The following is a 288,358-nucleotide window of genomic DNA, read 5'->3' as shown; positions in this document are numbered from 1 at the left end:
CCAAAGGAGTCAATTCCAGAGCTGTTTTTAATCTTTTATCTTAACTTTCCTGATTGGTCCTTCAGCATCATTCACAGGCGATAGCCATAATACCAATATTAATAAACTAACACTTATTTGGCACCTACTACATGCAAGGTCTCATTTTCCATAGGAAATGGCCTATCCTCACTAACCTGTAAAGGCATGAACATTTATCACGACTGTACAGATGAGCAAACAGAACTAGGTGACTTTCCTGAGGCCACATCACCTTTAAGTGGCAGAGGCAGGATCCAAGCTTAGGCGTGCTAGCTCATATCATTCCAGGATCCCAAACTTTGCCTCTGCTAAGATGGTTTTTCTCTTCTGTGTTTTTGTGGTTTCTCATCTTCTAGACAGATAAAGGTTTAAAACTGACAAACTGCAGCACATGGTTCAAATCTATTCCCACTTGAAGCTGTGGTGTGAAAAGAGCTAAGAAAGCAAACAACTAAAGCAAAACAAAAAGAATACTCATTGGTTGTTACATGATGTCATGAGAACAGCAAAATCATGGGCTTCTCTCTGAAATGTCATGAAAGCATATCTGATATGAACATACTGGTGTTGGATTTGTCCATGGAGAACTAGTATTGTTCCAAATTTGGAATCACTGAATAGACGTTATTGGACCTCGCTCTGACATTGCCCAATACTGCCTGAAACTTGGAACATGCTGATGCCGTATTGAAGGAGAAATTAGTGCTTGATCATATTGTCCCTGGGAAAAATTACTTCTCTTCTTCTGATTTAAGAAGACGTGGCATCGAAATCCTTACCACATTAAATGAGAGATTCCTTTACACCAGGAGTAGGTTACCCATCTCACCATTGTCATTACTGTAAAGTGGCACCTCTTTTTGTTTAAAATGCATAGGGGGTTCCCTGGGTGGCTCAGCAGTTTGGCACCTGCCTTTGGCCCAGGGCGTGATCCTGGAGTCCCGGGGTTGAGTCCCAGGTCGGGCTCCTGGCATGGAGCCTGCTTCTCCCTCCTCCTGTGTCTCTGCCTCTCTCTCTCTCTCTCTCTGTCTATCATAAATAAATAAATAAATAAATAGGATCCCTGGGTGGCGCAGCGGTTTAGCGCCTGCCTTTGGCCCAGGGCGCGATCCTGGAGACCCGGGATCGAGTCCCATGTCGGGCTCCCGGTGCGTGGAGCCTGCTTCTCCCTCTGCCTGTGTCTCTGCCTCTCTCTCTCTCTCTGTGATGACTATCATAAATAAATAAAAATTTAAAATAAATAAATAAATAAATAAATAAATAAATAAATAAATAAATATTTTTTTAAAATATAATAAAATAAAATGCTTAGAATAAAGATTTCAAGGGGCACCTGGCTGGCTGAGTCAGAAGAGCGCATAGCTTTTGATCTCAAAGTCATGAGTTCAAGCCCCATGTTGGGTGTGGAGATTACTTTTTTTTTTTTTGAGATTACTTTTAAAAATAAAATATATATATTTAAAAAAGGATTTCAAGTAAGCTATGAAAGATCTAAACTTAAGTGCTTTCAATTTACTCTAATATACAGAATTTAAATGCTTGCAGAGCTTTTCGTTGATTTCATTTTCTTACCTTTTTTTTTTTTTTTTCCATTCTCCTGATTCATCTTCCTCACCATTACTACCACCACCCACACGTGAAGGCAGTGTCGTTGAGTAGAAAGATAGCTCTCGTTAGAACGAGGGAAACTTAGGTTGAAATTCTCAGTCTGAATGGGAGGCCTGGAGCAAGTTGATTTTCTTCCATGCACTTCATTTCCGTATCTAAAAGGGGAGGCTAATACCACTATATAGTAGAACTATGCCTGGCACGTAGCATGTGCTCAGTAAGTGGAAACTGTGCTCAGTGCCAAGGAGAGGAATAAGCATAAAACATGGTCCTTGCCCTTGAACAACCTAAAATCTACCTGCATTAGAGAATTCATTTGTAAAAGAAAAATGATAAGAGAATGTGGAATACATTAATTGCAAGATGAGTCAGATAGTAACTGTTAAAGGGGTTCCCACAGGCTGAGCAGTCAAGGAGGGCTTCGTGGAGGCAAAGAGCCTGTGATGAGATAGAGCTGGTCAGGAAAAGCAGGAAGGTGCTCCTGACATCAGGCTGGCAACGAGGAGGCACAATATCAAGGGTTTATGATACTTTTAGGGTCTGCAACATCTTTTCATTTTAATTTCTTTTAAAATCAAAGGAAGAAAATGACTAATATAATCATAAAATAAAATTTTTTACTTTTTTTTTTTTTTTTTTGTGGAAGAAGGGGCACTTGAAAGCAGATATGCCTAGGACCCATGTAAGTCATAATACAGCTGTGCCAGAGAAGGCACTGGGAATCTTTTTTTCCAGAAATTTCTGTCACTCACTCTGTTGTTAGCTTATACTTTACTGGAGACTGAACGTGTCTTTCCCAAATTATAAATGTTGAAACCCAGTGTCTACTGTGATGACATTAGGAGATGGGGCTTTTAGAAGAGGCTAGGTCACGAGAGTAGAGCCCTCATGAATGGGCTCAGTGTCCATATAGAAGAAATCTCACCGAGCTCCCCAGCTCTTCACCACCTGAGGTTATAGCTGCTTAAGAAGTGAGCCTTCACCAGGCAGTGAATCTGTCAGCACCAAGGTATTGGACATTGGACTTCCCAGTCTCCAGAACCGTGAAAAATACTTTTGTTGTATATAAGCCACCCAGTTTATAGTATTTTTGTTTTAGCAACCCCAACAGACTAAGACTCTCTTCAAGGAGTTCATGAATGAAACGGAAAAGCAATGATATGTTCTATAACAAAACCAAGTACTATTTCAAAGAAAACCTTTAAATAGCACATGAGACTCTTTCAGTTTATTCAACCTTGCCTGTCATTATGCCTCATAAAAATCTTCCAGGCTTATTCTGAATCCCCAAGGGCCCCAAAGGCAAGTTCTTCAATCCACAGGGATCTGAAAAGATGTGGTCCCTCTCTATGCCTGTCTATTGTTGGGCTGTCACCAGATGCTCACCGAGACAGATGTCACTAATTCCCTTCCTACAAAAAAAAAAAAAAACAAAGGGGTAATCAGAAGTTACTGACTGGAGTCCCTGAGTCCCTGCCTAGATTATTCACCACTACTGGAAAAGAAACAGCCATATCATCCCTAATGGGGGAGAACTAAATTTGAGAAATGTTTTTGTTTTATATAAAAAGCTCAAGTTTACCTGTCTTGTTTTCTTCTTCATTACAGAGCAGAGAATTCTGCTTTTACACTTGTAATGCCCCAAACCAAATGATATCAATAAATTGATAAATAGGTTGCATGAATTAATATTTTTTTCTGAATTCTTTTTAGGTAAGACTCATAGCATTTTGAGCCAGATGAAACCACAGACGCCATCAACGTAACCCTTTTTTTCTGCTACTATCTCTCAACTTACAACTAACTAAATACGTATCACCAGATTTTCACCTCTTAGTTTTCCACTCAACCTTTTCCTCTTAGGCCATGACTAATCTTTCTTAGAATATTTTGTGGCTTCTCTTCTTTTGCTTACCCTATAAGCTTAGAGTTTACCAGATTTTTGTATTCTTCCCTTTTCTCTTTTTTTATCCTATCCTAAGTTTGAGGCCAAGTTGTCCTTGCTCATGTGTCTATACTAGGCACATTCCTTTAAATAATCCTGATCCATTTACCCTACAAATGTCAAAGTCCCACCATGGCACTGGCCATCTCTTGAAACTTGCGTCATTCAGACCACCTTGCTTAATGTTACCAATCCTTCTTCCTTCAGCTCGTATTTCTTAGTTCTCCAGTTTGTTTTACTTCATAGCTCAGTTTGGAGTCCTTATTTGAGACTCTTCTTGGCTTTACAAGTTACTTCAGACTTGGCTCTCCAGGTGGCCCTTGGCAATCTCTAATCTTAGTCTTAATTCTGATCTAAAATCATGCTCCATTACCTCTGGTAAGACACATTCCAATTTCCTGCCTTCATTCCATGGACCTACATGTGCCCCCTCCCTTCCATCTCTCTGTAAGGAGAGGAAAACTAGAAAAATGGTCATTTGTACTTTTGACTCCTAAACCATCAGGTCAAACGTCTCTCCTAAGATTCACGTTCTTACCTCCAGTTTTGATGGACACCTTCTCATCATAGTTGCACCGTCACTTCAGCTATAAGATGCACAAAGCAGAACTGACTTTCCTCCATGTCCCCCCTTTTAGTTATGTGGCCTCCCCATCCTCCAAGGCCTCCATGTTTGACCCCTCCCTTCTACCTGTCAGTTTTACCTCAGCAAATTCTTTTGTGCGTATAACCTCTTTTCATATCTACTGCCGTCACCCTACCTATGACCTCTCACTTAGAGGGTATTAAATTCTCTCCTACAAAGATTCTTCTGTTCCCAGTTCTCTTCGCACTAAATGGCACATAGTGCTGTCAGAGTAGCAATTCTCCAGGGAGACAAGAGGAGAAAGAATGGTAGTCCAAGTAGGAATAATAGTATGAGTTGAAGACACAAACATAAAGCAACTTTGTTTATATAGAGGACTTCAAATAAATCTTGTCCTGTGTGTCTGTATCATAGGTGGGGTGGGACTATTGGCACTGGAGAGGGAAAGGTAAAGTAGACCCAGGTAGGAGTCAATTAAATTGAAAAGGTGAATTTTTCAGGAATAGAACTAATTCTAATGCTTGTCTCTAAAGAAATTGCTACCAAACACATAATGACTACTGAATATGCTGCATAACTTTAATAGCTTATAAAATAAAATTTAAAATTGCAATACATAATAAAATTCACATTTATTTAGTAATGTGGTGTATGGTACAGTGAGATGGTATGGCAAAATAATCACAAGATTTGAAGTTAAGACATCTAAATTTGAGCATCAGCTTCAAATGACTTGCACCTAACTTCTTTAAGACTCATTTTCCTTAGTTGCAAAATTGGAAGAATGATAATAATAACATGCCATGTTGGTGAGAAAGAGCTCTTTTATATATAAAATATCAAATTTTATGCAAATATTTCACTTTTATCTATTACATAACATATAATCTTCTTTAATAAAGAGCTATAAATTCTTTGGATCTGGAGAGAATGCTGAGATAAATAGCTCTATCTCCATTCTGGTCATTTCTATTATTTCTGACCTTCATATTTATTTATTAAGAAAAAATTACCTTCATTCACTTGATTGAGTAAATTAGTATGTCTCAGCCATACTATACTTGGCACATAAGGGGATGCTTAAAAAAATTGTGTTGAATGTTGACAAATGTTATGAAATTCTCGTAGAACACCCAGAAAAGTTTAGTGATGGGAATAGCAATGAGAAATCCATGGGGAAAACAATTAATGGAGAGAGGTAGAAAATCTGGACAAAAAAGATGAAAATCAAGACTTTCAAGAGTTGGCAGGAAGAGGGAATCACTGTTCTCTAGAGAAGACCCTGAAGAAGCCTCTCCATCCTCAGTAGGGAGTTATCTGGTTATGAGTTCCTCCTTCTTCTGACACAAGCATTTCTGGCCAGCTTCTCAGCGGGTCATTGCTAACAATAAGCTTTTTCTGTCTTATTTAGTTCCTGTCTCTCTATTTCCTCCTGTCTCTTACCTGTCATTCCACTCTCTTTCTCTCATTGTCTATAAGTGTGTGCATGGTACATTTCTGTGGATGGTATAGGGACACACACACACTCAATTTATATTGAAAATGAAAACTTCTGAATTGACCCAAAACTTTATTTTAGTTTATTTTTTTAAGGATTTTATTTACTTATGGTGGGATGGGGGGAGGAGCAGAGGGAGAGGGACAAGCAGACTCTCCTGAGTGTGGAGCTCAATGCAGGCTCAATCCCAGGACCCTGAGATCATGGCCTGAGCCAAAATCAAGAGTCGGTCATACAACTGACTGAACCACCCAGGTGTCCTCAAAACCATATATATTTTTAAAGATTTTATTTATTTATTCATGAGAGACACACAGAGAGAGAGAGAGAGAGAGAGGCAGAGACACAGGTAGAGGGAGAAGCAGGCTCCACACAGGGAGCCTGATGTGGGACTCGATCCCGGGTCTCCAGGATCAGGCCTTGGGCTGAAGGCGGTGCTAAACCGCTGAGCCATCTGGGCTGCCCTCAAAACCATATTTTAAAGAATAACTGGATGATATTATAATAAGACAATATTTTATCTATTAATTAGTGTTCTTTTGTTTCACTTTTAAATTTCTGGATATTTCTTTCATACAAACAGCTACTAACAAATTCTAGACTTCCTGCCTTGGGGAAGGTAAAATGCAGCTAATGAGTCAGATTCTTGCAGGAGTCTTGGCATAGCTAGTAGATTTAGAAAAATATGTAATTGGTCAGTGTTTTCCCCCCAGTCCGGAGTTGATAAGTATTGATGAAAAAAGAACGTAAGAAAGAGAATACAAAGCCTAAGATTTGGCAGGGTTTCAACATGATGCCAGCAAGGAGACAAAACAATAACAAGAGTCTCCTGATAAATTTTGTGATCTGAGAGCAGAGACCTGTGTGCCTTTTGGCATAGTGTTAAGTAAAGTGGCAACATGGGAAGAAAAGCCCCCCAGTTGGAATAGAAATGGCTGAGTAAATTCGTTTCCCATTGCTGCCTAATACATCACCACAAACTTAGTGGCTTAAAACAACATAAATGTATTCACTTAGAGCTATAGAGGTCAGAATTCCAAAATGGGTCTCAATTGATTAAAATTAAGGTGTTCACATTCCTTTCTGAAGGCTCTGGAGCCTCTTCCAGCTCCCAGAAGCTACCAGATGCAGCCCTTCGCTTGCATCCTCTTTCCTCTGTCTTCAAAGTCAAGTCTTCGTCACATGGACTCACTCTGACACTGAGTTTTCTACCTCCCTCTTCCACATTTAAGGACCCTATGGTTACAACAGGCCCATCTGAATAATCCAGGATAATCTCCCTATTGTAACCTTGTTCCTTCTGCAACCTTAACTCTCCATGAAGTGTAGCATGTACACAGGTTCTGGGGATTTAGATGGGACATCTTCAAGAAGCCATTCTGTTGCCTACCAGGGCTCTGGTGTGTGTGATGACGGACACAACTTCATGGAGTGGCCAAAGTATCTCAATAAATAGGAAAACGTGTTTCCCTCATACAGTCGAGAATAGGATGGACATGCCTTAGGGGTCTGGAGGACCCAGAGATGTTGTACTGTCAAATTCAGGAGAATATACCAGGACACCTATGTAATGGATCAGTGACCAGGAATGAAAAACCAGGTCCTATAAAGGCTGGTGTACATTTCAGCAGGGCCAGCATGGAAAGATGGCAGCTAAGGACCATCTTTCTCCTTTCTCCTAACCCTGATGACTATGATACATATTGCCTTGACACCCCTACCATCCCCCCAACATAGATGCAACCTCAGGCAGAAAAAGAAATGAGAAACCTCAAATCAACTGAGTTTCCCTGGAATTGACTAAGACTAATTTTCCACTATCAGCAGATTAGAGCCTCTGCATAGAAATTAGGTACATCTGTAAGGAGGGTAAAAAGCATATTTCACATTTGAGTGTATCGTCTGATATTTAATGCATGCTAAACTCAACACTTTCTTTTTAGAGTAAATGGGCACTTTTGATTTTCTTTCTAAACCCATTGTGTGTGTGTGTGTGTGTGTGTGTGTGTGTGTGTGTGATCCTCCCGTGCTTGTACTCACATTCTGACTTCAGAGGCAAAGAAAAGGGTGCTGGACCTCAGACCAGAGCCCTGTGTCCCATGGGTTTATCTTCTCCTTCTCCCCCTCATTTAAAAATGAATTACTTTACCAAGGAAGAGATTTTTCTTTTGGCGTATATTTCTATTTCTAGTCCACACATGGGTTATTTTAGAATGGTAAAGTTGACACCCTTCCCCCAGAAGAATAAAAGTTTTCAAAACCATTGCCTTTCCCAACTTAGGCGAAAGAACTTTAAAGGATGCTATTTAGCCATCCATTTGGGATTTCGCCTTCAGAGATGTCAAGGGAGAAGAGAAGAATGACTGCCAAAGGCTTCTGCTAGAAGATTTATACGTTCTCTTTAATTCCTACAATGCTTAAAAATAGACATTATTATCGCCAATTTACCTATGGAAAAATCGAGATCCACAGGGGCACCTCACTTTCCCAAGATGCCTTAGCTTTCCCCTCCTCCCCAACCCCCCCTCCCCCCAAAGCAGAGTCTGCTGCAAAGGCTTGCATGCACATAGTTTATTTGGGAAATGAGCCAGGAAGCTGGACTGAAGGACACAGGGAAAGAAACAGGGAAGAAGGAAAAACCCAATACAAGGATGCATTATGAAGTTGGCCACCTCTAAAGGTGACAGAGCTTGACCCCACCGTACCCTTCTGAGGAGGTTTGTGAACTGTGCCACAGAACTGTGCATCTAGGTTAGGAGAGGGGAGTTTATCTTAGGTCATCTACCCTGACTGCTTATGGTGACCGACCTTCTAGTAGTACACATACATACCATACCCAGAGTGCCTCCATGGGTGCCCCACGTCTAAGCCCCGGGGCAGGAAGCTAGAGATATGGGTGGAATATGGCAAGGCACTGCCCTATTACATCAGTGCAAAACTGGTTAAAGCCTGTGCAGAGGTGGCCAGGACAGCAGGGGCTGCATAAGAGGTGGGGCTGGGAGGACAGGAAATGATACACAGAGGTGGCCAGTACTCAAGGTCATATGGCTATTCGATAGTTAAAATCAGGCCTGCATGACTGCAAGGCCTGGGTGCCTTCCATAACTCAGATGAGTTCCCAAGAAGGTACTGGGCTTTGTGGAACTTAAACATGAGTTTATTACCCTTGGCAATTAGATGAGGATCTGGTATTGATTTTACATTATATCAGAAGTGGAGCATTATACACTCACTCTTTGTATATCCGAGGGCATGAATTCTTCCCCCATTAACCTCCAAAATGGGTTTGAAAATAAATACGTTAAACAGAGTCCTCTAGAACAGCGCTATCAAGCAGAAGAGTAATGTGAGCTATGTGTGCAATTTTAAACTTTTTGATATCCACATAAAAAAGAATCAAATAACAGGTGAAATTATTTTTCATCGTCTATTTTATTTAACTCATTGTTTTCCATGTATCGTTTCAACGTGTAATCAATACAAAATGATTGCTGGGATATTTTGCATTATTTTTGTTGTTATACTCCGTCTTCAAAATCTTCAAAATCTGGTGTGCATTTCACACTTAAAAGCACATGTCAGTTTAGACTAGCTATATTTCAAGTGCTCAATAGCCACATGGGGCTAGTGTTACCATTTCAGATCATGCAGCTCTAGGATATTTTCCACTCATGAAATGAAGGAGTTAATCTGTGAAAGGCAATACCAGAGCACTTTTCCTTGGGATGAGATGGATTAGGGAGGATTTCTATACACTCTCCTGACATTATGACTTTGGTCTATATTATTTTTCTCTGAAATAAACAAAATGTCAATTTGACAAGGTTCATAGCTAGAAGTGATTAAAATAGTAATTCCAAGACAAACCAAGCCATACGAGAATCTAATATTTCAGGGGTATATTTCCCCTGTTCACTTGTCTTTAAACTAGAGAACAGGTAATTTTTAACCTAAAAAAAAAAAAAAAAAAGAAAGAAAAATCTTACACATTAGCTTACTACAGATGGTGAACAATATAAGATAGTGACTCTACCCTGGGTGTTATACTATACATTGGCAAATTGGGTTTAAATAAAATAAAATAGGGCAGCCTGGGGGGCTCAGCGGTTTAGCGCCACCTTTAGCCCAGGGCCTGATCCTGGAGGCCTGGGATCGAGTCCCACACCAGGCTCCCTCTGTGGAGCCTGCTTCTCCCTCTGCCTGTGTCTCTGCCTCCCTCTCTCTCTCTCTCTCTTTGTGTCTCATGAATAAATAAATAAATAAAAATCTTTTTAAATAAATAAATAAATAAATAAATAAAATAATAAATAAAAAAAAGATGGTGACTCTAAAAGTGAATTGTAAATAAGGTATTTTTCCCACTTGAATTATAATATGTAAATATATTTGTCTTTACTCCTATAAGAAGATTTTTTTTATTTCTGTAGGTTTATATTTCACATAAAGCACAGATGTAATTTATATAAAGTCCAATAAGACATTTGGCAGCTGTTATAATAGAGCGGTTAAAGGCACAGAATTTAGAGGTGGGTCTGGGTTCAAATTCTAGATTTACCTCTCACCAGTGTGTATCTTTGAGCAAGTTACTTCGCCTCTTTGAGCCTCAGTTTTTATCTTCTCTGATATGGAGAGGACACTATCTATGTATAGGATTATAGTAAGTGTTAAATAAGATAAGCAGTGTCAGAAACAGTTCCTGGTACCTGGTCAACACAGTAAATGGCAGCTTTTACTGTTAGTGAACGAAAATCTAACAATAGGGAATCCCTGGGTGGCTCAGCAGTTTAGTGCCTGCCTTTGGCCCAGGGTGTGATCCTGGAGACTTGGTATTGAGTCCCACGTCGGGCTCCCTGCATGGAGCCTGCTTCTCCTTCTGTCTGTGTCTCTGCCTCTCTCTCTCTCTCTCTCTCTCTCTCTCTATGTCTATCATGAATAAATAAATAAAATCTAAAAAAAAAATCTAACAATAAGGCGGACTACATAATATTCACCTTGCCTTCAACATTTCTCAAGTCTATCAGTTAAGAAACATTTATAACTCATGTATAGAACCATGAATTACCATGAGTGCCACTAAATTCTACGGCATTCAGAAATTTACCAATAAAAGGGTCATTTTCCATTCAATGCTGGGCAAATTGTTCATAAAAATCCATAGGCTCAAAGCAACCTGGCTGAGAAGAGTTTTTTTTTTTTTCTCCTGTTCTTTTGTCTCTTAATCCCCACACTGTGGCCTGATTCCCATAACAGCTGAAATTAGCACTTTAATTTCCACATTATCTCCTTTATATTAGAGATGAATAATGTGCTAGAATAAAAAGGGGGATCTTAGGGGGAATTACCAAAGATGAAAAAAAAAAAGTATTATGCTTCTTCCTGAACAGCTTTTATATCCTGAACTGAATTATTACTGGTGAAGGAGAATACGTCTCCAGCCATTCAATCTAGAGCCAAATCAGAAGTTATCCCTCTGGGAGACAGAAGTCTCCTGAGACAAACCTCCAACATTACTTGCCCCACATCCTTTCACTAGCCACTTCAAGCCAAGTGGTTTAAGTATACTCGTCTGTGAACAAAATGCCATAGATCACATAGTCCTAACAATAATAATAACAGCTAGAGTGTATTCAAATGCTGCCTATGGGTTAAGCATTGTGCTAAGCATTCCACATGCATTAGTTCATTTATTCAACCCTGTGAGGTATGTGACAGATGCAGAAATTGAAGCACAGAAGTTTAGTGACTTGCTCCAAATCACACAGCCTGTAAGTGGTGGAGCCAGGATTCCAAAAGAGACATTTTGAATCTGGCTCTCACCTGGCACCACTGCACAGAAATCAGAGAAGACCCAAACATGTGCAATCTCCCAACACGTTCTGCTGGTGCTACTTCCAAAATGCATTCCCCGTCCATTCACTTGGTTCCACCTTCACCAAAACCGTCACAGTCTAAGCCACCATCAGCTTTTGTCTAGAGAACTGCAATACCTTCCAACCACTCTCTCTGCTTCCACCGCCAGTGTTCCACAGAGCAGCTACGTGAACATTTTTCTTTTTTTTTTTAATTTTTATTTATTTATGATAGTCACAGAGAGAGAGAGAGAGGCAGAGACACAGGCAGAGGGAGAAGCAAGCTCCATGCACCGGGAGCCCGACGTGGGATTCGATCCCGGGTCTCCAGGATCGTGCCCTGGGCCAAAGGCAGGCGCCAAACCTCTGTGCCACCCAGGGATCCCTAAGTGAACATTTTTCAATAGAAAACAGATGGGGGAAACTGGGTGGTTCAGTTGGTTAAGCATCTGCCTTCGGCTCAGGTCATGATCCCAGAGCCCTGAGATTGAGCCCGGCGTCGGGCTCCCTGCTCAGCGAGGACTCTGCTTCTCCCCTGTTCATGATCTCTCTCTCTCTCTCTCTCCAATAAATAAATAAAATCTTAAAAAAGAAAGAAAGAAGAAAGCAGACTTTGTCCCAATTTTGCTCCAATGCATGAAGCCTTCCGCTGGCTTCTCCATCCCTCAGAATAAATCCAAAATTCTTATCATGCTCTTTAAAACTGCACATAGACCAGGTCCTGTCAATCTCGTCACCTCACATACTCCAAGTCCCCTCACTCATCACATTGTCCTTTCTTTCCCTTAAGAATGTCAAGCTCACTCTTTAGGGCCTTTGCACCTGCTGTTCCTTCTGCCTGGCGCGCTCATGTCTCACATCTTCACATGGCTGCATACTTCTTGCCATGCGGGCTCAAAGGTCACCTCCTGGGAGGTTACTTCATATCACCCCAGGCTAAAGCCATTCATCCACTCCTTTTTCCATTTCCCCATTCGCTGTCTGCGTGACATGACCCCCTATTTTCCTTTTTGCGTAACACAGCTCTGTACAAAGTCATCTGTCTCTTTGCTACCTTGGTTCTCTAGCTCCCCTCTGTTGCCAGCAGCCTTGGAGTTCCACAGAACAGAGACCTTGTCTATCATATTTACCTCTGGATCTGCCAGGGCCTAGAACACAACCTGGCATGTAAAAGTGTTGTTGAATACATTATTTAATTAATTATATGACGAAAAACAGTCATCTTTGAGCACATAGTTCTCTGGAGTCCTCCTATCAATATCAACAAGGCAGCGAGAAATGGGATATAACAGAGATAGAGAAGCTCTAAGCGATTAATTTCAAAAAGAAAGAAAGAATCAGACAAAATGTGACTTATGTTGTTGGCATTTTTCCCATAACTCCTACTATATATCTTTGCCTCAGGACTGTGTCATCTCTATTCTTTTCCTCTTTGCTTCTCTTTTTTTTTTCTCTTTGCTTCTCTTCAACAACAACAACAAAAACTTGAAAGCTTATGTATCAGGTACTGTGCTAGATACTTGGCTACATAAATATATAAGGAATCCTAAGGAGGGCTCTAGGTGTTCACACAAATAATAATGACACAAATGCTCTTTACGTGGGTTGTAAGAAGTGTTTTTGAATGATGGGACATTAAGTAATAATTAAGAGAATTCTAAAGAATTTTAATCGGGAAATAATCCTACTATAAAAGGTTTGACGAGGCTAAAATATTGAAACTAGGCATTGAAAATTACTACTAATAGTTTTTAATGAGGGAAATAATAACTACAAATACAGTCTCCCTCTTTTTGTTCTTTTTCTCCTGGTTCTAAATCTGGTTCACTTATGCTTCAAGAAGAAACGATCCCAATACTGTATTTATCCCTCTTCTTCATGTCTACCTTGGGGTTAGATACGGCTCTGCCTCACATCTATCTTTTCTGTGACTGCAGGATAAGCTCTACGTGGGGACACTCCATTCTCCTGACAGAGGTAGAGACAAGTGGCTTTTTTTAAAGGAGACACATGTCGCTTCCCTCATCTTTCATTGGTCTAAGCAAGCCATAGGGCCATACTCGTGTTCACAGGGGAGGAACTACATTCCTCCGAATATTTAGAGAGTACTCAAATATTGAGAAAAATATTCTGCCACAGGCCCTTTTGTACTTTCCAAGTTTTCTGCAATAAGTGTATATAATATTTATTAAAAGAAACATATCTGAGATGTTGATTTTTAAGTACTTTTATTTCTCTTTGGCTGGACACACATTTAACTGCAATAACAGAAAAATTTGACCTTCAAGGGTTTAAAAAATAAAGGCTAATCTCTCACATAATAATAAATATGAGGTTAGGTGGCTTTCACTGGTTTAGCAACTCAGTTAGGCTAGATTTTCTTGACTTCTCTCTCAAGTTTATAGCCCTTTGTCACAGATGGTGGCTGCTGCTTTGGGCCTAACATCTTCAATGAAAGAAAGAGGAAAAGGAGATAAGAAAAGCAAAGCAGTTACACTAGGCTCTTTATTGAAAAAGCAAAGAATTCTTCAAATGTTCCCCCAGCAGACTTGCCCTCATATCCTACTGGCCGGAAGTGAATCACATGACCACTTTCAGCTACAGTGAGGTTTGGGAAAACAGGGAAAGGTATTGCTGTGATTGATTTAGGACAATCATGATCTTTCCTGGGGCCTGGCCTGTACCTTCCTTAAACAAAGTCTGGGTTGTGTGAGCAATGAGGAATTAGGAACTGGTTATTGGCTATATGCCTGCCTGCTGCAGAAGCAAAGAGAGGGTGCAGTTCATTCTGATAAGTGAGTTAGGTGGACACTTCAGCTGGACCTGGAAGGATAGTGGGATTGTGCCCCATAGAGTAGAAAGTGGTATTTCATAGACGAGGTGCAGGATGAGCTCCAGCAGGAAGGAAATGCTGACTAGCAAGTATGATATAACTATAGTGTACAATGTGGAACTTTCAAGAGAGAGTAGAAGCTGGAGAGATAGAATAGGGCCAGATGATGGATAATAACAATAGTTTACATTTATTGGATGCTTACTATAGATCAGATACTTTTATACCCATAATTTCATTAAATTTTCACAATTCCATAAGTCCTACTATTTCCTCCCACTTTACAAATGAGGTTAAGTAACCTGCTCAAGGTCCCATAGCTTATAAGGGAAAGAGCTAGGATTGAATCTGGTCTACATTGTAATAATAAAGAGCAGATGCTCTGAAGACAGACTGCCCACAGCCTGCACCTCACCTCACTTGCACCTCGATCCCTACCTCACTTCTTCCTACAGTGGTTCCCAGGGAAGTGCTTCGCAACCACTGAGCACAAGCTAAAAGCCAGTGTGGTAGAGAACTCCTGCGTGTGTAGAGAAGAGAATAAACTGGGGAAGATTAATACAGAGAATGAATCATCCAAGAAGATGCTTCTCTTTGTCTGCGCCTCTCAAATCAGAGTGAAAAGGAGACCATTAGTAAGTTCAAAATGTTTGTCCCTCCCTCCAGCCAATTTACATTTTCTACATTTTCGGACATAAACAAGAAAGCATATGAGCCAATGGCTGGGCTGTAATTCATCCTCTACAAAATGGAGATGAGCTTCACAATAAAGCTTCCCAGAAATATCTTTCAACCACAGGTTTAGCTGCTTTACAAGCACTGCCTGAAACACTCATAAATACAGGCAATCCATACCTCTTTACTTCTTCATACCCAACATTAACCATGATGTTAAAGGAGGCTTCTAGAGTCAACAGACCTTGTAGTCACATGGTCCTCTATTTGTTTTAGAATATGGCAGTTTTCTGTCAGCATCTACCTTTTGCATCCAGATCTATAAGATTCCTTTATAAAAATCTAACCTCTTTCCCCGACACGCATTTTTAAATAAGCAAAGGCATAAATACATAATCAAAATCTATAAAGTAATAGATGTGTGAATATTCTAATTTTCCTTCTAAGAGCTAAACAATTTCAATGTTCTGCTTTATTTTAGGGTGGGTTAGGTCAGTGTTTCTTAACTGAGCACTATTGTGTTGGCAACCTTGGCCACCAATAGCACACCCCAACCCCTGTGATAGTCAAAAAATAATAATAAATGCCCACACACATTTGCAAGCACTCCCCCCCAGAGGCATTTTTCCTTCTCTCTCCTTCTACTGTCGTGAGAAACATTGTTTGAAATGTAGCAGAATTAGGACAGAACTTTGGCTCTACCTACCTATTTATAGGAAATGAATTGATTTTCATATCTATAAAATAGGTGTAGTTTTAGTACCTATCTTATTATATGGATCAAATGAAACATATAAAACATAATGCTTGATACGTACTCAAGGACATAGTCCCATCCAGGTGAATATACTAGCTTGAATCAAGCATAGCATCTAAACTTTTTTCCCTCCTTCCCCAGGAAATGCTTAGACAGGTGAATAAAGGTTTAATTCACCATTCCATCCTGCCTTGCCATATTCTGGCTCCTGTTCATTTACAAAATTAGATAACTTGAAGCAATATTTTCAAAAATTGAAGTAGCTATATGATTGGTATAAAGTAGGATATTATAGAAATAATAATGGAAGAGAAGGTAAAGTCCACATTCTGGAGAAGGTAAGAATTACAAATCAGAAACTTCATAGGATTCTAGAAAGTTCTGTGTCCTTGCTTTATGGATTCATAGTTTGGAAAATGATCTTTTAGGATTTTTTATGGAAAACACTCCTTCAATGAGTGGGAAGTTAAAGCACATCATCTAAAAAGTTCATACAATTTCTAAAAGTTTATTAAAACTTCTATGATTGATTGGTTCAGTCCAATCACTAGCCTTAAAAACGTGAATGGCTTTAAATTACTGTAGCCTAGAGTATTCCTTTATGTATTCCTTATGTATTCTGTACACAATAGCGTAAAGGTGAATCACTAAGCTTGAGTTAATAACTGGGAACAAAATGTGGCTTCTAGCCACTGATTTATATTTACGTATTCAAAGACATACAAACATTTTTGTCACAGAAATTTAACTTAAGCAAACAATATGTGGGGGCATTTACAAAAGCTCAGCTCCTTTCCAAAAGGAATGTAAATAAAGAAAAGAAAAAAGGGATCCTTTTTAACACCTTGTTAAATATGCTAACTTTGGTTTAAATTTCAGTTTTGTATAAAACTATTTCAGGAGCAACAGATACTTCCTTAATACAGAAATTTACAAAAAAAGAAAGAAAGAAAGAAAGAAATTTACTCTGCTGGATATTTCCCATTACCTTTCCAAGATATTCCTCATCCGGCTTTGGACCTGGGAGACAGAGCTTTACGGACTGTGTCAACGGGGCTCTTGGCTTTCTGTGTTCTATTTGTCTCCAAAAGGAGAGAACAGCAGGAGATGAGTGGATGGGAGAAAGAGGAGGGGAAGTATTTCTTCTGCCTCCTTCATTGTGTGCTCAAGGCAGTTGACTGCATTCCTCGACGAAATGCCGCAGATTTTACCTGGCAATCCTCACCCATAGCTCTATCTAGTCTCTCCAGGTTCTAGAAACCACTCCCTACCCTGTCCTTGTAGGTCTAGGGTGGAAAAGCTTCCCACTGTTCCTAGCCCTGGAGGAGAACACCTTTCCCTATTAGTTTCCCTAAACTCTGTGATACAACCTTTATTAAATGTTTCTCTGTTAGCAATTTTGAATATGTCATCCATTTCTTGTTGGAATTCTGACTGCTACATTAACTTTTTGAAATTGCTTAAAAAGTCATTTGATGACTACAGTATAGGGTCAATTGCAGCACAATGGTTCCAGGTGCTGGTGTTGGAGTCCAAATGCTTGGGTTGAAGTCATGACAACCACTTACCTACTGTGGAATCTTGACCAAACCTCTTAGCTTTTCCACATCTCAGTTTCCTCATCTATAAAACAAAATGGATACTAATAGTAACTACTTCATGGTGCTACTTTGAGGATTGAAATCGCTTAATGGATGCCTGGCACATAGTAGATTCTTACAAATGTGGACTACTTTTATCATGTCTTCTTACATCCTGTATGATCCTGGGTGGTAGGCACTGAAATAGTAGTTAAAAATAACATATCCAAAGATGAGTGTAAGCAACCATCATTTCAGTGCTTCCATTCATCAACATTTGGAATTGAAGGCAACTATATTGGACTAATTTCTTTTGAATTTCAGGTGCCATTTTAAAAATCATTGTTCAAAATTCAGCTACGATTTCACTTATAATGTAAGAAACAAAACAAACAAGCAAAGGAAAAAGAAAGAGAGAGAGAGACAAACAAAGAAACAGACTTGTAACTATAGGAACAAACTGATGGTCATCAGAGGGGAGGGGAGTGAGGGTTAAATAAGTGATGAGCACTGGGTGATGTATGGAATTCTTGAATCACTATATTGTACACCTGAAACTAATATAATATTAGCTATACTGAGATTAAAATTAAAAATAAAATAAAATAAAACTTTAAAAATTTAAAAAAATTTCAGCTATGGTGGTAAATTAAATTGTAATTGGTGAAGCACCTGTGTATTAGTGAGAAAAATTGGTGGCATACTTAAACAGGTTCATTGGGAAGAGTTTAACAAAGGGACTTTTTAAAAGGGTATGGGAAAGGTTAAGGGAAACCTGCAAGGAAGGGTAAAACATCGCAATGCCAGCAACACCTAGGAACTGTTACCATCCTTAGGACTGAAGGAACAATGGGGAAGAAAGGAAGATGGATAGGTTACGGGAACTTTGAGATATTTGTTCCTGTAATTGTAGGGAGAGCTGCTTGACAGGACCAATGGCCCTCAGCCAAGAAGCCAGAGAAACAAAGAACCTGATGCCTCCCCTTGAGAAAGGGCCAAGGGACCTCAGTCCATAGAGGGTACCCTCCCAGGAAACAGCAAAAGGTAGATAGAAGCACAGACGGTGGGCCATGGGTATGAAAAGACAAGTAGATTATGTCTAACACAATAGAAAACCAAAGTAAATACAATCTCCATAACTATCTTTTTCTACATGCCCATTTCTATGTCCCTTCAAATCACTACTCTTGCCATTCTAAGTGATTTCGTTTTTAGAGAGAGAGAGAGATCCCAAGTATGAGCAGGGGTGGGAGGGAACAGAGGGGAAAGAAGAACCCCAAGCAGGTTCCATACTCAGGGCAGAGCTCAACATGGGGCTTGACATGGGACTCGATCTCACAACTCTGAGATCATTACCTGAGCGGAAATCAAGAGTCAGATGCTTAACCAACATGAGCCACCCAGGTGCCCTAACCATTCTGAGGGACTCTGGCACAGTAGAAAGTAGAATTATAAATAAAATATGGAAAATGTGCCAATGTAGGTGATATAATTAATATTACCTAGAAATCAACTTTATCAAATTTAATTATATGTATCTAAAGCCCTTTCACCCTGGATTCATTCTCTTTTTAATGGTGATGATGGGGACACCTGGATGGCTCAGCAGTTGAGTGTCTGCCTTCAGCTCAGGGCATGATCCCAGGATCCAGGATCGAGTCCCACATTGGGCTCCTTATGGAGAGCCTGCTTCTCCCTCTGCCTGTGTCTCTGCCTCTCTCTCTCTCTCTGTCTCTCTCATAAATAAATAAATAAAATCTTTTTTAAAAAAATGCTGATGAAGATGATTGTACCAACTATAACAAAGTGCTTACTGAGTATGAGGTGTCTTTCATGCATGTTTTCATTGAACTCTCATATCCACCCTAGAAGGAAGACATGATACCCCATTTATATGTACACATATAAAGAGAAAGTAACAAGTTAAAGGACATTTAAGGAAGTGACAGAGTTCATATGGCCAGAGTAGCCCTTTACAAACCCCTAGAAAAATCCAAGCTTCAAGACCTGGAAATTCTAAGGATGCCTGGGAGGCTCAGTCAGTTAAGCATCTGGCTTCGGCTCAGGTCATGATCCCAGGGCCCTGGGATGGAGCTCTGCACCAGGGCCCTGGGTGCAAGGAGTCTGCTTCTCCTTCTGCCCCTTCTCCTGCTCTCTCTCTCTCTCTCTCTAATAAATAAATAAAATCTTTAAAAAAAAAAAAAAAAAAGACCTGGAAATTCTAAGAATAAACCTGCAACTCAGAGGCAGAACATAAACCTGGGTAGCAGAACCAAGAATTCAATACAAGTGGAGATGGTGGTGGATGGAGTAGAAGCTTTCAACAAATGTGAGTTCTGGCCTTGCTATGCTTGCTGTGTCTTAGGGCCTCTTACTTATTGGACTTACAGAAATGTGGTAGGAGCAAATCCAGCTGGTTAAAAGGGCCGGGAAGGAACCAACATTTTCCCTCCTGAAATTAACAATTTATGGCTATGGAAGCCTTTTCCCCCCCCTCCCTTCATGTCAAGATAAAAAGAAAGGACATCTTTCCATTCCTACCCACCCCTATATTCCCTCATCCCTAGTGACAGGCAACATGTCATCCTCACACCCAGTGCTTAAGAAGAAGCAGATAACAGGACCCCAGTGCAGAGTGACAGACAGGAATTAGTCCCACCCATTTTTGCCCTCTTCAAGAAAAAGCCATCATCTGTCTCTCTGTTGGGAGCACAAGTCAGCATCAGCTTTTTGATGTAAAAAAAGATCCTAGAAAACCCACCTCACTGTGGGCCTGCCAGCTGGAAGCTTGACTGAGGAAAGAGAGACGAGCAGGTGAAAATGGCTCGCCAAGAGGTCAAAAAAGTCGATATAAAAAATGAGACAAAAGTCCTAGGAGCATAGTAAAATTCTTCAGCTTTCATAACCCCACCACAATTGTGTCAGCTTTGCTGGGTCAATTAGCTGCCTACCCTATCTTCCTCTGTTGTTAATAATGGGCAATATCCTCTCCCTTTAAAGAATGAAAATGAGGGATTTGTGGTTATAGTAAGCTATCATTAAAAGCACATGAATTCCTAAAAGCCTCTGAAAATAAATTAGTCTTTTCACATTACCATCTGCAACCATTTCACCTCAGCTAGTGATCCCATTAGCCCTTGTGCACTCTAAATAGGAGAGGGCTTGGATATTACTTAAGGAAGGATCTCCAAGGGAAATCAAATGGTTGCAAAGATCAAAAAGAGAAATTCCAAAGGTGGCATCTGTACTCTCACATTGCTCCAGAGCCAGGACCCCTGGGCCACGCGAGGGACGCCAACTGGGCCATCTCTCAAAGATAAAGATGGACTCTCCAGTAGAAGTCATCAATAAAACTCCAGGATGACTGGAAACAAGGAGGGAATCTGCACATCCACACTTAAGTATAATCTACTTAACCTCCATCTACAGGTCTCTACTTTCCAATAAGCCAGAACAAGTTTGAAACCATTCTCTGAACCTCTCGGCAGCATCAGACGCTGTTGACACGGGCTCCTTTTGGAACTTCTCTTTTCCTCCCTGGTACACCAGGTGGGATACTGTTCCCTTAAAAGTCAGGTACACCTCAAACCTTGAAATGTGACCTTATTTGCAAATAGGATCATTGCAGATGGAATTATTTAAATGAATATGAGGTCATACTGGAATTAGGATGAGCCTTTAATCTGTTATGACTGGTGTTCTTCTAAGAAGAGACAGACACAGAGACATAGAAGGGGAACTCCATGTGACAACACAGGTAGAGGTAGGAGTGATGCGTCCCTAAACCAAGGATTGCCAGCAACAGTGTAAACTAAGAAACAAGTATGAACAGATTTTCTCTCTGAGCCCCTAAGAAAGAGCCAACACTGCCAACACTTTGATTTCAGACTTCTGGCCTCCTGAACTGTGAGAAAATAAATTTCCATGGTCTTAGGTCTCCTAGTTGTGTTATTTTGTTGCCACAGCCCTAGGAAACTAAGACACCTGGCTTCGGTGATGCCACATGCTTTGGCATCACACACTCTCTAACCACTACACAACCTGGCCCTTAAATGATGGAGTTTCTCCAGGCTCCATTCTTTTGGTCACTCTAACCTCCCCTTAGCTGACTTAGTTCCTCCTCGTGACTTCGGTACAGCCTTCCTACACTCGACTCCTACGTTTATCCACTTGGAGAGTCTGGTGTGTAACTTTTACTTCATCTCTAGGCTTTCTCAAAGCACCTGAAACATGTGCACCAAATCAGACTCACTATCTTCCTCCCAATGTCATGTTTTTTTCCATTAGTCCCTCTCTAATGCCAGGGTCAGCTAACCTGTTCTGTAAAGACCCAGATAATAAATATTTTAGGCATTGTGAGCCAGTCTCTGTTATGGTTACTCAACTCTGCACGTATAGCAGAAAAGCAGCCACACACAATATATTAAAAAATAAGCATAGCTGTGTTCCAGTAAAACTGGACTTTCAAAAACAAGAAGAGGGCAAGATTGGGCCCACAGGCCACAGGGTGCTGTCCCCTGCTCTAAAGGGATGAACCCCGCCATCAGTTGCATTACTTGTTACACCAGCCTGAAACCAGCTCTTAACATCTTCTCCCCTCACTTCTCTCCCCAATGCCCTCTCAGTCCTGCAGATTTTGCTTTCTAAACAGTTCTCATCCCTCCCCGGCTCCACATTTCTTCCACTGATGCTTGTGTCCTCTTTTGCGGATCATGACCCCAGTCCTTTGACTTGTCCACTCACAGCCACTGACAGTCCCCTCCCCAAAGTGCTCTATGCACAACAGAGTGATCCTCTCAAAACTGCAAACTGAATCATCCACTTATGTCCATTGGTCTTAAAACAATGGCAAAAAGAAAAAAAACAATGACAAAATTCCTCAGCACAGCTAGCTTTCCCCCTACATGACTCTAGCCTGCCCATCCAGCCTCTTCTCATCCCATACATCCCCTTCTTGTCCTTGATCCAGGACTGTCTTTTTTTAATTTTTTTATTTTTTTCAGTTCCTCTTACTTACCTGTGGGTATAGGCCTTTGCAATACTTTTCCCTCTTCCTGAAGTACCTTCATTGTCCTCTTTCCATGGTAAATATCTATCTATCTTCCAGATCCAAGCCAAGCACCGCACTAATCCCTTGGAGAGGACTTCTCTGACCTCTTCAGGTAGACTATGTTCTCCATTAAAATTTCTTCTAGCATTATGTACATATGTGCATTATCATCAGAGCTGTCAAGCTGTATTTGCTTGCTTTATTTATACCTGGTAGGAGGATTATCTAATCAATATCAGTCTTTTCTACTAGACTATAAGCTTCATGAGGGCAAGGACTTTGTTTCTTTTTACCCTCTGAAGGGCCCTCATCATCAAGGACAGCAGATGCTTTAAAATGAATGAATTAATAAACATGAATAAATCTTGATGTGTATTGGGATCCATCCTCCTTTCACTCCTACTTTAACTATGGTTGCTCCACATTTCTCCATTTTATACATTAGAATTCCATAAAGACTTCTTTTTAAAGAATGGTTTAATATTTTGACAACCACGAGTTAGAAATTTCTTTACCTCTGCAGGGTTTCCAAGTGTAAAGCCAAAACTGAGTCAGCAGACACCTGTGCAGGAATGTCATTTCTACAGAAAGCAGCCAGACTGAGTTTGGAAAACTCTTGCCTTTTGTTCATACTGTGAGAGTAAATTTAAAAATTTGGATTCTATTTTTTTTTATCTCCTGCTTTAATTTTTAAAGACATACTAATTTTCATCTTATTAAGTTTTTCATGACTAAGAAAGCATCACAGAGACTTTTTGCTTCCCTAAAGGTCAAATGTCTTACTGGACACCAAATAACATTAGATAATTGCAACTGAAAAAAAAAAAAGATAATTGCAACTGTATAATATTATTAAGAAAAGGACTCCCAAAGTAATTGAAAATAACAACTATCGTCTGTCCATGATGAGTTAATTTGTCCACCGTGCTTACTTTGAAATATCTATTTTCAGTGAAATGATGAAATCGTATGCCTATCCTCCTTAGATTCTGGCATCACATCAAAATTATGTGTTGAGCCTGACAAAGTGGCAAATTCTATTTGAGTTCCCTTTTTTACATTAAATGTTATACATATGGTGTTTTTTTAAAAAGACTCCTTTTATGTATTTTTGGAAGGTTGTGTATTGCTCAAGAAAGAGTTTTGAATAGGAATTAGGCAACTGTCTTTAACCTGCCTCTGCCTTGAACTAGCTAGCTGGCTTACCATAATTTTTCAGCATCTGTTTCTTCATCTATAACAATAAAGATAAGAGCGCATTTCCTACCTACTTATCTAGAAGGGTTGCTGTGACACTCTAGGAAGATGTGTGAAAGAGTTCAAATAGTTCTATGCAAATACAAGGAACATATATTGTTATTAGTATTTATGATACAGAACAGGAGAAGCAAGGCAGGCATAACTTCCAAAGTATGGAGGAATAATAGTTAATTGATAAAAGTTACAAGTTATGGATGGATAATAGTTAATTAGTGACCAGCATGCAAAATATGAGCATTTTTCCAAAAAATTTCTGAGGAAAAAAATATTGAGGTGAAATGTGCATTTATCTGGAAGCATTTGTACAGTATGTTGCTAAAGGTAGAACAGGGACAATAAAAAAAAAAAACCCATAGATGCTTCAATGGTACCAGAGAGGTGGAAGGAAGGGATGAGGAAGGGAGAGAGGAAGGGGGGATGGGGTGGTGGGGAAGGAGAGCTAAAAGACATAAATGTATGAGAAGCAGAGTGACTTCTGGATGGAAGAAATATGAATTATTTTTCCCTTTGTGTTTTCTGTGTTTGCCAAGTTTTCCAAACTGAGTATTGATCATATTCATATTATAAAAAAACACAACATATTTTTAAAACTGTAAAATGACCCATAAAAAGAATAAGTTTTAGGAAGATCGATAGATTTTTCATATAATTCAACCATATCTAATATATTTTCAATATTGGCTTTATTAAAGGTTGTTCGTGGAAATAAAATTCAAAACATGACTAACATTTCTGCAAGCTCTGGTAATCATAGGAAGAGGGTAAGATTATTCAAGATATGTTAATAAGCTTTCTATAAGAACTGGATGTCACCCCTGTGCCACAATTTTCCAACATGATGCGTAATTTGGGAAGTGCCACTTTCTGTCAGAACAAAGGAAAAAGGCAGATGATTTTTGAAAGAGGGGTTGGTTTTGTGTTTTGAAGAGACTTTTGTTTTGTTTTCAAGGCTAGATTTGGGTTCTGCTTTAACAAAAATCCAATAAAACAACAAGAAAAACAGTCATTGTATCCCCAAAGTGGATTTACGACCTGACATATATGGGAAAGGAAAAAAAAAAAAAACTCAGAAAATTGAATGCTGGTTCCTTGAAATCTATATATCTGATAATGTGGTCAAAAATCAATTTTCCCCTTCAACTTGATAAAATTAAATTTAAATGTCCTTTTTTGTTTTCTATGTTTAGAATTTTGAAAAATAGATTGAAGAGAACAAATATCTATATTGACTTTTTTTTTCTGGAACTTGAAGCAATTTGATGTGAGGGGTCAGGTTATAATATGCCACTGTTTATACCATCTTCAAAAGCAGAGACGGGAGGAAGATATGAGATTTGTCCACATCAAACATGAAAGAATTTTAATACTGCACAAGTTGTTTGAGATAACCTAGTCTAGGGTAAAGGAATGGGTTTTCATCTCATATTTCATTTCCCTAATGTATTGAGTTGCCTGGATTGTACCACTAAGGAAATTGGGAAGCCATGTGCAGTTCGAGCAGGACAGTGGGATGTCATTGGTTATCGAAGTCTGGTTGGTTATGGAAAGGGGAAGTGATTGTAAGCATGTCAACAATTTGCTGACCCATCCAACGCACTGATCTGACCAAAGAGAAAAGGGAGGACCAGAGAGTTGAGTTTTCTGTTTCATGAGATTCACAAAGGGCCCAACAGTGCCCCTTCTCCCTCACCATCTTCCTTCACTGTTGATATCTGTTCTTTATCAACCCTAGCTCAACAATTTACCTCCTCTTCCCCATCATCCTCATATTATTTCCCCCTTTTATATCTACAAGCACTCAGGTCTCCTCTCTCCCACCTATTCTCTGGAAGCCATTGAAATTTATCTGTTGGCACCTCATCTCCTCAGATCTCAAAAATGTTGATTATTTAACAATGAAAAATATCATCGTTATCACCTGATTGTTATACTATTTAGGATCCCAGAACTATAAACACTCTTTAATTACAACATTTCTGAACCAAACTTTGACCCCAATTGTCTAATTCTCTCTCTCAAATATATATTTGGGGAGGTGTGGCCCATGGCAGCTTTAGGGGAAGATGTTTTTTAGACAGAAAAGTTTGATTAAATTGTCTAGACATGGGGCGCCTGGGTGGCTCAGGGGTTGAGTGTCTGCCTTCGACTCAGGTCGTGATCCCGGGGTCCTGGGATCAAGTCCTGCACTGGACTCCCCGCAGGGAGACTGCTTCTCCTCTATGTCTCTGCTCCTCTCTCTGAGTCTCTCATGAATAAATAAATAAATAAATAAATAAATAAATAAATAAATAAATAAAATCTTAAAAAAAAGTCTAGACATGTCTCTGCTTTAACAGACAGTTTCCCACTTGCTTGTCATCAGTTCTGCTGTTACTCCCAAAGGATTTCACCTATTTAGATCACAACCTGGAGACATAGTCTGACTTTCCTTTATCCTTTTCTGCCTGTTTCTCCACATCCTAATGTTAGTTGTATTTGTTTTTCAAGATGAAGGTGAACTTCTTCAGAGACGAAGAAGCCCAATCATGTAAGACAAGGATGCCAGTCAAATCTCTATATGAATATGAGAAATTTCTCGCAAAGATACAATTCCTATTGAAAAAGAAAAAGGTGAGCCAGATACCAAAGCATTCATTTAAACTTCGCTTTTTTTTTTCCTCATCACTCCGTAACTTACTGGCAGAAAATCACAAATATTTATTATTTATCTCATGTTCCGTGAGTTGGCTAGGATGACTGCAATAGCCAGAAAGGTTGGGGCAGCTCTTCTGGTCTAGGTGGAAACCTCTGATCTTTATAGTTGGTTGGCAGCTCTTTTGGGTCTGGATGGTCTAGAATGGCCTGACTTCTGTACCTGGTGGTTGGATCTCAGCTGGCCTGTTTGTCCCTGCCCCATGTAGTTTCTCTCTCCCATAAGCTACATCAGCCTGTTCACAAGGTCAAAGTGTTCTGAGAGACACAGAGCTGGAGAGAAAGCTGCAAGGCATCTTAAGATCCTGCCTCAGAAGGAGCTTAGTGTTCTTTCTGCCTCAATCAATTGGGCAAAAATGTTACAGTGCCAGTACAGTTTTACAGGATAGGGAAATGGACGCCACCTCCTGATGACAGGAGCTACAAAGACTTTGTGGTTATTGGTGATCAACCACAGCATGTAGGCAAGACATCAGTAGACTTTGTATGCGATTGTTGAAATTCTCCTGAATAATGATAGAAGTTCCATATATTGATGGAAAAGATGAGACAAGGGACAAAGTCTTTCTTATCTGTGGAAAGGGAAGAAGAGATGAGAAGCTGCCAGCAAAGAGAAGAAGACGGTATAGACAGATGGCATAGCCTCTCAAATAACCAGAGGTTTGGGGCACAGGACCCGGAAGTGACAATGAGAATGTTGTCTCTGCCTCCCTGCTCCGTAGTTCTTGGAGTATCTCAGAAAGAGTGGCCTCCGCTCAAGACAGCTACAGAGGAAGTAATACCTTCTAGGAAGATGAGGGTTTCTGTTAAGAAACTCAATTCCCTTTAGAAAAAGAGGGCTTTGTCAGCAATAGACTGTGGACTTCTGGGGAAACTCTGCAAGAAGCTGGGAGACAGAAAGGAAGGGAATGAATACTGGGGGTGGGGGGTGGGCAGTAGACGGAATTTAGGTATTAGAACATGGAAGAAAAAATTCAGTGATATCTAAAGATGAGAGAAGTAAGAGGTAAGAAATAAACTAACCTCAAAGTTCTTAGTTAGAGATTTGATCAAGGGGCAATTTTCATCCTGACGCTGACATTGGCCTTCTTGTTTGGAGAAATGCAACACCTGGAGCCTAGTGCAGGTGCCTGCTTAGGAGCCTGCAGGTGCCTGCACACCTGCCTGCACTAGGCTCCAGGTGTCACTGGGGGTCCAGTGGGTAGAGCTGTGAGGTTTAGCAAAGAAAATATCAATACCAAAACAATTTGAGTCTCACATAAACACGGAATAATCTTTCAGTGTAAATACGTTCAATAAATACAATACTTGTGATGTATTTTTATTAAAATAGTATTCAGGAGCACCTGGGTGGCTCAGTCGCTTAAGGGTCTGCTTTGGGGTATGCTTTGGTGGCTCAGTGGTTGAGCTTCCACCTTTGGCCCAGGGAGTGATCCCAGGGTCCTTGAGTCCCACATGGAGTTTCTAGCAGGGAGCCTACTTCTTTCTCCCTCTGCCTATGTCTTGACCTCTCTCTTTGTGTCTCTTATGAATAAATAAATAAAATCTTTAAACAATATATATCTTCTTTTGGCTCAGGTCATGATCCCAGGGTCCTGGGATCGAGCCTTGCATCAGGCTCCCAGCTCAGTGGGGAGTCTGCTTCTCCCTCTGTCCCTCCTCCCTGCTTGAGTTTTCTCTTTCTCTCTGTCAAATAAATAAATAAATAAATAAATAAATAAATAAATAAATAAGATCTTTAAAAATAAATAAATAAAACAGTATTCAGTATTTGCCTGACATTCGATTTAACTGGGTGTCCTGTATTTTATCTGGTAATTGGGGGAAGGGGAAAGAAATGGGGCAGGTGCTGAACAAAGTGCATCAGACCTTACATCCCTGGGGGCTAATTAGGACAGAGCCCCATCTAGTACCAAGAGCCTCCTGTGACTTCCAGTCAGGGGCCCTTCATCCTTCCCACCCACCAAGGTCGTGTTCTTTTTTTTTTAATACCCACCTTCCACTCCTGTCTCACCTCTCTCCCAGCAGCTCCTCCCTTTCATTACTTCCATCTTTTCTTCATTCCCCTCACTTGGCCTTCGGATCTTCTGGTGCCAAACCACAGCTCTCCTCTCCTCCCCACCGTTCTCTGACCCTGCCACTCAACTTTACACTCACTCTAAAATTAATATTTCTAGAAATTAAAAGGTACAATCTTCCAGTGATAAAATAAATCAGTCACAGGGATGAAAAGTACAACATAGGGAATATAGTCAATAATATTGTAATAACTTTGGTGACAGATGGTGACTAACACTGTGATGAGCACTTCATAACGTATATTATTGTCAAATCCTATGTTGTACATCTGAAACTAATACAATATTGAATGTCAACTATACTTCAAAATATTTATTTATTTATTTATTTATTTATTTATTTATTTATATTTATAAAGCACAAATTCTGGAAAGTGAGAAACAAAAAATACATCCATGGTCAACTGAAAAAAAAAATGTTAGCATTTCTACCCACTACCCACATTTCCAGATTTTTGTCTCCAAAAGAAGGGGATAAAAGATGGCACCTACTAAAAATAAGAAGAGGGGACACTCTTCAATAACATCCTCAATCTGAATCTGCAACTCTGATGCTGCTGCTGAAAAGAAAATATCCCTAATTTTGCAAATCAGGGCTGAAGGTGACACCCATTAAGAAACATCAAATAAAATATTTAAATGTATTTAGATTTCATATCCTCAGGTTGAGGAAAGGCATATTATAACTGATTACGGAAACCCTTGGGGTTTGTAGAAAAGGCTGCTTCTTTTAGTAAGCAGTGAATAAATACCGAAATGAAGTACTTAAAATTGGTTTACAATACACCTCAGCGCAAAGCCAATAAATTAATAAAATCTGATAAGTTTTCAGATCCCTCGAGGGGTGAATATGCAGCTTGCAATACAGCGAATTCACAGCAACATCACAAAACAGTGAAAGTTAATTTTTTTCATTCCCTCTGTGGCAAGGCCCAGCTAATTTTTCACTGCCAACCCCCCTTTTAAAAAATATATGGTTCTCACAAAACATATTGCTTAATAGTGATTTTCATGTCTTTTCTTTTTTTTTTTTTTCAATTGCTTTTGAGGAATTCCAACTTACAAATAAGAACTGCAGATGGTTTTTATCTTATTTATGCAAATATTTCAGTGCACTCAATAATCAGTGGGGTACACTTATTCTGATATTGGGCGGGGAACTATATGCCCAGCTCCTATTATGGTTCATAAATTATCATTCCCAAATGCACCACCCTGAAAATGTACCCCAATGGGCTTTGTTTGGGCTGTGTATTCCTGCATCCAGTGGTGGTAGAAATCTGGAAAAGACCGATTAAAAGACAAATCCTTTTTACCCATTCCAACCCCTGACCAAAGCAACTGAACATAAGGTTGCATAAACATTGTAAATATTAAAATACATTTTAATATTGAACACAACACAACGTCCCCTGGAGAGTCCTGTTTACAAACCTTTTAAAGACCATCATGCAGACAGCTCACCTTTATAATTCTAATGACCTTGGATATTTTGCATTAAAGCAATTCTGATGGTTAGTGCTGAAATGCTAACAGAATAAAGTAATAACACAAAGAAACTCCCATCTTTATTTAGAGCAGAAATTAAACACTTTGACAGAGGTAACAGCCCTCAGATCAGGGTCCACTCCCCAGTGGGACATTGTAATTAATCTCCTTCTCTGATTAAATAATGTTACCATATAGTCACTGATGATTTCCAGAATCTCAACTTGGAAGAGGTCACATCTCACAGAGGCCAATATGGGTGTCCTACAAAGGTCAGTGGAATGACCCCAGTCTTTGAATTACTGGTTTTTGGGGCATACCAGATGGCGAAGGACAGGATCCCTTCCTCAGGTATTTCCCCATCCAGTGAGGGAGCTTAAAAGATGCATCCAGGGCAACAAGACTTTGAGTACAAAGGGCTCCTCAGAAAACTGGGCACATGGTCCAGTCTTTGGTCCTTTCTCTTTTTTTTTTTTAAAGATTTTATTTATTTATTCATGAGAGACACGGAGAGAGAGACAGAGACACAGGCAGAGGGAGGAGAAGCAGGCTCCATGCTGGGAGCCCAATGTGGGACTCATCCAGTGACTCCAGGATCACACCCTGAGCCTAAGGCAGACGCTCAACCCCTGAGTCACCCAGGCGCCCCTCTTTTGTCCTTTCTTTTGTTCTTTTTTCTTTCTTTCTTTCTTGTTTAGGAGTACTAACCTTAATTATTTGGGAAAAATATTTCACATTTTTTACCTTGCATTTTACTTACAAAACTTGTTGATTTTCTTCATAGAGGGAGATTGCTTTCAAAAGAGAGGTTTTCATTTGGACAGCTACTGCTTCAACAGAAAACCAGACCAAACCAAGTAGTGTAACCGTGCAGTAATATATACAATGACTGGCCAAATAAAAATAAACGTCTTAGTTCACAAGTGAAACAGAGTTGTCACTCAGATGGAGAAAAAGCCAAAGAGTGCTGTAATAGCAGCGACCCTTGGTTCTAATGATCCAAAAAATGCTGCGAGACTTGTGAGCAGTTTGTTTCTATCTACATATCGATTTTATCTTTATTAGGGAAGTTGATGAAGCCTTTGATGTTCCAAAAACGCAATATGGTATGAATTAAACATCATTTTCAGAGTCATGTGTGCAGATCTGGACTCAAGATTTTTTTTTGTCTTAATCCAGGCAACCAGAGTCCAAAACAGTTTCGTTATTATTAACATCTTCTCCCACAAATTTCTCTCCTAGCCAGATACCTCGTTCTGATTAATGGACTAGTAGCAGGGACCCTTTTTTTAATTTTTTCCCCTTTTTTTAAAATGATGTTTTGATGAAAGCATCTGTTTACGTTTCAACAAAACAAATAAAGTCAGGCATATTAAGGAATACGGTGCTTTAGGAACAAAGAAAACAACCAAGATTAGAGGAAAGTTAACTGTTCCCTGGGGAGAAACCCTAGTGGTTAAACTGTTTCATCAGCAGCAATACAGAAATTGTTTTAATGGTGTTTTGAACATCTTATTCTCGACAAAAATAACACCCGGGCTGGAACAACACAAAGGTTGAAATCAGAGGTATCCATTTGGAAGGTTGGCATTTATTTATTTTTTTTTTTGGAAGGTTGGCATTTATTAAGCGCAATAGTTCACAAAGCCTGTTCAAGCCAACGTGTGAGGATATAGAAACTTTATGATGTGCCTTCATCCCAGGTCAAATGGTTTTCATGCAAAACTGACGACTACTGAGAACCAGGAATTAAGAACCCGATTCTGGAGAGAGGTTCCCTCTGCAGAGCCAGGTTCCTGGGCAAAAACCACATGGCAAGGCTTCCTTAATTGCAAATAGCAGTTGAAGAGAAATCCCGCAGGGAACCAGAACTGGAGGCCTCCATCCATGGATGAGGCAACTTGCACCCATGCAGTTTGCGTTTGCTTTTCCCTCCCAGGGCAAAACACAAGAGTCCTTTCTGGGTGTTTTTGTTTGTTTGGTTTTGGTTTTGGTTTTATTTTGGGGGGGGGAGGACCAGTTTCAAAACTGAACTTTCCTAAATAGAAAGAAGCATTTGGGTCACTGACTAAAATCTGTTGCAGCTTTCTGTCTTTAAAAAAAACAAACAACAACAACAACAAAAAAAAACGACAGCCCTTCGGTGCATCCTGCTGCCCTCACTGCACCACCTTGGAGAAACTTCCAAGACCTGTCACAGCAGCAAACTCCGCGGCGCGCGGGCCGGGCCGGGCCTTGGCCTTCCCCGCACGTTGGTGTCCTCCCACCTAACGCCTCGCTTCGCCTTGACAAAGGCGCCTGGTCCCAGCCCGTGCTGGGGGCAGAAGTTCCTCGGTGACACTCGTCACTATTTATGTGCAAGCAAGGAAAACCCCTGTCTATTAAATGAATTAGAATGTGACCTGAAAAGGAATAATTTTTGATCGGTGCAACAGAAGTCTGCGGGTAAAAGGGAGGAAGGAGGGGGGGGGGGGGTGGGGGTGGTGGTGGAGAAAGACAGACAGAAAGGTTCCCCATACAGAGCTGCATTGTTTGCAGAAAAGCCTGCGGCTTCCTTTATGCCCAGGGCCGACCACGCCAGGAGCCCTCTTGAATTTCTAGAAGAATACAGTTTCAGATCATCTGCATTCAGGGCCAGAGTCATGGCCCTGGAACCGATAATTGCCTCTGACAGGATTTAATTACCTTCTCTAGGACCTTTTCTCTGTTTGATTGGAGACCACCCCCTGCCTCCGATCAAATCAGACAGTAATAACACGCTGAAGCGCAGCAGCCAATCACGAGTCAAGTCGCGACGGTGACCTTGCTGAGTCGACGCTGATTGGTGGTGTCAGCCTTGTCAACGGTGTCAGGGACCCGTCAGACAAGAAAGAGCCGGGGGTGGGGGGGTGGGGGGGAGGCCGAGGGGAGATAAGGGAGCAGCATTCATGCTAATGGAGCCTGTCAGCATTCAAGGCTCCAGGCCGCCTGAGCAGCGGCCTTGCACAAAAACAAAAATATTAGAGAACTCATACAAGTCCCACAGATTCAGAAGGGGGCACATTTTCGCTGCTGCGCTCTGGGCCATCTATTCAAGGTGTGATTCACATGCTATTCAGACCCAGTGACAGACACACGCACATGATGTGACCAGAAGGATTTTCGTGCAAAGAAAAAGCCCCGCAAAACTTAGCCTGATGAATGGGGTTGGGGGGTTGGAGGGTTGGGGGGGGTAGCTTAGGGATATACACTACTGCTACATGACTTTTTGTTGTCTTTTTTTTTTTTTTTTGCAAACTAGAGGATTAGGAATGCTGGTATTTAAGGCGCACCACAAAACTCTGCTTTTTTAATATTAACCTGACTTTGCAGTCACTCCATTATTTATGACCACTTTAGTGTGGGATGTAGGCCCACCTATAATCTTAACAAAGAATAATACATTCATTAAATGGCCAGTCTTCACGTACATATAATTTTAAGATGATTTATAGTAATGGCATGATTCTGGTGATGGGCGGGGGGTGGAGAAATAGTTTAACTGAGCTATAAAATTTGGTGAACCTCTCTGTTCCAGTGGGGGGAGGAAAAGCCACTTTTCCCCCAGAAAAACAGCACCGCAGCATCAGCCAGTTATAATAGGCAGAAAGTCTGTTACAAAATAGTAATGAGTGGAGATATGGAACAGAAGTAGAACGCATTATTAGAGCTGTACTAATTTGGAGTTTAATTTGTTCATTATATTTGTCTATAAATAAGCTTCTCCATAGTGTTTGTTTCTGACTCATCTACATTTTTATTTATTTATTTTTTTTTTTTTTACAAATGTAGCAACTAGTCTATGAAAAAATATATTGACAGAGATATTTTGGAGTTTCTCTTAATTTAGAGACTGAAAGCCTCATATTTAATAGAAATGGAATATCTATTGTGATTCACAGTATTTTTCATTAATCTTTCACTCTTTTAAGAAAACTGTGGTTTAACTCCTCTCACAAAGAGAGGGACACTTTGTTACATGATTCCTGGACTTTACCAAAAAGAATATTGCTTTTAAAAATAATATCAACTGATTCAAGTTTAAGACAAATTTCTGCCACAAATACACATTTCTTTGAACAGTTTCCAGCTTTACCAAAGAATTCTACTTAAACATCATGGCACAAGTTGATCCGGTGTTTTTGACTCCTGTTCTTTTCTTTATATACCTCTCCCTCAGCAAAACGTGGTTTTAAAAAGCAAGTGGAATCGTATGCTGTATATCTATAATTTCTTTCCTTTATTGTGATGGAATTTAAGAGGTAGCTTAATTAACATATACACAAATCATATGTTTCTATACTGGATTGAAATTTGTAATGGATCTGATGATATAATTATTTTAACTTTTAAAAGAGCTACAGGAATGCAGTGCTACTTTGAATAGATTGCTTATTTTCAGAGACCATGGTTAAAACAATCATTTAGGGGAAAAAAAATGTATCTTACACAGAAAGTCAGAGGCTTAGAGTCTGGCTCCAGCTTTGCTATTGACAAGCTGTCCAATTTGGTACAAGTCACTTTGTCTTCATGGGTTTTGGTTTCCTCAGCTATAAAAGGTAGTTAACAGGAGGTTACCTAAAGAATTAAAAGTGTGTAGAGTACAAGTATAATTAGCATGTAGACGTGATAACGGAGGCATCTCACTTCTTGGAAACACTGTCCTCAGGGTTGGTGAGTTTCCTCTCTGCCTCCACCCCCTCCAGCCCCATCTTGTCACCCAATGTACACACATACACACACACACACATTTTGATCAATATTGAAAGGTATGGAACAAGTAGTCACTATCACTATCAGGCCTAAAACCCACCTTTGCTAAATCCCTTATCCCTAGGTTCCTTCTGAGCCCACTTTTTCCTCTATTTCATTGATAGATTGCATGTGCATCAAGCAATCTCAGCCGGGAAAGGGGACAGATGTGTAAGAATGCTGGTAAAAGACACTGTGCAAATGTAAACAGTCCTAGTCTCTAAGTGATTATCATCAATTTCAATTATTGGCCACTTTGGCTTCTTGCCCAAATACTAAGTCTAGAATATATGGAACTCTGAAAATGAGGACTAAGTTTACTTAGCGATTTTTTTTTTAATTTTTATTTATTTATGATAGTCACAGAGAGAGAGAGAGAGGCAGAGGGAGAAGCAGGCTCCATGCAGCGGGAGCCCGACGTGGGATTCGATCCCGGGTCTCCAGGATCGCGCCCTGAGCCAAAGGCAGGCGCTAAACCGCTGCGCCACCCAGGGATCCCATACTTAGCGATTTTTAAGGCATTTATTTAGCTGCTTTTAAGGTAGAAACGGTAAGTATGCGCCCTATTCCAAAAACAAGAAAGTTCATTATGTCGAAAGCAGAGAGTCAGTGACGTTCTATTTCAATGGAGGATACTACGCTTTCCAAAACCAATCTACCCCCAATTGTGAAGGGAAGGGCAAATTTTCATTCTGTCCTCCTGCTATCACATCTTCAGTCAGTTCAGATCAGAGCAGCAGCTACAGAAAGGAAAGAAGCCAATAGCATGCATGCCTTATTTCATTTCTTGAGCATCACCATTCTGGCCCTGGAAAGGTGAATAATTAATACCCATCTGACTCCACCTAATTAAGTGCACATTTGCTTGTTCTGTTCATATGAAAAATGCTTTTTTTTTTTTTTTTTTTTTTTTTTTTTTTTTTTAGAGGGAGAGAAAATAACCTTTGCTTATCTTCACAGTTTATATTTCTTAAATGGACATTTTTGGAATTAGAGAGATTCTATCTTAGTTTTGAAAAGCCTTTCCCTTTCATGCTAATCACTAGGGATCAATGACAAAGCTTACTATTTTTTTTAAATTTTTTTTAGAGATTTTGTTTATTTATTCATGAGAGACAGAGAGAGAGAGGCAGAGACACAGGCAGAAGGAGAAGCAGGTTTCACGCAGGGAGCCCGATGTGGGACTTGATCCCGGGTCTCCAGGGTCTCCAGGATCATGCTCTGGACCAAAGACAGGCACTAAACCGCTGAGCCACCCAGAGATCCCCCAGCTTACTATTTTTTAAATAGAAGACAGAATATTAACCAATTGCAAGGTTCAGGTTCTTATAAAACAGATAGTCAAGTCTCCCGTAACCTTAGATTATTTTTCTGGAGAGATGAAAAAAGGGTCTTTTTGGTCCTTTAAAAACTGAAGACACGCCAAAAATTGTGTGTGAGAGACAGAGAAATTAAAGAGAAGACATACACCAATCTTAGGTTATATCCCAGCTGCTGTTTCAGAAGGATCTTTGCATAATCCGAGTTACCCAACAGAGTGACTCTAATTGCAAATTCAATCACTCCTTGACTGAAGCTCAGAAATCAATTCCCAGTAAAATATGACACTCAGTCATTCAAAACAATAGAAAAGTCAATATTCCACCATCAGCAGTCTAGTTAGGACCTATTTCAATACAATACAAATTCAGTTCTTTTACTCTATTGGGCAAATTTCTTCTATTCCACGAAACCTTGCCTAACATTACCAATAATCAAAACCATGATGGAAAATTATATAAAATCATGAGATTTCCAAGATTTGCAGAGAGAATTTTACTCAAAGACTTCTGATCTCAGACTTCTGATCTTTTCCTCAATTTATATCGATTGTCAACTTCACTTGTGTCCTTGTGGCTTCGCAATTTAAATTCAGAGAGGAGCCATCCATGGGAGGGAGAGAGTAATGTGGACAGCGGGCAAGGGACAAGGAGGGTAAATAGCCATCTTCAATCCAATGCTCTAGAGTCTGATCTCAGATTGCAGAGCCCTGGAGTTTACTGCACTTATAGAAACCGAATGAAAATTGCAATACAATTTTTCAATAGGCCCCATTTTGGCATCATTTTTTCTAGCCCTGAAAGACTAGGGTAGAGAAAAGATGGAAGCCAGATACAGAATTAGAAACCAAGTGTAGATAGAAAACAGGCAAACAGTTTTGAGCTACTGATTGTTTTCAAGACTGAAATTCCCAAGTTTTAACTTCTAATACTGATTTTACTTCTTACTTGGTTACCTTATCGAGTTACCTGCTGCCAAAATCTGTTTCACTTTCTCAACCCCGGACTCCCAGATATTCAGGTGTGATTCCTATTTCTTGGCTTGAACTTTTACTGTCTCTAGATGAAATACACAAAGCTTATGTTGTTTCCTCACATCATTTTTGTTACCATTATAGCAATATTGTTGTTTGCCTATATGTTTGGGAAGAGGGTGTTTCTAAAAAGAATATATCTGATTAAGTGCACTGTTTATTTACTTCAGAATCCACCTTTTAAAAGAGCAGGACACAAAAGGCTTAGAAATGCATCCAAAATGAGAAACTCCAGTCAACTGATTACTCAGCTGGCAAAATGGAAATTTCAAGTTGCATAGACAGCTAATTGTGGCCTGCCTGTGGAATGACAGGTCTATAATTTTTAGTTTTGTGTTCATTGAAAGCCAGTCACCTTGACACTCAGTGCTCCATTATCCACCAGCCACCAACCATGTGATGGTGTTCAAGGAGTGACGGGCACTTTCCATTATGGGTGATGAAACACAGTTTTTTATTTGGATAAAGCTGTCCCGAGGGGAAAAAAAATTCAGGTGCCTACTTCTCCCCAGGAGCAACAATGGCACTGAAACACCTTTAATTCTAGAAAATCAACGTCTTTGTTCTTGTATAATAACAACCATCAGTTACTCTTGGTTTTCCTTGCCAACAGCCTTAAAGTGCCTGACTGTGTCACGATCCTAGCCTTTTAAATATAAATTTTGCCTCTTAATGTCAAGAGCTCTCCCAATTAAATTATATTATGTTACAAGAACTTGAAACCTGGTTAAAGCCTGCATCGCAAAGAAAGCCTAACATGTTTGTTCTTTGTGTTTTCCCTCCCTCAAAACTCTTTCCTTTGTTCTGAGGCTTCATGGGTTGGGGAAAATATTACTGAAGCAGGAGCCAGGTGAGATGAAATTGTAATCCAGGCTGCAAACTAAATTTTGGCTGTTGATTTTGCAGAAATCTATCACCTCTCTTAGCCTCAAATTCATAATCTTCTTCTAATAAGTAATCTTTAAAATACAAAGGCTGAAACTGAATATGTTCTCTTCATTCCCCTTTTCCCGGCAAGTCTCTGTTTCTAAATTAATATCGTTCACCTTAAAAAATATATAAAAGAGCCGGTTATTTCACCAGCGATATGAGTTTACTTGGGAAAAGAAAAGGAATTACAATTTGAGACAAGCAAACTATGGTGAACTATATGCAAGTCTGGAGAACAAAGGAGAGGGGTTGCTTCTGTAAGGAGAAAGCCAGAAGCTGGGAGGGACTGTTCCACTAAGTTCTCATTGGTTGGGCTGTTGCCGGGCAAGGAGAAATTCTTCATTCCTCCTGCTGTTCATAAACTAAGCTTCTTGCTGTTGGAGAATGCATGGTTTGCTAATTACTGTGAATGGTAGTGTGTGAGATCTCCCTCTTCAGGGCTTCCTAACTCTATTTATATGAGATTCCCTTCATTTTCACAGTGTTAAGGTCTTGATCATAACATTTTCCTGGCTGCAAATGGCACCAAACTCCATTTGTCAAATGGAGCACTGAGGATACATTCAGCTGCAAGTAACAATAGCAGCTAACTGTGACTTAAACAGAAAAGATGATGATCTTACCTAACAGGACGTTTGGAGGCATATTGTTCAATGTTCTGCTTAGCAGCTCAATATTGCTATCAAGAGCCCAGGCTCTTCTGTCCTTCATATGGGGGGGTTTCATCCTCAGATGTCATTTACTGGTTATAAAATGGCTGCTGTAGTACTAGGCATCAAAGCCTCAACAAGGATGAAGCTGGAGGACATTATGCTAAGTAAATAAGCCAGGCAGAGAAAGAAAAGTACTATATTGATCCCTTGTATGTGAAATCTTAAAAAAATATCATACTCAAAGAGCCATAGAGTAGAATGGTGGTTGCTAGTGGCTGGTGGTTGGGGAAAAAATAGATGTTGGTCAAAGGGTACAAATTTTCTGTTATAAGATGATTAAGTTCTGGTTATTATAGTTAATAGTACCGTTCTGTATACCTGAAAGTTGTTAAGAAAGTAAATCTTAAGTGTCCTCAGCACAGACACACATACACACACATAAAATAACTATGTGAGATGATGGATATATTAATTGACTTGATTGTGGTAATCATTTCACTAGCTATACATAAAATCATCATATTGTACACTTTCCAAAAAAACCACATTTTACAACCTAAATATATGCAATTCTTATTTGTCAGTCATACTTCACTAAAGCTGGAAAAATATTTTTTTAAGAAATGTAATAAAACACCATGTCTACAAAAAATAAAGTCTCTCCCAAAAATTTCTAACAAGGAAGAGAAAGGCTGAAAAACGGCTCTCCAATTATCAGGAAGTAAAAACTTACCCAGAGGCCTTGTGGTGAGATGAATAATACCCACCATATCTTTGCCTTAGTCCTCAGAACCTGTGAATATTACATTACACAGCAAAAGGATTTTGTAAACATTATTGAGTATCTTGAGATGGGAGATTATTCTGGATGACCTGAGTGAGCCCTAAATGTAATCATCAGTGTCCCTACAGGAGGGGGGCAGAAGGAGATTTGACACAGAAGAGAAGTAGGTGATACAGCGACTGGTGGGAGGTTGAAACGATGTGAGGAAGGAATCATAAACCAAGAACACCGGTGGCCTCCAGAAGCTAGAAAAGGTGAAGGAACCAGTTTTCTCCTGGAGTTGTTAGTGGGAAGAAACCTGCTCATATCTCCATGTTAGTGAGACTTATCCCAGACTATGGGCTTCTAGAACATGAAAAGAATACAGTTGTGCAGGGATCCCTGGGTGGTGCAGTGGTTTAGTGCCTGCCTTTGGCCCAGGGTGCAATTCTGGAGACCTGGGATCGAATCCCACGTTGGGCTCCCAGCGCATGGAGCCTGCTTCTCCCTCTGCCTATGTCTCTGCCTCTCTCTCTGTGTGACTATCATAAATAAATAAAAATTTTAAAAGAAAAAAAAGAATACAGTTGTGCATTAAAGCACCAAGTTTATAGCATTTTGTTATAGCAGCAATAGGAAACTAATACACACACTTCGTGTACATTCCTTTACAACTGCTTGGCCAGATATAGGCCATATGTAAGCCCCTCCTCAACACAAAGAAGGCTGGGATAATAAGTAGCTGGCAAACAGGAAGAAAAAACATGCAACTGTATTAGACCTACCTTGATTCACCTGGGGCTGGCCATATTGTGGAACTCAAACTGGAACCCTTTCAGCATATAAGAAGGGAGAGGGGTAGAAAATTAGGAGAGTTTGCTATATCAAAGTTCAAGGAAATTTATTAATCTTGAGATGATTGTGATATTCCAGCACAGTATTTATTAAGTGCCTAGTCACTCACCTGAAAATCTTCAGTGACTTTCAAAGTTCTCCTTGGTCTGACCCTCGCTTATCTTTTCAGCCTATCTCCCATCACTCTCTAAGGATCCAGACTTACTGGTTTTTCAGCTTTGGTCACAAATTAGGCTTTCTTCTTCAAAGTCACCCCACCATTCAGTTTGCTTGCCATGAAAACCATCCTTGCCACCCGCCCCCATCTCCCCTCCCACACTCTTGGCTTAGCTAAATTTCACTGACTTCGATTGTCAGCTCAAACAGTAGTTCCTCAACAGTATTGCTCCTGACCACCCCAGACTAAGTTAGGAACCCTTGTTACAAGCTACAAGGTAGTAGCATCTTTTACGTAATACGTCAGACTGAGAACTACCTGTTTGATACAGTGTCATCCACCAGGCTGGGGTACCCCCTGGTTCCAACAATAGAAGAGCATCCTTGGGTGGGTCTGGACCAGGAAATAAGGTCAGTGCTGTTGGCTAAGGAGGAAGCAAAATAAAAAGAAGACAACACAACTGTTTCCTATCCGTTGCACTGTTCTGATCTGAATGTTTGTGCCGTCCTCCCCAAATTCATAGGTTGAAATTCCTAATGTCCAGTGTTATGGACTGAAGGAAGTTCTTAGGTCATGAGAGACAAGTCCTTGTGAATGAGATCAGTGTCTCTGTAAAAGAGGTCCTGGAAAGTTTGCTAGCCCCCTGTGAAATAATAGAAAGTGCATATGTTGGTCTCTGCCCCTGGTTCCTGACAGAAAGTTCCTAAAGCTTTTGTAAATTCCTGAATGACATGAGCACTAGGAGCATCTTTTGTTCTAATATTTGATCTTTGACCTGGTTCCCGACACAGAACTTCTAAAGGCCTTGGAATCTCCTGGGTAATCGGAGTGTCTTTTGTTCTAATGAGGCAACTCACAGGTGGGCTTCTAGATAGCTTCAGGATGGGGGCCAGCCATCAGAAAGACCGAACCATGACAGGAAATGTGGAACTTTCAGCCCTATCCCTTACTCTTCTGGAAGGGGAGAAGGCTGGAGATTGAGATTATGATTCATCATACCTATGTGATGAAATCCTCATTAAACTCTCGAAAGTACAGGTTTTGGAGAGCTTTCAGGTTAGCCAACACATCCAGGTCCCAGGAGGGTAGCGCACCCCAACTGCATGGGAACGGAAGTTCCTGCACCTGGGACACTTCCCGGCCTCACCCTGCGTATCTCTCCTTCCGGCTGGTCTTTCATATCCTGTATCATATCCTTTATTACATAATAAACTTGTAAACATAAATAAGTGTTTCCTAAGTTCTATGTCTGTTCTAGCAAGTAGTCCAATCCAATGGAGGTGGGGTTCATGGGAACCTCTGATTTATAGCCAAGTCAGACAGAAGTTGTAGGTGACCTGGGGACCTCCTACTTGAGATTGGGATCTGAAGTGGAGGGCAGTCTCTTAGGACCTGTAGAGTCTGTGCTAACTCTAATTAGTGTCAAAATTGGATTGAATTGCAGGGCACCCAGCTAGTACCACAGAGAATTGCTTGGAGTAGGGAAAAAAAAAAAAAAATCCATACACCTGGTGTCAGAAGTGTTGTGAATGTGGTAGTAGTGTGTGAGTAAAGGAGAGACACAGAAGTGAATCTTTCCTTTATACCTTCCACCATGTGAATTTTTCCTTCCACCATGTGAGGGAGGCACTCATGAGCCACAAAGAGGGCTCTCACCAGAATGAAACCAACCTGGTGCTTTTATCTTGAACTTCTCAGCCTCCAGAACTAAATTTCTGTTGTTTGAGATGCTCGATCTGTGGCATTTTGCTATAGCAGCCTAACCAGATTAAGACACCATGTGAGCACTATTTCCATTAGGTATCAGACATTCCAACTTTTGGTTTGTACTGTTTTGGTTTTTGGGGTTTTTTTTTAAATCTTTTTATCATAGTCCCCACTAACATGTCAGTATATTACCTTGAAATTATTACAAAGGAACCACTTTCAGAGAATGTGTTAAGAGGAGAGGTGTTGAAAACCGCCCCCTCTACCCAAGCAGTCAAACTCCACCTACCTTATTGACCACTTTATACGCAGAGCTGGGCACAAAGTATTCTGTGAAGAAATTAAATTTATTAAATAGAAGCACCAAGCTAAGTAGTGGAGCTATACAAGTAAACAAGATAGACCTCTGACAAAGTGGTCAAACCCACCAAATTGCACAGAACTATGCTTCTTAAAATTTGGTCCACCAACCACTTGCATCAGGATTACCTACAGTGCTTGTTTAAGAGGAATATTCTGGGACCCCCACTCTAGACTTACTGAATCAGATTTTCTTTGGGAGTAGTACTCTGGATGATTTTAGACCAAGAAAAGTTCAAGAACCATTGTCATAAACTAAAAACAAAAATAACTAATTCTATTTTTTTTTAAGATTTCCATTTATTTATTCATGAGAGACACACAGAGAGAGGCAGAGACACAGGCAAAGGCAGAGGGAGAAGCAGGCTCCCCACAGGGAGCCTAATGGGGGACTCGATCCCAGGACCCCAGGATCATGCCCTGAGCTGAAGGCAGACTCTCAACCACTGAGCCACCCAGGCATCCCTAATTTTATTTTTTTCTATCCAAAAATAATTTTGTTCTCATTGGGTTGCTTCTAATCATTTCAAAGCTTCACAGACACTCGCCTTCTCTTCCATGTATATTTAGTACAATGCTTTACACACACCTTACTCAATTAGATATTGCATCAACAGAGTGATTTCAGGCTTTTCATCTATTCCTTCATGCAACTATAGAACTAACATACCGTTTACACCACAGGAGAGCTTACACTTGGGGAATTGTGTTTCATCTAATTTCTTACAATTAATGAATAAGTCCTATCAGTTTTAACGGTGTTATCTCAGGCCTACATTTTGGTGTAAATTATTTATTCTACTAATTTAATGGCAAACAGTCACAAGGCAAGCTTAAGGCAGTAATTTCACACATGTATTGGTTATAGGTTAATTATTTAGGTGCCACAACCAGCTTTGCAATAATGAACTCTCCTGGGTAGACCCTATAAAATACATTCCTCGGCTTAAAAAGAAAAAGGCTTAATGTTTTGAAGTTTCTAACACTGAGGTTTATATAACTTCTGAGTTGTACTGAACTGAAATTTTAGGGAAGAAACTGAGGAATGTTTTTGTCAAGCAAAAGACGAAGAAGAGACCAGATGAAGAAAGAAAGAGCAAGCATGTTTGCAAAAAATTTATATGAAAGTAATGAAAATTAGTGGTGGTTTAGATCAAAGAATTACAGTAATTAAACACCCAAATTTTAGAGCATGACATATTTTTAAAGGCCCTTAAATTTCTCCATTTGTATTATATAGACTTACTATTCATAGTATCTCGTGCTCAATTAAAAGCATTCATTCATTTGATCATAATAAATGGTCAAAAAACCTCACAACTATTTTGATATAACAGGGGTTCCCAACCACTATGAAGTGATACTGGTGTGCTCTAAATCTTCCACAGGGACATGCCAAAATTTGATCTCTTGGTAAACTTTATTACCAACTAGGATATATATAATGAGCTTAAATGAGGTGTTGAAGAGCTCATGCAATGTGGTATATTATAGAATAAAAAGTGTGAAGAGGGGGATCCCTGGGTGGCGCATTGGTTTGGCGCCTGCCTTTGGCCCAGGGCGTGATCCTGGAGACCCGGGATCGAATCCCACGTTGGGCTCCCGGTGCATGGAGCCTGCTTCTCCCTCTGCCTGTATCTCTGCCTCTCTCTCTCTCTCTCTGTGTGTGACTATCATAAAAAAAAAAAAAAAAAAAAACCTGTGAGGAGTAAAAGATGAAATATTAAGCCACAACTTTTGAGAAATTGTGCATAAACTGAAAAGCTTGAGAAGTTTGCCTCCTGACTGTATAAATCAGTGAGTTAAACAACACTCTCAGATAACAACACGAGGCTGACGTGCTACCCAAAGAACACAGTTGTGTTGATAGACATGAGTTAATGCCTTGAAAATTCTGCCAAAAGTTCTGTACTTAAAATCCAAATAGTTGAGGCCCACTGCCGTACAGAGTGATAAATAATAGCTAAAGCACAGATATGCACAAGTATTTGGAGACATAGAAGAGGAAACTTTATTCTGTTTAGGTTTGCTGACTAAGGGATTTTCCTTGAAGAACTGAAATCATGTAGAACATAATGCGATCTATGGGGGCAATTAGTTTATTTTCCTTTCTCACTAGGAAAGTGGTGAGCAGAAAGTCAGGCGGTTCCTTTCCGAAGGGAACAGACACTCAATGTGTTGGGGGAAGATAAAGGATTTCTGTTGGCATAGTCAAAGATCCAACAACCCCATCACTTGAATGTCGACATCATCTTCATCTGCTTTCCTTTGCATGATAAAGAGGCATATATTCTCTTGTCTTCCAAAGCTGAGAAGTATTAGGTTAGCAAGCCAACTTTTCACCTTTGAAAATCTGGGTCCACTTAAGCAACGTGTGAAATGAAAACTTTCAACAGCTGATGCCCATATAAATCCAAAAACTTTCTTATCTATTTCATTGTCTTGATTCATGATCTTCAGAAAATCTTTTTAGTTCTACTCCAGTGTGATCATTATTTTCTTTCTTTTCCCTTTGTTCCACTCAGCACTTAGAATGAATCTCAACCCTATGAACCCCTTTCTTTAAAAGTCCAGTAGCCATTCAGGGGCACCTGGGTGCCTCAGTGGGTTAAGCGTTGGACTCTTGATTTTGGCTCAGGTCACGATCTCAGGGCCGTGAGATCATTGACCCTACATACGTGTGCTCCTCTGCTTCTCTCCTTCTCCATCTCCTATTGCCACTCCCCCTGCTTGTGCTCTCTTTCCCTCTCTCCAATAAATAAATAAGTAAATCTTAAAAAAAAAAAAAAAAAAAAAAAAGCCCAGTAGTCATTTATGCTTCTATTCCTCTCACTCATACTCACAGAAAGTTCCTGTGAAGGCCTGAAATAGTCTCAGTCTCTGATGAGCAACTGGTGAGCTCTGCAGTTGATGTGACATCTCTGAAGCTTTTCTGTATTCGTGTCTCATTTAGATTTTTTGCTCATGGGCAAATTCACATTTTTCAGAAACTGATTAAAGGGTTAACAAAAGGGAACTATCATCTCAGTTCTCTGTGATAGAACAGATTTTCAGTTTTCTGAAAACTGTGACTTACCATAGAATTAACTATCTATATACTTCTCCCATTCCCCAAAATAGCATCAATATTTTATCTCCTGGGACTTTAAATATCTTATAATGGGTGGTGGGATCATATAAGATTTTAGCATTTATGTAATTTTAGACCTAAAATGGAATGTAGTCCTTTGATGAGCAACTGTTGGTCTCAGAGGATGACTCTTGCTCAGCTTCTCCATAGGATCTAAGACCTAATTTCAGCATGAATAATTAGAAAGAAAAATACCTCCATTTTTGCTGCTTTTTAGTATATTCAGTTTAAATTATAAATGTATATATTTTCCTGAGATGTGGTAAAATAATCTTCATTTTAAATGAAAAACAAATGTGTCTTTTTAACATGATTTTTTTTCTGAGTGGCTTTTTAATTTCAAAAATAAAGTTAATTACTATCAACGATACAGACCACTGTACTTCAATATAATGAAACTGATCCTCTAAAAAGTAAATGACTTGACCTTGGACATCTGGTCCGTATGTAAGGAGATTTAAAGTCTTCATCCTAACAGTAAGTTAAAAAGCTGAACAAACTGAAAAACCAACTCATATTTGTCAGAGAAGTCAGGTGACGGGGCACATCACTGTCCTCCAAATTGGAGAGATAGATGGCAGTACAGAAAATCACAACTTACCTGAGCACAAACTTACAAGCAGAAACCCACACAGGGACCAATATCAGTGTAGGAAGCCTGAACTATAATTGACAAATTGCTGGAGGCTAAGTGTAGACAAGCCTGAGAGAAAACTGCAGAGGGACCCAGTCATAGGGAGGCCCTCACACTTTTGTGTTTCACTTTCAGAAGCCCTAAACAGATACTCATAGTCAATATCGGGGCGGGGGCGGGGGGCGGATTCCCTGAGCTTTCTGCAAAGGGAGGGAAAGAGAGACAATTTTGAAATATGCTAGAGACAATTTTGAAATACTCTTTTCTTAAAAACAAGGGCTGCTCTCAGAAGAAATTATTTTACCAGATATAAACTGCTGGAGTGATGTCAGTTACCTGGGGAAGGAGGGAGATACCTAACTCTAGACTCTTCTAGCCATCCACGTAGGGAAATGGAAATACACAAGTCTAGCCCCCACCAACCATTCTGTTCCACTTAAAGTGAGGCAAGGAGAGACTGAAAAGAAAGCACTAGTGAAGATCATAGTCCAGGGCCACAGCCTCACCAAAGCACTGTGACCAAATCATGGGACTCTAAAAGCTTCCTCTTCCCACCCCACCTTCCCACTGTATTACTAAAGGCCTATTTACTGTACTTTCTTTTACCCAGTACATCATGTCTGCCTTCTAATAAAAATTTGTAAAGAATACTAAAAGGCAAAAAAGAACAACAAAAAATCACACACAAATGAAACTAAAAAACCCACTGTAGTTTAAGGAGCCTAAACAAGATTCAAAACTAAAGTCAGGGGATGCCTGGGTGACTCAGTGGTTGAGCATCTGCCTTTGGCTCAGGACGTGCTCCCAGAGCCCTGGGATCTAGTTCCACATCAGGCTCCCCACAGGGAACCTGCTTCTCCCTCTGCCTATGTCTCTGCCTCTCTCTGTGTGTATCTCATAAATATATAAAAACCTATAGCGTGGCCTGGGTGGCTCAGCGGTTTAGCGCTGCCTTCAGCCCAGGCCCTGGTCCTGGAGACCCGGGATCGAGCCCAGTGTCAGGACCCCTGCATGGAGCCTGTTTCTCCCTCTGCCTGTGTCTCTGTCTCTGTCTGTCTCTCTCTCTCTGTCTCTCATGAATAAATAAATTTAAAAAAAAATTTTTAATCTAAAAAAAAAAACTAGACTCAGAAATGCCAAAAACTTTGGCATTATCAGACTGGTAAGTTTTTAAAAACTATGATTAATACAGTAACAGCTTTAGAGAGAGTAGACAATATGAAAAAAAGAAACAGATGGACTATGTAAGCAGAGAGGTGGAGATTCTAAGAATCAAAAAGAAATGCTAGAGATCACAAACACTGTAACAGAAATGAAGACTGTCTTTGATGGGCTCATTGGTAGACTGCATAATGACTGCTGATGGATCTCTGAGTGTGAGAATATGACATTAGAAACTACCAAAACTAAGAAGGAAAGAGAAAAAAGACTCAAAGAAAAAGAACACAATATCCAAGATATTGGGACAACTACAAAAGGTGTAATAATACCTGTAACTGGTATACCAGGCAGAGAAGAAAGACAGAAAAGAACAGAAGCAATATTTGAAATGATAATGACTGAGACTTTCCCCAAATTAACATCAGACAACAAACCAAAGATCCATGAAACTTGGAGAATACCAAGCAGAATAAATGCTAAGAATTACACCGAGGCATACATATCACATTAGAACTTCAGAAAATCAAAGATCAAGAAACAATTTTGGAAAATAACAGGAAAAATATTACCTTACCTACAGAAGAGCAAAGAAAACAATTATACCTGACTTTTCAGAAATCGTGTAAACAAGTAGAAAGTGAGTGAAATATTTAGTGTTGAGAGAAAAAAACCCTGCCAGCCTAGAATTATCTATCCTGCAAAATTATCCTTCAAAAGTGAAAGACAAAGATATTTTCAAACAAGCAATAATTGTTGCCAGTAGACTTGCCTTAAAAGAAATGTTAAAAGAAGTTCTTCAGAGAAAATAAAAACAATGTACAAGAATGTATTGAAAACAATATACAAGGTCAAGAAACATAGATCTACATAAGTAGAGTGAACATTAGAAAGTGAATAAAAAAAGGTAAAATAATTTTTTATTCTTAATTGATCTATCAGATAACTGTTCAAAATATCAATAGCAACAATGTATTTGATTATGTATGCATATATATGTATATATACTTATATATAAGTGAAATGAGATGAGTGATAGGGATGATACATGGATATAAAGGAGGAATGAGAAATATCCTGTTAGTAAGCATGAAGAAATATAGTGTCATTTGAAAGTGGACTTGGATTAGCTGTAAATGTATATTACAAACATGTGCAATCACTAAAAAAAAGTAAAACAAAAATCCAGTTGAGTTGAAAGAAAATGGAATTATTAAATGTTCAGTTAAAACATAAAAGGCATAACAAGTAGAGGACGACAAAAATAGGAACAAGAAACAATGGCAACAAATAGAAAAGAGTAGCAAACATGGTAGATATTAATCCAACTATATCAATAATCATCTTAAATGGCAATTGTCTAAATATACCAATTAAAAGACAGGACATTGTTAGAGTAGATCAAAAAACAATATCCAACTACATGTTGACTATAAAAGCTTACTTTAAATATAAAGTCACATCCAGATTAACATTAAATGGGTGGAGAACGATATACCATGCTAACACTAATCAAAAGAAAACAGGAGTAGTTACATTAATTTCAGATGGAGCTGATTTCAAAGCAGGAAAATTATCAAGGATAAAGAAGGGCATTACATATTGATAAATCAATAGTCTGAGAAGATATAAGTCCTTAATGTTATTTGTCTAACAACAGAACATCAAAATACATGTGGCTGAAACTGATAGAACTGCAAAGAGAAATAAATGAAATGCACTAGTATGGTTGGAGACTTTAACATCTCTCTATCAGAAATGGAAAGATCCAATAGGAAGAAAATCTGTGAATACATAAACTCAACAGCACCATCAATTTTTTATCTTAAAATTTTTATATTTTATATATATGTATATATATACACACATATATACAATATATACATATATAAAAGACAAAAATATACAATATATACTATATATATATACAATATATTATATATATATATGACCATCAATTAATTAGATGTAGTTGACATCTCCAGACTACTTCGTAACAACAGCAGAGTAAGAATTCTCAAGCTCCCTTGGAACATTCAAGATAGACCATGTTCTGGGTCATAAAACTCATCTTAACAAATTTGAAGGAAAAGAAAACAGGGATATAGCTGAAGAATTACAGAATATTTGGAGATTTAGTAACATAGTTCTAGTCACACATGAGTCAAAGAAGAAATTTCAAGAGAAGTTTAAACATTTTTTAACTCAGTAGAAGTTAAAATAAAACTTATTAAAGTTATGTGGGATGCAGTGCTGACAGGGAAATTTGTAGCATTAAATTTCTATATTAGAATGGCAGAAAGATCTAAAAATCAATCTAAGTTTTCATCATAAGAAATTAGAAAAAAGAAGAGTGAATTAAATCCAAAGTATGCAGGAAAAAAAGAATAAAAATTAAACTATGAATAAATTTTTAAAAAATGGAATTGATAGAGAGAATCAATGAAATCAAAAGCTGATTCTTTAAAAAAGATCAATAGGGATCCCTGGGTGGCTCAGTGGTTTAACGTCTGCCTTGGGCCGAGGGCATAATCCTGGGGTCCTGGGATGGAGTCCCACGTTGGGCTCCCTGCATGGAGCCTGCTTATCCCTCTGCCTGTGTCTCTGCCTCTCTCTCTCTTTGCTTCTCATGAATAAATAAATAAAATCTTTTTTAAAAATCAATAAAATTGGTAAGTCTCTAGGCAGGCAAATTAAGAAAAAAGAAGATAAGTTTACAAATTACTAATATCAAGAATGGAAGTAGGAACATTAATACAGAACCCATGGATATTAAAAGGATAAAAAAGGAATTATGAAAAATTCTATACCCACAAATTTGATAACCTAAATGCCACAGACGAATCCCTTCAAAGATATAATCTACAAATACACAAGATAAAATGGACAATCTAAAGAATCTTGTATCTAGTAAAGAAATTGGATAAATTATTAACAACCATTCAATCAGGAATTGTGCTTCTTGGTATCTATTCAAGATTGAAAACTTAATGTCCACACAAAAAGCCTGCACATAGATGTTTATAACAGCTTTATTCCTGATTGTCAAAACTTGGAAGCAATCAAGATGTTCTTCAGGAGGTGAATGGATAAATAACATTCCAGACAATGGAACATTATTGGACAATGGGACAGCACGGAGAAGAGAGGAGAGAAGAGGAGAGGAAAGGAGAGGAGAGGAGAGGAGAGGAGAGGAGAGGAGAGGAGAGGAGAGGAGAGGAGAGGAGAGGAGAGGAGAAGAGAAGAGAAGAGAAGAGAAGAGAAGAGAAGAGAAGAGAAGAGAAGAGAAGAGAAGAGAAGAGAAGAGAAAAAAAGAAAAGACCTATCAAGCTATGAAAAGACATGAAACTTAAGTGCTATTACTAAGTGAAAGAAGCCAACCTGAAAAGTCTACATATGTGGAGGAGTGATGATGTTTGAAAGAAGGTTTAGATGATACAAAAATATCAGAATATTGATCATTGTTGAAGCTGGGTGATAGTAACAAAGATACTTTCAAATTACCAAACAGGCCAATATACAAACCAAATTCATGACATAAAGAATATGGTAACAAAAGAATAGAGATTTTATATTTAAAAAATCACAGTTTAAAATAAGAATAGTAAGATGATAGAATTAAGCATGAGTACAGTGTAGTAATAAGACTACACAAAAATGTCTCAACATCAGTCAGATTCCAAAAGAAAAAGAGAATCTGCCCTGAGTATCTAAAACAAGAGGATTTTAATGCAGGGAATTGATTACACGGGTGACAGACGAGCCAAAAAGCCAAAGGGGGAACAAGAGGTAACCCCAAGATTAGCCACCAGCAGCAAGGTCCACCACCCCTCTAGTGGAGAGACAAAGGGAAAGGGCTCATTAACAAAGCCCCAGGCGGAAGACTCTTCTTGGAAGTTGGACCCATGAAGGGTTCATCCCTGGGAGACAGAGCCACTGAGGAAATACAGCTGCTTCTGAAAGTGCCACCCAGACAGAGAGAGGGCAAGAGACTCCCTGGTTTCCTCCCTCCTCCCACCCTCCCATCTCAAGTCAGTGGCTCCCATTAGCCAAAGCCAGCTAAAATTGGAGCCTGGGAAACTCAGGCCGCAGGGGATCTAAGAATCCTTGGATCCAAGAAAAGGATTACCCCCAGAATAAAGTGGATAATAATAAAAATATATATTACAATGTGCTTTGGCACAAAGCCCATGCTTTGGCCTCTATCAATTTAACCGAGGAGGTCTTCAGTTTCATGTTTGATACTGTAGTAAGCACAGATGTTTAATGCCTAAACGGTTGTTCATAGAGCTTTCTTCCTTCTCTTATAGAGTGTCCTCCTCTTTCCTTCCTCGCTGCAATCAGAAGTGGATTTACCATAGAACTAATGATTCTTAAAACCTCAAGGCTCTGCCCTTGTTCTAGCCTCTTTTAATGCCCTGGGAAAAATACGATTTTTAAAAATATGTATTTGCATATTCTTTTTGAAAACAGAGGACCCATAAGGTTGACTAAACGTCTTGTCCCATAAAAATCTCTCCCTTTCCTATCTTCTGCCCCCAACCCTGCCCCACTGTATCTAAGTTAAGAGCTTTTCTTAAATTACCTACTCTAACTCCTACTTCATCAAATGAAACCAGGACCCTGATCAGATGAGCAGGGAAATTCTAATTCTATCTATCAAGGTGTTAAAAAAAAAAAAAAAAAATATATATATATATATATATATATATACACACACACATACATATACATATATATATTTCTTTTCCCCATATGGAAACATTCTTTACAACAGGAATTACAAGCTCAAATTCCAGGGACCCAGACACATGACAAATGAATGAAAAAGAATAGGTTGGGACTAGGGCAATCTCAAGGGCTCATGACCCAGCCAATCGTTGCATAAAATTGAACTCACTATATCAGGATCTTCTTCTTTTCTTCTCTTTTCTTTTTTAAGAGAAACTGAAAATGTAATTTCTTTTTTCCAAGTAAAACTGTGAATTCTTTTGAGTTTTTTAAATGTACGCTGAAAAAACTTTAATATGTTGCTGAGCAAAACAAATCACATCCAAGTGCTATATTGAACCTCCAGGCTGCCAGTTTACATTTGTTTTATAAGAAGTATGCATAACTTGAAAAACTTATAACAATTTTTTTGCAAGAAATCTGATTCTTTCTTTTCCCAAAGTCAAAATCAAGAGAAAAAAAGGGATAAAGCTACTCCCCCCAAAATTTCTATCAGAGATCTATAACAGTTTAATTATTCTTTATTGTAATAAAGTAGAATCAACACAACCAGTTTAGTACGAAGCATACTGCTGCTGCTAGGATATAAACTGAGAGAGAGAAAAAGATAACAATAGCAAAATGAAAGTGAGGAAGATGGAGCCAGAAGAGCCAGGGAGGCCAACAGATACATAACTAGAGTCCTGTGATGATGATGACAAAGTAACTAACAGATACTGAGTACTTACTGTGTGCCAGGCACTGTGCTCAGTGCTTTTGTCAATCAGACATTCAGTCAACAAATGTGTATTAGACCAGACACTAGGGACGCCTGGGTGGCTGAGCAGTTGGGCGCCTCCCTTCAGCCCAGGGTGTGATCCTGGAGTCCCAGGATGGAGTCCTGCATGGGGCTCCCTGCATGGAGCCTGCTTCTCTCTCTGCCTGTGTCTCTGCCTCTGTCTCTGTGTGACTCTCATGAATAAATAAATAAATAAAATCTTAAAAAAAAAAAAAAAGACCAGACACTATTTTATGTGCCAGGAGAAAGCAATGACAAGACAGAGAAAGCTGCCTTCTAGAAACTTAGATTCCAGTAGAGGGAGAGAGAAAATAAACACGAAAACAAAGAGGTACTTAAAATCATTTCAGGTGTTCTGTGATACAACAAAGATATGGGGTAATGGAATAGGGGAGGTAAGGGTCTGGCCCTGGAAAGCCTCTCTGAGAAACTGACTCTGAACAAAAGTAAGGCTTATGAGGAGAAGGCCATCATGAAGTCAAATGTATAAAGTTAGGTCCAACTGGAAAGAAGAGTAAATGAACAAATGCTATAGGTCTTGAAAGGGCTACAAGTTCGGAATAGTTGAAGGGTAGAGATTCAGCCAATGCAGGTGGAGCTGGGGAAAGGGGAAAGAGAGGCAGTACTGTATGGCATTGTAGACCATGATCCCGAGGTCGGATATTCACTTACTATGTTAAAGGAAGCCACTGGGAGTTTAAGCTGCGCCCAGGTATGTTTTGAGGTAAGCATTAAGATCATTCTGGATGGTCAATGGAAGATGACGTGCTGATGTGAAGGTTGAGCCATTGAAGGGCTGGACTAGATTGTAGTGGTGCTGATAGTAACACATGGGACAGGTTTTTTAATGTTTTTATTTAAGTTCCCGGTAGTTTACATGCAGTGTAATATTAGTTCCAGGTGTACAATACAGTGGTTCAGCACTTCCATGCAATACCCGGTACTCCTCACAAGGAGGCCACTCCTTAATCCTCTTCACCCATTTAATCCATCTTCCCACCAACCTCCTCTTTGTAACGATCAGTGTGTTTTCTAGAGTCAAGAGTCTGTTTCTTGGTTTGCCTCTCACTTTTCTTTCCCTTTGCTCATTTGTTTTGTTCCTTGAATTCACATATGAGTGAAATCATATAGTATTTGTCTTTCTCTGACTTTTTTTTTAGATTTTATTTTTTTGTGAGAGACACAGAGAGAGAAAGAGAGAGAGAGGCAGAGACACAGGCAGAGGGAGAAGCAGGCTTCATGCAGGGAGCCCGACATAGGATTTGATCCCGGGTCCCCAGGATCAGGCCCTGGGCTGAAGGCGGCGCTAAACCGCTGAGCCACCCAGGCTGCCCCTCTGACTTATTTCACTTGGTATAATACCCTTAGTTCCATCCACGGCATTGCAAATGGCAGGACTTCATCCTTTTTTATGACAGAGTAATATCCAATGTATATATATACACACACACATATATGCCACATTTTCTTTATCCATTCATCAGTCAATGGACACTTGGCTGTTTTCATAATCCGGCTATTCTAGATAATGCTGCTATAAACATCAAGGTACATGTATCCCTTTGAATTAGTATTTTTGTGTTCTTTGGGTACTCAGTAGTGCAACTACTGGACCACAGGGTAGATCTATTTTTAACTTTTCGAGGAACCTCCATACCATTTTCCAGAGTGGCTGTATCAGCTCACGCTCCCACTAAAAGAGTGGGAGACAAGAGTCTCCCACGCATCAAATCCCCTTTTTGATGCGTGGGAGACTCTTTATGTATCTATATATTTTTAATGGACTGGATGCATGATCTGAAGATACAACCTCAAACAAGGATAATATCTCGGTTTGGAGTGGATAGTAGCTGCATGGGCATCACCACTGCCTCCACTTCCATTACTTACGTCCCTGAGCAGTCACCACCGACCATACACCGTCACACCAGCACCATTCCCAAACCCCATGACTCTCTGCCACAGCTGCTGAGCTGGATCATTAGGTAATTTATAGAGTCAGTAGGTCAAGGACTCTCTTTACCAACTGGTATGGAAGTCTTGCAACATTTCAACAACTGATGCTGCCATACTAGGTCCTACCAGCTGAATACCAGTCTTAGGTGAGGACATTTGAAATCTATCCTGTTGGACATAAGACATCAGTGACAATATCTGGCCAGGCTAGTGATATGTTCAGAGTAGAATCCAGAAGGCTGAACTGGCAGCTGTGTGCGGGATGAGTTAGAGTAGAGGGGAAAACTCGAGTCAGGGACATCAATTAACAGGTTATTCTCAGAGTGGCACACGATCAGGTGAGAACACATAAATTCCCCCACAGGATTTTGCTGTGAAAGTTAGACCCTGCCTTGATAGGAGGAAGGTAATATAATCCCTTCCCCCTTTAAATTGATTTGTTGGAGCTTTGTTTTGTTGCTGAGGGTACCAAGTGAATATATCGCTGTCACCTACATGCCCTGTGGGTGAATGATAAAATTACCATCCCTGCTTCCTCTTTCTTGAAGGAATGAATTTTAGAACTCTGTGGTAGGGAGTGAGCCTGATTAGAAGCGAATTCCTGAGGTAAACTGGTACTTTCCCAAGACAGAAGAGGATCTATGAATCTTTGACACATTGGTTAACCAGGAGAAAGGGAGAGATTCACACCTGACATGAAGAGCATTCAAAAAATCCCTGAAAATAACCTTAAAATATATCTTTGCTTGTTTATGGTTGTCAGAGTAGATAGAACAATTGAGGAGGAGAGAAAGTGAGGTAGAGAGGGAGAGGAAACAAAATAGTAACAAACAATTGGTGAATCGGGGTAAGTGTATGGAAAATCATTTCATCGCTTTTGCAGCTTTTCTGTAGGTTTGAAATATTTCAAGATAAAAACTGGGAAGGGGAATAACTTGCTAGTTTGCCAATTGTTCTTTCTGGGAACTAGATGACCCTTGATGTTCAGTAGTGACACTTGCGGTGAGCCACTTCATTTTCACTCTTGGAGAGGTGTCCATAGTTTGAACGATAAAGTGAATCCCATTTATCTAAATCAAGGGACTTGGGCCTTAAGTAATTCCTAATGTACAGTGTACTTTTTCTTTCTTGTTTCAATTAACCTAATTATTACTATATAAGCAAGAGACCCTTTGTACGGCCGTAGTTTCCTAGGAGGAAAAGCTACTTATGCTTCTCTTTGCCATTTAATTGCTATTCAGGTTGACACAGAAAGCACTCAACCCAATCACTAGATGTTTTGCATTATCTATTTATGACTTGTTTGTTTGGGTCTATGACGATGTTCAAAGCGTCTTCCATGGTGAACAAGTCTGATACAATATTTAAGAATGTCAGAGAACACTTTAAACTCTGCTTTTCTCAGTCCATCACTTCCAAATACAATTCTGAAGTAAAAGTGTTCAAACCGCCATAGCTTCTGTAAACTAGAACAGATTCCAGTGCAGCTCCAGTTATTGTTAGAATCCAAAAATAATATCTTTGCCTCGTGGTTTATTCACATCTTAAAATATTAGATCGAACCACATAAAATTGACATTTTGTAAATCAAATTTGACATTTTGTAGTCAAATATTGACAATTTCATATGGTTCACCCTATTAAAATCAATACATTTCCTGTAATGTTGACATCAGATAAAAATATGATTCATATTGCCTATTATATATTATTTCCTCCCTGGTGAAAGCTCATAGCTTGCAGAAACACAGAGACTTAGAGTTTATAGAACCTTAAAGCATGTGCCCAAAGCAGTTGCTAGAATAAATATAAATTCTCATATAAACTTACAAGTGATAGAGTTCAGTATATAGTATCCAACTTTGTTCCATCATCCCTAGTCTGGCTGCAATGGAAGAAAAGAAACTATCGATTAATCCTAGCTGGGATTTTTTTTTTTTGGCATATTCTCTACATATTCTGTACAAATTTTGCATCTTCTGTACAAATTCTAAAAACTATTTGAATGCCTTTACCGTGGATTCTCATGATTGTCATCATCAGAGTGGGTCGCTTCTTGGCCTGTCAAATGGAAGCCCTACTAAGGAGGCTGAAAGTTCACTACATAGTGTTAATCTATTAGGCAACCTATGTCTTTCCCTTTTATTTTATTTTTTTCTGAATTACAACTTCCGATAACCTCTGACAGGTGAAAAACCACCCATAAAATTCTCTCAGTCTTTCTTTTTAACAAGAGGATATTTTCAATTTAGCGTGTATCATACTTAAATGCCAAACCCTGAAAGTACCACATGATGCAATAGAGCATAGATTATCCTAACTGCTCTGGTAAGTGCTATAAAAAAAAAGTCTGTGAATAATTCTCATAATTTGGCCCACTTACAACACAGAAATATCTTTTCCTTGACACAGAAAATGTATTTTTCCCCTCAATGTTTAGTGTTTTCCCTTGGATATTCCTCATTAATATCCTTAAATATTGTAGTCCTGAGAACTGCAGTTTTTCCTAGAAGCAGAAAGTTATAAAGACTTTTTTAAACCAAACTCTCTTAACAGAAAATAAAATATTGCAGCTTCAGAACGACATAGCTTCTCTTTCTATTACCGCTTCAAAACTATACAGACAAAATGAAGAAGGAATTGAGATTTGAGCCTTTTTTTGAATTTTTGAATTCACACAGTTTTCTATTCCAGGTGCTTTGAAAGTTCACTATTCCTGTCAATAAAGATTTTTTTTTCTTTTTTGGCAGAAAACTCACACACTTCCTAATGTTACGTAAGTATCCCAATAGTAAAAATAAACAGAGAAGAAAAGGAATTGAAGTTGAGTGGCACAAAAGGTCAGCTAGAGAAGGAGAGGCATGGAGAAGAAAAGTGTTATGAGTGACCCAGCAAAAAGACTCAGGTGATGATAAGGAAGCTGCTGGAGAAACCCAAGTCCAGCACACACGTTCAAGTACCAACGGCTGGTCATGCCTCACACCAGTTGCAACCAGTAGGTAGTGCAGTGTGGGAGCTGACAGCCTGGATGCTGGTGTCACACTGCCTGGGTCCTAATCTTAGTTAAGTTGTTTGCCTTCAGTGCTCAGCTTACTTGTCAATAAAATAGGTATAAGAGTGGCAGGTATGCAGGACGCCTGGGTGGCTCAGTGGTTGAGCATCCGCCCCTTCCCAGGTACAGGGATTGAATACCTCATTGGGCTCCCTTCAAGAACCCTGTTTCTCCTTCTGCCTATGTCTCTGCCCCTCTGTGTCTCTCATGAATAAATAAAATCTTAAAAAAAAAAGAAGAAGAAGAATGGCAGGTATAGGATTGGAGTAAGGAGTAAGAGGATTAAATGTGATTTCTCAAGTATAGCACTTAGATCCTGATTAATTGCCAAGAAATGGTAACTATGAAAGCCTTGGCTATATCTTAGTGATTTCTTTTCTAGCTTTCACAGCAGAACCCTCCAAAACATGCAAATGAAAACACATCCTTGGCCACTGCTTTGGAAAAGAATTCTGAAGAATTATATAGATTCAGATGAAACCTAACTATCAGCTAATTGGCTCATATAATGATTGCACGTTATTATAATATTGCATAACTATTATAACTTCATTAGATGCGCCTGCAGAGATGCAAAGTGCTGTAAAGTCAGCAAGCTTTAGAACCAGGTGGGGCCAGATTCTACTTTTAAGGTATATGATCTCGGATGACTCATTTGATCTCCCCAAGGCTCATTTCCCGACCTTTACAATAGGGATAACAGCACCTGTATTGTAAGATTGTTATAGAATAAGCAATAATAACTGGGCAGATGCTAGGCATGCCATGAGCTTTCAATAAATGGCATCTGTCATTATTCTTAAGGGAAGGAAGCTCTTTGATACAGTCAGACCAGAACATCAGAAACGTTAACACACTGCATAATCAATTCAACAAAGTTGACATGCAACTCAGAACACTTTTGGTATAAAGTAACATTTTTAATTTACTCAACGTTTCACTTGGCCATCCTGCAGTTTCTTTTATGGTCTTAGACATTTAAACTTTCACAACTCCAAGAAATTTGAAACTGAGTTCAAATCAGATCTTAAAAAAAAAAAAAAAAAAATCCACCCCAGCAAAAGCCCTCCTTTGCTCCTACTTATGGAGCCTTTACTATGCAAATGCTCCTACATTTTGGAGTTAGGACAGGACTGAACCGGGTACATCAGTACTCAGATCATCTTAGATATCATTAAATTAAAACACAAAAGCAACAGCCGAATTTCAGAAATGTGAAACAAGCTACCAATAAAGCTAGTTAAATGTATTGCTAAAATTATTAATTTCTTTTTTCTGTGCCAAGTCCCAAGCTAAGTATGTCATGTACATTATTTCATTTAATTGTCAAACTATCCCCTGAGGCAAGTGTTATTATTATCTTTATCTGACAGGTGAGAAAACTGAGTCTTGGAGCTAAACCATGTGATAAGTGGCCACTGGCTGCATATTGCTATTAAAATCGAACTAATTTAAAATAAAATCTAAAATTTGGTCCCTTAGTTGCATGGGCCAAATTTTAAGTGCTCAATAGTGGCTAGTGTTTACCTCAAATGATAAAACATTAGAACAACATCACAGAAAGTTCCATTAGACAATACTGCCTAAAGGTCTAAGTAATCATCTGAGTTTATACAGCTAACTTCTGGCAGAACCAGGTGACATGACTCCTAAACTTGTTTTCTTAAGCTCTCATTGCCAGAGCTAAGATTTCTCAATATCCACATCAATGTTCTTCCAGTTGTCCATTGTTTCTTCTTAAGAATATCCTTACCTTGGTGAATTAGATGCTTCATGGTGACAACTTTACATACAGACTGTACTAGTATTCACTCAATTTTTAAGGTTTACTTATACTTTAATTTAAACCAATTTTTAAGGTATTTTATTATACCCAGTGGTTTATTTCTATTACTTGCCTTATATTTATAAAAACAAATACAATGACATATTTTACTGTATTCTATACAGATACTAAGGGATTTTTCATCTCTGTGTAGGGAGGTTTGTGTGCTATATAGGTGTTAAATATACATTTAGTAAAAAACAGATACTTTTACTTGTCCTACTTCTGTGTATTGAAAAAAGAGTCAAAGAGGGAATACATTTCTGACAGCGTGACATGATGCTCTTCATTGCTACCTCTGTAGAACCACCTAAAATCTCCTCCGTGCCCACCAGGAACTTGTGTCACATGTAAATGTTTGTGTCTGCACCAAACATTTAGGGAAAAACTGAAGCAGGATATAATAAAGGACAAATATAACCATGTGCAAAAACTCTTTCACACAGACAATAGGTACTCTAGAAAGGAAGTGAGTTTCAAGGAATAGCTCCATGGAAGGATGTAGAAATGGTCTTTAAAAGTAGAGTAAAATGGATAAGACTATTTTTTAGTAAACATGCACTCAAGTGGGAAGGCACAAGAAGTTTGGAGGACAATAGGACTATCAGCATGACGAGCACTAGAGAGAGGAACCCTGGAGAATTTGGGAAATACGGTTAAGTAACTTTGATATGGCTCAATTTGGACAGTTTTGATGCTGGACTGATATCAACTGAAAAGAAATGAAATGAGTTTAGAGGAGTGGCTTCACCTTGCATACTGAAGGGTCAGAATGGGAGCTGCCTAAGATGGAAATGAAGAGCCATAATAAGCTGGATGACTTCATAGAACCAGGGTATTCTAGACTTTTTCAGCAATGAGTTGAAATTCAGGGCCCTTTGCCATAATATCCCAATATCCCTCCATAAGCCAAATTCTCTTCACTTGAACAAAGCCCAGCCTTCTAAGGAAACTCATTCCCCAAATATATTCCTAATTCTCAGAGAACTTGTGTTTCATCGCCTACCTGCTAGTCCCAAGTATGGATGCCTGGCTCAGGGCTGGCTGTGGGAGCAATTCATAGCCCCTGTGGACTAGAGGCCAATGTGTGGAAATCCAGCCACAGCCTTCTCATTTTCACAACTGGTCCACTGTGCACTGAGAAAGAGAATGCATCCCTGCTATGGTACATGCTGACATGGGCATAAGAGGGCTCCGAAGCCACACTGCTTGAGTTCAAAATCCCCGTCTAATCATTTAACTTTACTCCTTTCTCTTATTTAAAATGGATTCACTTATCTCATAGTGTCGCTATTAAATATTACCTAAAATAATTCATGGAAAGTACTCATACAGCTCCTGATTTAATTCATGTCAGATGTCTCCCTATTATCAACACCAAACTTTTATAGCTCTAAGTCATCCATTCACACAAGCAAGCAAACACACACACACACACACACACACACACACCTATCTATATTCCTCAGTAGACTCACATCCCAGTGGTATGACTGGTTTGGCATTTTTCCCAGTATTAACCATATTATTTACCCAAACATATATGCCCATCACCACCCTCTGATACCTGAGCCTTGGTGCCAACTTGCAAAGGCAGGCCCCTTCATCTAATTGCTTCCTCATTCTCAGACACACTCTCTCCATAGACTCCCTTTAGTCTCCAAAGTGCTAAACTCTTTTCTACCTCAGGATCTTGGTACCTGTTAAAACTTCTTTCTTCAATAGTATTTCTCCCCATTCTGCCTGACTAATTTTTATTTAACCTTCAGGTCATTGAGAAGCCTTCCCTAAACTTCCATCTATGAGCCACTTATTTATCCAGATATACACATGTATGTATAGCCTCTCTTTGTGAAGTGCAACTGAAGAAATTCATAGACATTGTATAAATAAAGCTTTGCTCTGGAACAGAGCCAAGTCAGTTCTGTTCACCAACAACTGAAGACAGAAATGGTCATGTACAGTCATTTTAATCTTAGTCATCCTGTTTTCATTTTTCTTACTTCTTGAGTGCTTGCTATGTTTGTGCTTAATTTCAAGATGTTTTATGAGCATTATTAATCTCATTATGTCCGAGGAATGTACGAGCAGTGAGGATGATGAAAACTACTAATTAGCGGTTCAGGATTATGATGGAAACAAAGTAAAACCTAATATTAATTGATGTGCATATGTTCATCACTCCTATGGCATCATTTTGGACTTAGGAACAAATAGATTTATAAACAGTCTGGAAATTTAACTCATTTGTACCCAGAGGAGTTTCTATGTGTTTTCTGGCTATATTTTGATGTCTCTATTATCTCTCTCTGTTCTAAGTTCCAGGAGGCTAGGAATCAATGTGTTATTTGACATGGTACTGAAGAGTCCCTCAGAGTGACTATAATGATTTCTGACCCTAACCACCTAGAGTCAAGCCAAACTTCACAGGTGAAGGGCATAGTCTTCCACAAGACTGCCCTCACTTCAGACACCAGCCACAGGTTTAGGAGTCCCCAGGCTACCTTCACTTTTGATCAGCTGGCTACAAATTCAAAGTTTCCCATTACCTTTTGGGGTTTAAAAATTTGTTGGAGCAACTCACAAAACTCAGAAAGGTATTTTATGTACCTCAATACAATAAGCACTGCACTTAATGAGTATAGTTTTATTACAGCAAAAGAATACAAATCAGAACAAGCCAAAAGGAGAGGCATAGAGGATGATATCAGAGAAGGTCCCAAATGGTAAGCTTCCTTGTCTCAGGTTGCATGTTATGCTCCTACACACTGATGTGGGACAATATACAGACTACTTACCTAAGAAGCTCACCTGAACTTCAGTATCCAGAGTTTTTATCAGAATTTCATTATAAAAGCAAGATTGGTTCAATCATTACCCATATGACTCAATCTCCAGCCTCACCCACTTCCTCAGAGGTCAGGCTTATCTCATGTGGTTCAAAACCCCAAAGTCTAATCATGTGGTTGGTCTGTCTAGCATAGCCAGCCCCCATCTTGGTATAAATACCTTGGAGCCTACTTTCAAACATACTTTCAAGTGTGATATGAGGGGCATACATGAATAAGAAGGATACACCTCATTAATTGGGAAATCCTACAGGTTTAGAATTTATCCTTCAGGAACCAGAGACAAAGGCCAGTGACCTTCTTTATTACACGATGATACATAGTAGGTACAATAAGTGTTGTTGAATAAATGACTGGAGTGTTAGGTCAGGTTAAATTGTATATTGCTAAGACTCGGTCAAGAATAAAGATAAGAGAAAAACATGATTGAATCTAGTAATTAGGTGATTGTATTCAAAGCAGTTTCAGATGTTAATTGATTAAAGAATAAATGGGAGTTGAGGTTTTATAGATTACTCTATTAAGATGTTTGAGAGTGACAAGCACACGAAAGATATAGGATGTAGAGACATAAACGTGTTTTTAGCATGATAAGAAGGAAGCCGTGGACTAAAAGAGAATAAGGAGAGAACTGCTAGGGCAAGTCTGAGGTAGTCTTACGGGTGACTGAGTTCCCAAGCCCTGCTGGGGTCCAAATATAAGTCTCACAGATGAGACAGAGATGATTCATGCCACATCATGATGGCTCGTAATGCTCCTTCTAAACTGCAAAGTTCATAATTCAGCTCTGTAGAAATACCTTTGCTCAAAGAAGTTTGTTCCCTAAGGCAAGCAGTTCTTAATCAGGAGTGATTTTGCCCCTTAAGGGACATTTGACAATGTCTAGAGACATTGACCCAGTAATTCCGCTACTGTCTATATATTCAGAAGAACTGAAAGCAGAAACTCAGACATTTGTATGCTCTTCTTCAGAGCAGTGCCATTCACAATAGGCAGAAGGTGAATCCAAATCCAAGTGTCCATTGACAGATGAGTGAATAAACAAATGTGGTATATCTGTAAAATGGAATATTAGTCAGCCTTAAAAAGGAAGGAAATTCTGACACGCGACAATGTAAAAAAACTTTGAAGATACTAAGCTACGTGAAGTAAGTTGGCTGTAAAAAAGCAAATGTTGTATGATTTTACCGATGTAAAGAACCTAGTGCAGTCAATTTCCCAGAGATAAAAAGTGGAATGAAGATTACCAGGGCATAGTGGAGGTGGGAAAGGCAAATTACTATTTGATAGGTATGAAGTTTCAATTTGAGAAGATGAAAAAGTTCTGGAGATGGATGTCAGCAATGGTTGCTCAACAATATAAATGTACTTAATATCACTGCACTGCATACTTTAAAAATGATTAAAATGATAAATTTCATGTTATATATATTTTATCACAACTGAAAAAATAAAATAAAAGACTGAAGTGCTACTAACATGCAGTGGGCAGAAGCCAGGGATGCTACTGAGCATTTACAATGTACAGATCAGTTCCTACAAGAAAGAATTTTTCAGCCCAGGGGCGCCTGGGTAGCTCAGTTGGTTAAGTGTCTGACTCTTGATTGTGGCTCAGCTCATGATCTCAGGGTCCTGGGATCTGAGCTCAGGCTCTCTCTCTCTCCTTCTGCCCCTCTCCCTGCTCGTGCACTCTCTGCCTCCCTCTCTAAAATGGATAAAATAAAATCTTAAAAATAATAATATTTTTTGAAACAAACAGCTAAGAATTTTCCAGCCTGTATGTCAATCGGGTTGACGTTCAGAAATCCTACTTTCATAAAATACTGAAAGAACAATGGTAAGAGACTATGTAGAGATGCTGGCCTTTCATTTTTACACTGCTTTTCCACACTGGGGCTACTTTTCTGATTTCACCAGACTTCACTGGCCAAATCAAGCTAAAAAGATACAGAAGAGGTAGCGGGGGAAGGAGAAAAAGAAAGAGGAGAGCAATCGCATCTCAGAGTAGAATTTAGAAACTCTTAATTTCTGAGACTGATCTATCTATCTATCTATCTAATAAACTTCACCAACAAAATCTAAAACTATATAAGACTACCAAGAATGGCTTGAATTCTTCACATTTTGTTGTGTTCCCAAATCTCTTCCATGCATGTTCCAGGAAATGATAATAAACCATCTTAGCAATAATGTATTGTTTCTCTATATATATTGTGCCTAAAATATATGTAATCTGTTTTAAATTTTGGTGAAAATTCTAAGTCTCCTACAGATGTCTTTTCTACAGATAACAAGACATCTTGGTTTAAAGAATGTCTTTATTCCTCCTGTTTAAAAACCACAGAGAAATCTCAATGATGAAGAATCGTTTTTTCCACTGCTGCACTATTGTTTAAAAGAGAACAATGTTTCTCGTTAAATAACTAAAACAAATTAAAACTGGAATGAACAATGACAACAAGGGAAAATTATCTTTTACATTTTCTATCCATGGGGCCACTGGATCAATGGCCTTTCAATTCAGTCAAATAAACCTCCGATCCAGTCGAACAATCAGTGAGTCTTACTATTTTCAAGATATTGAGCAGCTTATTTGATTGAAAATGATAGAAGTAAGTGTGTGTGTGTGTGTGCGCGCGCACGCACGTGTGTGCTGAGCCACTGCATTTGAAACAGACTGAAGCAGAAAAAAAATAGTTTGAGAAACAATGGCTTTGGAAAAATTTTTAGTATTTTATTAAATTATTATTTGTTTATTCACCCATCTTGTTCCATAAAAAGAGGTTTATGGCAGCTCTGGGTATTTTTAATCATCTACAGTCTCTTGTCTTATGTTTGTGAATATTTTGTAGACTGGGAGCTAAATATTAGATTATTAAAGATCATGGACAGAAGGAAGAAAAGAAATGAAAAGGAGAAAAGAGAAGGGAGGAAGGAGGTAGGTAAGGAAGGGGAAAAGAAGGAAGGAAGGAAGGAAGGAAGGAAGGAAGGAAGGAAGGAAGGAAGGAAGGAAGGAAGGAAGGAAGGAAGGAGCCTGGTGAGGAAGATAGCAGCATGATATCTAACATCCAATGAATTAGCTCACCTCAAAGGCCATTTCAACAACTTCATTCAATAACACCATAAGCAGACAAAACATGCATGTTACTTGCAATTAAGTTATATTCAAGGATATTATAACTGTAGAAAATATTGTTTAATAGAACAAAATGTGGTCTGAGTCAACTTATTGTTTTTTGGCTTTCCGTCATCCATTTGCCCTTCTGAAAAACACTCTAATTTCTTTTCGGAAAATTTCTTTCCCTTCATCATAATCTTGCTGGGTATGATAAATCCGGGTGTCTGCCTTCCTACTGGGGAGTCACAGCAGCTGGAGGAGGCTCTATCTACCGAATCTTTCCTGCATTGTTCAGATAAGGTAGGAGGTGAACTACTGCTTCAGCCTGGTCGTGGAAATATTCTGCAGGATTTTGACTCTTAAGCAAGTGACCCAAGATTGAAGAGACGTTTGGAGTGAGTCATCCTAGTGGCGGTAGCACAACCATAAGATTAATGCCACAAGGTAGTTCTCTAACTCCTGGTTCCCAGCTCTATCCTCTCTCCTTGCTTCCTGCTATCTGCCCTAGTGTTCCAGTCACTATGGCTGTTTTGCAAACCACCCCCAACTTAATAGTCAAAAACAACAATAACAACATCTATTTTGCTCACGACTCTGCAGTCTGGGCAGGTCTCAGCAAGGACAGCTTGCTTCTCCTCTACTCCTTTTTGCCTGGGGTGGCTTAACAGCAGGGCTTGAAGGCTTTGCTCACACGTCTGGCACCTGGTCAGAGAAGAGTGGAACAGCTGGGGATCAGAACAGATGGGGCCCCTTGGTCATCTCTCAAGATCTGTGTATGGTCTATCCAGCATGGTGGATTTAGGGTGGCCAGACTTCTTACCTCTGAGGTCCAAAGATACACACTCAAGGAAGAAACATGCAGAAGCCCTATCTCTTTTTATGACCTAGTCCCAAAGTCATGCAGTGTCACTTCTGCACTTGATTGAAGCACTGTTAAACGTACGCCCACGTTCAAGGGGAAGGAACATAGAGTATAGTCAACATCACATTGTAAGAGGAATTTGTGGGATAGAATATATACTGGCGCAGTCATTTTCAGAAAATTTAATCCACCACCCCAAGCCTTCTGATTGATGTAATCCTGTTACTTTTCAATAAACTCTCTTGCTGATCTTAGCCAGGGTCAGATTCTATTACTTATAACTAAGGAATCCCAATCTAGTAGAGTAAGGATCTGTTTTATTAATCCCTCGGCAATTAAATGCCACTTTAATGTTGGATATTTAATTAATATTACCATCAAGAGGTTGGTACTTATTCATTAATTAATTACTAGACACACCTGCATGACTCAGAAGATGGCTTTGCTTCACTGGTGAATAACTCCAACTATTTTATCAAGCTTCACTGCATTGCTGCAAAACAGACATGATTATAAAAAAAAAAATAGCTGAAGCAGAGAAAGGTTATTTGGTTTATCACAGATGGCAATGAGGAGTGCAGTGCTTCCAGAAACAGACCCAGAAGTTTTCATTCCCTTGGCCAGGCTGGAACTATTAAATCACATAGAAATACCAGGAAAAGATAAGCTACATGAACCAGTGATTGCTGGCGCTAAACACTCTAGTGAGTTCAAAGAGCCCTTAGGGCCTTCTGTTTATTTGGAAAACCAGAAAAAAAAAAAAAGGAAAGAAAGAAAGAAAGAAAAAAGTGGTGAGAGAATGGCAGGATAGGAGCCTAGCTACATATTAGCTTATGATTTTATCTTAACCAGGCTTGTCTGAGGAATTTACATTTTAGGGGTATGTGAGTTTATATATATATATGTGCTTAGAGTACTTTAATCCTTTTTTTAAAAAAAGCTTCAGGGCCTGTGTGCACATTTTAATAGTGTATGTTCCATTACACATTATCAGGTGGTCATCAAACTAGCACCCTACAAAGAAAAGAATTTTAACATAAGAGCACACCAATGTCAAAAAAAGCAAGTTAGAAAAGTAGCAAATGATATCATTAGTATGTCGAATATGATGCTGCTTTACTAAAGACGAAAACATTAAAATAAATAACAAAGCAAGCGACTAAATTTTTTGTTTCTATGACTATTCCATCCCTCCCCCTGGAACCAATTAGCCAATTTCCCTAAGATGCCAGAAGGTTCTAGCAGATTATCTTTGTTAATGTCATTGTGTTGTTGACCACCTATACTTTGAAACTCTTTTGTTAATGAAGTTCTTAGAGATAAAGTAGAGGAGGAAAATATCTGCCTGTGATTCCAACTACTGATTTTTTTAGGATTTAATTTTTATCTTTTAGCGTCCAAATATTATATTTTATCTACTCCCAATCTGTCTCTCAATATCTCCTTCCCTCTCTCTCTCTCTTTCTCTGTCTCTCCCTTGAGCATGCATGCACAGACACACACACACACACACACACACACACACACGCACACACTCCATTTCCATCTCTTTCCCTCTTTGGTTCTCTTCCAGAGGCTGCTTTTTCCAGTGACAGACATCTCCATGGGCTGTTCTTTGTGACCACCGGCTGTGTTGTGAGAACTGTTTTGGTCTTGCTTTTCTTCATGCCTGTCAAAGGCCACAGAGTTCGGAGTCTGAAAACACAACCTGAATCAGCGTGGACCCCAGAGACCCTCAACACATCTCAATAAAACTTTCAATGATCTCCATTTTATATACAACGTTTCAGTTGTGGAAGACACACTTCATCTGAACAAAATTATATTGAATAGCACCTCAAATGAAAAGGTCTGTTCAAATAGAGATGATACAGGGAATTACATCTAATACCTTGGTTTTTTTTTATTCTCCGTTATGGATAAAACCACTACAAAACCCAAGAAAAATCACACACTTTCCTTTTAGAAGCGCAAATGTCCTAGAACCTTTGATTTGAAAACCCCTTGTGGCCCAAGCATTTTAAACCATCTGGCAGAAAATTCTGTGTATGTAGAAACACTTCTTAGCACTAGTTTCTAAAGATAGGATTATTAAGAGGCATTTATTTAGTGAAACACCTTTCTATTGAGTAATTTTGGAGCTTTGGCTTCACTGTTTATTCTTTGTATGTGTTTACCTTATTTTATCCAGCAACTTGTTGCTGGATTCTGAGGTATTGATTCTTTGCCACAGCAAGGGTTTTTGTGTTCCCCTACAGTGTGATATCACCTTTAAAATGTTACACTTTTACCTCTGTGCAAGTACAGTGAGTGCCTCGAACTACACAACATACATAACTCTCAATCTATCATCTGCATTCCCTTTGCATTAGGTGGAACACTGGCACAAAAATCAGAGCCCCAGCTCCAATTTTTCCAGCTGTCTCTGTCGCCCTGTGATCTTTTGGTACAAATTTTCTAGCCTGTTTGAAAAGGCAGGCTTCAACTCCCTCTCCCCCCCCCCCTTTGATTGTGCTTAGGCATTTTGCCAGCCTGAGACATGGATTAATATGAACAGAATCACAGACTTTTCTGAACATAAGTCATTTACGTGTGTTTAGTGGCATACACCGAGCAAGAAAAAGGCGGACCGCAGTTGCCTTTGTATAGGATCTGGGTAGGTTTTGATTTCACTCAGAGCCAAGAACAAAGCAACCTCTGACTTTTTCTCAAACTCAGCCCGTATGGAATGACTTCTAATGACTTCGCGAACTGCTAGCCTTCAGATGACTGGAGCGTTTTATACTTTTTAAAGTTTTCCTCTTCTATGACGTTTTATGATTATACCTTATGGTGCAGTTCTATTTTTGTTCCTCATGGTTTTCTGAATGCTTAAAGTCTAGAGGGAAATTTTTTTTTAATCATTTGGCCACCATCAAATGTGCTTTTCAGTTTGCGGATAATGTGGAGAGAGGCTTTAAGTTTGGTGCCAGCACCAAACATGGCATTCCCTATTGAAGGAGCCAATTCCATCCCCTGAGTCTGAATAATTTAGAGGAGACGTGATGTCATTGTCTACTGAGAGATAAATGGAAAGGAGTCTGGGTGTAGACTTTTGGAGTGGTCTTTGTAATAATAGTAATTAAAAAGAGCATTACCTCATATATTTAAACTTTTTGTATATACCGTGTGCTTTTCTCATTTTTACCCAATATGACTCATAAAGGGCTAGTAGTTCTGTTTCATTATTTTCGAAGCACTGTTTGATGACACTGGTTTAACAGTTCTCACAGTTCACTGCTTCAGTTTTCATCAAATTATATTTCTAGTTACACTAGACACTTTCATCATCAATTTCCATATGCCTCAAAGACATGCAAGGACCAGTTTGCCAACAGCAAATTCAGATACCAGATAATAGCTGCTATAAGAACACAGTTTTCTCTTACTTTGGGCTTTTTCTAAAAGGAAAATCTTAGAATCCACCAGGCCAACTCCTTGACACTCAAACACACTCTTATTTGTTTAACTAGATTAGCCTGTATATATGGTGAAGGTTGAGGATTATCACAGACTATTTAATTTTGATGTGAAGATATTATGATAAAATAAACACTGGCCATATACACTTCTATATACTTCATATCCCAGCTGGTGGAAAAGCAGCAGCCATACAATTTGCCAAAGAGCTGCCAAGTTCCAAAGAATTCTTTTATCCCCCCTCCCTTAAATTCCCATAACAACTTTCCCATGTTACTGCCATCACATCTTGAACCTCCTGTTGGCAAATGAATGCTACAGATTATGACCCATTATATATTCTAGACAACTCTGAAGTATGCAAATAAGTGTTATATCAACAACTGATGGTAAAGTTCAAATTTCAACCGGTCATCACTTGGCTACACGCAATGATCAGTTTGTTTTGCCTATGAATTTCAACAGCATAAATAACCCAAAACTGCAGTTTGCAAAGCATACAATCCTCACTTCTACTTTTTTAGAATTTTGCTCATGCTTCAAAAAAAGGGAATTAATAAGCTGAAAATAAAACCATAAGTATTTGGTCTTTCAAAGATCAATTCGATCATTCCCATAGAGAAGAATAGCAGAAGGATTTCTTCATATGTTTTAGAACTCCTGAATCCTTAAGGGAATATCTTTAAAAGTAATCTCTGTGATTATAATATATGTGTAGTATTCTGAGATGGAATATGGACTGTTGGGTATTTTGAACTTATGCATTGCACTTCTTTTAGTACAGAGCCATAGAAAGATGTTTAATGACATGGAGAGATGTTCATGGTTTTCTCTATTCCTTTGAAAGAATAAGTTATATGAGGGAGGAAAAGGGGGAACTTTTAATGCGCTTCTGGATTTAATTTATTTATGACTGTGTATTAATTTGTATTAAAAAGATTTAGAAATGGGGTACAAAGTGTACAATCATTGTTTGATATGTATCAGGCATTAACCTAAGTGCGTGAAAAAATATTAACTCATTTAATCCTTGTAACAACTTATAAAGTAGGTCATTTAATATCTCCTTTTTACAAATGAGGAAACCAAGATACAGAGGGTTTAAGCAAGTTACTCAAGGTCACATTGGGTAGTAGTAGCCAGAGGTGGGATTCCAACCTTGGTTTTCTCTCAACTACCACTCTATACACTTAACTGCATTCCCAATCTTATTCCATTTCTGAAAAAGTACATTTGACTGAAAAGCTACATAACAAAGTATTTATAATGGATATTTCCGAATGATGAAATTACAGCTAATTTTTAACTTTTTCCTTTTGCCTGTCTGTATTTTCCAAAATTTCACAAAACAAGGAATAGAAAAAGGAACAAAAATTGAAAATGAAAAAAATAATCTTTTTAAAGTTCCTTCTGTACTGAGCACGAAACGGATTTTGATATAGTGTTGTGGTTTTGTTTTTTTTTTTTTTTTTAACTATCCTCCAGTCAACCCTCCTCTTATTTTAGCTTCCAGTAAAACCATGTGCTCTAGATCTTGGCTATTCAACTGTTCTCTTGTGTGCAGATTTTACTTTGTTTATAGGTGGTCATTATGAGGAATCATGAGAACAGAAGAAATTGATGGAACTTTCAAAATGTAGAAATGCTAAAAAAGAAAGCAGTAAAGTTGGAAAACATATACGGAAGTCCTGAAATGTCTGTATTTGCTGCATTTCCATTGCATCTTTTCTTAGAAGTCTGAGTTGCCAAGCAGGGCCATAGCGATTTAGCTTGTACCAGTAAGAAAACCAGCAACTACAATATCTTTCTTACAATTGGTCTGTGAAGATTGATTGGGTCCACATGGAATAATCCTGCACCGAAAGAACACTATTCTTACTTGTAGTCAGTGTCTATGTGTTTCCTCTGGAAGCATATCTGTTTCTTTGAAGATTTCTCTTAAAAAACAGCCACTTGTGAAGACTCCCTTAGAATACTGTTTGGAACATTAAATATAAGTAAACTAGTTCTGATGAGGACAGACATGGAAGTGATCTAGCATCTAAAATCTTTATAGGAAAATATAAATACACTTAACCTCCTACATTTATGTTTCATATGAAATAAGGACAAGTCCTTACATGTGAGCCAGAAGTGGGTGTGGGACATTGAATGGGGGATAAAGTTTTAGGATCTGTGTGACAGAAAAATGTTAGGTTAAAGAAAAAGTTGTTAAATAAGGATGGCTCTCAGTCTCTCTGGCTGGGGAATACCATGTCAGTAGTTCAATATTCTAGTATCTTTGCTTTTGTTTGTAAAATTTATTCACAGATCTTGAATCCATTCCTGTTTCTCCATGTCTTGTGTCCTCCACTGTCATGCTGAAGACTACCATCACCTTCAACCCAATGCCTGCAATAACCCCTATACGGCCGCCCAATGTTCACTCTTGCCCCCTAAAATCCATTCTCCACGCTGGGGGAGAAGCGACCTTTTCAAAACACAAATCTAATCATGTTAGCCTTTCTACTTAAGATCCTTAAACAGCTTCCAGTTGCCCTCAGGAAAAAGTTAAACCTCTTGAACAGGGCCTTAGCTGTGACCTTCAAATGTTTTTAGCTTGGCCTTCGGTTCTGGCCCCTGTCTACAGATCCAGGATCCTGGCCCTTCTCACAGGCACCATGCGATTCCTCACTCATCACCCGCCACACTGCTTCTCTTTTTCCTCTGATATCCTTGTATTTCTTTCCTCCACCAGGAAGTCTTCACCCAACCTCAGAGGAGAAAAAGTCTCCTTACTGTATGTTTTGTTTTTGTTTTTTTCTTTGTTGTTTTTTTTGTGGGTTTTGTGTGTGTGTGCACCAGGTTCCTCTTCTTTTCATAGATATAATTTGTATTTATCTGAATGATTGTCTAACAACAGACTGCTGAAGCCCAGGAGATTATGTGGAGGAAAACTCTGCTTTTTGCATCTTTAGACCATTAGTATGGTACAAGTCTTATTCTGCCTAGAGCAAAGATTTTAAAATATTTGTTGAATAATCAAACCATTACATTAATAATACAGAGAGAGATGGGTTTTAGATTCTGCTTGTCTCTCAAACTCAGTTTTTTAAAAAATGTATTCATTTATTTTTACTAAAAAAAGAAAATTACATTATGTATTGCTTACTCAAAATACTGATATATCTTACATTAGCTTGTCAGATTGAATTATTAAAATTGAAAACGCTCATATACATTTGGTTTAATCAGGTTATTATGGGTTTTCCACATGCCCATCTTTTGAAAGAGATTACTTTGGCTTTTACTTCAATGAGAATGCTCTTCCACAATGACAAGTCTGTCCCAAGTACCACTAAATTCTACCCTTTTTCCAGAATTGGGCTCATGAAATGAGAAAAAACTTGGCAAATATTAATTGATAACAGAAATCATGCAAGCCTGTGAAGATGGAAAACCCCCTAACACATGCTCAGTATCTCGTCAGATTTTTTAAATTAAATTTTAAAATTATTATTGCATAAATGATACTTGTCTGATCTGTTGCTACGTGCTACACATTGGCTAGTAAGTATGGTAAAAATTAGCAGTTTGGGAAAATTTTAAGATTTCCACTTCTTCCATGTTTATTATTTAAGTTGCTGTCAGAGCTTAGCCTCTCTAAGATAATGCTTAAAAATTTATTTTATGAGGCTAAATTTCCTCAGTTCTAGTCTCCTGTATCTTTCTCAGTCACAAACATTCTTAATGGTTCACAAAAAGGAAATTTTAAAAACAAAGGACAAAACACATTATATATTTATTTTGAGAACTTCCAAAAGGATCTATCAAAAAATCAACTTAATCACATAATTTACTTTTGAGACCATATCTCAAAAGAAAAAAAATTCACATTATTTACATTATCTCTGTAAATTTTAAGATACAAATTTTACTTGGGGATTTTTTAAAATTTGCATCTTACTGTGTTTTTAAAAAGGCTGTCATTAAACAGAAGTGATACATGACAGTCTTCAAGAAAACCAATTTCTGAAACAGTCTTATGTATTACTTCATGTTTCTAAAGACATTACTAGCAACCCCTTCGAATGTACTGTTTGAACTTCATGAGAAGTTTTTAGCTTTTATCCTCTGTCACTGGTCTCGTGACATCACTTCCGTTCCTGGATATCTGGTGTGGATTTTCTTTCATCGTGTAGTTGTCTCCTTCACTCATGACTTCTCTTACTCACTTTCTCATTTATTGACCCAAACAGCCGTTTTACAAATATTTCTGAGTTTCTGCTAAGTACACAGCACGTAAGAACAAAGGACACAAAGGAATAAAGGGCATAGTTCTTAAACTTGAGGAGTTTCTAGCAAAAACATTTGAAACAAGTCAAAAAGTGTAAAAACTGTAAGGATTAAGAATAAAATAAGGATGTTCTTTGGCTCATATTTTTTGAATTGTACCATAATTGTAGTTCTATTAGCAGGCTCTGATTTCTGATAACCTATAATCTTAACCTTTGCTGGAAAATGATAAAAATGCAGAAAATTCAAAGAAAAAAAGAAGCAAAATAGTTCCTAGAGTTAGATTGATGTATATAATTTCCATAAAATTATTCAATGAAATGCAGTAGTTTCGATACATTTTTTTTTTCTGAAGAAGAACCACAGGGTTGAACCAGGTTTCAAGTTATACACGTGTCCCTGAAATATTGGAAAAATCCGTCCTCATTGGAAGAATGAGAGCTAATGCCAAATAAAGTATTAAGCTTTCAAGGGAAGTAGCATCCACTTTCCAAGCTTCCACGTAAAGTTCTCCCACGCTCTGCTCTCTCATTTTCTTCCCTAAATGCATTCTGAAAAGATATTTTACAAGATATTGCAGCAGGCTATCAGGAAGCTTATTTGCCAGTTCCTTCGATGAAATCACTGGAGAAAGGGTCCAAATTTACATTCCATTAAAAGGAAAAATTTGTAATATTTGCATAAAGGCAATCATAAACTTGGCATTTTATTTTTATCCTTCTTTTGTTTTCCATTACAAACAATAAAAATTGAATTTAACAATGACAAAAAAAATGAAGCTTATAGGCTCACTTACGTTTAAAAAAAAAAAAAGTCCCAGCCTATGGCATTTCTAATTTGTTAGAATGAAGCTCGATGTTTCAAAGCTGATGTCAGGGGACAGACACGGTTCACATCCAATCATTTTAAAACAAGTTTTTAGTGTAGGTAGTTATATTGTTGGAGTATTCTGATTTAACAAAACACCCTATGTTCAAATCCATGTCATGAGAATTATTCGAAAAGTGAGTCCCTTTTGTTCCTGACTTATTATTTAAATTTACTTCTATTTCTCTGGCTTTTTTATTTTGGTAACCTAATAGAAATAAAAATTTATAGCCCTAATACAGCTTGGTCACTATTTCTCCCAATGGATAATTGAGCCTCAGGGACACACTTTTTCCAACATTAAAAGTTACAATTTCAAGCAGCTTTTTTACCTCAAATTTTTCCCACTCAGTAAAATGATATACAAATTTTCACCAACTTTGTAAAGGATCACACGCTTGTTTTGTATAGCATTAAATATCCTGTAAAATCTGCCACTAAGTAGGACACATTATTATTTATCATCTGTGTGCACATATATAGATTCAGGTTCATTTACAAATTTGTCTGTTTTGATTGACAACAAGTTGTTTAAAAAAAGAACTAGAAGAAGAAGAAAACAAACCCACAGAAATTATTTGGCTTGTGCTGATTTTTTTTTCTTTTGACTGATTAAATCGGCCCAAATCAGTCAAAAAATGCAAACCATTTAGACAAGAGGAGTGCAGTGCTAACTCACAGAAGAAGGGAAACCAAATCAAGCATTTCTTCAACATGATTCTAGTCAGTGTTTGCTGCTAGGCTGCAAAACAAAAACAAAATTTAAAGGTGCTCCCCTGCCCATCTTTGCCATCTTTAATGTCAATGCCACTTGCTGTGATTTGTGCTGGGCAAGGAGAATCACTATCCCCTTGATCTCAGAACATTTGACAAGTACTGACACTCTGGGCATACTGTACAACAAAATAAATTTATTAGCAACACCATCTCTCCCTTTATTTCAGCTCAGGCATAAGAGATAGGTTACTTAAAATTCAAGTGCCAGGAAAACCCATTGTAAAAGGGAAATATTTTCAAGCGAATTCCGTTTGATCTTTTTTTATAGGGGCTCCTACCAGCCTCTCTCCCTTCCTCCCCAGACCCTGGAAACCAATTAGTCTCAGCACAGAGGCCACAGACCAGGTTGAAATGGCTCCTTTTTATTTTTAGGGGATATAATTTCAGCCAGGATGTCTAGTCAGTTGTCAAATAGTATACTTAGCACACTTCTCTCTCACACACACATCCAGTGGATTTCCCTTTGGAGAACGCCTAGATCTTTGAGTCTGACTCCTGGAAAGGAATTAGATCTGGTTGCAGTCCAAATCCTTCAGCTCTGACAATGGCATAACATCACAGGGCCACCTCATCTTTTACAGAGAGCCCCGCCAACCAAGTTTTCTAAAAGCATTCTCTTCCTTGTCTTCTGCCTTCTAGCATTTCAGCAGCTTTTCCTTTCCTTGTGTTGTTTGCATACAATTCTGAAAGTCCCCCCCCCCCCCATTATCCAAAGTAGCAGAAAACAGAGGGCCAACTTTGATTTTTAAAATGGTTTTGAAGTGCCTATTTGGGGGTGGGGGTGGTGGTAGTGGTAGTGGTAGTGGTGGTGGAGGAGGACTCTGTGCTCCCAAGACAAAAATGGAAACGGTTAAGAAGAGTCTTTTGCCTCTCCTCACTTCCCTATTCCGAACCTGCCTTAATTCGTGGAGGTGAAAAAAATTATCAGCTGGGTTGGCCTTTTCTTTCTCAGGAACAACATTGCAGAGAGAAAGGTGTGTGTGTGTGTGTGTGTGTGTGTCCTTGTATCTGGCGAGTTGAAAGGCTTGAGGAAAGAGAGCACAGCTCTCCCCCCCCCCCCCCCCAGGAAAGCCTAAGCTCAGCAGATGGGAGGGGACCCAGGGTCGCCTTCCCGGGTCTGAGCCCAGTGCCCGGGCCGCTCCCCTTGCCCCCGCGGCGAGCTCGGCGCCCTGGAGCTGGGCCAGGACTCCAGACAGCGCCAGGCAGGTCGGTGGATGGGGGGGCCTGGGTGTGCTCTTTGCAGAAGACGCCCATTTGGAGGGAAAACTCCCTTTATTTTTTTTTCTGGGGCTCCGTAGCCGCCCCCCTGCCCAGTGCCCTATCATTTTTACGCCGACCACAGTCCTGGTGATGAACTTGCGGCTCAGCTTCCTGCTGCCTGCTTGACCCGAGAGCACCAGCAGGCTGCCGGCCTCGCCCTCCGCTCCCTCCTCCTCCTGCAACCCCGGGGCCTCGGGGCGCCGGTGGGGGTTCGAGCGGGCCCGGGCTGCAGGAGGGGCGCGCGGGGGCGCGGGGTCCCGCCGGGGAGCGCGCACGGAGCGGCGCCTCTGCCGCCCTGCTTCCTGGAGCTGTGCTCCTTTGACCCCAGTGGCAGTCCCTGTCACTGCACCGCTCGCGCTCCCTCCGGCTCGCCGCGCCCTCGCTCCCTCTCCTCGCCCCCTCGCTCGCTCTCTCCCCGGATCCCGGCTGCTCGGGTCCTTTCTCCCCCCCACCCCCGCCCCCGCCCCCGCCTCCCTCCCGGGCCGCGCCCCCCCCCCTCCGCCCCAGCCCGCGGCGGGACCTCCGGGGTCGAAGGTTCTGGCCCGCCCGCGCCCCTCGCCGCCCCCGCGCGCCCCCGCGCGCCCCCCGCCCGCCTCCCGCCGGCTCGGGCCGCTCCGCGATGGATCGGCTGCTCGCTGGGCGCTGAAGGCATCCCCGGGACCCGGAGCGCAGCCGGGGAAAGGTAATCCGCCCCGGGAAGGGAGGCGGAGGGCGGGGGAGGGGGAGGAGGCGGCCGGGCGCCCGGTGCCGCGCGCGAGAGGAAGGGAGGAAAAAAAAAAAAATGCACACACAAAGCGGAGCCCGGGTGAGAGGTGCCTTGTCAGAGGCGCGTGCGGGGGGCTCGGCGGCTGCGGACCGCGCTGCCCCGGTGCTCCTGACGTTCGCACGAGCCGGCGCTTCCCGGGCGATCGGGAACCCGAGGAGGGCGTATTTTCTACCCCAGAGCGAAAGCAAATTCTTTTTCGGGAGCTGTCTGCCTCCCACTGCCCATCTCGATCCTCTGCTCCCCTCCCCTCCCCCCCACCCCGGCGCCCCAGCCCCCAGCCCCCGACCTCTCGGGGTCCCCACCTCCAGCGCCCTTCTCCGCCGGGATTTCTTAGGAGGGGTGAAGGGGGGGGATGTCCGCGAGGGGCATCTGCGAAAGCCAGGCGGCGGGGATGGGGGTGGGGACCAGGGCTAGGCGAGCTGTTTACTAGAAAGTCCCGGGGTTCTGTGTTCGAACCGCCCCGGCCTAGGCCCGGGTGCATTGTGTTGGCCCGAGCCCCGGGCGCCCGCGGCGGCCCGAGCGACGAGCGGCGAGCGGCGGCCGGGAAGGCGCCGCGCAGCTTTGTGCAGGGGCTGCGCTCCGCCGCCGCCCCCGGGGCCGCCCGCGCGCGCGCCGCTCCCGCGCGGGGCTTTTTCCCACCCTGTCCCCGCGCCCCCAGCCCCGCTGTCCCCTGCCGCCTCGCGTCTCCGCGATCGCAGCCGGCCGAGCCAGCCGGCGACCCGGGCGGGGCCCCCGGTGGGGGAACGAGCGAGGAGGGGAGGGGAGGAAAAAAAAAAAAAAAAAAAAAAGAAAGAAAAAAGAAAAAGAAAAAAAAAAAAAAGTAACCGTTGCCGCCCGATTTCTTCTCCAGAGAGGCAGGAGTTTTCTTGGCTATTTACAGGGAACAGGGTTATCTTTGTAAAGCCTTTGCGTTCCGGGGCTTTGCGGCCTAGGAGACGAAGGGGGCATTTTTCTGGAGATCCGGGAGGGACTTAGAATCCACCAAGAAGAAATTTAAGGATGTCCTCCCGGTGGGGTCGGCCGAGAGGACGTTTACCACCTCCCGCTCCCGCCCCCCCCCCCCGCGCGCCCCCCAGCCTGCCCCCAAATGAAGCGCAGATGCGGGTCATGCAAAACGTGTAATTGATTTCGAGGCTGCAAACAAACACACGCAGGTCGGGGTGGGGGTGGAGGTTGGGGGGGGAACCCAACAAAACTTTAAGGGAAAGGAAAGAGGTCTAAAGAAGGGGAGACTTCCGTGGCCTCCACACCCCCTTTCCGACGCTCGCTGGCTCGCTCCCTTCCTTTCTCCGCCGCTGCAGGGGAGCAGCCCGGCAGCCCCGGGGCAGGGAGCAGGGAGCAGGGAGCAGGGAGGCGGCCGCGGCGGCTGCGGGCGCGGGCTCCGCTCCGAGGGCTCGGGGATGCCGGTGCGCCCGCGGGGCTGACGTCGGGGGCGTGGGGCTGTGATGCTCGAGCGAGGATGGCGCGGTGTCAGAGCCATTGGCCGCCGGTGGTCATCAATCAATCCGGGGCTGGGGGAGAGAGAGAGAGGGAGAGAGAGAGGGAGAGAGGGAGAGAGGCGCCCAGCGGAGCCCGGGCCGCGAGCGCAGCTCCAGCAGTGCCAGCAGCGGCGGCGGCAGCGGAGGCGACGCGGTGGTGGCAACGGGGGACCGAGCGAGTAAGGCGAGCTGGTGCTCCAGGAAGGAAGGGGGAGCTGTAGCCCGGACGAGCCTGCCGCGAGCCGGGAGGGCAGGGCGAGTGTGCGCGCGCGTGTGTGCGCGTGTGTGTGCGCGTGTGTGTGTGTGTAGTTGCTAAAGGACACCCCCCCCTCCGCAACTGCCCACCCTAGATTTAAAACAAACAAACCAATCCAAAGTAGAGAATTCCGCGCCCCCCGCCCCACCATATATAGGCTCTACGCGTTGCCAGAGGCGCAGGAGCAAAGTCCTGCCCTTTCTCTCCGAGAGAATGTGCCAGGCGGGTGTCCGCAGTGCTGGAGACAAGTTCAGGTGTAAGTGCGGCGGGAGGGAGGGCGCTCTGCGGACCGAGGCACGTGGGACTTCGTGCATCCCTCCCAGAACCCTGGCGGAGGAGCCTCTGCCAAGGCTTGCAGGCATCGCTCGGGGTCACCGCGGTGCATAACCCGGGGTGGGCGTTAAAGAGTGGGGGCGTGAGTTGAGAAAGCCCTCGCTCCGGGCGGCAGAGGGAGGAAGGACAGAGCGAAATTTGGTGGAGCTGGAGCAGGCGAGTTCCAAAGTGCGGCCAGGCGGTCGGGCGATCTCCCGAAGGGCCGGTGAATGAGTAAAATGAGCATCCTTGTTGGAACGAGGAAATCACGGGCTCCTCTCTCATAGGCTGTGCCGAGCGAGCTCGGGTAGAGAGGTCAGGAGTTGCTGCTTTGAAACTTTTGGTAAATTGGGCTTCTGGTGTCTAGGAGGTGGAGACAGTTATTTAATTCCTCAGCTTTTTAATCCTTTCATTGCCAGCAGACTTTTAAAGGTTTTCCAGGCAGATTCCTGAAAAAAAGAAAAAAAAAAAAAAAAAGAACATTGCAAGTTGCACAGCTTAAGGGACAGGAGACGGGATTGCTGTCTAGGAAATGCAAAATGAGCCCACATGCTTTTTTTTTTGTTTGTTTCTTCTTTATTTAAAGAGAAAATCAAAGTAGCACCAGCGTGAACGTTTGGCAGTGTCAGTCCCTTTTAGATTTTTCCTTTAGGATTCCTGGCATTTAGTGCCAGGTTCCTTTGTTTTGTGGAGCAAGTGTGCTGAAAGATAAAGTGAAAATTAAAAGAAAGAATACTGGTCTCTTTAAATATTACATCTAAAGAAGTGATGTAAGTGTCATGAGGATGAGATGCTCCAAAATCTGAACATTTGGAAGATTTTACTTCCTAAGGATGTGAAGCAAGGTGAATCAGCTTCTGGGTAGTTTTAGGCAGTGTATCATGCTGTCTTGTTTCAAGCTTTTTCCAGATCTCTCAGGTCAGAGGAGGGGCGGTTGTCCCCTCTCTCTGAGAGTTTGCTAGGAAAAAAAGAAAAGCCTTTTCCATGTGTTGGTGTTTAATATCTTAGGATATGTTCATTTTGTGATGTGAGTGGGGCTGAACATAGTATGTTAAAAAATAAGCCTTTTCTTGACTTGTCTGTAAAGGTTCCTGTGAAAGTTTTGAAGCTCTCTGCCTCCGTCCGACAGTTTCTTCAAAGGACTCCAGATTAAAGAAGGTAGACACTGCAGGTGCACTCTTTCGATAAAACATTTGAAAGAGAACATGGGTAAAGATGAATTCAAATGAGGTGCCAGCCACCCATTTAGCCCTTCAGAGTTACAGGGGCCTGTGCTTGCTGATGAAAAGATGTTCTATTTGTCTTGCCGGGGCAAAGGCGCCAAGAGGCACAGATGTTCACCTGGTAGAAAAGGCCATCCTACTTGGACTTTAGGTTAGAGTGGACCATTCAGGAGTGTGAACTGATCACGTCCTAAGTTCTCTTCTCTGCTTCAAATGGGAGGGTCTACTGCTAACTCCTTTAAGCCGTCGCATAGATGTTTTACATAAGAGGTGTGGAAATTTTATTTCTAGGCTGTTTTCTAGTTTAATTGGTGAATTTACTCCAGAAACATTTAAACCCCTTCTGGCGCAGAGTGCAGACGTGGCTATTGAGAGGTCACAGTGGTGGAGACGTGAATTTTGTTTCCTTTGCTTCTTAATGCTCTGTATCTCACACAATAGACATTGATGGCAGGAACATAAGAATTGCCATGTAATTTTTACACCACTCTTTAATTTATGCAAACACTAAGTTCTCGCCGTCTGAAAATGTGTATTTTTTTTCCCTCTGTGCTTTGATGGCTAACATTCTTTTTAATGACAGTCATTTCTATAACAGGAAGATGTTTTCATTTGTATTTACTTTTCAGCGTGGCGCAATTATGCAGTTTTGCGCTCCAATAGTGTCTCGGTACTTTGTGTCTCAAAAGAGAATTACAGTACTTAGAACAGGACTGCAATTTGAAGCAGGTGTTGTGTTTTACTGTTATGCAAAATAACAGTAAAATATAATTGGGGGGAAATTAAGGAAACAGCTGCAAACTTGGTATGAAAACTGCTACATTATGATTTGTAAGCAGTTCTTATAGATATCTTCCATCAAAGGAGCAGGGAAAGATTTTAATTTAGTTAATCCTCCTGGCCTGGTTGTCTATCAACTAGTGCTTAAAGGACTCATACCTCCCATGAAGTCAGGAAGAAGAAAGAGAACCCAAAGTGACACTTTGTTTAAAATGCCAGAACACCAGGGATTCATCTCTTGGCAGTGGCGTTGTGCATTAGGAACGAAGGCAAGGTGGGTGTCATTTAGCTTGCTTTGCTAATATGAAGAAGGCAATGATTTGAGTAGAACACTGTGGAATTTCTTAGCCCAGCTAGCATATGGAGGACTACACAACCCCCGGGGTTGTAAAATAATAAAATAAATGGCCTATGGCAGGCCATCTGCCTTTTGCTTGATATCTAAGGTGTTTCATGCCAAATCTAAATCTAATCTTATTATTCTAAATATTTTTATTTGAGATAGCAGCTAAGATTCCTGGAGCTTAATAGCGCACATGGCAAACATTTTCTGATGTGGAGCGCCTAAAGTAAGAGCGTGGGTTACCCAAGGGTTACTCAGGGAGGGTGCTCCCCATTTCTTTTCTGTTGCACTAACCCGTTCCAACAGACTCAGTGCAGGGATGTGCTCTCTCAGTCTTTGCATACCTATCACGAAAATAAACATCCTCATTTCTCAACCCAGCACAGCAAATAATACATGGACATTTATCAAAATAATCAAAACTAATGGAAGTTTTGAAAGAATGAAACCCACTACTGAGAATTATACAGCAGCAAGCAAGAATGAGGTGGAGGATATAATGGCTACTCCCTTTCAGTGCTCTCTTTGGGCTCTGAGAGGGGCCGTAATGAATGCATCCAAGTAGTGGCCCAAGCCTGGATGTGTTTGACTTTCCCCCAGCGTGACTGGAGTGTTTAAAGAAATTATATTACATTTAGCAAGAGGGATTTGCCTTACCATAAGATTCTTGGCCAGAGTGGAATACATATGTATACCAGGCGTTGAGTACCTGTGTATTTGGAGAACTGCTTGTGAAAGAAAAAAGTGCATGGAACGGGTGCATATATTATGTGTGTGTTACAGATATACACAGGTATCTATTATAAGTGCAGCATTTTAAATTTACATTTGTCATTGTGTTATATGGCTGTGTTAAGCATTGAGATTTCACATTATTCTATGACATCAACTTTGTACAGACCAAACATTCCAATTAGCAGGGAAGGTTTGGAAGATTCTCCACTTCGAGCACAAACCATTTATAGTTAGACACCATGGCAACTGTGGATATGCCCCTTCCGTAATTCATGTTAAGTGCCATAATTATAATTAAAGAGGAAATCTTAGTTTGAACGCCATTGAAGTGATTTGCTAGCAGCCAGCAGTGTCATATGGAGTGCAGTGTCCACTCGGAAGTGCATGCAGGGTAGAGTGTTGGGAATGGTGGTACCCACGAGGCGTGGGTATATTAAGATTTTTTCCTGAGCCAATTTCATGTCCAGCTGTCATATTTGGTGTTTCTTAGAACACCTTCTTTTTCTTTGTTCTCATTTTATAATTTATTTATTTTTTTTCAGAAACACACGGTGGTATTGATGAGTAGATCCTTGGGTTCAGAGGTTGGCTGAAACACACCATGCCTGCTTCCATCCTTTGCTCCGGAAAGTTGTGAATTGCTCATGCCTATAGGGAGGAAGGATGGCTCATGGGATTCCTTCTCAAGGCAAAGTTACCATAACGGTGGATGAGTACAGCTCAAACCCCACCCAAGCATTCACGCACTACAACATCAACCAGAGCAGATTCCAGCCGCCACATGTACATATGTAAGTATCACTCATGAATTAAAAAAAAAAAAAATTAGCAATCAAGAAAATAGAAGTAAAATAAGAAAGTCACTAATGATTTCTGCCAATGACAATAAAAGGTATATGATTTGTAAAACAGATGGGTATCCGTGGTTCCAAATATAGCTCAGAGGAATACCTTAGATGTGTGTAGCTTTTTCAGATTTTCAGAGTACTTTCAACCGCATTTTGATGTTAGATCACGAGATCTAAGGGGTGGTCATCAGTTGCCCACATTTTGTGGATAACAACAGACAGGTTAAGGTATTTGCCTGATGTCACACAGTGACTTTTGGCAGAGTCTCCTGACCCCTGGTTCAGTTTGCTTTACGTTGTGCTGTTTGCCTCCATGATGAAATATTTCTTTAAAATTTCTGTATTTTTTTTTTATTTCCACCACACCTCACCCCACTACCCCTTTACATTCAGCTGGGAAATAGGCCTAATTGGGACTAATTGTCCAGCCACTGCTAAATCCATTGTCTTGCCTGTTGCTAGTGGAACGTGTGCTGCATGCTGCAGGACTCAAACAATATGGGGAACAAAGGATTAAGGGACAGTGGAACAGTTGGTTCCAGGAATTGTACTTTTCTCTCACTCCCTAATGCTATTTAAGTCATGTTGCAGTTTTAAACTGTTTAAGGAATAGAGTGTGGGAGAAATCCAGAGGCAAGGATTTTGCGGCACCTGGATGCACAGCAGCTTTATTCTGTTCCCCTGCCACAGGATGTGCTGGGCTTTCAGCAGAAGGGGCAAAAGGTCACCATCTCCCTAGTTTATTCAATGCCTAGTGCTCATTCTCTATTAGACCCTTCCAATGTCTAACATGAGTCTTTCATAGTAGGACTAAACCTCTTTGAACACTATTGTGTAGTCAAGAGAGAAAGGAGGTTAGGGCTCTGTTGACTGTTTTTTCCATTCCTGGCAAAACTGAACTCGGGGCATGTGTAAGTCACAAGTTCTTTTTCTGGTATTTGTTTTATTTGAGCTTTTGAAAAAAATAGTAGTCCCCCTCAGACACACACATACCTCTCCCCCAAATTTAGAAACACTAATCAAACAAAAAAGATCTCTCTTGACTGCCTGGCTATTGGTGTAAATACTAGGATGTTGCTTTGCAGGTAGATTCTATTAGAGCCACTCAATTACCTATGATGAGATTTCTGGGGGGAAAAAAAGGAAAGGAAAAAGGGAAAGAAATCCTTGTGAATGGTTAGTGCTAAACTGTTTTGAAGAATTTTTTTATACTTTCTCTAAATCAGAATTTAGTCATGATTATGAAAGATTGTTAACATGATTTTAAGGAAAAGTTTTTAAGGTGAATGAGATTTTCCTTTGTTAAAATGGCTTTTCTGAACGATACGTCTGTGTTCATTTCAAAATTTCCTTTTATTCTTCTGCTTCTAATGATTTCTTTTTCTTCAAATATGTTATAGAATTTGTGCGAGCTGGACTTGGGATACCTTTAGCTCTGTTCTGCCAGTGTGACGTTTGGTATTAAAGAATCACAAAGAACTTTGTGAATTCTGTTTCCTTTCAGGCAAAAGAGAGTATGTTTTGCCTCAGATTCCTCGGAAGATGACTGATAGGGAACGTCACCTTAAGTCCTCCCTTGTTCATGGCCCTAAGGTTCTATTAGTTCACTGGGAATGAACAGATATTTTTAAAAAACCACGTAACCTTAGAACTAATCTGCTTAGATCTAGCCATGAAAAAAAATCTAAGGATCAAATTACATACATCTTAAAAAAAAAAAAAGGCTTGCAAAAATGGGGTTTCCAGTGGTGTAGCCTAGACAGCATTGTAGCCCTTCACTAGACTTTCCACCTTTGGAGTAGAGCACTCTTGCACGATCTGGGTCCAGGAGACCTTTTCACCTTCATCACTTACCCAGGGCTTTCTGCCCGAACCCTTTGCTCCAGCCACCATGCAGGTTGGCTCCCTGTCGCCTGAGCACACCTCTATCTTGGTGCCATTGATTTCAGTGCTTCTCACGGCTGCAGCACTCACACTGATGCTCAGCTCATCAAATGCCTCAGGTCCCTGCAGGCCTCCTACATCCATAAAACCTCTCTGTCTCTCCCAATCCAAGCTGACCGTGCCCTGCTCCCCAACACAAGCCCCCGTACTTCAGCCCGTCCCACCTGCATTATTATCTCTTGGGCTTTCATTTGTTTCTTAAGAGTGGTGATTGAGCAGGTAACAGGTGTTCAGAAATACTGATTGATGGCTGGATTGATCCACTGATTTGACTGTGCATTGAGATGAGATATTATAATTGAGATTTGGAGATTTTCATTGGAATTTTGCTGTCCTATCTTAACATTTTGAGCGTTTGTATGAAGGTGTGTGTGTATTGTCAAGCAAGTTGGCTTACCTTTTCCTTGGCTTTATTTTTCCTTGTTTGGTGCCCTAGTGCAGTGACTGGCCCATACTCGGCATTCAGGTATCTTGGTTAAATGTGACCATGTTACACTTTCTTTAAAGTAAAAAAAAAAAAAAAAAAAAGAGCTTAGTCTAAATAGAAACTTAAGTTGGCTGGAAAATATCCATAAAATATTGAGTCTAAAATATCTTCGGTTTTTCTGAAATTCTCAACATGTCGTGGCAGAGGTTTGTTCCTCTCCCTAAAAATATTTTGAATTTTCCACTTGAATAGTTGCTCATTATTTTGCATGGGGCCCCTAAAATGCTTCCTTTCCTTTTTCACTTACAACTGAGGCCTATGAAGATCCATAATGGATCACCTGAATTGGAATTACAATCCTGGTCTCTTAAGCGATCCATTGTCTTCTCTCACACAACCTAGTGGGGTTTTCTTGCCTTAATTAAGGAAGAGTTCACTTCCTCTTTAGTTCAATTAGTCTCATATCAATTTTGTGACCCCCTTGGGCAATTTACTTCTCTACTCCATGCCTCAGTTTACTCGTTTGTACACATTTGCACCAAATGATAGTTATGGATCTTTTTAGCTCTGACCTACTGAGATCAAGATTGCGATTAAGATGACATTTATTTGCAGGGGGTTGCTATAGGGGGAATACAGATACATAAAACTTGGTCCCCATCTTCATCAAGCTCATCACTGATTTCTGAGCTATTGCTTCAGGTGGCTTTCGGAGATTTACTGTTTGGTCTTGGATTGGCTTCTCCTGTGAGTTCTCATGAGGCTGCCACCAAGCTTTCTAAGAACCACTGGCCTGCATCTCTGCCTGCGACATAAAGATTTTTCTTTAATTGAAGTATAGTTAACCCACAAAGTTACTTTAGTTTCAGGTGTACAGCAGAGTGATTCAACAACTCTATACCTTATGCTGTGTTCACAAGTGTAGCTGCCATCTGTCACCAGACAGCACTATTATAATACTATTGACTATATTCCCTGTGCTGTGCCTTTCATCCCATGACTTATTCATTCCAAAACTGGAAGCCTGGGCCTCCCCACCTCCCTTCACCCATTTTGCCTATCCCCTCACCTCCCTCCCCTCTGACAACCACCAGTTTATGCCTGTATTTGTGGATCTGTTTCTGCTTTTTTTTTATTTTTTTAGATTCCACATATATGTATACATGTGCGTGTATGTGTGTGTGTGCGTCAGATGTATGGTATTTGTCTATCTCTGTCTTACTTATTGCACTCAGCATAATATCCGCTAGGTCCATCTCTGTTGTTGCAAATGGCAAAATCTAAAGGAAGATTTTTGTTTTAAAGAAAGGAATCCTATATGACCTTGGGAAAGAAAATGAAAGCACAGCTGGAGTTGATAGGGCAGTATTTAGCCAAGAATTTGCGTGCCCCTCCAGCCCAGACTCTTGAACATAGTGATTGATGTGATGATTGAAAACCAACAATTAACAGCATTTTGTTTTTCTACAATGTCTTCACTTTTCCCAAGTGGAGTGTTGAGAATATTATTTAGTATTTAGTATTTTTAATGTTGGTGGGAGGAGATGCTGAAGGCGCCAACGTAGGTTTGAAAGCACCATAAAGATTTTGTATATTCTTAATGATGTGAGGCCTAATAAAATATTATAAAACCTCTTTTAGTAGGGTAGCCAGCCATCTCCGTTTTTACACTGAAAGGCCTGTGTTCTGGGAGACCCCTCAGTCCTATGCTAACCAGGATGGTTGATCACCTTACTGAGGTTCATTCCTCACCTCTTTTTTTTTTTTTTTTTTTAAGAATTGGTTGCTAGGAAGCTCATACCATATCTTATTTTCAGTTTTAGTCCCTTTTTGTCTTCAGTTGTCAGCACTCGTGGAGTATTACTGTGCTTTTGTTCATTTATACTTGTTTTGGGGAGGCAGCGTCACATAGTGCTTGACATCTCCAGTGGAGTAAGATTGTTAGACTTAAAACCTGGTTTGTGCCATTTACTAGCTGTGTAACCAACTGTGGAGAGATGTATTAAGTTCTCTGTGTTTTCTTTTTCCAAGTTGTAAAATGTGGACGATAAAAGTAGGGGCCTATCTCAAAAGGTTGCTGTGAATGTTAAAACAGTATTACTTGTAAAAATTCTTAGAGGAGTTCTTAGTATATGGTTTATACTCAATACATGTTAGGTGTTATTAATGATTGTTTTATTGAGTCTGCATTTTTTTATTCTAAACTGTCTTAATTAATTTGAAAATGAGTGGGGTAAAAATAAATGAATAAGAAAATTACTGGTAAGTCTTGTCCTGTCTTCCTCAAGGAACCATTCCCAGCAAACTTTTCTGGGTGGGATATTTGACTGTCAGGGTTGGCAGATGTTCTGACCTCTTGATGGCTGGCAAAGTCATAAAGGGCCTAGGATTATCTCATTAACTTCAGTTATTCCTTGGGAGTGACAGTTCCAAGGGCAGAAGGAATCCAGTGACCTGAGGGTTGCCTTGTTATTCTCTGTGAAATCACATTGGCCTTCTTCCTCATGGGCTATTCTCATATTCTTGTATTCCTATCAATGTCTTAGGCTCCCCACCTATGGCTGTGGTTAAAACAGAAGCATCAAGAATTAACTCTAATTAGCCAGGATTGAGTGCAGAGGACCACAGCTTTGGCTAGGCAATGAGGAGAGTGATAGCTGCAATTAGAGATCTATATACAATGTTGATACTACCAGTTAGTAGCTTGGCTGAGCATTGATGGACAAATTACTGAGTCTTCTCATCTGTAAAATGGGTTGATTGACCCTTTGAGATTAATTGAGATAAAGCATATATGACATATAGTGCCTGAAAGATAGCACTTGATACATAGATGCTGTGATAATACTTAAGCTCTTTCCATACGGCCTCATGTATGTACCCTGGTTACATCAGTGTTAACATCTTCCTTTCTGAACTTCTTGGTTGTATAAAACTTGACAAGTCCAACTCGTGTTTTTGTTACTTTTTATTGCATTATATAGTACCTGTCAGTATTTGGCCATTATGAATCAAAAGTGATCTGAAGCTTTTAGGGTATCTTGGTGATCATTCCATGCCAGATTCTTAAAGAATTTTGTTTGTGTGATCTGAAGTTTCGTTTTTCATGGTGGGAAGTAAATGTTTATGTCAGGTCTGTACTAGGCATCCTTAGGTGCAAAGACAAAGTTACAGAAGAGAGTTACAGAATGGTGCCTTTTGGTTAAAAGAAATATATAAAAGTGTGTAGAAAAATAAATACCGACGTTACTAGTGATTATTTAGGGAATGACTGGAGGAGGGAGTGGTGGATAAAGACCTTTCACTTTTTATTTTATGTATTTATGTATAATTTAAATTTTTTATAGCAACTATGTGATACTTTTATGATAAAAACATTTTTTTAAGAATGATAAAAATGTAATTTACCTATAAGTCCTTCTGCTTTGTCTGCAAGATTTACACTGAAGGCTCACACAAATGTAAATCTTCTACTTTCTTTGGGCCTACCTTCTTTGGATGGTGCTTTCTTCTATTTTACGTTATAATCGAAGAATAGACCAAAGGCTGTTTATTGGTTCAGTATAATTCCGCTTGCTCACCTGTGGGAAGGTGGGAGCAGTGACAAAGATGTTGCCTCCTTTTTCGTCCTGTACCTGAAGGGAAATTTGTTAAGAAGTATTTTTGGATTCAGTTTTGGAAGCCATCAGAGTACACAGTATCGGTACATAAATGGTTTGCTGTAGTAGACTTATTCGATAGCATTTCAGAGACCTGGATGCTAGTCTCGTCTTGGTCACTAATTAGGGCTGTGGTCATTAGTGCATTGGGCTTCTCCGAATTTCAGGTTCCTCACCAGGAACATGGTGCCCTTTAGCATCATTGTCTCCCACTCTGGCAGTTTTGGATTTCTCTTTCTTATCTTTAGGTCTGTTTGAAATTAAGAATATGAATCCCTCATCATTCGTGCTATTTGTAGGAAAAGAATATAATAGTAAGGCATCATGGGGATGTGGTGGAGAGGGAGAAGAGGAATGATCCCTTAACTCTTCGCCCACAGGAAGACTAATATCAATGAATGAATGAATGTCGGGGGCTCTGTAAAAAATAGCACTTTACTAACAAGGTAGAAATTAATCCTGTGTTCTGGAGCTGGGCTGCATTAGCTGTTTTAAAAAAATATATATTCTAAACATTTTTTCTCTTGGTAAGCCACTCATTCCCATGCTCATTCTCATTACAAATTTATCACTGGCCTACACATTAGCATGGCCATAATTTTTGTTAATGTTTTCAATCTGAAATTCATCGTGGAGATGCTGAATGGCTCTTTTCGTTTGCACTCATATGTAAACACAGAGTATTTTTCTTTTTCTCTCTCATTTCTTTTCTAAAATAAGTTCTTTTTCCTATATACTCCCTGAGGGTACTAGTCTTGTGGTCCGTGACAGTTTGACTTCATTTTAGAGCTGACTTTTTTCTTATTCTGTAGATTTCTTTGTTTGCATTCAAGCATTTAAAAAGCAACCTAAAATTAGATTTTTTTTTTGTCCATATGGATTTGTTCTTAGAATCCTGGTTGTATGTTGTATAACTGTGTAGTACTTTTTGCTTGTTTGTTTTTTGGTTGCTTGACTTTTGAGGAGGGTAAAGCATTTTGACAAGTAAAGTAGATCCCATCCACTGTGGTATGCCTGCATTTTAAATTCTGAAATACTTACCTACATTTATAGAGATAGAGGAAGATTCATAGGGAAACAGTGGTTATAGTCGGTGGATATACACATCCTGAAACTGGGACACCATCAGATCATCTCTCCTTATGAATTGAATCTATCTCCTGCTCTAAGTACAGTTTTTGTTATTTTTTTTTAAACTTCCTTTATGGAGGTGTTTTGAGAAAAACATACAAAATGGCTAACTGAGAAGTAATGCAATAGGGAGTCTGTATATGAGACATATTTAATTTAATTCTGAGATTTTAAAGCTTACGAAGGTGTAGATTTTAAGATATCAAAACAAAGCCAATGCCACTGAATCTACCACGGGTTGTACAGCAAGTTCTTGCTAGTTCTGAATTATTTCCAAAAAGGAAAAGAAGCTCGCTGAGTCTCAGAAGATCTGTCCCTCAGCTTGTTTTTCTTTCTTTTCAAGTTTTTCCTCAGCTCTGTCCTTCTATGTTTTTTTCCCCTTTTAGACTTCCACAGCATGCCGGAAACTAGATGTTTCATAGCCATCCTGGCATGATTGGGCTATTACTTCAATATCAGTATGGACAAAACTACCCTCCTTTTGCAGACCACCATGTTAGTCTTTTTTTTTTTTTTTTTTTTTTAAATGTAGAAGTACACTTGGAGGCTTTGTCTATGTAAAAACACTAACTCTGCAAAGAGGAAACTCTGTTGGATTTATTGGCCCTTGCAGTATTTGGGTCTGCATATTTTTATTCTATTTTGTTTTGAAGGGTTTTTTCCCTCAATTTCTGTCCCCGTAGAAGGGTAAAATGTACATAAGAAAATGCGCTTTTGCAGGCTTTCCATATTTTCTTCTTTACCACAAATCAAGAATATAAGCCCCTCTAGTAGGTTTAAATTTTTGTGCGGTTTTATATTAAGTAGTAAAGCTCTCGACATCAGTTGAAAAAAAGAAAAGAAAAGCTAGTAACATTAATAAAGCAAACAGGTAAATGTTCAGTACTTGATATTATTGAGCTTTAAAATTCCAAGTGAGAATTGAATCGTTCTTGGTTCATCTGTTGGTAGTTGCTTCCTTGAAAGATTGCCGTAACACAGACCCTACTCAAGCCCATTTATTTCTTTGTGTAGAAAGCCTCTGAAACCTTCCAGCTCAAAGATTTGATAATTCTTGGATTGGAAAAATATCTTTTCCCATCTTGCGGTGGGCTATTTTGGCATTTATACTGATTGGCTAAGAAAAGTGGCTTACTTGTGGTATTTAGTTTTAGGTATTTGGGCCTCAGACCAAGTTTCAAACTGTTTACATATTGCACACTTAGTTTAAAATGTGTTTTGCACAAAGACTTAAAACCGAAATCAAGAAAAAAAACTTAAGTCTTCCACCAGCTAAGCAACTTAAGCATGTTTCCTTAATTTCCTGATTTAGCCTTTTGCTATGACATAGACAGTATACCAGCTCTATTTTAGTTCTGAGTTTTGGAAAATACTTCTCTTTTTGTTTCATTTTGCTTTGCCTTAAGACTTCAGAGATAACTACAGAAGCCTATCAGACTGTATTAGATACTTTTTTTAAGTCACAAATATCATACCCATTGCTCTTTGGTTTTACCTTGCCATTTAAAAAGATATTACCAACTTTTGCATACTGGTCCTGCTTGGGTGGGCAAGGAATATACAATGAGGAGATGTGTGTTTTCTGGAGAAGAGGAGAAATGGGAATATGTGTGAAGGGGACAAAGAAAGGGAGAGAGGAAAGAAGAGAGAGAGAAGCAGATATATGACTGTAATGCTAGGAGAGTGTCAGGATCCCTAAACATCAGTCAACAAGGAGATAAGACAAATTGCACCTTAGCTTTCTGGGTTATGCATGCCAACCCCACATACCAATGAATCCAGCCTTTGAAAGGATCAGAATAGCAATTTTTGATACATTGATCTGTTCTGATCCCTGAAAAGGAACAATTTGTTAGGCCCTTTGAGGTAATTCAGACTTTAGGTTGGTATTTCAATATATTAAAAAAAAAAAAAAATCCATTTGACAAATAGCAAACTATGAACCGGCTTTGGAGAGATACAAGAATATCTGAAATCGCGATTTCCCAAGGTTGGCCATCTGTTCGTATCTGGGAGACTTACCATATGTTGTGCTCAAATTCCAACTTCTACAGGTTAACTTGTTTTCACTTTGTTCTTAACCCTCACATTTTGGGCACCACTGGGTAGCCCTGAAACCTATTGTGACCCAACAGACTTAGAGAAAAGAAGATGGGGAGTGCATATCTTTGGGAAGAAGAAACTAGGAAGGAGGTGTCAACTCCTGAAGGATATTAATTCCTCCTTCTTCCATAATGCAGTTCAAAGATGAATGTTTTCCCTGTGTGAGACATAAAGGCTTGGGTGTCTGTTCAGTACAGTGGAGTGAACCCCATCCTACCCCCGCACCCTCTGACACTCTTGAGGATTCAGAAGGGAAATCATAACCCCCCGGGGAGGTTGTTTGCTCCACATTGTGCTTCTCGGTGGTGGTGGTGGTGGTGGTGGTGGTGGTGGTGGTGGTGGTGGCAGCAGCAGTGGCAGCAGCGTGGCGGATGCCTGGTCTGCTTTGCATCTCTCCATCTCGACCCCTGGACGTTAATGGCAGTCGGCACGCTCCACTGTTTATCTTGGAATTTGATACCATCATCTTGGCAACCAAACTGGGACCTTTACTGCTCAGATTGTTTGTCATTTGTTGTTAATTATCTGTTGCCATAAATTCTGCACTTTGAGGAAAAAGGGAATGTTTTGAAATATTTCCTCCAACATGTAAGTGGAGCTTCATTTTCTGTGGACAAAGGGGGGGGGGGGAATCAGCCCTTTTGGGAACTAGTTTCAGGGAAATCAAATGCCCTGGTTTTTCAGACAGGCTTGTAGATCTTACTAGGCCAGCCAGAATTTGCAATGAAAGAACCGTTGCAATTTAGCAATGTTCTGTGTTTGTGAGGGGTACCCCCGTTTCAAGGAAAAGAATAATTTAACTTTACATAAGGGGTTTTGCTTTTGTCACAGTCTCTTTGTGCCATAATTGTGTTCTGCGTGTGCGAGAGCCTGTTCCCTGCAGCCGGTTCCTTCCTTTCAGAGGTTATTAAGACAAAGCAGTCCAGAGTGAAAAGTAGCTTCTGCTTACCTGCCTTTATGAGGTGTTTATTTTGTTAAGTGTAGAATTAAAATGAGCTTTCTGGCCATTAGTTGGATTTTAGTCATGCCCCCACACTCTGCGGGGAAGATTGTGTCACCTTATAAACAAACAGTGCTGTTTTGCGAGGTGCTGTGCCACCGGCTGGAGGGGCTGCTGCTGGACTGAATGTCTTAATAAAGCTGTAAACAGAAGAACATGAGGGAGGGGAAGAATGAATGCATATATTTTGGAGAGGAGAACTCAAGAAGAGAGGGGTGCTTGCCCAGCAGAAATCTAGGCACATATTAAAAATATGAAAAAAAAAAAAGAAATTTGAAAAGCTCCGCCCTTCCACTTCCCCAAATAGCATATCCTATTCCCGTCTGTCTCTCCACCCCCATGCCCCTTGCATGTGTTCGGGTATATTCTCTACTCCTCGAGCCTTAGCTTTACTGGGGGGATCATAATAACATATGCTTCACTAGGTAACAGCAAAGTTTCTAGTAGATGATGCTTAGTGCTTAGTAAAGCACGTGGCACAGCATCTCAGTGCTCAGTGCACGGTAGCTATCAGTATTAATATTATTATTCATTGGGGGCAGCCCCTGTGGCCCAGTGGTTTAAGCACCTGCTTTGGGCTCAGGGTGTGATCCTGGAGTCCCGGGATCGAGTCCCACGTCCAGCTCCCTGCATGGAGCCTGCTTCTCCCTCTACTTCTGTCTGTCTGTCTGTCTCTGTCATAAATAAATAAATAAAATTTAAAAAATATGTATAATTATTCATTGGGATTGAGTCCCCAGTGGTAACCCTTGGGCTTCAGCAGGTCTTCATGGCAGCACATGAGCCTCACTACCAGAACCTCTTTTGATGCCATTCAACGTGGTGTGTCTGTGTTACTCTTGTTGAGAAGTTTTTTTGCTTTTGTTTTGTTTTTTCCTCCTGCTTTTAAAGTTTTTAGGACTGTGCTATCTCCCAGGGGACTCCCACACTGGGGAAGGAGGGATGGAGTCTGTGCGAACTTACTGATAGCCAGGGGCACAGACTTAATAAACTCTTATCTCCACTCCCGGCATGCCGCCTGCCTGAGCCAGGGTGACTCTAAGAGATGTGCCTTTCCTGGAGCTGTGGGATTTACCTGGGCCTGCCACCTTGGGCTTCCCCAGACCAGAGAATGCCCTCCCCGGGCTTATGAGGAATGACGGCAATAGTGCTCTTTCTGAAATAAAGCACCATTTCTATGTGTTCCCCTTCCATTATCCTTTTATTTCCTCTGTGTCAGTGCTTTTTAAGGGGAATGCATTAGGTATGTGTGTACTTTCTTTTAGCACACAGATTACAATCAGACTCCAGGATTAAGAAATGTGTGTTAAATTAGTGTCTCAGACTTAGTAACGGTTTGAGTATGAAAAATAAGGGACTGGAGGGGAGGAGAATGGAGGTTAGGGGGAAAAAACACCCTCAGACAGCTCTGGGGGAGGCTGGGAAAAGGATTTAACACTTTGGATTTTTTAGAAGCCATTAAAACTCTGATGGGATCAGATTACCTGACTGCACATCTGAAACATGAAACTCTTGCCCTAAACCGTGCAATTGAGTTAAGCTCAAAATTCAAGGCCTCCCCCTAAGACTGGCCTCTGGGTAAGCCTCATTGTGAATCACGAAATGATTTCCTTTGAGAGGAGCAAGGACTACAGTGAGGTTTTTATGGCCAATTTAGTCTGTACACTGGTGCCAGCCAGACATTTGGCAGCAGTTAGTGCCAACTTTGGTGATCTGTCCACCGATTTTTCCCAAGGTCTTGGATCCTGTCTGTTTTTGGTGCTGACATTGAAGGGAAGACACGTCGTAAATCCAACTTTCTAGGCACACCTCCTGAATTTTTTACTTTTAATTTTTTCCAAGTGAGTGGGTACTGAGAGGTGTGGGGAGAGCATTAGGCTGGTCCACTGCCCTAAAAGTTGAGGTTCGGAATGATGTCAACAGGCCTCCTCCCTAAATGCTGTTTCCTCCTTCCTCCTCTGTCACTTCTTTAGGGGATCCCCTACCCTCTCTCTGGATTATGTGAACCTTTGTGTGTGTACACAGTCCCTAGACTTATCCCGGGTCAAAGTGCGATTTTTCGACTTTACCACAGTGCAAAAGCAACATTCAATAGAAACTATTTGAATTTGGGTCTTTTCCTGGACTGGCAGTACATGATTCGGACCTCTTTGGTGATGCTGGGCAGTGGCAGCCTCAGCTCCTGTCAGTATGCAATCATGAAAGTCAACAACCAATACGCCCACAACCATTCTGTACCCATACGACCGTTCTGTTTTTCACTTCCAGAACAGTATTCAGTAAATTGCATGAGATAGTCAACACTTTTTTATAAGATGAGCCTTTACATTACAAGATTTTGTCCAACTGTAGGCTCATGTGTTGTGAGCATGGTTGAAGTGGGCCAGGTTAAGCTGTGATACTTCACAGGCTGGATGTATTGCATGCATTTTTGACTTAGAATATTTCCAACTTTTGGGTTTATTGGGAGGTAACCCCATTATTAGTTATTCAGAGTACCTACAAGTAGTGTTTTTCTTTGGCCCCACTTATCATAGATATATTTTTATTTATTTACTTTTGAAAGCTTTATTTTTTGGAGAGAGAGAGCAAGAGAGAGTTTGAGTGGAGGGAGGGGCAGAGGGAGAGGCAGACAAGCAGACTCCCTAACTGAGTGGGGAGCTGGCTGTGGGGCTCAACCCCAGGACTTTGAGATCATGACCTGAGCTGAAACCAAGACTCAGACGTTTAACTGACTGAGCCACCCAGGCACTCCCATAAATGTATTTTTTTTAATTTTATTTATTTATTCATGAGAGACACACACAGAGAGAGAGGCAGAGGGAGAAGCAGGCTCCATGCAGGGAGCCTGATGTGGGATTCGATCCGGGGTCTCCAGGATCACACCCTGGGCTGAAGGCAGGCGCTAAACTGCTGAGCCACCAAAGCTGCCCCTCATAAATGTATTTTTAAGTTATTTGTGAAATGGCTGTCTTCCACCAGGCTATGAAAGCAGTTTTATTTTATTTTTGCCTACCTCTCTCCAGAGCACCTATCACAGTACTAGACACATTCTAGATACTCTCCAAATACCTGTTGAATGAATGAGTGGAAGTTGAGTTTGCAAGAATTCAGTGCACTCGTATAGGTGCTTCTCCAAGAAATTTGTGCTCCCTCGTCATCATCCATTCATTTTGAGAGTATGTATTTAGACTTGACCATATACTTGGCTTTAAAAAGGGTAACTTATATAAGTCTCCCGTGTTTTTTTCAGGATGGAGCTGGATGAAGCTCAGAGTGAGTATTTCTGATACTCCTACACTGATGCTATAATCTCTCCTGCCTTCAGTTGACATTCACATTGACAGTAGTAAATTCTCATTTCTAACATAGGAAAAACATCAGTTTCACTTCCAGCTTGACCCTAAAGATTTGGATTTCTTAAATTTTTCTTTAAAAACTATTTTCTTAGAAAATATATTGTTTCAAATCCTTTGTAAAATGCTTATTGACTGATCCTATTCTGGAGTCAACAATTGTTGGATAGAAGCGTGAAATTAATTAGGATATATTTCAGCCCAATTATCAGGAGTCTGACTGACAAAGCCCCTAATCTGTGCTGTTGACCTGAAACGAAGACCACGAAAACGGGTCATCTGTTATCATGGGAGTCAGGCATTTTGCATAAGACGAACCAGTTCTATTCTGTACTCGTATGTTTTGTAGCAACATTACTTTTTTGGAGATATTAACACTCTTATTATTAGTAAGCTCTTATAGAAAAACTACTTTGACAGAAATCTGTGATTTGGGGTAAGTTCAGCTAACACCATCCTAGCAACATTGGTGTCATGTAGCGATTGAAAGCCTTTGTAAAAATGTAATATAAGGGAAAACAGATGAAACTCAAAGTAAGTACGTAATGGAGCTCTGATTATGGGTTGACTAAACTATAAACTTCTTGAAATCCAAATGATTAAAGAAGCCCTGTCTAAAGCAGCAAGCTTAAGGAAAAATTTTATATGGAGCAGAACTTAAAAGAGGGGAGATAATAAGAAAAGAGGCTTGCATAGCAAGCACTTTGGGGCAGGAAGTTTTTAATTTAGGTGCCTGACTTCAGGTTTTTTCCCTGACTGTCCCCATGATTGTGTCTACTAAGGAAGGTGTCGTATAATTAGGCTTTCTGGAGATGCCCTTTGGCTGAAGACCTAATTGAATTTCTGGACTTGAGGGCTGGACTAGAATCGGGGAAGCTTTTTGCCCTGCAGGTAGAAGCCCTTTGATGGACCTACCTCTTTGATAAGTACCTGTAGTGACTGGCAGTGACATTGTTTAGGTAAAGTATGGTTTAGTAATTGAGGAGTCGGTGCTCCTTAGTATATGAAAATCTTTCTTTAAAATAGGGAAGACACCAAAATCCACATGTGCAATTTAAATGAGCTTGTATTCTGCATTATAAATATGCACCGGATGCCAAGTAGAAAACCGGAACACTCTCTCAGGATGCTGTTAGGGCCAAGCGGAATCTCATTAGGGACAGCTTCAAAGATCAGTTCCTCGTGTCCATAAAAACAAGTGTAAATTATCTGGTGCGCGCCTGCTGTTAGCAGTTGCGGTGTTGCATTATGCATGATCCAGACTGCACAGAGGAGACACAAGCTGCACGGAGTTCTGCAATAAATGTGGGGATTTCTCCACCCATATATACATGTGTGTGTGTGTGTGTGTGTGTGTGTATATATATATATATTTTTTTTTTTTTTGATGCTGAGCCTACATTTTGGAAATTTATTGGTGTCTTTTAGTTAATGGAGGGTGCCATATATAACCTGCTCCTACATTTTTGATGAATTGGAGTCAGTTCAGAGAGGCATGATAAGGCTTTGAATTGTTTATATGAACAACCAATCTACCCAGATTTATGTATCTTGTTGGCTCACATATAGAGTCAGGTTAGGGAGCCATGAACGTGTTCGATACGCATAGAATCCGGTGCATTTGTTTTACCATTCTCTCCCTCTTTTTGGTCTCTTGGGGGTATTTTTAAAATAGTGTGACTACTCTGTAAATTGAGAAAATGTAGTCAAGTTTGACACACAGGACTTTAATAATTAGTTTGAGAATAAATGCCTGAGGGTCTGGAATATGTTCCTGAGCTTCACCATGTGAGGAGATAGAGAGGCAGTAGAGTGTGTGTTTAAGAGCGTGGACTCTAGAACCAGACTGCCAGAGTTTGAGTGTTGGTCTGCTTCTTTCTAGCTGTGTGACTTTCGAGAAGCTGTCTAACCTCTCTGTGTTCTCATCTGTAAATGAGGGAGAAAATTAGTATGTATCGTACAGAACTGTCATGGATGCTAAATCGGTTGATTTATGTATAGTACCTAGAACATTTCCTGGGATGCAGTTAAGTCCTGTCAACCTGTTTGCTCGTATTGGTATTATCAGTATTATCTTAGAACACCTTCCAGGGCCGCTGGGGATGATGAGTGTGCACACCCAGAGACTCAGTCCCTAAGCCTGTGTGTGCTTGAGTAGACATGTACACATGAGGCTGAGGGCAGGCAAAGTCAGAGAACTTGCAGTGAATTGGGAGAAGCCAATAAAACATATAAAATAGGATCCCTGGGTGGCATAGTGGTTTAGCGCCTGCCTTTGACCCAGGGCGCGATCCTGGGGACCCGGGATCGAATCCCACGTCGGGCTCCCGGTGCATGGAGCCTGCTTCTCCCTCTGCCTATGTCTCTGCCTCTCTCTCTCTCTCTCTCTCTGTGTGTGTGTGTGACTATCATAAATAAAAACAAAACAAAACATATAAAATACTTAATGATGTGTGTCTTTTTTGTCCATATCACCCATGGAATAACCATGAGTGAGATTTGGGGGAAAAGGTAAGAAATAGAAAAAGAGAAGCAGCTTTCTTCTCGCCAGAGTAGGAGAGTGTCTATAACATCTCCTGTTCTACCTGTTTCTTCGAGCCTAGTCCAGGACAAGAAGCATGTGGGAGAGAGATCAAAAGACCAGCCCTACACAGTGTCACATGACTTAAGTCCATGAGCATTACAGCACCGGTTACCTCTATTTTGAAATTTACATTTGCAAATATAAACGGTTGGTCAAGATATCATTATTTCTCTTTCCAGACTAGAAGCTCTATTAAGGCAGGGCTGTTGCAGGCTGCTCTTGAATCCAGCGCCGTGCCCAAGGGGCTCAGTAATTAAATACATCTTTGACAAAACAATAAACAGTCTTAAACATGTATTTATGTAACTTGTGTCCTCATAGTGCATTCTCTCTGAACTTAAAATCTCCCCATCGTCTTGAGGGAGTCATTCCTGCAACTATAATGCTTGCCCAAAGACTAGTTATTGCCAAGCTTGCTTGCTTCAGTTTATAGTTTGAAGATGCCCTGCCACCTGTTATCACTCATTCATCGATACCTGAAGGATGGTTTGTTGGTAGCTCTCATATTTTGATGTTAAGTCATTGAGGCTTCTTTTGTAATTCTATTATCCTCTAACACCCTTGTTTCTTTTTTTGAACCGAGGACCTCTAGAATAATTGGCATAAGTCAAAGAGCTTTTTTCCTTGATGGAACTCTTGGGAACCAACAACAAATAGGATGTGGGCAAGAGGAGTGGGCGATCTGGGGAAAGTTGGAGGTCACGGAAAATGTTTCAGTGAGTCAGTCAATCAGTATTTACTGGAAGTAGCAAGGTGGGTTAGGGGTAGTGGCTCTTGCACCTAATTGTTTTGTTCCCTGGGCATAGCACAGTCTCTGCTATAATAAATAATTAGTTATTGATGTATAAACGAATGTCTTGGATCTAGCAGTCCGAATAGCATAGAACTGTGAGCCACGCATTGTTGTTTGCTAGGGGGGTTTTGCCTATTTAGGGAGATCATTAAATGCACCTGAATTAAATAATATTTAATAATATAATCAGGATGACTGGGTGGCTCTGTGGTTGAGCATCTGCCTTCGGCTCACGGTGTGATCCCAGGGTCCCGGGATCGAGTCCTGCATCGGGTTCCCCACGAGGAGCCTGCTTCTCCCTCTGCCTGTATCTCTGGCTCTCTCTCTGTATCTCTCATGAATAAATAAATAAAATCTTTAAAAATATGTATATAATCATGTGTGCATTCTTACTAGAAGCCCATCAGGGCAAATTTTTCTCTACCTGTCATGTGCTGTGTTCGCTCTGAGGGAAATGTGTAGGGAATTTTACATATGGACAGTTGGTGACTCAGAGAGGCTGAGGGACCTGATCAAGGTTACACAGGACTGCTGGTCGTAGTCTTTATGACCCTTATTGAGCAGAAAGTGCTTAGAGAACTTAGAATTTGATAATAAGTCCTGAGTAGGAAAAGCGAGGGAGAATTTTTTCAAGAACATGTCTGAGATAAAGTCTTTTTCATCTGACAAGTCCATTAAATTGCTTTCCAGGTTTGTTTCCTCATTTTCCCGGCAGACATACCCCAGGAAAGTCAGAGTATCTTCAGGTCTGACTCTTATCCCAAACATGAAGAGTAGCCCCCCTGTAGGAGGCAGTCTTTGATGGAAAGCCATAGCAGTTAAACAGGAGCAGCTATTTTCTGCCTTGGAGGATCAACTTTGCTTTCATTTTAGAGTATCTCTTCCTGTTCTCACCACTACCAACTACTCTTGTGTCCCTTGGTTCCTTTCAAATCTGGTAACATCTTCTGGATCCCAGGGCTCCAGAAACCACTACCATTTCCTACCCAGAGACTACACACTTGGAGAGCAATTGCATTTTTGCTGGGATGCAGGAGTTGAAAAGTGTGCAACCATATGCCATGGGATTGGATAATGGCTCACATTCCAAACAAGTTAAATGGTTTCTGGGCCTACTGCTTGCACTGTATGGAAATGAGCAAACCTATATGCTTTTAGGTCTTTTCCATTTGGAGACATGAAGATGGAAGTTTGGATGCTTTAAAGCAATAAATGTTATAAAGTTTAAATTGGACATAGTTTTGAGACCTGACTATGGGGGTAGCTTCAAAGGCCTTCCGTATTTGACAAGTTCTCAGAGGTTACTACTTGGAAGTGATGTCTCTGGACAAAAAACAGTGGTGTTATTGCACAGAAAATTGTTCCTGTTATCCATTATTGGTGTTGGCATCACGCAGTAGACCACTGAAGTGTGTCTTCTTCATTAAGATTGAGAAACCCCGTGGCCACAAGTCACTCCACAAGGAGCATTTCCAGCCACATGCAATTTCTCTCTTGGAAAATGCTCTCTGTGGCAGGTGTGAAGTATCACAGTAAACTTCTTTCCGTTAAAACTGCAGCTGGGCCCGAGTTGGCTTTGGCGATGATCCTCCTTGCTTGGGGTGCAGCAGATCTACCTCTCAATAAGACTCCAGCCAAATGCCTAGGATATCGATAGGATGGCTGACAGCTGGGCATTGGTTCAGTTGCTGGTGGTTAGCCAGAAGTACCTGTAGATCTTTAAAAGTGGAGCATCACAGAAAGTAGAATTTTTCCAGCTCTGTTGCTTTTCTGGGAAGTTCAAAGATGGCATTTGGCAGCAGCAGCTTTCACACTGAAGTTCTAACTGTTGAACTTCATAATAGGAAAATTTTCTAATAAAAGCTCTAGTTTTTGGTGATGATTAAAAATTAGTGGCTCTGGAATGATCAAGACCCCAAATTAGTAGGCAGAGAAGTTCATAAAACATGCATTGTGAGGAGCCCAGCTAGTGATTATGTTGGTTTTAACAGTCTACATTTCACTGTAGAAATTATACATCTCTACTGTCTGTATACAAATACATTTGTGTGTACACATGCACACACGCCCACAGATAAATGAAGGTTTAAAATTAAACATAGATGCAAGTGCTTACAGAAACCCTTCTATGAAACAAATAAAACACCGGACAGTCTTTGCATGTGGGTTGAACACCTCCGCTAACGATTACCCACACAGTTGACCTTATTTTCCATCGAGGGCAACAAGAAGCCAGATTATTAAGCATCTTGGGTCAACTCAGGGTTCCCTGTTAACATCATTTTTCTTTCTGTGGAGATGAGAAGGTCTTCAGGCAGATTGTCTTCTTTTTGTTCCATATTCGTGGGGGGAGTAGCATGATTTTTGCATGACTCTTGGTGTGCTCTATAAATAAGCAGATTCAGTCTTTTGTTTTAAATGTAATCAGCAAGATTGCATTTGCATTGCTTGTAAGTGAATCACATAAGTGAAATTACATTGCCTGCATCTCATTTGGTATCATAAAATGTTATGGGATGCAGGCTGTTTTTCTCCAACTAAAGTGTCTTGAGTTAGTATTAGGGTGCTTGCTTTCATTTTCCTTTGTGACCAAATTTGTTGCGTTCTACGGAGCTAGGGCTCATATTTTCTCTTATGTTAGTTGCTGGAGAAATACTTGTTCGTATTCTCTAGAATGAGCTAAGATATTGGTTCAGTAGGGGGTAAATGGGGTTTTAAGACTATCTAACGTCATGTAGCAAGTGATTGCTAATCACTTTCTGTCGTTTGTGACAACTTCTGCTTACTAAGAGTAAATGCCAGTCACCGTTGGTTGGAAATATAAAGCAATCTGAGGCTTTTAAGGCAGTTGGCTACAGAAAATGGTTTACATAAAAACAAACACAAAAATAAAAACTTCAGTTCATCATTTTTTTCAGTGACCAGTATAAAATACATATCCTCATTGGCTCTTTAGAAGATATTCATAAGGCCAATGATTTAAAAGTCATTTTGAGATTACTCTACTTATTTCCTTGAAAATAAATAATTTAACGCAACAATAGTAATCGCTGACTCCAAAAGTCAGTAATTTCAGTGACAAATGAGAATGCCCTATTTCACAAATCACCCTCCTCCTCCCTGAGGTTTTCTTAATTCATGAATTTTTAAGATGGAAGTTGAAGAAAAGGTACGTGTTCTTAGATAACCTATAACACAGTGTGGTTATCCACAAAACCTCTCTTTATTAACTACATTATTGATAAACCCCACAAAGCAGCAGGCAGCTAGTGCTGGTCATGTCCTTTGCCAAATGGGAAGACTGCTTTCAAAAAGAAAAAAGCAGGCCAGTTATAGTGATACACAAACAGTGAAGTTACTTAGTAATGAATGGTGATCTTTGCTTATTTGGAAAGGTATTAGTAGAGAGAAATGGGAAGAATTAAATGAGATGAGTGGGCAATTAAAATAGGAGAGCATGCATTTTTTTTCTATCAGAAGAGAAGGTTTAAGGATATTAAGCCCAAAAGAAAAACTAACATTCTAAAATAGCCTACAAATTTTTGGGGGTAAGAATGTGAAGATGTGCAGTTTTGTGTTCTCATATTGTTTAAAAAAATGTATCTAAAAAAATGTCATATGGAATGAGAGGATTGAGTATAGCTTCTTTTAATTAGTAAACTTTAAATTGAAGCATAACATATGTACAGAGGAGTGTACAAATTAACTGTGTTCGACTCAATGAATTTTCACAAAGGGAACGTACTTGCGTGACCAGCATCAGATGTTAGTTGTAAAGATTGTTTTAGTCTGTAAAATAATATTCGGAAGTCATATGAATTGAAATGTTATTGCAATCTACAATAAAATTTTATTAATAAAAATTGTAGAGACCATTGTTACTATTGCTATGTGGTTTACAAAGAAGATAATTATATGCGTTGGGATCCCAGTGGCTTCCCTAAGATTCCTCTGCCTTGGATGTTGCATGGTTTAAAGTTGCATATGTGACTACTGTGACTTTTATTTAAACTGGTCTCCAAGGCATACTTTTCATTTGTAGTCACTTAAGATTTCCTGAAAGCTCCTCTCTGTGGTTTGAAAATTCTCTGGATAATATTTCCAAATTGATGACCTTCTTGAGTTAAAATATTTTTTTTAGTCTAGTTTAAAAGATATCTTTATTTTCTATTCTATTCATCACCATTTTCTCATTGAAAAAATTAACCATGCCTATCCCACTTCAAATGAACAGCTGCACTTTGAAACTAGATCCTTCTTTTGGCTGTAATTGTCCAAATGAGGAGGACCAGGTTTGCTAACTATTTGAAAAGAATTGGTTGTGACTCTAAAGCATTTTTATGCTTTCAGTTTTTTCTCTTCAAATTTTGGTGTTCCCAAGCTAGGGAAAAACAAAAAAGGAAGGAAGCAAGGAATGAGGGACAGAGGAAAGGAGGAAGGAAACGTAAGAAGGAGAAATAAGGGTGGGAGATGCAATTTACAAAGTACCTATAAGCAAGGCAGTTGTGGGAATAACTTAACTCTAGCTCTGGGGGTAAGAAAAAGGTAAAGGATGATCCCAAAAGTTTAACCAGAGAAATACTATCACTATCGTGCTAGAAATGTGACTATAAATTACTGACCCGGTTTTTCATTTCTTTTTAATACATTCACCAGGATGAATAGAATAATAATAAAATACATACATATGTATACGCGCGCGTGGTTGTATTCTGTTTGGTGTAGTTATCGCCTATTCTCGCAAAACTGCATTGCAGAAACCAGCTGTGCAACTCTCTTCAGGGTTTAGCTTTGAAGCCAGTTCATGGGCATATAGGGAAAGAGTGCTCTATATTTTCCAGGTATAGAAATCATCTTCTTTGTATTTGTTCATACCTTCCTGGCACTTTACGGTGCCAGTTCAATCCACCTGAAGAATAAAATTCACTAGTGAGTTCTTACCTTTGATCTTCTCACTCTGGCCACAGAGCTCTTTACACTCACCAGACTAGGTGTCTTCTTTGGTTGGGTGCCTAATGGTCATTCCCATGAAGAGTTTTCATATACATAGTACTACAGCAACTTCCTACTTATTCATAAAGGTGTTGGGGTGACTACTAGAAACTTGATCCAACAGTTGATCCAAACAATCCTATGTGAATGAGAAATATGGTCTCTCAGCTTAGATACTGAAATAATTGCACATTTTGTTGTTTAAGTGACCAAGATGGCTGATTAGAGGTGTTTACTGATTGGGTAACTAAACAAGCAGCCATTCTTTTTTATTTTCTTAGAGGAAACTAACAGTCATAATAGATTATCTGGCTATATATGTGTTTTAAATCTCACAATAACTAGGGAAGAATGTTTCCAAATGGGAGCATGAATTATAGCTCCGTTTATTATACCATTGTGAAAGCTAATAATTTGTCTTGACATAATAGCTGCTTTTAGGCTATCAGGAGTCAGGAATAAGTGAAAATATACCATCAATTTCCAAAAATATATTTGAATTTTTTTATTTTGATTATACAAAATTATACATTGTCTCCAATAAAAAAATTTGGATTGATACGTCTAGGTAAGATAGAAATAATCTAAAACTTACTTAGCCATAGAAATAGAATAGCAGATATGATTGTATCAGAGTTTTGATATGTATTTGCATATTTGGCATGGTCCTTCTTTTATTCATTCACTAATTCAAATATTTATTGAACTCCTGCTATGTTCTAGACAAGCAAACTTGCTTGAGTCTGGGACTGTTTAATACATTAAAATATGTTACCAATTTATTATGGGGGAAAATGGGTCAATGTAGGGCCCACTGGTGATGTTAATCAGCCCCCATACAGAATTTGTTCTAGCCTAGAGTATAAAACTAGCCCCTATTTTTTTGTTGTTATTTTTCCCATTCTGGTGGCTTTTTCCCTCATTTTATTTTATTTTATTTTTTAAAGATTTTATTTATTTATTCATGAGAGACACAGAGAGAGAGAGAGAGGCAGAGACACAGGCACAGGGAGAAGCAGGCTCCATTCAGGGAGCCTGATGCAGGACTCCATGCGGGACTCCAGGATTATGCCCTGGGCTGAAAGCGGCGCTAAACCACTGAGCCACCTGGGCTGCCCCCTTTTCCCTCATTTTATTTTCCTGCATTGGTTAAACACTGCTTTTGGGGAACCCTTTTTCTCTCTACTTTAAAGCATCTTAGATCTTCTGGACTGCAGGGCACACAGGCTAAGTTAGACCAAGGAAAGCAGTTAAAAAAGGCAACCCAGACAAGACAATGCAACATCCACAGAGATAATAATCATCATCATCATCATCATCATCATCATAGAATAAGAATTATCAACTATTGAGTGCTTACTTACAGTATACCCAGCTAAGTGCTAACTTCGTATATTATCTTATGTAATTCTTACCAAAACCCTCAGAAGTAGGTCATATTAATTCCCATTTTGCAGATAAGAAAACCAAGGCTGAAAGGGGCCTCCCAGGGTGACTTAGGTTTCACAGCTGGTCAGTGAAATACATACTTGCCTGAGTTTATGAATTATGCTGGTCCGTCAAGGAGGCAGTGACAGATCCATGAATTAAAAATTTGAATTTTGGCTGCTTTCTTTTCTTTTCCAAAACAATGCTCATGATAAAACCATGTGGAACTAAAGTCATGAAGAACATGAAGTTAAATCCAATCCAGATCCACTAACATATTTTTTTGGAATAGCTCCACTGGTCCAGCCTCTGTAGAGAAGCATGACCTAGCATGATTTTTTTTTTTTTTTTTTTACTTAAGAAGGCAGATAAGGGGGAATTCATCATTTGGAAGCTGAGAGGTCAAAGGAGAAAAGCATATTCAATCGAGAATCAAATGGTATATCATCTGTAAAATGGAACAAATACTAGTTGGAGCAGATGGTTTCCAAGGATCCTTGGATTTCAAGCATTGTAAGGTTTTTGGCTGAAGTTACTCAGGATTCCTTGTATTAGATCCTGGACTTTCCACTCCAAGGCCACTGGGATTAGGTGATAATGCAAGAGAGAGTTTCACATGGAAACATCATCACACACACGGGTTGTGGATTTCCAGAGGGAACACTCAAGACTTTTAACCTATTCAGCTAAACACCCAAAACTGAGTGTAAAAATTTAAGGAAAAGATTTTCTCTACCGTGTATGTTTGGAGGCTTATGGAAGTACGAAAGAAATATGTAGAGATTGGGCCCTTTATTGACTAGAATAATGAATTTCAGATTCCACTGAAGTGTATCAGGATTTATTCTTTTTACAATAGTTTGAGGCATGTTCATCGAAGAATATGCCAGAGTCCTGAGAGGCTCTGGGTCTGGGAACCTCTAGTTTCAGAATTAATGTTGACTCCTGCTCTGATATTGGACAAGTCTCTCAATATCTGAGCACCATTTTCTTCCCTGGAAGATGGAAAATAGGTCCCCAAAACTGTTTTCTGGTGCTGAAAATCTGTGAATCAGTCTATCTTTTGAAACCCCTAAAGCAAGAGAGTGGCAATATTGTGGCGGTGTTTGGAGGGACTAGGGTCCCAAGTGATGTAAGTTTTGGCTGAATGACCAACTCAAAGGACCTGGACTCAGATGGTTTCTATAGATTAGAAAAATAAAAATCCAACGTTGAAAAAATAATTTGTAGTTGAGTGAGAACGGTTTAAGGAGTGGATTGGGATTTTTTTCCGAGTGCTGTCTATGGTCAGGATTGGTCAGGGTCGGTTCAGAAGCCTGTCTTGGATTGAGCTGAGTGGTGGACATGAAGCTGCCGTGGCTCTGGGTAGAGAACAGACATGGGAGCAGGGAACCCTGCCCTGCAGTTGGGAAATTCACAAAGTGCCCCAAGTACCCTATGTTGGTCAAGCTGCCCTAAGACAAACCAGAAGTCTAGGGTGTGCTTTTTCTCCCTTGTTCTTAGTCTGTTTCATAAGGTTAAAGGAAAAGAAGCAATAGTCTTCAATTTTATAAGGTCCTTGACCTTATGTTTATGATTATTTACACTCATAAATTGTCAGTGCAACCTGACCACCCAGTGGCTTCCTCCTTCTTGTAGTATGGACTTGTCAATAATTCCAAAGTCCTTACAGTGTAAGACATACCTGCCTTGTGACAGAGATGGTCCTTGGACTTGTAGATGCCATATTTAATCTTTAAAGTGGCTTATAATCCCACCTTCATGAGGCTTGAATCAGAGCACTAGCCCAGCTGCCCTTGTGACAAAGCCCATTCTTGTCCATGAGGCCATCCTGACTTTCGACTTAAGTAATCTCTTCCTGCTTCTCAATCTTGTTTTTAACAGAACAGTGAAGACTTTGAAAATTCCAGTTACTGTGCTTAGAGGCTCACAAATGCTGCCTCCTCTTTGCATATCTTTAAGTACTTAAAATAAAAATCCATGTTTGTTTGTTTGTTTCACTGTGGGAAATGCAAATGTGACTCTCAAGTTCCTAAATGGAAAGGCTTGGCACTGAATTTTGGATCTTAGTATGATAGCCATGCATGAGAATGAAGGTCATGTATGAACGTTGATAATTGTGTTTTTTAACTTCATTGTTACATTCTGTGACTATAAGCAAGATCTACATTGTCTTCTTACTTTTTTTTTTTTTTTCTGCATAACCCTTGCCTTTCCATCTCTTTTTCTTTCCTGAAAGAAAATATAATGAACATGGTACATTACTTTAAAAAGTAAGCTTCATGGTGCAGTTGGTAGCAAATGGTGTTGAGTGGTGATGGAACAGTGACTTTCGGAAATAAACTGTTTAGGGGAAGAAGAGAAAAGCAGATACTCTCATGTGTGCCCTCTGTTTGCATTGGAGCACACGCTGCAAAGGTGGGAGGTGTTTGTGCTCACCGTGGGTGGCCAGGACTGTATTTTATTTATCTTAGAGGAGTTGCTGTGATTGTTGCCCAGAACTACTGGCATTTGGGGTTCACACCTCACTGAACTCCTGGTCTGTTGGTATTTGACGAGTAGGACCCATGGTGTTTCTCACTTATGGAGAGAAGTTATGTAGCTAGTTCCCAAATTGGCCCACTCACCACCCCAGGCAGGCCCCGTTGTTAGTACCATGTTTCTAGAAATCTTGTCTAGGCTTGACAGCTTAAAAGCCTCTTGGAGGAGTTCAGCAAGGGGGAATGGTTAAGAACATTGTGACAAAACTAACCCAAGAAATATCCTGCCACCGGTGAACACGTTTATAGAGAGTCTGCAGTAGCACTGAAAATGCTGACGTTATAATGGCTTAAGTGGAGCAAAAAACTCCCAGAATATAACATTTTGAATGCAGAATGATCCCAATTATGTTTTAAAAAGGCTTAGTGAAAAGACAAAATGGAAAGACACCAAAACGTTACTCGTAGCTATCTCTGGGTAGATGAATATGGTTTCATCTTTCTTTGCTCTTTATCCGTATAGTCTTCATTTTCCTAATGTTAGTTATCTGTAACTTTAGCAAGTATATATTTTATGATTAGGAGAATAAAAGCTTTGTTCACAGTAAAAGAACAATTTCTCATATCTGGGGGTAACTCACTTTTGTGAATCAGGGAAAGTCACTTCCCTTTGCGATTCTGGGTGACTTGTTTGAATTAACATGTTCACTTTGTGTAAAATAACACCTATTTGACGTGAGTACTGAGGTGATGTAGAACACTTGACAGCTTTAATAGTATGAGGTGAATAGTCATTTTAAGAGACAGAGTTGAGGGGGCCTGGGTGGCTCAGTCGGTTAAGCGTCTGCCTTTGGCTCAGGTCATGATCCCTGGGTCCTGGGATCGAGTACCACAGTGGGGAGTCTGCTTTTCCCTCTCCTCTGCCTGCCGCTCCCCCTGCTTTTGCACGCTCTCTCTCTCTGTCAAATAAATAAATAAACTTTTTTTAAAAAAAGAGAGAGACAGAGTTGAATTATGAGTTGCAAAATGGTATGTTCTTTCCCAGTTAGGGTGCAGGGGTTTATCATCTGTCTATGAGAAAGCCATATTTGGAACGCTCCATTAAGGAGAGTATTCAGGTATTGTCAACCTAGTGAAATGAGGGCAATCCTGAGAAATTTTACAGAGACAGAAATAATGACGCAACAATGACAAGGATGGCAATTATTGATCCTTAAAAACCATGCTTGGTGCCTTCTCATTACTTCCTCAGAACATCTCTCTGAGGTGAGGATTTGTGCCCCTCATGTAAGCGGGCTCAGCAGCGCCATGTTCCAGGGAAGTTCTCAGTGTGTCTTGCATAGCTGGGATGTGAATCTATGTTGTCTGTCTCAAGAACGTATTAGGTTCATAAAGTTTTCTGGGGATTCTAGTAAATTTGATACAGGAACGTGTATTGAACTGTTTTCTTTGAACTGAACAAAGAGATAGAAACAAATGGTGATTGGACCAGTAAAAACACCTGACCAAAGGCAGCACTTTGTAGTTTTTAGTGTTTTCTGTTGGACAGTATCAAATTGGATGAAACTAGAATTTCAAAAGTTTTTTAGGTATTTAAAAATAATAACTAATGTTTGAAATTTTCAGATGTGGCGCACACTTGTATTTCTCCAATTTAATGTTGGATTTGCATAGAAGAAGGTGTTGGCCTGGGAGGCAGACAGTCTAAGTGAATAAGCCAAGAGTGAGATAGATTCCCCTTATAACTGAGGCTTCCCCATTTATGGCATCTCTGACCTTGGGGAAATTATTTAATCTCAGCAACCTGGTACATCTGTAAAATGGGATTAATAGCACCACCTTATAGGGAGGAATAGATGAAGTAATGTCCATAAACTGCTTGGCACAGCACCTGACACACTGGGGCAAATAGCACTCCCAAAGGGAGGGTATTGAGAGTTGGGAAGCCTGGAGCCTGGATCCATTTCTGCTGCTAACATTGACCATGAGCAAGTTACTTAACCCTTCTGCATCTTAGACTCAACAGGAATAATAACACTGATCTTTTTACCTGCAAGGTGAGGATGAAACCAGATTATATACAAACCAGTTTTTTGAGAAAGTATGAAGGGATGTACCAATATGCAAGTAAAAGATAAAGGGAACAGTAGGCAGATAGAAGGGGCAAAGTAATGGACCTAGGTTTAAGTGGTAACTGGAACTTTCCCATAGTTCAGTTTGTGGAGAATAAACTGAGTTATATTACATCGTCTGTGGAAAAAAAAAACTTGAATCTAGATACTTAGCAGCACTATTCACAGATTACCCTGATTTAAGGCCTCTTATCAAAAAAGAACCAGCTGTAGGGATGCCTGGGTGGCTCAATGGTTGAGCATCTGTCTTTGGCTCAGGTCGTGATCCCAGGGTCCTGGAATCAAATCCTCCATCAGGCTCCTGGCTTCTCCCTCTGCCCGTGTCTCTGCCTCTCTCTGTGTCTCTCATGAATAAATAAGTAAAATCTTAAAAAAAAAAAAAAAAAGACCAGCCCTCAACTGGACTTTGTGGGAGTTCTTATTGCATGTTTTCCCAAGTGAAAGCTGTTTAGGGAACCCCTTGGGAGGCCTGGCTGGGGTTTACTGTTTCAGTCGGGAGCCCATTTCTTCAGCCAGGCAAGCTGGGGAAGCATCACGTGAGTGTGTGTGAGCTTGTCCCTCCCCTCAGGCCAAGTGCTTATAAAAATTATCTGTATGCTAAATTGCCACCAGTGCTCAGCAAAGTTTTGCTTTGGCAAACTCACATCAGAATTCCTGGCTATTCTCACTCTCCTCTGCAGGGTCATGATGGGAATACTTGCCCGGCCATGGGTCCTGCAGCAAACAGACATTTAAGAGTCAGGACAAAGAGAAATTATATTCTAGTCCTGCTGCTGTATTTATTAAAATGGGTTCATGATTCTCACTGTGTTTCCTAACACAGTGACATGCTATAGCATGGCTGGGGGGAAACACAGTAATTTCTTTGGCATCAGAAGCTGATTTGTAGTTGGGGGTTAACAAATCTGGGGGTGACTTTCTCAGGCCACCATTCACCCTCGATACCAACAAGGAGTCACGTTGTCTGTACAGAGCAGTGCCAGCCCTTCTGCTAATCAAGTTTAATCTACCAGCCAGGAGGACTGCTTTCCCACAATGAGCATTTGGAGGCATTGCCTATTAAAATACCGTGTCTTTAGCACTGCCTTGAAAGCAAATCTGAAGGCTTGATCGGGGCTACCGTCTTTTTATTATTATTATTATTGTTGTTGTTGTTGTTGTGATCTGAAAGAGCAAATGATAGGGGATTGAGAAGGGGTCTGGTTCAAACTTAACATGCCCCCTTGGTCACCCCTCCCTAAAAGATGATTTAAAAACAGGCACTGAGCCAGAGAATTTTCAAGGCTAACTTTCTTACGTGGAAGAGAAAAATTATTGCAATGCCCTTTAGCTAAGTACACTCACTTCAGCCTTTATGGATGGCAGCGGTCACGTGTTCACCTCTTCGGGAGGAAGAGAGCTTGAAACAATCACACAGCAGAACCTCCGGAGACTGGGGGCGGGATGACATCTGATAGTAGGGCACAGGGAGTACCTGTAAGGTTTTTCAGGTGTTTTTTTTTTTTTTTTCTTTTTTAAAGGAGAAGGCTTTTTGAGAAGTTATTTTCCTGCCAAAAAACTAAAGCATTTCTAACCTCCTTTCCATCTTATCCATCATTGCTCTAGCAGAAAGAGCTAGCTGGCATGCCTGAGTCTTAGCAGAGCTGGAGGCCCTCTGCAGAATGCACAGGTCAGATGACAGGCCCTCTGCAGTTCAGCATTCAAATGGGTGTTATGCAGGAATGAAAAGCAGCAACCAGAACCAGCCAGACATGGGGGATGAAGACTTTCTAGTAAACTTATAGCAAATATTGACTCAGAAGTGAGAATTATCTGAAATTTATTCTTGTCCAAAGTATCCAGGTAAGTCACTGATGAAATAAAACAGGGTATTTCTATTATGTGAGCTATCAGAAAACCAATAGGAGAATGTAGAAATGACATAGAACAAGGCACTGAAAGGAGTTGGGTCTGGCCAGGATGAGAACAGAGAGGAATTGGATTTGTGTGTTATTTTCATGGTTGCATAAAAGACAGAATAAGAGCGAGAGAGAGAGAGAGAGAGAGAGAGAAAGTGAGAGAGAAAGAGGGAGAGTTTACACTAAATGAAATGAGAGTTTACACCAAATAATACGATGTATAAGTTTGGCTCCTTTAAAATGTGGTGTTATACCCTTGTTCCCAGTGGGTACCTGAACTAGTGTGAGCATGTAGTCATGCTGGTTTGGTTTCTGGATTTCGTGAAAATTGGTATCTGAATCATGCATTCCTACCTGGCTTTAGCAGTCTTTATACAGCTGTGATGGAGAGAGCTACAGGCTTTAACAACTTTAGGAAAATTCAGATCACTTTACAAATTCAGCATCTACCTGGGAATTGCCTTCTTGTAGATTCAGCTCTCTGACTTACCTTCCTCACCTTCATACTTCTCAATTTAAACAAAACAAAACAAAGCAAAACACAATTCCTTTTATGTCAAATGACATTATTCTCTGCTTGGTGACCTCCTTAGTATCTTTTAAGACCCAGATCAGATGTACTCACTTTGTGAAGACTTCACCATCCCCAAATAGAACTAATTTCTTTCTTCAGTATTTCTCATAGAAGAACCACAATAACAATGGCTAACGTTTATTGAGCGCTTACTAGGCACCAGTCCCTATAAGCAGTGGTTCTTAATCAACTTTGTGAGGCAACTCCTGCTCTCATCCCTAGCTTACAGATGAGATGTACAAAAGGCTTAGAGGAGTTTAGTAATGTGTGCAGGGCCTCAAACCTAGGCCTAGGGTCTAAGCCTAGGTCTTGTTGATGTTCTAAGTGACATAAATGATCCCAGAAGTGACCTCTTCATCACTGTGTTCTCTCTTATTCTCCTTCCTCCCATACCTATATAGGTCTATAAAATGTATGGTCACATTGATTACAGTTTTGTATGTACACCCTCCCAAGCACAAAAAAAAAAAAAAAAAAAAAGATTCAAGGTGGTAAAAATGGCATCTTGGTTACCCCTGTTGAAGAATAATCCTTTAAAATCCTGACTCATATGGATATGAAATGAACACTTGTTAAAATTTTTGTTTAACTCACTAATAAATGAGGGAACCAAGAAATTTGTTATAATGGGTTCACGAGAATAACAAATTTATATGGATTGAAAAAATGTTGGGATGAATCTACAAATGGATTCAAAACTAGAGAGGGAGTCCACTGAACCTCCACTGGACAGAACTTACTTGCAACTACAGATAAGAATTATTTGCATTGCTTTTATTTATCTGCAAGTGACCAAGTTGTAAAATAGCCAAAGGCTAAGGCATTTATCCCTATGGGATCAGATAATGCCCAGAGGTTTCAGCATTCCATTCAGTGGGTGCTCATCCCAACAGTACTGCATAGCAAAGGGCTTAAGCTCCTGATTTCGACAGGTTCCAAATCAAGAGTCCCAAGCTTAATGTGGGATCTTAAATAAAATTTGGAGTATACAAAAAGGACATGCATATGGGTGTGCACTGGCACACACGTTATGCAGAGATCTTGAAAGGATTCAAGATCATAATATAGGAAATAATATAGGAAATATAGGAAAACCCCTGGCACATAATAGATACTGCTAAATATTAGGTGTTATTTTTAGTGATATAATGTCTAACATATAGTTGTTGCTTAATAAATGTTTGTTGAGTGACAAAATAAGGAGTGGACAAACTCTTTTCCATAAAGGTCCAAATAGTCAATATTTTAGTCTCCCATCAGGTCCGTACCTTGGACACACCAACCTTGTGATAATCATGGGGAAATGTAAACTATGACATACTCTACCAAGGTAATAAATATTCATTTCCACAGGGAAGAAAGTTCTCCGTGGCTTCTTCTGTTCCATTAATTGTTGAGCTACTTGTAAGAGGTTAAACCTTGGAAACCTTGGCTTTATGAGTTGGAATGGTAGAGAAAGACAGTAGAATTTGTTCCCCTTTAGCAGAGTTTTAATAAGATATATATATATATATATATATATATTTTTTTTTTACTTAGTTAGACCCAACACCTCTTCATGAATGTCACCCCAACATTTAAAAAATTAAATGCCGGGCAGCCCCGGTGGCTCAGTGGTTTAGTGCCGCCTTCAGCCCAGGGCCTGATCCTGGAGACCCAGGATTGAGTCCCACGTTGGGCTCCCTGCATGGAACCTGCTTCTCCCTCTGCCTGTGTCTCTTCCTCTCTCTCTCTCTCTCTCTCTCTCTCTCTGCCTCCCATGAATAAATAAGTAAAATCTTTAAAAAAAATTAAATGCCTTATTTTTGATATCTCTTATGGTTCTTTCTGCTGGACTGAGCCAGATGAGGACGCTTTCAGGTGCACCAGTATTTGCAAATGACCCACACTTTGTTTTTGACGTTGTAATTGTAATTATTGATGTGAAAAAAAAAGTGTGCTCCGTTTGAGGACAATCTGCTCTTATACCTGGGTGGGTTGTATTGCATGAGAAGAAGGAGGATGGCCGAAGGACAGAGCAGACACTGAGCAGACAGCTTGGGGCAGAGCCACCTAACTAGCCTTGCACCTTTGCCAAGGCTCAGTTTCCACATTTGTAAAATGGGGGGAGGACAGGGGCTACCTACCACAAGGATTAGATGAAAACTATTATGTGAAGGGCATCACATGGTGCCTGGCTTCTAAATGAAGGCTGTTGCCATTGCTTATTATTATTACTGTTGTTATTTTCAACCAAAGAAGTTTATATCTGTAGCCCGGTGTCTTAGTTTGGGTGGCTATAACAAATACCACAGAGTGGGTGGCTTAAGCAACAGATACTTGTTTCTCATAGTTTCAGAGGCTGGAAATTCCATGGTCAGGGCGCCTGCCAATTTGTTGAAAGCCCCTCTGTGGCTTCTAGACGGCTACCTTCTTGCTCTGTCCTTACACGGCTGAGGGAGAGATCATCTTTCTCGTGTAGCTTTTTATGAGGTCACTAGTCCAATTCATGACCTAACTACCTCCCAGATGCTCTGTGTCCTAACACTGTCACATAAGGATTCATTAGGGGTGTTCACAAATTCAGTCCATAGCACTAGATCAATGATTAAAGTGTGGAGAGGATGGAACCCACGGGGGAGTTAATAGTGTAGGTCATTGTAGTTCATCTGTGGCTCCATCTCTGATCCTCATTGCAGTCTACTCAGGATGGCTTCTGGTTTAATATCATCAGGTTTCTACTGCTCTTTCCATACCCTCTCCTTTCTACCTTTCCATCTTTCTATCCCCCGCCCCCACTTCCCTTCACATCCTGCACAAAGCCTCAGTTTTCCCAAAAGCCTGCTTTCTTTTTGGCCCCCTGCACCTCTCAGTGCGTGAGGGAGGAAGATATTTTCCACGGCCTTTCAGGACTGGTTCGGGCCCCAGCATCTGGCTCTCTCTGGTCTGGCTTCCCCAGTCCACATGGCCTCTCAGACCTTCCACTGCTCACTGTCTTGTGACTGCCCCAGCCACACCTCTTTACTCTGAGGTCCCTACACATGCTAAGTGCTTCCACATTGCTCCTCCTGTTGCCTGAGTTTCTAAATCCTATGTTTGTTGAAATCCCAATTCAAGTTCCAACGTTAGGCCACTCCTTTTCTGCCTGAGTTTCTAAATCTTATGTTTGTTGAAATCCCAATTCAAGTTCCAACGTTAGGCCACTCTCATGCTTCTTTCTGAGCCTAAGATCCTTTGTCCTGAGCATTTGAAATTGGCCTATTACCTTGTCCTTTGCCCACTGTAATGTCCCCTGTCCTTTTTCCTAGCCTGCAGGCAGGGCCAGGCATTTTTCACTCCACAGCACCTCACAGAGCCTTGATTATAACACTTTGGCTCACTCTTTTAAAAGCCACCTGTAAAAAAAAATAAATAATTAAAAAAAATAAAAGCCACCTGTTTAAATGTTGTGAAATGACTAAATGAGCAGAAACCAGGCATGCAGGTCAGCATTTGATGAATTAATGGACAGATCAATTGGAGGATCCTTGAAGGAACCCTCCTTATTGCTTCTTTGTCCTTCTAGACCTATCATGGCACCTGGCACACAGGTAGGCGCCTAAGAAATTGGGTGTTAGGGATGGGATCCCTGGGTGGCTCAGCGGTTTAGTGCCTGCCTTTGGCCCAGGGTGCGATCCTGGAGTCATGGGATCGAGTCCCGCGTCGGGCTCCCGGCATGGAGCCTGCTTCTCCCTCCTCCTGTGTCTCTGCCCCTCTCTCTCGCTCTCTCTCTCTCTCTCTCTCTGTCTATCATAAATAAATAAATCTTTAAAAAAAAAAAAAAGAAAGAAAGAAATTGGGTGTTGACTGAATGCTTGACCGAGTGTACGGAGTAACAGGCGCCCAGTACCGTGTCACATGCCTTCTTTTTTCTCAGATGCAAGGCCACTACCCAGAATTGTAAGCCGATTAACTTGGTTGTTAGGTTAGAAGAGAGGGAAACATTTAACTCTGGGTAGTACATCTCCAGTGAGATATTTATGGCCCAACGATGTGCCAGCTGAGAGGCTTAAGCGGCTCATAGAGTCGCTAGCCTGACGGGCACTAAAACACCTGGAATGGCATTGGTAGGAAGACCATGAATTCATAGCAGATTCAGTGCTCAAAGAATTAAATTGTTACCACTTAATATTCATCGAATGTCGGCACTGTACTTCTGCACTAGGAAAAAATAGACGAGACATACTTCGTGCAGTGGGCTTTGTTAGCTATAATTAGTTGCTGATAGAACAGTGTTGATACAGCAGTTCAGCAGTTAAAGAAAAGCAGTGCCCTTGGTACAAATGTGAATATATTTATACATCTGGTTCTGTTATGCTTACTTACTGTGTTTCAGCACCATTACTGTTCCCCGGGCATGATGGCTAAACTAGAATTTCGCCAGCTCATAGTTTTAGAAAAATGAGAACAGCCCCACTTCTGACGCAACTTAGTCAAATCACATGCCCTTTAATTTTTGTTTTGTTGTGGTAACTGGAATTCTGGCCTTGCTCTCTTTTACACTAGATCTCCCCGGAAGCCTTTTCTACAGTCCTACGTTGCAATTTTACTTCTCTTTCCATATAAAGTCTCGCTAATTCGGATTATATTTGCATGGATCTGGACTGCGTTTATCTTTGCACTGTCTGGGAAAGCAGAGAACAAAATCGCAAAGAGAAAGGACATGTTTTAAGCTACTTAAGAGACCGCGTTATCTCTGAAGCCTTAAACAATAGTGGTGTAGAAACCACGCAGCTAGCCATGTGGGGGGGTCACTGGGTCTTGCCCCTCTTTCTACGCTTAAAGGAGGAAGAGTCTGGAAGAGAAGTGACTTGCCCAGGGTCACATAGCTAAGTGATGACCAGTGAGTAAAAGTGCAGGAGCTCCTGGACTTTACAAACAGGGCTTTTTAAACAAAACAAAACAAAACAAAACAAAACAAAACAACAACAACAAACCAATGAGGCTCATCTTTCAACTAATGTAGTCCTTTTAAAGAGACATGTATTTGGAAATATTTACAATCAGTGTGCACATGTGACTTGACGTACCTGAGAAAGAGGAACGCTTTTAATTTCTACCCACATCCTAAAAAATCAAACTTTTATATTGCTCACTTCCCCCAACATACTACAATTGCGGATTGTTCTGAGCTTTTAAGAGATTCCGTTTGATTAGATAACTTACACGAGAATTTGAAGGCATTAGAACTTGGATGTTTTCGATAGTGAACTCCACTAATTCTAAGCAGACTCTCTAAATCTTGATGGCTACCAGAGTTTAGGCGACTTGTTAGCATCTTATAATTTTTATCTTTTTTTATTCTCCAAGTGCCAGCATCTTTTTAAGCTTTAGAAATTGAGTGGGTGGAAAAAGAAATTGGAACTTAGGAACTCTGAGTTCTAGTTCTTTAGAGTGGAAAACTTTTAAATCGTACTACTTATTTCAGTGTGTAGTTTATTTATTTTTATGTGTAGTTAAAACATAAAGCCAACCTATCTCCCTCATGAATTCATAAATGACATTGTTTAGGGCAAAACTTAAGTGTGTGTATATATATATATATATGTATATATATACACAATAGGACTTTTAACAGAAACCACAAGTAGCAGTGTGAGTAAGCAGACCATGAAGAAGATATTCAGAGAAGTAGGATCTCTAAAGCCTCTTTCAATATAAAATTTTATGATTTTACTAACTTACACCCGGTATTTAGATTCCATTGTTTCTGCTGGTGGGCTTTGCATACCTTTAGCAACCAGTACACCTAGGGTGGATATAACTTCAGCTTTCATACCACCTAAATTTTCTGGGTAAAAAAATGAAAGCTTTAATGTCACACTGGAAAACTTTTTAGAGATAGTCAGTAGAATGCATAAAAAGCAGCAGGATTTTCAAGTGGAATGGGGATGGTAAATACACTTGATTCCTGTTAAAATGCTTTGTAAGGATAATATTCTATTCTCACACTGAATTGTAGGCTAATTGTGTACACAAGGCTTTTCCTGCACACATGGTCTAAAGAAGAAATCCATGTCATAACAAATGACATGATAACAGCTTTTATGAAGATCTATCAATGGGGCTTGCAACACTGTATGAATTTGTTATTGGGAAAAATAACAGATATTGTCAGAAGAGTATTCCATAGTGGAAGCGGTAATGTTATCATATTTTTATGGGTAAAAAAATCTCTAATGTGTCAAGACTGAATAAATGAGAATGGTTTATTTGTTTGAATATGCAATGAGATATGTAAACACTTGACAGCCAAGCTCTAAGAACAAGATTTGAGGGTTGGCACAAAACTTGGAGACTGTTCAAGAAGACGATTTGATGAAAGTTCCTCTCTGAAGGACCACCAGTGTGCCCAGCATGGTCGTCTCTCCATTGCCCCTAACAACATTTGTCTTTGATACGCAGCTCTCGGGCCCATGAATTCACAAGCCCATGAATTCTAACACCTCACAGGGAGGCGTTCAGACCAATCATATCATATGGAGGAGGAGACCAGCTGGGCTCCGAGGGCCCTGGAAATCTTAATACACAAGAGAATGTTGAAGAAACTGGGCTCCTCTATTAGAGTGGAGAAGATATTAGGGGGTTATAATACTTGTCCTCAAATATTTGAAGAGCCATCAAAGGAAAAGGGGACTGGATTCTTATTCTCTGGTATTTCAAATGCAGAAAGTTAAGATTAAGGATGAAAGTAGGAGGAAGGAAATAATTGCTTTGATGGTGGGGTATGTGTTCAGACAGTGTCCAGTGTTGTGTATGTGACCTCCTTGAACTCTCAGAAAGTCCCTGTGTGGCAGCTGTTACCTCCTTGTAACAGAAGAGATGGAAATCAGAGAAACTACAAGATATTACTTCTACTAATAATAGCAAAAATAATACTACTTAGTGAAACAAAAATTGCTTATTGAGTATCTGCTGTGTCAGGCTGTTCTAAATGCTTCTAGTACATGACACCTGTTTTTATCCTCAGCAATCCTATGAGAGAGGTACTATTTTTATATCCATTTTATTGGTGAGGAAACTAAGACACAGAGGTTGAGCCCCTTGTTTGGTGTCACACTGCTAAAAAATCTGCAGCAAGAGTCAAAGCCAGACAGGCCAGTATACTTCACTCTTACATCATTCTGCATCTTTGCTCTCGGAGCATGTGCTATGTGCCAGACCCAGTCTTTGAGAGTTTCTATCCTCATAGCATCATAGCATATTAGGCGTTCCTATTCCCATTTTACAGATGAGGGGAAATAAAAAATGAAGCCCCAAAGGATGAAATGACTTGCCAGAAGCAAATACCTCAGCCAACACTGTTAGTTTTTCGGGCTCTGGGCCAAGTCTCTTTGGACCGTGAGCTTTCTGTGCACTTGCAGAGGTGTAGATCTTGAATCAGAAACTTTAGCAAGAAGAACTATGGCAAACCAGAACTAGATGGAGTGGGTGTGGAAAGAGGAGGAAACTCAGGATCTCTCCTCAGGAAACCTTGGGAAGAAGACTTGGGTGTCAGTTAGGCAGAAATGAGGTAGGAAGGATTCAAGCTTCATACAAAGCATTGAACGCAATGCCTTTTAAAATTTTGTCCAGCTCTGTGATTTTATGATGCTCTGTTTTCTTCTCATCTTCCCAAGTCATCTTGTTTTCCCCTGGGTGTGCTCAAATGTACGTGCAAATCTCACTGTGATATTTGAATCTGGCTCTGGGGGTTAGATCGCCATGGTAAGATACTCACTTGCTAGCATACTTGACATGATGCCTTAGGGGAAATGGTCGATCATTTGAGAAGTCAGCAGCATAAACAGTAAGCAGTGAAGTTAACTAAGAGGGAAAATGTAGTCTGTGGGTCTTCCCATGATGTGAACAGGTCGATCTTCTAAAGGTTGTTGGGGTCTCCCTTAGGCATGCTGTTACAGTGAAAATATTTGGCTGCCTGGACTTTCATTTTCAAAGCATTTACCAAATGCCCAATTTGGAAATAGTAGTTTCCCGAGGGTTGTCTCAACTTTAATTATATCTGCTGCAACTTGCCTAATCTACTTGATGTCTTATTTTCAAGTCTGAATGTCTTTGGGTGGAAATGTCTTCCTTCCTCTGAACCTGGGGTAACATTTGTCATGTTATCCTGCAGCGTGGCTCTGACATGCTGTTCTGTTTTGGCTCCTGAAACCATCTCTTGCCTTGTTTTGAGTCCTGTGGGTAACAAAGGACATCAGTGTCTCTGGGTCCGAGGATGTATATAAATTCTCTATTTGCCTCTTTATAACTCTTCCTTCCCCAAGCCTCTACCTTGAATGTATCCTCCGTATCTCTCTTAAACATTTACCTAATTTGCTTTGGTGACATCAGACTGGTGATATTGGTGTGAGCCTTTTCTGACAGTCTTCCTGTGTACTTCTGACTCGTTATTTCAGCTCAGATCTAGGGTGATGCATTTTCTCCCTTTTCCCTTTCCCCTCTAATTTTCTATTCCTTGGCCTTTCTTTCACTGTTAATTCTGTTGGACATTTAAATGTTTCTCTGGAGGAGGTGGGAAGGTGGGGAGGGAAGTGGAAGCCACTTAAAATTGACTGGTATTCCAATCAGTAACCTCAGAAAATTATTGTCCAGTCTAGAACTAAGATGGGAAACAGATTATGTACCATGTGATGATTTGCTTCTCTAAACCGAGTAGAAGTTACAGAATAGGGGCCTATTCATAATAAGGGATTTATATCTGTGCTGCTACTTTCTGTCTGATAAATTCAGAGTGATAACTATAATGCTTGTCCCTCTGATAAACTCCGATGGATCTGTAGAGGATTTTGATGGCCGTAGTTGTGCCTGTAGCTCAACTGAGTTACAGAAAAGAGAGGAACTAGGACAGTGTCTGTATATTACCATTAGATTGAGAACTAGAAAATGAAGATATATTGATATGTGTGTGTATATACATATATATATATTTGAATTATTCATGTATTTAGAATTCCAGTGGTTGATATTTATTTAATTTTCATTCAAATGTTGGTGGATTAAGTATCAATGTGCACAGTCTCATTCCAATGAGCATCTTAACTTTTGACATGGGAACAGAATATTATTATCACTTTGGCTTTTCCCTTCCAGTCTGCTGCAGAGAACAGTCATTCATTCTCTCGGGAAACTACTTTTAGAAGACAGGAGATATTAATGAGACTGGAACCACTAAGACTGAGTATAATAGAATCTCAGTAATGGAAGGGAAGACACCAAACATTTTTATGTATATAGAAAAGTCAACATCGGATATGATCAGAAGGGTTTCCAGGTTACTCATGAGATCTCAGTGTATTAGATCTCTGTATCTAATATCTATCTCCATGGTAATAGCATTATTAATTTCTAACCTTTACAGGAAAAATTCATTAATTTTTTGCAGAAGTTAAACTTTCTTTTTGGGTTTCCAATTAGACCCACCACGTTAACCAGTTCACCGCTCCTCCTCCATCCTCTCTCTTTTCTCTCCTCTTGCTTCCTTTCTTCCTTCTTCTTTTCCTTCTTCTGTGACAATGAGAAAATTATGCTAAAAGATTAACTGTTAAAGAAATGCGAGACTACCCGGGTTGTATATCCATGTCATTTATTCTCCTCACTAAAATTTCCATTGCTAAAACAAATCATTTCTTTAAAAAAAATAATAAAACGTGGAAAAAAGAAAGAAAAATTAAACAAAGCCGGTAGAGGCAGCACATATAGGGGCTCTCGTGTTGAGCTTCCACTGTGCTCTCTGCTGCATGTTAACGATCAGGGGAGGGGCTGTGACATGAAATATTGTTCCTTATTTAATGTTTCACACTCTCATCTCTGCATTGCATATTTGCCTCTCTTGTGACCTTCTCTTTGCCTTTATAACTGCTTATTTTCACCCATAATCCAAAAGAAGTGTACATTCCTACAGAGAAATTAAAGGAAGCTGTCAGTGTAGAGTTAATATAGTTAAAGCATCCTTAACTCTGCTACAAACCCCTTAAATAATTAAAACTGTATGCTTGAAGAGTCAGATTTGCATTTCTTTACCAAGTTTATTTAGCACACTTTGTTACACTCAATTAAATGAGACGGTTCTGTTTCATTTTCTTTGCTTCGGGTTGATCATTTTGCCTTTTGATTCGTATGCCCTAGTGTAATTTCACAGTGCTTAGGTCTCTAAAACTATACATATATTAATGCATATGTAGAGCTATACACACCCATTAAAAGGCTTACTATTTGTACTGAATAGAATCTTTGCCCAAGGCATTTGAGCGTAGCAAGTCCTCTAAGGTGTAACTGGGACTGCAGGTAATTCATTGTGGTGAAGAGGAGCTTGACAAAGTTCTTTTTAACGTTCAGTGTTTTTAAGTCCTGTTATTTTGGCATCACCTTCTCTCCCCACCGTTTGATTTGTGAATCACTTAGCAAAAACAAGAAGATACAGGTGTTGAATGGTTGTGGAAAGGAAATTAAACATAAGTACTACCTATATCTTCCACATCTCGGTTGGCAAAGCGCGTGCAGAGTGTTCTCCGTAAATTAGTTCACTGCTTAAGTTATGCATGTTTAAGAAGGAATAAATGTAGTTATCCATTTCTTAATGAGTAGTGGGATCAATTGGAGCATGATGAGAGAAAATAGCATAATTTTGCTTCCCCAGTTGGGGTTCGATATCCCTAAACTTCACCATTAATCACTCTATCAGTTTCCTGGGTTGATTCTGATTCTCCATGTAAGATGTTCTTTCCTTTTCATTCTCCTAACAGGTAAGTAAGCCTTTTTGAATTTGCTTAATGGAGTTGTAGATGGGCAATGCTTTCTCCTTTGTATCCCACCCAACGTCTCCCTTGTTACAACGGGCCCTTCTGCCCTTGCATCAGTTTGTCTGGGTGCGTTCACAGGTAACAGTCGATATGTATATGCAATGACAATTACAAGGGTTCTAATATATTTAACTGTTATGGGATCTGTTATGTCTACTTTAGGGTCGACCCCATCCCATATGACACTCCAAAACCAGCGGGCCACACGCGGTTTGTCTGCATCTCAGACACACACTCCAGAACAGATGGTATCCAGATGCCTTATGGGGACATCCTTCTCCACACAGGCGATTTCACCGAGCTGGGACTGCCCTCAGAGGTTAAGAAGTTTAATGACTGGTTAGGTAAGGAATGATTGCGTTCTGGTGCCCCCAATTAACCTTTCCCGTCCGAGTGTCACTCACTGCGTCCTAATTGAATTAGAGCACTTGGAAGCCAGCTCAGCCATTTCTCGTATGATATGCGGTGGTGTCTAGCTTTAATCCAATTCTGTTAATTAAAGATGAATTTTTAGATATTTAATTTTACTGTGCATCCTTTCAGTGCCTGGCCTCAGAGGCTCTGGGGCAAAGGGACGGAAAGCTTTGAAACCCATCTCATCTCACTCATGCTGCTTTAATGAGGGCATTCATTGGCACACATGAGACCTAGAATCATATTTTTAATTCATTGGCTCTGCAATCTTTCCCAGATATTATGAGCAAAGATGTACAAATGACCTACTAGTAAGAGAACATTTCTAAGAAATGAAGGAGGAGGAGGATGTAAAATCCTGCGAAGGGACGGTCCTAGCACAGTGCTGCTTGAGGGCAGCTTTCCTAAAGGGAACCAAAGGAAACCAAAGGGTGTCCTAAAACCCCTGAAATGCTAAGTTATCCTGCTGTAAAGCTCCCCCAACTTGGAATATGAAACCACCCTAGATACACCAAGCAAAGGATAATGGCAACTTTGTGGTTACTGTAGAGGCACCTGCAGGTCAGGGGTATGGAAAAATATTGGCTTCTGGGTCAGACAGTTGCCAAATATTAGCATTACAAGGCAATCATGGGGTTATTCATAGCTAGATTTGATGACACATCTTTTTAAAGAAATCCTCTTAGGTGAGGGAAAGAAGGCAAGGGTTCTGAGATTTTAGAATCTCTAAAGACACTAAAGAATTATATAGTAAAAAGCAGAAATCACTCCGGAAGAATAATGTCATGAATAATATGTCAGCCAATAAAAATCACTCAGGAGATTTAGGCAGAAAGTTTAAAATTCATTTTTCATCAAACTAAAAAGCAGGGGCTGAGAAATTTTTAAATAATTGATGAAATGATAAAATGTCTGTGTTAATGGAAAAACAGCATTTATTACCCACAGTTAAAATATTTTTAAAAATAAGCCTAGCTACTAACATAACTATTTTGAGTTTTCCTGTGACCTTGCACAGCTATCCACATTTTATATAGTTAACCTCAGAGTGTGCATCTGCTCTTTTACTTCTGGCTATTTTCATTGAATAGTAAGTATTGACATGATTTTCAGGGGCTTTGCATAATTTTCATGTTCATCCTTTTAGCAACATGACTTTAATATTGTTCTATGTTTTTATTTAATAAGGCATTCCTCTAAAAATGAATATTGATATTGATAATTTTTCCTCTGATACCTAGCACTGAAATTTGCATTTCCACTTGTGTATGTCTTTTTGCTTCTATTGACTTATTACTCAGGGTGAAGCACTGCATGAGTTAAATTACTAAGTAAAAGGATATGAAATTCTTTATGGTTTTTGCTGTGTATTGGCATCTTGCTTTCCAAGGGGATTGTAACTGTGTATTTCATTAACAATGAATGGATCTACCAATGTAAGCATGATTTCGGCTGTATTGGATATTGAAGCTTTATATTTTGTGCTGTTTTAATAGTTATTCAGTCCTCTCATGTTAAACAGCGGGATACCTTAAATAACATTCAGCGTAATCTCATTTTTATAGATAACTCAGAGATAGAGAAGTTAAGTGACTCTCTCAGAGTCTCCTTGTGGCAGACCTGGGCCTATAATCCAGATCTTTTCACTTCTCTTTTGCCTTTGTAAAATTGGGTTTCAAGTACTATTGTCTCTTAATTTTAGCAACTTTTATTTATGAACTGTTAGTGGGCAAAATTACTTGAGCTTGAATCTTGACAGTTGTAAATTGTTCTGTGAAACTGAATCTCAATGCAGAAATGGTCTTGCTGCCTTGACAATGTTGATTTGTAAAGAAAGGGAATAGCACTGTGGGAAGTGTTTATAGAAGTACAAGACAGGATAGATCCTGGTTATAATCTTGTTTAGCCACTGACCTTGGGCAACTGAGTTAACCTCTCTTTTCCCCTTGGTTTCCCTCTGCAGAACTAAGGATTAATACTACCTGTCTTTCTGGATTGTTGTGCAGATTAATCAGTAAATGATTGCTGCTAGTAAGTTTTTGTGGGCCATTAATAACTGAATGGGGAATGTGGTGAATGGACCATCAACAGATATTTAAAGGGTAAAAACAAGAAGAGGTCAGAGGAGTTATTTAGTAGATTAGAAGTAAACACTGGGAGATTTTATAAGGGAAAGTACTCTGTAAATGGAAATGTGCCGTAACTAAGGAAATAAAATGATAAGGAAATAAAATGCTAAGGTCCAGTTGCACGGTCAGTTCCTTTTCTTCTCATTTCCCCTCTGATCTGTGTGGCAGAAGTCAGAGGCCTCAGAAGGGGGTGTAGAACATGAGGCCAAAGGGAGCCCCTGGGATATGGATGAAGTTGGGATCCCATAGGGAAGGACCAGAATAGCTCAGTTACCCTGGCAACCTTATGGTGCTCTGAGAGTGAGAGATGATGTGAGATTACACTCTACCACTTGGTTTAACAGGAGCCTCTCACCTGAAGAAAGTGCTTTAGCAACAGTTGCCAGATGACCTAGTAGAATAGAGTCAGGGGTCAAATCTGTCTAGGGCTTTTGTCGTAATAGGGCGTCCAGCTCTCACTGGCATGGGTCTTTACAGATTTTGGAAGGTACTTCAAGTTCAGTGAATTGATTTCTATCTTTCTTCTCTAGATTGTCCTGATTATTATTAGAAACAATCTGACCATCCCCCCGGGCTCCTTTTTCTCCCAACAGGTTAATCTGTTTCTACTACAGGCCAGGCATTCCTTCTGTCCCCAAGTCATTCCCCTAAAGATACAAATGTTATCCCATTTTCCAGATGGGGAACCTGAAGCTCAGTTGGGGTAACTTACCCAAAATCATGTAACAAATAAGCTCAGAGAGGTTATCAGAGAAATCCATTCAGGTTCGCTTGACTAGTCAACCTGAAGTTGTCCAACCTCAAAGTATGAGCACTTTTCTGTTACCACTCTGAGCTATTATGAATGGCCTCGAGCAGCTGGGAAGCTTGCAGTTTAGGCTTGAACTAAAACACAGTAGCTTCCAGCAGTTTCATGTGGAAGTTGAGTAGCTGTTGGACCACGTGCTGTTATTTGAAAGATATATTTAAGTCCCTGCCTGTCTTGAGTCTCACCCTGACCTACCAGCTGCAGGGCCTGGGAATCCCATCATGACTTCCCTGTTAGTCCAGAAATGATGGGTCCTGGTTAATTCATACATAGGCCATCTGGCAGGTGTAACACAGAAAGTTATTAATACAAAGTGATTTATGAGATAAGCTAGCACAGCATAGGGTCATAAGAAGATAGAGCTCAAACTAGGTGGTATGGTCAGACTTGGAAAGGTAGTATATCGTGTAAAGATTATAAACAGCTGGAAGGAGTCAGTTTTGAATTCCCTACCTTTGATAGTTGCTTAAACTCTTGAGCCTTTGTTTTCTCTTTTGTAAAATGGGTGTCATAATAATAACATACCCTATGATAGTTGTGCATATGTACTCTGTGGTAAAGCTTGGACCATTCTTAGCATAGCCCTGGCCTGTGGACAATTTTCAACAACTAGCATAGAGGAAGACAACAGAGCCAGAGGCAAAAAGTCCAAAAAACAGACACTAGAAGGGGCTGGCACCATGGAGTTAAAGAGAGATTTAGACTCTAAGAGGGAGCCCCAAAGGGTATTACGAGTAGAAGCTGAAAACAAGCCTCCCTTACTGGACAGAATGCTAGGACATTAGAGGCCTCCACTTCTCTCCTCATTTGAGAGAAGGGGAAACTGAGATTAGAAGTTAAATAAATTATCCAGGGTCACTCAGATAATAGATGGCAACATAGAGACTAGAACTTGAATGACAAGGGAGGTTGAATGAACATGTACTATCTATGGGTGGTAGGTATACCAGTTCCCCGCTCCCCCAATTACATGTATCGTTCATGTTGTCCTCACAATAACTGATGAAGTAGTTCCTGTTATTTATAAGTAAGCTGTTAGTTTCTTCAATACGTATGAGGAAACCAAGCCTTGGTGAAGTTCCTTTATCTATGATCATAACAACTAGAAGGTAACCTCAGGATTTGAACCTGGGTCCATCGGACTCCATTTCCTGAGCGTGTCCTCCTGTCTTTCTCTATTTGCAATGGGGGGCTTAGGATCCCTGCTGGAGGGACTGTATCCTGGGTAAAATAGTGGTTCTTTGAATAACTGCCTCCTTTGACACACACACTCACACATACGGATGCTGACTGGTCTAAGGTGGTTTACGTCATGTTATAACAGTCTTATGGCACAGCCTCTTGAATAGGAGTTGGCTGTTGGCGGGACATTGTGAGGTGGGGAAGCATTCTTACCATTTGGTGTGGCTGATTCCAGTGGCAGTGAATGACAAGGAGGTAAATATCCATAGAGAATTCTGAAGATGAAGCCGGCACATAGGCTCCAAGGGATGTCTAAATTATGTTGTGGCATTAGCATTCCAATGCACTCATCTCAGTCCTTGAAATGAATAGCCACTGACTGGAGCCTGAAAATCTTTTCTTTTGTGGGCCAGTCTCTCCCACTTGTGAACCCTTGAATTAAAAAAAAAAAAAAAAAAACAGTTATAGTCTGACAGCTGCTGCTGTTGCCCCACTGGCCCCTTTCCTCTGAAATCTCTGCTGTGGGTCGGAGGATGCAACTTTGAATTTCTATCTGCCATCCTGAGGGAGCCACCAGAATCCTGCTTCTTACTTCTCCCAAGTCTGGCTGACCAGACACCCGAATCCTTGATACCACAAACCACCTACCTACCCTTCTTCCTACCCAGCTGCTGCCCATGGGTCTTGAAGGGAATCAGCCCAGGGTCAGAGAGACATGTGGCTTCTTATTGCCAGGTACTGCACGGCTATGGGAAAGAGGGACAGATAAATCTTTCCCAAAGAAATTCTTTTTATGGTGATATTTAGATCCTTTTGTCCCATTAATACATTAGATCAGATATGCTACAGGTATGTCACAGATGAATAGGCTTTGCTGAGCTGACCTGGGATCCCGGCCACTCAACCATTACAGCAGTTTCTTTTTTATCTTGGCACAAATGCATCCTAATCACAGCCTTGGCTTAAAAATAAACTTGCCAACTATAAAATGCTTGCTAGGTACCATGTGAGTATTTTTATTGGTAGTAAATTTTGAACCACTGATAGGCGCAAAGGTACATTTTGTGAGGCATTGGGCCATGTGTGGTCTTCCTTCACTTTGCCCCTGAGTTCTTGCAATCTCTGCCTCTTTGGTATTCTTTACTGTTCTTCACTCTCCACTCGATTTCATCCCTGCTGTCCTCTCACCTTCAGAATGGTTTTGGTAGACTTCTTGATGTGGCATGTGCATATTGCGCGTTCATGGTGGTTCTGTAATTGTTTGCTTGTCTCTTCCCTACCAGACAACGGTGTTGTGCCTAATGAGCACTGTTTGTACACCCAGTTCTGAGTATAGGGCCTGAAACATAGTGCACAAAAATGGTTGTGGAATCATGGAGCGAACGAATGAACATAAAGGTACAAGACTTTTTTCTGCCCGTACTTTGGCTCAAACTTTAAAATTATGTAGTTCCGTATGTAAAATGTCTTTCTTTTTCCTTTCCTTTTGTTTCTCTTTCTCCTCAAAGTATTTATAACACCCAGTTGGCTGTTGTTAATGATATCTACATAACGCGCAGAAATATTTAAAAAGGGTTTGTTGTTGTTGTGTTTCCTATCATAATTAGACAGGGTTCTGGGGTGGCCTGTTGTTTCAGCCTCGAGTTTACATGTGACAGTCTAACCGGTCAGAATCCCTTTTAGCACAGCACTAATGCCATGAACTTTCCATTAGGACTTTTCTTTGGTCTTGGTTGTTATATAATAGCTTTGCGCTTCAGTTTCTCTAGGCCTGAAAGGAAGAATGAAAATGTTCCCAAGGAAAATCTCAAGAAGAAGGTTATTCATATTTGTAGGAGCATTGTATTAGGCATGGTTATAACAGAGTGTGACTGTAACGAACACCACAGATCATAGACATAGAAATCGATTTGGCTTCTTTCACAATAATCAGATTGGGAGACTGTGTCCCTTTTCTAGTGATCTTGCTGTTGGCCCAGAGTTTTGGAGCTGGGTTTTAGGAAAAGCTTTCACAGTCTGGGCTATTTATTTTATTCTTATAGTACATGTAATACATGTCCCTGCCTGATAACTTAGGAAGTAGAGACAAGTGAAAGAAGAAAATAAAACTACCTATGGCCAGAGACAACCACGGTTAACATTTTAGTGTCTTTACAGAAAGTTTTCTATTGATAATTGCACACAAACACACACACACACACCTTTTACCAAAATAGAGATTTATAGTAGTATTGTTTTATTGTGTGTTTTTCATCTTAATATATCACAATTCTCCACATCAATAAATATGGTTAAAGTGCTTTTTCCCCAAAAAAGAATTAATTTTAATATAAATGAGATACACATATATTATAAAAAATCAAGTATTTGATGTGTGCAAAGTAGAAAATATACATCCCTCTACAATCCTATCTTTGGAGTAATTCTTTTTTATTAGGAATGTGAGAGAAATTTTTTGACTTTCTGTTTCTCTTTTGAATCTTCTCAATGGCGGCATTCACCCTTTAAAGGCTTTTTGTCTAATGACTATTTTAAAAAATTATTACAACTATGTGTACTATCCTATAACTTTAAAAAATTTAACACATCATGCTCTGCATTAGCGTAGCAATCTGCTGTGGGTGCACTCTGGTTTATTTAGCCAGATCTCTATTACTGGACACCTGAGATATCTTGATTCTTGTATTATCTGCACTGGTGTGATGAACATCTTTCCCGCTCTCTCTCTGCAAACATCCTTAAGTTATATTTGTAGGATATCTCCCTAGCACGAGAATTGTCGGTCTAAATGATACATAACTTAAAACATGATTTTATGATATATTGTCAAATTTCCCTCTATTAAGATTATAATTTCCCCCAATATTCTCAGTAGTATTTGGAAATTTGTGTCACATGTTTTTGAATGTCTTCAATGGCAGAAAAATCTTCTAAGGGCTTTTTAAAAATGAATACAGACTCTTTTTCTACTGGTGAAAGCTTACATACTCATTGTGGAAAAAATGTAAATCATGGTACAGAAAAATAAAAGATCACCAGTGTATCTTACATTTCACAGATAACTTCTCTTAACAGCTGGCATGCATCCTGTTATGTGGTGTATGAATACATGTGTGTGTGTTAATGTATAAAAAAGACAGTAGGGTATAAAGTTAAGAGTGTGAGTACTGGACTTTGCCTGTGTTTAAATCCTTATTTTTTACTTATTTATTTATCTTTTATTTATTTATTTGTTTGTTTGTTTATTTTCTGTGTTTAAATCCTGATCTCAATATTATTAATTCTGTGATCTTCAATTTATTCATCTGTTAAAGGAGAATTATTAATGCTTAATGTATCTAACCTACAAGAATGGCTGTGAGGTTAGATAATATAACGGATACCCAGTGTGTACAGGTAGTGAACACTCAGTAAATGTTAATTGCTCTATTCCACTACTCAGTGTGCCATTGACTTCACCCTCTCCTGTTGGTGTGTTTCTTTGACTCCCTGGGACAGCAGAACTTCAGGGAAAGTGGCCTTACAGTCTCTTGTGCCACAGTGACCTGCTGGCCTCTGTCTCCTTCACATACACCCCAGACCCAACACACAGAGACAGCTCCTTAGATTCTAATTACCTCTGAACTACTTCCCTTTTCCTATCCGTCTCTTCAGTCTCCTGTCATCTCCCTCCTGTTCTGATCTTGAACCTGGGACGGTCAGTGTTGACTCTCCTTTCCAGTGTCACCACCTGTCGTCCTTCTGGGAACCACTCCTGTGCACTAGCTCCTGTTTTACAGACTCTAGCACACCAGCCTGTAGCTTGGGTTATCAATGGCAGATTCCAATTTACTTTTTCAACTCTTAACACGTAATGGTTTCTAGGCATGGTTGTCACATTTAAGGCTTCTGATTTTTTTTTTTTTAAGATTTTATTTATTTATTCATGATAGACACAGAAAGAGAGAGAGAAAGGCAGAGACAGAGGCAGAGGGAGAAGCAGACTCCATGCAGGGAGCCCGACGTGGGACTCGATCCCGGGACTCCAGGATCACGCCCTGGGTCAAAGGCAGGCCCTGAACCGCTGAGCCACCCAGGGGATCCCCTTCTGATTTTTTTTTAAAACCATACAAATTGTTAGGCATTGGAGCTTGTGACATGGACAAGTTGAGATATGCCATTTTGAATAAAAAATAATGATACTACATAATGGCCATAAAATAAGTCATGGGAATGTAATGTACAACATGCTGTGACTATGGTTAAGAATACTGTATGCTTTAATATAGTTACATGATACAGTGGAATATAATAAAGCAGAATGTAGTATAGTGCAATCCTATATACTTTAGGATACTTATATACAAGTATTACATATTTGAAAGTTGCTAAGAGAGCAGACCTTAGAAGTTCTCATCACAAGAATAAAATTTTGCACCTATGTGTGGTTACAGATGTTAGCTAGATATATTGAAGTGATCATTTTGCAATATGTACAAAAATATCGAATCATTATGGTATATACTGAAACTAAAATAATGTTATATGTCAATTATACTTCAGTAAGAAAAATAAAACCAAACAATGGTGTGACACAGTACTCTCTAGTGAAATGCCTTAGCAGTTCCTAGTGAAAAGTTTCAGAAATGATTTGAGTTGAGCAGAGAAGCCTCATTGGAATGTTTATAGAGATATAACTTTATTACCACCTAATAATCATATCTAATACAGAGGTTTTGTAGGAGGCTTTCAGAAGGAGCGAGATGACTTTTCCCATAATTTACAGAAAAGAATGTGCCAGAGTTCCTTACGGCCTGGAATTCCCTAATTCTTACTGTTTAGAGTTCGGTATCAAAGGAGTTTCTTTAAAAAAAAAAAAAAGTTTCTTAATCATTAGCTTGCTCACAAAAACCATGCTGTGCTTTTTAGCTTTTGATTCATAATTTGGTTTTTCCAGTTATCATTCTAAACTTGTATAATGGCTTCTGTTTTTATTTTAAGCATTTTACTTACGGTTTTGCTTTTTTCTTTCTTAATATGGGATTGTAGAGTTTCAAAAAGTGCCTATGAGGTGCCTACATATTCTATCGTGTGGATACACACATTCCGTTTCCTTATCTGTACTATTGTATTTGCTTCACCCAAATAGCAGTTGATTCATACTCAGTATCTACTTGTCCTTTTTTACATGGAAGGATCTTTTTTCCCTAAAGTGAATTACATTGTGGTCTAATTTATATATAAAACATCTTTCCAATAAGGACAAAATTAATTTTAAAGCACAGTTCAATTTTGGTATAGAATTAAGTAAGATTCTTGGGGGAAAAAATGAACCAAACACAGAACAACTGAATATGCTCAAATAAGTAAGATTGGATTTTGTTCCATTAGGATGGATCGTTAGTGACCTGAGGACATGATGACTAGGTCATTTATGATCCGTGTGAACCTAATCCTCTTTGTTATGGCCAGCCATTTTCTTAAATTACATTAATTATAATGCTTCTAATTTATGTGACATCCTTCCTCCAAAGGACTCAAAGTACCTTTGAGTATATTAGATCATTAATGCTTATAATAGTTCAGGGAAGTTGATATGGGCAGACAGTATCGCTGATGTCTTGCTGATGGATGGATGGAGATCCAGAAATGTGGAAGGACAGGCGGGGGTCATATTGTGAGTCAACGTAAGAACCGGACGTTGACTCCACACTTCTTCCAGCTTTTAGTTCTAAAGCTTCCTTTTTTCTTTTCTGAAGTATTCCCCATCTCTTAAAAAGAAACAGACATGAACAGGACACATATAACCATTACTTCATCAGTTAAACAGAAAAATCCAGGTAAACACTCTCTGAAATGGGGGATATCTTTTTGTATTTTACCGTATGACAGTTGTATCACTATTTAAAACAAAGAAATGAAATTTAAAGAGGAGTTTTTTTGGAAACCAAAAAGTCTTTAATTTTCCAAGCCATCTGATGCAAGAGGGAAAACTGAAGCCCCCAAATGGTGTACAGTTGACTCTTGAACAACATGGGTTTCGACTGCACGGGCCCACTTACATGGAGATGTTTAACAGTACTGTACAGTAGTTTCTCTTCTTATGACTTTCTCGACAGCATTTTTTTTTCTAGCTTGCTTTATTGTAAGAACACAATATATAGTATAAATGGGTGTTAATCACCTGTTTATGTTATCAGTAAGGCTTCCAGTCAACAGTAGGCTGTTAGTCATTAAGTTTTCAGAGAGTTGAAGTTATATGCAGATTTTCCACTGTGTGGAGGGTTGGGGCCCCTAACTCCCTCATTATTCAAGGGTCAACTGGTGTTGTTAAATCTTGGAGCAGGATCCTGGTCTCCCAGAACATGAAGGGACTTCATCCTCAAAAGATTATTTGCATATATTTTAACTGGCTTTTAAGGGCCAGGTCCTGCTTTGTGACAGGCACTGAGAATGCAGAAGGGAAGGAGAGGGCAAATCATTGTATCTGGCATCCAGCCTCTGATGATCAGTGAGATTTCCCCCCTTTTCTATAGGCAGCTGGAACTCAGAGAGTTTCAATATCTTATCTGGTTTTGCACAGATTTACTAGTTGAGGGCACAGGAATAGGGGCCTTGTTTTCTGTCTGGTGTGATGCCCCTTGTCCTCCTGTGTTAACACTGTGTATCAAAATCTGGGAGATTATTCTTATTCTTTGAGATTTTGTTTATGGAATGGAGTACTGATTTTATCTTAATCTCTTTCTCTCCAGATCTTTGTATCTAACTGGTGGCTAGGTATTTTGCCATGGATTGTAGAAGGTACACAAGATCTCTCACATGAGTGTGTCTCAGATTGAATTAAATATCTCTTCCAAATACTGCTCGTTCTCCTGAATTCCCCTTCCAATTTGCATTGCCATTAACTCAGGCACCTGCAGTGTCTTTCAGACCTCCACAGCGCTTAAAGACACTGCCAGGGCCCAGCCTGCCATTCTTCTTTCTTGGAATCATATATGAATAATGACATTTACTGAGCACTCGCCATTGCCAGACCCTTTACAAGAATGAATTCATTTAATCTTCACAGTACTCAAGTTGGTTGATGCTGTTAATGACCATTTTTACGGATGCAGAGATGGAGGCACAGAGCCCTTTTCCACCAGACTGATATTTTGTGGAATGTATTGGAGGAACCATTAACTGATGGGATAAAGTCCATCATGACATTCAAGGTTCCTCATGAACTGGTCAAATTTATCCCTCCAGCCTCGCTCCCCGCCATACTTCTTTCCATCTTCTCCTTAGCTCTTTGGCCTTCCGTCTTATCATTTTCTCCCTGCTGCCTGTCCTCTGACCACAGCCGCATTCAGGTCCACAGTGTTCCCACCTTGAACCTTTGTACCTAACAGTAACTCTGGTCTCTGGGTCTCTGTTCAGATGCCACCTCCTTGGGAAGTTCTTAGTTTTCCTATGTATGTATCTTATTTATTGTTCTTCCTCCAACAAAGGCAAGCTCCGTGAAGGTCTGTAGTTGTCTTGTTTACCACTATATTCTCTATACCTACAGTTACTGACATGTAGGAGCTTCTCAGAACATGTGCATTAGTGAACAGATCGATGAATGAAAGCAAGCTTGTGAGAGCAGCGGACATGTCTCTCTTGCTCCCTGTCATTGATGGGGTTGCAAGCACAGTGCTGGGTGCGCTGTAAGCACTCAAATCAATTTTTGTTTAATAACTGAATATTTGTTCCTGTTGATCCCACTGCCTGCCAGTCCTGTTCCTTTCTTCTGTGAGCTCTTGTTCATTCCTTAAGGCCCAATTCAAAGGTTACTTCTGTTCTGAAACTGGCCCTGCCTTCCCAGTTGGTGGTTATCCCTTCCTCCCTTCCACACTGTTCAGCACACATTATTTTTAGGGCTTCCAGGCTCTTTTGAATACAAGTCTCCTCAGAGCACACTCCAGTGGCATCTTTAGCAAATAGGGCCTCCTAAAGTTTGATTTTCTTCGTTTCCTAGCTGTACTTCCCTGAACAAAATGCGTTGCTTCCCTGACCTTCAGCGACCCCTTCTCTGCAACAAAGGGAAATAGGTACACCCTCGGAAGATAGGAAGTGCCATGTAAATGTTAGAGTTGATCGTTTCATTAACATCACAATGCTCATTGTCTTACAGTGCAGCCTGTGAATACGTTTCCAGAGCCCTCCCCAGGTTTCTGGATGAGGACATTCATCCTTACACCGGAGTGGTCCTTGGTAGGGCTTTGAACTTGCCCATACCCCATGGATCACTTCTATTGTAGCTCTCCTACCTCCTCCCCGCCTGCCTGCATATTGTTTCCTGGAATCTTTTTTCCAACTGTCCCCTGGGTTTTCAGATGTCATTTTCTTGGCCCTCCAAATAGCATGGAGAAGTCAGTTGTGCTTCCAGTCTGTCGCTGCCCGCACTAATTCTTGACGTTTCCCTAGCCCCTCCTCCCCCTTTTGACTGATAAATTTTCATTATTGGTTTTGCGTGAAAGTCTTCAGGGTTCCACCCTGCCTGACCCCTGTGGTCACTTAGTGATTACATGCGCCAGCTGAGGTAATTTATTCACTTTGTTTTGGTGTGAACATGTCCCATGGGTCTTGTAACTGCTGTAATCACTTGACCCTTAGTGACTGTTAAGTGCTTTAAACACAGTTATTTTAAATTTATAATTGTTTTCATTAAAAATCCCTTATAGTAACTTAACTGACCTTGCTGTCAACACGGCATTATGTGCAGAGGGAAGAAATGAAAATATTATGATGCAAATAATGTAGTACTCATCAGAGATACGCAGCAAATCATTAGCTCACCCTACACGTGTTCACTTGGAGCCGTGCAAGGAAGATGAAAGAGAAGACGATGTAATTCTAGGATGGCCCACGTAATTCAGTACAGCCATTCCTGCACGCGGGGCAGGCCACCTGCCTCGGGAGCGGGAAGTGGTGTGGAGCCCAAGGTGAAGCACCAGAAGGACCATTCAAGTGTACACACCACTTCTCACACCAGTTGATGAGTCATTTATCAATTAACATTTTTGTATTTCTTATATTGAATCTACTTTCAAGATTTAGAGAAGTTGCAAGATACAATGAACTCAAAAAACTAGGTTTTGTTTGATGGAAGGCCACTAGACTGCTGGGCAGAAAGGTGCTGAGTAATGAGATCAAAAGATCCTGGATAACCTGGCATTAAAAACTTGCACCCTCAGAATCTCCATGTTTCTGGCCTGGCTGAGTTAGTCCTTGTGGAAACTTGAAGGCACATTCCAGAGGCGTGGGTTGAAGGAGTCTTTCAAAGACAGTTGGTTAGTTGGCATTCATATTTTAGCCTAAGATGGGGTTCATCTTGAAACTCAGATCTCTACACTTGGTTTTGTTCTTGTTTATTCTTGTGATTTTATTAGGGAAGAAAATAGGGGTAGTTTTGCACTTTTACTTAAAAATGTTTCCATTTTTCCAGTGTTATTCCTGATTAGGGCTGCTGTTTGTCCATAGGATGCTTTTGTACTAAGTGTATAGAGGTGACCCTGAACCTAATGAGTACATGTTGTTGAATGGCACATAGCTCCCACTCACCTCTTTGGCTGCTGCTTTTCTGCAGTCAACAACTTTTGCAAGCATATAAAGCAACGTTCAAGTAGTCTTTTATTTTGTCTCCCGAATGAACATTCTTTTTCTTTGCTTTTTTTAAAATTACATATCTTTGATTGAAGTTTTTATGCTAGGATTTACTTTTGTTTGTCACCTTGTAATCTTTTGATATTGTGATATATGCCATTTTTATGTACATATTTTGAAAGGGATATATAGAGTATTTGACTTTAGTACATGCAGTAGTCTATAAAACACACGTAATTGTCAAAACGTATATATAAAGTTCTTAATCAAGTGTCTCTTTCTAATTTTGAAAATTAGGGGAGATTTTTACAATGTCCCGGGAGAGAATTACATTGGGAAAAAATAACTTATTTTTTATTATACTGTCTGTATTTCCTAGCTCTCTTCACATCTGGAGTTTGTTTTAAAACCCTATTTGGTATATCCAAAATGAATAATTAAGCAGCTAACTATAACATGCATTATTGATCTACCAGATTTAGATGTTATTACAGCAAGTTTTCTGTGCATTATGAAACCAACATAATTTTTTCCCCCACTCATTTCTTTTTTTTTTTACCCCCACTCGTTTCTTAAATTCTATTGAAATTTCACAAACAGGAAGGAAACAGCATATTTTTTTTCTTCTTTCAGGGTAAAGATGTACAACTAAACTGTATTGTCTGTCTTTTCCCTGCCAGTTATATGAATCTCATTTATCCTCTATGTTGAATTGTCCTCCTTTGTATGAAAATAAGGTTGGAGATAAACTTTCTCTCTTGAGGAGACTAAACTGCCCTGTGAGGACCTCTGACTATAAACCGGACAACCTCTGAGCTTTGCTTTCTCTGTAAAATGTGGAGAATGAGGTTGTCTAGCTCTTAACTTACTGACTCTACGTAATTTCATGTTACAAAGCTGATTGTGATTCAGTGCCCACAATGGATCAAAGCCCAGTGCATTTATCACCTGACTTTGGAGCTGCTCATCGAACAAGCGTGTAGGGCAGTAGTCTCAGTGATGGTCGTGGTGGCAGTGGCAGTGGCGCTGGCAAAGGACGAGGACTGCACGTATTAAGTACTATGGAGGAAGCCATCCTTTACAAGCTTCTTGACTTGGGAAAGCAAACTGGTATTTTCATTTTTTCCATTGCATAGTTTCACTTTATGAACCCTTTCTTCACGGGAAGCAAGAATGGAGAAGGCAATGGAACCACAAAGCCTAAAAATGACTAGTATATGAATTGACAGCTGCGTCTCTACCCTTGTATATTTAGCACTGTGGAAGGGAGGAAACTTGCTATTCTCCTATAAAAATAGGTAGAAACCAAAAATACTATGTTTGTCTAAATGTTTGTAGTGCCAAGACAGCCTTTGCTTTTGGGTGTTTTGTTCTCTGAGAAGGCCACGTGAGGGTGAGGGGTGACGAAAGACCTAATTTCTGCCTTCCCGTCTGTGCATCTGGGTAGCCCGACTCTGGTGAGAGCCCTCCTACCCGGCGTGCCAGGGACTGGAACGTGCACAGTAGGTCAGAAAGTCAGCTAAAGCAGGAAACCGTATCAAGGATAATCCTAGAGTCAGATATTTTTATTTTAACGTGAAGCACATGACAGGGCTGGTCTTCCGAGGTGGCGCAGAAGGCCCTCGTGAGGATGTGAGCACAGAAGCTGGAGATCAGCGCTGCCTTTCGTGGGCAGATCACACGTATAACTTACTGTCCTCACCTAACATTCATCATCTTCATCACGTTTTCTGTTTTAGTTTATTTATTGGTGAGGAAGAATGCAAAGATCCTTGCAAAACAGTCTGAGGCCAGAATACTTCTAGATTAGGCCAGAATACTTCTAGATTTTTATGACTCTTTCCCCCCTTACTTACCTTTTTTTTTTAAAGATTTATTTATTTATTTATTCATGAGAGAGAGAGAGAGAGAGAGAGAGAGAGAGGCAGAGACACAGGCAGAGGGAGAAGCAGGCTCCGTGCAGGAACCCGATGTGGGACTTGATCCCGGGACTCCAGGATCACACTCTGGGCCAAAGGCAGGCGCCAAACTACTGAGCCACCCAGGGATCTCCAGCCCCCTTATTTTCTATAGTGCTGTCCTTTACTCCTTGGACAACAGCAAATTTATACAGTCTTCTCACATTCCTTTTTCATCATTTTAAGTAATACATATTTGTGTTAGGTGATTATGCTAAAAAAGTACAGCTGGCATAATCTAGTTGGAGGAACATGCAGGTGGCTCTGGGATGCTGCACATGGGAGCAGAAGTGCATAGGTGTCACCAGGGATAACTGTGACTGGCATTGGTCACTGCACTGTGGGCAGCAGCCAGCATGTGTCTCAGCGGGGACTGGTAAGTGTCAGTTAAAAGAATGTCTGGGATTTCTAGAAAGATCTGAAGCAGAAACTACTAGTAGTTTCTGGTGGTAGTTCTATAGCTCACAATTTTCCATATTTCCAATTTTCCACTCTTCTAGTACTTCTAGATCTAAGTTTTTATTCTTACCTATGACCTCTGCCTACGTTGCAAATATTAAAAAAAAAAAAAAAAAAAGTCATAGTGGCACCTGGGGGGCTCAGTGGTTGCACATCTGCCTTTGGCTCAGGTCGTGATCCCGGGGTCCAGGATGGAGTCCCACATGGAGCTCCCCTTCTGCCTATGTCTCTGCCTCCCTCCCTGCGTCTCTCATGAGTATATAAATCAAAATCTTTAAACAAAATAAAATAAAATGAAAAGTCATAGATAGAACTCAAGTGTTAGGGAACATGAAATTTCCACAGCTCTGTGTTTATGGGTGGGTGTTTCATTTTTATTTTAGTAAGCCAAAATGCTTCACAGAGTAAGATTCCATAGTCTAAGGTATTGGGAACATAAGGGAAGATCTTAAGTTTTAAGAAGGGTCATGTCTCCTAGGAATATTTTATACATAGTTTTAGTAAGGTATATTTGGGAATTTCCTTTCCCTGGATGGGAAGAAGAAGGATCCAGAAATTTGGGTAGGCAGTTCTTGCTGTCCTCTCTTAATTCTCTTCATTGGGGTTAGAAGGGTTGAATTTTTGGAACAAGCTTTTTCCCCATTCGTACCCCGCACTGTCACCTAGAGAAAGAGAAACTCAGCAAGTGACCAAGAACACAGCCCAGACAGACAGGCTCATGCTTCCCTGGGGTTGCTCCCACTTCTGGACTTACATAGTTCCGAGTTTCCGTGGTCTGCCTTCTTCATCAAATATGCAGCTGGACAGTGTTCCGCACATCCTTTTATAAAATTTAACAGAGCTCCTCAACATTATTGGTTTTAAAAATCTCTTTCATTGTATATGTTCGAATTTATCCTTTTTTAAAAAAAATGTGTGCTTGTGGGTATTAGGAAAATATGTCCAGTGTTCGTAATACTGTTTGGGTGTACCCTGGTGTGAAATATAGATGCGCACCGAATAACAATAGCTATAAAAATGAAACCTTGCACAAGCCGTGCCCTGCCTTCCCAGTCAGCAGGAACAATGCTTTTGGGGTTGAAAGGAAGCTTTATCACTGGGGAGGTGTGCGTGGGGGGCTCTCAGCTCAAGAAGTGGGGAGGGGGAAGCTGCAAATTTTAGTATAATGCATAATGTTGAAAGAAATTTTATCCCATCATAAAGATTAGCAGGCTGTGTAATTCAATTTAAAATTGGTCGGCGTGTCCTGACTATTATAAAGCCTTTCTTTTTTTTTTTTTTTGTTTTATCGCCATTCCATTATTTTAGGTCATACACCAATATAGGATGGAGCATACAGCCAAACCATACAAAGTCTCTTTCTGTGGTTCCACCCATTGGAGAAATTGTTGGTGAATGTAAGAGATTATCTTAAAATGAGTTAAGAAAATGCTTGCTCAATTGAATGCCTCCTTGTTTTCTTTCTTGCCTTTTTTTAAAAAAACATAAAATGAATTTCTCTGGGCAAGCAACCATTGAGAGTGAAATCTTTTAAAAGCATTTGCTGGACACAGGGCTTGGTTCTCAAAACTCCAGCGTTAGCACTTATCTGCAGTATCATGGGCATTACTGTGCCATTGAAAACCAAGATGCAGTAGCTTATGTTAATGCAAGACTGACAGACCCACATCTGATGGCAATTACCCATACTGGGGGGTTAATAAATGTTCTTAGAATGACTGTCTTTATTTTCTTTATTACAAGAAAAATGGGCAGCTTTCTAAGCTGTGCCTCCTGCTTCTTGCTCCAGTCTTGGTGACTTGCTAATTAACTGTTTGGTTCCAGTGTTTCATGGACTCTGCTGGGTTTAATATTCCTGTTGGGGAAATGCTAAATCCTTTGGCCAAAGTCGTAGAAAAAAACTAAATTCAGTAAACATTTATCCAAGTGCTCTTTATGAACAAGAGATGAGGAGCTATAGAAACAAAAATAGTGAGATTTGGATGCGCCAGGAGAGTGTCTGGGAAACGAAAGCATAATATTTTCACTTTTTTTTTTTTTTTATCTATTAGTGGGAGGGCTTAGTTTTTATTCATGTTCTTAAAGGAGTTTCAGCCCTGAAGCACTTTGTTAAGAAGGATCTTCCTGCCACATCCAGCCTCAGTGGGAAAGATGTTAAGGATTGATTTGCAATGTCTGTCATGTTGTAGGATGGGAAGGCTCCTGGTCTGGTGTCATTCATCTTTGGTCATATTCATGCTCTCTGACTGCGGTAGAGAGAAAATTGCCACAGCGAAGTGTACGCCTGCTTTATTTTAACTCTTTATGGCCAATCCAGACTTTCAGATGTCTTTATTGGAAAGATCCTGAAATGACTGTGACCTTGGCTTGGTGGGACTTTGGTTTCCTTCACATCGTGGGCCGTCCCATGTCTGCTGTGCAGGTTCTTGACATATCTGTGGGACAAGTTGGGGTCAGTGTGTGAATCAGGCAGTCAGGAAGACAAAAAGATACCACGCAACGGTTATGTCCTGCAGGATTTAGGAAGCAAATTAACTCTGGTTTATGATTCTGACCTATACAGAATTAAGGTTATCTAACCCTTCTGAGGGGAGTTAACTTTTGAAGCTTTTTGCCTACTGATTTGAAAAGGAGTTAATAGACCCACTCGGTTTATCTTGGCATGTGCCCCAAATCTGGAGCAGCTCAGTTTTTTTCCCTAGTTCAAGTTCGTTTCTTCTCCAACAGACTGCTTATCATAATATCCTAGGCAGATAGTTAAAAATTGAGATTCTTGAAATCTAGCTTAGACCTCTGGAATCAGGTTTTCTACCAGTGGATCTAAATAATTGGAACTTTAATGAGCTCTTCTGTGGCTTTTCCTGCCAGTTCATGACCACTGTTCTTACTTATGACAGGATCAATTGTCAAGTTCAGGGATATTATTCTACAAGCTCTCATCACCCTTAACAATAAGCCATTCTTTCCCATCGTGACTTCTGTGTATTTCAGTTGCTGCTTCTGTGAAAGGGCATAATCACTCCTACTTCATATGGTTCATGCAAGGATTAAGTAGGTTAATGTATATATAATTTTTAGGACAGTGCCCAACAGGAGGTAAGTGTCCTATGTGTTGATTCTAAAGCCTCATCTTTTGTTTACAGGGACTCTGTGTATCTGTGCAAGAGGCAGCAAATCTCTTGCCAGGCTATATTGTGAGGAGGAGAGGAAGATATACAAATAGCAGTGTTTGGGAGAAACACTATTAATGAAGCATGTGGAAGTATAAACATAGTGAGTTAAATCAGGAGGCTTTTGGCTGCAAGAAAAAAAATAGCTGAAGCAGCAAGGGACTTATTATCTCATATAACAAGAAGGCTGGGAGTAAAGCATTTTTCAGGATCTGGTAATTCAGGGGCCCGATTCTTTCGGCATGTCTTTCTCCTGTTCTCATGTGTTATTAGCCTTGCCACAAAGGTTGGAGGGTGACTGTTGAGGTTTCAGGCAGAGCATGAAGGCGTAGAGTGAAATTCAGTGGGAAAGGGGGTCGTTCCTTCTCTGTATAGGTGGTGACTGTTTCCCAGAAGCCCCTTGGCAGACCACCCCTCCTGTCTCATTGACCAGGGCTAGGTGACATGCATCTTCTTAAACCAGTCACTGGCAAGGGAGCTACAATTACCAATATAGTCAGGATCTGTTCACCTGGGTCTAAGAACAGGCCCACTTTTCTGTGTTTGTCTTACTGAGGCAGGAAGTTGAATAAACATGTTTTAGATTTACAATCACAAGAGTAGCCTTTGAAAAAATATTCTTTAGTTAATTTTCAGCTAATCAGTCATAGTGGATGGCAGTATCTGAGTGTTCTCATGAAAAATTGAGATTTTAAAGGAACCGTGTGTTTGATACACTGTCTTAAACATCGTGTGTGAGTGCACACGCATGCTCACGCGTGCGCAGGTGTGCATCATGCCTCCTTACATTATGTTACAGATGATTAGTAAAGTCTTTTTTTTTTAAGAATTTATTTATTCATAAAAGAGAGCAAGAGAGAGAGAGGCAGAGGGAGAAGCAGGCTCCATGCAGGGAGCCCGATGTGGGACTCGATCCCGGGACTCCAGGATCACGCCCTGAGCCAAAGGCAGATGCTCAATCACTGAGCCACCCAGGCGTCCCGTAAAGTCTGTTTCTTAACTGATTATTGATAAAGAGCTGGGCAGACTGAAAATGTTGACTGACACCCCTCGAAGACCCCTTCCTTGATTGACGTATCTTGGTAGAAGTCCTCTCTTGGTCTCTTCCATAGCACCTGCTAATTCCTTTCCTAGCACTTATATAATCTAAGTTATATTAGTAGGTACTTACTTCTTTCTTGTCTGTTGCTCCCAGCTGAGTATAAACTCCGTAAGGGCAGAGACCTTACTCTGTTTTGTGCATCATTATATTCCTAGCCCATACCAAGCATACTGACTGTCATACCCAGCAATCTAGGGGACTAGTGTGACTGTTGTAAAAAGACTGCGATCATTCCATGGGCATTTGCAAATCTCATCCTGACTTTTGAGAGGTTTGGAGATTTAATGAGATTTAATGGGATCTAATAGGATTTCTTTTCCTCAAGGCTGCTGGATTAGGAAATTAGGTTGAGACCTGACTTTGCAAGAACTTTGAAATGAGCTTTTAAATGAGCTAAAAGGGAAAGGAAACTACAAAGTGGGTGAATCTGAGAATGTGGAATTGAAATCACATGACAGAGTTAAAAAGTAGAAACAGTTTAACCCAAAGAACTGAAATCTGGCTAGACCTTCCTACTAAGGAATCGACTTGACAAGCTTTGGATGAGTTGGAATAGAAGTGGTTGGTGTTCTTGGTTGTGGAGAATTATGTTAGAACCTGCAGGGACGCCTGGGGTGGCTCAGAGGTTGAGCATCTGCTTTTGGCTTGGGGTGTGATCCCGGAGTCGTGGGATTGAGTCCTGAGATTGAGTCCCACATCGGGCTCCCTGCATGGAGCCTGCTTCTCCCTCTGCCTATGTCTCTGCCTCTGTGTGTGTGTGTGTGTGTGTGTGTGTGTCTCATGAATAAATAAATATTTAAAAAAAGAACCTGGGGCAGCCCTGGTGGCGCAGCGGTTTAGCGCCGCCTGCAGCCCAGGGCGTGATCCTGGAGACCCTGGATCGAGTCCCACGTGGGGCTCTCTGCATGGAGCCTGCTTCTCCTTCTGCCTGTGTCTCTGCCTCTCATTCTCTCTCTGTGTCTCTATGGATAAATAAATAAAAAATATTTTTAAAAAATAAGCTTTAAAAATTAAAAAAAAAAATTTAAAAAGAACCTGCAAAAGATCCTTCTTTTCCTGCTAGTGTATCAGATCTCCAGTTTCTGACTAAAACACTTTAAAGGAATTCATTCTTTAAAAAAAAATTTTTTTTTTAAATTGTCGTTTTCAAAAAAAAAAAGTTTCACCTCCACTTTTGGCATTTGAGAATCAATGATACTGGCCTTACCTCCCACCCTGAGGAGAATAATCCTAGTGTAAAATGCTAGTATTTCAGAGACATGCAGAAATGATTAGCATGGTTGAGATGAGCCTGTGTGTTATAAGAAGATAGCAATTTAGAAAATCTTTTGCTCAGAACTCTGAGAAACCACCTTGGTATTTGATCTGAAAAAGGGGTACCTACCATATTGGCTGAGAATAAGCAAAGATAGCTCCTTACCTTCTGGTAGGAAAAAATAAGTAAAAATTGGATACTAGTCTCATGAAAGATCTCCACCACTGGGTTTCAGCAAAGGTGCCTCAGTCATACTGTCAAAAACAGAAGAAAAATTTGGAAGGATGTTTGCTGGGTCCAGAGAGATCATTTTTATTGTCTCAGGTTGCTCTATGATTTAAACTCAGAGTTAAAGTTGCTAAACACGTGCCTTCCATGGATCAGATGAAGGAAAGTGGTCTTTAAACTCTAACAGTAGGGATCCCTGGGTGGCGCAGCGGTTTGGCGCCTGCCTTTGGCCCGGGGCGCGATTCTGGAGACCCGGGATCGAATCCCACATCGCGCTCCTGGTGCATGGAGCCTGCTTCTCCCTCTGCCTGTGTCTCTGCCTCTCTCTCTCTCTCTCTCTCTGTGACTATCATAAATAAATAAAAATTTAAAAAAATAAAATAAAATAAACTCTAACAGTAGAGGTTTAAAAAAGAACAAAAAAGATTATTCCAACCATGAACTTTGAGCAATCCTGTGTGTTGTCCCTGAGATATGAAGAGATTAGTAGCCATAGGCCCAGAGGGTTATTGGAAGGTTACTGGTGGGTGGCGGCAGGTTGATTTTGGGAGTCAGGATTCATGATTGTAGACGCTCTCTTCAGAAAAGCCTCTCCATTTCTCTCTGAACTTAAATTTCCTGATCAGTAAAGCAAATCATTTAGACTGTCTCTGACTCTGTAATTGTATGATATGGTAGGAAGGGCAGAGATGGGTCATCAAGATTGGGAGTTCCACTTTACAGCTGACTCATTGGGTGACCTTGGAGGAGTGGTTTAGCCTTGCTGGGTCTTAGGTTCCCATTCCATAGAAGGAATGATTCTGATCTCTGAGGACTCTTCTAGGTTAGAATTTCAGCGAGCCAGGAATTATAGGAGAAGAGGTCAGGAGCACCCTGCTGCCTCTTGATTTTTCTGGAGGAAGCAAAGGGAAAAAGCTGGCCCTGCAAGTATGTTAGTGTGGATTCTTTCATGTGACCCAGTGACTTGGGGTCCTGAGAAGATGCGCACGCATGTCCTGTTTGGCCCAGGCAGTAGGCTCATTTGTAAAGAGTGGCCTCAGGAAAGCCAGCTGTCAAAACAGCAGTGATTTGCCTGAGGGCCCTACGGGTAAGAACTTTCAGATGAAGGGATACAGTGAAGAAGAAATACAGGCACCTTCCTCAAATAATGAATGGCTATTCCATTAACTCCAGTATTGATTATCTCCTCTGAGCTACCCAATCCTGGGAACAAAGGTTGGAAAAATCTTTAAATGAGTAATGTTAACCATGCAACAGGAGTAATTCCCTTCTGTTTTGAAATTGAAACATATTATTTGTATGATGTATATAGCTCATTCTTTCATTTATTCATCCATTTTATTTTTTCACACATTCAACAAAATTGAGTCCTTACCATGTGCAGGCCAATCTCCTTGCCTTCCCCAACAACAACCAGAAAGATTCCTTAGAACAGATTTTCTCAATTGCAAATGAATAGTATACTTCCTGATGTATAAATTGGTGCCATCCTAGGATAAAAGAGAATTAGTTTTGTCACACTTTGAAGGGCATCCAGAATCCAAAATTAAGGTACTGATTCTTAGCCAGGATGAAATCATTTCTTCATTCATTCATTTATTTGATAAATTATTGAAATCTACTAAGAATGCAAAGATGAATAAAACATAGTCTGATCTCCTGAGGTCCATGGTCAAGTGGAGAAAGAGCTCTGTGGACACATTCTTATTCTATGAGATGCAAGCACTTAGCAAGCTCAGAGCCCAACGTATGAGTGGAGGATTAGCTGAAGGGGCCAGGTAACAAAGAGTTATACACACCACATAGAAAGTTTGACCTCTGGTCTGTAGACGATAATAGGGAGTCTGGGAGGATTTTAAAGTGGATGAGTGTGGAAGTGTATGGAAGGAATATATGATCGGATTTGTAGTCTGATAAGATCAGCCCAGCTTTAGTATATAGGATGGATTAAGCAGTCTTCCTTGTAGAAAGATGTCTTAGTTTCCTAGGGGTGCCATAAAAAAAAATACCACAGACTGGGAGCCTTAAACAACAGAACTTACTTTCTTTCCATTTTGGAGGTTAGTAGTCCAAGATCAAGGTGTCAGTAGGTTTGGAGGCTGGTAGATGGCCAGCTTGCCAGCTTCCTGCTGTGGCCTTTCATGTGCGAGCACATTCCTGATCCACATTTTTTTCTTCTTATAAGGATAGCAGTCAGACCAGATTAAGTCCCATCCTTACGGCCTCATTTCAATTTATTCACCTTTAAAAAGGCTTGATCTTCAAATACAGTCCCATACTTGAGGTACTGAGAGTGATGGTTTCATCACATGGATTTAGAGGGGATACAATTCAGTTCATAAAAGACACAAACCTGGGGCACGTGGTGGCTCAGTGGTTGAGTGTCTGCCTTCGGCTCAGGTGGTGATCCTGAGGTCCCTGGGATTGAGTTCTGCATCAGGCCCCTGCAGGGAGCCTCTTCTCCCTCTGCCTCTCTCTATGTGTCTCTCATGAATAAATAAATAACATCTTTAAAAAAAAAAAAAAAGAAGGAAACGTAAAGGTAGGGGAAATCCACACCTTGTCAAAGGGCATGGGTGTGTGTGATATGAGGAGAAAAATGGACATGTACTAAAGCAGTATGTGTTCACCTGACTTCGAATGTTCAGAACCTTTGACTACCTCTGCTCTTTTTTCATTTTATTGTCTTGCTGGGAACAGTGTTCAGCAGATGAGTATGCTCTCCAACTGTGCCGTGATTACCTGGATTCCTTAACATATTTAATTGAATTATTTAAGGAGAGCTGTAAAGAACACCATATGCTTTGAGCACACTATTTATGAGAAAACATGGACTTAGGAAGACCAATGTGAATTTGTCCTGAACTATAGATGTAAGATGTTGAGGGCTAGATCTCTGGCAACTAGAAAACTATGAGGTCTTACTTCATTCGGATTGCTAGAACAAAATACCACAGACTGGGGTTTTTTTACACAACAGAAATTTATTTCTCACAGTTTGGAAGGCTGAGAAGTCCAAGATCAGGGCATCAGCACAGTCAGGTTCTGGTAAGAGCCCTCTTCCTGGTTCCCAGAGAGTGCCCTCCTGCTGTGTCTTCTCATGGTGGAAGAGGCTAGAGAGTTCTAAGGGTCTCATTTATAATCCCATTTGTGGAGGCTCCATCCTTATGACCAGTCATTCACCTGCCAATGATCCCACTTCCAAATACCATCACTCACATTGGGATTAGGATTTCAACGTATGAATTTTGGGGGGACAGAAACATTCAGACCATGACACATGGAAAAGGAACAAAAATGCCAAAGGGAAATAGACCTCCAGTTCCACATCCTGGAACCTTGGACTCCAGGGGCTATAGTAGACTTTGCAAAAAATGCTTTCTTCCTAAGGAATTATACTACCTTGTACTACTTTATCCCAGAGGGGAGGCTTGTGGCACAAGGCCACAAAACTGTTCCTAAGGGAAGAGGTCAGACATTTTTGGAACCAGTGTTTCAATGAAACAAACCTTATCGCTGGGAGACTTCATGATTCCATAGCCCACAGGGAGTCTACTTTGTAGCTCTTGATTATCTGGAATTCTTATTAATAGAAAAATTTGCCAGGAGAAGGGCGGGGGAGCGGGGAGCAGAAACGAAGAAGAAATAAACGTGGTCTCCATTTCCTCCATCTCCTCTCTGTCACTTTTGATGAAAATAACCTTCCCTGAGAGAGTTCTTTTAAAATTTTATTTTTGAAATGCTTCATTAAAACTTTGAATTACAAAATGGGAAAAGTCAATTTTATTGGATCCTAAATTTTGCTTTGTCCAGAGTGCAAATTATTAAAATTGACATAGGATGTGTGTGCAAGGTAATATCCCCTTTCGTGGACTCTTCTCTAAATTTCAAGATATTCTGTAGAGTGGATTAGATTATCCAGTGAGTAGGGACTCTGAAAAGAAAATAGAATTGTGTATTGATGCCTTCAGAAATATTATTTGATGGCAATAAAATATTCTCTGAAATTCCCTTCAGAGGGGAGAAAATGGAGTTTGTTTGCAGTAATTGCATTTTCTAGCATTTGCTCTCATACTTTCCAATATAAGCCAATTGGAACCTGTGATTTGGTTTTGCTTATTGGCAAAAGTACCATGTAAATTGATCTGTGATGCATTTAAAGAAGATGCTTTTGAAAGTTTGGAAATTGAGATGGCTTTTTCTTATTAGATTTCAAGAGTATTAGGGTTCATTTCTATATTTTAGTCTAATGTAATATTAGCCAAATATGTTCTTTTTCAATTTAGTTTTAATCAAGTTCTAGAAGACCATTTTCATCTAGCCCCAGTGGCGCTGTTAAGGCAGAGATTTTATTTCCACTGTCAATCCTCTGTTTCGGCTTCTGTGGACCGGCCCCCTGGAATCACTGCATACTGAAATCCTGCATTCATCTGCCCAAATATTATTTTAGGAGGCAAAAATAATAGTGTTTATTACAAAAGGATTTTTTATTGCTATTGAAGGGTTAAGATGGAAAGGGAACCTAAAATTCTCTTAAAGTGTTCTTTCTTTTAAGGAATATGGTTTTTATGTCAGTGTTATTTTTATTTAATTTTATTTTCATCATATTTAATGGCTGAAAATGTAAACATAGGATTTGCATTTGTTCTTCTAATTATTCAGTAGACTAATTGCCATTCATTTGATAATTAATGCTGGAAGGGGCACCTTTTTCTCAGTTGCTTTTTAAAGGCTTTGTGGCAGAAAAAACAATAATATTCTTCAGCTCACCATAGATTTTGTCAGTCAAGACTACTAGTTCATTAAAGATATTTATTGAATACTCTTTTAAGGGAGAAAGAAGTAGGAGATGGGTCCCTTATCCTGAATGAGGTTGCAATGCAAAACAGAAGACAGACTAAAAATGATGATAATACTAATTATCCTTTATGTGTCAGATTCGTATTAGGTCTCATCTCATTCAGTCTGCACATCCACCCCGGAAAGTAGGATGTACAGTTATCCTCATTTTTTCTGATGGGAAGTATGGAAGTTAAAGAGCATGTTTTGGGGCAGCCTGGGTGGTTCAGCGGTTTAGCGCCACCTATGTGGAGCCAGCTTCTCCCTCTGCCTGTGTCTCTGCCTCTCTCTCTCTCTGTCTCTCATGAATAAATAAATAAAATATATATTTTTTAAAAAAACATGTTTTGAGTTTGAGTTTCAGAGATAATAAGTGACAATCAGGAACATGGTCCCAAATCTGACTCCACAACCCATGATCTTTCCATCTTGCCTTATATCCCTATATGCCAGTATGTTTGAATGATAGAAACATGCACACAGCTGTTTGAGAGGAGACTTGACTGTGTCTTTACCAGTTCTTTTTTGGACTGTCCAGTGGAACCCTGGTTTGGACCAGTTTTCTGAAGCTTGAGGAAGTAGATTAAAAGGTCTTTGAGATATTCTGAGTGTTCAGACAGAAAGTGTTATATGGGGCATAAGCTTTCTCAGCAAGCTGAGGCCTGCATTCATAAATGAGAGATTGGACAAAATACAGTGAAGAATCTACCTGTGGCTCCAGTTGTCCAGCCAGATGGTAATACCCAAGTATAATTGGAGCTGTATTTCAGAGGACAGTTCACCACCACACACACCTTCATATGTACAGCATGCCATGTTGGTCTGAGTGACAACTTAGAGATACTCAGTTGGGAAACAAAGAAGATGTTGTCCTTTGTTTTTACTACCTTGTGGTTGTCTTTTAATATGTATGAGTGTGAATGAGTATGTGTGCCTGTATGTGTGTTTAAATCACAAAAAGTTATGTTGGATTAAAGGTTATTGTTGAGACAGGAAATAGGTGCAAAACAAGTTGCTGCTGAGCAACAGTCAATGCTCTGTGCTGTTTTTATGTCTTTAGTAATCATGGGTGCTAACAGCCTGCTCCCTCGTGCTTTTTACTTCTCAGTACCACATCTGGTGACTATTCAGGTCCAGAAGGGGTCTGCTTTCCTGGGTGGGGGATGGACTTTTGGCTCCTTTCTATGGAATAAGGCTTACAGCATCTTCTGGTACCTTGGGATTCTTTTTATGGAGGAGGCTAAAGAAGAGGAGGGAGCGTTTCAGCTGTGGTGTCTTAACGCTAGCCCTAATTCCTACAGAGGACCACTGGGCTTTCACTCAGCATTCCGTACATTCTCCTGGGTTTCCAGCTCAGCCCTGACATTATTGTAATATAGTTTTCTGTGTTTAATATTTCTTAGACTTGGTTTCCCATTGCAAGCATGGAAGAAACCCTAATGCATGAGTTTCAGAGGAGAAGGTAGCAGTCTGAACCTGCTGTGTGGCTCCATCAGCAAGTGTGAGTATTAACGTTAGAGCTGTCAGGACTTGTGAAAATTAATGGAGCCTGACGGGGGCAGACTGAGGTCAGAGACGGAGCTTGCCCTGATTGAATGTTTCTGGTGGCTTCGCAGCCCAGGCAAGTGAGTGCAAACCGTGGAGCCGAGAGGGATTGCCGGAGGTCCATTCATTCATTTAACAAGTAGACACTGGGCGCCAACCAAATGCCAAGCATTTTTCTAGATGCTGGGAGAACAGTGGGGACAGGTGGGCTCTCCCCACAGAGAACTGATGGAGTCATCTCCCTCACCTCCAGCCTCGCCTCAGCTCTGTTCCGCTATCGACCCCCAGTCTTCCAGGGAAAGGATGTAGATGACACGTCTCCTGAGTCCCTCCCAGAGCCTCATAGCTCTTCCATCCTCGTAGCCACTGGTATTAATATTTTTTTCTTTCATCCTCCTGCAAAATTTTCTGCTTGAACAGTTTTCAAGCCCAAGTTACTCTTAGTCCTCGGTGGAATAGAGAGACATCAAGGGTTTGAACGTTTTCCCTCTCTGCTGGAGTCATGATATTAAAAATACAATAATAATTTTAGGGATCCCTGGGTGGTGCAGCGGTTTGGCGCCTGCCTTTGGCCCAGGGCGCGATCCTGGAGACTCGGGATCGAATCCCACGTCGGGCTCCCGGTGCATGGAGCCTGCTTCTCCCTCTGCCTATGTCTCTGCCTCTCTCTCTCTCTCTGTGACTATCATAAATAAATAAAAATTTAAAAAAAAAAAAATAATTTTAAACAGAAAATATTGCTGCCTTTTATCCACTTTGGGGGTATAACAAGGTCCTCTTATAACACTGGCATTAGGGAGCAGAGTTTTTTTTGGGGGGAGGTGGGGAGCAGAGTTTTAAAACAGGCCCCTGGCACTGCCCCATGCAGGCTGAAGGTTTCAGAACTGGGATTGAATTGTAATATATCTCCTTTGTTTAGAAACAGTCCCGTGATAATAGGTCTGCCTATATATCTGTTTTATTCTTTTTTAATTTCATAAATTAGTTTTCTTCTAGCATACTGGCAAGGGAAAGTGGGCCTAAAGCGCCTTGTGAGTGTGATTTTCCCTGGGTATCTGGAAGCCATTGCGGGTTCTCCTCCTATCTCGTCATCTCTCTGTTTTCTGCTTGCTGCCTAATTAACTTTATTTAATCTGAGTGTTATGCCATACATATTTTTGGTTTCTTTATATATTTGCAGAGTCCAAAATTTAAGGGTTTAGAGGGGAGTGGGCATAGAGATTGGAGATCTTGAAATTTGTCACCTTTATATAACTAGGTTTTCTTTTACCCACAGAACCTGGCAAGCCATGTTTGCTTTGGGATGCTCTCCTTCACAAAGAACTATTGTTGTACTCTGGCTTTTTGTTTTCCTCAGTTTTAGCAGAAATAAATTAGCAATTAGCCTTGTTCATCAGATCCCTGATAAAAATGGGGCTTAGGGAAGGCAGTATTTGGCATTAGCCACACCCTAATGGCCTTTTGGTTACCCCTACTTCCCATACTCCCCATTCATGAGGAATGAAGACTATGAGGCAGGGGTCATCTTCTCACAGGAGTCAAGAAAAGTGACTGTCCTGGAATTGACTTTGGATTTTGATTTGAACAGAACTTAAGTTTTCTAGAGGAATACATTTTATAATGATTTGTGACAGAAAAATAGGTCACGGTTGTATGATACTTAATTCTGAGGGACATTGATTTTTATGGAGGGGAGCAAGCTACCAAGGAATCTTGTTTGGCCACAGCAGTGCTTATATATGTTTATTTTTAAATGGTGATGCGCACGTGTACTGATCCTCACCACCCTCTATTACTTCCACTTGGTCCAATTCACATTTTTGCTTTACCTCTCTGGTCCCTATAGGCATCTGGGCCTATCATCTTGGACTTCTATTCTCCTGTCAAAGTCTCATCTTAGTTCTTATAATATAGTCAACATGTTTTTAAATTCTGGGACCCTACAGAAAGTTGGGCACAGGAGCTTTTCCCTACTCTTTCCCAAGGCCGTGACCTTCTCTTCATTGGGTAGGCTCCCAAATCCTTCTGAGAGCTGGTGGGTAAGAAATTATACCCACAATTTCAGTACCATGTGGGGAATGCCTCAGTTGAGCCAGGATATGTGTTGTCATGGTGTGAAGCTGAAACTGCTTCATGACTCCTGGAGGAGAAATCCATGACATGGCCAGTTCTACTTCGTGATACAAAGGGGAAAGGCCATAGTTGCCAAGAGCTAGGGTGAAGAATTTTTTGTGGATGGACGAGTGGTATGAGGAGGACTGGTGTAAGAGGCAGGTCCTGAGCCAAACTTCATAAGACTTAAAAATTTGGAGGAGCACCTGAGTGGCTCAGATGGTTAAGCGTTTGCCTTCAGCTCAGGTCATGATTCCCAGGTCCTGGATCAAGTCCCACATCGTGCTCCCTGCTCTTCTCCCTCTTTCTCTGCCTGCCCTCCCCCCACTTGTGTTCTCTCTGTCTCTCTCAAATGAATAAATAAAATCTTTTTTAAAAATTGGGGGTCACCCAAAAGAAAACTAGCGCGGGAGGCAGAAGACCTCTCCTTGTCCTGCTTGTGCTTCCAACTTGGCCTGTGATTTTGCTTACCCAATGGTAGCACCTCTCTGGCATTCCATTTCTTCATCAGTAAAATGGAATTGGACAAATCAGTGGTTTTTCTGTTGACTGTTTTTAAGCCAGGGATAGCTCTTCACACGGAATCTTGCCCCAAATTGTAAAACAAAGGAAAGCAATGCTGCTGTGGGGGACACAGGAACAGGTGTGTTGCCTCTGCCTTCATCACTGTCCTCACGTCGCCCTCCTCCAGCCCTGGGGGGGTGGGGGGTGGGGGGGAAGGTTCATGGAGCACAGCTTTCAAATCACCAAATGAGGCTGTCTCTGAAAATCCTGCTGGGTTCATGTGCTGTGACTCATGGGAGTCACTTTCAGTAACACACCCAATGTCCAGAGTTTGGTGAGGAAGGGAGGCTGGCCTTCATACAATTAACTGTGTGCTTTAAAGTTGTTGCGGATTTAGCAGACAGGTGCGTAACAGAAGATCTTAAACTTTTCTAGGCATTCTGTTCCTCTCTATATACTCATAGAAGAGGACCCTATCTGATTCTAGGAAGATACCAGGGGTATTCCAGATGAGTAGTCACTCCTAAGAGATGTTATCGATCCTGCGTTATGCTATTCATTTGCAAATGAGAGGCTGATCCTGGCACATTTTTTGGTAGTCAGTAAATACTAGAAGTGATGGGTAATGACAACAGAAAGAGGGAAGAAATGAGATGTTCACAAGACACGTTTTTCAAAATTAGAATAATCTTGACAGAAGCCACTGGTGTGCGGGTTAAAGGCCTCATACGCCCACCCACCATCCCCTCTAGATCCAGATGCCTTGAGGGCTCTAATAATACTTCTGTTAACTTGAAGGGCACATTAGACCATGCTGGTTTCTACTTTGGAAAATCAAAGTTCTCTTTTCTATCTCCGATGTTTTTCCTTGGGAGTAGTGGCATTGTGCCACTGTGACAAGGGAGTGATCCGATTTATGGATCAACTAATATTTACTTGGTTGGCAACTGGGAAGGGCCATCACTATAACAATCATTACATCACAGCTGATACCTAGTGAGTCATCATTGAACTGCACAAGTTCTTTGAATGTGCCATCTTGTTTAATGTGTACCAAACCTTGGTGGTGGGATTATATTTTCTTTCCCCCATTTAGATTTGAGAAAAGTCCAGTTTAAAAATGGTTTGTTAGAGATTTTTTTGGCTAGACTGAATTTGGAGGCAGAGAATGGAACACTTTGAGAGTCTTAAACTGAGTCACCATATGTCCCTGGAGGCCAATGTGACAGCAGTTTAAACCTTGTCATGTCCCAAAATGATAAGCTCAGTTCCTATAATTCTCCTAAGAAAGCTCCTGACAAATCTTGCAGAAGTTCATTCATTCTTCCGTGTATTCAGCAAATAATAATCATGTGCCTGCCATTTGGAAGGTATTGAACCTGGTACTTTGGGTCAAATACAGAGCCACAAGCCATGATCCACGCTTTCAAGGACTTCACTGTCTAGGGGGTGGGAGACAAGTCATATGCAAAAAGCAAAACTAAGAAAAATAGAGTAAAAAAATAATTAACATGCACTGATTGTTTACTCCATACCATGTATGTGCTTGAAATGAAATTTTATTTCATTTTATCTTGAGCACGGGCTATGAGGTAGTTGCAGTTATTATCCTCATTTTGTGAGCACACTTGACGGAACTTAAGGACCCTGTCCAAGGTCGTGCAGCCAGTGTGTGGGGAAGCCTGCAGCAGAGTCCCTGCTCTTAACCTCGTGCTGCCTCCATCGTTTAAGTTATAATAGTTTTTAAGATTGAATCACAGAGAATAGAAATGTGAAACATACAGAAAGGAAATATTAACTAATATCCATTGAAGTAACTCTGAAGAGGGAGAGTGAAATGAGTCAACTGAGAATGAGACAGGAGGCAAACGGAGCTGAGGAAGAAGAGGAAGGAAAGGAAATGCCACAGAGGAAGGAGGAGAACCCGGGAGTGCAACATCTCGTGTGTCAAGGGGGACAGGAATGTCACTGTGGTGTGATCCAAAGTGCAGCATCTGGTGTCAAGGGGGACAGGAATGTCACTGTGGTGTGATCCATGGAGATGAGAAGTGAGAAAATGTCTGGGCTTTGGCTATTAGGAAGTTATTATTGACATTCTGGGAAAGCTTTGGGAAGAGAATAGAAATGGAAGACAGATTACATGGGAGTAAGTTCTGAGTAGCCATGTGTCTCTAAGTTGTTAATTCTCCTAACAGAGGAGACCATCAGGCAACACAAATGTGGTAAGTGGGCCAGGTATGAGAAGTCATAGGGGCTGGGGAGGTCTGTGGCTGACTGGAGGTCAGTATTGACTGGTCTTCTGATTTTCTAAAAGTAGCTAGAAAATCAGAATTTTTTGCATGGTATCACCTAATTTCTAAATGTTAGTTCAATTCAAAAAACAAAACACAGAACAGCATTGAGGCCAACTGTAATACATCTATGGGCTGTATTTGGCCTACCAGCTGTGAGCTTCTGGAATCCTCTTTCCAGAAATTTAGATGTGAAATGAAGAAGTATCTCAAAGAATAAGCATGGTTTAGGATTGTACATGAGGGGTATGTGTGTGTGTGTTTGTGTGTGTGTGTAAACGACTCCTTGTTTTTGTTTTCTTAGGGTTGGGAAACAATAACTCACTAAGAAGGAGTATTAGATGGAGAGAAAGAGACCCAAAATATTAAAGATAGATGTCTGGAATATTAAAGTGTCAGTGACAGTGGGAAGAATGAGATCAAAAGGCCAATTATTAGAAACATTGAGAAGATGGGCTAATTTCTCACGTTTTATTGTTTTACTTGTTACAGTCATCACTTTGCCATACTTGTGAATTATCTGTATTATTATTTGCTTAATAATTTTCCTAAAATCAACTCTTATTTTAGATGTAAAGAGAGAAGAATGGAGTAGAGATGAAAAATGAAGCCATCTATCATTATTTGTACTGTCAGATTGTATTTCCCAAATATGCATTTTTTTTTTTTTAGATTTTATTTATTTACTCAGGAGAGACACACACAGAGAGAGAGACTGAGACATAGGCAGAGGGAGAAGCAGGCCCCATACAGGGAGCCTGATGTGGGACTTGATCCCAGGTCTCCAGGATCGCGCCCTGGGCCAAAGGCAAGTACTCAACCGCTGAGCCACCCAGGCATCCCCCAAATACACATTTTTAAAACATATAGAACTATTTGATAATTTGTCAAAAGTTTATTTCCATTCCACTTAAAACAATCTTTTATATTGCTAGTAGAACATAGAGCGTGTCTTGGGAAAGATGGAATGCTAGTTAGAGTTCTTTAGGTCATTCGAAGCAAGAATTTTTCCATGTTAAAATAACTGTATATAGCCTTAGTTTTTTTTTTTTTTTTTTACTTACGCAGGTCAACTTCAATGGCCTGATCTGAATAAAATGGATCAAGGCAGGCACCTCTTTGTCTGACAATTTTTAAATGACGCTATTTGAATACCAAGAAGTTTGGAGGTTGACTGCAAAGCCTTCCAAATTAATCTAGCCTTGAAAAAAAAAAATACCATCAGGTAACAGGAGATTTGTCAGCTGCCCTGCATACACTTTTCACATAAAACAATAAAAGTTGGCAGATTATAGATGAAAAGTCAGTTCAGAAAAAAAAAAAAAAAAAAATATATATATATATATTTTTTTTTTTTTTTTTCGATGTGTGTGTGTGTATGAGAGAGAATCTCCTAACACAGGTAACAGAGAATGGAAGCTAGACACTACTACTGGATTCTCAGAAAGAGATGAGTTTGTTGGCAGTGTGTAAACATCCTCACTGTTTCTTCATTTTGGTGGCTACCTTTTTATGCTGCGTCTCCAAAATTTGATTTAAAAGACATGTAAGAGGCCTGTCTTCCTGAAGATTTACTTTGTAGCAGCTTTACTTTCTTTAAAAAAAAAAAAATAGTTCAAAGGAGGGAAAATATAGTTCCTTTGCCTTGTTTCTCAGTCTCACCCATGCCATCCATTCCCGAACCAGACCTCTAAAATGGAAAAAGCAATAAGCCTCTTGCAAGAGCAGTGGTGCATAAAGAAAGGTTTACTTTCTTTATGAAAGTAAGAAAGGTGAGTCCATCATCATGAATGATTAAAAGAGAACTGGGCAGCTATAGCGTGACTTGTACAAATAGGGTTGCTCAAAGACTCATGCGGGTACGACCTACCTTGAAACAGATTACTGTCAAGGAAAATGTTTCAGCCCATTCCAACTTTGGGGGCACAGGTAACCCTAGGGGTGCAGAATCAGGCCAAAGGGGGTCACATAGCCGTGATGTGAGAGTTGTGGAGCATCTCACAAATTTCTAGTGTGTGTGGTGTCAGGATTTATGGCAGGGATCTCTCACCTCTAATACATCTCTCACCCCTATTTTAAGTTCAGGGAATTGTGCGAAATATCGTTCTATCCAATCAGCTTATAATATATGTCACACTCCTTATTGTCTTATGCTAGTGGACATTATAAACTTGTAAAAACGTACATTTGATAGAAGCTTCCTATTTTCTGTGAGCTCTTCACCACAGCCTTAAAACACATCTGAGGCCAAAGGCATGTCGCACAGCCCTGTGCACTAGTAGTCAGGGATATCCATTGACGCTTGGCTACGCTGTTCGTGGTTTCAGATTTCTGCCGTGTTAGTTTTTGACTGCTTTCATCTCTCTCTTAAGCCTCACCTTTAAACCACATGCTATATATGCAATTTCATTACTGATAGAAACCTAAAAATTGAAAGCTAAAGAAAATAGCATTTTAAAGCATATTCTGGTGATCTTAAAAATCATTTCAAGGGCACCTGGGTGGCTCAGTGGGTTAAGCATCCGACTCTTGATTTCGATTCAGGTCATGATCTCAGGGTTGTGAGATTGAGCCCCACATTGGGCTTCCTGCTGAACATGGAGCTTGTCTAAGATTCTCTCTCCCTCTCCCTCTATCCCTTCCCGCCACCCCCACTCATGAGCGTGCACTCTCTCTCTCAAAAAAAAAATCATTTCAATATTAGCAAATAAGTTTGCAGTGCACTGCTGAAATTGAGTACTTCACAGGTCTCCGCAGTTTGCATTGCTGAAGTCCAAGTGCCCCCACTCCCAAAATATAATTTTCTTCCCCACTAAGCTTCATTAATTAAATCATTGACTCTGGCTTGCTGGTAAGGACCAATTCCTACAACAAGTGTATCCAATTTCCTGCTAGTGGTAACTTTCATTCTTCCTGGAATAGCAGGAAACATTAATTTTGCATTGGACCCAGGAGTCTCAGGAAGCTGGAATTATAGGCACCATTGCCCCACCCTTTTCTCCCCTAAAATAAAATGAAATAAAATAAAATGAGCAGCAGCTCTGCAGTGAGGCTTGAGGGATGGGTAATGACAAAGAAGAGAAAAGGGCATTAATTTCAGGATGGGGACAGCTGCCCGGCACTATCTCCCTTTGGATTTTGGTTCTTATAGCATCACGGTGAGTTATTAATATGTATGATCTGTACTTTATTCAAACATTATAAATCTATGCAGAAGTCTGGTGTTTGGGTTTTCCTTTATAGCTTTCATTCTTCTTCCCAGAATTATCTCATTTTGATCGGGAAACTTTTGCATAAAAAGCACACACCGAGAACTCACATTTCCATACCATAAATATTAAAAGGGGGTTAAGCTTTACAGTTTCTTCTCCCATCCCAATGGGAGGAAAGTTAGCCTTCTAATCAGGGGGCCATTATTAATGTTCTTTTTATTCGCAAGCCACAAGGTAAATTTTAACTTACAATATGAAATCGTACTATGTAGTTCCTTTCATTTATGTGAATTGTGGAATGCTTGGCTAGGCCATGTCTTTTATATGATATACTACAAATATACTTTTGAAGGATATACTACAAATCCAGCAGTTATTTGAGTTGTTAAGAACAGTTGGTTGGCTTATATTTTGAGGACCAAACCAAGTCCAGACCTTTTTTAAGGATCGTGATTAAAGTGCTTTTCGCAGGATAATTATAAAGTACGGATTCATCACAGTGTAGATTCATCACAGTGAATCTGGAACATACAGAAGAGAGAAATGGAACCAGAGAGTGGAATGTCTTTTTAGTAGCTTTTAAGCTTCTTAGCAGCTTCCTCTCTCCTGTTTATTGTCATTTTTTGCTGGCATAAAGGCATAGTCATAAATTTTGGTTCCCATGGAAATATAAAGGAATGCGTGAGCTATTTCATTTGGGTATACTGTCTGCTAATCACACGGTCTCGGCTGTTGTACTTCGTGATGGGAAATGAACGTGCTAATTGGTACTCTTTTTTCTTATTTCAGGAAACCTGCCATATGAATATAAAATAGTGATTGCTGGGAATCATGAACTGACATTTGATAAGGAATTCATGGCAGACCTTGTTAAACAGGACTACTACCGTTTCCCCTCTGTGTCCAAATTGAAACCAGAGGACTTTGACAACGTTCAGTCCCTCCTGACAAACAGTATTTACTTACAAGACTCGGAGGTAACAGTGAAGGGATTCAGGATATACGGGGCACCTTGGTAAGTGCTCAATGGAACAATCTTCCCCTTCATTTTTTTTTTTTTTTTTTTTTTTTTTTTAGCTCAATGCTAAGAAATCATGGTGCAGACTTAAGGTGCTTTCAATGAAGAGGCTAAGGGTGGAAAGAAAGCTTATTGCTACGTGTCTAACACAACACATATTGTGGCTGGAAAGAGCAGAGCTTGTTGTTTTCATCGTGGTGCAGATCTCCTTAGGCAAGATCAGTGGATGTAGGGTGCTGGTAGATGCATCTATGCTTATGTGACTGGGGCTGCATGTGCATCTGTGGGACACAGAAGGATTTGGGGGAAGGTCACCGCGTTACCCTTCGTGCAGATTCAGCTACTCCGAACATTCCATCAGCCTTAGGTAACTCATTTCCCTCTCATTTTACACTGGAACCCCTCGTAAAATATCTGGCTTAGATTAGGCTTTCTCAAACCTTGCTACACATCAGAATCACCTGACCCAACTCAGAAGAAATACAGATTTTGAAGCCATCCCCCCAGAGACTCTGATTCTCCTTCCTGAGGTAGAGCCCAGCAATTTGTATTTTTAAAGCTCCCCAGAGGAGACTGAGGCACAGTCAGCTTGAAAGTAACAGATTGAGACTCGGTGCTGAAAATTCTAGCATGGAGCTCTAGAAAACTTGAAACAGGCATGGATTCTTTGGGACCAGAGAGGAACCATTTTGATCTTGTCTCTATCATTTGTCTGTTATATGGCTTTGGAGACACTGATTCTCTGAGGATGAGCCTCAGTTTCCACATCTCTAAGCCTATGGAGATAATACCTACTTTAGAGGATTATTATGAGGATTAAATTAGGTGATGTTTGTAACGGATGTGGAAGAGTGCCGGGTGGTTTATTTAGGATAATAATTATCATTTTCTGGCCTTGGTTCTGCCCCTAAGTATTTATGTGAACTTGAGCCTCCAAACCAGTTTCTTCATCTTCAAAATGGGAGTTTTAGACTGGAAGAGCAATATCAGAGGAGTCTTGGATTTTTACTTATTTATATATCTATTTTTTCGGAGCTCTGTGTGTATATGAAGCAGAGAGCCAACCTTTACTTACCCAACCTGGAGAAGAGTCCCAGCCCTGCGCTAGGATTTACATATAAGGCTGGAGGAGGGCAAATAGCATGACTTTAGCTATGGCCATCCCACTCCATAGTTTGTTCTCTGTAGAATAGAAAGTTGAGATAGTTTCTCAAGAGTTGATCTTTTTTTTCCAGCTTTACTAGTTGGTATCCAGAAGGACTGATGAGTGAATACACGAAATATATTTCATTTTAAAATCAACCCAACAAAAGATTGTGAACTCTTACTAGAGACTATATGCCAGGCATTGTTCTAAGTCTATCTTTTATCTCATTTTCCTCACTTTCCTTTTATCTCATGCCTTTAAGAAATGTGACGCTATTATGATTCTCATTTAGCAGGTGAAAAAACTCAGGCACAGAAAGGTTAAGTAACTGTTCAGGGATCACCAAGACCCTGAGCGGCGGCATCCTAATTTTGAGTCTGACTACAGGGTGCATGCTATGACAGGTGGTAGTGGTGTGGTAATTGGTGGTTAGAATCCACGGTGGTTATATCCAGCTTCGTTAATGTACATCAAGTAATGGTTTTTATGTGTGAGAAGGTGGTAAAGGGCAGGAGAACAAACAGGAGAAATTGGTGGTCCTATCAAATTGTAATCTGAAAACCGGTCTCAAAGTAACCTAGGATGTATTAGCATTTCTGAGCAAAGGGCTGGAGAGGGAGCTTTTCCATTCTCAGAGCTCCCTCCTTAATGACTATGCAGTAGTTGAGGCATGACTTCTGATTGGCAGAGAAGCTCTACATGGAGTTACGATCATTTTTTTTAACACTTGAAGATGATATTTGAAACCTTCTCGAAGGCACGGAACATAGAAGGCTGTTCCTGAACAAGCCACACTTTCAGAGATCTAAACATTGATAGTTGCTGAAATGATGATAGCAAACTCCATCCACTATCTGAGCAGATTCAAATCTGTATAGGATAAGGTTTAGCTAAACCAGTTGACGGCTGTGATGAATGAGGGAGTGAGTGATTTTGGATCCAGAGGCAGATCTTGCAGCATGTCAAGAAATAAAAAAAAGCAAAAGAAAAAATTTTAAAAAACACAGTAATTCAAATATGTGATGTGATGGAGTATAATCCATTTTTGATGTTGCTAAAAACTTCAGACAGTGTTTATATTTGATCTGAATTGATGTCATTCAAAAATTGCTTGTTTTAATATTGGAGAGCAAGAAGGTGGGCAGGATGCGTCTTCTGACATGTTATCCTAAAGTTGTCTTTACACATAATTTGTTGGGATTTCCAGAAAATTTAAACTATTTCCTGCCTCACACTTCCTTACAATAAAGGAGATCTTTACATGGAATCTGTGTCACCCATAGGAATTGCTGGTACTTTGTCTTTTGACTAAGAATACAGAGGTTGGTGAAGAGCAAATTTCAATTTCAATATGTATTTTGGAGCTATCGGTAAATTGGGTCTCACTGTGAAGATATTTTGTTAAAATTAATAAAATAAGATGAAAACAGAGGGAGGCAAACCATAAAGAGACTCCTAACTCTAGGAAACAAACTGAGGATTGCTCGAGGGGAGGTGGGTGCGGGGAATGGGTAACTGGGTGATGGGCATGAAGGAGAGCACTTGACGTAATGAGCACTGGGTGTTACATGCGACTGATGAACCACTAAGTTCTAACCCTGAAACTAATAGTACAATATATGTCAACTAAGTTGAGTTTAAATTTAAAAAGTTTAAAAAATTAATATTCCCAGGACTGCTGATAATCTGAACATTCATTTGTGAATGCCCACGCTAGCTTTTCTGTGCAGAGAGCACAGATTTTCCTAGCTCTGCCACTTATTCAGCCGTGGCACCTTGGGTGAGTGTCTGAACATCTCCCTGTCTCTGTTTTCTCACTTTTAAAGTGGGAGATAGCAACATTAGTTCTTTCATATGGTTCCTATGAGGATAAATAAGTTAATGTATCTGCAGCACCCCAAAGACACAGAGGAGGTATCTAATAAGTGTGAGCTACTACTGATACAGGGCGGTTAGTCTTTCAAATCTACTTTATACCTTTGTCCATCTTCATACGAAGGCTGTTGCACTAGGAGTCAGATGGGGTGCCTTCTAGCTTAAATTCAGGCTCTGCTGATTGAGTGACATGAGGCAAATCACCAAGCTTCTATATTTGTGAACTAGGGCCAACGAGGTCGGCCTCAGTATCTCTCCTCCACTGCGCACTTAAATTTGGTCACCAAAGTTAACATTTTCAAAAAGTATCCATATTACCAGGACATGCTTGATTATTTTAATATCTTGTACACTTTGTAACCACTATCACTATTAAGAATTTGACTAGAAGCAAAGTTTGGGAGGGTTTGTACCAGAGCTACCACTTTCCCACCTTCAGAAATTAGGTTTCTCCATCCCTGAGATTCACCCACAGGTGAATGCCTGCTTACTAGCCAATTAGTTATTCTAGCCCCAAAATAATCTAAATGGGTTTAAGGTTGATTCCTGGGCTTTTCCAGTGAATTTTGATATTACTAGGGTCTTAATTTCAAAACAGAAGCCAAAATAAGATCCTTGATATAAGGATTTCCATCTTGTCGTGGGTTTCTCAGAGGTGATGGCCATCCAACCAGGAAGATTGCTGTAACTCATGTATTTTAAGAATGTGGATCGTGACTTGCTTTCAGTATAGAAAAGGAGTATCAGTTCATATTCATTACAGTGTTTTAACTTGCAGCACAGCCGAAAGCTTCCTAAAGATGAGGGAAAATTAAAGCAATGTCTCTAATTTACAGTTTAGCAGGAAGCTGTACGTGGAGAAGAATGTACAGCATTCAAAGGATCCGTGTGTGTTTGCAATAGGAGTGCACGGTGGTACTTCTGAGGTTCCCGAGGAAGAGGATCTGGGTGTGGTTCGATGGGTCTGGGGAAATTCAGTAGCCTGCCTACACCAAAGAAGATGTAAGCGGGCTGCCTTGTCCCCTTGGAAGGAGGGCAAGAGCTGACCAGTTCCAGAAAGCACCCCCACTGCAGGAGGCCTCTTGGCAGGTTCTGTGGCTTCTGAATATATTCCTTCACCGTCTTGTTCTTCCCAGTATCTTGAAGAAAGGAAGCAGGCATGAGGTATTAGCATCTTTGGATGTATCAGCCCAGACACAGCTTTTCTGAATTTCGCATATTATGTTTTTTTTCTCTCTTTCTTTGGGGGAGAAGAAGAGGGTCTTGTGTTGTCAGGCAGGTAGGTCTGCCTAGGACTTCGGGGCCACCACAGGAAAGCTTCTGGATTTCTTGTATCCCTGTTGTTGGTTTCCTGCTGCCACCATGGTTCCTGATTGCCTGTCTGTGTTGTCTTTTCCAAAGGCTGAGGATGGCTTGAAAGAGGAGGCAAAATTTGAATCTGCTTGTCTGGCCAGGGTAGGGGGGGAGGTGGAATTTTGAAATCAGCTCTATATTTTGGATTATTGGATCTATAACCAGCAGCTTAGTACTAGCAGGCTTCAGTAAACTCACTTGTGGGACTTGCCATTTAAAAATCAACCCCTTGGGGATCCCTGGGTGGCTCAGTGGTTTAGCGCCTGCTTTTGGCCCAGGACATGATCCTGGAGTCCCGGGATCAAGTCCTACATCGGGCTCCCAGCATGGAGCCTGCTTCTCCCTCTGCCTGTGTCTCTGCCCCTCTCTCTCTCTCTCTCTATGTCTATCAGGAATAAATCAATAAAATATTTAGAGATAAATAAATAAATAAATAAATAAATAAATAAATAAATAAAATCAACCCCTGCCCCTTCGGGTTTTTTTTTTTTTTTTTTTTGGTGGTTTTTCTTGTTTGTTTGTTCGTTTTGGTTTTGTTTCAATTGCTCTTTTGTTTGTTTTTTTAAAGATTTTATTTATTCATGAGAAGAGAGAGAGAGAGAGACAGGCAGAGGGAGAAGCAGGCTCCATGCAGGGAGCCGGACGTGGGACTCGATCCTGGGACTCCAGGATCATGCCCTGGACTGAAGATGGTACTAAACCAGCTGAGCCACCCAGGCTGCCCTCCCTCAGTTGCTCTTTTGATACTAAGATGCTGTGTTGAAAAAAAAATCGAGGTACTAATTGATCAGGAGCCAAACTGCAAACAGTAGAAATAAGCCCACATTGACCCAAGCAGAGCATCGTGTGGTTCAGCAGTGGCTGCACCTCGTTCCCCTCTTGAGCAGAAATGCAGGGCTGCCTCCCGTGGCTTTTAATGAGTATGAGCGGAGCTTTCCGATGTCCAGGAATTTGATCTGTCTAAGACCACAGGGTCAGGGACAAAGAACACGCTTTTTCATGTTACAGTAGACCCAGGTGTAATTTGTCAGATTTAGTAACTGTGGAGGAAGTGCCTAAACTTCTGTGGCAGGAAAATTAGATGGGGCCTACCTAGACAGTGGAATTCTGAAATGGCTGCAGTAACAAGAGAAAGCCCGTTGAGTTGCATCTGCAAAGGGAGCCTGAGCAGAATGTTTTCTTCCCCTCCTCCCTGCCTCTCATTTCAGGTCCACAAACATGTTGAGTTCATTCATTCATTCATTTAGATATAATTTTCTCAGCATTTTTACAAGTGGGAGTTAAGTGTTGATGCCACTCTCTGCAGCGTTTGTAATTGTGTTTGCACAGAAATAGCTACACTGTTGCTCACGTTTCCTTGTTCTGATCAGCGCAATAGTACTTTGTGTTTACCCTGTCAGAAAAGCTTCAGATGTTTTTATTTCCAATTATAAGTTTTGTGATGCATCATGTATTTTGCTGACAGCCTTCAAGTTCTTGAAATTGCGGACAAATTAACAGCAGATATTGAGTAAGAGGATTAGGAAACCAATTGGCAACTCGTGATAGAATTCGGATATGAGGATGAGCGGAATGGGCTCCTTTATTTTATTTTCACAGTCATACTTTGTGATTAACTTGAGAAAGGAAGAAAAAGAAGAAAGAAGAAAGAAAGAAAGGAAAGAAAGAAAGAAAGAAGAAAGAAAGAAAGAAAGAAAAGAAAGAAAGAGAGGAAGAAAGAGAGGAAGAAAGAGAAAGAAAGAGAGGAAGGGAGGGAGGAAGGAAAAGAAAGAAACATCTCCATGTTTAGCTGGAAGGTCCTTTCGCACTAAAGAATAGGACTATACAAACAATATTGGTTCCTACCACCGTCTCAGGGATTCCAGCTTTTATTCAGGAGGGTTCAGAAAGGTATTGGCACAGAGAAAGGTCTGTGTGTGTGTTAAACAAATATGCACTCTGCTTTTACATGATTCTGTTTAAAGGCCCAGGCTAGCATTTCATTTTTCTTGGCACAGAGCCCATAGACTCTCCCATATGAAACCTATGGGTGTTTTGCCCTGCTCTAGAGTTACAGGCTCTGTTTACATTTTTGCCTGTTCCAGAATGCAGCTGACTGTTCTTAAAGCCACACGGGATCAGATTCAATTCTGGTTTAACAAATGCCCTGTTTATTTGAAAAAGGAGAAAGCAAAACCGATCACTTTGCTTTCCACCTCCCATTCATAGCCATCTCAGTGAGTACCAAATCCAGAGCCAGGTTGTGCAGAGCTTGTGATGTTGGACCCCGCTGGTACCTTTCCACCCTGCTCCCTCCAAACCCTTAAAGCCTGTCCTGGTGCCTTTATCTGACGCCTCGGTGGTGACTGTGTGGAAGCATGGGGAGGGGGCTATGGAAATGTTTGTGTACGTTCAGTTATCCTTAATATCAACTATTGGCATAAATTAAATTTTTGCCTGCACGTTCTGAGAGACAACCTCAATTAGCAGACAACAATAACACGCTTGCATTTGGATGATTATTTCACTCAGGGAACTGTCACATGTATTCTCTCGTTTGGGCTTCACAGCCATTCTAAGTAATTAAAATTTAAGTTAAAAAAGTAATTCAGACAATTGAAATAAGCAGAGTATGTATTAATAACAATAATTAATAATAGCCAGCATCTACAATTGCCTGTAGGTCAGATGCTGCTCAGTATTGCCTCCTTTTGACAGAGGAGGCCAGGATAGAGTTCTTGACAGAGACGGTGGTTTGCCCAAAGGTATTAGGGAGAAATAGAACTAGAACCCAGCCTTCCTATGCTGAGCTCTTTAGACTAAACCAGGATATCCTAGTAACCAGATGTCCTTCTACTCCTTGACCTGAGGCAATTCAGGAAGGGGCCTCTTGGAAAACTTCGCTTTTTCCATCCAATTGCAGAAGGGGCACACAGAAATCCAGGCTAGTACTCTTCAGGAGCTCTCAGGATTCCGGGTAAGGTGCTCCTAGGGGGCGAATAGGGATATTGAGGGGACAGATGAAGGAGTGATCCAGTATTTGTTTGCCTGACAAGCTGCAGAGCCTGGGATTTTCTGTGAAAAATCTGTGTCTCAGTGTGTCATAAGACATGAATCACCTACCTCCTTCTGGTCCTTCTAATCCTTCTGCTCCATGGAGACAACTCATGATTCCTTTGCACACACATCAGCGGGGTGAGGGGCGGGGGTAAGTATTGGGTGCCTGTGGCTTTTTCCCTCTGTGGCACCAGGTAGCAGCTGAGAAAGACAACAGCCTCGGATATATGCACCAAGAAGGAAGTGCTGGCAGTGTGCCTCGCTGAAGTCAGGCCTGCCTGGCATGGGCCCACACACCATGCTCCAGAGAAGACCTGGCCCTTAACACCGAGACTCAGCCGGCTGGCTGGCTGCTGAGTGTTCTTTCATTTTCTCATGTTACACTAACAGGCTCCTTTTTAACCCATAGTCGCTGCTGGTGGATGGAAGGCGATTATACAGTGGCTGTAAGTTCTTTAGGGGTAGGGACCCTGTCAGCTTTGTTCTCTGCATCCTCTGGGGTGGCCCGGTACCTGGCACATGGTGGATGCCCTGTCCATATCAGATGAATGAATGAATAAATGAATGAATGAATGAATGAGTGAGGGTGGTGCTGATGTTTCTGTGGCTGATGGACTAACGGTCTACACAGATGAGTCATGAGCTGCAGAGGAAAGAATATTTCCAGTGCGGGATCAAGTGTAGCCATGAATCTACAAGGAGGACTAGAGAGATGGTAAGCAAGATGGAACCAAACCGAGCACTCAACTATGTTTGTGAGCTTTGTGAACGTATTTGATCCATCCTGAACATTCATAAATGGAGAGAGTATAACATCTCTCCAGGTGAGCATGCTTTAATAAAAAGGTGAGGAGTGGGAGTAGTTGGACAAACCTAACCTTGAAGGCAGTGAGAATTTTCAAAGGAAGGCTCCAACAGTATTTTTAGGCTCTTTCTTGTCGTTTCTTTACTTCAGATGCCATATCCCCATGCTAGGACCAACTATAGAAGCTTCTATTAGATTTGAAGACTGTATCTTCAAGCTGCAGTAAAAGTAGTCAGCATCAAGTGTGAGTTTGGTAGGAAGCTAGACAGCTGGGCACTCAGAAAGTTCTTTTGGACTTTAGAAACCAGTTATCAAACGTGTGGTATTCTCTTTTCTTAATGGTCAAATTCCCAGTGGTTGAATTTCTAGAGAAGAATTAAAGTCGTGTGGATTCTGTAGCATTTATTTTCAAGTTCTTTGACCAACGCAGATTTCTGATTTTATGACCTGAGCTGTAAGCGTAATGTGAATTTCTACAGGTATTACCAGATACTGAGTGCACTGGGGTCCCGCTGGCAGTCTTGACCCAGATTTGCCTGGTTCCAGTCACTGCTGCTGCCCTGCCTCCCCACTGTGCACTTCTGCCCTGTAGAGCTGATACGTTCACTAGTAAGTCCCAGTAACTCCCCAGGTTCATGTAATCCTCCAGGTGATCAATGATGAAAGGGCAATGGGCCTTGGAGCACACATTTTGGAGGTTGCCGCTGCCACCGAGGGCTCCCCTTTGGTCACGCACCACATCTGGACATCCTTCCTCCCTTTCCCCCCTTCTGATGTCTGCATGCTGCTAAAGTAGCTTCACAATAGGGGCATGATAACCAAAGCCATCCTCTGTTCCCCATTCCACAGGAAAGAACCCCTCTGCCCTTCTAGGCTGCTCTGTGAGAAGCAGTCAAGGCATGATGTCACTCACCTCCTGAGGATTCACCTCTAAGCCCTAGGAACTTGTTGGGGGACAAGCCAAACCACGTTGAGCTCAGGGACATCCCTCTGACAAGGAAGGCTTTGTTGAAACTGGTCTGGGCTCTTCCTTTGCACTCCCTCTCCCCTTAAGCCATTTGTTCCTCAGGTTAATAAACTTCTCGACCTCCCCAGTGGGGAGATATACCCTGAAAGGTCCAATCCCCAGACTGGACGTAGCTTAAACAACCCTGTTCTCCCTACCGAAGGGAGGCAGTGGAGGGCAGAGGCCGCAGGCTTTTAGCCTTTAGAGACCGCTGTCCCCAGCACACTGAGTCTCAGTTTTATCCTTTAGGGTTAAGCATTTTACCTTGTTAGGCATTATTCTATCTCTCTGAGCCATAGTTTCATCTGTCAAATGGGTATGCAAATTGTAATAACTACTACCTATTAAGCATCACCCACATACAGGTACCTTATATAACATTGTTTTTAAGTGTCACATTGACTGACCCTTATTATAAAGAAAGTAAAATCACCCCCATTTGGGAGATGATAAAAAGTGAAGGCTAGAGAAGTTAACTAATTCATCCAAAGACACTCATTTCCTAAAGTAGCAGAACTGGAAGTCAACCCCAAAGCCTTTATATTTTTCACCATTCAGTTTATTTTTATGGGATTAAAAACGGGGTCATGTATGTTAAGTTCCTGGCACTCAGTAAATGCTCAGTAAATGTCATTTTCTCCCCTGAAACGTAACAGTTGTGTGGTTTTTATAATGGCTGTTATTTGTGTTTGTTCATTTGTTCATTTTGGCTTGTTTGTTTTGTGTTTGCTCTGTTTTGTTTTCTTTTTATGTTCTGGTATATCAAGGGAGAAGTGAAAGGGGACAGAAAAGAGATGACTCAGCAGCATTGTCTAGGAAAATGATTCCTTCTGTTTGTGTGTGTGAGAGAGAAAGAATTTTTAAAAGAAAATATTGTACAGTTTCCTTGCACGGCAGGTTGCTTATGATCTGGGTAAGTGAAAACCACTTAGGAAAGGCACCCCGTACATCGGTTGCATTTGGTCAAAAGACGGGGAAGCGTGACTAGATGTCTGTTAAATGAAGACATGGGCGCATTTTTAAGGTCACTTATACGAAGTATCATTTGAAATGTGTGAGTAATGCTTGGTAATGCATTTTCACCCAGGAAATAAATATAAAGGTAATCTTGGATGGGGACTATAAATTGAATGTGGAATGTTCCACGAGGGCTGCTCAAACAGGAAGCCAGTGGCAAATTTGAAAGCCTGTGGGTACATAGAATGTGCATGTATTCTGTAAAGAGTAGAAAAGATGGGTTACAAATCTACATTAATCCAGGGGAGAACATAGGAAGACTGTTTTGGTCAAATATTAGAAAAGATCAGCTTGGTTAAAGCGTAAATATGGTTACTATGACTAATAACGTCCAAGTATGAAATTTGCAGCAAAAAAGGAAAAGGCAACAAAGGGAAACGCCTCTCGTATAGAGGCAAATTAGAGGAAGTGGTTAGGAACCAGCCTAAGTAAGATTCTTCCCAAGATAAAATTTCCCAAGACAGCATCTGAAGGTGCTGGTGATATTATTGGGTAATTCAGATACTTGAGTCTTCATGCCCCTAATGTCTGGCATGGCGGATTTAGGATAGATCATATCCCCGTACCCCGCAACCCCCCCCCAAAAAAAAGTCATGCTAAAATTTCATCTGAACCTGCAGTAAATCAACATTGAAAACTAAATAAAACCAATGCTGTTTATAAGGGAAGGAAAAAGTCAGAGTTGACACATGATTATCCGTTCTTTCCTAAAACTGGTTAGGCGCTTCTTTTACATATTATGTACAAAATGATTGTACATAAAACTAAGTGCCTCTGATGCTCTTGGGCTTCATAATGGAAGATCACTGTTTTCCTCACTAGATTTCAAGCTACAGTATGTATTGAAATCGTGGGACATGTCAATCTTAAGACTGAATCCACTAAGAATGTACTGACTTTCCATACCACAGGAGACTTCATGAGCAATGGAAAGTAGCTTGAAGTACCATGGACCTAGAAAGAGGACTACAAAAGACAGAATCAGGGGGAAAAACTTTTTATTGTCTTGATGATTTAAAAGTCCATACCCCTATCACTAGCCATAGTGGAGGGGTCTTTATTTTTATTGTAAATCAGGAATCAATAGAGAAAAAAACCTTTTTTTTTTAAGATTTTATTTATTCATGAGAGATACAGAAAGAGAAGCAGAGACATAGGCAGAGGGAGAAACAGGCTCCTTGTGGGGAGCCTGATGAGGGACTCGATCCCAGGATCCTGGGATCACAACCTGAGCCGAAGGCAGACGCTCAACCCCTGAACCACCCAGGTGCACCCGGAAAAAAAAGGCCTTCTTGCTTTGATCTTTACAGAACAAAATAAGAGATGCTAGACAAAAACCTAATCAGGTGTTTGTTGACCACAAAACTGGTTGGAAATAGGCTGTTGGCTTGTTACTAGCCACCTTCCTGCTCTTTTTCTTCTTTTCCTTTGGTGTTATGGAAAAAAAAAAAAAAAGATTGTGAAAAGGAAATTTGTTTAAAAGACTCAGTTTATGGGCTTTACATTTATATTATTTAAATAAATGAATCCATAGGAAGCACTGGAGAATCAGGATTTTAGGTCCTGCTTATGATGCCTCTGTTATCAAACATTCCCTGATACCTTCCCGTTTTTTCAAAGGGAACAGCAAGGAAGTTCCTTTTCCTACCTCAATTCAGCCTCTCCCTGCAAAAGATAGAATTCTGCAAGGACAAGTATTTACCTGTAGGTCGAGCAGATTGAGTAGAAAAATGGAAAACCTAAGTGCGTGTGTATAATGCTGGCCCTGACCTTTGTGCTTTTAGACAGCTCTTACCAGAGGCGAATTCTGTGTGGTTGCCGCTGGCATAGCAGCTTCAGAGCAGGCTGGTGAAAGGCAAGGGGATTCAGGGTATCGAGTACCTTCCTGCACTCAAACACATTGTGTGTGCTGTTCAGTCTTAGGATTAAAGGGAAGATCTCGTACTAAGGAAGGTACGAGGTTTTTAAGCTTATTTGCTAGAGGAATTACCTTCTGGAGAGTTCGAAGTCTCCTGAAAAGCCAGAGAGAAATACGATCACTTCTTTGGAAATTTTGAAGTTTGGCTGGCTTGTAAACCACAGGCTTAACTGTGCTCTCGAGTCCGTTCTGAGATTTTGTAACTGCTGAAATTTATGATTTTCATTATAAATGTATTTTTGCTTTGTTGATTGCTGCAATGAACAGAATAAGTGGATTGCTGAGGAAGGGGAATACAAATATGGCAGAGAAAATCCATTCTCTTTGTCCATTGACTCAAATCCTCTTCTTCTGAACGAGACCCAGAAAGCTTTGTCAAAAGAAAGAAAGAAAAAAATAAGAAAGGAAGAGGGGGCACCTGGATGGCTCAGTGGGTGAGTCCCCTGCCTTTGGTTCAGGTCCTGATAGTGGGGTCCTGGGATCTAGTCCTGCATCAGGCTCCCCACAGGGAGCCTGCTTCTCCCTCTGCCTACGTCTCTGCCTCTCTCTCTGTGTCTCTCATGAATAAATAAAATAAATAAATAAAATTAAATAAAATAAGTAAAAACTTTAAAGAAACTAAGAAGAGAAAAAAAAAGAAAAGGAAAGTAGTTGCTACAGAAAACCATCAAGGAGAGAAATCAGGCAAAAAGTAGACGTCTCCATTCCTAGAGATTGTTTTTCAAACTGTGTAAACTGTCTTCAGTTTACCAGATCTCACCTGGATGAAGATGTTACAATTCCAGTAAAAATTCATACATTCATCCAGTTTTAGTCATTCAAGAATGAGCATCAGTCATCAGAGAGCAGTGGTATGTTTTTCTTCTGCTGCTTAGCACTGAGCGTTTCAAAAGCCGTATCCCCACCAAAAATATACAGAGAGATCGTAACATTATAAAGAATGTATATAAATATAGAAAGAAAATGAAAACTGAGAGGTAATATACCACAAATATAACAGCAGTTTTCTTTTATGAGTGTTCTTTTTTTTTTTTTTTCCCTTTTCTTTTCATTCTACTTCCCTGGTATTTTGTATCTTTGTAGAGTGGGTAAGTTGTATTTTTACAGTCGGGAAAAAAAGTCACATTCTCCAGTCATAAAATGTGTGTCTGGGGATAATTTGGAAACGGACTCTCTTAATTCTAGCTTTATGCTGTCATTGTGAATATAGTTCTTGTATCCTTGAGGGCCTGCATGTATGCACACACTTTAGAGATTACCTGTGTCCCGGGCCATTGCAAACGTTGGGAAGGTGAAGGTGTCTGTCCCAATCAACAAGTGCTGTAGGGTTGCCTGGCTGAACTGGAAAGAGTCCCTGAAAGTTCCCTGCCTCGTGTGTCATTCCATTGAGAAATTTGGTTTCCTCTTTTAAATCACACTTTCCAAAGAAGGTGGAACCCAGGTGGCTTGTTAGGTGCTGCGGTGAGTGAGAGAACCCAGACTTCTTTGGTGCTGCATTTTGATTCATCCCTGAATGTGACATCCTGGGTTTTCGGTCAGTAAATCTGACTGTATAGGAGGTGACTTGAGTGGAGGAAAGCCTGGTGTCTACCTTTGCTTATTTGTATTCCGGTGCTGTAACCTCCCCTCCTCTCGTGTGTCTTTGTTCTATTAATCTGCAAAACAGGGCTCGGCTTGTGATTAGTCCTTGGAGCTTGTTTCTATTAATCAGTCTGCAAAACAGGTCGACTTGGATGCTTTTGTTTCAGAGCTTAATGCGTTCTCCTTGTCAGGCTGTGGTTCAGGCTGCTTGGTTTGCCTTAACTGGGACCAGGCAGTGAAATTTGGTTTTTATATGCTGATTGCATTGTCAAGAAAGAAAACACCATTTGAAAAGACAACAGGAAAATGCTAATGTAGAATTGTAGAGCTATGTTTTAGGAGGAGGAAAAGTTTATAGAAAATATAAGTTATGTAAGTAAACTGGTTGTGTTGTACAATAAACTTAGTGAGGTTGACCAGGACAGAAAATAAGGCATTATTCATATTACATAGTCTGGAAGTATGGTGTCGAGCAAAGGTTGCCTATTCATAATAATTTTATGTGTATTTGTAATGTAATTCTCTTTTGATACTTAAAGTGGGAATATCGTCCTTTCAAGCTACAGTATTGGGTAATTATAAGAAGATTCAACACAGTCTTGAGAATTTCTTTACTTTTTCACCCTCCCTTGTGCCGAATGACCTTGCCATAGATTAAAATTATTCCACCTGTTAGGTGGGGAAAACTCAATATCTCAATTTTCTTATCTTCATTATCAAGGGACGTGCACTGACCTAACTGTGGAGATAGAGTGTGGGTTAACTGAGTGATGATTATAAATTGCTTCGTAAAGTGCTCATTATCACCATTTTAAAAATTCTGCGAACTCTAATGTGCAAAGGACAGAATCACTAGAAAAGAATTTTAATGCATAACTTTCCCCAGTGACAGCGACGCTGTGGGGAAAACACCATTTTCTATCAGAAGTTGTCTTTTACATCTCCAAAAATTTCTAGTAAAATTCAGCATTTATTATTTGTGAAATAACTGCCCACTCCCCGATTCCCCCCCCCCACACACACACACAAAAAAAAAAAAAAAAAAAAGAGAGAGAGAGAGAGAAAGAAAGAAATCTGTTCAAGTACAAGCAAGGAGCAAACTGTCAGAGTCCCAAATTAAATTTGTCATCAGTGATAAATTTAGTGCTGTAAGATACTTTAATAAGTGCTTCAGTTTGATTTATTGGTTTTGTTAGTTAACAAGAGTATATTATGTCTTGTACAGAACTTAGCAGAAGCAATTTCTGACTAGACCTTCCTTGATTAAAAAAAAATGAAAGTCTCATTTTAGTCGCAGTGGTAATTATTTTAGTACTAAATTGGAAGGTAAGCACACTGCAGGCTTGTCATTAATATTTTTAAAAAAAAGAAAAGAAAAGAAAAAGAAAAATGTCAAAATGTGAAAGGGAAGACATTTGAAAGGTTCTGGTTCTTTATTTTTGTACATACTTTATTTCCTTTGTGTGTATGCGGTGTCTTGGCTGTTTTACTGGTTAGAGCTTTAAGTTGCAGCCCTTGCATGTATAATCACTAATGAGTGTCAGGATTCAGCTGCTAATTTGAAAGGCTTTGTGGCTCTTTCACCCCAGACACTAGCAGCTTCATTAGGCTCTGCTTTGTCCACCCTGCCCTTTGTTGGCCTCTAGATCACAGTTAAATACCAACATTACACCAACACCCCTTCCCCCCGCGTTGAAACAGTCCAGACCTGATTCTTTTGGTGCATATCTTATCAGAATCTGCTACTGACATAAACTTGGGTGCCTCTCCAGCATGCCACATAATTAGGATTACCTTCCCCCAAAGAGGCCCTATTTCCTCACACCCCTGGGAGGAGGGGGGGGTTGTTCAGTTGATTAAAGATTTGAATTTTAGAGCATTTAGTGAATTTCTTTCTGCCTAAAAAAAAAAGTTTTATATAGCATAGTCTTTAAAATATGTTTGGGCTGCTTTCAAAGAAGCAGCAGAAAGGTGTTTCTTTTTTCCTCGACTTGGAAAAATACAATTTATTATTAATGGCATCAAATAAGAAAAAATAAAAGAAAATCTAATGGCTTTTTTTTTTCTTTTGAGATTTGTCTTTGGGATTGTACTCTCCTTAAAATCAAACCAGATAGCAAGCAAGTAAAGAGGCTTCTGTTTGTTGTGCTCTTTTAAATATCCTGAGAAATAAAATGTTGGCATGATCTGTCAAGCTTTTGATTGTCAGGAAGGAAAGCCTTTATTTTACAGTGAATATTGTTTGTAGATTCTCTCCCTGCTGTTCCCAATTCCCAGAGAAATTTTTCTGCATTAGCTTAAAATTTTACCCAATATTTGCTATTTAAACAGAAGTCAGATGGAGGTATCTTTTGGTATGGTTATGGTATGTGATTTTCAACCATGAAAATAAATCTTTATAAACTTTTTTTCTCATCAAATCCAGTCTTCCAAGCCAGGTCTCCGTTGATCTTATTTTGAAGTGGTTTGAATTCTCCTTCCTTTTTACAGAGAGTCATAAAATTAGAGATGGGAAAGAGCTCTCTGATTGCATCACTTTTTCCACCCCTTTGGCCAGTGTGCTCTCCCTTCCTCCAGCATATTCCCTGGTGTTCATTCAGCGTAGTTTAAGATACTAAGACCAGGGAGGCTTCGTGTCCAGTCCCCTCTGGGAAAATGTCCCACGGTCCTTGACATGTGGATATGCTTTTAGGCATGCAAACTAAAGTTTGCCTCTGCTTTGAGAATGCTTCGACATTCTTACACTCACTCTCTTTTCTTATTTCTTGTTTCTACACCCTTGGGAACTTTTCCTGTCTTAGTCAAGGAGCTTGTATGTATTGTGAACAAAGAAACAATACACACATACTTGGTTTTGTCTTTTTATCCTTCTTATTCAAAATGACATTAGTTAGGGGGTTTTCTCATTATGAAGCATGCGTCTAAGATATGCCAAAATGTGAATGGTTTATAAATTTTACCTATAAATGAATCTCATAAATCCTTAGCAATTTCATAGATCCTGGAGCTTGTCAGAATCTTGTTAGTATTGAGACTTTTCAAGAGTCTGGAAACTAGGTGAAGACTGTGAACACTTGTTTTTAGACGGACAGAATTAAATATATTGAAGTTCTTGGTTTATAACACAGGATCATCACTGCTCTATGCATAAGCCTTGTTATTGTCATGATATTTATCCATTTATGAATAGTGAAGTAAACACCTATTAGCCCACACATAGCCAGAGAACTAGCATATAATAATTTGTATTAATCTATGTGTTTTCCTCTTTTATCCCTCTCTCTTCTGCAGGTAAACATTAACTTGAATTTTGTCTTTATCATTCCTTTGCGTACTTAGATTTGTCTTAACACACACACACACACACACACACACGGTTATTGGCTTTAAACATCATAAAAAATACTATGGGTTTCTGTTTTACTTAAAATAGAATAAGCTTCTAACAGATTGAACCTCCTACAAATAACTATAAGCTCTGAAAAAATGTAAAAAATAACTACTTAAGGACTTTGGAGAGTAAACACAAGCAGGTAGATTTTTGAAGGGGGGGTGAAACTTGGAGGAAGCATCAAGCATAGAGTGAGTTTTCCATTTCTGTTGGGCAGTTATAGCAGGGGGTGGCTAAAATTCCAACAGAGAACCTGCACTCCTTTAGGCAGGAAGAACCCTTTGAGGAAGTTCAGTTACTAGAGCCACTACAGAATGAGGGGACATTCTAGGAAAAAGAGAGACAAATAAGAGAAACACCAAATTCAGTGTGGAATCTCTGTCCAAGTCTCTGATAAGTTCCTGAGCTATGCCTGATGGGCAGATTGAAAGCATTCTAAACTGAGGTCTGAGCTACTGCCCACCACAGATGTGACAGTTTAGAGTTTAATTCCAACCAAGATAATCGCCCGTTAAGACAAACCATGAACACTCAGTCTTCTGAGAAATATAACAGAATTCAGAGTCTCCACAACATGACATTCAAAGTATCTGGTATTGATAATGTGAAGAGCCAGGATTAGTGTAACCTGTTGTCAAAGGAAAAGACAATGAACAGAGGCCAGCCTTGAGATGAATCAGATATTAGAATTATCGTAAAAGGATTTTAAAGTGGCTATTATAGGGCACCTAAGTGGCTCAGTGGGTTAAGCATCTACCTTTAGCTCAGGTCCTGATCTCAGGTTCCTGAGATCCAGACCTGCATCAGGATCCCTGCTCAGCAGTGAGTCTGCTTCTCCTTCTCCCTCTGCCCCTCTGTTCGTGCTCACTCTGTCTCTCTCTCCCTTTCTCTTTCTCAAATAAGTAAGTAAATAAAATCTCTTTAAAAATGAAGCAGCTATTATAATTTTGCTAAGTGAGGATAAAGAAAATATGATTATAATTAATAAAAAATTAGGAAATACCAGAAGTGAAATAAAAAGTAACTAAATGGAAATTTTGGAACCTGAATTTATCATTCACTTTATGGGTTTAATAGCAGATGGACTAACAGAAAAAAGAATGAGCAAACTTGATGGTAGATTAATAGAAGCTAAGCAGTCTAAAGAAAAGAAGGAAAGAGTATTGAAAAATTAACAGCATCAGGAACCTATGGGACAATAACAAAAGTGTAACATACAGGTAATCTGAAGCCCAAAGGGAGAGGGGAGAGAATAGAACCAAAAACTTATTTGACGAAATAAGGGCTCTCAAAGCTCCAAATTTATTGAAGACATAAATCTACAAATTAAGAAGCTCAGTGAACCCCAGAGAGGGAAAATATCAAGCAAACTATGCCTAAGAAGAATACAGTCAAATTACTGAAGTCCAAAGAAAATGAGAAGATAATTAAAGTAGCCAGTTACTAAAACAGCATACTATATATAGTGAACAATGATTAAAATGGTATCAGACTTCTCATCAAACCATGGAGGTCAGAAGATAGTAGAACAATTTCTTAAAGAACTAAAAGAAAAAAATGTGAACTCAGAATTCTATAGTCAGTGAAAATATCCTTGAAAAATAAAAGCAAAATAACAGCATTTTCAAATAAACTTAGGAAATCAAAGAAAATTAATTGCTGCAAAACCCACACAATAAGAGATGCTAAAGAAAATTCTACACTGAAAGGAAATGATAACTAGGGGGGAACTTGGATTTTCAGGAGTTAATTAAGAGTATCAAACATAGCTGATATCTGATTGAATATAAAAATGTATTTTTTCCCACTGATTGTTGCCAAAAATACATACAACTATTTAAAGCAAACATTATAGTATCTTGTGCTTATAACACTTATCGATGCAATACATGAAAACTGTGTCACAAAGTGAGGTAAAAAGACTTACCTGATTTCAGGACTTGTACATTTTGTGTGAAGTGGTACAATGTTAACTCTAAAAAGGTTGTAAGATGTTAAGAATGTATAATGTAACTAAAGCAATCTCTAAAGGTATTCTATATAAAGATGTGTAGCTTAAAACCCAATTGATAAGATGGAATTCCAAAATAGTTTTAAATAATACAAAACAAGCCAAGAAGGATGAACAGAGAAACAAAAAACAAAGAGGACAAACAGAAAACTAGTAAGAGCTGACCTACCTAAAGTAATGAGTAATTACTTTACATGAACTTAAAAGGCGGAGAGTATCTGAATAGATTAGAAAACAATTATATGCTATCTACAAAAGATATATTAAAATACATTAAAATTTGTAAGATATATTAAAATATTTAAATATAAAGATACACTTTAAATATAAGATACAAGTAAGTAGATGCAAATAGATGGGAAAAGATGTACCAGGCAAATGGTAAGCATAAAAAGGCTGGAGTGGCTGTATTAATATCAGGTAAAATGAAATTAAGAAGATGAGTATTACCATAAATAAAGAGGGACATCCATAATGATAAAAGGATCAGTTCATCAGAAAGATGTAATAGTCATAAATGTGTAGGTGCTTAACATTGGACCTTCAAAACACGTGAAGCAAATATTGACAGTGTCAAAGGGAAAAAATGAGATGATTCCATAATCATAATATATTTTAACACATCTCTCTCATTAATTGATTCCAAAACTAGACCAAAAAAAAAAAAAAAAGGTAAAACAGAGGATCAGGGCACCTGGGTGGCTCAGTTGGTTAAGTGTCCAACTCCTGATTTCAACCCAGGTCATGACCTCAGGGTTGTGAGACCCAGTCTCAAGTCAGGCTCCACACTGACTTCTCTCCCTCCCTCTCTGTCTCCCTCTGCTTCTCCCCTGACTCACATACATGCTCTCTCACTCAAATAAATAAATCTTAAAAAAAAAATAGAAGATCAGAACATTACTGACCACCTAGACCTAATTGATACTTGTAGAACACTTCACACAGCAGCTGTGGGATATGCATTTGTTTGAAGTGTACATAGATAGTACTTTAACCAAAATAGACCATATGCTGTACCATAAAACAAATTTCAGTAAATCTAAAAGAATTGAAATCAAACAGAGGATATTCCCTCAACACAAAGGAATTTTGTTAGAAATTAATAGCAATAGGATATATTTGAAGACCCCACATATTTGGAAACCAAGTAGTGTGCTTCTAAATGAGTCAAAGAAGAGATCCTCAAATTTAGAAACAATTTCAAATTGAATAGTAAATGAAAGTCTAACACTTTACAATTTGTGGAGTACAGATAAACCACAGCTTAGAGAGGGATTTCTATCCCTGATGTTTATATGTAAAGCCAATTTTCACAGGTTCCTTCTCAGGAGCCTAGAAAATGCAAAAACAACTCCAAAGTTAGTAGAATGAAGGAATTACTAAAGTGAAGAGCAGAAATCAATGAAATAGGAAACAAAATAACAAAGCTAAAACTAGTTTTAAAAATATTAGCAAAATTGATAACCCGCTAATGATTAAGAAAAAAGAGAATATAAATCACCAATATCAAGAGTGAAAGAGGACTTCTCACTATAGACCTTAGAAACATTCAAAATACAATAAGATAATATTATGAAAAACTTTATGCCAAAAAAACTTAGGTGAAATGAACAGTTCAATTTTAAAAATAAATACAACTTCCTGAAAAAAAGGCATAAGATAAAACGTAAAATATGAATAGTCCTATATCTAACAATGAAATTGAAATTCATTTTCAAAAATTTTTTCAACAAGAAAACTCCATGTCAGGATGGTTTCGCTTGTGAGTTTTATCAAACATTCAAAGAAGAAATATCAAAATTTTGCATAAACTATTTCAGAAAGTAGAAAAGTAAGTACATTTTATGGCCAGCATAACATCAATACCAAAATCTTACAAAGACATTTCCCCCAAAATTACATAATAATATGCCTCATGAACAAACACAGAAATATTTGACAAAATTCAGAAAATTAAATCCAACAACATACAGAAAGTTTAATGTATTACAAACAATTTGAGTTTATCACAAAAATTCAAAATAGGTTTAACATTAAAAAAATCAATGTAGTTTAACCTGTTAACAGAATAAAGGAGGTAAACCATGTAATCATTTCAAGAGATACAGAAAAAGCATTTGAATAAGTTCAAAGCTCATTCCTAATAAAAACTCTCAGTAACTAGTAGAAGAAAACTTCATCAATCTGATATAGGGCCACCGTCTACAGTTAGCATCATAGTTAATGATAAATATTGAATGTTTCCACACTAAGATTGTGAGCAAGGTAAGGATTCCTGGGCTTATACTTCTACACACTAAATTCTCTGAGTCCCTAAACAATACAATCAAGCACAAAAAGGAAATAAAGTGAAGACTGTAAAGGAAAAGGTAAAATTGTCTTTTTTTTTTTTTTGCATGTGACATGGTTGTTAATTTTGAAAATTCTAAGGAATTTACAGAACAGCAAAATCCTAAGGAATCTTCTAAGAATATAGAGTAAGTGATTTAGCAAGTTTACAGGGTACAGCATTAATATACAAAAACCAACTGTATATTTGTATACTAGCAGCATAAAAGTGAAAGTGACTTTTTAAATATTAGTTACAGTAGCACCAAAAACATAAAATGCTAATGGTAAATATAACAAAACATTGTGGAGTATCTCATTACTGAAAATTAAGTATTCCTTTTTTTTTAAGATTTTATTTATTTATTTTGAGACACACAGAGACACACAGAGAGACACACAGAGAGAGAGAGGCAGAGACACAGGCAGAGGGAGCCCAACGTGGGACTTGATCCCGGGACTCCAGGATCACGCCCTGGGCAGAAGGCAGGCACCAAACCGCTGAGCCACCCAGGCATCCCCCTGAAAATTAAGTATTCCTGAAAGAAATTAAAGACTTTAACAAATGAAGATATACTGGGTTTATAGACCGTTCGGTTCTCCCCAACTTAATGTGCAGATTCAGCTCAGTCTACAGAGTCAAAATCTCAATAGGCTTTTAATTTTTGTAAATAAATAGCTGATTCTAATGTCTATTTGAAAATGAAAAAGATCTAGAATAGCCAAAAATAACTTAAAAGCTAAAAGTTGGTAGACTTGTATTATCTGAGTTCCAGGCTTACCCATAAAGTTTTTATAATCAAAATGGTGTATTAATGGTGAAAAGTAGAGATGTAGTTCAGTGGGAGAGAAAAATGAGTCTAGAAATAGACCATACACATGGTCAAATGAATTTTGACACAGGCCAAGGCAATTTAAAGGGAGACAATAGTTTTCAATTAATTGTACTTAGACAAATATCAGTATGGAAATCCTTGACCCATACCTCACACCATATACAAAAATAAAGATTTTACACTGAGATGTAAAACTAATTCTATAAAACTTCAGAAGGAAAAAGAGAATCTTTGCAACCTTGAGGTAGAAAAAGAGTTCTTGGGACACACAAAAGCATGAACCATAAAAGAGTAAAATAAGACAAATTGGATTTTATCAATATTAAAAACTTCTCCTCTTCAGTAGACACCATTAGAAAAGTAAAAAATGTGGTCCACAATCTGGGAGAACAAATTCTTGACAAATAAATCTGACAGTTCTGTAAATCTGTATCCAGAATATCTACACTAAGACTCACAACTTAATAATAATAAGACAAATACCCTCATAAAAAATGGTCAAAAGTTTGAATTAACTGTTCATAAAAGAATATAAACAGATGGCCATTAACTATACAAAAAGATATTCAGCATCATTATTCATGTCTGACATGCAAACTAAAGCCACACAAGATACCATTAAATACCCTTCAGAAGGTCTAAAATTTTTTAAACAATACCAGAAAGGGCCAAGTTATGAAGCACAAGAGAGCTTTTATGTACTGGAGGTGTGAGTATAAAAGGCTACAACCTTTTGGGAAAACTTTTTACCAGTTTCTTAGAAATTTAATCCTTTAACTTTCTACCATACAAGCTGACCATTCCCCTCCTAGATATGTACCCCAAACAAATGAAAATATATGTCCACACAAAGATTTGTATACAACAGTTCATAGCAGCATATCTCACATTAACTCAAAGCAGAAAACAATCCCTGTTTCCATCAACAGGTGAACAGATAAATAAGTGTTATATATTGGAGTACTACTAAGCAATAGAGAAGGAATGAGCTACGACATAACATGGATGAATCTCAAAATCATTATATACTGAGGAAAAGAAGCCAGACACAGAACAGTACATAAAACAGGATTCAAAAAAAACAAAAAACAAAAACAAAACATGATTCCATTTATTTGAAATTCCAGAAAATACAAACTAATGAAAATTAACACAAAGAAGATCAGTGGTTGCCACTTAGAGTAGGGGCAGAAGGAAGAGTACACTGCAAAGGGTATACAGAATATTTAGGGGGTGATGGAAATGTGGCTTTTTTTTTTTATTATGGTGGTGTTTCATCATTACACATGTATATACATCTGAAAAACTCCCAACAAATTGTGCACTTTGTATGGATATAGCTTATTGTACATACATTATATACTGGTAAAGTTGATTTTTAAAAGGAAATTAGACAGAATGTGGTCCTCTGGGGCTTTCTTATTTCATTCAACATTTATTAGTATCTTTAATCAAATATTTTAGGAAGAAAGGAAGTAAAGAAGAAAGGAAGGAGTTAATGAGGCATTTTTATGTCAGTCATTTCTTTAACAGGAAGGGAGAAAAAGATGGAAAGAAGTTCAAGTTTTCTTAAATGATATAACCCAAATTCTAGATTTCCGTATCTAGCCATCTTAGATAAAAGAGAATTGGTTTATAGAAACAGACTTTATCATGCCTTATGGTTCAAGGCTATTGTTGATTTTGTAATCAGGAAAAATTTCAATTTGTATCGGCAACATTCTCTGTCAAGTTACATAGTGTTTTTGTTTTGTTTTGTTTTTAACTTTGGAGCAGCAAAGCAGAATGAAGGTGTTAGTTAAAACTCTTTTAGGGGTACCTGGGTAGCTCAGTCGGTTGAGGTCTGCCTTTGGCTCAGGTCATGATCCCAGGGTCCTGGGAGAGCCCTGCATCCAGCTCTCTGCTGGGTGGGGAGCCTGCTTCTCCCTCTCCCTCTCCCTCTGCCCGCTGCCCTGCCTACTTGTGCTCTTTCTCTCTCTGTCAAATAAATAAATAAAATCTTAAAAACATTTAAAAAAAACCCTTTAGTTGCAAGTAACAGAAATTCATTCAAAATGACTCAAGCAAAGATGGGAAATTATTGGCTCATGTAACTTAGAAGTCCAGGGGTTAACTGACATCGAGCACGGTTGATCAGATACCCATTTGTTATTACTGGAACCAGTGTCTACTTCCTGGATGGGTCTTGGGCTGTTGGCTTCCTCTGTAGACAGACTTTCCCCTTGTGGTGCTGCTGGCAGTTTCAACTTTACATCTAATCAAGAGAGTCTCATTATCCCACTTTGACTTACATGTCCTTTCTGAAACCAGTCAGTGTGAGGAGGAGGATGGAATGCTATAGTTAGCTAGGCCTAGTCATAGATTCCTTCCTGGTGCAAGCATGACATGGGGTGGGTCTCACCTGTACCACTTGAAATAACAACGAGGAATAGGTGTGTTTTCATAGGAAAATTGGTACGCTATCACCAGAAGAAGGTGAATTGAAGGTACCACAGACCTAGTTGCCTCTCTACAAACACAAACAGAGAGTTTCTTGTCCTGATTTCTTGCAGTCTCTTTTTTCAAGAATGGCTATTCATTGATCCCAGTATCTTTGCTTCTGGCATTGGAAGCTGGAAGCTAGAAATGCTCTCAGTGGTGGGTAGTAGTGATGACAAATTGAAAATTCTGGAGTCATAAATGCCTATATTAATATTAGGCCCAACAACCAGAAATTCTCAAATTATGGCTGTATTGGTCATCTATAAATATGTAAAAAAAATAACCGCACTTAGTGCTTAAACAACAAACATTTATTATAGTTTCCATAGGTAAGGAATCAGGGCACAGCTTCGCTGCGTCCTCTACTGAAGGTTCTAGCAAGAATATATAATCAGGGTGTTGTCCAGAGCTATAGTCTCATTTCAAGGCTGAATGTGGTTGTAGAATACATTTTCAAGATGACTTAAGTGGTCGTTGGTAGAATTCAGTTTGTTGCAAATGGTTGGAATGAGAGACTCAGTTTCTCACAGTTTCTTGTTGACTGTTAGCCAGTGCCCTTCCTCAATTCCTTGCCATGTGGGCCGCTCCTCCATAGGTCAGCTCAGAACATGGCAACTGGTTAGAATCAGAGTGAGCAAGTGAGAGAGTAAAAGAAGACCAGCAAGATGGAACCTGTCTCTGTAATCTAATCTCAGAAGTAACATTCTATCACTTTTGCTGTATTTTTTAATTAGAAGCAAATCACTAGACTATGCCCATATCCTGACCCAGGAGGCCAAAGGTTACACATGAGCATGAATGCCAGGAAGCAAGATTATTGGAAGCATCTTAGAAAGCTGTGTATTGCAGTGACAGTGGTATGTCCACGGCAGAAGGAATTTACCCATCTCTATTGCCATTGAGTTTCTGTTGGGATCCTTGAATGATCCTTGATCCTGGGTGCGTGAAGTGGATGGAGGAAGGTCCAGCAGTAAGGTGAGGCCAGAGGAGGTTAGAAATGCAAATCAGAGAAGAAGGCAGAATTGAAACCACTGAAGAGCTGGATTGTGCTGTACGGAAAATGATTACAGAAACAAACTGAAAAAATAGTTACATGACAAGAGGTGAAAGAGGAGATGCACATAAAGAGTTTTTTTTTTAAGATTTTATTTATTCGTGAGAGACACACAGAGAGGCAGAGACATAGACAGAGGGAGAAGCAGGCTTCATGCAGGGAGCCGGATGTGGGACCCTGAGCCAAAAGTAGACGCTCAACCGCTGAGCCACCCAGGCGCCCCTAAAGAGTTTTATTTAAGAATGTTCATTACAGAGAATAGAAAGAAGAAAGAAGGAAGGAAGGAGGGAGAGAGGAAGGGAGAAAGGGGAGAGAGAGAGGGAGGGAGGGAGCAAAGAAAATTATTTGAATGTTCAAAAGTAGGAGATTGGTTTTAAAATTACACTATATTTATATGATAGAATATCATAGCTGTTAAAAGTAATTTTTTGGAATGGTGACTTTTAAACTTTTTGATCCTAACTCACAGTAAGAAATCTGTTTTACATTTAAAAATAAGTATAGAGAAACTTTTATTGAAATAAAAACTTTTGGGGCACCAGGGAGGCTCAGTTGGTTGAGCATCCAAATCTTGGTTTTAGCTAAGGTCATGATCTCAGGCTTATGAGATCAAGCCCACGTCAGGTTATGTGCTCAGCGCGGAGTCTACTGGAGATTCTCTCTCCCTCTCCCTCTGCCTCTCTCCCTGCTCACTTTCTCTCTTTCAAAATAAATAGTCTTTTTTTAAATAGTTTTATTTATTTTTAAAGATCTTATCTATTTATTAATGAGAGGCACAGAGACAGAGACACAGGCAGAGGGAGAAGTAGGCTCCACGCAGGGAGCCCAATGTGGGACTCGATCCCAGGTCTCCAGGATCAGGTCCTGGGCCGAAGGCAGACGCCAAACCGCTGAGCCACCCGGGGATCCCAATAAATAAGTCTTTTAAAAAAATAAATAAAACTTTCATAGAAAATGCTTACCCTTTGTACATAAGATGTACTTTGATATTTTTTACTCTATTCTATTTTGTTCTACAGATTGTGGTGAAATATATATAACATAAAGTTCACCATTTTAACCATTGTTAAATGTACCATTCAGTGACATTAAATACATTTATGATGTATGCAACTGTCACACCTCCAGAACATCTTCATCTTTCCCAGCAGAAACTCTGTACCCATGAAACATCAACTCCAATTTTCCTTCCTCCCAGCACTGGCAACCACTATTCTATATTCTATGAACTGGACTGTTCTAGGTACCTCAAATAAGCAGAATCAAATATTACATACAATATTTTGTGATAGGCTTATTTCACTTAACATGAGGTCTTCACGGTTCATCCGTGTTGCAACATGTGTCAGAATTCCTTCCTTTTTAAGGCTGAATAATATTCCACTTTATGTGTAGATCACATGTGTACTATCTGTCAAAGGATATTTGGGTTGCTTCCATCTTTTGCCTATTGTGAATAATGCTGCTATGAACACAGTATGCAAATATCTGTTCAAGTTTCTCCTTTCACTTCTTTTGAGTAATATAGCCAGAACTGGAATTACTGAATTATGCTGTGTTTAATTTTTTCAGGAATTGCCATACCATTGTCCACAGCAGCTGCATCATTTTTCATTCTCACTGGGAAAGCATATGGGCTCCAATTTCTCCATATTATTGCCAATACTTTTTTTTTTTTTTTTGCTAGTGGTGGGGATAATAGTCATCCAAATGAGTATATAGTGATACCTCATTGTGTATTTCATTTTTTAAATGCTGACCACTAAATTCCTTTCATGACCTACTAATGAGGCACGGTCCTCCGTTGGAAAAAAGTATTATTTTATAAAACTGTTTAATGAAAAAAGTCAAGTTATGGCCTCAACTTGGGGGGGGGGGGCTATAAGCTATATGCAGATTATGAAAAGGTTTTCTCTAAGTAGGTGTGATGCTGAGAATATGAGATTGAAAAAAAACAAAATACTGATCAAGAATCCCAGAAGTCTCTTAACTACAGAGGGGACAAGTAGATCATCGAACAGATTGACACAAGTACTACAGCTAGTTTAGTAAGATTACTTTGGAGACAGAGGCATGATGGGCAGTCAATTCTGCTTGGGTGGTTAAGGAAAGCCTTCAGAAGACTGAGAAGAATCTAGAAGAGAATATTTCAGGCAGAAAAGGGCTGCCCATTCAATGAGTAGAAGCAATTAAAAGTTTAGGATCTGAAAGTAATTCCATTGCCCTAGACTCCAGCTGTAAGAGGGCCATAATGGGCCCGATATGCTGGGTGTAAGAGATTGGACTTTGTCTTCTGGCTTTCCGGAGCCATGGAAAGATTTGTAGTAGGAGAATTATTTGACTATTTTAATTTTGGAAAGAACTTTAGCAGCAGCGTAGACGAAAATGAAAGGAGTGGAAAAGGAAATGAGACCAGAAGCAAAAATCAGAAATATTGTTGGAATTGTGCAGGAATGAGACATGGAGAGTCTTCCTTAAAACATTGTCAGGAGAGATGAAGAGGAGAGAAAGACTCAAGATATGTTGAGAAGGTAGAATCAGAAGATTTAGGACTGATGGGCTGAGGCAGAGGGAGAAGTCAAGATTAGATTTCTGGCTTTCTGACTAGTATTAAGTGATTCCAGTAACCTGATAATGGATTGTTAACTTATGCTTTTGTTCTAAAGAATTCTATTGTGAGCAGTGTTTGAATATTTGCCTAGAAAGATAGTGAGCACCCTTCCCAGGTGGCACATCCTACAAGCTCCCTTCTTTCATGTCCTTGGAGGCATGTTCATGTAGAGTGTTAGAGGTTGGAAACCTAGACAGGATGACTTGGAGCAGATGAGGTGGGAGAAGGAGCAAAGAGAGAAGCAGCCATTGGGTACAAGCATTAAGCGAGAGTAATAACAAAGCAAGTCTGAAAGTAGAAATAAACCACCATACTCTCCGTTGGGAAGAGTGGGAGATTTTTGAAGTATATATAAAAGTAGCGCAGGGCACAGATGATTTAAATGAGACTGTGAATGATAAAAAGATGTGGGCAGGCTACTGCTGCTTACCATGGCGGGGAGGGGGGCTTGTCTGCTGAAGTTCATGCTGGACCAACAGGGTAGGAAATAAGTGAAAGGAGAAAGTTTTCTAAAACCTTTTGTCTTTGCATCATGAACTGCCTACCCAGATGCCCATTTCATGATGGACCATACTGTTTATACCTGGAAAGTAAAATGTTAAGCAAAATTAAATAATAATATTACATAAAAGAACAGGCTAAAACAAAAGTGGATAGAATGGTTAAGATGGACAGCTGAAAGAATTCAATCACCAAACCACAAGAATAACCACTTACAGATAAGCAAGGCTCTTTTGAGTTTAAGTGACTACAGACCATAAATTGAATGTTGCTAGTTGAAGGCCCTATGCTTCTGGTTGGGCTGGAGGTGGTCCCCATGGAGTTCTCTGGGTACCCGCCAGGATGGGATAGTGAACCCTAGCTCCTTTCCTTGGAGAGACTGGAGGGACTAGGCTATGCCTCTTTCATTGATATTTATTTGTTTTATATCATAAGATTCATTCGTAGGTGCAGAGAGAGAGAGAGAGAGAGAGAATTTTCCTTTGGAGAGACTGGAGGGACTGAAAGGCCATGCCTCTTTCGTTGAAATGTATTTGTTTTATATCATAAGATTCATTCGTAGGTGCAGAGAGAGAGAGAGAGAGAGAGAATTTTCCTCCTAATCAGTGGAAGATATGGAAGAAAGGATGGTGATGGTGGTGATGATGATGATGATGGCAATGATGTAGCATTGCATTCCAGGGCTTACTGGGTGGCCGGCACATGCGTGAAGTCCTCATGGCAACCCGCATTCCCGGGGCTCTGACTACAGAGGAGATTGAGATGAAGAGATATCAGTAGCTCCCATGCTAATATACCCATTTGGAAAAGCAGGCCTAGACTTGGATCTCTGCTGTGCTATTGGTGCATTTCTGATTGTGAGTTTCCTCACCTAAGAAAGAGGAATCACGGTATCCACGCATCCCTGTTTGGTTGTTTGTTGTGGGGATTGGGTGGGTTAGTGAGCATGAACCATGGAACCATGGCTGCCATCCAGTAAGTACTTAGTGAATATCAGCCATGATTTTATATATTATTGTTGTTGTTCTACATGACTTTTAATATTTTGTTAAAAAGAGGGACCATATTTTAAGACAAAAGTCCATGATAAGGGAACAGAAATGTATACACATGGAGTCAGTGAAAACTGCACTCACTCCTTTTTCTGCTTCCATCAAAAGCTATTAAAATGTAGGACCTGCTATTGTATATTTATTCAGACATCAATCTTAATCAGCCCCTTTGCTACTTTGGCGGTAAGGGCATTGTAATTCTATTTTTATCGGTTCCTTCCTGTGCACCAGACATTCAAAATAGCATGAGTAAGGATCAAAAATATCTTAATGGATTTGGTTCCCAGAGATATCAGTGACCAGAGGAAGAGTTTTTGCAGAAATTTCTTCCTGAGCTGATAAGGAAGGTAAGTGGGGAAGGTGTAGAGGCAGGGCTGGTTGTGCAGCTCCACTGTTAAGTCTCTGCAGAGCAAAAAGGCCAAGATCAAGTGGCAGGGTGAACTACAAGGAGCCTCGAAGAATCTGGAGGATTCAAGCACAAACGCTTCCTGTTTTCAGGTTTATGCTTGAGACCAGCACTGTATAATTATTTAGGATACTACTGTCCCTTCATGAGGTAACCATGTTTTTGATAAACATACTTCCTGGCGTGATCGCATGATTCATAACACACACACACAAATACAAAGGCTCCCATGCCATTAACGTTTTTGTTTGGATCTCTTGCCTGACATCTTTTCTTTCTACTTCTCTTATTTCATCTCTTCCTCCTCCTCCTTGTCCCTCCTTTCTGACCCCTATCTCACACTCTGCCTCTCAGTTCCATTTTATATTCAGGCCCGTCATCATCGGAACGTTATCAAAGTCTGGAAACTGAGATCAAAGGGAAGAGAGGAGGCCATCAGAATATCCTGAACAATTGTAGCTCTTACATAAATGTATGTGATGCAGTTTCCCAAAGTGGGTTAAGTTATGCCACTTTAATGAAGCATAACATAATCTTAGTGTACAGATGAGCATTTGTTCTTGAGTAATTTTGTATTTATTGCATGCATATTGAAAAGTGTGTGTGTGTGTGTGTGCGTGTGTGTGTGTGTGTGAGAGAGAGTCTATATGTGGACACCAAACTTGTGATTTCATGGATATTATTGTTTAGGGTGAGGATAAATTTAAGTAATAAAAGTGAATCCATATGTAGAGAAATATTTAGTAAATATTAGTACAGGTGGTACACAGATGTGGCAAATGAATCATGACTCCAGCACACAAGGACCAAAGCTTGAGAAACACTGTTTAATATATGGCATCTTTGACTTGAATCTGGCGCCTCTGGGGAGCTCTGTTGCCTTCTCTGTCGACCCCAAGTCATCTCTAAGAGGCATCCGTGCCATCTTCCCTGGCGTGCCCTCAGCAAGTCTATCACCGAGGTTAGGATTCTGAATAGAACCAACCCCTCCCACTCCCAGCAATTCCGCAGCTGCATCTACTGATGAAAGCCCAAGGCGTGAGCAATAACTCTGCACCAGCAACTTGAGTTTTTAAACATTTAAACATGTGTAGCAGGTGTGAATGGTATGCTGTGATATACAGATGCAAGAAATTTCACATCATTTTTATTTGTTTGTTGGGTCTTAGAGTTGAAATAAATCAAATCTGAGTCCTTCCTCGTAACGTAGGAAGAAATTAGATCTCACCTATGAGTGAGGTTCCCTCTGCCCTTGGCACCCAACCAGGGCCTTGAAGAGACATAGGCTCTTTGGAGGGGACCGTGTGGATGGGGCCCACTGCTGATAGGCCCTTTGTTGGCATGGCATAGTTCCTGGGAGGCAGGAGATGGCTCTGTTTTCCCTGACTTAGGCTGGGGAGTGGCTGCCCAAATGAGGAGTGAGGGCATGATTTGGCCTCTTGAGGAACGTCGCATAGCTGTTCCTGCTGAGGGCTGGTTAGTCTCCCACCCACTAGGCCCCCTTGTCAGAAATCCCAGCTGAGTCCTCACTGCTCCAGTCTTTCTGTTTTCACTGTAGAAGAGTTCCTCCTCTGCTTATCTTGACTACTTCTGGTAGTCCTTCACCCCCACCCCTGTCCCCAGGGGCACTCACCCAGCCTCCCTCCCCAGTGCATTGACCTAGCTTCATGCCCTCAGTGAAAACAAAAGCCAGGAAGAGTGGGAGTGGGGGTATTTCTGGCAACTTCTACTTAAACTATGTTGTATAAACACCCGGAGGCAAAGGAACACAAAGACCTTCTTGGGATAAGGGAGAGAAAAAGAGGAAAACCAAGATTAATATTTCTGTTAATTGTTCTGTCATATGTGAAGATAAAAATTGTGAAAGCTAAACTATTTGTTACAATATTACTCACATACACACACTCAATTTAGAGGCTCAGAAGTGTGTTTAAATAGAGCATTAAATACGGTTTCTGGGGGGGGGGATGCCTGGGTGGCTCAGTTGGTTAAGTGGCTGCCTTTGGCTCAGGTCATGATCCCGGGGTCCTGAGATCGAGCCCCGCGTTGGGCTCCCTTGCTCTTTGGGTGGCCTGCTTCTCCCTCTCTACTGCCTGTGCGCTCTCTTTCTGTCAAATAAGTAAATAGTCTTTAAAAACAACAACAAGAAAACATGTTTTCCCACTCTTACCAAGTAGAGTTGGCTCAGAAGTAAAGAATCAGGGGTACCTGGGTGGTTCAATGGATTATCTGACCCTTAATTTTGGCTCAGGTCATGATCTCAGGGTCCTGGGATTGAGTCCAGCATCAAGCTCAGCACTCAGCAGGGAGTCAGCTGGAGATTCTCTGTCCTCTCCCTCTGCACCTCCTCCCTGCTCACATGTTCTCTCTCTCTCTCTCAAATCTTAAAAAAAAAAAAAGAAGAAGAAGAATCAGAATGTTGTGCTTGTGCAGGCCTTTAATAATTATCTCTTTCAAATGCATTATAGTCCAAAAGCTCAGTATATTTTGGGAACAAAAAGTACTGTTTCAGTTGAATTTGCAAAAGCTTTTGAGGTGGAGAAAGTTGACAGAGAAAAACTCAGTCCCTGACCTGTGCTTAGATTAAAAGTCAGAAGCCGCACTGACCCATTGCCCTCTGCGTGTGGATCCTGTCCTCACCCTTGCCCTGCTCATCTCTGCATCACAGGGCAAGCTGACTGCTACCAACTAGGGTTCCAGGGCTCCTTTGCCATCTGACCTCCATGGGGTTCTGGAATTTGGCTTCCCCTGAAGACCCCTTTCTTTTGTGGACCCAGTTTCTACTGGGTGGGCCAATTTGATCTCAGCTGTCGGAGTGGTAGGGCTTCCAGCAACAGCATCTCCTGCCTTTGTCAGTCCAGCCCCATGTAAGGCAGTGGTAGCCTACCATTGCTAAATTCAGGTTCTTCAAACACTTTTGAAGCTAATTCTCCATATTAATATCAACAGCTTTATTGAATTACCTGGTTACCCTACATTGCTCTCCTAGCTGAGTCCTCATTCAAAGAGGAAGGTAAATCTATTAAATTTCAGAAACTCAAATTCCTAATTTGAAAGGAGTGATCCTGTTTAGAAATCCCTGGGACCAAATAACAATAGTGTTCATTTAGTCATTCAGCAAATATTTATGGACCACCTTCTCTTGCCAGGCTTAGGAGCAAAGTCCGTGCTCTCATGGAGCTTCCATTGTAACAACAACAACAACAAAATAGTCTGAAAAGAAAACTGATGTAGAAGACCGTGAGATCCTAGTAAGTGCTGTGATCAGGAATGAAATCGAGCAGTGTGTTAGCAAGTAGGGAAGGCATCACTATTACTATAAGCTTGGGTATAACTTCCAGAAACACTCTAGTCACCAAAATCCTCTGCTTTTTGCTGTGACTTCCGGTTGTTGCCAAAGGCCACAAACTAGGAATTAGGGCTACATTTGGACCTCAGGTGTGTTGTTTTCCACAAACAGTATTTTTTAAGCAAATAAATAAGTTTAATAGTCTTCATGTGATACATGTATGCTCCAATATGTCATAGAACCCATCTCTATTTCCAATTGCCTTAGTACTCCACCTTCACCTGCTAACCTACCCACATGAACTAAATGCAATTCCAGCCTGAACCACTTGAGATCTTTCTTAACTTATGTGGTATCACCCACCCTGTTTGATTGAGAACTTAGCATGTGCCATACTCTGTGATAAATGTTTTCTTTCACCTTCACAACATTGTGGGGAAGGTATACTGGCTGTCATTGCACGGACTATGGAGCTGAGACTCAGAGGTGACTTAATAGAATCATATGGCTAGTGAGGCGTAAAAATAGGAATCCGAGACTTAGACTCTGTTTGCTTTTTTTTTTTTTAATTTTTATTTATTTATGATAGTCACAGAGAGAGAAAGAGAGAGAGGCAGAGACATAGGCAGAGGGAGAAGCAGGCTCCATGCACCGGAAGCCCGACGTGGGATTCGATCCCGGGTCTCCAGGATCGCGCCCTGGGCCAAAGGCAGGCGCCAAACCGCTGCGCCACCCAGGGATCCCTCTGTTTGCTTAATATGAAAGCTAAGCTCTGGGTAGGATTGAACCATAGAGTCTGAGAGTTAGCCAGGTATCTCATGGGCATTAGTATTGGCTTTCTCAACCCACTAAGTTCTTTGAGAACATCCTCATTTAAATTCTTACACCATCCTAATAGAAACTAAAACAAAATAAGTGGTAAAATTATGATTTTATAAATCATTTATAAGTGAATTGACTGAAGATGAGCACTAAGAAACAACCTTGCATATTCCTAAGTTTTTCTCTGAACTTGATCAAAGTTTCTTCCCTTAAGCAGAATAACCTCATATTGACAGGTTTTTGCGCAGTGGCACAAACCACAAACAGACAGTCTGAATTACTAAAAAGCCTAAGTTTCAAAATGGTTTATTTACTTCATCAAGTTCATTAAGAAACTGAAGGTAAAGTTTCACAGTATTATCCTAACAGAATGAGAAAAAAAGACAATGTGTGTATGTGTATTGTGTTTTCATTGTATCTTTCAACTTCTTTTTCTTGGGGAGGACTAGCCTTTTTTTTTTTTTTTTTTTTTGAGGACTAGCCTTTATTCTGAAATTATATTCGTCCTACATTTTGGTCTTTCATCTTTTTTTTTAAGTGAGACGTAGTTGATGATAGTCAAGTGTAGTGAGTGTTTATGAGAACGGACATGTTTGTGTTTTAGCATCCTTTCTTGGTAGAAGAAAAAAGTAATAAATTATGAGTACCCAAAACATTCCTTAGCATTTTACTAGTCATGAGATCAAAAAATCTGGTAACTTCTGGTCCTAATAAAAGGTCAGCTCAAGGGATACCAGGATGGTTTGATGGTTGAGCATCTGCCTTTGGCTCAGGTCATGATCTCAGGGTCCTGGGATTGAGTCCCGCATCAGGCTCCCTGCAGGGGGCCTTCTTCTCCCTCTGCCTATGTCTCTGCCTCTCTCTCTGTGTCTCATGAATAAATAAAAATAAAATCTTAAAGGTCAGATCAAAGAGGCTGATATATATTTATCATTTTGCATATTTTTAAAGAGTGCATAGTTGTTAACATATCTTAAAAAAACATATCTTAAATATATATCAATGCAATCAAATTTTTATTGAATGCTTCCCATATACCACTTATAATCTAATAGTTTAAATGTTCTCTTTGAATCTTGTTTCTTTAAACATTGAGTAAGTTAAGTTTCAACTTAGCCCATCTATGACATACATTTTCTAAAATTTGTTAGTATAGAGTCCAAATTAATGATATTTTGCTCTATTAAAAATATATTTTAGTCAATATATAAACTTCGCAAGGTGAGAGACAGTAACTAGACTTATTGTGGTGTGTGGTGACCATTTCACAATGTATACAAATGTCAAATCACTATTTTGTACACTTGAAACTAATATAATACTGTACATCAGTTATACACACATATATGTATATCAATTATACATATGCATAGGAACGGTTTGGGCATAACACCGTATCAGTGAGGGTATTTATGCTGCGAGTGATGGAAAACTCAACTCAAACTGACTTGAAGACATGGAAAGTATTGACTCATGTACTGGAAAAAATTTAAAGTAGACGTGGCTTTCTGAGGGCGTATTAACGTGGCCTTAACATGTGACTGGGATACTGCTTCTCCCTTTCCATTCCTCACATGTTGGCCCCATTCTTGGGCATACTGTCTCCTCATGTTTTCAAAATGGCTGCCAGTGTCTTTGAAGGACTAAGTGGGGAAAAGAGACCACATCTAGGGGAGGGCAGACTCCGTAAAGTCCTGCAGCTGATTCTTCATATCTCCGCCCTTCTACCAATCGCCAGAGCCAAAGGGAGAGGATGCACCAATGACTTTAGCCTGGGTTGCAAGCTCTACGTTGCTGGCCTGGAGTTCAGTCACCTTACCCTAGATCTCCAAGTGGAAGCCAGGGCTGTGAGGAAGAGGAAGTGGAGGAATGAACATGGGAAAGCAACCAACAAATGTTCACTCTGAGCTATTTACTAGAGACAGGAAGTGGGCAACTCTCCTTTGAAGCTCGTTTCCTTTAAATAATTGCAATTATTTGGTGTGTCTTTTCTTCAGTGGTTCTCAATATTATATCGTAACTGATATTTCAGAATTGGCCTGAGGAACCTTTCTTAGTGACATAAAACTTTATAAAGAAAAGGCACGAGGGATTTTTCACTTCTTCTCCCTCTTTTATAAGTTTATCATTTGCACAAAAATTGACAGATTCCATTCCAGAGTCGCTCAACTATTCTTAATGATTTTATTTCATTTTTTCCTGAACCACAGGTTCTTTAGGAAAATGCATCTTTCTTTTCTCCAACAATTAGTGTTTTTTTTCCCAGCTGATTCTCCTGTATGACCCTTTTCTTTCCAGATTTAAAATCTCTTCATATGTGCCTTTTTAGATTTCTTATTAAACTTTCCATCCATCAAATAAATACCAGATGATAGGACTATGCCCTTTTCCATACTTTTTGCCATGTGGGCAATAAATACATCTATATATTTCAGTTCCCATCAATTAAACATACTACAGTGGCTTTTTATTTATCTGTTAAATGGGAGTTAAAGTGGATGGGAATGGGGTATTATTGGACTCCTTGTTTGCAAGTACTTGGACATTAGTAAACTTCTCTTGGAGATCCAGTCCAGGAAAATAGATTGAGGGCCAGAAATAGAAACAGGATTTTTTTTTTTTACACTAAATGAAGGAAGTCATTGTTTAAAATAATACTTAAAAGAGATTAATTTTCCCTTTCCTTTTTAAGAGTATTTCTGAACATACTTTTAAAAGACCTTGGTATTTTTACATTATTTCTAATTATTTGCATTATGTAGGCAGTGATTTTTATGCAAAGCATACATTAAAGTTTTGTTATTCCTTCATGCCCAAGTTGAATCTGGAGGCTATGGGTGATTTTTTTTCTTCTCTTTCCATCTGGGTTATATAGAATAACGTAAATGAGTTTTTGCTGTGGGCTAGCGCTTATAGAATTCATTTTGTTTGCGTTCTGCTTTTTGCTGTTTTTCCATTTATTGTTAAGTTAAAGGATTGTTTATGTCTTTGATTACTCCCTGGTAATGGGGATGTCTTTACCCTGGAAAACAGGGGTAATGAAGAACAGGTGTTAAATGTGAACTTTCAGTTTTATGTTCTCAAAACGTGCCCAGACTGGAGCAAAGCTTTTCGAGTCTTTTAGTGCAGATCGCCTTATTGGTGACTGCAGTGTTTCCCCTACTATCCTGCTGGGCTCCACTTCCCAGACCTCTGAATCTGGCAGCACTAGAGGGAGGCGCACGAACTTGTTGAATTAAAATTGATAAGTGGGTGAGATGAATTTATGCAGGACAGTGAGTGCCCAGCATCTCTGCCTGAACGTTTATACAGGATAATCTCCTGAAACCTAAATAAGTTTCCATTTTTGATAGGAAATATATGGTGCTTACCTTCAGCATATGAACTGAGACTTGGGGAAAAAAATTCTAGAGATTAAATTGTCAAGATGATTTTTGCTGAAATAGGTAAAGGCCGAAAGAACATTTACTCTTCATAAAGAAGATTTAGCCATTGTAGTCACCTTCCAGGAACATTTTCTCTTCGTGAGGGTCGTTTTCATCATATGTCTGCCTCCAAGTGCTGGGTTTTGTACTTCTGCAGAAGTTAGAGCATCCTTTCCACTCCAGCAGGGATGGATTTGCCGGTGCTCAACTTCGCTACAGTACAAATGATATGCTACCTGAGTCCCATTAGACGGCGTCTTTGGTGCGATATCCTCATTCTCCTATCAGCTCCCTTTTTTTTTTTATTATGGTAAAAAAGAACACATGACAAAATTTACCATTTTAACCATTATTAAGTGTACAGTTTAGTGGCATTAAGTACACTCATATTGTGCAACCATGCCCAGTCTCCATCTCCAGCAGATTGTTTGTTTTTGTTTTTGTTTTTTTGGCATCACAAACTGAAACTATAGCCATTAAACACTAACTCATTTCCCCGTCCCTTCAACCCTTGGCAACCACCATTGTACTTGCTGGTTCTATGAATCTGACTACTCTAGGTACCTCGTAATAGTGGCTTCGCGCAACGTGTGTGCTTTTCTGTCTGGCTTATTTCACTTAATATCTTCAAGGTTCATCTATATTATAGCATGTGTCAGAGTTTTTCAGGCTAAATATTCCATTGTATGTACATATCACATTTTGTGTATCCATTCATCCTTGGATGAGGCTTCTGCCTCTTGAATATTGTGAACAATGCTGCTAGGAACATGGGTGTGCAGTATCTGTTTGACTTTCTTCTTTAGGGGTAAGCAGCCAGAAATGGAATTGCCAAATGAGATGGTAACTCTATGTTTATTTGTTATTTGTTGAGGACTTGCCATTCCATTTTCCACAGCAGCTGCACCATTTTACATTCTTACCAACAATCCATCAGGTTCTGTTCAGCAGACCTAATTCCCATGCCACCATATCCCCCAAAATATGGGCCTGGTGAACTCTGGATTCTTGTCAGGAAAGGTTTTGCTCCATTTTGTGGGGGTGGGGTGGAGAATTGGGCTCTACATTTATATGGTGACCAAGAGAAGCAGAAATGAATAAAAAGAGGATAAAAAAGTAAAAACTATAGCATAATGAATGCGGAGAAGAGCCAGCTTTCACAAAGAACATGGGATACTCTGGATTTAAACAGAAAGTGCTGTAAGCTGGGTGTGAAACGCTCGCCTCTCTGTCGCTGTTTCATTTTAGGGCGCACCTGGTCTTGGTTGTGCCAAGTACAAAATGCCCTGTGTGCCTCTGTAATGGCCAGGCCCCCAGTGTTTTGTCTTTCCTACAGAAGTGTCCATGTGAGCTGCAAAGTGGAGCAGATGCTGGGCTGACTCTCAGATAAAGACTCCTTGCTGCTGTTTGCCTCTAGATAGTTCAAACCATGTCCTTTCATTTCTGGAAAAAGAGAGTGTCACTTTGGCTTTCTGAAAACAGTTACCACCCTTGGGCAAAACTAATTGTCACAACACACATACTCTGCTCAGGATCTCCAAAGAGAAAGAAATGTTTGATACTGGTATATGAAGTCCATTCTAGCCATACATATGGCAGGTTTGGGGTGAAGAGGAGAGAGCACGAGAACGTTATTTGCAATTTCATGTAACTCTGTTAATTCACAATGTATCTTGGAATAATAAGACCCAGAGAAGGAGCTTCTGTGTGAAACTTTGTGGATTTGAAAACAGTTATACTGAATATTTCATGATCTTATTGTCAAGGCCTCTCCTTATAACGTGACCTACAGGCACTACCATGGCTTCTTTCTTATGAAGACTTGAACATTCCCAATTGCAGAAAAACCTCAAGAGATGCAGCATTTTCAAAGCCTTAGTTTAGCTTTTATTTTGTCTGCTGGGATGTTTGTGGGTTTTCTTATTATAAAATTAGAGTTGTCATAGTGACTTTGTCTATTTCAAACCAGATATTCCATGGCTTCATAAAAGTCCCACGTAAGGAATTGGATTTATTTATGAATGTGCTAACATTGTGTGCAGACAGTAGTACAACACTGATAAACAGGCGTCTTTAGTATATGGAATGTTTGGTAAGTTTACAGTTCTGAAGATTGAGTTAAAAAATGTTTTATTTTAATAACTGTTCAAAATTGCCCTGGGAATTTTAAGTTAGGATCCTCTAGTGTCTCCAGATGATCATAATTAAGAAAATTTTATTGGCCCCACTCATCTAGCTTTAGAATGTGTGGTTCCTGATTACAGGTCTCAGGCTTGACCTCAGTTTTTGATAATCCAGAGCCTGGGCCCTATGTAGACATGAATCAGAAAGAGGGAGGGTGGGGAGCAGGAAATCTGTACTTTAGCAGGATAATTTAGCAGGGTGCTTTTTATGCCCACTAAACTATGAGAACAACCAGCTTTGAAGCTATAGGTCTGTGTATTTATTCCTAGAATCCTTCCTTGTAAATCGACTCCTGATGGGGGCATCTTTCTGCCTCTTTCCTATAAAAGTGGAGGGCAAAGTAAATTAAAATTCTCTTAATTCATCATCTGTATTGGTTGGGATACAGATAACTGTGGGTTTTACTGATTTTTAAATATTTCCCCTTAATTACATCTTTTATTTCAAGCTCATTCTGCTCTGTGTTGTAGGAGGAGGGTGGACATGCAACCCAAGGGAACCCCAGTTATGTACACATTCACTTCCTACTCATGTAATTTTGCTTATTACCTTGTCCCTTTGGTTTTCACTTTCTTCATGTATAAAAAGAAAATATTGTGCTAATTTATCTCTGAGTTTCTTTCCATTCTCTAACATTTTATGTTTCCTTATTTTACTTTATAACTTTTCTTCTCCCACCCTCAAAACATTTTCCCATCCATGGAACTGAAAAGGACCTTGGAAATCTCTCATTTAGCACAAGAGAAAACAGACTGAGAAGCAGATGGGAGGTGTACTTTGGAAGAGCCTGAACGGGAGCCCAGGGCTTTAGCTCAAGTGAGGGCTCCTTCCACTGTGCCATGAATTGCTTGCATGTCATGGGAAGGATTCCCATTAGGTGCAGCAGCATCACAGATTGTCCTGGGCATTTGGGAATTAGGAATTTAATGCAGATTGGTTCATCTGTGTCATCAAACTGTATCTTTACCTTGAGAACATAGATTCTGGGAAGACTCAAATATGAATTAAGATGCAAATATGAATATGGCGATCCACAAGTAAATCCCAGATGACTCTTGTTACTAAGGCTAGAAGGCCAAGACGGCATAAATTGCAAATTTTATTGCAATCCTCGGTTGTATTGGAAAGACATGGCTGTGGACTTAGAACTGTGTTTGAACCCTGGTTCAGTTATTTACTAACTGGAGAATTCTGCTCAAGTTACTTTACATCTCTGAGCTCATTAGCATAAAGGTTATAAAATAGCTGGCTTGCAGATTAAGGGCATATGTAAAGAGTCCTGGAATTTGGTGGGCACCGAATAAATGCCAGCTTTCTTCCATGGACCTTTATTTACTTTTCAGGGCTCTTAGGATCTGAAACTTTACAAACTTGGGGCACATGTCAACAATTTGAAAATGCCAAGGGATCATTTTAAGCTTCTCATGTGACTTTTGGAGGCTATCAGCTTTCAGCAATTTAAAAACAAGGGACTGTTTTGAAAAATTAGAAGGTCAAAATGCCAGACTAATAGATGAATGAAAAACTCCTTTTGAGCTTTCTTATTATGTGTTTATGTCATCTTTAAGGCCCTAGCCTCTGAGAGAACTTTGTCACAGAGCAAGGCAGAAAATCTCTCCCTCATTTTGTCCCCATTTTTCCTTGTCGTCAGCATTCCTTTAGAACATGTCCAGGGAGCAGCGCTGGGGGTACATTCTCAAAGCGTGTTGGTTTACTTCATAAATGCTGATGAGTCTTTTTCACAGACAGACTGAAACCATATGAGTCGGCTCTCTCCCATTCAAGGACAGAGGATAAAGTTTATCAAACAAAGAGTAAGAACATTGACTGCTACCAGGACCTGGCTTTTCTTTCGGTAACTTCTCTTGGTGAGGTGTTAATTTTAACAGGGGTATAGGTCACTTTTTCCAGGTGTGAATTAGTTCTTATTGCTTATGTATTTGACCATCTAGATAGTTTTTGTTCATACTGTGTGGTTGATGAATAATTAGTGTTCACGTAGTGCTCTAAGACTGCTAGTAAAAAGGGTCTTATGTATGAAGCCATTATGGTACCACTTAAGAAATTGGGAAGGTCCAAAATAGATATACTGTGCCTACAAAAAAACGGGGATGGGGACGCTAAAAAAAAAAAAAAAAAGGAAGTGGAGGCTAGGCCATTTCTTTTCATTCCTGTTTCCATTTGATCTTTAGGATTATAGAAGTTCAGGATTGCGTTTTCCTTAAAGTTTATCTAGCCAGTTGGTGCCTCTGCCAACAGCCCTTTACTACACACACACATACATACATACATACATACATACACACACACACACACACACGCGAGAATGAGAGCAAGAGTGCAAGAGATAATATGAGATAGAATGAGAATGAATGAATTCATCTACTCTTAGCTGAATCGCTCAAGTAGTACGTGGAATGTGGTCAGGACACGTGTTACCCCATGTATGGTCAGGATTGATTTTGTCGGTTGGATGCTAGTTAGTCCCCTTCCTCTCGTTCTGCTATGCTTTTATTCCTCTCAGCTGAGGACCACTCATCAGGCAAGGCTGTATGTTCTACTCAAACCTCCTTTGGTTGAACCCATATCCATCGATGTCTTCCTCCACATGTCACAGTTCCTCAAAATATTCAAAAGGAATTTGGTGTTTTCCTTAGTTATCTCTTCCCCAGATGAAATTTCCCCCAGATTCTTCATTTGCTCCTCATTTTGGGGGATAACAAACAAAACTAAAAGACCTGCTATAAGGTTTCCTCCTTTATTAATATTTGTGTGGGTTTTCTATAGAGAAATAATACTTATAAAGAACAATTGAAGTCATGTTGGGAGAGAGTTTTAAATCCCTACAAGTTATACTCTTATTTCAAAGGTAAGACATAGAGGCTTTGAATTCAGGATATGATGAAACATTACCCAGGCCAGTGTCCTATCGATGTGAGAGTGGGGAAACTGAATCACAGAGCCTGTTGGTCAGAGCATCAGTTTGTCTGTCTCCAAGAACAGATTGGCCAGCAGGTTCATGAGTCTGGATATGCCCAGACTGTTCTACTTTCTACTCTTGGCAGGACTGTCCAGGAGAGGAATCTTTACCTTTGTGAGTGGGGAGTTCCCACATCTCATCATGTTAAGCCAGGCTGATATGCAAGGGGATGGCTTCCTGGGGGGAATGGCGATGCTTAATTGATTTACACTGTTGATGAAGCAGGCAGCCGTGCCTTCTGATTACCTCCCATCCCATATGGAGAGGAAGGCGTAGGTTGTAGAAGCTGCCTTTTGGTATTAAGAGGAAGAAGAAAAAACAAGACACTGGAGTAACCTAAGGGCATCCACTTAGCTTTTTAATTTTTCAACGCTGTGAAAACTAGTTTTCCGTTAAACTAGTTTTGAACGGAAAACTAGTTTTCTGCTTTACATGTATATCCTAATAATAAAAATAGAGCTATGGCCAAAATTCCACTCCAAAAGGCAGCCTTTGATTCTTAAAGCATAGGGAGGGAAGGAGACAGAGAAAGATTAAGTGTCCTTTCTTTTCAGTGATAATTGTCCGTGGTTCCTCCTAATTAGCCTTTGGAGAGGGTCACCGGCAGAGTTTTTGGGTCCCCGTTGGCAGTGCTGCTTGATGGGGCAGAGCACGGGCCAGTGCCCCTGAAGGGAGTGGGGAAGAGGACACTAGGCTGGTTCCCAGGCCTGCTTGCTCTGGGCACCAGCCAAGCCAGGTTTGGCTTTTGCTCACTTGTCATTGCAGCAATATGTAGTGACATTTCAAACTGCTAGCGTGGAAACAAGGTAAAAACTGCTTGGGACAACTGGGAAATTTCATTTAGACAGAATGTCAGACCTTAGTCTCCAGTGTAAATACTAGAGGCTTTGCTCTGTCCAGTTATGCAATAGCATTTGGTGTGAAATTAAATCAGAGGCCAGTGAAAATCCAGGTAGGATCTAAATGTGTTGAGTACATTGAAGTTTCTCTCCTAATTTAGGAAACCTTATGCTTCTCCACCCTTTGGCACCTGTTAAGTACCTGGAAGAGGCCCCAACAGTCTTGAGTATGCATGTGATGGTGAGGTTCTCTATCACAAAGGAAAAAATGTGGTTTGTTTTTATTTTTTAAAGTGCCTTGGTCTTTCAGAATCTGGCCTGACTGTGGTTGTTTTGATTTGCCCAGAGTCCTATCCGATATTCTTGAATAAGCAAGCTGGACTTCATCTTCTAGACATGTGAACTGTGTGTATTCACAAGCCATTCTATTCATTTTTTAGATGTAGGATCTTTTAAAATGGAGAGGGAGCAGGATCATTTTCATCTGATTGCCAATCTCTTTTATCTTTCAGGGATCAAATTATCAAATTTCGGGAAAATGTTTTTTCAAAGAGGTCATGGGTTTCAAAGGTCATCTTTACTCTCCTTAGCGGGAGCCTTAAGATTATAAAAAAATTTTTATAAGTTTTCCCTCCAGTGAATGCCCCGCTGGGCCCGCCCCCCCCCCACCTACACACACACACACACACACACACACACACACAGAAACACCCAGGGAAAATGTTTGCCTTCACTTCCTGCTATTCAGCACTGTGCATTGTTAAACTGATGCTGTGTTTATACACATCATGGTTATGGCTGTAGCCCGGCTATTGTTGAAAGATGTTAGACAGCCATTTATCACAGTACGCCAGTAAACCCATTGTAAAAATGTCCCGCTAGTTAAATGAGGCTTAGATTTAATGAGGCTGTAAGAATGGAACGGGTTTTTGTCATACTGTAAATAAGATTCCTGTAGCAATGTCATCAGGATTAAGGTGCAGATTCCTTTTGTTTTCAAGCAACAATACCTCTTTTTGCTAAGGTAAAAAGAAACCCCTTCCCTCATAAAGGAATCTTTTGAAGAAATTGTTGCCTGGTCAAAGAAATGAGTGAAACAAAGGTGTGTGGCATGGAGACAAGATCGGGGATGACCTCTTTGGGGGAAAAAAGGACACTCCTCTGACCCCTTTTGTGTATTACAGCAGCACCAGAGCACCAGAGGTTGCCTTGTGGATTCCTGCCGCATGCAGAGGTTGTTCAAATGCTGTCTGGGCCCCACCTCACGCAGGGCCAAGCCAGCCACAGAGAGCCCAAGTCTGAGACTCCTCCTCAGCCGTGGGAGGGAGTAATGGAGAGTTAGACATAGCACGAGAGCATCTGTCCTTTTGAGCCAAGTAGGGAAGCTCAGAGTAGAAGAAACTAGTCTTTTTTTCTTGGTCTTATCAGTGTCCAATGAAATCTGCCATTTTGAAATCACAGAGCAAACTGTAGAAAATGACCAGAAATTTTGGTGCACTCAATTTTCCCCGTAGGAAGGGAAAATCAGTTATTTTCCTAATGTGTAAGGAAACGAGTTCAGTGAGGATGTCACCATACGCAGCCGGAAGCAAGTGTATGGGCTATGGTGTTAGTGTTGGGGCCGCAGTACACTATTTACAAAAATAGCTAGTCTTGAAATTGCTCTATCGGAGAAGAATTTGATTGTCCCAGATATAAAGTAAAGTGGTCTCCATCTTCATTTTGCTATGGCCCCTGCGAAGCCTCAATTCAAAGGGATTGTTTTGAAGAAGACTAAATTAAAGAATGCCTGAGGGCCAGTGGATAGCATGGAGGCAACTCATCTACCTCGGCAGGCTCCCTCGTCTTTCTGGATCTCGAAAGCCCTAGGGGTGTGGAGGCTTTCCAGACGGAGCCTGTAGCTTGATGTGATGGTTGTACCCCTGTAGGCTTGGTCGCCAAATTCTCTACAATGAAAGATCCCAGGGACTCCATGGCTTCTATTTTGGTTGTCACCAGAGGCTTAATTTTAGCTGCTGGTAGTGTAGCCTTTTCTATTTAATGTCTTGAGTAGAAAAAAGAAAACAAAACAAAACAAACAACAGTTCAAAGAGTTGTTTCCCTTCAGTGCTCATAGCGCATAACTGAACTGGATGTACGTCCTTGCAGGGAATGCCTGCTGGCTTCACCAGGAAGCCACGTGTGGGCAAGGCGCAGTGTATGCTGGACACCCTCAGCAGAACGGTCTCCTCTGTAATGTCTCCATCCACATTCGCCTCCAAGGCCCTTCTTTCTTTCTCCAAACCCCACTTTTGTTGTCAGTTCCCACCATCCTTGTTGCAGAGCCACATAGAATAATGTTGGCAAAGAAGCGTGGCAGTCCTCTTCTAGTTCTTTTCTCCCAACAGCGATTTTTATGGCCCCACACTGCCAGACAAAACGCGTTTCCAGAGACATCTTAAGACAACTCATCTTCGAATCAGTCCTCCAAGACAAGAACTCTGCTTGCCTGTGTCCTCAGGGCTTAAGTTATTTATTCATTCACAAATGTTTAATGAGTGCCTACTGTGTGCCAGGTACTGTGGTAAGCTCTAGAGACACACAGCAAGTGGGGTAGGATTCCTGCCACTGGAGAGCTTACATGCTAGTACAGCGATTCTCAGACTTCAGCAGGTGTAGGTCGTACCTCAGCTCCAGAAATTGTGAGTTGGTGAGTTTGAGTGGGACCCAGACCTCATTTCTTTTTTTTTTTTTTTTTGAGGGGGAGTATATGCATGAGCAGGGGAGGGGCAGTGGGAGAGGGAGTGAGAATCTCCAGCAGATTCCCCACAGAGCACAGGGCCCTATGTGGGACTTGATCTTAGGACCCTGAGATCATGACCTTAGCCGAAATCAAGAGTTGGATGCTTAACCGACTAAGCCATTTAGATGCCCCCCACACCTTTTTTTAGAGAGAGCGAGCTAGGAGACCTCATTTCTAACAAGTCTCCCAGATAATCCTGATGCAAAGACCCCAAGAGAAATACTGATAAAGTGAGAGGGGAGGACGTAGAAGATTGTTATTTCCAGTACTACAGAACATCACTGTTTCCAGCCTGAATGAAGGTCCCCAGGGAGTGCTCTAGAAACAGAGAAGGTATTCACGCTGCAGGATGGCCATGGACAGGTCCATAGACCCCCTGGATGGAATCTTATTTAAGCCAGATCTCGAAGGATGACCCAACCTTGGCCACTTGGCAGTGCTGGAGACAGAAGGCCTTCAGAACAGAAAATAACAAGATCCAGAGGCTGAGGTGAAAGGGTCAAGGGCACAGGGGGCACCTCGCAGCCAGAGCACTGGGTGCAGGCCAGGACTCCACGTGAGGAACTCAAGAATTTGGGGTTTATTCTTAGGCAGTGAAAAGCCCTTGAAGAATTTTAAGCAGAGAGGTGAAACTGTCTGACTCCTGCTTTCATTCTGTGGTGACCAGTTGAGGTGGTTTGAGGCGGCATTACAGGAGCGGAAAAGGCCAAATGAGCGGAGGCAGGAAATAGGAACCCTGCTCTGGCTCCCCCTGCACCCCCCGCGTTCCTTTGAGGCAGGCCTAATTGGTGTGATTCCATTTTCCCAATTTAAGAAATCAAGGTTAAACGACTTGCCCACGATTGCATCAAGTTACACGGGGCGCAGGAACTAGGCCACAGGTCTCCTGCCTCCAGATCTCCAGCGGGATCTCCCACTGCAGCCTGCCAGCCGGGGAGATTAAAAAAAAAAAAAAGCACCCCACCCCCCACCCCTTTAACTTCTGTCATAATGAGGCCCGCTGCACAAAGCAATTGTATTCTTTTGAAAGTTCCTCTATCATCATTGGAACACGCATGAAAATGGTCGAAGTGAAACGGACGTTTGTGATAACAGGCTTCTTTTAACGTTAAAATAGCATCTCACACACAGTGATGGGTGTGGGGAGGGATCCTGATAAGATTCTAAATAGACTACATTTCCGGCCCTAAGGTGAAGCTGTCTCAGGAGCAGAGTCCCTGAAATCAGCCTGGCTTAAGTGGTAAATACGAGGACACCGGGCACTCAGGACCCCTGGCCCATCACAACAGTGCAGCCTGCTGCCAAAGACCAGCCGCAGCCACCACCCCCCAGGGCCCCGTCTTTATGGGAGGAGAAAGTGGGCCCCAGAGACAGAAAGTGACTTGCTCAGACCCCCACTGCTAGGTTGTGATGAGGCTGGGGCAGTGACCCAGGTGGCTCTCCCTGCCATGCCACGCTGCTGCTTTGCTGTCTCATGGTTCTGTGATATTAATCCCACAGATTATTTTCCAGGGATCCATCGGGATAGTTTATAAATCCTTTCATTTTTTTTTTTTTTTTTATTTATTCATGAGAGACACACAGAGAGAGGCAGAGACACGGGCAGAGGGAGAAGCAGGCTCCATGCAGGGAACCCAATACGGGACTTGATCCCAGGACTCCAGGATCACGACCTGAGCCAAAGGCAGACACTCAACCGCTGAAGACATCCAGGCGCCCTTTTATGAATCCTTTAAATGCAAAACTAAAATGATCCTGGGAAGCCAAAGAGCCTAGGGGACCAGGTTCAGGATTCATCTCTACTGCTTACCAGCTGTGTGGCCCTGAGCCAGCCCTTCTCTGAGCCTGTTACCTTTTCTAGAAAAGGGGGCCAATATTCATTCTCTCTCTCTCTCTCTATCTCTCCCCCCTCTTACAGAGTTTTTCTGAGACTGAAATGTGCCATTTTACATGGAAATTCTTTGCAAACTGAAAATCCCCATTATGACAAATGTCATTAAACTCTTGACTACAAACTCTTGACTATAAAACCTGGGTGTCAGACTCTCACAAGTGTAGCTGTTATTTTTCTGTGTCTGTTTCCTGGTTGTTTTAGAAGTACCAGGGGGAGAGAGGCTCTATTGCTGATCCTACACAGCCAGGCTTTGGGCTCAGACTTGGCTGTTGCCAAATCCCAGCTTCTCCATTTGTCCACTCCTGATCATGGGCAGCTCACTTCATCTCTCAGAGCAAAGATCACCTGTAAAATGGGACCAAGAACGGCGTTTAATTTATAAGATGCTTGTGAGCATCAGTGAGAAAATATGTACAAATCACTTTGTGCATCCCGAAGTGTATTACTAACTCCTGCTGTCACTATTGCTTCTGTCATTATTTTTATTATGATCTAGACAAGGAGTGAGACTATAAAGCCACATGAAGGCAGGGTCAGGGCTCTTTTTGTTAAGTGAATTCCCACGTCTGACAAGGCCTGACAATCATAGATACTCAATAAATATCTTGTAGTGAAGTAATGAATTCGTATTCAAACAGAGCAGAACTTTAAGATTCACTCTATTCTAATTAACGTTATCTTCGGCTATATTTAGGGACATTCACTCATTTATTCCACAAGTATTTATTGAGCGCCTACCATGTGCCAGACTTTGTGCTTGGGAATGGATCTATGTTAGTATAAAATAGACACAGTTCCTGCTGTGGTAACATTCAAATCTGATGGAGGAGACTGAAGAACAGCAGGTGAACCAGTAAGTAAAGCAAATACATCCAGTTATGAATTTGAATAAGAGCTATGAAGGAAATAGAAAGAGGAGGTTAAGAAAAATAATGGGGACGGATGCTCATCTGGGCTGTCAGAGAATGTCTTCTAAGAATCTCATGCTCTATCGACTGAGCTAACCGGGCAGTTAGGGGACATCTTCTAAACACAAAAAAGTTAACCTGTTGCATTTCATCCTTGTTGAAGAAAGTGGTCTCAGTTTAGGCCGTGTCCTTATAGATGGATGCACAGCAATAACCTTTCTAAAGAAAGTGGTAAGAGATGCCTGGGTGGCTCAATGGTTGAGCATCTGCCTTCGGCTCAGGTCATGATCCCAGGGTCCTGGAATCGAGTCCCTCATCAGGCCCCCCACAGGGAGCCTGCTTCTGCCTCTGCCTGTGTCTGTGCCTCTCATGAATAAATAAATAAAATCTAAATAAATAAATAAATAAATAAATAAATAAATAAATAAATAAAATCTTTAAATACGTAAATACAGTGGTAAGAATCAGTGTGATAAAGCTGCAAAGCTGCAGTGCACAACATGATCATTCATACGTGGAACCCATGAAACAGTCGGAAGCCTGGGCCTGTGTCCAGAGGCAGAGAATGAGGCCTCCCGGGACGGGGGGGTGCCCTGGTGGCAGTGCCAGGTATGTGGAGCTCATCAGGTGCTGCTGTGCCTTCACATCCCAGGGCCCCTCTCACACCCTGGGAGCTGTCGATTCCTTTGCTGGCTGATTCCTGCGAACCTCACAGCCCCCTCTTCTGCAAGGGAATGTTGCCCCAGAAAGCGCAAGATGGAGTTCAGTGTGAAGGGCACGAAGATGTGCCTTAGGCCTCCAGTGGAAGTCCCTGTTAGGAAAACGGTGCCCTTATGACTTGTCTCATTCTCACCCCAAGCCATGCCCATTCATCTCTGGAAAGCTACCTCCTCAACAGGAGATGGTGACAGCAGACTCTTAGCCAGGGTTCCCCTCCACAAGTGTTTCTCGGGGGACTTCAGTTCTAAAGCACCCCCAAAACTGTATGTTTTGGTGCAAATACGAATTTTCTCTTTTGGAGGCAGGTAGTTTTCTTTACAGTCTCCATGGGGGTCTGCTCTCCAAGTAAATAAGCACGGCACTAGCCCACTAGCCAGGAGGGGTGACATCCTGGGCATCTGGGCATCCCAGGCGTCCAGCCCAAGGACCAGTAGAGTGCGCAGCCTCCAAGTCAAGGAAAGATTCATTTGGAAGCCAACCCCTTTGAGCAATCGGCAGAGGACAGAATGGGAACTCTGCCTTGTGTCCCTTGCCCCCACCTCACCGCACATTCCCTTGTTGGCCGTGCCACCCTCTTTGATATGCCCCCTTTGCGCTGGGCTTCCTATTTATCAGCGATCAATATCCAGCGAGTGCTGGCTCTTGTCAGTCTAATTTCGAGTTGCTGCTGCTTCTTGACACCCTGCACTTTATCAACCACACACTGCTTGGCTCCTATTACCACTGATCTCAGAATTGCTAATAAACAGCAACACCAAGGCCATATTTTCTGGTCCCTGTCAGGCCGCCGCTTTCCTGGGTGAAATAAAAGTCCTATTAACATGCTCCTCCTCATTGCCTCTGACAGTTTGATTAATTAGGCCTCCTCTTTAGATGACCTCTGCACTAACACGACAAGGAGGTGAATATAAAATGAATAGTTTGCCCACATAATGGGCTACTGTGGGTTTGGGATTTTCATCAAATCGGACTGTCAGAAGTTCTAAACTTGGGTGGAATTCGGTGGTGCGCGGTGGCCCCGGAGAAGGGATTCTGGTCCAGTGGGCCCTGTGACACGTGGACAGAGCCCTCCTGACAAACAGCAGCCTGCCTGCCTAGAAAGACCCCGTGTTCAGGCCGCCCAGTTCCCAGAGTACACATCTAATGTCCTTTTAACGTTATCACATAGAATGACCTTTCGTTTTCAGCAGCTCTTCCTTCCCTCCTCCTCTCCCTCCTCGCTGAAACGACACAGTAGGTTAACTTTGGGGCTGCTGTGCTTCTTAGTAAAATGCAAGACCATTCCAAAAGAGCACTTGAGTTAAATGTCCCCATTTTCATTATAAGTCGCCGTTTTCAGGGAAATCAGTCCCTTGGATGGAAGAAAGTCGTGTAGGCCTGGAGCTCAGCATTGGGGGGGCCCGGGAGGGGTGCACTCTGACGGTCTGGGGGGAACAGATGGGGCTCCCTGTTGGCCTTTACAGGAGCCTGGAGTCAGAGGGGTGCTCCCCGGCTGCGGTGTTGCTGGTGGGCCCCTTCCTGGGCGAGGGATTGGCTTGGGAAGCCCTGTGCCAGATGGAGGTATACAAGGGGCTCTCTAATGGCTTTGCTGAGCAGGCTCTGTAGAGACTTTAAATCTGCCTGGAGTGGCCTGGCAGAGTATGAAGGCTGCAGCAGACGTGGACAAAGAGGCCAGGAGATGGAGAGATGTTTGTTTCTTCTGCTGACTGATGCTGCTTTTTCCCCCCTCCTTTGCAGTGAGTGAATTGATTCTTCGTAAGTCATGCTGTGTAAGAGGTAGCACTTTGAAACACGTGTCACTCCATCACAGTGTCTTCCTCCAAAAGGTAGCTTTGGTGATGCCGGGATCAAGCCAGTGAATACCTAGCACAGAGTTTGGAGCTTGCTTGCTAGGTGCTCAAAAAGTGGTTGTCGGGTTGAGCTGGATTAAGACTCTTTGCTCAGGATGAAGTCCTTATGGGTTAAACACTGGGGAGGGAAGAGTAGAAGAGGAAACTTGCCTCTCTATCTGGTAGCACATCCCATTTCCTATACACAGTTGGAATTTCCAGGACCAGGGAGGAACTCAGAATCTTTTTCTTTCTTTTTTTTTTTTTCTTTTTAAAGATTTTGTTTACTTATTCATGAGAGGCACAGAGAGAGAGAGGCAGAGACATAGGCAGAAGGAGAAGCAGGATCTATGCGGGGAGCCCAATGTGGGACTCGATCCCAGGACCCTGGGATCATGACATGAGCCAAAGGCAGACGCTCAACCACTGAGCCACGCAGGTGCCTTGGAACTCAAAATCTTTGACCTTGACTGGAAAGTTACTCATTTTGTATCAGTCTAAATTGCAGCTGGATTAATAGTTGTCTGCATCCCACCTAGCAAAATCCTGGATGAGATGAACATACTAGTAGAAAGTGGGGTACTGGGGGATCCCTGGGTGGCTCAGCGGTTTAGCGCCTGCCTTTGGCCCAGGGCGCTAAATCCTGGAGTCCCGCGTCGGGCTCCCGGCATGGAGCCGGGAGGGCTTCTCCCTCCTCCTGTGTCTCTGCCTCTCTTTCTCTCTCTATGTCTATCATAAATAAATAAATCTTTAAAAAAAAAAGAAAGTAGGGTACTCAAGAAGGTACACATCCCTCTACCGTCATTGCAGAGATAATAGCAATGCTAGGGAAAGGGAAACTGCTCCATCAAAGGTTCTGTTAGCCCAGGCGGGTATTTGTAGGTCCATGCTCATAGCAGCATTATTCGCAGTCACCAAGGGGTGGAAGCAACCCACATGTCCATCCCCAGATGAATGGATAAATAAAATGTGTGTACATACAATAGAATATTATTCAGTCTTAAAAAGAAAGGACATTCTGAGAAATGCTACAACATAGATGAACCTTGAAAATATTCGAAGTGAAGTAAGCCAGACACAAAAGGACAAAGATTGTATGATTCCATTTATATGAGATACTTGCTTCGGTCAAATTCATAAAGGCTGAAAATAGAGAGGGCTAGGGAGGAGGAAGGAGTGGGGAGTTATTGTTTCGTGGGTACAGATTTCCCGTTGGGGAAGATAAAAAAAAGTTCTGGAGATGGAGGGCGGCGAGGGTTGCACAACCCCATAAATGTGCTGAACGCCACCAAACTGTACTTTTGAAAATGGTTAAAATGGCAAATTGTATGTTATGTGTATTTTACCACAATAAAAAAAATGGTTTACGTTAATTAGCAACAGGTTAGATCAGAATTCAGGTCCCCTGAGTCCCAGTCCAAAAATAGAATAGAAAGAATTTGGTTTATGAATCAGAAAGTGTGGAATCTAGTTCTATGTATTAGTTGAAGGTCTGCCGACAAGTCGCATCGGCCCTTTGAGCCTTATTTCCTATTTATACGAGAGGACGGTGCTGAACAGTATTTCCCTTAAGCCGGCCCTGCATGCCCAGAGCCCTTCCTCACCTACTGAGTTCTCTCAGTAGACATTTTAATGAGGCCAGCCTGGTTTTTGCTCTTTGTATTTTCTTTTTGTCACAGGTCACTCAGGCAGTGACTGGATACCTAGACTAGGTGTTGTCAGGGGAAAAGTGTGAATGAGAAGACAGAGCTTTGAAGGGACTGCTCATCTCCCCCAAACTTAATTTCTCAATTCCCAAAGCGGAAAAAAAATTAATATGGTTGCTGTTAAGAAATTGCTGTGTGTCCTGTTCTTTCATCCCAATGTGGGCGATCACTGAATCCTAAAAATCCTGTCAAGTGAAGACGGAGGATGTGCTGCAATTTATTTAATTAAGGTAGCACAAGGGCTGGTTCCATGGCATACAGTTATGGGGATTTAAGAAATTAATGCTGTCATACATGCAGCTAAGATTTTGTTAATGCTTTTGTGGATTGCTGAATAATTTAAACATTTTAAAACTGAAATAAGTTAAGCAAGAGGGTAAAATCCCAACAAACCAGCACAGCCCAAAGATACAGATATAAAACCAAAAGGAAAAGTGGAAGGGAGCAAGCTTATAACAAATGCCCTTTTTAAAAGTGAGTTGATTTACATATTTTTTTAAGTCTTACCAGCTTATTTGGGATCATACTGAATGTGCATTTTATTTATTGTGTCAGCCTTGAGATGAGTTTATTTGGAATGTTTATTTTAAATGGATTAGCCATCACGGAATGGAGTTAGGTCATCTTGGAAAAATGTGTCCTGTTTTAAAAAAAAAATAAAATAAAAAAGGAGAGATGACATTTGTACATTTGAGAGTAATTCAGAAACCACTATTAATTTCCAGTCTTGTTATGGACTACTTCTTCAGGAAGGCAAGTGCATTTGATATGTTTGAAGCACTTTGTGAGACAAGCAAAACAATTTGGAGCAATTGGAAGTGACAGCTCTGCCCCAAGCACATAGCTTTATTTTCATTACTTTACAATGCAGGTGGAATGCAAATCATGCTGCTCACAATTTCATATATTCCACCTTTCTGCGCTTTAGGGGTAATCTTTTCACCTAACACCATCCTATTTGGTTTCTTTTTGACTTTTCCAGGGAATAACCGTGTTTGTGTGTGTGTGCGTGTGTGTGTGTGTGTTTTACTTATTTTTGAACTCATTACAAAAAGCTTTAATCAACTTCCTTGTTTTTGCTTGTGCTTTAACCCTCACGAGATGACAAGAACACAAAAAGATGCTTATTCTGCTTTGAAAGCAGTGCTTTTTCCAGAAAACCTTGTGTCCCTGAGCAATTTGCATGCGTCCGTGTATCAAATGAGGATTGAGAGCAATGCACCGTGGCAAGCGCCTGGGCACTAAGGAGAAGCACAGGGTGGGCTCATCTCTACTTAAGATGAGTTTTCTGTTTAGTTAGGCCGTCTTGCTGCTAGTGAGAAATGTCGCTCATTCACACTGTTTCCAGTAGGCGGAACTCCTTCAAACAAAGGCACTAGACAGAAGGTGCTGGAGGGGAGGGGTCTGGTATTCATCACCCCAACTCTATATGAAGCATGGCCCATTCCCTAAGTTCATTCTGCAAAGCCAAGATTGGAGCCAGATCCTCTGGCTGCGAAGTCTGGGCGCTTTCCACTTCACCATGCCAACTTTCCAAAAATGTTTAACCTCTGTCTCCCTTCACTCTGTCTCTAATCTGCCTTCTGTCTCCCCCTTCCCACCTCCTGTCTCTCCTCCTCCCTTCCGCCCCTCCCATATGAAAGGAGCTCAGCGAGACAGGACACTGACCCTGAAGTCGGGCAGACCAGAGCTTGACTCCCACCTGTGCTGGGCGACCTTGGACAAGTTGTTTAACTTTAGTAACTTGCAGACTCCTCTGCTGAAAACAGAAGTTACTGATACTTCAAAGTGGTAATCCTAAACTCCAGCACCGAAAGCGCTCGGCCTAGCACCTGACATAGAGGAAGCTCTCATGAATGTGAACTGCTATTAATTTTACTATCTCCTCATCATAAATGCGGTTTCTATTTCATGACTTGTTAAAATACATCATTTCCGGGACACCTGGGTGGCTCAGTGGTAGAGCGTCTGCCTTTGGCTCAGGTCATGATCCTGGGGTCCTGTTCTGGGATCAAGTCTCTATATATATCTCTCATGAACAAATAAATAAAATTCTTTAAAAAAAATAAAAGAAATAAAATACATCATTTCCTAGTAAGTCTCCAGGAGAGTGGATGGGGAAGCAGGTCTGGAGGACTGATTTTGGGAGTCTGCATTTCTATGTGCAAAAAGACGTATTGATATTGCATCTGAGCAGTTTCTCATGTGATTAATCCAAAGCAGATTAGAATCAGGGCTTAATGGTAATAACTATTTTTAAAAATGGGGCCCCGGTGAATAATCAGTGGAAATGTCACCTTGCGTGGGATATTCCAGAACTCTTCCAGGTGGAGGTGGTCACTCCAGCCTCTACATCGAGTGAGTGCTCAGTGACTTTTGCTTATGTGGCCAAATAAATGAAGTCATGAATGAATGTCAACGCTTTTCACATTGTTTTAAAATATTTTCATATCTGGGTCCCATATCACACCACGAAATTAGTTGAATTTGGTGCAGTGTCTCATCTCTTCCCCTTTATCCCTGCTGCCCTGACATACTTCACACTTAGTAGGCAGTCAGAAAATGTTTTTCTGTTGCTTCTAGACTCTTTTCCTACCAGAAACAATTCTCCAAGCACTCACAGAGTTCATCTGACCAAGGACCTACATCACAGATCTTAAATTAGTGGGGCTCCATTTTTTTTCCTCTAAAACATATCCAAGGTATTTCTGACTGACAACTACTCTCCTTTCTCCCCATCTGAAGTCTTGAGATTTCTTCTTCTTTATCCACAGTGTTTTGAGGGAGCATCTCCGTTTTTTCAGTTCTTCCACAACTTTCCGGCAATATCCACATTTCTACTTAAACCAGGTATCTTGAATATCTTTGAAATGCTCTCTTCTTGCCCTCTTTGAGCCAGTTGTTCCAGTGAGCCAGAGATCAATAAACACAGATATTTATTTTACTTCTGAGTACTAGGCACCAGGCTAGGCTGTAAGGAAACAGTGGTAAACAAGACCGACCCTAGAGGACTGACACTCCGGTAAGGGAGCACTACGAGGGCGATACACATTGCCGTGTGATCAACAGGGGATAAGAGGGCCTAGCCTGGAGTGGGGCTCTGAAGGCTGTGGTGGGGCCATAGTGCTTGCTCCCATTGGGTCTAATAAGTGGAGAAAATAGAATGTAAAAAAAAAAAAGGGACCAAGAAAATGCAGGCAATGGCCCTGGAACCAAAGCTTCAGAACTGTTTCCTGCTTTCATAGTTGGGAATGAATTAAAGGACAAAGTGGGAGAGAAATATGAGACTGAACCACAGGCTCACAGATCTGTTGCCAGGCTCCTGGAATGAGGGGGCATCTTTTGGAGGCATAATTAAGCTATTACCACAAGATTGTAGTCAATTGTAAGGATTTCATACGTTACAGATGTTTTTAAGAGTGATTGGTTTCATAGAAGGGAATTGTGGCAAATGTATAAAAATATGATCGCTCACTTGTTCCATTTCTGATTTTCCACATGGAACAGATGATCTTGATTGTCTCATGGTCAACCGGAGTTATGAAAGTCTGGGAAGATTAGAAGGAGCATAAACTGCTACTTAAGTCTTTTCTCAGCAGCATTGGAAAGCATGTTTCTAGTAATAACTCCTGGGAACTATTTGGTCAGTAAATGCCTCAGCTGTAATTAAAAGGGCATTTCCTTGGTTTTAATTTCTTTTAATTAATTAAAAAATATGTCATCTGGGTATGGGGATGTATAGTCTCTCTTAGAAATGGAGAAATACTATTTCTGAGACCAAAAAGCAGTATTTTCCAGAGTGTTCGGAGGACCACCCGTCCTGCTGGATAACCATGAGATGAGGAGAGGCTGGGGGAGGGATTGACTTGGAAAGTGTCACTCACTCTGTCCTCTTGGAGATTCTCAATATGCGCTAATACACCGAAGACTCTGAGAGGTCCTGCAGTAAAGAAACTTTTTTTAACTTGGCCTTTCACAGATGTGTTTGTGAAACTCTCTTTTTAACCCAGACCTATTATCATTCCACAGTACACTCTTTGGAAAATGTGGTTGAAGTGGGATTTCTTAGCATCCTCTGGACGCATCCTTGTGGTGATTCCGAGCTGACAGGACTTATAAGTAGGCATACGTCATACAGATGCCAGAGGCAAGGGCTCAGCCATTGATTTGTCAGCAACTTGATCCTGATTGTCTATTGAGTAAAAGAAGCATATGTCAGCAGAGTATAGTGATAAAATACTGGGCTTGGAGTCATACAGTCAGTGCCTAGTCTTGGCCTGGCACTTCCTAGCTCTGCTACCTTGAGTAAGGGATGCAACTCTACTGAGCTTTCCTTTTTTTATTTATAAAATGCCATAACAGTACCCATTCTACAATTGCCCTAATAACCATCATTCATTCAGTGCTCTAGAGTCCCTAACAGGGATAGGGTAAATATCTTAGAATTTGCAGGCTCAAGGTCTCTGTCATGACTCCTGGACTCTGCTATTACAGTGTAGAAGCAACCACAGACAGTATATAAATGAATAGATATGGCTGCGTCCCAATAAAACTTTATTTACAAAACTAGTCAACAAGCCAGATTTGGGCCATAGGCCATAGTTTGTAGACCCCTAGTCAAAGGTACACTGAAAGCTTAAATGTATTACCTCTAATTAAGCCTGTGGAGTAAGAAAACAAATACCTCGATTTATACTCAAGCACAGAGACTTTCAATAACTTCCTTAAGGCAATGTAGTATAGTAAGAAGGACCAAGAACTGGTCTTTATTTTCCATACTACACTCCCTTCCCTATAATATCACAAAAAACAGGTATTAAATTACAAAGCTATATACAAATAGGACATAGTATTATCCAAGGAAACCCCCTTTTACTTGGGCCGTAGAAGACAATTCATGAGGAAAAGCACATACTAAATAATAAACTTAACTGTCTACTCATTTGGGGTCTGCTCCTGCTTCTATATGAAGTCCCAGTTCTCCCCAGCGCCCTTGAGCACAGAATGTGATTCACCTTCTCCTTGTTCGGCAAAGACTGGGACTTCTAGGGCACCACAGTTAAAAGGGACCACCTTTTTCTGGAAATCACCAAAACCCACCAGCAATCCATTGAACATAATAGTGACACTGCCAGTGTGCCTGAGACTTCGAGCATTAAAGTGATGGGAGCTGTAGATGTGGGTTTACAATAGGAGCTAGAGTTCCAGCAAATTCAGAGTCTTTCTTAATAAAAAATAACCCCGTGTACGTTCATTTATATTTTTTCTTCCTAAGTGGAGTAAAACTAGCCCTAGAGTCAAGTTTGAAATTATTTTCATAATTTTGGGTAATTAAGACACTTCCCAGATCTCATTAGCAAAAGCCCAAAATAGAATAATTGGCATATAATTAGTGATTGGCAAGTCTCTCAAGGTTTGGAGGGTTTGTTCTTTTCCGAATCTAGAAGTACAAGGGCCTAACCTGAGTTTCTCTGAACCCGGGCCGTTTCAGAGCCAGACAACATTTCGTTCCTAACTCATTTGTTTAGTTTTACTCATCTAGTCTCACCAAACCCCATATCCCTCTGTGAGTTCCTTGGACACATTTTGCCATTTTTGACTTCAGTCTTCCTCCTCTGCTAGAGTCCTGGTTCTGAACAACTGTTTAGTATGTTCCTTGTCTGCTGTGGCTAGCATTGGGCAAAATGCCCTGGGAATATGAGGAGGTGAAGATGCTGTCCCTGCCCTGGAAGAACGAGGCCCGTGTGGGAACAGCCCAAGGAAGAGAGGGTTGGCCCATCAGTGAAGGCTGTTGCCTCTGAGGTTTAAAGTTGGAGCATCCTACTTCTCTCAGGCACTCTCCATGCTTCTCAGGGCTGTCCTCATTATCTCCGTTGGTCTCACAATGACTCTGCAAGTCTGTGCAGGTGGGAGCCAGACAGTACCGTCTCAGACCTGAAGAAGCAGAAGCACAGGGGGTCCGATCATTTCTCTGTCATCACACAGTTTTCTATGGGTTAAGATAAAAACTAGTCTCCTGTGCTCCACATGGTCTCCAGGCTGCAACTCTGCATCCAAATCCCGGCTCAGCCACTTGGCCATGATGCTTCATTCAGTAACTTAAACTTTCTTAGTCTTATTTTTCATAGATAACTCAAGACTATAATACCTACCTTGTAAAACCCTTATGGAGATTAAATAGAGGACACATGTGGAAAGCGCCTAGTAGGTGTTTTATAAGAGGGACCTGTTATAATTATCCTCCGACTGGAGTTCATTCTGCACACACACCACTTAACTTCTTCTCAAGTCTGTCTGCTTTACTGAACCGTGAACTCCTTGAGAATAAGAGCCATGTCCTGGTCATCTCTGACACATAGTAGGGCTCAACATATTTTAGTCATGTAACACACACCTAACGCTTCATGCGTGTCAAGCAACATTCTAAGTGTTTTATGTATTTTAAGTAAACTTCACAATATACCCTTGAGGTAGAGGAACAATTTTCCAGTTATCCAGATGAGAAAACTGAAGCGTGAGGAAGTTTGCCAGAGTTCATCCAGCAAAGTGGTGGACTGATTCAAACCCAGTTGACTGGCTCCAGAGTCCAAGCTCCGTGCTGCCATCAGGTGGACTGGGTTCGCTTAGGCCCATCAACTCATTTTGCCTCAGGGTTCCTGCTTCTTAGTCCTTGGAGGCTCGTTTTGTTATGAAGTCAAAAGATTATCCTGTGAGGTCAGTTCCCTCTCCTGCCTCCCTTGCCATGCTCTTGATCTAGTGATCTTGCTCTTGATCTCTGGGTCTTCCAGTAGCAAGTAAAAATGACACCAAACCCTGGGGCTAAATTTCAGTGTAGACAGTTGTTTTGAAGGAAGAGAGAAGGTTCCTCATAGGTCCACTGAGTGGAGGAAGGCCAGAGACTACACTCAGCCTAGAATTTCAAGTAAGTGCTGATCCAGAAAAGCCCAGATGATGTAGCCATACCTAGATAACAAGGTTGGTTCTTATTCTCCTGCAAAAAAAGGGCCATAGAAACAGAAAACAGTCCCTTCTAAGCCCCCACAGCATTCTAGGGTTGGAATTTGATGGGGAAAAGAGAAGCTTATAGATCCCACTTAAAAGGGAATGCATCTCCCAGTCCCCATTTGAGCTTCTGTCTCAGGGAAGTTGTGCAGTCATTTGCAGAGGTGTGTAATCAGTTTAATAGAATCACAGAAAAGCTTGATCGAACAGGGAAAGGGACATATTAAAGCAAACATAAGGTAGTAAAAAGAAAATCCATTCTGAGTTGTGGCTGGGTAACTCAGTGTTTAGGCCCTAGTTTTTATTGCATCTCAACACTGGGAGACTAGCAGCTCTGAGGTAGGCCTGGTGATGACAATATCCATTAAAGTTAATTTCCTGATAGAGGCCACTTAAATCTGATTGTTGTTTTAATTTGTTCCACTGTTAATTTCCTTCGGCTTAAATAGAGGAGGCTCTCGGCACCTCCCACAGCCAGCACAACCAGTCTCAGAGAGGTGATACCCATCATGGCCTTGACCATCTAGAAATGGCCGACGTGGCCACACTCTAAGGCAGGAGGTGTCATCCTTACTTATTGCAAGAACCTAGATGCTACCTGATTCGAAAACCATAGGTGGTCACCTTAAAAGTCTAAAGACATATTGAGTTAGTGAGGAATCTCTTTCTGTTCCTCAGCAAAGGCCCAAGTCCACATAGATCCGCATGGGGAAAATGTGCACCCCAGCGGTGTCCAGAGTAACAGCTGGGCTGAGATCCAGGATTTCCAAATTATACATACTCGTTTTGTTGTTGGAAGAACAAATCTAAACACAGACTAAAACATCCAAGCCGGAGAGAAAACTCTCCCAATAATAATAGAAAACACAAGGTCTATGAAGTATCAGGCCCTATTTGAAATGTTTTACCTACAGGAACCTCGAGAGGTAGGTTTCGTTGTTATCTATGCTATTACAGTTGAGGAAGCACAGAGGAACGCACAGAGAGGTAAATTAGGCTGCCACTCTTAAAAAAAGAATTAGGGGCACCTGGGTGGCTCTGTGGCTGAGCATCTGCCTTCAGCTCAGGGCGTGATCGGGGTCCTGGGATCGAGTCCCACATCGGGCTTCCTGCGAGGAGCCCGCTTCTCCCTCTGCCTGTGTCTCTGCCTCTCTCTGTATCTCTCATGAATAAATACATAAAACCTTTTTTTTTTTTTTTTTTTTTATGAAAACACATGAGGGTTTATTTACAAGCTCGAGCTTGGGTCCAAGTATACTCCATACAGCAGAGCAGGGGCTTGGCCCCCGAAGTGGGTTACAGCTGGATTTTTTATGGGCTGGTGTAGGGGATCTTCAGAAGGGATGGAGGAATTTTTTCCATTCCAATATGGGGGAAAGGGTTGGGGAGTTTCTTAAGATCTGATATGGGGGAATGCCTGGGTGGCTCAGGGGTTTGGCGCCTGCCTTTGGTCCAGGGCACGATCAAAAAGAGAAGAGGAGAGGAGGGGAGGGGAGGGGAGAGGAGGGGAGAGGAGATTCTGAGGCCCCACCTTACACCTACAGAACTTCAGGAGTGGGCCTTTCAGGTGATTTTGATGCACTCTGGTGTTTGAGAAGCGCTGCACTACACCGTGCTATCTCTCCAGATTTTGTTTTGCATCTGGAAAATATCCATCAGGTACCAATAAGAGCCAGGGACTGTTGGAGATACAGCAAATACAAAAAACGCCTTCCCTCATAGAGCTTACCGCTTAGAGACACTACGGAAAATGAAGTACTTTATATACCAAGCTCTGTCATCTCAGGTTGGCAGATTATGTTGCCAGTGAGCGAAAACAAGATATGCTGAAACTCAGCATTCCACCCACTGATGGGCAAGTGAAGGAACAGCTACGTAATGAGTTGAGTGACTTCCCTCGGGTGGCACAACTGTTTATGATTCAAAGGCACAGGTTTAAAACCCAGTGTCGTGGTTTCTGATTGTAGAGTCTTTCTCCTGTGCTCTGCTGCACATGCATCTTGTTGGGGGAAAAAAAAAAAACATGAAGTTAATAGGCTGTCCTGAGACCATATCCCTGCTTGGCTACTTCCAGATTTATCCCACGTAGATGACCTTGGGGATTTGACATTGCTCGCAGAGGCAGAGCTGGAAATTCGAACTCCCAGTTACTTGCAGCTCATAAAACCGAGAGAGACTCCAGTCTAGGGGAGAGCTATGAATAGTGGGTGGTCAGCCTTTGCTGGCCAAGTGTCGTTGCTCATGGGCTTGGAAAGTTTCCTGTTCTTCACGTTTGTGAAGATTTCAGGAAATATGTTTTTCTCTCTTTCTCCCTGTGGTATACTTAGCCAGCATCCTCAGAAGACCACAGAGTATATCTATGTAAAGTATTCTTCCGAATGGAGAGACACTACAATCGAATACCACTGCCACAGGTTCAGAGTTTTCTGTTTTAAGGAGAGCCAGCAAAAATTTGACTCCCAGAAATTTCCATTTGTTGAAGAAGTCAGACAGTGGCACTTTTGCTACTGTTTATTAAAGGGCTTTGAGAAGAAGGTGTTTGACTAGCTAAAGGCTGTGGCCACGACACACAGGCGACAGTGTGTCATCAGATAGAGAGGAAAGGTGACTGGGGAAGTGTGGGGGATAAAAACTCGGTTTCTCTTACTTTTAAAACACTGGCACTGACAATGAATGAGCAGAAATGTGTTCCTTGCAGAATTAATAACTCAGAAAAATCTGCAACCGGGAGCCCCTTAGGAACTCACTAGAAGTTCTGCTAACTCTGATTTGACTCGTGATGGTGACACGCTCTACTGGCCCCAGAGGAACCTGGGTGGCAAGTGTGCAGGAGAGAGGGAAGCGTTGAAACTGTGGGCTCCAGAGGCAAACAGAGTTTGGGTCCCAACTTTGCCAGTCAGATGTGTGACCCTAATCAGATGATTTGAACACAGCAGACCTCACCTCATTTGATCATCCGAAACATGGAGAAGATAACAGTACTACCTCTTAGGGCTGTTGTGAGGCTAACAGCAGCTAACGTATAGAAAGCACCTGGCAGGTGGCTATATAATGGTTCGGGTAGTGATGGAGTAACAACAATCAAATCGAATTATAACACTGAGAGCTTCCTATGTGCCGGGCACTGATCTAAGCATCTCATAGGTATTAATCTACTTAAACCTTACTATTGCCATTGGAGATAGATTGTGTTAGGTCTCATACACTCGGACAACCAGGGAGGCTTACACAGTGTCATTTTTTAGCAGACCCAGAGACATACCTGGGTTTGGGTTAATGTGAAAGAAGTGATTTCAGTGTTAAAATCTCAACATCTTTAAGGAAAATAATTGATCCAGGATGGTAAATCAGGATGATCTGTGGATTCAGGTGTTCCCAGCATAAAACCATGCCCCCTGGGGGGCAGAAAACACACATCTATTTGAAAATCACAACCCGGGATGCCTGAGTGGCTCAGCGGTTGAGCGTCCACCTTTGGCCCAGGGTGTGATCCCAGGATCTGAGATCAAGTCCCGCATGGGGCTCCCTGCGAGGAGCCTGCTTCTCCCTCTGCCTGTGTCTCTGCCTCTCTCTCTCTCTGTCTGAGCCTCTCATGAATGAATAAATAAATCTTTTAAAAAAAATTAAAATCACAACTCTTGCCTTCCTTTTTCATCTCACATCTGCTATCTGGAGGCCATGGGAGCTGAGCCGGTGATAGTAAAAGAGAAGCTCCGTGACCTTGTCTCTTCCCCCAACCCTTGCAGCAGCAGTTGGGGGCTCGTGAGGAATCTCCAACTCCTGCTTCCCACCCCTGCCAATTCCAGGCCCCTTGTCTATCTCTTCTTTATTAGCTCACCTACTAAATCAGTGCAATGCCATTGTGGTAGGTGGAATATTGGCCCTCTGCAGGGGTCCAGATCCTGATCCCTGAAACTTGTGCATGTTACCTTACATAGCAAAATTGATTTTGCAGATGTGATTATATCAAGGACCTTGACACGGGAAGATTATCCTGGATAATCTGGGTGGGCCCAATATAATCACAAGGGTGCTTATGAGATGAGAGGCAGGAGAGTCAGAGTGAGAGGAGATGTGACCACAGGAGCAAATGTCAGGTTGATGCAGGACCCAGAGCCAAGGAATGCTGGCAGCCCTTAGAAGCTGGAAAAGACAAGAAAATGGATCCTCCCCCTAGAGCTTTCAAAAGCCACCAGCCCTGCCAGTCCCTTGATTTAGTGAGATTGAATTTGGACTAATGACTTCCAGAACTGTAAGATAATAAATTTGAGATGTTTCAGGCCACTGAATTTGTGATAATTTGTAGCAGTAGGAAACTGATACACCAGCATAAAGCAAACTTGATTTCCTCAGAAATGTGGATGAATCTTTTCTTTAGTCTTTTGGAAAAAAGACCCATGTTTACTTCGTCATTCTCTGTTGCAAAAGAGGAATATTTCCAAATTTAGCTTCAAAAGATTCATGAGAAGGAGGGGCCAGGGTAAGAAAAGAAAGAGGTGACTCAGGCCATCTGGGCCTGCCCACGGAGCAGTATTTCCTAAATGACTTTTAAAGAGATTGATTTCCAAGATCTGTTTGGCATGGTGATGAAACATGGGTCTCTGAGCCTTTGGAAATCCTTAACCTCTCTTTATCTCAGTTTCCACATCTGTAGAGTAAGGTAAATCTTAATCTCTACCTCGGGGAGGGGGGGGATACTGTGGGCATTAAATGATTTCCTGTATATAAAGTGCTCAGAACAATACCTGCCACGTGCTTTATATACATGTTAACTACTATTAATAGGCATGATAGGTAATAGTGCAGCAGGATTGATAAGGACCTCATATGTTTGGGATATGTTCAGTTACATCAAGTTCAACAGATTTCTTTTCTGCGGGGTATCTCAGAGTCTTTAAGGTGGTAAGGTTCACCTTCTACCACCAAAGTAGAAGAGAAATGCATCAAGCAGCATTTCTCAGACTTATTTAACCCTAGACCCCTTTGTGATTCTGAACAATCTCAACAGATCCAATCCATGGGGCACACTAGGAAATACTGCCTTGGAAAGCACCATGGAAGGAGACGCCAGTTGCTATATCCAACCCCTAGTCTCCTGCCCCTGGTCCTGGACCCTCCATCCAGCCAGGGTGAGGAGAGCTTTGTGCCTAGCATCCAGAGTTGTAAGGCATGCCTTCTTCCAAGTTCACCTCATCCTAAGTGATGGTCGAGCTCTGGCACTATCCTTGTCATCATATGTTGGTTGTCCTAGGAATTAGCTTGGGTCTTGGGAACTGACCTGGGGACCTGGCTGTGTTTCCACACCATGACACTTGATGGGTTCCAACCACGCAACCTGCAGACAGCTTGGAATACAGTCCGGACGTTCACAGTTTGGGGCCAGTGGATTCAGCTTCAAAGTAATGCTGATAATTTGAGAGCAAATAACCTAGAACTTAAAAATGGTTATTATACTCCACAAAGTAAGCAATTTTATTTTATTTTATTTTTTTAAAAGATTTTATTTATGTATTCCTGAGAGACACAGAGAGAGAGGCAGAGACACAGGCAGAGGGAGAGGCAGGCTCCTCGCAGGGAGCCCGATGTGGGACTCGATCCCGGGACCGGGATCACCCCCTGAGCCAAAGGCAGACGTTCAACTGCTGAGCCACCCAGGCGTCCCATACTAACCAATTTTTAAAGAGGAATTGTGTGAGTACTTTATAGGATGAAGTCGAACATTCGGTTGTATTCATTCTGGAGCATAGATTTTTAAAAAAAAAACACACCATGGTGTCAAAAAAAAACACAACAAACACTATGGTGTCATTACTTACATAGGCACACCTTGTATAAACACAGGAAATTTAATTTCTGGAGAATTTCATTTCAAGAAATCATGCCTGACTCACATAAAGATACCTTTCAAAATAGAAATATAACATTTAGTTAAGCTCGGGCTTTTTTGTTGTGTTTAGTTTTGTTTTGAGAGGCTATAAAGAGGTAAACTACAACCTTCTTTATTTTTAGCAGACACCTCTAAAAAACCTTGAATAGTGTTCTATTTATAAAACAAAGAGTCTGTTTTCATACAAACATGCTTAGACTCTTATTAGAAAAAGAGCAGGACAGAGTATCAGAAAAATGAAATGTTTCTTTTTCAAGATTTCTTGAATTCATCAGCAACTCTTTAAGAAACAACGAGACAGTTGACCTGGTTTTGTTTTTGACTAATGGGAGGTCATCTAGAGATCGATAAATTGTGCTGATAAATTCTGACTGAGGAGTTTGGAACCGATGGAGTATCCTGCTAGGGGAAAAAAAATGTGAAATTTGAAATGAGAATACAGTCCGGCTTTTTTATGCAGCTGAGTGAAAGACAGCAGACCTAAATAATTCTCTGGTTAACTTATTTCGCTGTCACATTATATAGAACATTTATAATTTCATCATCCTTCAAGGCATTACAAAAAAAGAAGGCGAAAACTTGGTCAATCTAGTGGTTATAAATGATTTTAGAAACTGAAAGTAAGTGAACCAGTTCCACTCAAACGTAGTGTTAGGAGCAGATGGGTTCCCCCCTCTGTTTTATTTTTCTGATCAATTATTTCGTGCTATTCCTCTAATCATTACAATAATAATAAAGCCGACATTTATGTAATGCTTGTTACGTGCAAAAGCACCCAGCTAAGACCTTTACATTGATTACTGGGTTTAATTTCTCAATAATGTATTAATGAGGCAGATACTTTAATTATCTCCATTTTGCGGATGAGCAAACTGAGACCAAGAGGGCTGTGGCGGGAGGTGTTAGCTCCTGTTAGGACACAGGCCAGACCACAGAGCCTTGCGGGTAAGGGGCTGCCCGGTTCTTTGAACCAACAGTGAGCACCTGCTGCTCAGTGCCAGGGGCTCACTGTGGAGTCAGATGCTGATCTCTATTCTGTGTTTTCTTTCTTTTTTTTTTTTTTTTTAAGATTTTATTTATTTATTCACAAGAGACACAGAGAGAGGGGCAGACACACAGGCAGAGGGAGAAGCAGGTCCCACACAGGGAGCCCGATGCGGGACTTGATCCCAGACCCCAGGATCACATCCTGAGCCGAAGGCAGACACCCAACCGCTGAGCCACCCAGGCGTCCCTCTATTCTGTGTTTTCATGGCAAAAACCCGAGAAAACTTGAGACGCCAAGGAAAACCCCATCCCACCCTTAACCAAAAGAGCAGCTGTCTTGTGGTTGTTTTTCTTCACATTTTTGCCAGTCCTTGCTCACCCCAAGAAAGCTTAGATGTGACCTCCTTCCCTTTCCACCTGGTATCTTATTTGCACACCCCATTGTCACTTTACCTGGCAGTGCCCCACCCCCTTCCACCTCCAGTTCTAATCTTCCTTTAATACAGAACTTGGGGTGCAGTATTAGTTCAGCAAATGTATGATGAACTGAATGAAAGAACATGCCTTTATGCAGATTGTACATAGATTTAGGTGCTGAGCGCTTTTTCAAGCAGTATTATGGCTTAAGAATTTTCTGTGTTGCTACATCGTTTTGATAATTAGCACTTGCATAATATACGTTTTGTTGGAATATCCAACAGTAGTAATTGTCTTAGCCATTACTATTTTGTTTAAGATTTTATTTATTTATTCATGAGAGACACAGAGAGAGAGGCAGAGACACAGGCAGAGGGAGAAGCAGGCTCCATGCAGGGAGCGCAATGGGGGACTCGATCCAGGGACTCCAAAATCACGTCTTGGGCCAAAGGCTGGCGCTAAACCGCTGAGCCACCCAGGGATCCCCACCATTACTATTTCTATGCAGAGTTGAGGATATACTTGTCTCCAGTATTTTGCATATAAATAACACTGCAGTGAACACCTTTGTGCATGGCATTTTTACTCACTTTTGGATTATTTTCATTAGGGTATGAGCCATAAACTGGGGATTTCTGAGTCCTAGCATAAATGCTTCTGTGGCCTGTGATGGTGTTGTACAATATAAATATAACATGAACCAAATATGTAATCTTAAATATGCCTCGTAAAATAAAAAAGAAGGTAAAATTCATTTAATAATATATTTTGTGTATCCCAGTATATCAAAAATATTATCATGGAAACATGCAATCGGTATAAAAATTAAGATATTTTTACATTTCTTTTCTCTGTAAAGTATCCAAAATACAGCAGATGTTAAAATTTCTAGTACATCTCAGGGTGCCTGGGTGGCTCAGTGGCTGAGCATCTGCCTTCGGCCCAGGGTGTGGTCCCAGAGTCCCAGAATCGAATCCCACATCAGGCTCCCCTCGAGGAGCCTGCTTCTCCCTCTGCCTGTGTCTCTGTATGTCTCTCTCTCTGTTTTTCATGAATAAATAAATAAAATCTAAAAAAACAAACAAACAAACAAATTTCTAGTACATCTCCAGCAGGCCTAGCCACATTTCAGGTGCTCAGTAGCCACACAGTGTCTATCATATTTGGCAGCACAGGCCTCTGAGACTTATAATCCAGTATTTTTAAATGGCCTTCGTTTTTTAAAAACTCAGTCTTTTATCTTGCCCCATTCTGACCTCCAGTCACACACGTTATTTGGATCACTGCCTTGGGCTCTTATTCTAAACTCTTGCTTTTTTCATTATTGTGAATATTTTCTTGACATCCGTTATGGAACAGGCACTGCGCCTACTGGGGACACAGATCTTGGGTACACCAATATGAATAAGACATGGCCCACAATCCACTGGAGAAGACAGACCTACCCATAACACAACTTTGACCAACTTGTTGGAATGAGATGGGAATTAAAACACACGCAGGCACACACACAGGCCAGTCATAACACAGAACATGATGAATTCCACGAACGACAATTAAAGTGTTGAGGGGATCCCGGAAAGCTTCTTGGGGAATCTGTGAGCAGAGCCCTAAGGGCTGAGTCGAATTTTAATGGGCAGAACTAGGGGAGAACAATCTTGCCTGCGACTATCTCGTTATCCCAACCAGATGGCAGGTTGGGATGGTCTCGCGTTGCATTTCCATCTCCCTGGAGCGCCTTTGCCAAGAGCCTTGCAGTGAGTGGAAGGGGCTGGGCAATGGTTGCTGAGCCCAATTAATAATCTCTGGTTGGCTGGCACGGTCAGGGAGACACCGGGGTCTGTCTGCCTGCTTTAACCTCGGAATTGAACGGGCAGCTCCAGCTTCTCTCTCATCCCTCTGATTGTGTGGACTGCCAGTTTGCACTCCCAGTTTTCTCACTTTTCTAAATCAGTCTGGACCAAAACTAGTCGTTGAGAGCCAAAATGGTAGATCAGTGGGGGCCAACGCTTTAACTCCCATCTGACCTCCTTGTCACTTATTCCAGCTCCTCTGAGCTTTTCAAGCAGCACAAACAGGCAACACAGACAGCCAGTGACATGGGAATTAGAAGGCACTTTCCCTTTAGGTGCCATGTGCTTACACGGGCCTTTGTTTGACAACCTTGCAAGGTTCATAAGAATTGTTATCCCTGTGGCACAGTTAAGGAAACAGGAGATCAGAGAGGTTAACTCACCCAAGGTTATATAGCAAGTGAGTTGGAAGAGCCAGGGCTCTGACTCCGGGTCCTCTGACGCTAACTCCTGGCCTTCTCATTATCCGAAGCTGCCTCCTCTGTGCTGAAATGTTAACACTCACTGCTTTCAAATGGAGCACTCAGTTCTTTGGTATTTACATTCTAAATCTGAGCAGTGGCGAGAAGGTACACATCGTGGTGATACAAAGAAGGTAAAGTAGGGGACAGAGAGCCAAGGGTTTGAAGATGACTAATATTTATAATGATAGTAATATTCATGATGATGACAACAAGAGCTAATATTTCATTCTTAACACCGGGCCAGCATCCTGCCAAACGCATTCCATATATTACCGCATCCAGTCCTCACAACCAACCTGTGCGGTGTAGCCATTGTGACCTCTGTTGTATAGATGGAAAAATGAGATCAGCTGGAGGAATTTGCCCAGGTCACGTGGCTGGATGGAGAGCAGTGTGAATTTGCAACCAGACCTCATTTTTAACCCCGCAAATGCAGTCACTGCATTACAGTTATGTTCATGCCACCTCAGCTGGAGGTGACGGTGGGCAAGAAATTAAAATTCTATATACCGTTTTCTCTGAAATGAATACCTTACTCACCACTTGGGGTTATTGTGAACTAAGACATGTGGGAATGATGTGTATTAAGTACTACATAGATATATAACATTACCTACGTTTAAACTGAAGTTCCTGGGCACCTCGGTGGCTCAGCCGTTGAGTGTCTGCCTTTGGCTCAGGTCGTGATCCCAGGGTCCTGGGATGGAATCCTGCATCCAGCTCCTGCTTCTCCCTCTGCCTGTGTCTGTGTGTGTGTGTCTCGTGAATAAATAAATAAAATATTTTTTAAAAAACTGAAGTTCCTCAGTAAAACGAAAAATGAACCACCGCCATCAGGACGGTGCTTGGCATATAGTAGGTGCTCAGTAAACATGTATCGAATTACTTGTATGAATAAAAAATTTCTGCTGCTAAAGACACCTTTCTGTTCCCACAAACTATTAGGTGGGGAGGGGAGAGAAAGAAAGCAGCCTCCTGAGCAAAAGTCCCCCAAATGTCCCACCCCCTAGGGAAACTGCCTTACGGTCAGAGTAGAGTCTAAATAGACGGTGAATCTGTCCGTCCATATCCAACTTGCATTTGGCTACATGGAGATTTTACACCGAACAATTATTTCTTTCCAAATGATATTAATCAGTATTGGAAACGTAGAACATAGATTTTCAAATAGAAGGGAAAAAAATGACCCCTAATCCTCTTCCCAAATCCAAGATAACCATTCGGTATGTTGGTCTGTGTCTTTATTCGAAGCATTTTTGTATACTTGAATTCATACGGATATGCAGATTAATACTCTGCTTCTCCATTGACCACCAAGGTATATACAGTTTTTCGTGAAGTCACAAACTCTTCATGAACAGTCACTCTTTATTCATTTGGCAAATACTTGAGCATTTGCTTTGTGCCAGGTGATCCAGACTGAAGTCACTGAACTTCCAGTCTTCCTTGTTATGTTTAATGCACAGCATTTTATTGTCCACTTCTTCTTTTAGGATGTATTTTTCTGGTGACAGCCTTTGTTGCCAGTGTGACCCTCCCCAGCTATTCCCCCATGGGGTCCCCAAAGCGAAATCGTATAAAAAGAAACCACCATTATCGACACCAATACGTGACAACTCACACTCAGACAGACACATTCTCGAATCAACTAAACATAGTAAAATGGTGCCTCGAGTGGGGGGGCCACAGATTTCACCAGGCCATCCCACCTGTTAACATCCATTCCTAAGAGTTCACTAGGTAACCAGACAAAATGCAGCTAATCCTGAAGCCACTTTTCCTTCTTTTCTTGCTCTTTTGGGAAATCTAAATTAGGAAACCCCTCCACCTACTAGGTTTCTGTGACACGTCTGTAGGGCAGAAGAAGGAGGTGCAGGTGCTCTCTGCCAAGTTGCCTGAGTACTTGGCAGTCTCCCTGTCTCCTCCCATCCTGTTCGTCCTGTGCTTTGGAATCAGCCAGGCATGTGACACATGTTGCCGTCACAAGCTCAGTCTTTAGTAGGATGTGGTTTTGTGTTTTGTGGTCCTGGCTTTGGCTGCCCAGCCTTATTAAGGAGTACGCAGAAGGAAACCTCCCCCGAAAAGTCCTACCTTGTATGCTCCTGGTCACCTCGTGACCTGGAGGCCCGTCTTCACTTGAAATTGCTGGATTCTCAGATCATTCTGGTGTCCCCCAAGTTCCTCTGCAATTAGGTTACTTAGAAACGAAGGACTTCTGTCCAGGGCAATTTTACCTGTGAAATGGTGAACTTTGGGTTTATCCTGAAAGCTGTATTCACTTTTGGATTCCCAACACCTACCTTGCCAGAACCTAGCTCATGACAGGCATCCAGGTTATGTTTGTTGAATGAGTAATTGCCCAAGTACCGTACTGAGCTCATCCTGACTGGGCTTTCCACCCAGTAACCGCACACAAAGCAAGGGACACCATGTCTCCCTTATGGCCAAGCTTAGTGCCGGGCACATCCTAGACTTTCAAAAACCTTAGATGAAAAGTATTATGATGGGATCTTATTGAGCCATAAAAAGAGGTGGATTTCTGACACATGCTACGATGTGGATGACCCATGAACATGTTGTGCTAAGAGAAATAAGCCAGACCCAAAAGGACGAATGTGGTATGATTCTACTTACATGAGACGCCTGCAGTAGTCACAGTTGCAGAGACACAAAATAGAGCAGTGGTCGCCAGGGTCTGGCGGGAGGGTGGGTAGAGGGAACTGTTGTCTCCTGGGAGCTTCTATTTGGGATGATGAAAAAGTTCTGGAGCTGGATGGTGATGATGGTTACGCAACGCTGTGAGTGTATTTAATCCCACTGAATTACACACTTTAAAAAAAATGGCTAAGATGGTTAAGTTTTATGTTCTATTTAGTTTACCACAATTTTATTTTAAGATTTTATTTATTTATTCATAAGAGACACACAGAGAGGCAGAGACACAGGCAGAGGGAGAAGCAGGCTCCTGGCAGGGAGCCCGATGTGGGACTCGATCCCAGGACCCAGGGATCACGTCCTGACCCAAAGGCAGACGATCAACCGCTGAGCCACCCAGGCATCCCAGTTTACCACAATTTTAAAAATCACCAAAAAAGAAAAAAAAAAAAAAAAAAAGAGGGATGCTGCTTATTTTTCTACTCTCCTCCATCCATTGAGCCTCCCTCATTCTTTCAAAGCGGGACAGTTGGCTGACATCCCCCTTTGAAGGATTCTCCCGGCCGGGAGATAAAGATCAACCCAAGGCCCATTTTCCTGTCCAGGCACCCTGGTATGGGTGCCCTCTAATTTCCTCAGCCACAAAACAAAGTGCTATTTTTGGATGCACCTGGGCATGTCCCAAATCTGCCTCACCTGCCCGCCAAGACGGAAGTCCTGCCGTGGCCTTTCCTCTGCCCTGTCAGGCCCTTTGCACAATTGATGAGCCCAGTCTCCCGCTCAGCCCCATGGGAAGGCAACAGACACTGTCATGTTATTTTTAATAAATCAAGACACAGCACGTTTGAAAACAGGTCATAGTGGGGTTTTTTTTCCCCTTGGCTCCCCAAACAGACTCCTCTTACACCATCTCCTTTGGGGCAGGGGAAAGAAAAGTGGGTAACAAAGGCTTAATTCTGACACTTGTTCCTTATCAGTTACCAAGAAGGGGGCACAGTTGGCATGTTTGTCAAGACTGGGTGCCCTGTCTTGACTTATGAAGCCCCTGCTCATAGCTCGTGGGCCTCAGGTGACCCCCGCAGGTAAGATTTGTTCCTCTCCTGTCCACAAGCACACAGACCGCATTTTTCACCCCGGCGTGCCCTTTATCAAGAACAGTATCTGTTTTCATCCCAAGGACCTCATAAGGAAAGAACATGTTGCAAAGTCACAGGGAAGAGATGGGACCAGACAGCTGGTGTGAGAGAGAAGCCCGCACTGCCCTTTAGAGGCAGCTGAGCCTGTGGTTTGGGCCAGGCAGGCTTCCCGGGCAGCTGCGCAGGGCTGTAAATCTTGCCCTGAAGTTAAGCCATCCCTCTCTCTCCTAGCCATGTCAACCGGTGTGTGTGTGTGTGTGTGTGTGTGTGTGTGTGTGTGTGTGTGTTCGCTGCACAAAGGTGTGAAGGTCCTCTGTGGGCTCATGCAAAGCATCTCCTTAATTGCACGGGAGAGTAACTTCCAGGCTGCCAAGTGGAGGGACTTGGGGGAGAAGGCTGGCTTCCTAACAAACTTCAGAGCTAAGAAGAGAAAAGGAGGCAAGGAAGGGAGTGGGGCAGGTGTCTGCCTTTCATCTGGATATTCAGGATGACACATCTGGTGCCAGGGAAGCTGCTATTTCTAACTGACGGGAAGCTTTGCAATCAAGGGAGGGCTGAGCTGTCAGGTGAGCTAGAGATCAAGAATTATCATGACAGCTTCATGGCATGTGAAGGGGGCTGTGAAGTGCAGTGTGATTTTAACCAGCGGTGGTTAAATTAGCTTCTGTTGGACCTGGTGTGATGTGCAGTCGGAGAGGGGCCGGTGGCGGCTGGGAGTGCCAGGCGTGAGCAAGGTTGCAATTCTGAAGTGCCTCCACTTAGAAAAGAAAGTGTACGTGGAAACTGGCCCCTGGCTTCTGAATTTCGCTTCATGGAGATGCCAGGCTGCGGTGATGGTGTTAATTAGTAGCTTGTCCGGGCCGCCAGTGAACCTCTCCGAGCGCCCTATTATTATTAATATTCCAAGGACCCAAAGTCACCCCCTTCCTGGAACTTCCCCAATTTGAGATGCTGTCAAAATCTAACCACCTGTACTAGCCAGCTAAGCAGCCTTGACTAACGTTTTGCCCTGTGCTCTCACATTCCACGGGATTGTCTCTGCAAGACTGAGCAAGCCAGCGAGTGAGTGAGCGCCTGTTGGAGAAACTTCCACTCAAAAGTGAACTGAGGAAGTGCCTTTTAATAAGTAATCAGCCGGAGGAAATCAGGCTCTATCTAGCCATCTAGTAATGCTGGCCTATTCACTGGGGACTCTTCAGAAAAGTCTGGAGCAGGAGGGCCTAGTATTTGATGAGCTGCAGCTTGGGAAATTCTAAAAAGAAATGACACGAGAGACTGTGTGTTGCGTGTGTGTGTGTGTGTGTGTGTGCATGCATGTGCACACACACATACACGTATGCTGCTAATATATTTTATATATAAATTTAAAAGCTGCACGTTAACACCTGGTGTCCGCGCTCTGCCGAAAGTTTTGCGTGAACTTCCCCCAGGTAAGCAGATACTCTGCTTCCATCTGCAAGATGAGGAGACGGACGAGCCACACCTGGGACTCGATTGGCCTGTGGTTCCCTAATCCACGCTTGTTCCTCTGCCTCCACGAGAGTGGTGAACTTGGACAGGACCCCCAGCTTCTCGCAGCTCTGGGCGGCGCGGCCAGCACACCCGCGTGGGCCCTTGCACTTGCCCCTCCACGCCTTCCATGCAGGATCCCAGCGGAGTCCTAACCTTTCACAGGAGGAACCTAGGCGACAGTTCATAACAATCCCGAGTCTTGGTGGCGCAGCCTGCCGACCCATCTGCACATGGGGAGTTTGTAGACGTGGGCCAGCGGGCACCAGGGCCATGAACCTGAGGAGCCCAGCTGAGCAGAACGAGTTAGACGGTTCCTTTTCCAAATCCTGCTTTCCTGGGGTGTGCCCAGCCCCCACTGATGTGGGCAAGGGAGTAAAGAGCCATTCACCTGTCCCAACCTCAGATTTATGGTCCAGCAGCTCCCTTCGGCCCTCACTGCCGCACTGTGTACAGCAAACACAGATGACCTTTGCAGCGATTGCATCTCAACCTGCTCCCATATAGGAAACCTGTTTTGTGTTGACATTGTTCTGAACAAGTTCTGCCGAGGTTAACTCCCTTAGTGTCCGGCCCTGGACTTGCATCCTAAAGAAGCCAAGGACCCCTAATGGCAAGAGCAAGGGGGAGGGAGCCCTGAAAGCACCCGCAGCTTCCATCCATCTGAGTCTTTGGTCCAATGGCCTCAGGCAGCTGTAGTTCTCCCCTTCCAGAGTTTTCTAATCCTTCTCTCTAAGGGGCTGGATTACGGGTTCTGATTGGCCCACTGGCAACAGGGCGCTTTGTGGGACATTTTCTTACAAGTTGGTTCCCATGTGGTATTTGTTAGTCACAGCTAATTATTAAGTCCTTGGCTGAGGCAATAGACATTGTTCCCCTGGATTCCTCCCCCCACCCTGCCCCCCTCACCCCCCATTGCTACAGAACAAAACCCATTGTGGGGCTCTGGAGGCCGACTGTGCACATATTTTCCAGTGAACCCCTGATGGGCTCACTGCTGGGGTTTCATGTTTCAGGTTGAAACTCAACTGGATAAAGCACTGTTCATTGATGCTGACACATTTGGTCTCTGCTCTGCGCAGCGATTTCTTCCACGCTAGACTCGGTCCCTTACAGGCAGTTTAGGTAATTCATTGAGAGTGATTCACAGCATTTATTGAGAACATGGATAGTCTGCACAGACTTCTAGAATGCTAGGATTTCTCGATCATAGAAGGACTGTCGAGTGCCAGGTTTTGCTGGCTTTGCGCAGAAGCATAGGTCAGAAAGGAGGAAGGGGCCGAGTGAGTGAGCGCGTTCAGAGCCTTTTCTTCCAGGCCTTCCAGCAAGAGCACCCCTGCATGTACCTGCTTTGGATGTGGGGCTCCTGCCTGAGATTTCCACAACCTACAAGCAATCCGAAATCCAGTAATCAAATACATGCACGCATTCATTTTTCAGATGAGGAAAGTGGCCCACTGACAGTCGCTCTCTTATCACAGGTTCCCCTGAGTTAGTAGCTTGATGCCAGAATGAGAATCAGCACACAGGTCTCTTCTGTGTGCCCCTATTTTTTTTTTACAAAGAACCATTTCAATCGCACGATGCCATGGCACCCCCTGAGGCTGTACCGTGTGCAGCCTAAGAGCCTGTATGGAGCAGCCCTGTTTTTACTTTGCAAGTGTGAGAACCAAACCCAAAAGTGGGCTAGAAGGTTTTAGTTCAGCATCGTGCAGGGGAAAAAACAGAGGCTTTGGAGACAGCGGATCTGTGTTTGGATCAGCCCTCTGCTACTTACCAATCCTGGGAATATTGACGTTACTTGGTTATCACTGATCTTCAGCCTTTTTATCTAAAAATAGAGCTGGCAATACTCAAAGATTGTTAATAATAATTCAGGGATTGTTATGAGTAATTAAGTTTAATGGTCTATGTAAAGCCTCCATGTGAAGCATATCAGGGATTTGATAAATGTTCCTTTTCTTACAATTTAAATTCCGTCTCACTCTCATACACATACATACAGGTTTGAGTCAACATGAAAGCCAGATTATTTTTTAAGGTTTCCCCTTAACTTGGAAACTTCTGGATTTTGTCACAAGCTTAACATTAACCAAATGAAATTTGGGGTATCCACAGACAATGGGCTTGTCTTACTCTTTTGCAAAGCACTTATAAAACTAAGCACTTCCTGGGGGGAATAGGGCTGTGGGTTTCCCGAGAAGACTCTGTGAGAGAAAATTAGAAAATTGAAGTCTTGTTCCTTTGACTCTGGAATCCCCTTGGATGACCTGGAGGCCCAGAGGCTGACTGCCCTCAGATGGACTCTAGCAGCGAAATCAGAGCTCCTCATTGTACCAACTACTTGGGTGTGCTTGGGACTCTTTCAAGCCTTCTTTATTTGCCATTCAGAGACAAACCATAGGCCCAGCAGCTTGTTTTCAAAATCTAGGGAAACAGATGTTTTTGCTTATTTTTTCTCTCTCCAGTGCCAAAATGCTTACTGAGTTTTCACTGGGTTTAGAACTTGCCATTTTTTTTTGCTTTTTACCTTTAAGACAAATAGTAGAAAGGGATCATTGTAAAATGAAGGGAGAGGATGGGCATCCCAAACTGGAAATGGTCTATTTCAGACTCCGATGAAAATGTTGAAGAACCTGAAGATGGGAAGTCCTAGATGACAAATGCAAGCGAGATTGACTAGTTGAGCCCTAAAAGGGTCTACCTGGCATTACCCCCCAGGCCTGGGGTAAGAAAGCAAGCACTGCCTTTCCTCCAAGGAAACCCAAAGCATGGCACCTAGCTGAGCAGGGCAGTGTGGTTGCAAAGGGCTGTGTTGACTGCACCTGTGCTACGTGAGGCCCGTGCCACCGACAGCTCCTGGATGGCCCGGCCAGCTCCGACATGTTAGGTTCTGTATCAGTGTCCTGTTGGCTGCTGTAACAAATCACCGCCAAGTTTAGTGGCTTATAACAACACCTGTTTATTATCTTATAATCTCTTGGTCAGGAATCTGACATGGGTTTCACTAGGCTAACATCTGGATGTCAGCAAGGCTCTGGTTTTTTCTGGAGGCTCTGTTGGAGAGTTCCTTTTCTTTCTTTCACTTTTCCAACCTCTGGAGGCTGCCCACATGCTTTGGCTTGCGTTCTTCCTCCTTCATGTCCAAAGCCAGCAACAGCAGGTTGAATCCTTCTTACCTTACTGCATCTTCCTCCTCTACCTCCTTCCTCTGCTTTTGGCACCCCATGTAATTACCCCCTAGATAATATAGAACAATCTTGCCCATTTTAAGGTCAGCATGATTAGCTCCTAAACTCCATCAGCATCCTTAATTCCCGTGTGCCGTGTAAGGTAATATATTCACAGGTTCCAGGGATCAGGGTATGGACATCTTTGGGGGCGGGGTGTGTGGACGTTGTTGCCTACCATAAATACAGAGGTCATTTTTACATTTTACTACAATTTTATGTATTAGGACTCTTTCAGTTGCAGAAACGGAAACTAATTCAAGTTAATAAAAAGAAAAGTATTTTATTAGCTTATATTCTTGGAAGGAAATGTGTGATTGGCTTTGGGCACAGCTGGATCCACATGTCTAACACGATCATCTGGGTACTCTTGTTCCTTTGCTTGGCTTATTTCTTTTCTTTTCTTTTCTTTTCTTTTCTTTTCTTTCTTTTCTTTTCTTTTCTTTTCTTTTCTTTTCTTTTCTTTCTTTCCTTTCCTTTCCTTTCCTTTCCTTTCTTTCTTTCTTATTTATTTATTTATTTATTTATTTTTATTTCCCTTAATGGTTTGATTCTCAAGCACAGGCCATCTGCACGGTGGCTAAGACAAAGCTCCCAGGCAATTCCAAGCCTATACAGTCCTCAAGACCGAGGATCCCAGAGAGAAAGCCATGATCTCTTTTTAGGTAGCACCAGCAAAAGCCTAAGGATGCTCCCAGCTTGGTCACAGGTACATCCCTAAACCAGTCACTGTTTAGGGAGATCCTAGAGCAGCGATGAGTCAGCCTTAGAGCACGTGTACTGAGAGGGGGAAGGAGAGATTGTCCAAAGAAAATTCAGATGCTGTTACCAAAAGAAGAGTGAAAGAGCTAAGCACGCAGTAACCACTGGCGTCCACTCCTCCATCTCATTGCTGGCTTTCAGAACCATTCACCCGATCCCAGTTCAGAATTCATTTGGCTTTAAGCAACAAGACACTTAAAAGAGTCCAGAAGAGGCTCACCCAGGGCAGCTAGGAAGTTAATTCAAGTACTGTGTAAGAAGAGGAATTGTGCGATGGCTATAAGTATGGGTTTGGGAACCAGATTGTTTGGGTTCATATCTGGTTTATTGGTTGTGTTTACTTGAGCTCTCTGTGCCTCAGTTTCTTCACCTGTAAAATGGGTTAGTGCTAATACCCCATGAGCTCATGTGAAATTTAACTGTGTTAATCCAAATAGTGTTTTAGAATAGTTCCTTGACACAGAGTAAGCCCTCAACTAGTAATAGCTTTAAAAAGTATTGTTGTTATTATAAGTAAGCCCTTGAGGGTGGCTTAGGAATTTGCAGAATAGTTCTAGGAACCAGGTCAGATACTTTCTTGGTTTCTCTTTTTCTAGCTGGGGCCACACCATCTGTTATCTCTGGAACTTTCTTTTAAGCACCTCAGGGGCAACTGAGGTTCTCATTTGTAGGATGGATTTTCACAGTTTTCAGGTGCCCTCCTTTCATTCTGTCCTTGCCTATACGTGCCCACCACCACATGAATGCTGGGTCAGTATTTCTGAGTTCTGAGTCTTGAGAGAGTCTGACAGTCTGGCACATGAGTGGCTTTAAATAAAAGTGCACTTCCTTTGATTAGCTGTGACTGACTAGGCTGCCTGGGACACAGGGTCACCTCTTTCAGGAGGCATGGAAGGACCAGCATAAGTCAAAGAGGAAAATTCAGCTTAGCCAGAAAATTGCCCATCTTGCCTTCTGCATGTATACGCTAACAAATAGTGGGGGATTTCTACAGAGTGGGAAAGAGTCAGTTTCAAAAAATAAAAGTTATAACTAGATGTTTGGGAATAGGACAGCCCTGGGAACTGCTTTGTTCTGATGTGACTTAGCCTGTACTATTTGTAGAGAAAAATTGGTTTTCTCTTGTTGTTATAAGTGGTAGAGGCATGTTCAGCTCCGGTTAGAGATGCTCGTGCTGGACAAGAACTCCTTTCACTTCTGCATGAAGCATCAGTCTCAGAAACTCATTCCTGAAGTAGAAGTTTCCAAGAGAGTGGACTGCTTACCTTCCCTCTCAAGAGAGTGGATTCCAGAATGACCCCCGATTTTCTTTTTGATGATAGTTGGAAAAGCCCACATTTGGTCTTTGTCCCCTGTACCCTCTCTCACCTGTCAGAGTCCCTGTATTTTTTCAGTCCAGGGTATTCAGAACATCTCCATGTATGGCAGGGGGTACATGCTCTGCCTTCAGAGCTGTTGGTCTTTTCTCCAGTAAGTGTCCTTCTACTAAAGTAGCGCCACAGTGAAGGGGAGGAAGGAGTACTGATGGAATGTCTTAGCTCTGAGATACTGCAGGAAGAGTGGGAATGCTTTGGATCAGGGGTAGGCATGTTAGGAAGCATGGAGATTTGGGGGAGAAGACAAAGCATTGTTAAAATTCTGATAGAGGTCTGCTGGGAAAGTCTCCACTGTAAAGACTCTTGTGCCCCTTTCTGGTTGAACAATTCACAGGCTCCACACTTGCTTTCATATGCCTTGGTTTTGAAGCAGTCAACAAAAAAGCATCCTGCTGCCAGGGCCAACCATCAAAAAGAGAAAAGAGAGCAATGCAAACCGTGGGGGAATGTGCTAGAGAGAAATATTGTAGAGCAGAAACGTAGCTCTGCTGGCCTAATACCATGTGCATTATCTCCCCCAAAGGACCCCGTGGTTTAATGGATGGGGCTTTAACCTGCCCAGAGGTCAGTCTCTGCTGGACAAGTGGAACCTCATCCCTGAGGGCATCGACATACTCATGACACACGGACCTCCTCTAGGTAAGTGAAGCAAAAGGTTGTCCTTTTGTCATAGAACTGCCTTTTTTCATAATAATAAAGTGTAATAAATAATGCTTCGGGGATATAATCATTTTCTCTCAAAAAATAAAAAGTGAACACAAAAAGAAAAGCCAATGTCTTTAAAAGAAACCAGTATGATAATTAAACTCAGCAGTTCTGCTGGGCTTACAGGTGTTCTTGAAATTAAATTTTTTTTATTTAGTCGAGTCAGGGAAAATCAAATGAGTATGGAGCACCGCAGTCTTTTGAGCTTGATCATTTATTTTAAGAACCGTTCTTCTCAGGAGTGAGGGAGGTGGAATGAAATGATGGAAACTTTTGTTTAAAGTGGTTCATTTGGGGTGCCTCGGTGGCACAGTTGGTTAAGCATTCTGCTCTTGCTTTCAGCTCAGGTAGTGGGATCAAACCCCCCCTCAATCGGGCTCCATGCTCAGCAGAGTCTGCTCGAGATTCTCTCCCTCGCCCCCCACTTCTCTCTCTCTTTTTCTCTCTGTCTCTCCCAAAGATAAGATAAAGTAGCTCATTTCAAAAAAAAAAAAAAAAAAGAGTAGCTCATTTCCTTTTCCATCTAATAGTAGGACCTGGAAAATCTTTATAGTTGAACGTTGGAGCTGATAACTGAACAAAGAATCCTTTTTTTCTTTTTTTGTTAAGGCTAAGGTGTTAAGGACTTATGTTGAAAGTTATTTAATAATACTCATTCTACAGAATCCTTGAACCTACATCCAGTTTAGATTGCCAGTGTGCTTCAAAGCTACCTTTAGTTACGCAGATTATGGTCCAGAAGATGATTCTTTGACTCATATAATTATCTTTTAATTATTCATGAAACTTGTTATCTCTTTGACTTAGCTACAGAACATTTTTCAAATGCGACTATCACCTTGATCCCCATCTGTCTGGTATCTATTACGCCAGGACCCTTCCTGTCCAACAAAGGTGTACTCAGGAAATTCAGATAGTTCACTTTCAATAGGAGAGTTTTCTTTTTTTTAGATTGTGATTAAAAAAAAATACATAGCGTGAAATCTGCACTCTTAATAAATGTTCAAATGTATAGTACTAGCAAAGTTTGTTTTGGAAAGAGGAAGAAACCGCTTAGTACAAAATAAATTATTTTCACAATTTTTTCCCTGTGGCTTGGGGTTGTCCATATCACTTGCCTCCTCTGTCAACTGAAAAATAAAAAATCTAACACACGTCCCATACTGTGAATTTAATCTTCGTAAATATTGTCTCCTCCAACCCACTTAGGGCTGCTTCCCTTCCCTTACAAGGGAAGTGCTCTCTGTTTCACATGGAAACAGCAGAAAGAAGAAAACCAAGCCATGAGTTATGGTGGCACATTTTAATGATAGGGAGAAGCAAGAGAGGAGGAGCCAGTTCTTTTTTTTTTTTCCCACCCCCCTAGGAGCCAGTTCTGTTGCAGATAGAGAAGCTGTCCAGATTTGCACAAGATCTTAGCCGTTCCTGACTCCTTCAGTATTTCAGAATCACCATCCCCATGCTTTTTTCCCTATTCTATCCCATCCCATCCCATGTTTTAAAAGATTATACTTATCAACAACATGTATCATCCTAATTAATTAATTTCCCTATTTTGTAGTCATTAGAGACTAAATCCTGAATTGTTAGCTAAATATTCTGATCAGCGTGAGTTACCCAGTGAGACCTACAGAGAGAGCATCCCAGCCAACTTGATCCTTTCCCTGAGCGGCCTCCTTCTGTAGAGAAACGATTCCCCTTAGGCTGTTTATTGTAAATAAGACTTGCATATCCTCAGGACAGAAACATCTACATGACTGAAGCCTTATTTGGAATATAGCTTTGAATAGAACAATTCATTCAAGCCATTAATTTTGGTACAGAAGCCAGTAGCAGTAGTAATAAGTCTGAATTCTAACCTCCAAAGAATTCAGACATCCCAAGAACTTTTAAGAGGGAGACTACCATCCCCCCCTTTTGTAGGAAACATGGCACCATCCAGACAGTTGGCTCTGGGTAGAACAAGGTAAGTCAATTCTACATCAACGAGTTCCACACTAAAAGGTCAGGCTAGGTTTTCCTAAGGTTCAGTTGAACCTTATCAGTACATTATTGGGATTCTGGTGAAAATGCTGGATTGGGTGGGGGATAGAGATTGGCCTTGAATTCTGTCCTGCTGAGAAGAAAAGCCATCTCTCCAGGAGACTTTACTATTCTGGTGGAAGCAGGATGCCTCCTCAGGTTGATCCTATATGAAATGAGGTCTTTCCCCTTTCCAGAAAAACACACCCATGAGGGAATATGCCAGTCTAAGGATTTTTTTCCTCTGAAACCCCTGGCTGAATTTTTCTAAGGCCTCCATTCTCATCTAATGTTCTTTGCAGCCTCTCCAGCTGCTCCCCACACTCCAGTTACCATATTTTTACGGAGATGCTATATTTTCGTTCCTCCAGGTTCGCCAAAGTGCAGTAAACTTGTCTGTCCATTTCTGCATCATTTCTAAATAGTAGAACTCAGCTAATAGAGCTATGGTGCGGATTCCCACTTATTACAATTTAGCTGTTATTCCCAGCTGTCTTCTTCACACCCATCCTGCTGAGGTGTATGGGTTCCATTTCTGACCATAATTGTTCAGCTACCTGACTTTTGCTATAATTGATGTCGGTTTTTATGGATTTTCTGCATTAGGCATTGAAGTAAGTGGCTTTTACTTTAAAGGTAGTCAATTAGCCCCAGCTTACCGGATGCCACCATGAGGTCACATTGTTGCCTATTGCTAGACAGGAGACTGGAGGAGGAAGCTTGACACTTCCAAGCTTTGGTCAGCAGGAACCACCAAAGGTGAAGAGTTGATGTACCTAAGGAGAGCCAGGTATCTTGTGGCCAGCTTACAGACAGCCCCTCCTAGCCTGTCTTCTTTGAGCCATCCTAGAGGTAAACTGCTATAAGAAAGACATAATAAAAAAAAAAAAAAAAGAAAGAAAGAAAGTAACGGAATCGTGAAAGAAAGATATTGCAGGACTGCCGGGAATAAATGTCATTAGGCCCATGAAGATTTGAAATCGGGGCTGCATAAATCAAATCCCTTACAGAAAAAAAAAATGTTAATTAACAGGAAGAAAAAAATGGAAACCAAAAAAAATTTTTTTTCAAGAACCTAAAGAAGACAAAGTGACAAGTGAAAAGTTCCTTAAAAGCCATTGTGAGCTTTAATGGAGAGGCTAGGATTACAGATAATGTAATAAACCTTCTGTGAGTTATGGCTTCCTGAAAGTCTAAATGAAACCTTACCTGAAGAAAGAAAATTAAGAGTATTGATTGCATTTTGCCCTTAGGTTTTCGAGACTGGGTTCCAAAGGAGCTTCAAAGAGTGGGCTGCGTGGAGCTTTTAAACACAGTCCAGAGACGAGTCCGGCCCAAGCTCCACGTATTTGGTGGAATCCATGAAGGTAAGACCAGAAGAAAGGAGTTCACAAGAGGTTGGGTCACTATCCATGATTTCATTCCAGAATGGGGACCTTGGCTACGCTGAATATGACTAGAGCAGTGGTTGTCAAAGTTTTTACCAGTGGGAGAACCCTTGTATAAGATGAATTGTTAGGAGAAACGCCTGTATGTGATATCTTTTATATGATACATTTTTTATATGGAGCTGCTCTCTTTTAAGCAGAGTGGAGAGAAAAAGCCCGGTCTGGTTCACCTTACGGGAAAACCCAGCACTCCCCCAGGCAACTTCTAGAATCTCAGGGCTCTGACGAGAAATATTTGCTAACCACCAACTGTAGAGCAGCCCTGAGGTTAAAAAGAAAAAAAAAAAAAAAAAAGACATTTTTTTTCCTTAAGAGAGCTAGAAGAAATAGCCTAGAAGTTAGACCAAATATCTTTCATGGCCTCGCTCTACCTGTAAATGTTGTGTTTCACATGGAATGCACGTGAAGAACCCATGAAGACAAGACAGTCTCTGAAGCAAGTAACTTTGGACACTCAACGAAAGTTATAGAACAGAAATGGCAGGAACCTGCCATCATTTGCAGGTAGTCATTTCCTTACTAACCTCAGAAAACCATTTCAGGCTTCTCAGAAATCATCTGCACTCTCAGGTCAGGCTGAGGCTACACAGAATAATTAAATCTCCCTTAAGTGGGAACTGGTCCAGTTGCCTCTAGTTCCGCCTCTCAAGGTAAGCTGGAGTCGAGTTCACAGAACCTGAAAGCCTCCCAGGAAACTTCACGGTTCTAGGTTTTGTCTTTCCCTTCCTCTTTTAGACTAGGGTTTTCAGAGAGATGCAAAGCTGTCTTTCAGGAGGCCTTAGATTTTTCTGGCCCCACTGGCCTCTCCCTGTTACATGGGTTTGTGTGCCGTGGGTGCGTTTACATAGGCAGCTGCCGAATTTCCTCCAGCTCCTGCTTACAGCTTGTACTCTGGAGTTATTTATGAATCTGCAGGCGAGTTGTTCAGGCCTATGTGTCTGACGAAGCGAAAAAACAAAAGTTTGCTTCTCAAAGCCCGCAAATCCATTGGCTTCCAGGTTAGGCATGGAATTAAAAGCATATGTATTGAAAATCATCCTACTAATGCCGGAGAAAATTCATCGTGCCCCAAGTGCAAGCACCAGCTGAGTGCATGGAATGCAGGCGTGCAGCTTTCCAAGAGTGGACATCATCCTACTCTGACTTTGAGCTGTAGTCTTAAAAAAGGGAGGCCCTTCTCTAAGGATTGGCGGGGAGGTGGGGGGATGGATGGGAGCTCCTGTCCAACAGGCATTTCTGGGGGACAGTTACCAGGCTTGAATTCCTGCAGCCTGCCTATGTGAGTTTGTATTTCATCCGGGTTTTTTTTTTTTTTAATCATTAATTAGCTTTAAACTAGCCAGACAATTGGGGAATTCCACTGAAGTCCCAAAATAATAAACTTGCTTAAAAGGGAGGAGATCATATTCAAATAAACTTGTCTCACTTTTATTCACTTAAGACAGCTGAAGAGGGCAGAGAGAGGGCAAATACCAACCTCTTGATGGAGAGAGATAACAAGACTTTATGACCCCAGAACTAAACAGTGCACATTTTAAATGCCTCTTTTCTTTTCTTAAGAGATTTTTCCATTGACCCTCATTAAGCTCTCCACAGGCTTACTTGGAGAAATTTTAGCAAATGGAAAGAAAGGAAGAAAAAAAAAAAAAAAAGACAAGAAAAAAACCTCAGTTATTTCTGTAAGTCCTGGTAATTTAATTGTTCACGGGCATATTTTTCTATTCCGTAAGAGCCTGATACCAACATAGAATTACAAACTGAATCGCAGAGGCTCTAAGGTAGATATAAGGTATCCAGGGCAATGTGCAAACTTGCAAACATGTTAAAAATTTCAACAAATTAAAAATTATAAAAGGGACCTACATACCAAAGACCCAAGAAAAACTTTCGTAGCTTTTCCCAGTAGGTCACAAGAGATTTATATACTGCACGTGGGAAGTGTTTTTGCTTGATCCAGTGCCCGGGTGAGCTTAGGAAGCAGTGTCCTATGGTGATGTGTGTCTGCAAATCACTTGGATATTCGATTACTTGACTTTTTTTGAATGAAATGGAACTCAGCACCAAAAAGCCACACAATTCGAGTGAGATAAGATCACTTCTTGTTAACCATTCATTGAAGCAGTTTAGAGATTATCTCATAGACAAGAAAGCTGAGCATCCCCCCCACCCTCCTGCACCCCCCTTCCGGATCCCAGTGCTGTGTGCTCTTTCCTGCCTCACCTGCCCCAAAGCCCATTTGGGGTTTTGGATGTGTGCACCCTGAGGAGCCTCTTCTGTGACTCTCTCTGTTCCCTAGAACTCAGTAATGAATGCAGGGCTTTGAAATGAAAATCATATTTTAAGAAGAGGGGAGAAGTGTTTTTCTCTGTATTCTCACTAGTAAAGAAATCACAGTCTTTCCCCGACAAATCTAATGCTTAAATAAGGAAAAAAGAATCCCTTTTCTTTGAAGTCAAGGATTCTCTCTCTAAAGAAAACAGAATGTAATTGGAAGGCAGCTTCTGAAAGCTGTTATCATCTGGGGAGGCTTCATTGAATCTCATCTCACTGCCCACTGGCAAAGATTTTTGAGTTTTCCTTGCCTGACAGCCCACCACTGAGTCACTATCATTTGTGTATATTACAGTAAGCATGACACTCTGTCTCCACAGGTTACGGCATTATGACCGACGGTTATACAACGTACATCAATGCCTCAACGTGTACAGTCAGCTTTCAACCGACCAACCCTCCAATTATATTTGACCTTCCAAACCCACAGGGTTCCTGAAGCTCTAAAAGCCCAATTGGAATGTGAGGGAAGGTCTATAAACTGCCATTTTTCTAATTATAAACTTACATTCTCTTACTTGTTTATTTCCAAATCCTGTGAGTTCTTTTTGTAAATTACTGGAACACAAATGACGCTAGAGGTTGTGCTTCTCCTTTATTTTATTTTATTTTTTTATTTTTAAAAAATGGGGCGTCCATTCGAAATGAAAGGAGCATTGTGAATTTGTAAAATGACTTCCGTTCTCTCCAAGGCCACGCCATAGTAAATTGTGAGTATTCGCCAAAGGACAGCCAAGCTTTCTTTTTAAAAGGTGATGAAAGTCTTATTTTAATATGCTTTAAGCTGGAAGAAAAAGAAAAGAGAGAGAGAGAGAGAGAGAGAGAGAAACAGGTAGGTAGTGTTTTAAAAACCACCCAGATTTGCACAACTGTTTAAGAGTATTGTTCGAAGTATTTTATTTTTTGATGTTTTGTTGTTGTTGTTGTTGTTTTCTTGGTAACGCTTACTTTTTTGCAGACATGGCCTGGATTTATAGCAATCTTTTCAACAAAAAGTAGGCGTGGAAAAGACTTCTCTTCACACTCTCACTATAAAGAAAGCTGCGTCCAGGGAAGAAAACGGCCCTCGTTTAAAGGATGGCTTAGCTAGTGAGATCCGTATTGTGGTTCTACAAGGTCTCATTGTTTGTTTGTTTCTTTTAAATTATTTTAGCTTTAAAAATATGGGAATGGAATCTGTCAAGAGCAAGTATTTCGTGCAGTTAAAAAAAAAATTGAGCGTGCAGACTCCTTTTCAGTATGGGTTTATATATATAAATATTTTTTGTGTATTATGACTAAGTTAGGAGTTTAATATTGCCAAGGACAGTACGACTGCAAAGGGATGCTTTATAGCAAGGCATCAGAAGTCCGAAGGGGCTGACACATTTTCTCAGAACTCAAGGTCTCAAAGAGCTTGAGTTAAGTCTCGGTACAGTTACAGGCGTGTACAGACTTAAGTGGATGCAATGGGAGGTAACTAAAATAAGGCTTAGTCGTCCTTTATATTTAAATACCCTGAATCGTCTTCTTACTTCCTCTCCCTCCCCCCATTTTGCACTGTGTGTCGATGCAATCTTCGCTAGCACAAAATATTGTCGCTAATAGTCATTTCTGTTTTCCCATTGTAAATGCTGTTGAGCTTTATTCTATTTTATGTTATCTTGTTAATGAAATTTAGGAAAGCAGTTGTTTCTTTTAAATTTATTGTGATATTCTATATCTAGCGGCCTTTATATGCAAATAAAATTGCAAGATTTTTAAATCTGTCCTGTTTGGAGGGTTGGCTGGTAGGAGGATGGTGGTTTAGTCCTGGGGAAGGAGGGATTTATTCACATGCAGCATTAGTACCGCCTTTCAGAAGAATTAGAATAAGTGATTTTTTTTTTCTGATTTTCAATAAATTTTTATTACCCACCATTCACAGGCTGGCAGGTAGATCGATAAGGCACTCAGTCTACTCTTTCCTTCCATCACACTGTCATCTATCTTGCCGTGGGCTTCTGAGGGTGAATATTTCGTCCTCACCATTGTAATTTCTATGAGAAGGCTGACCGTGCAGTGGAGGCTGTGGACGCTTGTGTGCCTGGCAGCGAGAGGGTGAACCAGTGGGTAATAGAGTAACCACTGCGGACTCTTACTTGTCCCCAGGAGCATTACCCCATCACCCCCTCACTATTCACTATTCTTTTATTGATGTCCCTCACTAAAACGTGGCAGCCAGGAGTCCAACAGGTGGTGGTGGAGTGTGGTGTAAACCAAGTTAAGTCTTTTTTATTTTAAAAAAAAAAAAAAAAGTCTTTTTTATTTTCCCTGGAACAGCCATTGAAGAAAAGCAGCAAAGCAGCATGATCTGGAATCTGCTGTGTAGTCCGAAAGTCTGCGTTCCTGTGCTCACTGGATTGTATGCTGACAGATTTTCCTTTCCTCCTTCCATTGCGGACCCTTTGGTTGTAATTGATGAAAAGAATCCTTGATTTCAGTACCAGTAGGGTAGAGAGAATGTTTTAGGCCAGAATTCCAGCTCAGGCTCACATGTAATCATCTTGGGCCATCATAGTTGTTAATATTGATTAAGTGTCTTGGACGCCACCTAGAGTGTGTGGTGGACACTTTGGTCTGAGCTCGCAGAGCAGACGCTTGACCTTCCCAAGCAGAGGTGGTCCATGACCATAGTAGCCATGATGGACCAAAGGACGTACTGTGAGAAGTTAACAACCCTCCTCTGTTCTGCTACATCAATAGAAGAAGGTGTTGACTTCAGGGCTCTTCCTAGGGAGCTGGAGTGAAAGGTGACTGAATGGAAATTTCATTTGGAGCTAAGCTTGGACTTCTGGAAAAGCAGGCTTTCCAGAGACAGGTGGATGATCATGATGACAAGTATGCATGTACAGCTCTTGACAGCACGTCTGGACACAAACTAATTAAGCTAAGCACTTACTAAAATTGCTTTCCATTGTGAGGGGGCAGGAAGCAACCCAGCCTGCTAAATCTACAGGGCAGACTGGCTCATGGTCTGGGTTCACCATTCCATATGTATGAATTGCCTCCAGGAGGGCCAGGATGACTGTCCAAAGGCCTGACGCTTTCTCCACTGGGCCTTCTAACAAAGGAACATTTGAAATAGCTCTTACAAATTGGCACTTTCTGTCCTTTCATCACCAGGCACTCTGCTGAGCAGGTCTCATATTTTGTTTCTCACCCTCACAAAACCCCGGGAGAGGTCACATAAGCCCCACTTTATAGATAGGGAACCAAGGCTCCAAAAGTTAAATAAATTTCCCTAGAAAAATGGAAGGTTCAAAACCAGGTCCGTCTGAATTCGTAGCCCCTTGCCCTTTTTTATCACCTGGCCTCTGGACTAGAAAAGTTGATCCCCTTCCAGAGCTGATACAAAATTGATATGAGCCTGGGGGCATTTCTTATCACTTATGTAGGAGCTGTTGGAGCATCCTTCAGTGTGGCTTTATAACATCAAATTGGACCACTTCTTCTCTGCTGGAGACACAGCACACTGCGTGGATCCAAGCACAGAGCCAGGGGCCGGCAGGCCTGTCCAGGTCCTGGCTCCTCCTCGGACTGGCTCTGACACCTTGGGCTGGGTACTTTACCATCGCTACAAACCGGGATTCGTGATGATGAAGTTGCTGTAAGTCGTGATACAGAGATCACTGCCTACAGCATCCAGTTTGTTAAATAACCGCCACCCCCACCCCACCCCACCCCCGTGCACCCTTGACATTCTCCAGGCAGGACCTGTCTGTTGCCTTCTCACCCTCAAGAGCACCAGTTGCATTATTTCTGAGAAAGTGTATTTGTTTGCATTCCTTGGAAACTGTAGTGAACCTCTTTCATGAGACTATGAAGAACCCCAAGGGCACTTGTGAGAGGCAGTTAAGGGGGTCTGACTTTTCAGTGTGGGTATTGTATTTTGCAAATCCCTTCTAATCATCTCAGGAAAGGAAGGGGTCCGTACTCTTCAGAGTTGCTTTAAATGGCACCCGTGGATCTCAGCACCTCTGTCTCTCCTTGGAGTCTTTGTATTCCGTGTCACCATCTCTTTCAAGCTCAGTTAGTCCATTTTTTTCTCTCCATTTTCTCCCAATCCCCTTTTGTCGTATAAAGATGTTGGGGGGTTGCTGAAATCCCCTTAAGAGGCAGGTCACTGTTATTCTGACAGGTGGCCAGCGTTAAGCCTGTCTTCATCTCCATCACTTAAGTAAATAAATACTGTGACCCAGGTCTTAAGTAGGGAGAAACAGAAGCTGGGAGGATTTGGGATTTGTCAATTGCAGATAAAATACTTGCTGTGCCCAGAATAATGTCCCCCCCCCCGCCCCCAGCAAGGCCATGCTGCTCCGTCAGAGTGAACATCCATCTTTTATTTTGGTTTTCCAGTATCTTTTCATGCCCTGTTCCCACTTTCCTACAAGTTTCAAGTACTTTTTGTTGAGTTATTAAAACAAAGTGAATTAAGGTCTACTTTGTTTTGAGGATTTGGCTATAAGCTTGAGGCTTTGGAAACATGGCTGGGCACAGAGCGGAAAGCAGTTGGATGAGGGGAGGGTTCCAGGACGGGACATTGTTAATAGGCGGTTTTATAGAAGGTTCCAGGCCCACTTTTGGATGTCAGCTTCTAAATGCAAAATGTTTTTTCTCCTACTTGATGATGAAGTAGCAAGACTGCTACCTGTGTGTCCACTCTCTGACAAGGTTCTTCCCCTTCCTTTTCAAGATGTTATCTCTACCTTTCTGCTCATGTCCTGCCTTTCCATGGAAGAGAAAACCACACTGATCCAAAAGCCTCTCTGCAAAGCCTCACTTTTCCCTGGTGTCCATTGTCAAGTCAGGCTCCGCAACTCAAGAGAGGTTCAGAGAGGGTCAGTGGCACCACCATGGTCACACAGTAAATCAAAAGAAATAGCTCCCTAGGGGATCCCTGGGTGGCGCAGCGGTTTAGCACTTGCCTTTGGCCCAGGGCGCGATCCTGGAGACCCGGGATCGAATCCCACATCGGGCTCTCGGTGCATGGAGCCTGCTTCTCCCTCTGCCTATGTCTTTGCCTCTCTCTCTCTCTCTCTGTGACTATCATAAATAAATTAAAAAATTAAAAAAAAAAGAAATAGCCCCCTACATTGGCATTTGGGCTCTTAATTTTTTTTAGAGATTTTATTTATTTATTCATGAGAGACACACAGAGAGAGAGGCAGAGGGGAGAGGCAGGCTCCATGCAGGGAGCCCAACACGGGACTCGATCCCAGGTCTCCAGGATCACGCCCTGGGCTGAAGGTGGTGATAAACCGCTGAGCCACCCGGGCTGCCTTCGGCTCTTAATTTTGAACTTGAACTGCTTTTTCAGTTTGACATTCAGGAATTAGTCACAGATGGAGAGATCAGTTTGGCCAGACATAATATGATTTTTCACCAGAGAACAGCAACCTGCCTATCTGTGGCTTCTTATTATTAAGCCAGATTATTATTAGACCTTAGAATCTGACCTCCAAGTGTTCCCATGATGAGTCACTTTGTTTCCTTTCAACCAGTCCACCTATAACCGACAGACAGGCAGCCAATTCCTCCTCCCACAAGAGAGATGTTGCTCTTTTGTCACGTGTTTTGACATACACGGATATGTCCAGTCTGAAACCTGTTGGGTGTCCGTAAGAGCCCCTGACTTTGGAATCTGATGCGCTTGCTTTCAAACCCCAGCAATGCCATTTGCCTTCTGGGTAGCCTGGATGTCCTGCTGTACTTTGCTCAGGCTCCTGTTCCACATCTGTATAATGGGAAGAATTCCCGCCTCATCGTGGATTTATTGGAATTAATATGATAATATCACTAGGCTCCTGGGCCACAGAGCTCTCTCTCATTATACATGCAAGATTTTATTATGCTATCCATCACAATTTCTTAAAGCAAAAGAAAAGGGCTAGGGGGGGTGAAAAAGGAAACATTAGCTTATTTTTCCAGGTTATTCAGAGTCTTTCACAAGAGAAAGTGAATTCCTTGAACTGAACTGAGTCAAGGTAATGGAGCTGCAAGCCCATGCCATACAAAAATTGAGCCCTTTAATTACCCCCACCCCCACCCCGCCGCCCTCTCAAATACAAGACAAAACATTTGTGGTAGGTTCTTCGCAACTCCTCCTTGTTTCCTTCCTGAATTAGGGATGTCTTACAAGACAAAAATCTTGAGGTAAAAGGCCTTTCATATCTGAGAGCATCTATATCTGGGTAATGGTGAGAGAGAGAAATGCATTTCCATTAGGAAGCATGGCCACAGTGGTACTAAAAGCACGAATAGACTAAACACGGAGAGGCAGAGAGCCTGCACCCATCAATCAGCTTTGATTTTTATGAAGCCACGGTTACCATGAGGTGCATCCGAGTGCTCTCAAGCCCGTTTACCAAGGGAAGGGGCCTGTAATTTCATAGCCCATTTCTGCCCTGACCTTAGTGGATGACCTTGAGGATAGGTTGAGATTTTCAGTAGAAGCTTCTAAAATAGCAAATGACTTGGAACCCAAATTCTCCATGCTTGGGCTCACCAACATGCCCTGGCCCACATTGGCTATAATGCTCTGGTACCAAGTACTTAATCCTCAAAAGGACTCCTTTTTCCTAGAGGCCTTTCCTGAATCCCCCTGCCCATACCCAGAACGCCTCCTTTCCATACTGCCACGTCCCCCGCGAGCACTTCCACCCGCATCATGTTCCGACTGTTGCTTGTGTGCCTGTGAGCTCCCCGAGTTCAGTGACCATGTCTTTTGCATTCCCAGCATCTAGGTCTGAAGACATGCTTTCTTAATGAATTAATCAGTGTTTGGCAGACAATAGCCAGGTATGTGAAAAAGATAGGAGAAATTAATCACAGATGAAATCAATAGACATTTCCTGCACATGATAGGCACAGTGCCAGACCAGTACGCTTCATTTGCAAGACTCTGTTCTTGTCATGAAAGGTCCTTATAATTTGGTGAAGAAGACAATATATTGACACAATGAAGTTAAATAGCAGTAAGGTTTAAATAATAGTTCAAAAGAGCAATAAAAGAAAATCAGGGCCTGTGATCGGTTTGTCCAGTTATGTGAGTGGCCATCCGTATGGGGAAGTGCTGGCCGGGGATTGAAGTCTCAGACAAGCACTGGCAGCTAACCTAGGAAAGGGAGTCTGAGTGATAATGATAATGTCAATCCCAGGCAGCTTCATTCCTGAAGGAGAAAAACCAGTCTGGCCAGTGGCAATTCCAAGTGTGTCACGTAGCTGGTTTGTTTTCTTAATTTACTCTATGAAATGGTTTTCTCTAATGGCATGCCATTGACGAAATGCGCCATAATGTCTCCATCCATCACCTCCAAATGCTTTTGCATGCATCAGTTGTTGACTTGTTTTCTCCCGTTCAGCACATAAATGAGAGGAATGATTTATCCAAGGCCACCAGTTACTCTTCTGTGGAATCTGAAATAGCTCTCTGGAGAAATACTGCCCTGAGCACATGTTTCTTTATACTGTTCTCAACTTGTCTTGGAGGGTGACTTTGGCCTGAGCTGCACTGATGTCCTTCTGACCAGTGTTTCCTGGGGAGCCGGTCAAGGTGTCCACTGTGGTCTGTGACTCTCGGATGAAAGGGCTTGCATTCCTGTGGTGTGACCACTAGGGTTGCATTATGAGGTATGGAAGCCAGGGCTTTGGCTGTGTGGGCATTTGGACAAGCAATGATTCTTCCATGAGTTCTCTTGAACTCACTCTTACCAGGAAGAGAAAAGATATTGCATGCACGAGTGCAGTTCCTTCCTTCTTTCAATTTGCCCCACTTCCTTGAACTCCCCATGAGGGAGACATTTGGCCTCTCACCCCTCAGTTTTGCATGGCTTAGCAGATCAGAAATGGAAGATAAATAGGAACATCAAGATAATTCTTACCCGCTGAAGGTTCCTTGAAAGAAGGCGGAGTCTTGCATTTCCTAAGTAAGCTCTAGTACCGACTCAAACACCAGAAGGGGACCACTTCACAAGGTTTTTGTCTTATTAGATGATGACAATAATGGTAAGATAAAGATAATACAACACAGTACTCCCATCTAGCATTATTAAATGGTGGTGAGATTTGAAACTCTATGTTTATCTTCCTAATTCTTAACTCAAAAAGTTGAAAAATACAACTTGGAAGGTTTCGCCTGAGAAATTTGTTTAAATATACTTTATAGAAATAAGAAAAGTGATACTTATCACAACTTTGTTTCTGCATTAAAGTATCTCTTGTGAAAGAATGTGTGTGTATGTGTCTGTCAGTCTGTCTGTGTCTTCTTCAACAATACTGTGTCCCATTTTTAACAAATTAACCCTTTTCCTTGATTGGTTATATTTCTGGTTACCAGTCTGGCCAGTGGCAATTCCAAGTGTGTCACGTAGCTGGTTTTGAAATAAGAATGGAATTGGAATAAGCTGGAATTGAAATAAGATGTACAGAAGGATAAGAACTTCCTTACATTGTTTTCTTAAGGACTAAATAACCAAAATAAAAAATCGGGAGCTAATCATAAGATTGCTAGTTGCGATGGGAGCAGTATGTTGGTTCCACGTGTCCTGAAAAGATTCAGAAACTATGGTAGATGGGCATTGTATTTCTCTTGCATTTACATACAACAGATCCATCTTCCCAAGGAAGGATCAAGTCTGTGGATACAGCATCCAGGAATTGCAATAACGTTATTTGAGTTCAGAGACTGTGCAGAGAAATTTACTCTAGAAACGTCAAGTGGGGGTAGGGGAATGGGATGAGGAAAGAGAAAGCAAGAGGTCTAGATCCAAACCTGAATTAACCTTTTGATTTCCCAGGCCAAGAGATGTGACTTGTGAATATCTTTTGATCACTTGCTTTCTCTAAACTATGAATTGATATATTTATCTTCTCTGATGTTAGGACGCCCTTGAACAGAAGGGGCAAGTGAGTTAGTTGCCTGGCTCTTTCATTAATATGAAGTCCGCTGGCTTTTGTAGGGGCCCAGGAGATCTGGACCTCTCATCACTTCTATACGTGATGGGTTTTTCCAGCACAATCAACACTGTGGCGCATGGAAAACTGTTTCGTGAGGATGTTACTCTTACAGAAGATTTTTCCCAAGAAATAAATTACGTATCTCTGGTGAAGTGACAATATGAGGGCTATTCCAGCTATACTTGTGGATTCAGCAGTATCCCATTTATTGATATGAATATTTATACCCATGCCAGTAGTGCTGCGGTTGTTGGTAGCATTTGCAGTGAATAGCTTGACTGGGATGCTGAGGACATCACCTACTGTTTGGAAAGCTCAGCATTCTCAAAGCTATTTAAAGAACCCCTTCATCACCACCACTTTGGACCGATGTTAAAAGTAATTCAGTAGAGGCAATCTCCTTTCATTACCACTCCCCGCCCCCCAAAATAATTACAGCTGGCCTAGAGGCATTCTGGAGGGAGATGTATGTTGGTCCTTTTTGTTCTTTTATGTAGTTCTCTCTCATCTGAAAGTTTTGTAAAATTGAAATTGCCATTCTCCAGTTGAATCCACTTACAGTTCACTTAGTTACAAAATGTTTCTACTACTCACCTGAAAACAGAGATTCTGTTTTAGTCTTCATTCCTAGAATGAGCTTTGGAGGTGGAGTGGCACACCCAATATATATCTTTTTGGTTTTTTTTTTAATATTTATTTATTTATTTATTTATTTATTTATTTATTTATTTGAGAGAGAGAGGCAGAGACACAGGCAGAGGGAGAAGCAGGCTCCATGCAGGGAGCCCAACGTGGGACTTGCTTGATCACGGATCTCCAGGATCACGCCCTGGGCTGAAGGTGGCGCTAAACCGCTAAGCCACCAGGGCTGCCCTTTTTGGGTGTTTTTAATGGCCAGTAACATGTACCTGAGGGATAGTAAGTTGAGGTCAGGGAAGCAAATCCGTACCTTTACACTCATGCACCCAGTTGCTAATATTTATCATGTGGCCGCTCTGCATCAGGCACTCTGTTTAGCATAAGATTCAGTCTAGAATCGGGCCAAAGAGAAGCTCCAACCAAAGCCTTAACCACATGGTCTAACCTGCATCAGAGCAAATGAGCCTGTTTCCTCCAAGTAATGTGTATGAAAATCAGTGGTACTACAACATTTTCTCCACCTGCTGTCCTATAACTCACGGTCTCAATCTTTTGTAGTAGTTTTTGCAGACCAGGGCTTATATGTCATAAGTTTTATTTTGGGGCCATGACATGTGTAAAAAGGAAAATGTATCCGTAAATTCATTTAGGAAAGTTTGATGACAAATATGTTTTATTGGAAAAAGGAATGAATACAAAATAATTGGCCTTTGGACCTAGTTAGAAGAGCATGTCTATAACAGAGAGGTCTGGCTAATATTAAATCTCAGAAATTAAAGTTTCAGGCCTTTTAAACTTTTAGTGTTTGGATGATATGTCTTAAAACAGGCTAATGAATGCACTCTTTATTCTTCAAGGATTTAGAACTTCTCTGGCTAATATTAACATTGGTATCAACAAAGTCATGTTGAAAGGGATGCTCAAATAATGAAGAATGGAATATCTCTCCCATGGGCCAGGACCTTAACTGTTTTAAAGGTTTGGGACAATTCCTGAATTCTCCTACTGTTTCCTTTTTCTTCCAAGTAAGACTGCCTCCTTTTTCTTCCAAGTAAGTCAGTCAAAAACTTTCTCTCCGCAAATACGTTCTCTAATTACAAATAAGGAATTAACTACAAACTCAAGACTTTAAGTGTTTCTTCAGAACAGTGCTGAGTTTCAAGACTATTTGTGAGGCTGAGATAAATTCTTTTTTATTTCAGAAACTTTGTCTGTTTTTTAAAAGCAATTATCTTAAAGGTTAGAGATTATGGCCATAATTTGATATCCACAATTTATAATCTTTAGCTGGTAGCTCAACCATCTTTTTTTTTTTTTTTTTTTTTGAGACTCTACTGAGGTCTTCATTGCAAATGAAGCCTCTCTAATCTTCACCCATTGTCCATTTACACATGAGTAAATATGTTAAACTGTTCGTAAAATGATAAAATAATTCTGAAGATAAATGCAAAATGACTTTTACAAAGACAAGAAACAGTACATTACATTCTACTCTGAGTAATGTCTGCCAGCATTCCAGAGGCCAGAGATTTGATAAAACAGCAATTTAAAGGATGGGGAGAAATGATTCCATACTGAAAAATTCCAGTTCCTTGGGTTGGGAGTCTAATTTTGGAGGAAAGGCAAAGCACAAGATTTTTTCTTACCTTTGTAATTCGGCAGTTCTTAAGCTAATAAATTAGAGGAAGTGGTTAGTTTGAGACATGGAGAAAATTGGATACAGCATGAAAAATTAACAACAGTGTTAATGAGAAAGTGGCTTATAAGTCCTGTGCTTGAATTTAATATGCAGAGTGATTAGGTCTTCATAAAGTTGTTTATTATTTTAAAAAAAAAAAAGTATTTGATCTCTTTTTAATGTTTCCAGATCCTGCCAAGGTCAAAGAAGACAATCTTTGCTTTGTCACATTATGTTCTGGTGTAAGGGTTGATAGTTTAATGAAATTGTTATAGAAGAGCCAGCAGCCAGTGTACATCAGACTTGTGTGTGTCACTGGGAGAGCATCTTTCACAAACAATTAGCTCTTTATAAGACATATGATAGTCCTCAAATTTATCACATATGTCCCATGCCTCCTGAATAAAAATACCATTTGCAACCAACCAAAATTAATCTGGGTCCAACTGAAGAGAAGAACGTCAACCCCTTAGTTCTTTGTGGGAAGTTAACTCTTTCAAGTCTGATACGTACCATTTTATGCTTTTTAGTTGGTAGATCTTTACCCACTTGTACTTCCAAAGAGCTATTTCTGATACTTAAGAAAGTTTAATACATCTCTCTTGTCCAAGTGATATTTGATTCCCAGGAACCAAAATTCACTCTAGTTCACTTCTAAAAAAGCAGGGGGTGGGGGGTGGCTGCAGTTTAAAGGGAGAGATATAATAAATACAAGAAACAAGCAAACCTAGGGAGGGAACAAACCAAGAATCTCCAGGCATCTCAGTAGTAGTTGTTCATGGATCTTTTATCTGGTGCTTAATTAAAGAAAATACTACCTGATCAGCTTCTTCCTAATCAATGAACTGGCATCCTAGGTTATGTGTCTACCCCTGATCTAATCAGCAGTAGCCAGGGTCACATAAGACCTAGAACTACCTCTTTGGCAAATGAGTGGAATAGGTTGAATTTAAGTCAGAGAAGTTGTGTTAAAAGGGGACAAGCATTCATTATTCTTGTCCAAAGCCCCATACAATTTCAACCCTAGCACCTTAAAATAACTCATTGGTATGACCATGGAGAGTGGTTGAAAGAATATAAGTGAATTGAGGCAAATCTCTCTCTACTACTAAAGGGGGGTGGGGGAGCTATAATAATTTATAGCCCTTGAAGTGCTGATATGAATCATAGTACCATGTTTACCTCTAAGGATAATGATTTATTAAGAAATCCCTAGCCCAGTTTTCCTTGTTTCCTACAAAATGGAGAAATGGAGTGGTCAAACTCAAGGAATGAATTGTGCAGGCTAAGCTAAGAAGCATCTCTTGAAAAATGTTTGGCCCTGTCCCCAGTAAAGATCCATAATAGGTGGATTTTTAGTTCCATGGTTAAGCTAGGTCACAAGGCATATGGTTGAAAAGATGAACCTGAGATGATAATGGTGGTGAATAGCTCATACTTTTAGTATCATATTTGGAACATGGGATTTGGGGTCAGACAGATTTGATTCAGGACAGGATTCTATCACTCACTAGCTGAGAGGTTTTGATCAGATTCCATAATCTCTTTGAGCCTCAGTTCCCTCATCATTAAAATGAAAGTGATGGGGAGCCTAGATGGCCCAGTTGGTAAAGCATCTGACTCTTGATCTCAGCTCAGTTGCTCATCTCAGGGGTGTGAGTGTGGGCCCTGTGTTGGGCTCCATGCAGGGCGTGGAGCCTACTTAAAAATAAATAAAAATAGAATAGAATAGAATAAAATGAGAGTCATAACAGTACTGATCTCGTAGGATTATTGAGAGAAAATGGATGCAAAGAGCTTAGCATGGTGCCTGACACATATGTGCTACCATTATCAAATCATTTATTAGACCTTTTATATATTCCAATGGTTGATTTATGATTTCTCTCCCTTGTACTTTTCTACACTTCTTAAATTCACTTTGCATGTGCTTGTGTAACTATTTTAAATTAAAAAATAAGCTAACAAAAAATAGCATTCAACTAGTGATTGAGATGGAGATAATTGTATCCTGGGCACTGAAATCGAAATGTTAACAAAGAAAAAAATGAAAGCTGATCAGATGTAGGAATTTGTGACTCCGAGTTTGCAAGTAAACCTGAGATTTCCTTCAATAAATTTGATTTCCTCCTCTGTCTCCTTGTGTTGTTGCGCTGAAATCCAGAATTAGAAAGCACATATTTAAGACTAGCTCTGCGAAGCAAACCACCAGCCACTTGCAAGACTTAAATTTATAGCACCCATAAAATGTATAGTTATGTACAAGCATAAGGAATAAGCAGTCTAGGGGATAAGAAATTTAATAAAAAGTGCAGATACATGCAGCCAGCTGCTAAAAGCTAGAATAGGAATATTCTCAGCAGTGGGTATGTGCTGCCATCGAATGCTTAAATCAGTACAGGTAGGGCATTCAAAAGGCTTCTAAGGGGTCAAATTGCTCCAGGTATTTTGCAAGGTTATATTGTCTGTGAGTGAATGATTTTGCTCAGGGGAGTCAGAGGACAGAGTACTCTGTTAGTCCCCAAGGGGTCTTATCTGTTGTGACTCGCAAAAACCCCAAGTAGGAAGATGGGTCAGAGATCTGAAATCTAAGCCTTGCTGGAATGCGTTGATCCTTAGAAGTAAGCGTCTCAGTATGATAAATATGAACTCCTCAAGCCGGTTAGGGAATGGAAATTTAAGAACCAGTTAGGTCAAAGATCAGGAAATTTATGACGATTATCTGCGGTTACAGTGTAGAGTGTTTGAGGATGGTTTAAGCCAAAGAGTCCAGTGCCTGTAAATCTTGAGAGTGATATTAATACCTCTGTGAGCATGTGTGTACAACGTTTCTGAAAAGATTAATTGCAAAGGCCAGTTCCCAGGAAAGACAAGCAGGTAATTGGCATTTAATTAATGAGAATAAGTTATATTAAATTAAAGACTTAGAATCCTTGATTATTTATCTTCCTGTAGCCAGTGTGACAATCTACTCTTAGATTATTAACTCGGCACTGTTTTCCAAGAGGCCAAACTAAACCTTCTGTTCAGACTGTATAAATAATATGTTTGCATCTCAACCATGAGAACAAAATAACTTTTGGGAAATCACAGAGGATTTTTTTTTTAACATAAATGATTTCTTTTGAAATTCTTTTGACAATTAAATCCAGCAGAGGATCTAAGGTATTCTCAGGCATATTCCATACCTCCAGAATCCAGAAGAGTTGACATGAACTATTGTTAGTAGAAAGGTTGGGAGCTTGAGGGTCAGTCTGACCTGAGGTTAAGTCCTGGTTCAGCCTCATATTAACTACATAGCCTTGGGTATGTTATTAAAATTCCCTGAGGTTCAGTTCTTATCTTCAGAAATAGTAAATAATACCCACCTGAAATGTATTGTTTAAAAAATTAAATACAGTAAATTTCCATAGTCAACGGTCTATCACCTAGACAGTGCTCAATAAAAGATTTTTCTCTTTACTTTCTCCTTTTGTAGCACAAGATGACAGCAGTTAGAAAATTAGTCTGTAACAAAGTTGTAGAACTCCTCCTATTTGAATTTAACAGTTGCTATAGTGTTAACATTAATCAAGACAGTGTGGTTCTGGTGAAGGGATAGATATTACTCCAATGGAATAGAATAGAAAGTTCAAAATAGTACCGTATGGTATGACCAATTTTTTTTTTCAAGTGCAAAGGCAATTCAATGAAGAGACACAGGTCTTTTCAACAAATAGAACAACTAAACTTGCAAAATAAAATATAATGCAAAAATAAATAAACCTAGACCTAAACCTCATAGATTGTATAAAAATTAACTCGAATCATTCATCTAATTGTAAGACATATGTGAAGCTTTCAGAAGAAAATAGAAAATATTTTGTGACCTGGAATTATGCAGAGTTCTTAGATATGACCTCAAAAGCATAATAGATAAAGAAAAGAAGGTAAGTTTTACTTTATTAAGAAACTTTTGCTCTGTTAAAATGAAAAGACAAGTTACAGGCTGCAAGAAAATACGTGCAAATCACATTATGTCTTATAAGCTAGAATATATTTTTTTAAAGTCTTAAAATTCAATCACACTGAAAATGGTAAAAGACTTAAATAGACACTTTACCAAAGAGGAGATGTGGATGCCATATAAGCACAAGAAAAGATGTTCAACATCATTAGCCATTAGGGAAATGAGATACAAATAATTTGTGCCTGCAAATTAAAACCACCACGTATTACCACTGCTACCATTAAATGACAAAGGGAGAGAAGGAGGAAGGAAAGTTGGAAGAAGGAAGGAAGGAAGAAGAAAAGGAAGGGGGGAATCTGAGAATTCCAAGTGTTAATGAGAATATAGAGCAACTAGAATTCTAATGAATTATGACTAGGAATGCAAAATGGTACAGTGACTTGGAAAATAATTTGTTGTTTCCTATGAAATTAAATATGCATTGATCATAAGGCCTAGCAGTCTCACTCCTGGGTATTTACACTAGATCTCTGATAACTTAGGTTTACACAGAAACCTGTACACACATGCTTATACCGTCTCCTTTCATAATCACCAGCCACTAGAAACAACTCAAATGTCCTTTGGTGGGTGAATGCATAGACAAACTGTAGTATATCCATATAGTGGAATATTGCTTAGCAATGAAGAAGAAGAAACTTAATACCCACAACATGGATGAATTTCAAGCATTAAAGACAGTCTGAAAATGTTATATCTTGTATGATCCCATTTATATGATATCTTCAAAAAGACGAAACTATAGTGAACAATGTTTGCCAGGGTTGGAGGGTAATATATGAATTCAGTTGGGCAGCATGGGGAAGTTTGGGGGTGGGAGGAGATGAAGCAACCATTTTGTACCCTGTGATGGTGGTGGTTGTTACACAAATCTACGCGTGTCTTAAAACTCAAAAAGCCACATTCCTCCACCCCCTATAAAAGTCAAATTGACTATATATTAATTTTTGGAATAGAATAAACTAGAATATGATGCCAGCAAGAAGTCATTTTGACTTCTAATAAATAGGACATAACACCCTAGAGTCCTGGGACTCTTTCTGTAAGTATAATTTATTCATTTATTGAACAAACATACTCTTCCTATTTATCCACATTATTTCAGGTGCAGGGGACGAAACACTAAACATAAACTCATGGGAATATGAATCACCATAAATAATAACTATATAGTATGTCAGGTATTATGGTAAAGAAGTATGAAACTAGGGAAGGTTGTGTTGCCATTCTACATGGGGTGGTTGTGGAGGACAATTGAAGCATAGACACAAAGGAAGAGAAAGAGGAAGTTATGCAAATACCTTTGAATGCTGCAGGCAAAAGGGGCAATCTTAGGTGGAACTCCTCCAATAGAGTATACCAGATGGGTCAGAGTAGAACCACTCTAGTTGAAACCAAGCGAGAGAGCCCTAGAGACCCTGTTGCAGAACTCTAGGTTTAGGATGAAGAATACAATGTGATAACCACTAAGCCAACCCATCCCTGTACAGAGCTTATCTGGTTTCAAGCTAAGAAATCTCTCTTAGGAAAGAAAAATCTCTTACCCAAGGCCAAGATGAAATGCTTGTCTGAAAATCCCAACAGTCAGAGGCATGCTTTAGGCCTAAGTGGTAAAGCCAAAGTTGCCTAAAGACCACAGAGACTATGTCCACGGTGAAGTGAGGGCAGAATCAGCTTGTCTGATAGCAAGGACATGGAGACGAGACTGGCCACTGGTATACTTTCAGTGATGCTGTGGGTGCCCAGTAGGTATGGTGGAGAAGCACAATTCTAACCCAAATGATTCATAATTCATTTGGGACAGAGGAACAGCTGTGGACAGGAGGTGATCCCCAGATTGGTTGCAAGTTGAAGGTTCCCAAACTCAAAGCATGGATGTTCAGAAGATGGTGCCTGGGAAAAACCCTAGGATTGAGAGGCCAGCAGGAAGGACAGAAGGCTGACTAGAGACAAGTCAATAAAATACTGGGGCAATTGTAGAATGCAAGATTCTGGATAATGTGACTGGAAAGAAGCTAGTGGACACACTGAAACTTTATTTGACCTGAGCCCTGAGCACAGCTGAAAATATCCCCAGATCCTGCTGCTTCACTCCTCCAGCCTCAATGGCTGCTCCTTGGGTTTGGTTTGTCTTGAAGATGGACAAAGCTTCAGTGAAGAGCATGAGGACTCCCATCAGCTTCTCTACTCCCAACTGGAGCTGCGGCTCCAGAAAATCCAAAGGAACCCGTCCCCTTTAAGAACCAATGGCTTGCAGGGACTGGCTTCCTGCCAGTATGGAAAAGTAGAACGGTAGACATTTAAAGCCCTGTTTGAAAACTGTCATTTTTCCAACAGCCTCAGATGGGGTGATTAATCAAGAAGCAATTCCAGAGAGAAGCCATCTTCTTTACCTACTTAAATCTCCCAGGTTAAGTTGTATTTTAAGCCTCAGCTTATTTTTAGACAAGTTTGTTGCTGTTGCCTAACCCTATGTTAAAGCAATTATTGTCTGCGAGGGTCATGCAGAGTTCAGTAGAACTGAAAAACTCACAGCCTTTAGCATTAATGGGGTGAGCAGCTCATTCAGGGTCTTTTCCTTAAAGGGACAGAGCAGAGACAACTGTCAATAGGACAAAAACAGATTTAACATTGCAAGAGAAGAGAGGCTGCTTCTTTTTTGTGGCCTCTGGCAAAGACCCCAAAAATCAAACAAAAAAAAATGTTAGAGTCAAGTCTCATCTTCTACATGCAACGCTCAAAAAATATTGTTGAATTTGTTATTGGGGCTCAAGCAGGAAATCAGAAATTCAAAAAAGCGAAGGGAAGAGAACTAGTCTATTTTAAACACCTACTGTGTGCCAGCTGCTTCGCCCTATGTTGCCTAAATTCTCACATCTACTCCACTGTAGTTGTATATGCTGAGCGTCCTTTGCAGGTGAGGAAACTGAGACCCAAAGAGGTAAGTAGTTTGCTCAAGATTACGCAGTAAGTAACTGGCAGAGCCAGGATTAGAACCCAGGTTGGTCTGACTATAATTTGTGCATCTTTTTCGTGCTAGTCGCTACCCCACATTCAAGCGCAACAATAGGGTTTTGATGCCAGGGTAACTGGGGAGGTTGGATTCCTCTTTGTTCTTTTAGATTCTAGAAGTATGTGTGATGATATTTATTTCGGACACCTCTTCTTAATTTGAATTCTATCTCTTTGGAAAATAACAAGAACTAATACGACTTAACAAATACCAGATATTGAAGCAAAATGGCATTCCTCATTGAATCTACACACAGCATACATATCTACATAAATAAAAGATTGAGTCGTCATCCCATTTTTCAGAGGAGGAAGCCAAAGCCTAGAGAGTTTATGTCTCTTGTTTCCATATCATGGCTAGTGTGTGGTGGAGCCAGAGCTCAAACCGAGCATTTTGATTTGAGAGCCTGCTCTTAACCTGCTGTGTCTTTGGGCACCATACTTCCACCCCTGACTGATAAAGCTAAGCACCCATCCCACGTTTCCTCCATGAGGAGCCTAACGGCTGAGCTACAGCCTCTCTGCAGGATGTGTGGACAGTCCAAGAGAAAGGATGCAATGACCACATGAGAAGACTCCAGACATTCTCCTCTCCCCAGCTTCTGGGACCTGCAGTCCTTCTGTGCCATGGCTGTGGTATGTTGTTTAATGACTGCGAATTCCTTCCATTCTAGTGTCCAGGCCCCTTTGCCCTGTAATTTTGCACCCTTAGCTGTCCAGGAGGAGAGCCTGTTCCTCCACCCGTTGAATCTGGACTGTGGCTGTGACTTACTGTGACCCATCTACTTCCACCATCTTTGAAAGCTGCCCAGAGGCCACCATACAAAGAAGCTGATCTAGCCGACTGGAAGAGGAGAGGCCAAATGCAGCAGAAGGGAGGCGTCCCAGCCAATGGCCAGCACCCACTGTCACCAGCACCCACTGCCACACCTGCCAGAAGGCCCACCATCTCTATCTTTGAGCCCAGCTGACCCTTCAGCCAAATGCGGCTGCTTGAGTGAACCCAGGCAAAAACCTTGGAGCTAATTCATAGAATCTCATGAAAAATAATTGTTGTTTTAAGCCACATTGGGGGGGGGGGGGGTGTCACACAGCAAAGGCTAACTGAAACAGTGTTCCTTTGAAGTACAGAGCAATGGAAGGGTCCTCGGTTGACACACTTCTCTGGAACACCCCAAAGGGTGCCGCTGTTAAATCAATGGAAATGATGCCCTCCAGATTCTTGCCTCCATTACCATCAAGTCCTCCAGGGAACAAAGGATGGTTTCAGGCCTCTTTTATCTTTTGGGCAACACAGACAGGACACCCATGCTGTTAGACTGACAGTGTTTGAGATCTGAAAAAAATACTGTTCCAGTAAATTTTTTAAAAAGCAGAAAATCAAAACTACAAAATATTTAGTTGAATGTCTGCAAATGGCATAACATGCCAACTAGTTACCTGCATTTCAACACGTAGAGTGATACATTCAACGCTTACAAAATATATTTAATGTGAACCTCTGTACTTATATCAATGATTTGGGATGTTTTTCCTAAAAGGTAGATGACCTGGGGCACATGAAGATTTTTAGTGGGTTGGACATTTTGTGTGCTGATAGACCTGGGAGCTCTGGGGACTTGGCCACTAAAATTTATTGCAATGCCCCAAACTCCCACTGTGTTACACAATCCTATCCTTCGGAAGAAGATTAAGTGTGAAGTTCCTAAAACTAAGGGTGCCCTATCTACCCAAGTCAGTTACCCAGAAAAGTCAACATCACCAGCCTTAGCCTCTCAGAGGCTCCTGGAGGCAGATCAAAGTGATCAAAGTCAGCAGCAAGGTCACGGGAAAGCAATACGGTATTTTCTAGAGAAACGGAGCATTGTGGGGCAAAGTTTACCATGGGATACTTCAATGAAGCCATGAAGAATTCCCGAATTGTTCATTAGCAGATTGGGAATTCTCTAAAGCCTAAATGCCACCCAAGGAAAGGAAGCAGGGAGTTCCTGAATTTCTGCACGTCAGAATCATAACCACAGCCACACATTTTATGAAAACGTAGAAGCAAAAGCTGGCACAGCTTAGCAGGGGAACCAAAAAGAACTCTCGCTGCCACATTAACCCACAGAGAATAGGAAGTCCCCAGGATGCCATCTTCAAAGATGAGAATTAGCCATTTCCGCCTGAGCAGAGCTCTCAGTTTAGTTCTGCAGGTGACCACACACGCTGTTCTTGTTCTCCTGTTCGATCTCTAGTGTTGGAGAATATCCCCAACCCTAACGAAGGTTCCCTAAATCCAGTGTAGCCCAAAGACTATGCTGCAGGAAGGGGTTGTTCTTATTGGAGGCCATTAGGATCATTAACTAAACTCATGAATCACTCCTCCAAAGCAACTGCTTAGTGAGGCCTTGTTGAGAGCCAGGGTTGCCCTTAATTTCATCTAGTGTAGGCAGTCCCCTGGAGAGATGCCAAGAGGTGGTTTATGGGGATGGGGAAGTAATCAATACACCATCAGAGCGGGAGCCAAATAATTTAGGTCATGTTCATCTGAGGAAGGGCAGACCTTCCAGAAAGGGCATCAATAACCATAGTTGAGAGAGAGCGGGGGGACAGGAGGGAAGGTAGGGGAGAAGCGAGAAAGAATATGTTAATACAAGAGAATTTGAACATTTTTGGAATATTAACATTTTGTTAACAGGAGGGAATTGTCAGAACAATTGGGAAAAGTTGACAGGTTTCTTTAAAGATGTTTCCTGCCAGGTCTAATATGCCTCAGAGGTTCCTTAAATGCCAGTTGGGTTTCTTTCATCCAAGAAACGTTCTAGCTCATGGACGGCAACCGACCCATTGCTGTGCCAGCCTGAAGGATTGCTCGGCACTCAGGGAACTGAATCTGCTGCCAATGCCTTTGAGGGGGGACACATCCCACTCTTCTAGATCATGTTTGGACAATGAGTAAGAGGAATAAGACAGACTTGAGCATGAACGGCTGGTTTATTTGTGCATTCGACAACTGTCTTTCTACACGTGTGAGGCTGTTTCTACCCTTTCAAAAAGGTCAGATTCATACATGCTAAAAATGTCAGTTTTACAAAAGGTTTAAAGTGTAAAGTCAGTCTCCCTTCTACCTATTTTAACCCCTTTCCAGGTATACTTTCCCAAGGCAACCGTTACCATCAGCATTATTTTTTTAACATAATATTCTAGACGCTGTTTGACACTGCATTATTTTCACGTAACAATAGGTTTTGAACTTCTCATCCTTTTTGACTACGTGTAGATATGCTTCATTACTCTCAGTGGCCATATAGGATTTGTTTTATGTGCATGTAGGTTGCTTCTTGGGTTTTTTTTTTTTTTTCCTTTCTTTTTGTCTCTTTCCTCTTTTCTTCTTTTTTCTTTCTTTTTGTGAATCTTTTGAGCATCTCCAAGATTCTGGGGACAGGATGAATCAGATATGATCCGTGCCCTTAAGGACATCCTAGTTTAGTGGAAGAGACAGGCGTAGAAGAAATTAATTGATTGTTTGATTAATTACTGTTGCGTGGGCTCCAATGGCTGATGTGAATCAAGAGCTAGAGAGACATATAGGAGAAGACACACAAATCTCCTTGGTGGACACACAGGCAGCATCGTGGAGGAGGAGACAGGGAAGCTCACCAGGTGGACGTGTAGGGAAGGAGGCCGAAGAGGAAACAGCCCGTGCCAAGGTGGGCCTCAGAGACAGCTGCAGGAGGAATTGCAGGAGGGAGGAAGAGGACGGATCATCCACTGATCACGGGGGTCTGCAGGCAGAGCTGGTCCTTTCTCTAAGCCTCAGCGTCTTCAACAAACAATTGCTCCCTCTTGCTCCTTCTTCCCCAAGTTCCCCAAACAGCTTAATCCACAGGCCTCAGAGAGAACATTCTCAGGCCTAAGCCAGGCCTCCTGGGCACAGAGAGTATTTGGAGCCCTTCATGCAAGCGTGGCCGGCCCCCTTGACGGTCCCCCTTCCCTCCCTCCGGGAGCCCAGGCGGGAGCTGTGCACCTGCCCCTGAATTGTGTGCAAGGCAGTTGCCGCCCTGGAGCTGAGTGACACAGCAGGTGCCTCCAGCCTGCAGACAATTCCATATTTCAATGGAGCGTCGCCACCAAAGCTTATTATCTAGGGCAATAAAGTTTGGGATTAGGGGGATTCGAAATGACTGTGTGATTCTCCACAAAGCTTATCTTCTAATAGACCAGCTGCTTTATTAGGCTGCCCCCACCCGCACCAGGCCCTTCCTAAAGCATCCCGAGTCCCAGGCAGCCGAAGGGGGTCTTGAAGGCGGCAGGGGCAGACAGCTGGGGGTATCATATCACCCTCAGTCTCCATCTGCGAGTGTTAAATTACGGGCGGCTTCCAGCTGGGCACACCCCAGCTCCCACCTTCCTCCCACAAAGCCCCCCCCCCCATGTCGGGCATCTGCCAAGGGCACGAATTGGCTGCCCCTCCCCCACTGGCCCCACCTCTGAACTCTGAAGGGGCCAGGTCTGGGCACTTGCTTGGAGTGAGGGCCGGCACTGTCACAGAGTGAAGTGCAGTAGAGTGAAGAGCTGGGGGGGCAGGGGGACCCTGGAAATTTCTTTTGCAGATGGGGCTCTGCTAGAAGTGTTCACTATAACAAAAAAGGAGATAGGATTGCATAGGTAGGATCTCAAAGAAGCTGGCATGCTTAACTGCACTCTTGGGTATTTCCCCCAAAACAAGAAATTAATTAACCCTTAGTTGTTATGGGATCATTCCCACACCCGTCCCATCCCACTGCTCAGTTTCCTTGGTGGCTGGCCCAGAGCATGGGGACAGTGTCTCTACAGCCCCATGTGGTCAGCGGCACCGAGGCCACTCTCATTTCCTATCCCTCCCTGAGAGAGAGCCTCTTTTGTTCCCAGTCCCAGAGAGAATATCTGCTCAGAGTAGAGGGCTATTAACAAGCCTTGCTAAACATGCTGAGAGGAATATGGGAATCTGCAGATATGTTTGGGATATAATTAATGTGTGGCCTTATTTTCCTATTCCGCAAAATGTGGATTCTATCATTTACTTTGCAGGGATGTGGTAAGGATTAGAAATAAACGTGAGACAAGTGTTGAGTCCAGAATTTGGCATGAGCTCAATACATGTTGGTGATAATAATAATAATAATAATAATAATAATAATAATTGCTTTTCCGGTCGCTGTGTATGACCCGTAAACACATTTATTAATATGGACTCTATAATGATCATACTGGTATGAGTGTGGGCAAGAATTATTGACTATAAATCTACCACAGTCAGAAGGGCCTTTGACTGTTGGGAATGAGCTTGAAAGCAGAACCACATACTTGATGAGAGGTGTCCATGTGAGCTCTTTATTCATTTACTCAACACCCAAATCCAGAACCTCTGTATGTGCTAGACACTGTTCTAGGCTTTGGAAAAGAGCAGTAAATGAGAGTCTAAAAGTCCTCTGGAACTCATATTCACTCAGCAAAGAAAGAAAATAAAAAGTAAATTTAAAAGATAATTCAAATCATAATAAGCCCTATGAAGAAAATAACTACATAATGCGATAGAAGTTGACTAGCAGAGTAGGGTGAGTGTGTGACGTTAAGGAGGGTAGCCAAAGAAAAAGTCCCCGATTGGAAAACATTTGAGTGAAGACCTGAGCAATGAGAATGAGGCAGACGTGTGAAGATGTGGAAGAGAAGTGGTCAGGCAGGCGGGATAGCAAATGCAGAGTTTCCAGAAAGAAAAAAGATAGAAAAAGAGCCCGGTGTGGCCAGAGAGTAGCCTGTGAGCTGTCGGGGAGGGGCTGGGACCACTGCCAAGTCACCAAAGTCCTTGTAGGCTCTGGTATGAGGATTGTATTCTTTTTTTTTTCTTCAGCCTTATTGAGGTATCATTGACAAATAAAACTGTAAGCTATCTAAAGTATATATTGCTGTGATTTAATACACATTTGCGTCGTGAAAGGATTCCTCTCAACTAGCTAATCAACATGTCCATCATCTCATACACAGAGAGAGAGAGGGGTGAGAACATTTAAATTCTACTCTCTTAGCAAACTTCAATTTAGGGTTTCATTCTAATTTCCATATGAAGATGGTAGAAGGTTTAAGTACTCAAAGGACATAGTTTGATTTCTACGTTGGGAAGGTCCTTCTAGCCACTTTGTTCCGTAACAGTGCACCTGCATGAAGAGCCTTCGTAGCATTGGTCCACACAAATGTCACCTATCACAAAAATTCTGAAAGCCAGGACAGGAGAAGGCCTGAGCCACAAGTGACCTGGCTCTGGAAACTAAACAAGGAGCCCAAGGGAAGCCCGCGCCAAAGACAAGTTCACAACAAGTAAAACTGAGTTGAGATTGCATTCTCTACGGGCTTGGTGCTTTTGCTCCACCCAAACTAATACCTGGAGCAACTGTAAAAGCTCAAGATTTGAGAATAGCAAGCAATTATACCTCATTATCTTTTAAATTGGCTACTATGTCTATGGCAGTTTTTTTTAAGTCCGCATCCCTTACACACACATTGCATAACTTGGCCTCCACTCTTTGTTTTTATATGATTTGTTGTTGACAGATTCACATAAGACAGCTGCTTAATAGGAAAGAAGGTAAGTGACCCTAATGCCCTATTCTGGAAAATTACCAGGAATATTACACAGAGAGGCATATAAGCCTTACTTGTCTACCTTGTCATTGTGTAACAAATCCTTGTGAGTCTGTGGCCCACTAGGAAATTTGTAGAATGAATGATTAAGAAAGATGAAGTGTGGTTCTGGCTCCTCTAACTAGCAAGAAAACTTAGAGAAGATATTTTTTTTTTCCTTCAGGTTTCTGTTTCATTTCTCTCATATGGGCATAGAATAATTCCTCTCTAAAAAGAACCCAGTCCCCTAAACATGATTGAGAATCAAATGCAATAAAAAAAAAAACTACTCTTCCATAAACACCAGGCTAGATATTATCCAGTCTGCATACAAAATCTCTTAACAATATTAATAGGAGACACTTTATTTCTATACCTCCTCTCTCATACTTTACACACATTGCTGACATAGTTATTAATTCCTAAATTTATCACGTAATATTACAGAGCAGAAGCAGATACAAAATGAGGGTTCCTGTGTATTGATACCTCGGAAATATGATTACATGATCTTGTGCTTTGGGACTATATCCACTTTGGGTTTTGTAATCATGATGAAACCTAGCATACATTGAGTATTCAGTATAGATGTTTGCTGAAATAAAATTAACATTATCGTCACTGATTTTTTTTTTTGTCAGAAAACTCATAGAGCCAAGCAGAATTAAATGAATGTCTACGTCACTTAGGATAGAGGCAAAAAGCCTGATATATCTCGAGCCCTAAAATCATGGTGGTATGATACACAAGAAAGTAGTTGGCAATGATACAACAACAATCTTGCACCACTCCAAAATAGATTATGGACAATATGCTTCAATAAAAAGAAAGCCTTTTATATAGCTCAGTAATAAAGTCATTTAGATTTTTTAAAATCCAAACTCCATTACCCAGAAGATAGAACTATTTCAAATAAATTATTTATTATTTATTTGTACCTGAATATTTATTGACCACTTACTATATGCCAGGAGGAAATAGTCCTGACAGAGACAAATGGCATCCCTTGGCCTCGTGAAGTTTGCATTACATTGAGAGAGTGAGAATATAAGCAAGTAAACACAGAAGTATATAAGGAATCTACCTCAGGAATTTTAGTGACGAAGAGTCTACTCCAATAAAATCTCAAAGGTCCATTTGAGGAGCAATTAAGAAACTAAATGTGAATGTGCTATAAAAGATAAATACTCTAAAAATGTAAGTCAGTTATTAATGTCCATCTTATTATTGTGTACTCAGATTTGAAATAAAGTGAAAAAATCAAATTGCAGTAGTTATATATAGAAGTGTGATTCTCCTTTTGATTTTTCACTGCAGAGAAATTCTACTTAAGGACTTTAACTTTTTGAAAACCTTTCTCTAATGTTTGATTTTATTTTACAAGGGACTTGTATGGCTGTTGTAATTTAAGAGTCTTTAATGCAAAAACAGTCAATGGCATGCTCATGGGCCTCTATAAATAGGCATGTGTGCATTCAAAAGAATCAGAATGTGTGTAAGATGGTCGCCATTAAACATGAAAAGTCTCTGCTGTATCTAGCTTGGGTAATGAGGTAGAGAGAAAAATTCATCAAGATGAACTTGGAGATAATTCCTTTAGCACAGAAGGCAGAAACATTAATTGATGGATGTGATGCCCACGCAGGACAACACATTTAGCTCCTGAACATGACAGCTTCAGTTGGCCAATGTAAAAATGAAATGAAATGAAATAAATGAAATGAAATGAAATGAAATGAAATGAAATGAAATGAAAGCCTCTGGAGTTTGGGATGATGGGGAAGGAGAAGAGGGATGACCTTAGTGGGCACCAAATATCTACTTTTCATTGATAGAAGGACCTTGGTCTATAATCCTTGGGACAGAATTCAGGACAGGACCTTTCTTTCTCTTCTTTTCTTTTTCCTTTCTTTTCAGTGTATCTTTTGTTTTTTTCATTAGACAACTTCACTCAAGATGAGGTATAGAAAGGAAGACAAATGTTTTACTTTTCAAGAGAAACCTTCTCCACTGGAAGACACTACACCAATCTATGCCGGTGTTTTCTTAGCTGGGTAGTTCGAGAAACGTGGTCACGATTTTGAAGATCATAGTCAAGGTGAACCAGCATCACATTACACTGAACTCACTTGGAGCCTCATATTACTCCAGAAGAAAACAAATCTTCCTGATCCTGACAAATCCAAATTGAAGACTGACTGCGTAGACAAATCCCGGCTTATCAATCAGGCTGCTCCAAGGAAGCTAATCCCCAGGGCCAGATCCCCTGGGCTCCAGCCTGCCTGAGATTCACTGCTCACTCTTTTGCTCAATTCTCTGCTCCGAGGAGTACACAGGTTATTCAAATGGGGTGGTCCTTTTAAAGGAAGGGGCAACCCAAACAATCAGAAAATGGGTGAAGGTGAGGAGGCTGCCTGGAGTGCTTCTGAGCATGGTTTGAGATCTTCCCACTCCCAACAGACAATTGGCATTTACCTGAAACATTTAAATGATCTTAAGAGAATGAATAAATAAATAAATAAATAAATAAATAAATAAATAAATAAATAAATAAAATGATCCTAAGAGAAAGAGAGTGAGGCAGAGGCTTGCAGTTAGAGCTGGGTTCAACTTGGGACTCAGCTCTCTGCCGGCTGTGCAACCAACCGTGGGCACCCTACTTGATCTCCTGCAGCCTCAGTGTTCTCTTCTGTGCACTGGATGGAATGATACCTGCCTCAGGGGATTACTGGAGGATAAAATGAGAAAATACAAGTACAGTGTTTGGCATAACTTATCATGCTTGGGAGTATTATTACCTCATGAGACAAGAGCAGTTAAATTCTGAGTTGAGGCTTTAAGGGATTTGGTGTAATTGGCCAAGGAATATCCTTGAATATGGAACTCTTCCAGAATGGCATGGGAAGGGGCATACAAATGGGTATCTCATCTGTGCTGCTAAATCGCAGTTCCACAAGTGTACTGAAAGCTTGGATGAATTATGTAATTTCTCTGAATTCCAATATCTTTGTCTTTCAATGAGTAATATTTATACCCTAATCCTAATGAACTCACAGATCATGTAGTTCTACCTCAGTAATGTCACATACAATAAGCATCGATTTCAACAGCCCAGAGAAAGAGAAAGGATGTCCCAGTTTACATTGGCTTCCCTCAAAGGATGTTATAGAGGATTTTAATACTTGGTTCACAGCAGTATTTATTCATTCCTATACTCCCCCACCCACTTGGCTTACTCCTGCAGCTGCTCGTAGCCTCTCTCCTCGAATACTCCTAAAAACCTAAACTCCCACCCCCAGCAACAGCAGCAGCAAGATTAAAGTATTGTGATGATTAAATCAATACTTAGTCCCTCCACCAGCAAGAAAGAATCCTTCCTCTTTGGGGGAATTTGAGATGGACATCACAGGTGTCTTTTTTTTTTTTTTTTTTAAGCAGAATTGTTTTTTGTTTTTTTTTTTAAGATTTTATTTTATTTACTCATGAGAGATACAGAGCAAGCGAGAGGCAGAGGGAGAAGCAGGCTCCATGCAGGGAGCCCAATGTGGGGCTCGATCCCGGGTCTCCAGGATCACGACCTGGGCTGCAGGCGGCACTAAACCGCTGTGCCACCGGGGCTGCCCTACAGGTGTCTTTCTTTGAAGCTATAAGTCCGTGAACATTAAAAATGTGCATTCACTTCCATGGGTCACATGAGGTTGTTGCGAGAATTAAATGACATAATGTACATAAAATCTAAGCAAAGTACCTGAACATAGCAAGTCCTCGATAAACTGTTACTATCGTTATCACTGTCACTTCTGGGCCGAGGATGGTTTAAGCTCAGCAAATATACATCTTAATATAAGAAACATGTTGCAAAGTTAAAATGCACAAAGTTCAACCTTGCTCACGGGTGCAGATCTTATGATTCTTCTATTTGACGTCTTGCTTGTTTAGGCCTAGTATACCTACTTGCCCCTCCGTAGCTGACCTCCTTGCAAATGACCCTTCGTTCTCCTAGGGAATCTACCAGACATTTAATTTCCCTGGTCCCCCCTGCCAGAATGATCTAATTGTGACTGTCACCCTGGAATTCCACATTTTATATTACATCACCATATGTTCAGCAAAGATCTCTAACCATGAGTGTTCTCGTTGCATGGTAGTCATTGGATTATCCTGTCATAAGAATAAGGAATATTCTCTACCAAATCTTCTGGGTATACATCTGTTGAGCCAGACTTCTATTTTCTACTTTATCAAAGTAAGTAAGTAGTGCAGAAAGGCCCAGGCTACTGCAGTCTTAAATGGCATGTCCAAGCAATGATGTATCTACATGCAAACCTTAGTATTAACCAGTAGAATGTTTATCTATCTGCCATGTTTTCCTTTGAGCATTTTCTGGTAATATTATTAGGAATTGGTCCCATGGGAACAGATACAGTTGATTAGGGAGCCTTCCTCTCCATGCCGGCACACATACATTTAAAAATCAAGCTCTAGTTTTTGCAGGGGTTTATTAATATCGTCCAGCTCTGACAGCCCCAGTTCCACTATAGGACCTGTTAGGAGGTGAAATGGACTTGGTAATGCCTTTGACTTTCATTACTCAGCCAGATTGTGGAGTCTATCAATTATCCTAGCATTGACAGTCAGGTGAATTAATTGGTGCATTTGACAAGGACAGCTATTACCCTATGTTGTTCTGACAGCTGGGTTTGATATCAGGAATTTGTCAACCTCCCCTTCACAGGAGTGGTGGGAGGGACGGTTGAGTGAATCAGGAGAGGACATTACAGAATTTTCTCCCCACTCTCAGCAGCTGCAGATTGTCCTTCTCCTAAATAGAATTGCTGACATCCTTAACCTGAGCATCTCAACACATGTCAGACTTTCACAGAACGACAATCTACACTGAATGGGGCTGACAAAATGAGAAAAAGACCCAGAAAAGTTGACGAAGTTATTAGGCCTGAACTGGGAGCCCTTTGGTAATGATTTTGCGTGCCCTCAGAGACCAGTTACGCTCCCTGCGCTGCGCTCTCTTGGGTCCATTCATCAGCAGGGAGTGGAGGGTGATCCAGATCAGTGGATAAGGTGGCTTCGGCTACAGGTCATACCTGAAGCAGGCTCTACTCACCTCTATTTAAGATGGAAAGATGCAAATAATGACTTTAAGGTCTTTTTCAACTTCAAGATTCTGTGATTCTAAAGTTTTTGTAGCTTCCGCATCAACTTTTTGGAATTCTTCTAACCAAATAGCTTGGGCTAGTGGGGGGAGAACCTACTGGCTCTGTGTGACAATGAAGAAGTCACATTTCTCTCTGGAATCTTGCAACCTGCAATGCGAGATGGGAAAAGTGGCCATCCTGCAGCTTTCAGATACAATTTTCCAAGATAAGGCAAGCTAGTAAGATTGAGGTAGAAATTTGAACTCTTTGGAAGATAAGCACAGTTAACCCAAGCCATTACTTGTACATTCCTCCTGGGTTTGCGCTGGGTGGAAAAGAAGAACCAAAGTGCTGATTTCATTGGGACGCTCTAAGGCCAGGTGTTAATCACGCTATGCTACGCTCATTTGGTATAACTAGTCTCAGACATTAATGCTGACCATGTGAGTTAACAACTCAGTAGGTCTGCGATTGTCCAGGGTTGAGCAAGAAGTGCTGAGCAGTAAATGTAATCCACAATCCATAAAATTAAGCCTGGTGGAGAAGTGCAGTTCAAGGACATTTAAAACAGTTAAGCAAGAAGAAAAGCAAAACTGATGTTCAGTTACATTTTCTGGGTGGCATGTTGGGCTCGTGGTGTGGAAGTGACCCTTTGAAAAGGTTAATGGCAAAGCAACTGCCTCCACCATTAGTGAGAAACTGGGCCTTTCCCTTAGGACGTTATTAGGTCTTTGGGGAGCTTGTAGAAGGTGTTTCCAGAAACTGTCTGCTGTGGATTCCCTCTCAACTGCTGAACACGCCATGCCATTAATCTCACTTCTGAGCCCTCCGTTCCTCTTCATAAAATGATTGTTGTGTTCCTTGTTTTCTGCCCTCATTACTCCCGCCTGTTTCACACACACACACACACACACACACACACCCCGAAGATTCTACTACAAGAGCATTGTTGGGGGCACAAGGAGGGGTCCAAGGGTACAGCAGACTGGAAGAAGCAGATACTCTCAGTGTCCGAGTATACCTGAAAGCTCATTATGCCCAAACAGCCTTCCAAACTTGGGCCCACACGACGATGGCCATGCCAGATGATTATGCAGCTTTTACTTAAATAGTTCTGCTGTCATTAAACTCACTACTCCTCCTAGCTTCCCTCTTCAGCTTTACAAGACTCCGAATAATAAAATATTTGTCTGAAGTTGACCTGAAATCCTTCCTCCTATAACTCCCACCATTAATTAAAGCTCTAGCCTTCTGGTACCATACGAAATGAACCCTCTTTGCACACCAACACTTTGAAAATAGCTAACCCAGGCCTCATGAGCAGGGATGAACCCAAGTCCTGTGAGACCTGAAGCTTATACAATTTGAAAGGCCCTCTTTAAGAAAAATTATATAAAATTACTGAAAAAAAAAAGGTAGGTACAAAAATAAATATTTACTTTGAAGAAGAAAATAAGTTGTAACAAATTCCCCTTTTTTAAAAAAAACTGACAATAATCCAAACATCCAGGAAAAGAAAATAATAATTTTATTAATAGATTTTCCAATATGCTTCTGTGATATTGTGGTCTATAGTAAGAAATGCCTATTTGGTCTTTGTTCCCATTTGTGGCACAGGGGACCTATAACTCTTGGAATTCCCTAAATGAGGAAAACCATAAGGTAGCTTGTCATATTCAGAGGCAATTTCTGGAATGCATCTAAGGATGGGAGGTGGCTGCCAGGAGAACCTACCTTGGAGAACTCACAGGGTTAGAACTTTCATTTCTACCCCCTTGACCTCCAGGGAGGGGAGAAGGGCTGGTAGTTGAATCAATTGCCAATGGCCAAGGATTTCATCAATCGTGTGTATGAAATGAAGCCTCCATAAAACCCCAATAGGATGGTGCTCTAAGAGCTTCCACGTTGAAAATTTGGGGAAAGTGGAGTCTGGAGAGGGCCTGGAAGCCCCATGTCCCTTCTCTATGCCTTGCCCAAGGCATCTCTTCCATCTGGCTGTCCCTTAGCTACATCCTTTCATCATACACCAATAATCTAGTGAATGAAATCTTTCTCTGAGTTTCATAAACCACCATAGCAAATAAGTTTCATAAACCAAGGATAGAGTTGTGGGCACCTCTGGTCTAGTTGGGTCTAGCACCTCTGGTCTATAACCTGGACTTTCAACTGATGTCTGAAGTGTGAAGGGTGGGGGATAAGGGTGGGTTGGACAGAGAGGTTGTCTTGTGGGACTGAGCCTTTAGCCTGTGGGATTGGCCACTATTGAGTTGAGCTGTAGGGCAACCAGCTGGTGTCTGAGAATAGCTTGGTGGTGAAGAGGGAAAAGAAATCTGTCACAGATTGAAATTGGGTGCTCAGAACATTTACCTCTAATACTTTTTCATTCCCTACATTTTTGGATCAGTATTCTGAATAACTCTTTATTTGACAATTTTTTCTAAGGAAAAATTTTCTAAGGAAAAGAAGAGAAAGATAATTCAATTTGATATTATTTTCTAAGGAAAAGAAGAGAGAGATAATTCAATCTTTCCTCTAATATCAAAATTTGTCTTTTATTTTTGATAGAGAAGCGTTTTTTTTTTTTTCCAACTATGCCAGTTGTGATGGGTAACATCAATTAATTTTTAGTATTGTCAAGTTTGGGAAATCCTCCATAAGTTTCTGTCATATATGAGCTCTAGAATCTGGAAGAATTTTCCACAGACCAATTTCTGGCTCTAAACATTTCATACCTTGCTTCTCCACATTACCTATAAACATCTGATGCCAGACACTGTATGACACTTTGGAAGTAACGTACAACCCCTGGCCTTGTATCTTGATGACGAGTTCAGTGATTGGATTAGCCAGCATAATCAGTGATAAGAATATGCTTGGAAGCCATTCTTATCTCAACACAGCTAGCCAAACTTACCTGTGTATAGAAGAGAGTCATCATATTGTTATGCACTTGAAATCATTACGTTATACACTTCTTATACACATATATCACATGTTACACACATCATGCTACATATATAATCATTATGTTATATACTTGAAACTAATATGTCAGTATATCTCAATAATAGATAAATAGATGATAGATAGATAGATAGATAGATAGATAGATAGTTGAGTAGAAACACAGTGACCAAGGTTAGAAAAGAAAAGTGAAAAAAAAAAAGAAAGAAAAGAAAAGAAAAGAAAAGAAAAGAAAAGAAAAGAAAAAAAAGAAAAGAAAAGAAAAGAAAAGAAAAAAAGAAAAGAAAAGAAAAGAAAAAAGAAAAGAAAAGTGAGAAAAGAAAAGTGAGGGATGCCGGGTGGCTCAGCAGTTGGGCACCTGCCTTCAGTTCAGGTCTGATCCCAGGATACGGGATCGAGTCCCACATCAGGCTCCCTGCGAGGAGGCTTCTTCTCCCTCTGCCTATGTCTCTGCCTCTCTCTCTCTCAGGCTGTATCTCTCCTGATTAAATAAATAAATCTTAAAAAAAAAAAAAAGTGAATGTGAATTGCAAAAATAGATCCTACTATACCCAAACTAAACGTATTCCCAAGTTCTTAGCTGTAACTGAAAATAGCCATTGTCACTCCAATCCCCTTTTGACACAAAGGGCTGTGGATGGGAGGTGATGCCCAAATGGGAAGAGACAGTGGCTTTAACCAATTATAGTTACAATATCTTACTTTTGCGAATGTTAACGCTTATGACCATGTGAGCATATTGGTGCCCCCTTCCAAATGAAGGTCCCTGAATCTTAAGCTTCTTTAGCTTCATGGAAATCTGCCTCTGACTGTGAGTCCTTAAAGGAAAATAACTCCCCTGGGGCAAGGAAACAGCAGTTCCCTTAACACTGGTCCCAGAAAACCAGTAGCAGCAGCCAGGATCAGGAAGCGGGTCACTCATCTACCCTGTGGTGACTGTGGCTTTTGGATGTGGCACCAAGCATGATGCATTTACTGGCAACCTGATTGATCCTCCCTTTTTTGGGCTGTGGGATTTTTTTTCCAGTAAGAGTCTGGGTACCCCCAAGCATCAGCTAGGGAAAAAGTAAAACTGGCAGTAAGTTGTATCTTACAAAGCCAGGATCAACCTCAGATACAGGAATCAGCTTTACTTGGGAGGGCAAAAAATTGTGATCCTGTCCCATGAAGTTTTCACTGAATATATAACCATTTAGCTTCTCATTCCTTGGCTATGACGTGAAAAAGAAAAGCTACCTTGAAACGAGGCTGTGCATTTAGATGAATAAATGATGTTGCCCTTCTCCTTTTGGGCCTAATGTATACTGGACCATGTTGTTTATTTACTTGTTTAAGTAAATCTTTCTAACTACAAATTATGCAAGAATAGGGTTGTGTTATGCACTTAAAAATTACTTTGCATCCTCAGTATTTTTGATACACATTATGTACAACAGATACCAAACAATATCCATGAAAACTTTTTACATATATTTAGATTATTCATCAGAGTTTCCCAATTGAAACGAAAATTAATTTGCATCTTTTTTTTCCTCCTCCATACTTTTTCCTCAATCTTTTTTGCTTTCCCTATCTTTCTTCCTTAATTCACCCTTCTATCCTTTATCCTCTTATTTTTGCTAAATTTCAGCCTTTAGAACCAGAAAGAAACAGTTTGAATCCTGGCTTTGCCACTTAACTGGCTGTGTGGCAAGAGACTTAGACACTCTGGTCTCTAATTCCTGTGTATGTAAAATGGGGCTAACGAGATCTTCTGAAAATCATTATGAGGCATTCATGAAATAATACAATGAGTCTCAACCCTCTTAGAACAAATGTTGTAATTTTATTACAAATATTTTGCAATGCCTCCTTTACTATACTGAAATTAAATTCATAAATAACATACTCATATATACACACATAAAAAATCCAAAATGCCCATATGTGATATAAAGAAGAAATAAAAGGAAAGTAATTTATAATAAAATAATTTATAAATACTCAGGCACAACTACACTAGACACTATAATGAAGTGGTCTAGTGTTTACACCTACATTTTTCACCATATATGTGACAGGTACAAATGTAGACTAATACAAATGTGTTGTATTAGCGACTCAAGTACCACAGAGCACAAAATAAAGTGCAGTCTGCCCTCAGTTTACGTAATAGTTGCATTTCTGGAAAGTTTTATATATAAAAAACTATGCCAAACGTAGTCTGTAAATAAAATGAAGTCAGTTTCTAGGCTCAGATAATTATAAACAGGTTTGCACTAGTGAGTCCATTGAAAGCCATGTGGGATGCAGGACAACTCTTCCTTCTGCAGAGCTGTTCCGTTCACTGCAGGATGTCAAGCAGGTTGCACCTTTGGTTCAGCACCAACAACCAATTCTCCCAACACCAACTGTGTGTATCAATAACTCAATTCTGATGCTGATTATCTAGAGTTAGTGCAGATCCAATAGGTTAAGGATTCATTCGCACATGACTGCCCCCACGTCAGATGCCATTTGCAAATGGAGTGCCCAGGCCACCCACGTTTCTGCCCTACTGACTACAGACTAGGGAGTCACCACCATCTCCCCACTCCAGGTTCGAAAATTTGCTGGAATGACTTACAGAACTCAGGCAAGTGCTATCCTTACCATGCAGATTTGTTATAAAAGATATAATTTAGGAACGTCCAAATAGAAGAGATGCATATGGCAAGGTCTGGGGTAGAGGAAGGCACAGAGCTTTCCTGGTCTCTCTGGGCATGCTACTCTACCACTCTTCTGGGAAGGAGTTAAGTCCACCAATTTGGAAGCTATCCATCGTTTAGGGTTTTCTTGTGGAGGTTTTATTATGTAGATAAGATTCATTTAATCATTCCCTTTGGTGATTACCTCCATCTCCAGCCTCTCCAGCCTCCCCAGAGACAGGGCAGGGCAGTAGGGGAGTGGAGTATGTAAAGTACCAACCTTCTAATCCTGGCTGGTCTTTCTGATGACCACCCTTCACCCTGAAGGTATCTAGGGCCCTCATATGCGACCTCATCCCCCCAGCTCATTCCCCACCCCCTGCCCAACAGCCATCTCATTAGAAGACAAAAGACACTCTTATCGCTCAGGAGATTCCAAGAATTTTAGGGGCTCTGTGCCAGAAAACTTGGACAAGTATTTATTTTTTTATTATACCACACCACTCCATAAATGTCAGTAGTACTCTTAAATTATTATGGCAACAAAAAAATGGCTCCACAAATTTTCCAAATGCCACTTGAGGGTGGTATCCTCTTGACTAAGGACCATTGAAATAATGTATCTCTAAGTAGCTAATGTTGTGCCCAGATTGTAGTAGATGTGCAATCAAAGTAAGTTGTCTTTCGTTTGTCACTTCTACTCTTCTTTGCCTCTATCGGTTGCATGTGTCCTGAGGCACTGAGAAATTGCAAAAGGGTGGTGGGAGGACTATGCCCAAATCACCCCCTTGAGAATAAGACTATGAGAAAACCAAACATCAGTTAAGTAGAAGAAAATCCATTCCCATCCATGGGGCCCTTAGCCTTTTTTTTTTTTTTCCCCCTGCAAGACATCTGTACTCCATAAGGACACACATCCACCTAATTAACTTATTGGTAGATGGGAACTTCATCATGTTCAAATAATTTAGAAGCAGCTGCCAAAGGATTAGGGGAATAGTCTTGGTTGTGTTTGCTTTGAATGGTACTGAAAACAAAGGTGACATCAGACTTCCCTATGGGCATCTGTTTCATTTCACAGGGAAACTGAAAATGAATTGCCTGTTAAGGCAAGAGCACATTTGGCAACAGGAATTCCAATGAGTACCTTTGTGGTACTGACAATAACCAGTGTCAGCTGAAGATTCCTGGTTCTATGGAACATGTGTCCTTCGAGAGAGACCACAAAACTTTGAACTTGGATCTGGGGGCAGGGAAGGGCTTTGGAAAGATAAGGTGATAATAAATTGGGTTAATTAGGATCCTTTCTGGAACTCGTTTTGATATTCTTATCTGTCAGTTCCGTGTGCCTTATGGATGTTAACTCTTTCATCCTTACATTTCTCTGAATGCATTATGGAACGGAAACATGATAACATTTCAAAAGAAAAAGTACTTCAGAAATTAAAGAGGAAAACAATTTGGATGAACATACAGATAAATGGGAGAAGATCTTTTAGTTTCTTTGCTTTTATAAAAGCGGTAGAGTCTTGATGAGATAATGTTGGGAACAAAACAACAGATACATCTTTTGAGATTTTTATTATATTTTCACTTCGATAATATAATAAATGAATTAGATGTATTAGAATTAGATGCTTTATGAATACTACTACTACTAAGTGTTTCCTTAGTACCAACCACTGAAATAAGCATTTCAAATCCTGATAGCAGCCCAAGGTAGGTTTTATCATCCCATTTTACAGAAGAGAAAAAAACAAGCTCTGAAAGGTTAAATAGTTTGCCAAAGGTCTCACAGCTAAAAAGATGAAAGTGAACGAGGTGGCAATAAAGCGCACCTGATTGCAGAGCTATTGAGTTTTCTATGACCTTAATCTCTCTCTCTCTCTCTCTCTCTCTCTCTCTCTCTCTCTCGTTTAAAATACCCTAGAGTAAGTGCTTGTTTTTATTAGCACTGAG

The 288,358-nt window shown here is 40.9% G+C and overlaps 1 protein-coding gene across 4 annotated transcripts; it reads left to right on the top strand.

Annotated features, from left to right (window-relative positions):
• The first annotated feature begins 77,048 nt into the window (after positions 1–77,048).
• MPPED2 (metallophosphoesterase domain containing 2) lies at positions 77,049–252,407 on the top strand. 4 transcript variants are annotated; one of them, XM_072790956.1, is made up of 7 exons: positions 77,049–77,144; positions 83,634–83,882; positions 125,423–125,604; positions 162,864–163,089; positions 244,681–244,796; positions 248,138–248,251; positions 250,984–251,464. In XM_072790956.1, the coding sequence occupies exons 2-7, from the start codon at positions 83,755–83,757 to the stop codon at positions 251,100–251,102; spliced, it is 885 nt and encodes a 294-aa protein (XP_072647057.1). In that variant the 5' UTR covers positions 77,049–77,144; positions 83,634–83,754; the 3' UTR covers positions 251,103–251,464. The 4 variants fall into 4 exon arrangements, with proteins under 4 accessions (XP_072647057.1, XP_072647054.1, XP_072647055.1 ...); XM_072790953.1 differs by lacking the exon at positions 77,049–77,144 and adding an exon at positions 77,741–77,880 and having other exon boundaries at positions 250,984–252,407; XM_072790954.1 differs by lacking the exon at positions 77,049–77,144 and adding an exon at positions 79,488–79,621 and having other exon boundaries at positions 250,984–252,407.
• The last annotated feature ends 35,951 nt before the right edge of the window (positions 252,408–288,358 follow it).

This window comes from Canis lupus, chromosome 21 (assembly GCF_048164855.1).
Source record: "Canis lupus baileyi chromosome 21, mCanLup2.hap1, whole genome shotgun sequence".
NCBI lineage: Eukaryota > Metazoa > Chordata > Mammalia > Carnivora > Canidae > Canis > Canis lupus.
This window is presented reverse-complemented; position numbering and strand designations above follow the sequence as displayed.

What these genes read in the sequence shown, in the direction of transcription:
- MPPED2 (XM_072790953.1), top strand. Translation starts at nt 83,755, where the DNA reads ATGGCTCATGGGATTCCTTCTCAAGGCAAAGTTACCATAACGGTGGAT. An exon ending in CAGCCGCCACATGTACATAT is followed by an intron (nt 83,883 to 125,422) that starts GTAAGTATCACT and finishes TGTCTACTTTAG; the next exon opens with GGTCGACCCCATCCCATATG. An exon ending in ATTTGGTGGAATCCATGAAG is followed by an intron (nt 248,252 to 250,983) that starts GTAAGACCAGAA and finishes CTGTCTCCACAG; the next exon opens with GTTACGGCATTATGACCGAC.